The 279,678-nt window shown below is 46.9% G+C and overlaps 16 protein-coding genes and 1 long non-coding RNA gene across 27 annotated transcripts in view; 7 read left to right on the top strand and 10 right to left on the bottom strand.

The window, feature by feature from the left end:
- Positions 1 to 19,961: 19,961 nt before the first annotated feature.
- Positions 19,962 to 35,123, top strand: SPRY4 (sprouty RTK signaling antagonist 4). Its single transcript, XM_083871931.1, has 2 exons — positions 19,962 to 20,626; positions 30,342 to 35,123. Exon 2 carries the CDS (start codon positions 30,389 to 30,391, stop codon positions 31,277 to 31,279), a length of 891 nt encoding a protein of 296 aa, XP_083728057.1. The 5' UTR covers positions 19,962 to 20,626; positions 30,342 to 30,388; the 3' UTR covers positions 31,280 to 35,123.
- An 18,295-nt stretch (positions 35,124 to 53,418) lies between these two features.
- Positions 53,419 to 68,925, bottom strand: NDFIP1 (Nedd4 family interacting protein 1). Its single transcript, XM_083871891.1, has 8 exons — positions 68,804 to 68,925; positions 60,008 to 60,095; positions 59,173 to 59,303; positions 57,759 to 57,846; positions 57,452 to 57,576; positions 56,166 to 56,232; positions 55,441 to 55,546; positions 53,419 to 53,555 (listed from the first exon to the last, which is right to left on the bottom strand). Exons 1-7 carry the CDS (start codon positions 68,846 to 68,848, stop codon positions 55,443 to 55,445), a joined length of 648 nt encoding a protein of 215 aa, XP_083728017.1. The 5' UTR covers positions 68,849 to 68,925; the 3' UTR covers positions 53,419 to 53,555; positions 55,441 to 55,442.
- A 7,851-nt stretch (positions 68,926 to 76,776) lies between these two features.
- Positions 76,777 to 81,506, top strand: GNPDA1 (glucosamine-6-phosphate deaminase 1). Its single transcript, XM_083872114.1, has 6 exons — positions 76,777 to 76,952; positions 77,368 to 77,469; positions 78,521 to 78,703; positions 79,253 to 79,437; positions 79,960 to 80,134; positions 80,378 to 81,506. Exons 1-6 carry the CDS (start codon positions 76,829 to 76,831, stop codon positions 80,473 to 80,475), a joined length of 867 nt encoding a protein of 288 aa, XP_083728240.1. The 5' UTR covers positions 76,777 to 76,828; the 3' UTR covers positions 80,476 to 81,506.
- Positions 81,507 to 81,633: 127 nt separating this feature from the next.
- On the bottom strand, positions 81,634 to 90,368 carry RNF14 (ring finger protein 14). Of its 3 annotated transcripts, none has more exons than XM_083872113.1 (9): positions 89,833 to 89,977; positions 88,545 to 88,726; positions 87,914 to 88,065; positions 87,095 to 87,613; positions 85,782 to 86,010; positions 84,444 to 84,616; positions 83,816 to 83,946; positions 83,174 to 83,251; positions 81,634 to 82,471 (listed from the first exon to the last, which is right to left on the bottom strand). In XM_083872113.1, the coding sequence occupies exons 2-8, from the start codon at positions 88,696 to 88,698 to the stop codon at positions 83,200 to 83,202; spliced, it is 1,410 nt and encodes a 469-aa protein (XP_083728239.1). In that variant the 5' UTR covers positions 88,699 to 88,726; positions 89,833 to 89,977; the 3' UTR covers positions 81,634 to 82,471; positions 83,174 to 83,199. The 3 variants fall into 3 exon arrangements, with proteins under 3 accessions (XP_083728239.1, XP_083728238.1, XP_083728237.1); XM_083872112.1 differs by lacking the exon at positions 81,634 to 82,471 and adding an exon at positions 90,302 to 90,368 and having other exon boundaries at positions 82,946 to 83,251; positions 89,833 to 89,916; XM_083872111.1 differs by lacking the exon at positions 81,634 to 82,471 and adding an exon at positions 90,302 to 90,365 and having other exon boundaries at positions 82,946 to 83,251; positions 89,833 to 89,919.
- A 578-nt stretch (positions 90,369 to 90,946) lies between these two features.
- HSPA4 (heat shock protein family A (Hsp70) member 4) lies at positions 90,947 to 106,573 on the bottom strand. The gene is made up of 19 exons (XM_083871725.1): positions 106,433 to 106,573; positions 102,531 to 102,588; positions 100,854 to 100,994; positions 100,531 to 100,653; positions 99,967 to 100,066; positions 99,450 to 99,583; positions 97,879 to 98,123; positions 97,421 to 97,497; positions 97,025 to 97,176; positions 96,796 to 96,902; positions 96,312 to 96,445; positions 95,713 to 95,894; positions 95,288 to 95,374; positions 94,647 to 94,799; positions 94,054 to 94,179; positions 93,298 to 93,405; positions 92,876 to 92,995; positions 92,333 to 92,494; positions 90,947 to 92,141 (listed from the first exon to the last, which is right to left on the bottom strand). Exons 1-19 carry the CDS (start codon positions 106,537 to 106,539, stop codon positions 91,947 to 91,949), a joined length of 2,511 nt encoding a protein of 836 aa, XP_083727851.1. The 5' UTR covers positions 106,540 to 106,573; the 3' UTR covers positions 90,947 to 91,946.
- Positions 106,574 to 110,067: 3,494 nt separating this feature from the next.
- Positions 110,068 to 120,405, top strand: ZCCHC10 (zinc finger CCHC-type containing 10). The gene is made up of 4 exons (XM_083871437.1): positions 110,068 to 110,134; positions 112,499 to 112,660; positions 115,275 to 115,316; positions 118,800 to 120,405. The coding sequence occupies exons 1-4, from the start codon at positions 110,094 to 110,096 to the stop codon at positions 119,074 to 119,076; spliced, it is 522 nt and encodes a 173-aa protein (XP_083727563.1). The 5' UTR covers positions 110,068 to 110,093; the 3' UTR covers positions 119,077 to 120,405.
- A 115-nt stretch (positions 120,406 to 120,520) lies between these two features.
- Positions 120,521 to 123,628, bottom strand: LOC310914920 (RNA-binding protein 8A-like). The gene is made up of 2 exons (XM_083871436.1): positions 121,564 to 123,628; positions 120,521 to 121,333 (listed from the first exon to the last, which is right to left on the bottom strand). The coding sequence occupies exon 2, from the start codon at positions 121,304 to 121,306 to the stop codon at positions 120,782 to 120,784; it is 525 nt and encodes a 174-aa protein (XP_083727562.1). The 5' UTR covers positions 121,307 to 121,333; positions 121,564 to 123,628; the 3' UTR covers positions 120,521 to 120,781.
- Positions 123,629 to 124,637: 1,009 nt separating this feature from the next.
- On the top strand, positions 124,638 to 172,650 carry AFF4 (ALF transcription elongation factor 4). Of its 2 annotated transcripts, none has more exons than XM_083871435.1 (22): positions 124,638 to 124,711; positions 141,543 to 141,669; positions 143,293 to 144,078; positions 145,376 to 145,420; positions 146,271 to 146,357; positions 151,152 to 151,188; positions 152,849 to 152,897; positions 153,945 to 153,965; positions 154,470 to 154,524; positions 155,474 to 155,511; positions 156,267 to 156,429; positions 156,859 to 157,776; positions 160,465 to 160,553; positions 161,992 to 162,229; positions 162,910 to 163,007; positions 163,534 to 163,597; positions 163,703 to 163,839; positions 164,227 to 164,298; positions 164,961 to 165,054; positions 165,750 to 165,793; positions 166,523 to 166,743; positions 167,907 to 172,650. In XM_083871435.1, the coding sequence occupies exons 2-22, from the start codon at positions 141,547 to 141,549 to the stop codon at positions 168,023 to 168,025; spliced, it is 3,498 nt and encodes a 1,165-aa protein (XP_083727561.1). In that variant the 5' UTR covers positions 124,638 to 124,711; positions 141,543 to 141,546; the 3' UTR covers positions 168,026 to 172,650. The 2 variants fall into 2 exon arrangements, with proteins under 2 accessions (XP_083727561.1, XP_083727560.1); XM_083871434.1 differs by lacking the exon at positions 124,638 to 124,711 and adding an exon at positions 141,032 to 141,055.
- A 1,006-nt stretch (positions 172,651 to 173,656) lies between these two features.
- On the bottom strand, positions 173,657 to 175,812 carry LEAP2 (liver enriched antimicrobial peptide 2). The gene is made up of 3 exons (XM_083871439.1): positions 175,540 to 175,812; positions 174,994 to 175,145; positions 173,657 to 173,921 (listed from the first exon to the last, which is right to left on the bottom strand). Exons 1-3 carry the CDS (start codon positions 175,594 to 175,596, stop codon positions 173,885 to 173,887), a joined length of 246 nt encoding a protein of 81 aa, XP_083727565.1. The 5' UTR covers positions 175,597 to 175,812; the 3' UTR covers positions 173,657 to 173,884.
- Positions 174,617 to 180,430, top strand: LOC310914924. The gene is made up of 3 exons (XR_014591120.1): positions 174,617 to 175,005; positions 177,189 to 177,282; positions 180,317 to 180,430. It is a non-coding gene; the product is annotated as an uncharacterized lncRNA (long non-coding RNA).
- On the bottom strand, positions 180,258 to 181,468 carry UQCRQ (ubiquinol-cytochrome c reductase complex III subunit VII). The gene is made up of 2 exons (XM_083871438.1): positions 181,101 to 181,468; positions 180,258 to 180,485 (listed from the first exon to the last, which is right to left on the bottom strand). The coding sequence occupies exons 1-2, from the start codon at positions 181,252 to 181,254 to the stop codon at positions 180,391 to 180,393; spliced, it is 249 nt and encodes an 82-aa protein (XP_083727564.1). The 5' UTR covers positions 181,255 to 181,468; the 3' UTR covers positions 180,258 to 180,390.
- A 3,449-nt stretch (positions 181,469 to 184,917) lies between these two features.
- Positions 184,918 to 187,689, bottom strand: GDF9 (growth differentiation factor 9; the record flags this gene model as incomplete). Of its 2 annotated transcripts, none has more annotated exons than XM_083871925.1 (2): positions 186,891 to 187,689; positions 184,918 to 185,884 (listed from the first exon to the last, which is right to left on the bottom strand). In XM_083871925.1, the coding sequence occupies exons 1-2, from the start codon at positions 187,295 to 187,297 to the stop codon at positions 184,918 to 184,920; spliced, it is 1,374 nt and encodes a 457-aa protein (XP_083728051.1). In that variant the 5' UTR covers positions 187,298 to 187,689. The 2 variants fall into 2 exon arrangements, with proteins under 2 accessions (XP_083728051.1, XP_083728052.1); XM_083871926.1 differs by having other exon boundaries at positions 184,918 to 185,864; positions 186,895 to 187,689.
- Positions 187,690 to 191,308: 3,619 nt separating this feature from the next.
- On the top strand, positions 191,309 to 197,881 carry C1QTNF2 (C1q and TNF related 2). 2 transcript variants are annotated; one of them, XM_083871461.1, is made up of 3 exons: positions 191,309 to 192,049; positions 194,700 to 194,948; positions 196,661 to 197,881. In XM_083871461.1, exons 2-3 carry the CDS (start codon positions 194,708 to 194,710, stop codon positions 197,272 to 197,274), a joined length of 855 nt encoding a protein of 284 aa, XP_083727587.1. In that variant the 5' UTR covers positions 191,309 to 192,049; positions 194,700 to 194,707; the 3' UTR covers positions 197,275 to 197,881. The 2 variants fall into 2 exon arrangements, with proteins under 2 accessions (XP_083727587.1, XP_083727586.1); XM_083871460.1 differs by having other exon boundaries at positions 194,648 to 194,948.
- A 134-nt stretch (positions 197,882 to 198,015) lies between these two features.
- On the bottom strand, positions 198,016 to 200,068 carry FABP6 (fatty acid binding protein 6). Its single transcript, XM_083871733.1, has 4 exons — positions 199,937 to 200,068; positions 198,951 to 199,126; positions 198,298 to 198,387; positions 198,016 to 198,129 (listed from the first exon to the last, which is right to left on the bottom strand). The coding sequence occupies exons 1-4, from the start codon at positions 200,001 to 200,003 to the stop codon at positions 198,076 to 198,078; spliced, it is 387 nt and encodes a 128-aa protein (XP_083727859.1). The 5' UTR covers positions 200,004 to 200,068; the 3' UTR covers positions 198,016 to 198,075.
- Positions 200,069 to 216,177: 16,109 nt separating this feature from the next.
- On the top strand, positions 216,178 to 247,940 carry PWWP2A (PWWP domain containing 2A). 6 transcript variants are annotated; one of them, XM_083871730.1, is made up of 4 exons: positions 216,183 to 216,898; positions 227,298 to 228,265; positions 247,097 to 247,177; positions 247,799 to 247,940. In XM_083871730.1, exons 1-3 carry the CDS (start codon positions 216,243 to 216,245, stop codon positions 247,126 to 247,128), a joined length of 1,656 nt encoding a protein of 551 aa, XP_083727856.1. In that variant the 5' UTR covers positions 216,183 to 216,242; the 3' UTR covers positions 247,129 to 247,177; positions 247,799 to 247,940. The 6 variants fall into 6 exon arrangements, with proteins under 6 accessions (XP_083727852.1, XP_083727853.1, XP_083727854.1 ...); XM_083871726.1 differs by lacking the exons at positions 247,097 to 247,177; positions 247,799 to 247,940 and adding an exon at positions 230,150 to 230,780 and having other exon boundaries at positions 216,178 to 216,898; positions 227,298 to 229,010; XM_083871727.1 differs by lacking the exons at positions 247,097 to 247,177; positions 247,799 to 247,940 and adding an exon at positions 236,800 to 236,906 and having other exon boundaries at positions 216,182 to 216,898.
- A 980-nt stretch (positions 247,941 to 248,920) lies between these two features.
- Positions 248,921 to 269,015, bottom strand: TTC1 (tetratricopeptide repeat domain 1). The gene is made up of 8 exons (XM_083871732.1): positions 268,974 to 269,015; positions 268,028 to 268,302; positions 260,265 to 260,325; positions 259,063 to 259,175; positions 258,844 to 258,880; positions 256,908 to 257,056; positions 254,923 to 254,977; positions 248,921 to 249,656 (listed from the first exon to the last, which is right to left on the bottom strand). Exons 2-8 carry the CDS (start codon positions 268,292 to 268,294, stop codon positions 249,523 to 249,525), a joined length of 816 nt encoding a protein of 271 aa, XP_083727858.1. The 5' UTR covers positions 268,295 to 268,302; positions 268,974 to 269,015; the 3' UTR covers positions 248,921 to 249,522.
- Positions 269,016 to 273,931: 4,916 nt separating this feature from the next.
- Positions 273,932 to 279,678, bottom strand: part of ADRA1B (adrenoceptor alpha 1B) — a 14,724-nt gene continuing 8,977 nt past the window's right edge. The window contains exon 2 of the mRNA XM_083872135.1: positions 273,932 to 274,845. Within this exon, the coding sequence (XP_083728261.1) occupies positions 274,346 to 274,845 (500 nt within the window). The 3' untranslated portion in view covers positions 273,932 to 274,345. The remainder of the gene's footprint in view (positions 274,846 to 279,678) is intronic.

Here is a 279,678-nt window from a genome sequence, read left to right as displayed (position 1 = left end):
ACCATTCCCCAGCACTGCCAATGCCACCTCTAACCAACGTCCCCAAGTGCCACATCCCCATGGCTGTTAAATCCCTCTGGGAATGGGGACTCCACTCTCCTTTCAGAGAAGAATTTTTCCCCAATATCCAACCTAAACCTCTCCTGGTGCAGCTTGAGGCCTTTTTTCTTTTTGCCCTGTCACCTGTTCTCGGGAGAGGAGACCGACCCTCACCTGGCTACAACCTCCTACACAAACCAGGCTGGAAACAGCCCTGGATCTGAAACCACACTGAATTTTGGGAAAGCCCAAACCTAAACCAGGCTGCCTCCTCTGCCCTGGTCACCCCAGAACGATCCCACCACCCACAGGGACTCCTGGAAGCCTCAGGCAGGGGGGACACACATTGACGTGGATGTTACATCAGTCATCACTCACACCATGTACAGACCATCTCCTCTGCCCCCTGTTCAAGCCACAGCACTGCCTGCACAGGAGAGTCATGTTAGAGGACTAATTAATGTATTTTGGCTGTCTCCTAATGAAACTGGGCAGCTGGATGGAGGCAGGCACGGCGCCAGGGCCACGTGAGCGCCGCGCTCAGCCTTGGACTCGCTTCAGGAATCTCTTTTGCTCGAGTCTCCAGTTGTCCTGCACGGCTCCTTTTTTCCCCCTCTCCAAACTGAACTGATCAATGCCTGGCTGGCGAGTTATCATGGAAGGAGAGGGATAAACATGCTTGGAAAAGCTGCTGTGCATCACCCAGCCCTGGTCCCATGCAGCCATGCCCAGGATCCCACTGCTCTGTTTGTCTTCCCGCAGCAGAACGGCTGGAGGCGGATGAGCGCCTGCCACGGAGAGCAGTTTTGAGTGAGGTTATTGCATTCTTGACTTAAGCCCATTTTTCTGGTTTCCATGCAAACCTCAATGAATTTTTAAAAGGGAGCATTCAGGCCGGACCTTCCGATTCAGAGGAAATACAGTATCTCTCTATATGCGGATTATTCTCCTGCTTGGCAGAGGGGAAATCCACTGGATTTCTTCTCCTCTCACCATCACAACCCCTGACTGTCCCACACATCCCCGTTACCTCCACTGGCTGCTGCACCATTCCCATGACTCCAGGCAGGAATATTCACTCTAAAAGCACAGGGATATATAAATTCTTGCACCCCATCCATGAACACCCAGGCTCGTACAGGTGTGTGCCGGCACCAAGGAATGTAAATACATTTTACTCCTAATTATGGAAAGTACTTTGGCAGGAGGCAGCCGGGGACACAAAGAGCTACTATTGAGGTTCCTCAGGCTGTGGCCCCCATTCAGCACACAATTGACAATATTTAGACAGCATGGGCTGGTTCCTTCCTTTGCAAGGTAACTTCCTCGTCTGGCAGCCCGGGGCAGGCTGTAAATGACCTTGTGTTTGAGGACAGTGTCAAATCAAATAAGTGGTCAAAGGCAAGAGGCGCCTGCTCGCTGCTGCTGCTCCTCCAGCACCATCCCCTGCTCCCTCCTCTCCTCCCACAGCCCCTGGGGCTGGAAGTTCTGGCAGGAGATGGTCCAGGGCTGCCCAGCAGGGAGACAGCACCAGGGAGCAATCCCACTGTGCAAAGCAGGGACAAAATCTATGCAATAAAGACTTATTAATCCCAAAATAATCCCATTTGAGGTTTTGTCTCTCACATCTCTCCTCTCCCATTTTCCTCCTCTCCCAGGCAAACTCTCTCCTCTAAGATGCTCAAAGGTTTTCTGGTCTCTCACTGGGCAGTTTGGCTCCCAACCCTTCCTCGCTGTCCATGCCCTGCTCCAGCCTGGCTCCCGTAACACACAGGGCCAGACCACAAAGCGCGTTGACTTCTGCAGGTCTGGCTCTAAAACCAAATAAAAAAGCTTTTCATTGACACTCAAGTGTAGGTGCAGCAAGTCAAAAGCCTTATTTTCATGTTTTACAGCGCTCCCACCTGAATAAATTCACTTTAAGTGCCACTTTTCCATTTGTGGATTATGAAAGGTTGGGAGGTCTGGATGCCATCACTGGGGGCCCAAAAGGCAATAATATATCAGCCACTGCAGGAGCCTGTCAGTGCTGCTGTACCCCACAGCCACGGGCTTGCCAAGCACTCCAAGGGACTCCAAACATGACCAGACTCTGCCTTGGATGGACACACAGACAGGACAGACACACAGACAGATGGACAGCAGCAGGACTGGTCCTTGCAGAGTGGGGACAGGCATGTGGCCATAAAGCAATGGTGGGACTTGAATGTGACATGGCTCAGTGGATAAAAATAATAATAATAAAAAAAATAAAAATCCCTAATATAAAATATTTCCTAATCCACCCACCTTCCTGCTCCAGACTCTGCCTTGGACACACAGACAGGACAGACACACGGACAGATGGACAGCAGCAAGTCTGGTCCTCACAGAGTGGGGACAGGCAGGTGGCCATAAAGCAATGGTGGGACTTGAATGTGACATGGCTCAATGGAAAAAAAAAAAATTAAAAATCCCTAATATAAAATATTTCCTAATCCACCCACCTTCCTGCTCCAGACTCTGCCTTGGACACACAGATGGACACACGGATGGACACACAGATGGACACACGGACAGATGGACAGCAGCAGGTCTGGTCCTCACAGAGTGGGGACAGGCAGGTGGCCATAAAGCAATGGTGGGACTCGAATGTGACACGGCTCAGTGGAAAAAAAAAAAAATATATATATAAAAAATCCCTAATATAAAATATTTCCTAATCCACCCACCTTCCTGCTCCCGTTTGGAGCAGAAGGGCCCCATTGTGCTCTGGGGTTTGCTCAAGGCAGGGCCTGCACAGGGAGAGGAGGGGCTGCACATCCCTCACCACGAACACACCCCCAGACCCAGCTGGGGCTCCTGCAAACACCCAGTTTGGATCCAGGGACAGCCCATTTCCAGTTATAATACACAACATCACCTTAAATTACAATTCACATCTCCCTGTGGGTGGAAGTGCAAGTGCCTGAGGCAGATTTGGCACACCAACAGCTACAGGAGGGATCTGAAGGAATAAAGTGTCGTGGGATTGTTGGCTTTGCATATATTTAATTTCCCAGCCATTTTTAATCAAATGGAACCACAGCTTGGGGGTGTTGGAGCATCGCTGGTGCCAGCCCAGAGGACAGAGGTGTTTTATCTGCCCAGCCATAAGATTTGAATCTCTGTCCACAGTGGGAACATGCACCATCCTATCAAAGTCACAAAACACCAGCAAGCTCAGCATCTTCCAGGAAGGAGAATCACCAGGTGTAAAATCAGATCACAACCAGGAGCTGCTCCCTGTTTTTCTCCCACTCAGGGCACAGAAAGTTTTCCACAGCCCTCAAATGGCTCTGGAGCAAACCAGGGAAAGGTTTGAGTTGATTCCACTCGTGCAAGGAAACTCCTCTGACAAACCAAAGGGGAGTTTGGCCTCAGAGCTGCAGCAGCAGATGGTTCCTCCCTCCTCACACACACAGCCCTCCTCAGTAATGCAGGGACAGCAGCACTAGGTGGCAAAAAAAGCCAACAGCTCCTTATTAGTTACAATCTGGAAATGAGCATTAATGTCTCTATAAAATTTCAGGGAGTTTAATACCAGCCCTGGTGAGTCTCAGCCCAGGAACAGAGAGAGTGTTTTGTTGTTCCCAGTGAAGGATGGAAGTGCGATCTCACAATCAGACAAAGAACAGGGGGAGAAAGGGGTTAAACCCCAAATTGTTACTGAACAAATTGTACCAAAGTAGAAAAAAAAAAAATATATCTTTCTGGATTTCCGAGCACCATTTCCTTCCTGGCAATGGCCGCGTAATAAGGCATCAAAATAAACAGTAATCAAAAAAAAATAAATGTCTGGAGTTGGTCTGTATTCCAGATGAGAAACATCTGCAGGGGTAGATCAGCAGATCTTTTCTCTTTTTCCTGGGCAATTAGTTGGACAAATCTGAGGCCTTATAGGTAAAATTATTCTCCCAGCCTCTTCTATCACCTCATAAATTAAATCAGTATTTTTGCAAAGGAAGGTAAAAAATCAATAAATACCTCCAGATAAATAAGAGCAAAAGACTCCCCTGGACACGGCTGAGCCCTTCTCCTCGGGATCATTTCCTGTGCAGCTCTCCTCATTTCCAACTGCACTTTCTCAAAAGGATGGGGGGGGGAAAAAAAAAAAAAAACTCAAACGTTTTAAAATTTAAAAATAAGGTTTTAATTTTTATTTTTTTTTTTTTTAAATAAACATGAGTTAACAGCTGGATGAGACCAGTGTATTGACTGTGTGACTTGTTACAGACCATAAACAAGGACAGTCTCATTATTAATTTTGGAACCACCATTGCCAATTACCAAAGCATTGTGCTTGCCATACACATTGATTAGAAAAGCTGTTTATTTGAACTAATAAAGCAGCAAATGAGCTGAAATCGTCTTTTCTTTATTTTTAATATGATAAATGGAATAAACTACGGGTACATCTGTTCCAAGCTTCTTCTCCACAACACGTTATGTCTGAAAAGCCTGAAAAAAATGTTCTTTTCTCTTCCAGCATTTCAAAGTAATGATTTTCTGCAAAGCATCACCTCCGAAACATCCATCAGGCTTACACAGTTTAATCCTCGTTCTGCATTTAGTTCCCTTTCTGAGCTAAACCACATTACACGGGGAGGAGAGAACAGGCATTAACCTCCAGATAAACCATGGGCATCTCTGGCTCAGCACCCCAGGGTGCAGCTCCCCGAGATGCCACAGAATCAGGGGATAATTTAGGTTGGAAAAGGCCTCCAAGATCAAGTCCAACTGTTCAACCATCACTAAAAGTCCCCAAAGTCCCCAAGTGCCACTTTTTACTTTCAGGCCAATCTGTATTCCAACAATAGGAAGAAGCCAGAGGGACAGACACATCCTCTATTTTAGCCACAAAATTATTTTCCCCTCTTCCATTCCCATTATTTTTTTTAAAATCTTGCTGCTTAGGTCTCTCAGAATAAACCCCTGGTCACCTTGAACAGGAAAATGCTCACAAAGCTCTTGGATTTTAAAAACATTCCCACTAAAATTGCAAGGGAAAGTCCCTACAGCATCTGAGCAGTCCCTGCTCCCCTCAGACACCACGATATTATTCCACAGAGTAAATGCTGAACTTTTTTTTTTTTTTTTTTTTTTTTTTTTGCCCAGGCACTGTGGTGACACAGCACATCAAGGCAAATCCATATCCCAGTTTTTGGGAATTCCCAGAACAAGTCCAGCTGGAGCTGGGAATTCAGACCTGCTCCCCTGCACAGCCTCAGAATGGGAGCTGAGTAAAATAGCAAATAGAGGGAAAAAAAAAAAAAAAAAGTGTCACCAGATAATGAACACCTTATTTTAGGCTGTGGTTAAGTAATTTGCTTTTCTGAGAAGGTTGTTGTTTTTTTGTTTTTTTTTTTTATTGTGTTTAGTGGGGATTTAAGGGCAGCCATGGTGAAGTTTCTACATAAAGGAAAAGCAAACAGCTGAAGACTCCTCCCTGGGCTTTGATCCTCCCTGCAGTGAGTAAACCATGAAGCGATTGTTAAATCCTAATCCGATTTAAAACTGCTTTTGAATGCTTTAGGGGAGGAAGTGCTGGCTCTCACCGTCCTCCCCAGCCCAGGGGTTTAGAGCTGTGTCACCCTCCCTGTGCAAAGCCAGATCCCCCTCCCTGGCAGAGCCCAAAACACCCACCTGGAGATAAAACTCATTCCAGAGGGAAATGAATAAACCTCCTCATGTCCTGGGGAAACTCAGTGCAGCCCTCCAGTCACAGCTCTAACTGCAGCAGGCAGGGGAGCACAAGGGGCAGCAGAAAGGGCTGGCATCACCACAATAAACTCCAAACCAAAGGGGCTGCAGAGCTGTTTAACACCAGGTTATTCCCCTGGTTATTCCCCTGGTTATTCCCCTGGTTATTCCCCCAGCCTGGGCACTGCATGGACATCACTGCAGGAACACAGCTCAGCTCATGGAGTGCAGGAAAACTGGAATATGGACCCCCACATGGACAAGATCCATGGAAAAGAGTCACCAAGGAGTGTAGGATCATCTGTGGATGGCAAGGAGAAGGAACTCTGCAGAGCTGAGATATTCTAGACACACGGGGGTTTATTGCAGGGCTGTGGGTAAAAAGGGCTTTGCCTTCAGCCACAGCCTGGGCTGGAGGGAACCCCAAAGAGAGAGGGGGAGAGAGAGGGGGTGAGGTGAGGGGGGTAAAAGAGCTGAGAGGGGTAAGAGAGGTAGAAGAGAGTGAGGCCCTTGTTCCAATCCATTCCATCTCCTTTTGTGTTGAATATTCTAATTTACAGTGACCAACCGGCGCCAGATACAAACCCTACAGACTTTGCCTGCAGCCCATGAGAACTGCTCTATCACCACATCATCCTGTATTCTAAACTCTAAAGAGACTTTTCTTATCCACCTTTTCCCTGATGCCTTGGCAGGGTGGAGAGGGGCTGCACCTTTGGGGCCTTTTGCTTTCTGTCCCTCAACCCATCTCAAATTAATCACCATTTTCCTGCCTGCCATGGTCACATCTCAGAGCTGGATTTCATTTCTATTTCACTCTCAGGTTTTACATCTCCAGTATTTCTCACCAGACAATCATATCTACAAGCCCTTCCTGTCCCATCTTTCCCAACAAAGCAGTTCTCCTGAGGAGCTTTTCTGGGATGTGGATCCAGACAAGTATTTTCCTTGATCTCTGTTGAACTTAGCACATAAAGCTATTTCTATTATATATATATACACATATACATATATGTATATATGTGTGTGTATATATATATTATATAGATATGTATATAATATATTATATATATATATTTATTTATTTATTTATATATATATAATTTATATTTTTTTCTTCCAGAAATACCATTCAAAAGGAATCAGGATCAAACAACCTGCAAAAAACGTAACACAACAACTGCCACCCAAACTTCAGCTGCAGCACCTTTCCTGTGAGAGTCTCTCATGACATTCTGGCAGATGAGTTTTATGCCACCTATTATTTATTCCACTGCCTTATTATTCTCTGGAGCCCTCTGGATTGTTGTTGAGATTATCTAGAAGTGCAGCAGGGCACAGGTAACCCAATGACCCCTTTATGACAGAGTTAGAGAGGAGTAGGACCCTGCCAGAGCAGGAGCTGCACACCAAGAGTGACAACCCTCCTTTTGAAGGGTTTGTGAAGGAGAAAACCAGGAACTCTGAAGATTTTAGGACCCTTACATCTGGATTCTGTCACTGCAGCAGGATAAAACAAAGCCATGAGCCGACCTTCTTTGGTCAAGCGTGGATCAGGAGATGAACAAACACATCCCAGCTCAGCAAATCGTTATTTCCTGTGTGTTCAGTCCACCAAGAGCCTGGTAGGAACAGAGATTCCAACATGAAAACCAAACCCCCAGGACACCAGGATTAGAAATGTGCTGGCAACTGGCAAGACACCAGAACAGTTTCCTTGGCTGGAGCCAAAAAAGCAGCGATTTTGTCTTGGAACTGTTTGTAAATCCCAGCTCCAGAAAAGCTGAAGGGACTGAGTGTGACCATTGACACGGGAAAACCAGGACAGGGGTGGAACAGCACAGAACTTCAGGGGGAAAATGAAATTCCAGGTGTCAGTGCACACTCAGCCAGGACTCTCCTGGTCCTGGATCCCACCAAGAGCTGCCTCACCCCACAGTGAAGGAATTCACACTCTCCAGGATGTCCCCAAAGGAAGAAACAAGGAAAGACAAGAGTAAAACCCTCCCCTCCCTCCAAAAATCAATTTCTAAAGAGCAAAATGACCTTTTACTTCAGGAGGATGTGCTTTTGTAGCGAGACTGTTCCTTTTTTTTATTTTTTATTTTTTAATTTTTTTGAAAAGGATCTCTTTTCAAACAATTAAAACCCGTGCCCACACCACACACGAGGCCACGAGTCAAATCTCTGCTTTGCATCACACTTTTAAATGACATCTCCCCTTTTTTCCGGGGTGGAAAATCACAGTCAGCATTTGTGTATAAATATTATTACACAGCTTGGATGTGGAAGCCAGGAAACAGAGAGTGCTGCATGACAACGTGCTAAAAATTCCTCGCTGCATTTTTTTTTAATTTTTTTTTTTTTTTTTTTTTAATGTGTGTGTGGAGAAGGCAGCACTGTTTGTACAGGAATCCCACTGTCACACACACAGAGTTGTGCTCACAGGACAAACACATCCTCCTGCAATCAGAGTAGGAAATTGTCTCCTCAGCTCCTGATCCTCCTTCACCGCTCTCCTAAAAAATTACAGATTCTTTTAACCTGTGCATAATTAAATCCCAGGCTATTGTCATGCTCTGACTGCTCATCTGCCTAAAAACAGGAATACAATAATTAGGAGGGTGAGCTTGTCCTCCAGAGAGAAGCAGATGAAGAAACCGCTGGCACAAATTCTCCTTAAAGTAATAATAGCATTACTTATCTTAAAAATATTAAATAAAAAAATATCTTTTAAAATGCTTTATTCTAATGAAAATCCATTTTATTGAAAAATTTCCAATCTCAGAGTCTCCTTTCATAGTTCATGAGTGAATGGCAGCGCCAGACTAGGACTGGGCTTTGTTTTGGGTTAAAATCAAGTTTAGGGTCAGCCTGCCATGCAATAACTCGAGCCTGTCCTCATTTCTCCTGGGCTGCTTTAACTTGCTGTTCCAGGGCTACAGAGACAGGATTTAATAGCCCAGGGCGTTTCCATCCCCAAGGAACAAATGACAACACCTGAAATTGGAATCTCCAGCCTCCAGATCACCGAACCTTAATCCCTCCGTATCAAATGGTCGAGTCTCTGCTGCTAAAAATACCCCAAACTGAGCGATGGCAGCTCTTCAAGCCTCCAGAAATAGTGGCTGGTTTTGTGAAAAGCCACACGCTTCCATGTGTCCACAGTGTGCTGCTTGCCTTTGAAAACAAAAACACTTCCACTGGAGATACACACTGTTCCATCAGGGCAGGGAATCCAACCCCTGAGGCACAAAAACCACAAAAAACACCCACCACAAACACCCAACAAAACACTGGGGGTCCTGCAGCACTAAAATCAAATTATTCCTGTTGAAAAGCATCAGGATGGTGAAATGTGAGCAAGGAAAGAAACCCCAGCACAAACAGAGACACAGCAGGGGATGGGCAGTGTGCTGTCCCCTCCTTAAAATTGTCTTTAAATAATCTCAGTGATTTCCTGCTGGACAAATCAAAACCGACCTGTCAAAGGTGCTGAAGTTATTTCAGGCTTAATGAGAGAGACTGGGATGGAAAAGGGACACATCACACCCTCTAAAGAATATTTTTAAGGATAAAAAATAAGTGGTTGGAGCAGTAAAGTGCCTTGGGATGGGGAATACAGGAAAAATGGACTGAGGTGGGGGTTGGATTCAATATTGTTGTTTCACTGCTCTACAAATCTCAACAGTAAAATCTTTTTCTTTTAGAGTTTCCAACCTCAGAGCCCTTCAGAAGAGCCCAGAGAGACCAGAACCTCCTGGTCTCTAAAATACCTAAAATACCCCCAGGGTGGGATGGGTGGGACAAACCCACGTAACTTCATTACTGAGATAGGACAAAAAATGTGAGGGTTCCCTCCCCTTTGGCTGCCAAAGTCCTCTCAGGGATATCAATTTGCAAACCAACTGTAAGAATTTACCACTCCTGACAATTCTGGGGGCCAAAATTTGATTTGATTATGAAAATTCAAGGTCGCTCCCAAACTTTATCCATCCTGGTTCTAATTACTTCGATAACTGAGACAAGTTTTGAGGTGAAATCTTTCAACACGGGCTTTAATGGAAAGAAATTCACAAAACCAAAGGATGAACAGGTCAAAATTGGTACAAATCACTTTTCCTTTCTAATATTAACCCTTTCAAGGGATACTGGATGTAACTTGAAGTCTTGGGAAGTCTTGAGGTTTTTGGGAAATCTCAAGGTCTTGGGAAGTCTCAAGGTCTTGGGAAGTGTTGAGGTCTTGGAAAGTCTTGAGGTCTTGGTTAGTGTTCCCATCCATTAGACAGAGGCCTTTGTTTTAGAACTGAAAAAGGGGATTTTTAAACTTTTAAGGGATATTGGACATAACTTGAAGTCTTGGGAAGTCTCGAGGTCCTGGGAAGTCTTGAGGTCCTGGGAAATGTTCCCATCCATTAGACAGACAGAGGACTTTGTTCTAGAACCGAAAAAAAAATGGATTTTTAGACCGGACTGAAATTTGAATCTCAGAATTCCCAAAATTCTGGACCAATAATTTACACCAGTTTCTCCTCCCTAGTTTTCCATTTCCCAAGCCTTTTCCATCTGCCCCACAGACCATCAAACCCCCTCTGCAGCAGAACCCCAGCACAGACGTGCCCAGGGCCTCGGGAGCATTTTCCCCCGGAGGAACTCGCCCGTCACATCCCATTCCATTTGGAACTCGGGCTATTTTTGCCCTGTGCATCATCCACTGCTTGTCCTGGCTGCCTCTGGCCTGCCAAGGACGATGACTAACTTTCTCCCTCCACTTGTTCCCTCCACCCCTAAGAACATTCAACATTCATCCCATCTGGAGTTTCTCACAACAAAATATTTTTCAGCGAACCAAAACACCGTAAAGGCAGGAGCAGCCCAGCCTGCCCAGTGTCCTCCCAGCTCTCCTGGATGCTCTCCCTGAGCCCAGTGTGGCTCTGCAGTGAGGAACCCCCCTGGTCTGCACAGCCCTTTCTGTACTGGTGTGGTTTTGGTTTTATCAGTTTTATTTATGTATTTGTTCCTTGGTTTATATTATTTTTTATAAGTTATAATGGTTTGCCCCATGTTCCACCCTTTTTTTTGTTTTATCCCAACCCCAGTTATGTGTCAGTCAGAAGTTTTCCAGCCCCTGGGTCTTGTCTGTCACTTTGGGGTCTCTCCAAAAAATCTGGAAATTCCACTAAGGACCCCAAGTGATTGGACAAGACTTCAGCTGTCTCCCCACCCGAGTTATTGATTTGTTACAATGTGTGTCATTTATTATTTTATTTAATTATTATAATAACATTCATTGTGTTATTTAGAGAGCCAGACCCCCTTGGTCCCTGATATGTCCCCAGTTAAACCCATCCCTGAGTTCCTCCTGCAATAAAAGGTGTTACATTGGGGGGTTTCCTGCTTTTTTCCTTCACTTTTCCTCCCTGCTGCTTCTGCTGAGGGGTGTCTGCTGGGGCAGATAAATAAATAAATGATGAATAAAGGCAGCAGTTAACCCAGAACAGCCTCATCTTTATCCTGCTGTCGTTGCTTCACCCCTTTGGGCAAGACAAGAACTCACAGGGGTCAGTGAGGTTCATCCTCGTACCAAATCCTTTATTGTCGAGGTTTCAGGGCTGGCCAAGGAACAGACAAGACACCTCCACACCTTTCCATAATCACTGAGATCCTGTTCATTGTCTGTGGTTTGCTTATTTGCCGTTTTCAGATGAATGGAAGAGAATCTCAGATTGATTTGGGTTGGAAGGGACCTTAAATCCCATCAATTCCCACCCCAGCCATGGCAGGGACACCTCCCACTGTCCCCAATGTCAAACCCAGCCTTGGGCACTGCCAGGGATCCAGGGGCAGCCACAGCAAATCTGGGAATTCCATCCCCACTTTCCCAGGGAACAATTCCTGTCCCAAATCCCATCCATCCCTGCCCTCTGGCAGTGGGAATTCCCTCTGTGCTGTCACTCCATGCCCACCTTTCCACCCCCCAGCCTCACTTCCCTCCCCACCCCACCAGGAAAAGGAGCCTCTGGAGATGCTTCACTCAAATTATCTGGATCCTGATCGAAGATTAGAAAACTAAGAAAAGACAGAAACAAAAGCTATCAGCTGGACTGGAATTAGTCACATTAATTTCAAATACTTTCTGTTTTTGTTCATCAGCAGCCAGGGCTAATTGCTGTGCTGAGGAAATTCATCCCCTCCCAGGTGTTGAGCTGTGTCCTTTGTGCTGCCCCTGACAGTGATAAATCCCCCCTTGGAGGAAGGAAAAAAATTCTGAAGGGAACCAGGAACAGCAGAGAGGAGGAAGGTGCCCAAAAAAAGAGCTCCTGAGGAGCAAAGGGAAAAAAAAAAAAAAAAAAAAAAGAAAAAAAAAAAAAAATTCTGAGATCCATTAAAGGCAAATCATTTAACATTTACTTTTCCTTCTGGTGCTGTTCTAAGTTTTCCACATTTACTGCACCATTAATTAGGCAAAGCTACAGGAAATGATGGGTATTTTGACAGAGCATTGAGTGCTGGACTGGGCCCAGCAGAGCTGTCATAACATCCTGATGTACAGCACGAGGGGCTGGGGGCTTTTAAAGAAAAAACTAAACCACATCAGAACACTAAACTTCAGTAATTCTGTCAAAGGCAACAGGTTAAGGCCACAAAGAAAAGTGGGGTTTAAGTGCAAAAAAAAAAAAATTCCTTTCAAAAATCGTATATTTTCCAGTCTGTAAATTTTTAATGGATATAATCTGGGTGTTTTCAAAGCAGAGACAGGAGGAAATTAATCAGGAAAATATTTAAGTGTTAGAATATGGTAATTATATACAATTATGTGACTCTGGAATACCCAGTGATGCTTCAAAGAGGGACGGTGGATTCAGTCATAAATCATGAATGAAATGCTGGATTTCAGCCTTTTCCCCCATTGTGCTGTGTGTGTTACAGATCCACCAAAAAAAAACATATGGACATATCCATATGGACATATCCACAATTTATGATCGTTGAGATGATTGAGTCAATCAAAAGCAGGTGAAATATTTCCCTCCCTGATTTGCTATCAAGGGGCTGAGTCCTACAGGTTGGGAAATAACCCACAGCCCTTTTGAGAAGATTGAGCAGTGCCAGCCCTGGAGCCCGTGGTGGGGAAATCCATATCTCAGATTGAGTCTCTGCTGATAAGGAGTGATGCTGTTGTGCCAACTGGGCAGGAGGGAGGATCCCAGAACTCTGCTCATCCATCACAGCCAGGCTGGATTTGCTCCCTGCTCAAGGAGCTCCACCTGTGCAGAGCACAGTCCAAAATCCCAGAAATCCCAAATCCCAGCCCTGGCCTTGTCCCAGCTGCAGAATTTGAATTTATCTCAGTGGAATTTTTTATGCCAGTGAATGGCAAATTGCTCTGATGTACTGAGTTCAGCTTTTGAGGTGAACATTAGTCAGGAAACGTCTTCAAAGCAGCAAAAACTCCAAAAAGCAAAAGATGGGGTATTCAGGTGGAATTAAAGTTGCCAGATAAGTGAGATTTATTTGCAAATAAATAAACAAGTATAACACTCGAACTCTCAAAAAAATCTTATATTTTTATTAAAATCCTTTATTTTTAATAAGAAAATCCTTTATATGTCCAAGGCCAGGAGTTGGAGCAGCCTGGGGTAGTGGAAGGTGTCCCTGGCCATGGCAGGGGGTGGAATGAGATGGACTTGAAGGTTCCTCCCCACCCAAACCATTCCAGGATTCCGTGATTTGTGTTTTCCAAGTCCAAATTTACTGCACAGACTTTTTGTTTAGGTTTCCTTCAGGGTTTTTTTTAATACCACTCATCAGGAATTGGTACAGAATTCCCCTCCACACACTGTGGCTGCAGCACCAGCTCAAGGCTAAAGAATATCCCTTCTACCTGACTGAAATCTCCTCATCTTCCTCCCAAATTCCCATTTCTTGTGTTAAAAATCCAAAAATAACCCTGAAGGCTGCACAGCCAGGTGAGGCCACAAGAGCAGAACTGAGAGGGAAGGAAGGAAACCAAGCAGTTGGTGTTAATTATGCAAAACAAGATGTGACTCCAAGGATGTGAGTAATGTCTGGATACAACAACAGGTGCCTGATAAGGGAGGAGGAAGCCCAGACCTTTCATCTGAGCCACAGGAGCTGCCAGAGCTTCACTGGGAGCAGAGATAACCTCAGCCCCGGGGCAGTTGGCAGAGTTTGGGAGGTGATTTCACAACAGGAGGGGATGTGGTGTCCATCAGGGGCCTGGCTGGCAGGGAGAGGCTTTTCAAGGCAGCAAGATAAAGGTCAGGAGCATTTCCATGACTGTCCCTGCGTGGATGAGCCCAGCACTGCCTTCCACACACACAGAATCCACTGAGGTGACATCCCTCCATCCCTCCATCCATCCCTCCATCCATCCATCCATCCATCCATCCATCCATCCATCCATCCATCCATCCATCCATCCATCCCTCCATCCCTCTGTCCATCCATCCCTCCATCCATCCCCCCCTTTCTGGCTGTCCTGGGTTGTGGTGTAGGATGTGCACACAGTATTTATTCCATCCCCATCCCCATGAGCTGTTGGAACCAGGTGGGGCAGTGTTTTCCCAGGCCCCTCCTTTGGGCTCTTCTGCTCATGGCCCATCAATGCCTTGCCCAGGACTCACAGGGAACTCCCTCCAGGAGCTCTCTCTGTTTAATGGGCCATCAAGGAGCCACTGCACGACTCCTCATCCCATTGGGAGATGCTCCCAATGCCCAGGGGGAGGAGCCAAGCATTCCCACCTGGAGAGAATCTGGCATTTGGGACAGGACAAGCAGCCCTGAGCCACTGGATTCCCAGAGGAGCAGAGCTCCCAGACCTTTCTGTGGGATCACTGCTTCAGGAAGAGCCCCTCACCTGGACTGCTCCCCCCACCCTGCTCAGGGTGTGTTCTGACTCTGGCAGTGATCCTTTGTGTTATTGCATTGATTTTATTTTTACCTTTTTACCTCTTTTCTTATTAAATTATATCTCTGACTTGGGGCCTCTCACTCGTTTTACTTTCAAACCACGACACCGTGACAGAGCAGCACAGAAACTGCTGGTTGCAGTGCATGAGGGGAGGAGAATTCCTATAGCAACATCCAAACAATTCCTCTGACTTATGTATGACAAATATTTGGCACGATCCACCAGTGTTTATCAGTAGGACTAATCCTTCCTACTCTGCCCATGGCTGGAGGCATCACAAGCATCCAACGAATCAGGAATGGATGGATTTTGCAGCAATGCATTTCCATGCAAAGGGGCATATTGGATTAAAAGGGAAATATTCAGTTTTCCAGGTTTTATCAGTTATTTCTAAGAGGTAATAAAATCTGAAATTCTCATTTTAATAGGAATATTTAAACTACAGTTTCCATCATTATAACATGCATGGCAATGTTCAAGTAAATAATAACGAGAAGGAAAAGGTTCTCCTATCCCCAAGAGATGGCAAAACCACTCATTTGGGCATCCTTTGGTTCCCAGAGGCAAGGCCAAGGTTCCAAACCACCTCCTCCATAAAAACCTGCCCCTCATTGCCAACAATTCAGAGAATTCCAGAGGCAGAACCATCTGAGCTCCTTCCTCACACCCAGCGCTGCTCCCACACCGTCACTGCACAACTCCCTCAGCCAGAGAGGATTGGGAGGAACACAAAAACCTCAGCAGACAAAGTCTCCACATCTGCTCCTGATCCAGCTCAAAGACAGCAGGATGCCAGAGTGGCCCAGGATTTAAGGCAGAACACGGCCCCACGCTCAGAACGCCTCCAAAGCCCCAATTCTGCGCTCCCCAGGGGGTTGCACTTTCACTTTCCTAAATTGCCTGCATATTTGCTTTTTTCTGATGGCAGATTAGGAACCCTGCATTTCCTTAAAAACCGCCAGCTTTGGGCCAAGACACACACGCCCTGCCTGGAGCTCTGCCAGCCCACACAGCAGAGGCAGAGCTGGAGAACCACGTTCAGTGTGAGCTGCTCCAAGGGGAGCCCGGCAGGCGGTGACTGCCAGGCACTCACACACACCCAGGCTCTTCCCAGGATCTACAAAAACTAAATTAAAAAACTTCAGGGGCAAAGCAAGTGTGGCGGCACCACAGTGAAGAAATCACCATCACAAAATCTGCAGCAAATTCGGGGTTTAAATGGGCATGAAATGAGGCAGCGATTAATTTCCTGAGTGAGGAAGGAGTGCAGAATTCAGTATCAGCAGCAGTGCCAACATGTATAAACTTATGACATGTCCTGGGATAAGTGGTATTTCCCTTCAAGCCTCAGCTTCCAGAATGCCACAATGATAACAGAGTGCTCCACAGCAGCCCCAGAGCCCTCCCCACGAGGAGTGTCCTCCCAGCAGGCACAACCTGCTTTTTACAGCAGCTTGGGGAGGTTTGGGAGGCAGACAGAGCTCCAGGAGAGGTGAGGAAACACCATTTCTGCCCTGCTCATCCCGGCACAGCAGTGCAGGCACCTCCAGCTCCCCCTGTGAGCAGAGGGACTCCAGAGGGGTCAGGAATCTCCAGAGTGCAGAGCAGCCACCACCTTCACTCACCCTGGGCTTTTCCCTCTGTGACCCCCAGCTCAGGTTCTGGGTGTGACCCAGGGCCAGAGCAGAGCCCGCGGCACAAAGGGGAACAGCAGCTTGGAGGAACCCACAAAGAATTCCAAATCCACACAGAATTCCAAACCCACACACAATTCCAAATCGACACATAATTCCAAATTGACACATAATTCCAAATCCACACACAATCTAAACCCACACACAATTCCAAATTCACACACATCCAAATCCATACAAAATTCCAAATCCAGACACAGTTCCAAATCCAGACACAATTCCAAACCCACACACACATCCAAACCCATGCACATCCAAACCCATGCACATCCAAACCCACACACAATCCTAATACAGACACAATCCCAAACCCACACACAATTCCAATCTCATTCACATCCAAATCCACACACAATCCCAAGTCCACACACAATCCCAAACCCACACACAATTCCAATCTCATTCACATCCAAATCCACACACAATTCCAAATCCAGACACAATCCCAAACCCACACACAATTCCAAACCCACACACAATTCCAAATCCAAACACAATCCCAAACCCATGCACATCCAAATCCAAAAAATCCTGAACCCACACACAATCCCAATCCCAAAGCCCTGCGTGCCTGACACAATAACCAGACTAAGATCTAGCAAGAAACGCCTCTGTCCATAGGGGAGAATTAGTCAAATAACATTTTCAATAAGTCTTAAGGAAGAGGTGAATTAGCTCCAAGATTTACAATCTCTGCTTGAGAAGGTTCCATCAATCCACACCAGCAACACTCCCAGTTTTCCCTCTCCTAGAACCACACACCCATTTCCTCCTCACTCTTCTCACAGGGATAATAATTTTTGTTTCCTCTTTTGGGTTTTATTGAGGAGGGGCTGGCAGGGCTGTGCTGGGGCTGCTCTGGGGTTCCAGCCCGTGGGGAGATGCTCAGGGCGCTGCAATAAAGGATTTCCCCGGGGATTGTGGCCCTGGAGCACAGAACATTGAGAAATAAAGCCTTGAATTCAGACTCTCCCACTGCTGTGATGTTACAGAACGTTGGCAGCACTCAAATCAAGGGGCAGAATTTATCCTTGTGCCACTGTTGTAAAATTATGGGATCAGATATATATATATTATATATATTTATATTTTTATATATATATAAAATATATTTTTATATATAAAATATATATATTTATATTTATATCTATATTTCTATATGTATTTATATATTTATATATAAATATATATATTAGATATTTCTATATATTTATATATAAATATATATTTTATATATACATTTTTATATATTTCTATATATATTTCTATATATATAGAAATAGATATTTCTATTTATATCTATATTTATATTTATATATAAATATATTTTTATACATTTCTATATATAAATATATATTAGATGTTTCTATATATTTCTATATAAATATATATTATATATATTTTTATATATTTCTACATCTATTTATATCTATTTATATATTTATATCTATATAAAAATATATATTTATATATATTTATATATAAATATATATTATATTTATATATATATTTCTATAAAATATTTTTTTTCTTATATTTTTTTATTTTATTTTATTTTAATTTTTTTTGTGCTCAGGAATTTGAGGCTCTCAGCTTTGCACTGGTTTCCAGCACTAAATACATCCCAATGATTTATATTATTTTTCATTTATTTCTTCTATACAAGCTTTTCCAAACCAGCATTTTCTACCATTACACCTCTATTAACCAATTTCCAAACTCACAGACAGCGGATTTCTGTGCCTGCCTCCCCTCCCAGCAGCAAAGAGCACAACCAGTAACAAAGCAACACCTTCACCAATCACCTTCTATTTATTTCCCAATTTTTTTTCCCAATTTATTTATTTCTGATCTGACAGAACCCTGATAAAGCTTCCAAAAGCACCAAATCTCACAGATTGGAAGAGCAGTGAGATTTTATACAACCTGTTCTTTAGGGAATCTCCATCTTCTGTCTTTTCCTGGTTAAATTCATTTTTCCATGACCCACCTCACTCCCATTCAGAAATGTTTCTGCCTTCAGAGACAAAACACACCGAAAAAAATGATCAGCTCAAAGCACAAAAATCCTTCCTAGAGAATTAAATCTCCTTTTGCTTTGTATCTGTGGTAACATCCACTGTTTGCACCAGCACTAAATAAACAAACAAACAACCGGTTTGTTGGGGTTTTTTTCAGCTTTGGGGTTTTTTTTCTCTTTTTTTTTCAGCGTTGTGCAAGCTTTACAATATTCAAATAAAATTTTTATTATAAATAATATTATTTATTTATAATATTATTTTATAATATTCTTATAATTATTTTTATAGAATTATTTCATATAAATATATTTTAATATAAGTATTTTATTTAAATATATAGACATGTTATATAATTTTATATACTATATATATTATATATATTATATATAATATATATATATTATAATTTTATATTATTATTTTATAAATATATATTTATATATTTATATATTTATATATAATATAATATAATATAATATAATATAATATAATATAATATTATATTATATTATATTATATTATATATATTATTGTATATTATATATATTATATATATTATATAATATATATTTTATATATTATATATTATATATTTATATTATATATTTATATAAAATATAAAAATATATTTATTATATTTAAAAATTTATATATTATTTTATATAATTATTTTAGTAATATCTTATAAAAATATTATTTATTATGAATAATAATTTTATCCCTGCATAAATACTGCAGGGAGCGATGAGCAGGCCCTGGGTTTGTACTGCACAGATATTAAAACACACCATTAAGGGATATTTTATCCTGCATTTTTCAGGAAATCTGGCAGAAAAGGACACCCAGAGCTCCTGCAGGGTTGTCAGGAGAGGGAGAACAGCAGAGCTTTGCTGAGCAAAGCCCAGCCCAGGAATTGCCTGGGAGCTTCCCCAGGGCGCCCAAAGAGCTGAATGGAGGAAAAGCATCAATGGGTTCAGGTCCAGGGAATGGGAAACCTGGGCAGCTCCATCCCCTCCTCTCCTCCCCGGGAGAACAAACCCGCGGGTGGCACACACGGCACTCAGGGTGGGCTTTGAGCTCGGTGTTTTCACCCAAATATCGCCCCAAGTCCCGGGCACAGGGGAGGACACGGTGCTGCGGGGAAAGGAAACCAAACCGAGCGTTAAAGGAGAAACATTCCCACCGTTTCATTCATGAAAATAATCGGGGACGGGCAGAACCTCCAGCCCAATGTGCGCCTGTTTCCCCACCCCAAACCCGGAGGGATGTGACAGCCCGGGGGGAGGCTGGGGATGCCCGGGGGGTGGTCGGGGATACCCAGGGGGCGGCTGGGGATGCCCAGGGGGTGGCTGGGGATGCCCAGGGGGTGGCTGGGGATGCCCAGGGGGCTGGGGATGCCCAGGGGGCTGGGGATGCCCGGGGGGTGGTCGGGGATACCCAGGGGGCGGCTGGGGATGCCCAGGGGGTGGCTGGGGATGCCCAGGGGGTGGCTGGGGATGCCCAGGGGGTGGCTGGGGATGCCCAGGGAGAGGCTGGGGATGCCCAGGGGGCTGGGGATGCCCAGGGGGCTGGGGATGCCCAGGGGGCGGCTGGGGATGCCCAGGGGGCTGGGGATGCCCAGGGGGCGGCTGGGGATGCCCAGGGGGCTGGGGATGCCCAGGGGGCGGCTGGGGATGCCCAGGGGGCTGGGGATCCCCTCCCGGCCGCTCCCCAGGCTCTCTCCGCAAGGCGGGGTGCTCTCTCGGGAGCTCAGTGCCCCCCCACCCCCGCCGTTACCTCCAGCCCCAGGCGGGGGGCGCGGTGCATGCGCAGCTGCCGCTGCCCTTCATTCATAAAAAAAAAAAAAAAAAAAAAAAAAAAAAAAAAAAAGAAAGAAAGAAAGAAAAAAAATCCAACCCCAAGAGCCGCATCCGCGCTCCCCTCCAACCCCCCATTCATAAAAAAAAGAAAAACCCAGCCGCGCATGCGCACTACCGCCGCGGTGCCCACCCCATTCATAGAATCGGGCGGCCGCGCATGCGCAGCAGCGGGCGCTGCCCTCCCATTCATAAAATAGCCATTTTTTTCCCAGGCAGGAGGCGGGCGGGCGGTGACAGCGCCGCGCTCGCAGGTCCCTTCCCGCAGCCACCGCCGCTCCCGCAGCCCGTTCCCCCAGCCCGCCGAGCCCCTGGGATTAACTCCCCCACGGAGAGATGCTCCTGGCTCAATTATTTAAAGTAAGTACGAGATCGGTGCTTTGCGAGCGGTTGTTAAAATGTTTTAAGTAAGGGGAAATAATAATAATAATAATAATTTAAAAAAAAGCCAAGCTTGCTTTCCCCTTGGGGGGAGAATGCTGAGCTCGTTCTGGATGTGTTGGGCTGCTCATTGCTGATCCTGAGTGTGTTTCTGGCTGTGACTTTTCTAACAGTGATTAGCTGTAATTATGGGCAGTGCAGAGCCTGCCTGGTGCTCCCCAGCCTGGAGCAGACTTGGCATTCTGGAGAAATATCCTGTTCCCTCGCAGGATTTCCATTCGTGTCCCTGCGCCTGATTTATCCCTCTTTTCTGCCTTCTCCCACCAACATCTGCCTTTGCTGTACATATATGGCAGGCAGGTTTCTGCACTCTGGGCTCGGGGCTGTTTGCAGGGTTTCACAGCTGAATAAATGGCTTTTTTCCCCTGCTGATGGGATGTCTTCTCCTCCATCCCTTCCTCCTTCTCTGGAAAGGAGCAGGAATACACGATCACCTGGGCTGACAGGTCAGAATTGGATCTTTCTTGGCTGGGAATGGATTTCCCGCATTTCCTCTCTTTCCCAAACCTCTGCAAACCTTGTGAGTGTCAAGTAGTTTTTATCTGTCTCCATAATAGGACACTCCAGAAATCAGCCACTCGTGTGGCAGACCTTTCCTGCACCACCTTTGCTCTTCATTTTATTTCACACCATTTTTTTTTGCTTTTTTTTTTTAATTTATTTTTTTTTTTGGCCTTGGTGCTTTATTCCACCCCTGCTCCTCCCTTAAATCTGGATGGATGCTGTATTTTAAAGGCTGGATGAGTGATAAAAAGGGTATATCTTGAATAACTTCATCTAATATATGAAATATTTTATATATGGAGGGAAAAAAAAAAAAAAAAAAAAAAAGAAAAAATAAACCTGTGCTGGCTGCTCCTTTCTAACCAACTGCGTAGCAAAGATAAGGCAGGATTTTATTTTTTTTATTTTTCTGGTCCCAGTCCTGGCGTCACAGGAGAAAGACAAGCCTGGAGACGACATGTTCTGAAAATTCATTATCAGGAGGGGAATGGAAAAAAAAAGCAGAAAGGGGCAGAGAAAAGGCACAGAGGTCTTGGGGGAAAACAGGGCTGGGGATACAAACCCTGGAAATGGCAGAGCAGAGGAATATCAGGGGGGAAAATCTTCTCTCTTTTACCTCCAGTCTCATTTCTTCATTTTAAATCCTTTATAGCCCCAAGTTTTTTAATTTAAAGGAGAGAAGGAGAGAATGAAAGAGAAAAGGAGCACCTCTGAATTATCCAGAGTGGAAAAGGCACGTTCTAGATTCTTTAAAACTTCTCCAGCTGCTGCTTTTCCTCCAGCCCATCCCAGGGGGGGACAGGATGGCCAGAAATTGCTGTTTAATTGGGTGCAGAGAAACGCAGCTTCCCCAATATTAAATCTTCCCCCCCTCTGTCTCTCTGTGCCTTTATTTTGGGTTAAAGAATAAAGCTCCAATTTGTGCACGGAATCCCAATGATCCCAATGAGTGGCTTTTCCCCCTTGTCCATGTAAAAATGAATGATAGCAGGAGGAGGGGGGGTTGTTCTCAGTTATTGGAACCCCACTGGGGGATGTCTCATTGATAAATGTGCCCTTTTTTTTTCTTTTCTTTTTTTTTTTCTTTTTTCTTTTCTTTTTTCTTTTCTTTTTTCTTTTCTTTTTTTTTCTTTTTTTTTTCCTTTTTTTTTCTTTTTTTTTCTTTTTTTTTCTTTTTTTTTCTTTTTTTTTTCTTTTTTCTTTTTTCTTTTTTTTCTTTTTTTTCTTTTTTTTCTTTTTTTTCTTTTTTTTCTTTTTTTTTCTTTTTTTTTCTTTTTTTTTTCTTTTTTTTTTCCTTTTTTTTTCCTTTTTTTTTCTTTTTTTTTTTTTCTTTTTTTTTTCCATGTGTTGCTGTGTTTTTTTCCCCCTGGCTGGAAAAGGGACTCTACATTGGGCCGATAAAATTAAAAGGATCATTTTCTGAACGTTGCAGTCCTTTTGAAATTCTCTCCATGAGGGTGTAAAGGCAGGGGGAGAAATTATTTCTTCTCCTCCTGAAACAGGGAAAAACAAAAGCTGTTTCCTGGAATCGTGACTAATTCCCAGATTGTACTGGGAAATGCAACATCTCAAAGAGCAATTCCTGCCCCCTCCCCCAAAAAAAAAAAAAAAAAAAAATTCTGTTCTCAGACTTTGGGTGAAATAAAATCCACATCCCTTACAACACTCCAGCAATAAATTAATAACCAATTCTGACAGTTTTCAAAAAATTAAATGTGAAAGAAAAAAAAATTCATTCATCATATTTCAATACAACTTTCCAGCTTCAGCCCAGCAGTTAAATCTGTATTTTTATAGGCAAACAGTGGCACGAGGGTTGGGTTTTTTTATCCTTTTTCATTGAAATTTAATGTATTTCCTCAAGAAATCCTTCTCATAAGGTTATCATTTAGTACCATTGGCTTAAGAGATCATGTATGAGCTTAGTTTTCTGTCCTTAAAATAAATATTTTTGTCCAGCAAAATGCTCTGACTGAGAAATACGAGTTCCCCAGAGATGTGAATGTCAGTGGGCCAAAATGTGCTTTATTCACTCGCACCACAGGGACAGACCTCAGCTGGACAGAGACAGCTTCTTGGAAGTCTCCAGGTCTCATTTCCCAGCTCCTGAATTTCCATGCTCTGGCAGGAATTTCGTGTCTCCTTTTAAAAATGGCAGGTTTTCCTAATAAGCTTTCTCTTTTTTTATTTTTTTTTCCTGTCTTATTACTTGTAGAGAAGATTCTAGCTGGCCTCAGCCAGATAAAGCTGCTAAGGAGGGGAACAAAAAGAAAAAATGTCAATATTTTCTTAATATTAATATACACTTGAGGAGGGAAAAAGCTTTTTTTTTCCCTTTTTTTTTTTGCAGCATTTACAGCTCGACTCAAAATCCAGACAGCTGAACTCAGTCTTAATGAACTCCAACCTTATGAATTATTCTTAATTCCATATTAAAACCATGTGCTTGCTGCAAGGTCTCCTTTAACTACCCCTGAGTGTTGTCTTCCTCATTAAAAGATTTAATTGAACCCTGTCACTGCTGGCAGGGCTGGGCAGGAGGATGTCCCTAATCCCAAACAAGGGCAGGGGCAGGATTTGTGTCCTTGTCTCCAGCTCCTCCTCTGCTGGGCCTTGGGGAGAAAATCCTTTATTGAGAACTTGGGTGGGAGTGAGCCCTGTCCTGTCCCTGAGCATCCTCTCCTCTCCTCTCCTCTCCTCTCCTCTCCTCTCCTCTCCTCTCCTCTCCTCTCCTCTCCTCTCCTCTCCTCTCCTCTCCTCTCCTCTCCTCTCCTCTCCTCTCCTCTCCTCTCCTCTCCTCTCCTCTCCTCTCCTCTCCTCTCCTCTCCTCTCCTCTCCTCTCCTCTCCTCTCCTCTCCTCTCCTCTCCTCTCCTCTCCTCTCCTCTCCTCTCCCCAGCACTTTTAGAGGATTTTTCTGACCCAGCCAGGCTGCTGGTGACCCCCCAGGTCTGGTCCCCATCAATCCTGAGCTGTGCTGCCTTGCCCAGGCCTTGAGATGGATCTTCCCACCCCTGGCCTGATGCTGCTCCCAAGGGTGTTGCTTTCAATTATGGTCATTTCCTGTATTAATGCTGAATATTCTGTGCTTTTCTTGTTTTCCTCCTCTTGCAGTGTATTTTCAGAAATCCTTGAGTCCCACACAGCAAATAAACAGATTTCTGCAGTGCATTTATTGCTGTCCCTGTGTCAGTGTTAATGGGTGACTGTCACAGCCCTTCCAGAGACTAATTCAACTTGGTATTGATAATGGAGTCATGGAATGGTTTGGGTTGGAAAGGACCTTAAAACTCATCCCATCCCACCCCAGCCATGGCAGGGACACCTTCCCCTGTCCCAGGGACACCTCCCACTGTCCCAGGCTGCTCCAAACCTCATCCAGCCTGGCCTTGAACATTTCCAGGGATCCAGGGGCTGCTCTGGGCACCTGTGCCAGCCCTGCCCACCCTCCCAGGAAACAATTCAGTCCTAAAATTTACTCTAATCTTAGTACCAGTCACCAAGAGAAGGTGTGATCCCTCTGGAGGTGCCAGGATTCAGATTTGTCTGCTCTGACCCAAAGCAATCCCCAGATGAGCAGCTCAGCTCTCACCCCATCCCAGGGCAGGCTCAGCCTTTCGTCAATCCATGGCAATTTCTCCATCCCTTCTTCACCAAACCTTGTGGTGCTTCAAGAGCTGGAAAATTCTTGGAAATCTCTGATTGCAAATTCATGTTGGAGCATCAAATTTGCTTTTTTTCTGTTCCCAGTTGGACTTGACAACCCAAAAGGTCTTTTCCAGCCTCAACAATTCTATCATGAGAAGGCGGCTCTTTGTGCCCCAGTGCTCTCCATGCCCCCAGCACCATTATAAAAATTTTAATTCATAAGATAAATAATATATATTACATATAATGGTCCTGGAGGTGGCCACCATCCTGGCAAAGGGCAGCACAGCACCAGTGGCAGGTTCAGGAATTCCCTGATGTCCCAGGGCACAGCCCAGGCTGCAGAAAGGAGCCACCAGTGCTGTCACAGCACAGGGAGGGGACAATGCAGTGCCAGCAACCCCAGGAGAAACCCTGCTTTGCTGAGGCAAACAGCTCCTCCTGCCACTGCTGCTGCTGTCAGACACAACAGAAGGGACAGGCTGCTCATCAGGTGTAATTAAGGTGTAATTAATTAATTACAGAGAGAGATAAGTGGCCCCTGATCTGGTGCAGACAAAGGACAGAAGGGGTTTGGTGCCTCATCTCTTCCCTGCCCACCCTGGGGGTTTCTCTCAGCAAACACACCCCAAACAGCACATTTGGGGCTTTTTGATTTTCTGTGACATTTGAGATTTATTTTAGACATTTCCATGGCAGCATCTCATGTCCAGAAAGGGTTGGGACCTTGTACCTGGTCCTGGAAGCTTTTCCCATTTTCCTGCTGGCTGCACTGGGGATGTGGCAGCCCCAGGTTGTCCAGGTTTGTTTCCACATGGGACCCTCTTCTAGATTTAAGTGTCTTATTCTCATTATTCTTTTATTACCACAAAGATCTAGAATGTTGTTAAACACGAGAGAAAGAGCTCATTAAGATTATTAACCAATAAGTGACTCAGTTATGGACATTGTATATTTCTGTGCTCACTGGATTTTTAAGTCAAGATCCGTTTTGGTTTTTTACTGGAAGATTTGTTGTCCAACTCCACCACTCTGAAAATGAAGATATCAGAATCTTATTATTTCAAAACTTGTTCTGAAGACATTCATGAGAATGAGTTTTCCTGAGGGTTTATGTGACTTTCCCATGGAATTACCAACAAGGATGTTGCTTTCCCTAAAATGATATAGGCAAATCCAAAATCCTATTAAAACACAAAGTGCCTTTTGTTTTAATTCCATCTGATTTCAAAAATCCTACAAAACTTTTCGAGTCTGAAATTTTGCCAGAAACACTTTACAATAACAGTTGGTTTCCTACAACTTTAGGACTTGCAATTACCCAGCACAACAATAATTTTAAATTGGCCGTATCTTGATGGAGAGATGGAACAAACACTGCAACACGTGTAGGGACTTGACTTCTGAGTCCAATTTTACTCCCTTGGAAGGAAGTATATTTTGACTTGAAAATTGTATGTGGTGAGTGACTCCACAGTCGTGGGGGAAGAGAAATCTTTTTTCTCTACATGGGAGTTTGCTGCCTTGAAAAGAACTTCATTGTTTGCCTCTGAAGAATGAAAAACTCCCTATGTAAAAACATAGCCATGAGTTTTTCTTCCTGTTGTCTGCTTTAAGAAAATTATCTGTGCAGTTGCAGCCAGCTGAAATTGCTGTGTTAATGCTGTGATACATCTGTAATTACCTGTGATCAAAAATGAATTAATTTTGGGTGCTCTATGGGTTTTTGGTTTTTTTTTCCCTCAATTGAAATAGAATTGGCAGTCAGGATTAGTGCAGTGGACAACAAAGAGCCCTAAGGTCACACCCCTCAGCTCTTTTCTTTTTTCAAGGTCTAAAGTTCTGCCAGGTTACCCCAAACATTAATTTGGATTTGGGATCTGGCTGGGATAAGCTTTATAAATTCAGTTTATAAGATGCTGAAGGCAAAGTTATCCTTGTGAGCAAACACCCCACGTGTGTGGTGGGGTTTGGAGGGGAGGGGAAGGAAATGCTGCCCTGCCCCTGGGTCCACATCAGCCAGAAAAAACCAAGTTGTGATGTCCTGGAGGATCAGTCAGAGGAGCCACAAGGCTCCATCAGGTATCCTGTGACACTCCACTTTGATTTCCTTCTGCCCCAGCACAAACCCTTCACCTGAGGGCTGGAGTGGATCCCTCTTTGCCAGGACAGGAGGAGCACTGTGTGAGCCCTGACACCTCCCCTGCCCTGGGGCACTGAGGGAAAGGTGCTCACAGCACCCAGACAGACACCTGAGCACCAGGAGATCCTGCCAGGGCTGTCACCTGGGCACATCCCAGGGGAGAGGAGAGGAGCCTCCTGCAGGGTGAGCAGCCCCCAGCCCTCCCTGAGCTCAGCACTGGAGGTGTCTGACCTGGATCTGTCACCAGAGATCTCTCTGCACTGCTGGAACTGCTGGTGACAAGGCCAGCAGCAGCAACGTGGTCACGGTCCTTGGAAAATTCCATAAATATCAGAAACATTTGTCTGTTCAGTGTGGCATGAAAGGGGAGAGGAGTTAACGCTGGAAACCCTCTGCTCAGGAGAGGGAGGGCAGGGCAGGAAGGGAAAAACCAGGTGTCCAAGCATCAAAACCTGTCAAGGTGCACATCTGGGGTGGTTTAAAGGTGATCTTGAGCCAGAGAGACAAAGCAGAGCTCTGAGAATTGGGACTGCTGGGTCTTATTTGGCTGTTTTCCCTCCACAGGTTTTGTCCAAGTAGATCCTGTGCCCAGATATCTGCAGGGTCTTTGAGTTCACCATGTCAGGCTTCCCTTCCCCTTGTCCTGCAGAAACAGTTTTTCTGTTAAAAAGATAATTTGAAGCTGTATTACAGAGGAAAAAAAAAGGATGAAAAACCTTCTATCATTAACTGTCCTGACGTGCTGTGTTTAGTCCAGGGTCCCTCTCCTTTCTGTGGTAATTAACTGAAATCTTGATTAGCTTTATCTCAGATAAGCCATCTTTAACATCTGCCTGCACCAGGCCCTGTCTGAGCGTGGGGCTGTGTGAGGAGCTCTAATCCTCCCCTAAATTAACCTGGTGGCACCATTTCTGTGTGATGGCATCACTGGCCCTGGATCACGGCAGACTGAGCCACTGAAGAGTCAATGTAAACCCTGAGTGCCATTTCCAGGGGTTCCAGGGGTGCAGAACACCCTCCTTGTGCCACCCTGGGGCAGAGGGGCCGTGCTGGGCACAGAGCTGCTCATTTCCTGGCCTGAGCAGCTCTGCTCCACAGGGCACCTTTAAATAGATGGTTCTCCATGGATAGAGTGGATATTTGGTGAATGGAGCAGTTGGGAGTGAGCAGAGAGCCCTGGAGAGGCCACAGAGGCAGCGCTGGCAGGGCTGGGGAGGAGCAGACAGCTCCTGCAGCACTGCCTGCCACCATTTCCTCCAGCTACCTTCCATCTAAGATCAGCTCTGCTGCACTTACTCTTGGCAACCAAAAAACAGCTGCATCTCTCTCCTTTAAAAAAAGAAATAAAATAAAAAAACAAACCCAAAAAAGCCCTGTGGAATCAAAGTCTCCCTGCAAATGTAACACGCAGCCGATACAGAACTGATGATTTTGCTAAACTCTGACTCGCAGTAAAATACTTTTTATATCATGACACTCTGGATTCTGATGCACAAAAGAAAATCAAGTTCTTTTCCCTCTGCACGCCCCGTAGTTGTCAGAATCATTGCTTCTCTTTGTTTTTTTTTTTTTACATACAGTAACTGGGAAGAGATGCTTTATAAACTCTCTTGTTCCTCCAGTCAGGATGTCAATGAGCTATGAATAATGAAATAAAAAGGAAAAAAAAAAAAAAATTCCAAATGAATGGCTATGACCCAGCAGAGAATTTTAACTGGGGAAGAGCAGCAGCATAAGGGCTGCATGACAATAATCATCATCACTGCTAAAAGAGCATTTATTTCTTCCTGCTGGTGTGGGGCAGGGGACAAAGGGGGATGTGCTGTCCTGCCCAGGCTCTGCCTCAGCCCAACCTCCCACTGATCCTGGCAGAACTGGAACCTTTCCAACCCCCCAGGGCCAAGTGATCCAGCAAAGCAACGAGTCACCAATATTAGAGTGGACTCTGGTGCCATTTTTCAAGGGGGTAAAAATGGGCTTCCATTTCTTCTCCCAGGAATTAGTTCTTGCTCTGATTTTTGAGGTGTTGTGTTCATTTTAGGGGAGATGGGCTCTTGCAGAATTGCACCCACATTTATACACTTCTCATGCATTCTTTGGATGTATTTTTTCCCTTTTCCCCACTGCTGTGATATTAAAGTCACAGAATCACAGAGTCATTTAGGTTGGAAAAGACCTTTAGGATCATCGAGCCCAGCTGTTAAACCAGCTCTGCCAAGTCCAAATCTTTCAGGCTGTTGGAGAAGGTTAATTTGTTTGTTGAACATAAACAACTGGCAATGCCTTAAGCCGTTCACTACTTCCTTTTTTTCTGATACCAGCAGCTTTTCCCCTCCTGCCACCGAAGCTTTACTCACCCCTTCTTTTCATCTGATCTCCAGCATTATATTATTTATGAATAAAGGTCACCCCGTGAGGAAATGGCACATCCACTAGAAAACAATGTGCACTTTCTAAATTTGAACCGAGCCGTTTCCGTTCTTTGATTTAAGTTTAGTTACTTCCTGTGGTTTCTTGTCCTACGCCACTGCTGAATCTTTGGATCGACTCCAGGATAAATTGCACTCTTCCAATGAAATTAGAAACTGCGGCGCTGACGGCTCAGCCAGAGCGGCTGGTAAACAGCACTTCAGCTAAATATTAGTGCACTTAGTGGGCTGCACGAGTGTCTCATTACCTGGGTGAGGTGATGGATGCAGCCTGAGCCCTGTGGGTGCTCTGCTGGGAGCTGCACCCTTGGCTCCCACCCTGCTTGGCCGCCAGGCAAAGTGCTGAGCAAGCACTTCCACCTCTCATAAAGGGAGGGATAAAGGAGCCTTTGGAGCCTTCCTCACCAAAATCAAGCCACCCTCCCTTGGTTAGCAAGGACAGGTGCTCAGCCCCATGTTCAGAAGCACCTTTGTACCAGGCCAAGGCTTTCACAAGCCACAGTCCTGCATCAGGTTTTTTTAGGGGTCAGAGTCAGAGGGGGAAAAAACCTCCAAAGTTTAGAGAAGTCATCCCAGGAAGTTTGCTGACAAAACCACATGTGAATATACAGCAGGAGCCCCAAGATGTGCTTTTTCCCTCAGTGAAAACATGAGTGGGCTCTTCAGGAGGCTGCAGTGACCACAGCCCTCCCGGGGCTGGGAGAGTTATAGATGGCCAAGGTCAGGGAGAGGGACACGGCAGCAAAGGAGGAGTGAGGCACTTTGTACCTTGGACACAATTTTACCTTACAACACCTTCAGCACAACAAGCTGCCTCAGTAAGGAGCCCTTTTGGGCTGGGATTGCAGACACTGCAATAACAACACTCTCTCTCTCTCCCCATCCTTTTTCTTTCTCCTCCCCTTCCCCCAGGACACCTAAGCACAGATTTCCCCCCCAGCAACCAGCCTGATTTCCCAATGGAGCCCCGGATCCCCCACAACATCACCGTGGTCCCCAACCCCGCCATGGTGCAGCCCTTGCTGGACAGCCGCATCCCCTACGGGCGCCTGCAGCACCCTCTGACCATCCTGCCCATCGACCAGATGAAAACCACCCACGTGGAGAACGACTACACCGACAACCCCGGCGCCTCCCAGCCCGCCCAGAAACGCCCCCGAGCCCCCCATGAAGTGGGCCTGGGCAGCCAGCACCCACAACGCTGCGAGCAGGACGTCACCCACCCCTGGATCTCCTTCAGCGGGCGCCCCAGCTCCATCAGCAGCAGCAGCAGCACCTCCTCAGACCAAAGGCTGCTGGACCACATGGCCCCGGTGCCCGTGGCCGAGCAGTCGTCGCCCCGCGCCGTCCGCATCCAGCCCAAGGCCATCAACTGCAAACCCCTGGACCTGAAGGGCCCCGTGTCCCAGGAGCTGGACAAACACTTCCTGCTGTGCGAGGCCTGCGGGAAATGCAAGTGCAAGGAGTGTGCCCTGCCCAGGACTCTGCCGTCGTGCTGGGTGTGCAACCAGGAGTGTCTCTGCTCGGCGCAGAACTTGGTCAACTACTCCACCTGCATGTGCCTGGTCAAGGGCGTCTTCTACCACTGCACCAACGAGGATGATGAGGGCACCTGTGCCGACCACCCCTGTTCCTGCTCCCAGTCCAACTGCTGCGCCCGCTGGTCCTTCATGAGCGCCCTGTCCCTGGTGCTGCCCTGCCTGCTCTGCTACCTGCCGGCCACCGGCTGCGTCAAGCTGTCCCAGAGATGCTACGACCAAGTCAGCCGGCCCGGCTGCAGGTGTAAAAACACAAACAGTGTCATCTGCAAGGCGTTGCCCGAGAGCAAAGGGGCAGAAAAGCCCTTTTAATGGCTCGGGAGGAATGGATGGATGGAGCTGGGGGTGGTGTTGGGTCTGTTTTGATAACCTGTGTTCTTCTGAGGAGAGCGTTCTTGCCTTCGGAGAGAAAGCAGAAGCAACTGTTTCCACAAAACTGAAGCACTTTGGGTTATTCAGGGTTTTTGGAACTGGTCGCAGTTTGAATAGATGGGGCCAAAGGAGGAATGTTAATAATGCAGAGTGAAGGCTGCAAACCCGTGTACATCATGAAGTTCAGCTGCTGAAAAACCCCCGGCTTGGAGGGACGGCTGCTCCCCAGGCCTGCACACCACAGGAACCATTAACTGCTCGCTTGGCAGGCGCCGCCTCACAACCAGTCCCCGTTCCCAGCTGCAAAAAGCTGCTTTGAATTCGGATTCAGGGCGGGCTACTTGTTTCCTGTCTCCTTCCAAACCCCAGCTCGCTCCCAGCAGCCTGTTGAAGGTGATGGGGGAACTCCCCCCACCCTCCTTCCCTCCTGGACACCACTCCAAGGGCTGGTTGCACACAAAGTACGCGTTTTTCAAAAGCTTTCTGAGTCCCTCAAAGATTTTTGGACCAGAAGTGAAGCTACATTTCATTTGTTGAAGGGTCTTTTTGCCCTTTTGGGCCTATCCCAGCTGGCCTCAGTGGTTTGGACCCTCTTTCTAAAAAGCAAGATGGTAGCAGGGCTGCTCAGGCAGTTGTATCAACACCGGGTCTTCCTGCCTCTAAGTTGATTTGTAGCATCAGGTTTCACTCAATGGAATATGAATTTTTCCACCAACAGAACAGGAGGATGGTGGCCTGTTCCCCCCGGAGCCAAGGGGATGCAGCTCAAGCCACGAAGCCAAGACGGGCAGGGTTTGTTTCTCTAAAAAGCTCTTTAGGCTCTGGTAAGAAGTCACACAAACCTAAGTGTACGATGCACATAGAAGTATTTTTCTAGGGGGTCTCAATCCAGTACCTCCCCTCCTGGAACAAGCTCTTCTTTGCTCATTAAATATTAAGATTTGTTTTTTGTCTTGGGGGGTGGATGGGGGGGGGTGAATGGCATTTGCTTGAAGTACAGCACATTCCCCCCACCCCTATTGCTGCTGTTTGACTTTTTCGCCTCTTCTGTACAAAAGTGTCTTTTTAAATGTAAAAAGAATGCTTTTAGTGTTTATTTTAGTGTTAACACACACTAGGGAAAGCCAGGGGAAGGAGGAGAGAGTATTTAACTCATTTAACTCATGGGCCCCATGGTTTTCAGCTCTCAAATATTGGCTCTGTCCCTGCACTCATCCTGGGGCTGGCTCTGCCTTCCCCAAGGATGCTGCAACCCCTTTCTCTCAACAACCACAAGGTGCTAAACGAGAATCTTGGTCCAAACATGCAACGCTCTAATGAGTAGGCAGGTACTTGTTGCATGCAGAAAACTAGACCTAGTCTCTTCTTGGTGTTTTTAATTAGAGGAGATTTCCTCAGTAAATGCACAGCAGTGACAGTGAAATGTCATCTCTAATTAGAAAAGCAATAGGCAGAGCTCATGTAGCATTTCCAGGAATCCCTTTTGGCCTGGCTGCAGCAGGGCTGGGGGGTGGCAGGGGTGTCCTGATGGGACTCTGGTGTCTTTGGGTTTCAGAATTCAGAATTCAGCTCAGCTGGATGACCTGGGCTTTAGCCCAGTTGAATTGTAGATATTTATTGAAATGGGGGGAGTTGGAAAAAAATAAACAAAACCAACGAACTTTTCTATTTATAACATTTGCTAGCTTGTAAATGCTGAATCACAGAAAAATGGATTTAATGTCTGTGACCAGATACCAGTTCCTATGGGGTGGCCTCGTGTTAACTCTGTGTGGGCACCAGAAAGCAGGTGGGGATCCAGAGCTGTATTTATTCTCTTGCACAAATTGGAGGGGAAAAGATAAGAGGAAAACCAACCCTGAAGTAGCTGAACTGTTGGCTGAATGTATAAGATATTGTATTTAATAAGAGAAATCATTTTCCTAAGATCTAGAAAAGGCAGTAGGAGAGGTATTGACCTGCTGCCCTTCTCTGTTGGGACCACACATGTCCAAATGGCCTCCACCCACAGCTGCTTTGCCGTTTTTGACCCTCTGTCCCTGGGGAACCTGTGCTGAAAATCCACCCTGGCAGAGCCCACGGCTTTGGCTGCATGGTCCTGTGAGCAAAGGCACTGCTGGAGTGGAGGCCACTGTGCCAATCTACACTCATGTACATACCCCAGCAAGCCCAGGCCGATTTCCTCTCATTGTACATAGCTGTAAACTATTTCTCTGTTGGTTTGTTTGGATCTCTAAGCCCTGTAAAGGTGGTGGTGCCGTGCTGGAGCCGTTGTGGACGTGTTAGAGCAGTGGTCAGTGTAGCAGAGTGACCCTCCCTCCCTCCTCCCCTGGGCTCCCAGAGCTCTGCCCCAGCAGCTCCCAGCCCGAGGCAGGGCAGGAAGGTGCTGAGCCCTGTCTGGAGCTGGGAAAGGGCTGGGCTTGGCTTGGCCTGTCAGTAACATCAGTGTTCCCTCTCCTCCCCATCCCAACAATCCCATTCCTCATTCCCTTTGAAGGTACTTGGCTCTCCTGCCACCCCAGGGCTGTGCCACCCCAGAGTTGTGCCACCCCAGGGCTGTGCCACCCCAGGGCTGTGTCACCCCAAGGCTGTGTCACCCCAGGGCTGTGTCACCCCAAGGCTGTGTCACCCCAAGGCTGTGCCACCCCAGGGCTGTGTCACCCCAGGGCTGTGCCACCCCAGAGTTGTGCCACCCCAGGGCTGTGCCACCCCAGGGCTGTGTCACCCCAGAGATGTGCCACCCCAGGGCTGTGTCACCCCAGGGCTGTGCCACCCCAGAGTTGTGCCACCCCAGGGCTGTGCCACCCCAGGGCTGTGTCACCCCAGGGCTGTGTCACCCCAGAGATGTGCCACCCCAGAGATGTGCCACCCCAGGGCTGTGTCACCCCAGGGATGTGCCACCCCAGGGCTGTGTCACCGTGTCACAGCTCTGCCATCCTGCCACACTCAGATCCCACTGTCCCTTCGTTAGCTGCTAATGAGCACCAACCCTGGGGATGCTCATGGAGGCAGGAGGGCAGGGGAGCTGCCCCTGGGGCAGGAGACAGCTCTGGAGGTGGAGGAGGAGGAGGATGGCAGGGCACCTGCACTGCTGATTTCTGCAGCAGCTTCACGCCAGGGTTTGCCCCTGATGGCCCAGACAGCAAACAGGGGGGGCCTGAAGGTGCTGGCAATGCCTCACCACATTCCCAGCAGGAGCAGAGCAGCCCCAGCACACAAACACACCATCCCCACAGCCTTGTGCTCGTTCCCAGGAGCAAATCCCAAATTTTAGTTCTCCCTGGGCACCAGTTTTGCCCCCCTCACCTTTCCCAGCACTGGGTATTCCCTTCCCCACGCTCAGAAATATTTCCCCCATCTCCTCTTTCCACCCCCTCACATGTACACTCTGAAAAGTTACCACAGAAGGTTTTGTTTTTGTTTTTGTTTTTGTTTTTCTTTGTATAGAATATTTATTTTGAAGCTCTATTTTAATAGTATTTATTTTAGAAAGTCTACTATTGTAAGAGTTCTTCTGTTTGTGAAGAAAAACAAGTACTGATGAATGTACTGATCTAGAAATTATATATATATATATATAAATATATATTGTTAAATATATAAATGGCTGTTGTGGTTCTTTCACCAAAAAAAAAAAAAATCCCAAGAATGTTTATAGCAATTATTCTAAAAATACAAGAGAGAGGAGCCCAGAATTGGTTATTTGATGCTGTCCAGCCCTGTAAAGGAACTCAGGGTGAGGCTGGGGTTGCTCTGGACCAGAGATTGACACATCAGGGGCTCAAAAATTAATTCTCCCTCAATGGGAAGAGCCAGCAGCTCAGTGAGGATGAGCACCCCTGCTTTGTGAACTCATAGGAGCAATTCTCTCCTTCCCTGCCCCTCTAAAACATTCCAGCCTGGAAATCAGGCTGCTCCTTCCATGGGGCTCAACCCCCAGTGTGACAAGGGGCTGGACAACCACAAATTCAGCAGCCCCAGCAAAATGAGGGGTTGTGCTGAGCCCCCTCCTCAGCATTTCAGCCCCACTTCCAGCTCTGCTGCTTCTCCTTTCCTGCTGCCCACACCAGAACAGGGAGGGGGCAGAGCATCCTCCAAACCCACCCCAAGGTCCCCCCAGACATGGGGACAACCAGAATTCCCCCACCACCAACTCCCTGAGTCCCTGCACAACCCCTGAGCCACATCCTGGGGCTCCCACCACCCTTCCTGCCCCCAGCTCCTGCTGTGTCACCAGCAGCATCACCCTGGCCTGCTAAAAATACAAGATCCGGGTTATTTTTTTCACCGCTCCCGTTATTTATTTGCACACACTCTGGAGCTGTGACTCACTGGAAGCTGTGCCACGTTTTTTGTGTCATCACAGAGGTAACTCCAGTGTGTTACCTGGCCTGGAATAATATTATTGAAACAATAATGTTGAATTAGTCAATGGGTCAGATAAAGAGACAATCACTGCACTGTGAAGATCACGACATCCAATGCCAAAAAGATTTTGCAATAAGGAAAAGATACTGAATTTGTTATGCTGGGGGTGGTTTTTCCTTTTTTTTCCTTTTTTTTTCTTTTAAACAAACAAGGTGAGCCAGGATGTATAAATTTAAATCAAAGTTTGGCAACACCAACTGATGTCTTGCACATAAAGCTTTAAAAATACCAACACGACGCTCGTGTCTCTCTGCTGGAAGCAAACCAGAGCACTCTGCTTGATTTGAGCAGTGGATGTTAAAGCAATATTTTTTAAAATCTATCAGAATTATTAGGAGGGGGTTTTTGGGTGTTTGTTTCTTTGGGTGTTTGTTTGTTTGTTTGTTTGTTTGTTTGTTTGTTTTGGGGGTTTTTTGGTTGGTTGGTTGGTTGGTTGGTTGGTTGGTTTTTTTGGGGGTTTTTTGGGGGTTTTTTTGTTTGGTTTTTTTTTGTTTGGTTTGGTTTTTTGTTTGTTTTTTTTTGTTTGTTTGGTTTGGTTTTTTTGGTTTTTGGGGGGGTTTTTTGTTTTGGTTTTTTTGGGGTTTTTTTTTATCCTTTTTTACATAATTTTCAGTTGTTGACTCTCAAAGGAAACCGACTCCAGCTCCACAAGCACAGGGTATAAAATGTGAAAATAATTTCACCCCAACACAGTTTCCCCTGGGTTCCTGACAGGGCTCCAGCAGCACCCAGGGATGAAGTTTGGCCTCTCTGAGTGGCAGACAAATGGCCAGGACAGAGATAAATTACCTTTGCGCTTTGTTTTACAATAACCTGCCCTGGGAGCCCTGAATCCCTGCTGAGCACCATAAAACCTCAGGGGTGTCCTCAGAGGGGGTTCCCACACTGGGCAAAATTCCCTTTTTGGGGCAAGGAGGAAACAGCTGCAGAGGTCAAGGCAAAGCCTCCAGCAGGTTCAGCCTCCTCTGGCCCCCAGAGCAGCTTTGGGTCAGAGCCACCCCAAACACAGCCCAGGCCCCAAGGTTTGGAGGCACAGGGGGGTGAAGAGGCTTCTCAGAATTTTCTGGCCGTGCCCAGGTCACCAAAACCCATCACAGCCTGGATGAACACCTAGGACACAACAAGGCTTCTGCTGCTGCAGAAAGGAAATTAAATGGCAGGTAAAAAACAATCAGCAAGATGAGAGACATCAGCCAAAGGTGTGGCTGGAGGAGGTATTCAAAAGACGTTTATAAAATTAAATATTTTTTTTTTTAATCACAAATCTCTGTGTCTCCCTGGTGTAAACAGCTGCATTTATTTCACCTGGGCTGGATGAGAGCTCAGGACCAGAGCTCAACACCACCGCAGCCTGTTAAACCCAGAAAAGAGCCAAGAAACAACCAGGATTTTAAGTTTCTGAGGTTTCTGGTCACTCTGCCAGGCTCTTGCCACACCAGCCTCCACCAGCAGCGAGGGCCTGGGCAGGGCGAGCAGCCCCTCAGCACATCCTGCTCCCTCCCCAGCTGGGTTCTGCATCCCAAGCACAAAAACACAGGAATTTCTCCATAAAAAGCCTAAAAAAATTTTACTCCTCAATATTCCTGAAGAGAGGCAAGACTGAACCACGTATTCCCCATTAGCACCACACCCCTGCAGCTTCCATTGACATTTTTGCTGCCCTTAAAACGGGGAATAAATAGAAGTTTCTGCATGAAGAAACTCTTATGAATAAATCATCCAGGTTGTGCTCAGAGCCAGGTATGTTTGTTATTATGATCCCATTATGTAACTGGTGCTCCTAATCAGAAACACAAAATCCTCAGAGCACAGAACTAGGACTTTATTTATTTATTTATTTATTTCAATTTATTTATTTATTTATTTTGATTTATTTATTTCGATTTATTTATTTCAATAAATATCTAAATTATAAATATCTAAATTTATATCTAATATCTAATATAAATAATATAATAAATAATTTGATATCTAATATAAATATCTAAATTTATATAAATTATTTATATAAATAAATATTTCAATAAATATCTACAATTCAACTGAGCAAACACCACATCCCTCTGCTCCAGGTGCCTCCAGCAGCAAAAATCCTCCACCCAGAAGTGTCCCTGCTCTGAGCTGGCAAGGAAATGGTTCCTGTTGTCCCTCCAGGGAAGTTGCATGTCCCAAGAGATGCTGAAGAACGAACGAGTTAATTAAAACTCCATCCTCGTTGTGACAATATTTAATTGCTTTTCACAGAGAGGGTGAGGCATCAGCACAGACCCTGCACTTCCAGCCCTGCAGGGTCTATAGTCTAACACATCTGGAGTCCCATAAAAGCCAATTTTTCATCATTTTTCATGTCTGAGGATGAGGAGTTCTGTTTTCCTCAGCAGCAGCCCCATCCCACAGCTGCACCATGACCAATAACTGGCACAAACCAGCTCTCCTGATATCCCTGTAAATTATCTTTAAGAATACAACTAAATTTATTTATTTATTCTTTACATGGGTGTCTATTCACTGCTGAGAAACCTCCAGCTGCATTGAGGGGCTAGAACTTGACGATCTTTAAAATCCTTCCCAACAATTGTAGGAACCTGCAAAGCCCAGTTCCTCTGGGTTCCGTGGGAAGTGCGATTTGCAGTGCCCTGACCTGTCTGTCTGAGGGGAAGTGGGCAATAAATAGCAGCCAGGGTTGTTATCGAGAGGATGTGAGCTATTTATAAAAAAATTCTTGGGCTTTTTGAACTCTGTTTAAAGAGGCAATATCCTTGGCTTGGCTAACTGGGGGACTGAAATGCTAAAGCAAACACCATTACTCAGCCACCTTGGGAAAGTTTAGGGTTTACTTGTATTTCTGATTTTTTGAGTATTTAAAGGGCTGCACTGGTGCTGTCCCCAGACCCAGAGGGGAGTAGGAAGAGTAGGAGATCTCTGTGCAGGGCTGCTCCTGGCACATCCCACCACCACTGCTCAGAAATCCCAATAGCTGATGGTTACATGGTTTAACTAAACTGAAAGTCCAGGCTGGACAAGGCTTGGAGCAGCCTGGCCTGGTGGAAGGTGTCCCTGCCCATGTTGGAAATGGATGATCTTGACGGACCCTTCCAACCCAAACCATGCCATCATTAATTAAAAATGCCTTCCATGAATGAACTGCCTTGTCTGAAGAGGTTTCCATGTGGCCTCCCAGCAGGGTTTAACCCTCTCCAGCTCTGAGGTAAAGAGTGGGTGCCAAATCCTGCCCCCTGCAAGAGCAAGAGGAGAAGGTTTGGTGGGATGGCAAAAGGAAAACAAAGGCAAGATGAAACAAAGCACTAAAGACCTCCCTGCTCAATAAAACTCATCCCAGCTCTCTGAAAAATGATGATTTTAACTAAATCAGGAAAAAACTGCTGGGACAACCAGCACACAGAGCTGCACCCAACCTTGAGAGAGTGATGGCAGGGGGCACTGAGAGCCAGAATGGGACACAGCCACCCTCAGAGGGGCAGTTCAGTGCTCAGGTCACCCTGGCCACGGCAGCCTGACCCTCCCAGTGCCACAGGAGTGACAGATTTAGGCTCATTGGACTGGGGAGCTTTGGGCACAACCCTTGGAGATGCTCCCATGCAGGTCCTGATCCTTTTCCATGCAGAGCACCAAACAACACACACCAGGGAAGGGTCCCTTGCTGTCCCAGGCTCCTCATGTCAGGATGTGGCACCAAACACAACCCTCAAGGGTTTTCCACTGGCTGCTGCCTTTATTTTTGTGAGCCCAGCCATCAGGCAGACAACATTGCTCCTGTGTGGGAACCACACACAAAGTGTCCTGACAAAATGATGGCACCGTCTAAAACACACAAACAGGCTCGAAAAGAAGGAAAACCATGAAATTAAGGATAACAAACAACAAAGAGAAGCTCATACACAGAATCTGTTAGTGTTTATGAGTCACCCAGGCCTTCCTGTCTCCTCTTATAAACTGTGGGAATGCTCTGTGGTCCATCCTCTCCTTGAAAACCACCGAGGTGCTATTTTTCCTCAGAGCCCAGCGCTGGGGGCGGGGACAGACGCTGCACAAATCAAAGAAATTTTTTTTTTAATTTTTTTTTCCTTCTTATTTTTTTTCTTCAAAGTAGGAAAGCAAATCTGAAGAGCAAATGCTGTGGGATGGGTAAACAGAGGCGAGTGCAGAAGCCTTGGGGATGAGATCATCGAGCGCCTTGGCCCCGGCGCTGCTTTCTGACAGCAAAGGCCTTAACAATGGAATGGATGGGAAATGCCAGGAAAAGTTAAAGAGCTTTGGACACGAGGTCTTTGTAAAAGCTCGTTCTTTGTTATTAACAAACAGCTTCTCCCCATCTTCCTTCCTTTTGCCCTTCAGCAGATGAGGATTTTTGTCTCTTGAATCTGATTTATTTCCATTTTTAGCACGTCTTCTCTGAGCACCCAGGGGTGCCCCCCCACGCCTGGGGCACCAACCACTGCATCACACCCTCATCCCCTGGAAGGTGTCCCTGTCCATGGCAGAGGGTGCCACTGGATCAGCTCTAAGGTCCCTCCCAACCCAAGCCAATCTCATCCTGTGATAATTCTGAGCTGTGGCCACTTCAGAGCCAAGGTTTCCCTCCAGGTTTGCAGGAGGGTCAGTCCCACCCTCAGGAGCTCCAGGTGCTCCCAGGAGGAAAAGCCATCACCCCCTGTGACCCTGTGCAAACCCTGCAGTGCCCCGAGGGATCCCAGCTAAAACTGGAGTGCACAAACTGGAACCAGGAACAGCCAGTCTTGAGGGATTTTTATGTGGAAACCTCACACACCAGGATCTCAGATGGCTTCAAGAGAAGCCACCCAGGCTCACTCCAACCAGGGCCAGCCTTGAACAGCTCATCCAAACTGCAAGTAAAGCCCTGGGCACATTTAGGGACTTGCAGTACCAACTTCACGTGTGGAGGTAAAAATACAAACTGGATTGTAAGATAATAAATAAAAATCCTTCCATGTGAGGGTGGGGAGGCTCTGGGTGCCCAGAGAAGCTGTGGCTGCCCCTGGATCCCTGGAAATGTCCAAGGCCAGCCTGGGACAGTGGAAGGTGTCCCTACCCATGGCAGGGGGTGGAATGGGACGACACTTAAGGTCCATTCAACACAAACCAGTCTGGGATTTTATGCTCTAAACCAATATTTGATATTAAATCCCAACACGCAGCCCTTGCAAGGGCATCTCAGAACCCCAGCCAGCACCCTGACATGACAAACACAGCCTGAAGCTCCGGGGAGATGAAATCCTGTCCTTTGCTGTCAAAGCTCCCTCCTTGCCCTTTTCCTGAGGGAACAGCACCAGGCACTGGTTGGGTGTGTGGTTTCTCAAGGTTTAATTGAAGGACAGAGCAGAGCAGGAGCTTCCTCAGCCTGGAGCAATCCCAGGGGTTGGAAATGCTCAGCAACACCTCTGCTGCCATTCCTGCTCAGAGCAGAACTGATCCCATCAGGAGTGTCAGCTCAGAGAACACTCCCCCTGCTCCCTCTGGATTCCTTCATTTCTGCACCACCAGCACTGGAAATAAAATTATTATAGTAATGATTGTGCTGCAACAAAAAGGCTACCCCCAAAATTACATCCTTTGAAAGGAACAAGGGAGTTAAAAACCCCGAAATGCCAATTGGGAGTGTTATAATTTGATGTTTGCACTGACTGCAGGGCACATCTCAGCAGCCCCTTTCAGCACCAATAACATCTCCCTGCTGGAGCAGCCCTGGGCTGGGGGACAGGCAGGGACCCTGCTGCCAACAAGGCCAAAAACACCAAAAAAAAAAAAAAAAAAAAAAAAAAAAAAAAAAAAAAAAAATTGATTCTGAAGTGCAAAAGAGAGAGAGTGGAACCAAAAGAGGGGTTTACAGCTGTTCTGTGAGTGGCTGCAGAAGGAGCAGAGCATCCTCTGGGCACCAAGATGCACCCAAAGAGAAAACAGAGCCTCTGTGAGATGAGGGGCTGGATTTTCTTGAATCAATCACTGCTGACATAAAGGGAACAACTTTCTAAAAATCTCTTTTACTCCCATCTGCACTGCCAAGATGCTCAGTGGTACCTGTGGCTGCACCCAGACTGATGCTCAGACAGAACTGTGGACACTCATGGTCCAGCCAGGAGGCTCAAATTCCTTTAAAAACCAATGAAAAAACTCTGCTGTGGGATGTGCTGGTATCCCAAAGCCCCTCACACACTCAGCATCCGGAAAGCAGAATAAAACAATAGGTACCACTCACCACCCCCAGGGCTTCCTCATACCGGCACCCAATTCCCTGGAAAACAAAGAACAATTCCCAGCGTCATGTGCTGATGGGCCTTGGGTTTGGTCCCCACTACAAACACACACACACACACACACACACATATAATTTCTTTTTTTACATTTTTGCCTGATGACTTGCATGACGAGCCCAATAAAAGCTGAGACAAATAACTCAAAGCACACAAAAAATGTGATACTGTTTCTTATTAAATATCCAAGGCGCTCCAGTGACTGGGGAAAGAAAGAAACTGCGTTAAAACATAAGGGGAAAAAAAAAATAAAAGAAAAAAAAATAAAAGAAAAAAAAAAAAAGAAAGAAAAGAAAAAAAATTAAAAAAGAAAAGAAAAAAAGAAAAGAAAAAAAAAGAAAAAAAAAGAAAAAAAAAAGAAAAAATAAAAGGAAAAAAAAAGAAAAAAGAAAAAAAAAAAGAAAAAAAGAAAAGAAAAAAATTCAACCACATATGGAAAAAACATATGTAAAATATATTTTACATCTTTATATATATTTTATCTCCTCTCCTCTATGATCTGTGGGTCTTGAAAGATATTTTTTTTTGTCATCAAATAACTGTGGGAAACAGCATCAAAACTTGAAATGATGATCTACACATGAATGATGATCTATACATAAATAGCTTTGTCAAATCTTGAAATGATTGTCTATACATGAATAGGAAATAGAAAATAGAAAATAAAATATATATTTGTATAGAAAAACTACAGAGGGAACAGCTCCTCCAGGAGCTGATGGGGGACTGAAAACAACCTTCCCTGACTCGGATTGTGCAAGAAAGAAACACCAGCAGCAATGGAAAAAATGTTTCTGTGTATTTTGGTGGGTTGAGAGCCATGACAGAGCCCAGACAGGGGCACAGGGGTGGATGTTGAGGATGCTCTCCCTGCGAGAAGCCACGCACCATCCAGGAGCTGGAAACCACTTCCTCTACCTCCCAACAATGCACAGAGGAATTTCCACAAATCCCAAAGCTGCCCTGACTTCCATTTCTAAACTTGGAGAGAGAAATACCAGGACATTCCTTTGTTGTTCCAGCTCACTCGCTGTTTGATCTGGGCTTTTTTGCTCCAGCTGAGCCAATTAAAGAATCCCAATTTCCTCTTAAAAAAATAAAAAATAAAAGCACAAACCAGTAACAAACAATGCATTTTGCTTCTCTGTTTTTTAACTAATTGTTTTCAAGCTGAACCAAAACCTGCCGCCTCATTTGGGTCCATGTGGTTTGATGCTTAAACAGCATTTTGGCCAGAGAAATGAGTGTGATGGAGGCATTTCCAGCTGAATTCCTGCCCTCTGGAAGGAAACAATCCACTGCTGAATTTCTTCAATGTGGCTATTTGGGGGTCACATAATCAGCTTGAGAGATAAAAACCCCCAGCCCAAACCTAGAACTCACCAGAGCCAGCAGAGTCTGACAGTGCCTGGGCAGAAACTCCTCAGAAACATTTCTGTTCTTATTTCCTATTCAGTCAGTCTGCTTTTCTACAGTGATGGGAATTTCTATCTCTTTTATTATTATTATTAACTTCTATTTGCAGTGGGTTTGGCCTTTCCATGTGCAATGCCACCCTCTCCTGGCCCCTGCTGCCTCTGCCCTCCTGTCCTGTCTCCCCCCTGAGAACACCAAGGCAGCACCAAGTGTCAGATTGTCCTGTGTTGTGGTGTAGGATGTACACACAGTATTTATCCCATCCCCATCCCCATGAGCTGTTGGAACCAGGTGGGGCAGTGTTTTCCCAGGCCCCTCCTTTGGGCTCTTCTGCTCATGGCCCATCAATGCCTTGCCCAGGACTCACAGGGAACTCCCTCCAGGAGCTCTCTCTGTTTAATGGGCCATCAAGGAGCCACTGCACGACTCCTCATCCCATTGGGAGATGCTCCCAATGCCCAGGGGGAGGAGCCAAGCATTCCCACCTGGAGAGAATCTGGGATTTGGGACAGGACAAGCAGCCCTGAGCCACTGGATTCCCAGAGGAGCAGAGCTCCCAGACCTTTCTGTGGGATCACTGCTTCAGGAAGAGCCCCTCACCTGGACTGCTCCCCCCACCCTGCTCAGGGTGTGTTCTGACTCTGGCAGTGCTCCTTTGTGTTATTGCATTGATTTTATTTTATTTTTACCTTTTTACCTTTTTTCTTATTAAATTATATCTCTGACTTGGAGCCTCTCACTCGTTTTGCTTTCAAACCACGACACAGATCCAAGTGCCAGGGCTGAGCAGGGATGAACCCCTAAAGTGCCCAAACCCCCTGTGGATGTGACACTTGGGGACACTGTCAGTGCTGAGGGAATTGTTGGGTTTGATGATCTCAGAAGTTTCCAACCCAAGTGATCCCATGGCTTTGTCCTGACTCACAGAGTGCAATTTCTCATCCCAAATCCTGGCACCGAAAATCACCCCACAGCCACCAAACCATGGCCAAACTGCACAGCTGGTGGGGCAACTCTGCTCTCAAAGGCAAGGAAGCATCTCTTTTTCTGCCAAAAAGAACAAGACACAAACCTGGAACTTGAGGAGGAAAGAGCTCGTCCCTGTTGTTCAGCTGGAGCAATTAATTAATTACCTGTGTAATGAGGATGGGAAATCCAGGAGCTGGGCATGGAGGGGCAGCACAGAGCCAGCTGGGGGGGGGAGAAAAATGCAGGGAGAGGCAGGAACTCCATCTCCTCACAGATCTCTGCAGACCATGGCCATGGCCCTGACCCATCTGTGATCCCAGCACAGCTGGGCTGAACCCCCAAAAGTGTCTCCAGAGTGTCCCCAGAGCATCATATCCCCAGCAGCCACAAAGGAGATGCTGCAGTGCAGCATCAAAGTCATGCTGGGCATCATTAGGGAAATTTTCTTCTCATGCTACAACAGAAGCAGAGCTCAGACCTCTTTTGCTCTTTTTTTTCTTTTTTCTTTTTTGTAGTATCTTATCATCCAAGAGCTCATTAGGCAGGAATTCCTCGCGCTGTTTATTTTCCATTTGTCCATATGTTCCCCACAAGCTCAGCCTGGTCTCTGTTTTAAGTTTATACTTAGCAGCAGTAATTGGAAAGGATGAACAAAGGCACGAAGGAAGGCAGCACACACACACACACACACACAAACAAACTGCCCAGATGTTTTGGATTCCTGCATTTCCCTCTAGAAGCAGGATCCGTGGTGTTTTGATCATGTCATCACAGCGCAGAGCTGCAGTCCAGAGCACAACTGGCTCCTCTCTCCTCACTCTTGGCCACAGAGACAGGAATTCAAAGGCACCACAAGCGAAAGTGAAAACCTGGGATGAGCCTGATCAGCACCAGAGGCCTTGACCCAGAATGGCTTTTAGACTTTAAAACAGGACCAAGGCAAACTCCTCAATTCACTCACCTGCTCCTAACACGGACCAAAAGCTCACCTGCCTCCCAAAGGATTATTTGAGCTGTTTGTTATTCCAGTTGTGCTTTTTTTTTTCCTTAAGTTTTATGCCAGTTAGAAATACAATTTAAACTTAACCAAAATAAATCAGTTTTAATAATCTCAGGGGAAAGAGAAATGGTCTCAAGCTGAGAAGGAGGCAGATTTAGGTTGGGTGTTGGGAAGGAATCCTAACTGTGGCTGCCCCTGGATCCCTGGAAATGTCCAAGGCCAGGTTGGACATTGGGGTTTGGAGCAGCCTGGGACAGTGGGAGGTGTCCCTGCCCATGAGATGAATTTTAAGGTCCCTTCCAGCCCAAACCAGGCTGGGATTGCACACAACACAAAACGTGGCTTTGCACTGGTTAAATTAAAGTGGGCTATGCTGGCTTGCAAACAAGGCCTTGGTTTTCAACACAGCTATTGCAAAACTCTTGGGACAACACTGACATACTCCACAGAACGGAAAGAATTAAAATGAGAAATCCCAGCAGTTGTGAAGGGTCCAAGGAGCCCATGGAGAGTCTTGAGGTTCCCATTTCCATCTTCCCTCCCAAGCAGAACACGGAGTGAGAACAGGACAGAAGATTAACGAGAGGAAAAGCTGTGACCACAGCAAATAGAGTGACTCATGCCCACTTTGTGGTCTTCATTTCTAATCTAGAATAATAATTTACTGCATGGACCAGATTAAATATATTCCTCCTCCCACTGAGCCTGTGGCCGTGGGGATGCAGCAGCCCACACTGGGAGCACTGGCCACTGCCTGGATGAGGCCAGCCTCAAAATAATCCAAGGAACACAGGCTGGGGGTGAGGAAAAGCAAAATACAGCAAAGAAATCCCCCCCTGCTCCCCTTTGGTTCTGAGAGGAAACAGAGTCCTCCCAATGCCACCTCTGCAGGCTGGCAGGAATCAGCTGGATCCAGGGAACTAATTAAAGGGAGAGCACTAAAAGCAGAACTAAAGACTGGAAATCATGTTCTAAACTCACATTAGGATCGGAAGGGGAACTTCCCAATTTGATGGCAGAAAGCAATTTACTTCAATTAGCAGGGACATAACCGGAGCAGTTGCTTAATAGAAGCATCTCCAAAAAAATAATAAAAAAAAAGCAGCTCCCTTAATTGCATCCCCTGGCACTTTGGAGCTTCCACAGGCTGCTCTAGGTGAGCTGGGGTGAAATAACCCCTTGGTTTTGTCTTTTCAAACCTCCTGCTGGGGTTTGAGCCCTGTCCCAGTGCAGAGGGCACACACTGGAGCAAGGAGGAGATGGCCAAGGGGGGAAAAGCAGCAGGAAGAGCCTTTCCCTGCCTCCTCCTCCTCCTCCCAGCACAGCCCTGCTCTCTCCTGCTGGCAGCTGGCTCAGGCTCTGCCAACGTATGGATGAGTCATTCCCAGCAGCTTCAGGAAGTTCAGGCCTGTAAAGTGCTTCTTCCTCTTTATTTCCAGCTGGGAGCTTTGGGGTGACGGATCCGGGGCTGATCAAAGCCTGGCACAGAATGGCCAAGGACAAGGGGCTCTGGCAGCCCCACACCTGTCCCCACATCCCAGCCCCAGGGTTTTGGGGCCACTTTATGTCCTTTGAGACACAGATCGAGAAGGCTGTAAAATTCCTCCAGGAATTTAGGAGCTATTTTTGCTCCAAACAGACTAAACCCAGCAAAAGACACTGACACAGACACCCACACGGTGCAGGAATTGATCGCAAGGGACTCATCCACAGGTCCCAGTCCAGAGTTCTGCATTCTGTGGCAAAAAAAAAAAAAAAAAAAAAAATAAACCTCGTTTTTCACAGGAGCCAGGTGCCACCACCTCATTCCCTGCGTCTCCATCTCATCAGGGGAGTCTGAAAAGCATCAATTGTGACAACCTTGGGCAGCCCCAGCTCCCACCAGGGATGGGAATGAACCCTCCAAATGAACCCAGGGCAGGATAACACGCTCAGATCCCTCCAGTGGAGCTGTTACAGTGCTGTGCAGAGGAGCAGGAACAAAAATTCCCAAATATATTAAAATGACACAATTTGCAGCCAAAATTTCCTGGAGGGACCTTTGAGGATGGGCAGGGGGGGATGGCCCTGCAGAGCTCACCCTTTGCACATCTGCAACCCCTTTGCTCTCCTTTTTTTTTTCTTCCTTTTCTTCTCCTCCCAGATCACTTTAAAGGTCCAGCTCGGGGCATAATTAGCGAGGCCGTTAAAGGGCGAGGGCAGTGACCTTGGGCGGGGAGAGGAAGTGGCAGCCCTGGGTGGCCTGGCCTGGGGGGGCACAGCACTCACTGGGCGCCCAGGAACAGCCACTGCCCTGGGAAATCTGCTCCTCCATACCCAGCATGGCCCCAGTGCCTTCCTCTGCTCAGAGAAAATGGGTATTTTGGTGAAATTGTGATGCTGAGCTGAGTGAGTTCAGTGGGTTGTGCTGGCACTGCACAGGATGTGTCATCCCTGCTCTGTCCCATCCCTGCTTTGTCCCATCCCTACTTTGTCCCATCCCTGCTCTGTCCCATCCCTGCTTTGTCCCATCCCTGCTCTGTCCCATCCCTACTTTGTCCCATCCCTGCTCTGTCCCATCCCTGCTCTGTCCCATCCCTGCTTTGTCCCATCCCTGCTCTGTCCCATCCCTGCTCTGTCCCATCCCTACTTTGTCCCATCCCTGCTCTGTCCCATCCCTGCTCTGTCCCATCCCTACTTTGTCCCATCTTTGCTCTGTCCCATCCCAGCTCTGTCCCATCCCAGCTCTGTCCCATCTTTGCTCTGTCCCATCTTTGCTCTGTCCCATCCCAGCTCTGTCCCATCTTTGCTCTGTCCCATCCCTGCTCTGTCCCATCTTTGCTCTGTCCCATCCCTGCTCTGTCCCATCCTTACTCTGTCCCATCCTGGCTCTGTCCCATCCTCACTCTGTCCCATCCCTGCCCTGTCCCATCCCTGCCCTGCCCCATCCCTGCCCTGCCCCATCCCTGCTCTGTCCCATCCTTACTCTGTCCCATCCTTGCTCTGTCCCATCCTTACTCTGTCCCATCCTCGCTCTGTCCCATCCCTGCTCTGTCCCATCCTTACTCTGTCCCATCCCTGCCCTGTCCCATCCCTGCCCTGTCCCATCCCTGCTCTGTCCCATCCTTGCTCTGTCCCATCCCTGCCCTGTCCCATCCTCGCTCTGTCCCATCCCTGCTCTGTCCCACAGCACCAGGGACACCCCAAAATCCGTGCCCAAGGTCTCCCCAGCACCAGGCAGCCATGGCCGTGGCACTGTCCCCACTGTCCCCCAGCCACCAGGGCTGAGTTTCCACACTCAGCTCTCCCTTATCACCACCACGACCTTTGCTGGTCACAGATGAGGGGCTGGAGCCGCTTGGATTTGTTTGATTTCTGTTGATGGTTATTAGGCAGAGGAAGTGCCAGAAGGGATTTTGACCTCGAGTTTAAACCTGCTCCAATTAGAGGCACTGAGCCTTTAATTACCGCGCTCCGGCCACTTTGGTTAAAGCAACAACAAAAACAAACACGGAGTCTGGTGGGAGATGGGCTTTTCTTCCCATGGCTCCTCTGAGCTGCCACCTACTCTGTCCCTGTGCTGTGTGACTGTGGCATGGCCCACCAAGCCCCTCGTGCAGCCCCCAGACCCAGAGGTGACACCACTCCGAGGTGACACCACTCCGAGGTGACACCCCCAGTGCCCCCCGGGCCACCCCAGTGCCCCAAGGATGCTCCAGGGGTGATCCCAGGTGGCTCCAGGGAAAAACACCTGAGGTTACAGCTCAGGGCCCCCTTGGGGCTCACTGAGGGCTGATGGATATCTTGGAAACACTCATTTCTTACTTGGCAGAGCTTCTATTAAGTGAGTTTTTTGTGAAAGCAAACCCAAAGTGCTCTTGTTCTTCACTTCCAGACCTTCCTCATGCTCCAGAGCCTGGCACAGACCCCTGCCTCTTGTTTTATTGTTATATTCATTGATACGAGGCTTTATTCACATATTTTAAGCTTAGCAAAACAAGGTTTGTGTCCATGTGAGTCCTGTGATTTAAAATTACTTTCTAGGATACATCTTGTGATTGATTTTTTTTACTTTAAACAGTGACTTAATTCTTGTGCTCTGATATTTTCGTTCCCTGCTTGGCTTTTGTCCATTTTACCCAAAAATCTCAGAGAAAAAAAAAAAAAAAAAAAAAAAAAAAAAGACAAGGGGAAATTGAAATTTTCTTTCCAAGCAGCACCCAGCCCTGAGCTGAAGTGGGATGGGACAATCAGTTGGGGCAGTGAATGGGTTTGGGAATTCCCAGGAATCTGGGGGGACCATGAGACCCCAGCAGTCCCACCCTGTGGAGTGTTCTGTGTGATGAGTAACAGGAATCAGCACTAAAACAAACTCTTGTAAATGTTCCATGTTCAAGGAGGTTTTAAACCTTAATCCAGCTGCTGCCAGGTTTGGAGCATTGTGTGTATTTTCAACATTTTGGTGTTTTTTTTCACTCCCATGGAAGCTGTGCCATGTTTTGAACACAAGGCAATGAAAACAAGAGGAGGTGCTGTGAAAACTTGATGTAAAAAGGGATTTCCTCAGCCCCTGCCAGGCACACGGAGCCACAGCAGCCCCAGGATGAGCTCTGCCCCTGTTACATTTTCTGGCCCTTTCAGCTCTTCTCTCCCAGCCCTGCTCCAGGATCTGGGGCCATCCCCAGGGCCACCCCGAGCCCCCAGGAGAGGTCAGGGAAATGCAGCCCATGAATCGCTTCCACTAAAAAGCCACCGAAAATGAGTCAGCCCTTGGCTTTGTGTGGCCAAGGCACACAGGGATTAATTCACTGGAGTGTTTCTCTGGTGAGAAAGGACTTCTGCAGTAAAGCAAAAAGGTTTAGAGAAATCATTCCTAAATTCAGCAAAATTTATCGACTTCTTGTACATGTAACTGTATTACCCAGAGCAAGAGGGGAGGGGAAACATCCAGTTTAAGAACCTGGGAGGTCTCCAGCTGAGCTCTTTTATTCCTCAGTGTAATCCTCTATTTCACATTATGCCATGGACAATTAGCACCAGTATTTTCACTGGGGTTCCCACCAGAGGAGGCAGAAGAGCAGAGACATGGGCAGACCCCACTCCTTTCCTCTGCAGTGCTCCCACCTCCTGCACAGGTAGATCTGATTTTTTCCAGCTTCCATCTGAGTCTTCTCCCCTCGGGATGCTTTTCTGTCTTTCATGGAAACTGGAAATCAGATCTCAAGATGCACTTCTTACTGGTTTGGGTAGAAAGGACCTTAAATCCCACCCAGTGCCACCCCGGCCATGGGCAGGGACACCTCCCACTGTCCCAGGCTGCTCCAAGGCCAAAGTCCAACCTGGCCACGGACATTTCCAGGGATCCTGGGGCAGCCACAGCTGCTCTGGGAATTCCATCCCCACCCTCCCAGGGAACAATTCCTGCCCAAATCTTCCATCCAACCCTGTCCTCAGGCAGTGAAAGCCATTCCCTGTGTCCTGCCACACCAGGCCCATGTCAGCAGCCCTGGGGAGTCTGAGCTCTCTTCCCTGCACAGCCCAGCAGCTCTGCCCTCGTGTCTGCCCTGCCCAGCACCCAAAGGCTCCAGCCCCAGCCTGGCCAGAGGTATTTACCTGGTCACTTGTGTGGTGTAGAGTGGCTGAGCTGTCACAGACCCAAAATAAGTGTTTGAGCCTGGAGTTGGTGTGAACCCACACCAAACATAGCGTTTGGTTCTCCAGATCCTGTTACCCACCCTGTGCTCCCAGAGCCTCTGTCTGTGCAGGAACATGGAGCTGGAGGTGTCTGCAGCTTCAGGCCACCGCAGGAGGAGGAACAGGAATGCCAAATATTCCACTTCTCTGGATATTCAAGCCCAAATAAGGCCCAGATGCCAGGAGAGCAAACACGAGGCTGATCGACCAAGTTTGGGCAAATGTGATTCAGAGTTCCCCAATGCTGCAGATTTTGCCTTATAGGATAAAATTCCTATTTCTGTGTTCATTTATTCCTGTTTAAAGAGGAATCTGTGGAACCTCTGTCCATCTCTGTCAGCCTCAAATTCTTGTTTGTGGGGACTGTGCATTTGAGAATTAATTTTGTGAATACCAAAACCATTTTCATGGGTCAGATAAATCATGAAACTATCAAAAAAAAAAAAAAAAAAAAAAAAAAAAAAACAACCCCAAAATGGAACCACCATTTCCTGACAGGCTTGGTTACAAAGGAGATGGACACCCTGGAGATTTGTGTTACACCTTCCATGGAAAGTGATGGAATTCCCCCAGATAATCTTGTGTTTGTCATCAATACCCAGGTGCAATAACACATCAAAACTCAATTAAACATCGTCCTACAGCGACAATTGCTACAGAAGTGACATTTATTGACGTTCTGCTGTATTTACAGGTTGAACATAGTAAAACTCCAAAGTGAATGACCACTTGGCAGAAAGCACAGGAGTGCACACTGAATCTACATTTCCAACGCATCAGAGTCTCTGCTAACACAAATTATAAAAGCAAGAATTACAGGTATGTTAGGAATTGTCTCAAAAGTCCCAAGCCAAAGGAAAAAAAAAAAAAAAAAAAGGCCTTTTTTTTTTTTTGCAAGATGATCTTTATACAAAGTTGCAACATGATCTTTCAGTTTTACACTACAGACTTGTTCCGTGAAAACCCCCGCAGAGCCCAAAAAGTTGGTGGTGCGAAAGGAAAGGATACTACAACACCGAGAATAAAGACTGTTAAAAGTTAATATTTGTGCCACCTCTAAATTCCCAACGCCACCTCGGAGTCTGGACTGCAGCCACCCCTTTTCCTCACAGGCCCCTGGGCGCTGGGGGATTGCAGGAGTGAAGCCATCCCGAGCTGCCACCTCAGCGCCAGGGTCACCCCTGGGTGCCAGAGCTGCTGGACAGGACAGGGGGACAGGGATGGACAGGACAGGATAGGACAGGACAGGGGGGGACAGGGATGGACAGGACAGGAGAGGGACAGAGATGGACAGGACAGGACAGGGAGAACAGGGATGGACAAAACAGGGAGAACAGGGATGGACAGGAAAAACAGGGATGGACAGGACACAGGGTACAGGGATGGACAAGACAAGGAGAACAGGGATTGACAGGACATGGGAACAGGGATGGACAAGACAAGGAGAACAGGGATGGACAGAACATGGACAGGGATGGAAAGGACAGGGAGTACATGGAGTTACATGGGTTGTACAGGACACAATGCACACAACCTGTACAGGATGTGGCACATGGGGACTTTACAGGACATGGAGTTACATGGGCTGTACAGGACACAGAGCACACACACAGACAGTCCAGGACAGGGTGTCACACACAGGACAGGACAGTCCAGGACAGGGTGTCACACACAGCACAGGGTGTCACACACACAGACAGACAGTCCAGGACAGGGTGTGACACCCAGGACAGTACAGGGTGTCACACACAGACAGTCCAGGACTGGGTGTCACACACAGGACAGTACAGGGTGTCACACACAGCACAGGGTGTCACACAGACAGCCTAGGACAGGGTGTCACACCCAGGACAGTACAGGGTGTCACACACAGCACAGGGTGTCACACACACAGACAGACAGTCCAGGACAGGCAGGGTGTCACACACTGCACAGCACAGAGTGTCACACAGACAGTCCAGGACAGGGTGTCACACACTGCACAGCACAGAGTGTCACACAGACAGCCCAGCACAGGGTGTGACACCCAGGCAGAGCCCAGCCCTCCCAGGCTGCAGGAGGAACTAAAGCAAGCCTGGCCTCTGCTGGCCCCGGGACAGCTCCTGCTGCCCAAGCACCACAAACTCCTCAAAGGCTTCATCAGCAGTCACAGACCCACTGCCAGAGCTGCTTCAAACATTAGCCACTAATGAGTCAACAATTACAGAACTCTGCGTTAATTATTAAAATTTTACACCTAAAAACAAATAGAAAGAAATGCTTCTCCTTTTTTTTTTTTTTTTAAACTTTTTTCCCAACAGTACTTTTATTTATTTATTTTAAAGCAGGTGATTATTTTTTTTTTCTTCTGCTCCAGAGCCTTGATTCACTTCCTGCAGGTGTCCTGCTGCTTCTTGGGGGGGGATTTCACTAATGCAGGAAGACATTTGCCAGAAAACATCTGTTGGAGAAGGATATTGAACACCGAAACTGCAGTCAGAGGGTTATTTTGGATAACAGGAGGATGTTGTTCACACAGCACAGGATGTCTAAGGGCTTATGAAGTGTCTCAGCACACAATGATGTGATTCCAGCAAAATTCTCAGGAATCTGGGCGTGTTTTTATGGGAGAACACCAGGATTGTGTCCATAGCTGGAATAGTAAACTCCAGTTTTCCACCAGATTCATTTTCACCAGGTTGTATTTTCTGGTTTGCACTCATTATTCCCCTCCTCATTTTCTAAAAATTATCTCGGCTCTAAAATAAAAATAACCTCTCTGTGCCCTTTGCATCATTTGAAGAGGAAATCTCATCTAAGGACAATAATACACTAAAAATCCAAATATTTTGTGGTTTCCTCACTCAGAATTCAAGATTAAAGATTTATTTTCAGGGCAAGTATAAAAGTTGTAATATTTATGAATTATTCTGAACATTTATCTCAGCATATCTGAAAGAGAAAGTGCTTTTTGAAAATGCTCTAAAATGACACATAAATAAGAATTTTAACACCCTCACAAGCAAGGAGTGAAGCCAGGTCTCTAAAACTGTAATTTCAAATTTCAAACACAGGCAAAATCTGTGCAAAAAGAAACCACAGAGTTCCTTCAGGAAAAAAAAAAAAAAAAAGTTTTGGTAAAGGAGCAAAATTTAAAAAAAAATATTCTGTCAGACAAAATACAGAGATAAATTGACTTTAAATGCTCACATTCTGTGACCATAAACTGGGGGAAATCAACCCTCTGGTGACTCAGCAGGAATCTGGGAGGATATTACAGCTCCTGCAGGAGCTCACACACCAGAACTTTGTTAAACACAACTGAAACACGTCAAGAAACCGGCTGAACTATTTTTACACACTATCACCAGAAGGAAAACACTGCACAAAGGCTGTTCTGTGCTGCAGGTTCTCCTCACAGACTGGAAATGAAGCAGAATCGTGGGCAATTTGCAGTTTCTAATAAAAGGGAAGTGCACTTGGAAACCCAAAGCTGGGTTTTCAAATCTCAACAATTTAATGACCCCCCAATTTACAGCTGGGCTTGGTTTGGTTTCTTTGACTGTCCCAGCTGCAATTGCCTCTGTCTGGGGAAATAGAGTGTTATTATGATATTTCTAAAGGGAGCATCATGTTGCACTCCCCAGCTGGGAAGGAACCTATTCCAGGATTTCCTTCCCCTCAGGGAGGGACAGTTAATGCCAGGCCATTATCTGCTGTGAGCAGGAAATTAATGCTACAAGGCTTCAGCTACTTAAACCCCCTCCTTTAAAGGCCCATTAGGGCAGCCAGGCTGAGCTTCAGCACTGAAGCAAAAAGATTTCCAAGCACTCAGGTTTTTGCAAGATGCTCAGGCAGCACAGCCCAGGGAGAGGGAGAGGAAAGGTGTGCAAGGGTTGTCATTTCTTTAGCAATTTCAAACAGCAGAATTCAGACAAGTTGCTGGTTCTGGGACAAAAGCCAAAGGCACTGGTACATCCCCCTAACAATATTTTGTCACCTCTCCTCAGGGTTTGGGACACACCACGTGTGATTTATTCTCAAAGACATATTTGGCAAATATGCTGCAGTACCAAGGGGCAGAGGTTTTGTTATTTAGTCATGGAATCAAATTAAAATCCAACTCCTCACAGCAAAAACTCAGGGAGAAATGTCCAGTGTTCCTCTGCCCCCCAGCAGGTCAGTCTGGGCTCTGCAGACTCAGCTGTGTAGGGGATACCAAGAAAAAACTGTTTTCTTTTCCTAGAGTTCTAAAAATATTCAAGCAATGGTAAGTGTAGCCTAGAAAAGTCACTAAATAGAGTTAAAATCAAAGCAGAACAAATTCAGGAAAGATGAAAATTTACCTTTAGTAAATAAAGAGAACTCTGGTTCTGGGGAGAGTGGAAAACGTGTCTGGCATCTTCCTAACCTTTGCATAATTAATAAATCCTCTGAGAAACAGCAGAAAACCTGCAGGGGAGAGACACATTGGTCCAGTTAACAGAGGTGTTGGTTTTTCAATGAGAAGGAGCAGCTGAACTCCACAGACGGACCTCAGCACTGGGATGCACAGCAGCTGATCACACACAGTAATTATTTTTGGCAGCAATAACACCTCATCTTTCCACTTCAGGTAACTTCAAAAACAAACTTTCCTTGGGCAATCGCAAAACTTTTGACTCCAGATAAGATCCAGTCACTCCAAACAAGATCCAGTCACTCCAAGCAAGATCCAGTCACTCCAAACAAGATCCAGTCACTCCCAAAGCAGGAAGAAAAAAATAAAATGAGGAAGGCAACAATCCACTCTTCCATTTAAGATGCAAGAGCAGACACAACATCAATTACAAGCATTATTTTCTTCTTAACTTCTGGATGACATGAGGATGCTGCCAGCAAGAACTGGCAACAGAAGGACAGTATTTATATGTGCCTTTAAAACCTAAATGTGCTCAGCCAGAGGAGTATGAGGGGCACATTCCATCTGTACATCTACACACACACATATTTAACAGCCAGGAATGATCACAAAATCCTAACTGACCTTACAGAGTTTTTAAGCAGCTTTTACACCCCCCTAAACACTCACCTAGTACAAGGAAGACCCACCAAAGCCAGTACTGGCCATCGAAGTAACCAGGAAAATAGGTGGAGAACTGAAAAATAGCCAAAAAAAAAAAAAAAAATACAGCTTAGAGAACATTTGTGAACCAAATCCCACTTCTGTGGGATCCACTGACAAGATCCCCAATTGGGAAAATTACTGATATGAAATGAAAGGTACCAACACTATGAGAGCACTGAAGTTCACAGTTTCATTATAAATATTATTCCTCTGGGTTTGTTCTATTCAAGTTTAAAAACAAGACAAAAGATAAACTTGTTACTGATGTTTAAATCAAACCAAGAGACAATGTCACCTCCTCCTGTCACATCTCTTAATCCAGCAAATAGTTCTTAACACCTCTGCACCAAGATGACCACAGAAACTGTCCACATGAAAGTGAAAAAATGCTGTGTTTAAAAATTAGAATTTAGGTAGGAAGTGACAGCTCTGACATTAATGCTCTCTTACTTCTACTTACAGCCAATGAGCTGCTCTGCTTGAAATTCAACTTTCAGCCTGGAATGTCTGTGCACCATCATTTCACAGGCTCCAAAGAAAGACTTCCCGATGGAAATATTTTCTCCCAATCCCTCCAAAAAGAGAAAGAGTCTAGAGCAGGATGTCAGCCTGTTCCTGGTGCTGCTCCTGGGCTGCACCAGAGGGCACCCACGGCCTGTTCCCAGTGCTCTCCACTCCTCCCCAAGTCCCTGTTTCCTCTCCTCATCATCCATCCAGCGTTTTAGAGATTTTCCTCATTTCCAGGGGGAGCCTGAGGCACAGCAGGCTGCAGAGGGTGAAGGCAGGGCTGATGTTTTCCCAGGATCAGAGCATTGCTGCAGCTCAGCACAAACCCACACTGTGATCCAGCACTGCTCCAGGCTCTGTCAGACACTCAGAATGAATCCCAAAATCCCAGACTGGGTTGGGCTGGAAAGGATCCTTCAGCTCCTCTCCTTTGCCACAGACAGGGACATTTTTCACTATCCCAGGAATCCCTGTGCAGCTTAAACCTGGACACTTCCAGGGATGAAGCATATCTGGGTGTGCAATCTTTCTTTTATTTTATTACAATTGTAATTCCAGCATATAAACAGGATATAATTATGAAAAAGCTCTGTTTCTTAGTGAATAAGTAGCTCAAAAATTATTTCATTATTAAAAAAAAAACCTCTAAATTTATTACTAACTTCAGTATGAGATAAAAACCTGCTGGGGGAAAAAAAAGAGTATCAGTGTCTGTGTAGGTGGTTTTGCATCACAGAACTCACCCTGACAATCAGGATCCACTTAATAAGAGACAGACCAAACCCAGAAATGGCCCCATATCGTCCTGCTGCTGAAGTAGTCAGACAGAAAGACAGGAAAAATCCAATCCAGTTGAAGAGGAATGCCACTGAGAAAGGAGAGAAAAGTCAAGACACCTTTATATTCCAAGAAAAACAAAACAAAACAAAACAAAACATAAACCCCTTGCACATAGGGGGTTTTTTTTCCTGGTGCTACACAAACACAAATGTGACCCAAACTATTTTGGGTGACTGCTCGAATAAAAAGTTCATTCCAGCAGGTACTTACTGAAGAAAGTCAGCATGAAAATGCCATCATTTCCTATCCTCAGCTGGTCAGTGTCATCAAAGTCATCTCGTGTCACAAAGTCATCGTCCTGCAAAGCGGAGAGAGGCAGCACAGGGGGGGTTTAGATCAGTCCAGTTCATACAGCAACTCCACTTTTGGGTGTGATTCTTTAAAAAAAAAAGGGCTGGAATCCTAAATTTTAAAAGGCTACAAATGCAAGCACAAAAAAAAAAAATCCTGTTTTTCATCCTGAAATGGTGCAGGGCATGAAATGTTATCTGTATAATAGGAAATGTATCTTTATTTTTAACACAGTCAAGATCCAGCATGTTCTTGTTCTCACTGTGAAGAATTCTTCAACTCATCAAAAAATTATCATCTCAGCAAGGGATGTGGCTTCTGTGAAGGAGTGAAATGAGCAGTGGACTTCCAGTGCTGGCAGGGGTGGAGGGAATGGCTGAACAAGAGATAATGTTGAAAAAACAAAAAGAAATCATTCTGACAGAATGGTTTTATCGTCCTTGTATCAGCCACACTGACCTCCAGAAAAGTCAACTAAGTAAGCAGCAGGAGTATCAAGGGTAGATATGCCAGACAGCTGAAGAATTAATCCTAAATCTTTTTTTAAAATAAAAAAAAAAAACAAACAAACAACAAAAACCCCAGTGTCAGTGCACAGTCCCTCTGTCAGCTTGCCAAGCTAATCTGGCTAGCACATGCTGGCATTACTGAGATGTCTGACATCATCACAGAGGAAAATTAAAAAGAAAGAAAAAAAAAAAAAAATAGCCACAGCACTCTCAGGAGTGCAGAATCTCACCAGCCCAGAAAGCTTCAAGAATACACAAAAAAAAAAAATTCCCAGAGAAATTTTAGAAGTGGTGATGGGCAGGAGTTAAAGCTGCAGTTGCAGCCAGCAGTGCAGGGGCAGGCAGGGATGTAGTAAAGCTTCTCCCACACCTCCTGCAGGTGTTTCCAAATAGGGAAAGAGGTTCAGTTTAGCTCTGACATTTTAGGAAGTTTATCTAGACTCTTCCAAACCCTCCTGACAAGGATTGGCTCAGGGCAAAGAGAGAAGCACCTACAGGATCTTGTCACCGTTCCTCAAACCCTGTATCCCTCTCTATTGGCTCTCAGCCAGGTTATCCCTCCTAAAACATTCAGTACTTAAGAAAAAACACAAAAGAAAAGGCTTTTTGAGATGTCTTAGCAAGGTGTCTGAGGTTTCTCAGACACCCATGTGCACTTTATTATTTGTTTCCTGCAATGTTTTGTTTACTTTGTTATTTTTTCCTTATTAAACCTTTTGATTTACAAAGCATCTTTGAGGAGAGGTCTCTCTGATTATCACAGCCATTTTCCTGCCAGGCTGGACCCTCAGAATGTGGAGCTAAAGCCACAGAGGGACACTCACCCTGCCAGGAACCAGGGGGATGGTGGCCTCGGCCTTGCTCCTCTCGGCCTCGTCGTAGCTGGGCAGAGTGGTGGCCACGTTGTAGGACGGCGGCTTCGGGAACCCTGACTCATCCTTGTAGTCAAAATAAGCTGCACAAAAACACAGTTTTACACAGGAGGTTGTCAGCACTTCCTTAAGAACATCGTGTTGGGAATGAGCAGTGTTCCAGGTGACTCCCAATTATTCCCCAGGCTCCCCACCTTTCCATCCACTCCAGCCTCCTGCCATCCCAAAGCAGAAAGTGAAAAAGCAAAGGAGCAGCTCCTCTGAGAGCCAGCAATCCACAGAACCCTCACTGAACATGTCTGGCTGCACTCCTGCTGAAAACAACACCACACACTGTGCCTCTGCTGACTTGGATACTCAGAAATAGTCACGTTTCCAGCTCCAAGTGGTTATTAAAGTTATTAGTGACAGGGCAGGAGGATGATTCAAAGTCCCATCCTTCTGACCAAGTGCTTAGACATTGGAAAGTGCAGGAAAAGTGAACTCTTCAAACCCTTTTAAGCAATGAATCCTTTAAGGAAGGGGCACAGCATCATCCAAATGCCAGATAATGAGAGGGGAACCACAAACCCTCCCAGCACTTTGATTTTTAACTGCCTCCAATTTTCTGAGAACACTGTGAACTGTAACTTGAACACCCCTTGATGGGATGACATCAGATGAACGCAGCCAAATTGCATCTCCTAAACCACAAGTACCAAGGGGCTGTGTGGATCAATCCTGATCCTTGCACGTTGAGGAGGAGGGCAGTGAGTGAGGGCAGAGCCCTTTCCCCAGGTGACAGTACCTGTGCTCTCTGCAGAAATGCTGCTGTAGGGCGGAGGGGCGTCGTTCACCACGGGCACGGCCTCGCCCGGCTCCTCTTCATTCTGCAGCTGAACACAACCACACACCAGGGTCAGGGGGGTTCTCAGGGCTCTGACAGCTTTCACTGCACACAACAGACCCTTCTGGAAGGAGGCAGCTCTGCACAGCACCATGGGGCACAGAGCAGCCGCTCGGCCTCCCTCTCCGAAGCGTTCCCACTTGAAATGATCAATCTTCCCTCTCACTTTTAATGTGGTTTTTAAATCCTCTCCTCGCACACCTGGACTCCAGCAAAGCACAGCACACAGCTTTCCAGTACCTTTCCATTTCCCTGGCGCTTCCTCAGCTCTCACTGCTGAGGAGCTGCAGTTGCATCTGTTTTAGTCCAATAAATACAGTGAGATACCCAACAAAAGGCTCCATTGCTGCCTGTGGCTTTGCTAAGGAAGGGTTTTTTTTTTTTCCATGGATACATTATATAATGATGCACAAAAGTCTAAATGTTGCCATTTCCCTTCAACCTTTCACACTGCATGACTGAAAAGGAGCCGGTTTATTTTGTGCTCTGTGCTTCCCACAGGCTCTGTATAAATAACCAGGAGCTCTCACAACTCCAGCGTCACCGGCACGAGGCAGGTGTGCCATGGCAGCTTTGATCAGGGAAACAGCAGCACCAGGCCAGAAAGGAGGTTACAGCTGCCATCTCACGTTTCCCTTCCTTCCATTTCTCATCACCTCAGCAGCAAGAGCACAGAGGTTTTCTGCAGAACAACTCACCTCAAATAAGGGATGGAGCACTGGGCTGAGCAGGAGGCACTGTCCTCCTCTGAAATCACCACTGAACAATGTCTCCTCCAGCTTCTCTGCAATCCCACACATTTGCTCCTGAAGCCATCCAGGATATTTTCCTTTCTTTTCTTTGCAGAGACATGTTGCCATTCTCCTCAAGTGTTTAACACAGGGGGTGGGGGCGTGGGGAGATGTTCTTATCTTATTTGTATTTCTTATCAGGGGAAAATAAATCAGCTCGCATTTCTAAGTGCAGATCTTGGATATCCAAATATTCTGTGCTTTGGAGTTTTATTCTTTTTGCTGCTTTGACATCAAAGATCACAGAATGGTTTGGATTGGAAGGGACCTAAAAACCCACCCCATTGCAGCCCCTGCCATGGGCAGGGACACCTCCCACTGTCCCAGGCTATTCCAAGCCCTGTCCAGCCTGTCCTGGGACACTGCCAGGGATCCAGGGGCAGCCACAGCTGCTCTGTGCCAGTGAAAGTCTATAACTTACAGCCTGTTCCAGATCACACTGCATCAGATCCTCTGTGAAAGTCTGGACTGGGCTTAGATGACAATGAGGTTCTGCTGGCAGGTCCAAGGGACCAGCTGAGAGGGGGAAAGGGAAAAAACAACACTGGAAAGCACCAGAACAAAATCAGGAGAACTGTCTGCCAGCCCAGGTGCAGCAAAACAGCAGAGCCCCACAGCCCTGCACTCCAGTCCCACCTCAGCTGAAACCCACTCTGCCTTCCCAGGAATATTTTCTAAACAGAACAAGTGGGGGAAAAATAATAAAAAGATGCTGGTCAAGCTTTGTGGATAAGAAGTCCTGACATGACAACGCTGAACCATTTCCTTGAAGCAGGAGAAGTCAGTGATCCGGATGAAAATTTAATCTGTGTTCTGGCAGGAGCAGCTCCCAGCACAGCTGGCAGCAGGACACAGCCCCAGAGCTGGGCCCTGGCCAGATGTGAGGCAGGGCAAACACTGCCAGGGTGTGAGGCCCTGGGGCTGGAGGGGGCAGGACCTGCCTCACCTGCAGCTTTTCTGAGCCCCGGGGCACTGAGCAGGGACAGGAGGAGCTGCAGCAACTCCTCACAGCGAGGCACCTTTGTCTTCTCAAAGCCTTTCCAAAAATGCCTCATTTTATAATCCCCATTGAGCTCAGTGTAAGAAGTAAATGCAAACTAAGTTGAGAAGTAACTGCCTATTAGAATATTAGAATATGCCTTAAGTTTTTTTTTAAGACAGCATTACTCCAAAAATCCTAAACCACCCTGCACAGAGCACAAGAGGCAATGGAAGGGACAGGAAAACACAGAACCAAACTTGATTCAGTCTCTGCCCAAAGAGGCTGCCCCTGGACACAGCAGGGGTAGAAAAATATGATCTTTAAGGTCATCCCAAACCATTCTGTGAATCCACGATTCCCCCAGCTCTGTAGTTTATGCAATCTCAGAAAATGCTCCATCATGCTTATTGTCAGCCTATCCATGAAAATTCAGTAGTTCTTTTCTCCCTCCACCTGTGCAGGGCCTGGTCTATGAACAGCAGGAAAGGGACACTCTGGATTCCATGTGCCCTTTGTTACCTGCTCTCCAGGTGAGGGGTGGCACAAATTCAACCCCTCATGGCTGTAAAAAAGGAGGCAGGTACAGCACAGTCACCAGGGAGAGGGGAGGAAAGTGTGACAACACTGGAAGAAACGAAATAAAAGAGGACACAGGTATTGAGTGGAATAATATTAACTCCTACCACTGGTTCTTCTTTCAATAGTAAAAAGAAATATGCGTTCCTCCACCAATGTCATGTGGGAGAAAGCAGCTGAATTCACTGCTGCCTTCAAACATTCCAGTTCAGGTAATGGATAATGACACAAAAAATGCAGCTACGTTCTGAAGCCGAGCTCGAGGCTGGAGGAGATTACAGTTATAGAAAACATATTTTTCTTCTAATGGACAAGGTACACAAATGCCTTCCAGCCTTTTTAATGATTCCAGGCATCTAAAATTCAACTAAGTGCCTATTAGCAGAGCAGGGAGGGTTTGTGTGACAGGAAGAATGACTCATCAGAGTCACTGCTGCCCTGGTCTGGCCCCGGCTCCCACCTGCCCTGCACAGCCCCAGGTGTGGGCTCTGCTCCCAGAGAATTCCCCCGAGGTTCAGAACCCAGAGAACCTGGGGAAAAGCAGTGTCTGACTTCAAGCTGTTCTGCTGAGGCTGTGTGATAATTCTTTCCTGGATTCACTGATGGATTCTGGCTTTTCAGGCAAGGTTCTGTTTTTTACTGCATTACAATATAAGACAGACTTTACAGCCATGCATGTAGTTATTATTATTATTATTATTAAAACATGGGCTGGGATTTTTTCTCAACAGAGAGTTAACTGATAGAACACCCAGGGATATTTATTTTCAAAAAGAAAACCCCAGATCAGAAGCAACTGAGCAGGACATCACCTCTGCTTGACTTGTCCTGACTGAGATCTGCCCCATGTAAATACACAGCACAGCAACATAAAAGTTGAAATCTTCCAAGCTGTTTGGAAATATTTCCATGTAAACTTTGAAGAAAGCATTTCCAATAAATATATTGGTTAATTCTTCCAAATTTCCTAAACTCAGCATATGGGCTGCTGACAGAGTTTTGAATCTTTATTTTTTTAACTCCCTTTTGCCAAGTTCTGAGGCTGCACATAAATATTCTTTACACTAAATCAGCATCACTACACTAAATCAGCATTACCACAAGCTTTTCCTTAGCAATAGATCACATATCATCACATATCTCCAGCCTTCTGGAAGTAAATTAAAGCCACTGCCAACTCTGAAAAAGCAGAGTTATTTTTACTGACTTTTGCTTTAGTTAATTAAACATGCCCTGATTAAAAATCCTGACTTTTGCCCAATGCTGTTGCAAATTCCTAGAACTCAACATCAGCAGGAATAATGATAAGCTGGCAGACAAGCCAACCCACACCCTTTGCTCTCTGTGATGAGCAAATAAATAACTGTTTTCTCCTGCAGGCCCTGACAGCCCTGAGTGACTCCTGCACTGGCTCAGGTGTGTCGAGCACCTCTGAGGTGACACAAGTGTCACCTGTGCCAAGCCAACCCTCCCTGGGGAGATGTTGATGCTGTGGAACCAACCCTGAGCAGAGCCCAGCCCTGGGAGTGACCTCCTTACATGAGAATTTCCCCATGGAAAGGTGCTCAAGCCTTGGGAAGAGCTGCCCAGGGAGGTTTTGGATCCTCAGCCTGGAGGTGTCCCAGGAATTCCTGGAGGTGACACTCAGAGCTCTGGGGTGGGGATGAGGCACAGCTGGGACTGAATGGGCTTTTCCAAACTCAGTGATTTTGAGATACTCCTCCCTTTTAATAAAGGATTGAAAACTGTGCCTCCACTCCCAAAACACACCAGATTTTTCCCAGCACACACAGAGCAGGAACCAGCAACATCCAGCTGAGTGAGGGGGGCGATGGCAATGACCCCGTGAGCCACCAAAAGGCAAAAAACACAAATCAAAACCTATTTTATGCCCATAAAATACAACCTGTGCTCCAGGAGGGTGTTGTCCTCTGACTCACTGCAGCCAAGGGCCTGACAGCACAGAAATGCTCCTCAATTCTGGGAAACAAGCTGGTCTAATTCCCTCCTTTCTGCTCAAACAGGGAGTTAGACTGGTCTGGACAGACTGGAAACAAGAACTTGGGCCAGCACAAACCTGTGCCCACACATCGGCCTTAGACTTGAGAGATCAAGGTCTTAATATGGGAAAAGTAGGTTTTAATCTTGGATATCTGTAATTAAATTTCCCACACTTAAAGCATAAAGGCCTTCTCATAATATTTAGAATCAGGTTAATATTTTTCTGGACATTGGGGCATCATAGTAAGACTTCTAAACATTTTAAAATATCACATTTTTTAAATGGTCATATGAAGAAGGTTAAGGAAAAAAAAATCCCATTGGACCACCATAGATCAAATTTGGGTATTTCACAACAGGCAGGAACAGAATGATTGGATAACCCTTATTTACTGAATTATGCTCACTTGTCCCAATGACAAAGGATCAGAATTCACACAGAGAACTTCTGCTCCCTGCTTTCTGTATGGTTATTTCTAAGTCAGAAAAAAAGGTTCCTCATCTCCTGGGAGCACTTAACCACCCAAAGCCCTGAGGGATTGTTCCTACAGCTGCTTCCCACTGGGGTTACTGAGCCCCACTGAATTTTAGAGAGAAAAGTTACTAAAAAAGCCCAGCTCAGAGTTCAGCACCATCCTGATGCCTGAGGTAATGCTGTATTTCAGTTTGCATGCAAAGCTATTTTCTCCTGCTCCACAAGCTGTGAGATGACCCTGGACTGCTGCTGTTCCCCTGCCTTTCCCTTTGAGTTTTAGGGACAGAATGTATTTAAATTCTACAATAACTTTTTCACAGAGAATCACTAAACCCTTGCAAACTTTCCTGTTCCCTACAGTGGAGAGGAAAATAAGGAGATTTTAGATTTAGAGCACAGCCAAGGCTGGACATGGGGCAGCTTCAGCACAACCTCAGAACAAACAATTTTACTCTGCAATTTTTCTAATTTTACTGGGTTTCTCTAAACAACATTTCCTATTCTGCTTATGAATAAAATAAAATAAAATAAAATATAAAAATAAATATGCAAACAACCCACCCTGCAACTTTTCTTACCATTCTTATCTTCAGCCAGCACATCTTGCACACTGCAAGGACCTTGCTGAGGAAACACTCACTAACATTTTCTGGTTCTAACTGCTGACATGAAAAGATTTGGGATGTTCTCATTTTTTTTAGTTTCAAGCTGTGTGCCCATTTCAGCTGAAAAATTAAACACAAGCTTAAAGTACACACAAGGCAGCAACTGATATCTGCCTCCCTGTTGCTCTCCAGACACCCCAGATATTAAAGAAAAATTATGGTCCTTTATGGATTTAAACTCCATTCCCATTCTATCTCCAGCAATGTATCTCCTCTACAGTTTTCACAGAATGAAAAACAAATAAATGGAAAAAAAAAAAAATCTTTCTTCCTTATTTTTCCCATCGACATCTCCCTTTGTGGAATGATTCATGATCCATGGAAACCTTCAACAAGTGGAACAGGAAGACACAGAACTTAAAAAGGAACACTTTTTTCTTCATTATTTAACACTCCCACCATTTCCTAGGTGGGTTTACATTACTCATACACCTCACATATATTTTGGAATGCTCCAAGTGCAAAGCATGCCTGGAAAACACAGAGTGTAAATAAACCTGTTAAAGCTGGGCTATTTTATTTTTTTTTTCCAGAATGGAGGGTGATTTCTATTCCAAGGATGAAATAACAGTTCTGCCAACTGAACTCTCAATCCAGGGTTATGCTGGAAAGGCTTTAAGCCCCCTAATCCCAACAACATCCCTGTATAAGTTTCCCAAAGGCAGACTGAAGTGACAACAGCCCTTTTTGGGGACACAGCAGTGCCCAGAATAACAGTGCCAGGGCGGGCTGCAGCTCTCCTCCTTCCCAAAGCTCTCCATTCCCACCTCCACAAGCACAGCCCAGCACCTGGCCTGCAGAGGAGGATCCAAATCCAGCAGTCTCACCCTGTCCCAGCCCTGCTCCCCATGGAAAGAGCTCAGGGAGGCTGAAATCCCTTCTCCAGAGTTTTAGTTTTATTTTCCATGGAGCTGCACTTCCTCAGAAGGTGAGCTCAGACTCGCATCGCCCAAAGGCATCACTGCAGGCTGATTTTTTATGAGGTGATTTAATGGCTGAACAAAGCCACGGGCTGGGAAGTTGGCTTTGGGAAATAAATCAGTGCACACCCTTTGCACAGTGAACGGACACGGGCTGGGGGTTTGCAGGGAAGGGAGAGGCATTTCCACATTCCCACATTCCCACCTTCCCACATCCCACCTGCAAGGCTCAGGAAGGGCTGGGAGAGCAAACACACAGCTCTCAAACTCGGGTGTGGAGTTCTGTTGTGCTCAGATCACAGGCACTGTCACCGTTTTTTTCCCCAAAAATAAAGGCACTGGAGGAATCCTAAAAATATTGTACAGGTGCCATAGTGCCCACATCTCCTACAGACACCTGGGTACATCAGGAACCCACCCCAGAGTGAGGGTTACACATCCCTGCCATGCTTGGACATTTATCAGTACAGGAACCACCCACCTCCATAACCAACTCCATTAATGCATTACCCCACCACTCAAAAAGATCAAGCTTTAAAAATTCAACTCCATTAATGCACTACCCCATCACTCAAAAAAAAAACCAAGCTTTAAAAATTCCTCCACTGACTTATAATGCAATAATTTAAAGGATTAAATGAGTTTGTGTGAATTTTTCCAGACTATCTCCACTGACTGTATTCACCTGTAGCCCTCACAGTTATCACTTCAATACCAGTCTCTCCTCCTTGGCACATGGTACATTCATTATTGTACATTCACACACAGTAAGTTTCAAAATATGGGGGAAAATTTGACACATTCAATGCTGCAGAGACTCTCCCACTCTCTCATCCTCTCTTTATCTAAATCCCAACTGCATCTCCACAGCTCGCAGGGTTTTTGAAGCAACGCAAGCTTCAGGAGCCAGTTCAGTGATACCACACCTCACAACAGGAATATCTGGGCTCTGGCAGAGGGCAAGGAAAGAGAAGCAATTTCTAAACGGCAGCACGAAAGTAAACAGATTTACAAGTGAGAATCTGCCTCTCACTCCAGTTAAAACTCCACAGGCCTCCATTATGTGCTTGTCTTCAGCAGTGCAAATCCTCTGGCACAGCCTGGCTCCTCTAATCTCCGCAGATGAGTCTGCCCTGGCTCTGCCCGAGGTGTGAGCAGACACAACACTGAGCTGGCAAACAGCAGCTTTACACACCCCTCTGGAAGGAAAGCAGGAAGGAAAGGAAACCTGTGTGAGATCAGCCAGGGAACACCACAACAGTGGGGTCCTTCAGCCGCTCTGTCACCCATCCCAAGGCTCCAGGGACACGCTGCAGATCCCTTGATTTGTGAAAACACTTGTTGGGGTCAGCAGCACCAGCAGCAGGACTCTGCCAGGAAAGGGGATTAATGCAGAGACCTGGATATCTGTCCCCAGGCAGGTCACACAGAACAACACAGAGATTTGTCACTGCAACTCAGCACATCTGCTTCGCACTGAACAACAACAACAACAAGCTTAAGTTTTACTTTAACTTCTACATTCTCAGTATGTAAAAAACACAGAGACCCGCGGCTGTCAGATGAGACAAGTTATTCCATCCCATGGGAGGCTGGATCCCCAACTCTGCCGAGCCAGAGCCTTCCCACGCTGGGAACGCCAGGAAAAGTCACAACACAGCGATTTCTGGGGAGAACCTCGGCTCGGCAGCAAGGAGAGAGCTGTCTGCCGCTCTGAGGCATCTCTCCATTCCTCCGAGTAAAGAATTCTCCGTGTCTGATGCCAGAAGGACCCAGAACTGGGTCACCCCGGGGACCCACACCCGGCCCTGGCCGCGGCTACAGACGGCTAGGAAAGGAAAAACGCCCCGAATTCCCCAGGGAGCTCTTTAAGGCCAGCCCCCGGCTTAGGGGAGGCCTTTAGAGGAGTCAAAGATGGAAGAAAACTAACGGTGAGCTGGGGAAGATGCGGAACCAGACCGTGGGCCGGTAACGCCCGGCGGGGTCAGCGCCCTGCGCCAAGGTCGGCCCGGGGCTGGGAGAACACCGGCCCCGGACACACCCTGCCCTGGGACAGAGCAAACCAACACCGGGCCCTAGGACAGCGACAACACCAGCCCCGCGACCGAACAAACACCGCGCAAACACTGAGCAAAAACAGGGCACACCCGGCCCCGAACCGGCGGCTCCGCGGCCCAGCCCGGCCTGACCCACCCGCGGCCTCCCCCCGGGCACAGCCCCAGCACAGGCCCCGCTCTCCCGGCCCCGCTCCCGGCTCCACTCCCGGCCTGGCCCCGGCTCCCCTCACCTGCTGGTAGCGGCCGGTGCTGGGCTCGGCGGCCGCGGCCGCCATGGCGCTGCGGGCTCGGGGCGGGCTCGGGGCGCGGGCGGCGGGCGGAGGAGGCGGCGGGGCCCGGTCGGTGCTCGCTCGCTGCGGGCTCCGCTCGCTCCCGCCCCGTCCTCCCTCTCTCCCTCCCCGTCACGCTCGGCCGCGCCGCCTCCCGCCCCGCCCCGGGCCCGGCAGCGCTGCCTGAGGGGCCGCGGGGTGCCTGAGGGGCTGAGGGGAGAGAGCGGCCACAGCACGGGGGGCGAGCGGTGCCCGCCTTGTCCCCAGCCCGGAGCAGCGAGGGAAATCTCCAGCCTTTCCTCAGACACCTCCAGGGATGGGGATCCAAACCTCCCCGGGCACTGCCAAGGCCTGAGCCCCCTTTCCATGGGGAAATTCCTGCTGCTGTCCACCCTGAGCCTCCCCTGGCCCAGCCTGAGGCCGTTCCCTCTCCTCCTGTCCCTGTTCCCTGGGAGCAGAGCCCGACCCCCCCGGCTGTCCCCTCCTGGCAGGGACTTGTGCAGAGCCACAAGGTCCCCCCTGAGCCTCCTTTTCTCCAGGCTCAGCCCCTTCCCAGCTCCCTCAGGCCCTCCTGGGGCTCCAGACCCTTCCCCAGCTCCCTCAGCCCCTCCTGGGGCTCCAGACCCTTCCCCAGCTCCATTCCCTTCCCTGGCTCCATGTCATCCATAAGTCTCTCTCACCCATAAGTGTCCCAGAGCTGTTGACAGCACTCAGGGTGTGACCTCAGCACAGGCGACAGTCACTGCCCCGCTCCTGCTGCCACAACACTGCTGAGACAGGCCGGGTGCCACTGGCCTCTGGTTCATGTCCAGCTGCTGTCAAACAGCACCCCCAGGCCCTTCTCTGCCCGGCTGGTTTCCAACCAGGGCAGCTCCAGGGAGGCTGGAGGGTGAACAGAAACTTCTGTGTGAGGACCCGTGTGTCACTGTCTGCAGGAATGCTGAGAGCCAGCAGAATGTCCCCAGAGCCAGCAGCATGTCCCCAGAGCCAGCCTGGTGTATGGGGACCCCTGTGTCACTGCCTGTGGAAATGCTGAGAGCCAGCAGAATGTCCCCAGAGCCACCAGAATGTCCCCAGAGCCAGCCTGGCTGTGTGTGAGGACCCGTGTGTCACTGTCTGTGGGAGTGATGAGAGCCAGCAGAATGTCCCCAGAGCCAGCAGAATGTCCCAGAGCCAGCAGCATGTCCCCAGAGCCAGCAGCATGTCCCCAGAGACACCAGCATGTCACCAGAGCCAGCAGAATGTCCCCAGAGCCAGCAGCATGTCCCCAGAGGCAGCCTGGCTGTGTGTGAGGACCCAGTGTGTCACTGTCTGCAGGAATGATGACAGTCAGCAGCATGTCCCTGGCACTGCTGGAGCTGCAGGAGTGACCCCAATCTCTATGCACACTACACATAATGTACATTGCAATACTCAATGATACTCAAGTATCATTTCCAGAGTGGAAGCTGCTGCCATAAGGATGTGTTAGCGAAACCTGGGGAGTGAGGAAATGGATGTAAAGCCGTGCTGACACACAATGCTGCCTCAGCAGAGCCAGCAGTGAGAAACCAGCCCTGTGTGAGCCACGCTGACCAAGGCTGGGTCACATATAACCCCAGCCACCCCTGTCCTAGCACACAGGCAGGGAACAGACCAAACAACCAAACACGAGGTGCTGGTCCTCAGCTCTTCCATATCCACAGGGAGCAGATGGTGTTGAGCTCCTTCCTCCCAAAAGGAGCACGTGTAGGAAACCACGCACTGAGAGAAGTCGGTTTATTCTGAGTTCTTCAGTGTTACTTTGGCCAAAAGACTTCTCAGCTTGTGTAACATTTGTTTTCTGCATGTGGTTCAGCCCTAGTCAGGCTCGCACAAAATTACCCTCATCAGTCCCTAAGGTGGATGAGATTTAAATATATCAGCTTTAGGATGAGGAAGGCTGAATCAGCCCCGCTGGGATTCCAAACTGCAGATTCAGAGAGTTGCAAGCACTGAAGCCCCAGGACATGGTTTTGAACTGCACACTCAGTCATAAATACAGGCCTCAGTGCTCATTATTCCGTGCCATAATCAGCCTGGATTCTTTTCTCCCTGTGTTTTGCCTTTGAGGGATAGGGAGTTCATCGATGTCTTAGTGAGATGAATGAACATCCCAGTTCTCCTGCTGAAGGAGAGGCAGGAACCGTGAAGGATTTCAGCCATGAATAACCTCAAAGAGTTTCTCCTGAGAAATGCTGGAGACACAAGGACAAGGCAGGGTTCTTGCAACACAGGTGCCTTTGAAGGAGCTGGAACAAGAGCTGCAGGCACTGACAGACTCTGGTTTCACCTTTCCACAAGACTCACCGTTTGCACTGAGAAAATTCCCTGCAGTGAGGAGCTGTCCTGCTGACATGCATGGATTTTCTCACTGCTGAGGTGGGATTACATCCCTAAGTCAGGCTGTGGCAGCAGTGGTAATTAGCTGCACAGTGATTGACTTGGACAACACAGAGACTAAAATAAGATGCAACCTGTGCATGTCCTCAGAGAAGATGCTGGAACGTATCCTGGAGAAATGGTGAAACCATTTGTGTCAAAGCCATTTTGGGGCCAGTGGAGGCAAATCAAGGCCTAATTAGTCCATCTAGTCTGAGCATGACTGACTCCAGAGGGCTAAAGGCAATTTCTTCCAGCTGCTCTCCCTGCATTTATTTTTATTTTCTTAGGTGGGGAAGCTCAGTAGAAAGATGATGCTGTGGTCACAGCACATGACTGGTTCTGCTTTCATTTCCCAAGAGGTTTGAGGCAAATCACTTCATGCCTCTGTGTTTTTTGTCTTTTTCTCCAGTACAAAATGTCTTTTCTCCCGAGAGACACTTGAGGCTTGAAGCCATTGATTTTAGTGACTTCCGTACGGGATGTGCTGTGAAAGTATTTGAAAGCAATTGAAAGTATGACAAGTAGTGGAGTGAGCCCTCTGAAGTCTTGGAGCTGTACATGTTTTCCTTTAATTATTGTGTACAACGGGGCAATAAAGGGAACACTTTTAATCTGCACTCTGTAATAAATATTGAACACTAAAAGCTAAATAATAAACCTCAAAACATGGTGTGTAAGCTGAACTAGTAAGAACTGGGCAGGACATTAAAACTAAATCTTTCTTCTAATCTTTTAGTGCTAAATTACCCAATTTAAAAAAAAAAATCGAAGTGTTCACATGACAAAAACATTTTCATCATCAATTTGAAAGTACTTCTGTGTCCCTGGAGGCAGAGACACTCCATGGGCAAGAATTGGATTCACAGGGTTTGGATATGCATAGGTGTCATTTCCCACTGTGAATTAATATCCTGAATTAGAGTTGTATAATTAAGCTGGGGAAATTTGTTAAGGATTAATAAATGCTGTCTAACAGATGCTCCTCCCCAAAACATCACTCGGCCACAAAGACTTTTTGTGCTTGGGACCATCTTGTATTTGAATCATCTTTGATCTTTTTGCCCAAAAATAAGCCAAGCTGTGGCTGGCCCATCCCTGGAGGTGTCTGAGGCTGGGTTGGATCAGGTTTGGATGGTGGAATGCTCATGGCAGGGGGTGAAACTGGATAATCTCAAAGTCTCTTCCCACCCAAACCATTCTGTGACTCTGCAAGGAAACTGCCCCACAGCCTCGGGAGCAGCAGGTTCTGCAGGCGTGGGCTCTGCACGGGGTTTTGGACACACAGGCAGCTGCAATTTTGGTGTTTGTTGCAACAACAAAAGCCCCTGAGTCACACGGGGTCTGCTGGCAGGAGGAGAGCCCAGGGAGTGCAGCCACACGTCCCACAGCCTGCACAGAGCAGGGTGGAGGCAATGCCTCCTTCACTGGTGTGGAAAATTATGCCCCAATAAGCCACGAGCATTGTGAGGAGGAGCAATGAAAACACTGAACACTGAATTGGAAGAGTTTTCCAGTGGGGATTCTCTTCCTCTGAGACCCAGCAGCTGTTGTAATTCCCTGAGGGAATGGTTTTTCCCTCCTGACCCCCTGGAGTCCCTCACCATAGAGTTTGACCCTTCCTTCCTTCCCTGACCTCACTGGCTGTGGCCCAGCTATCTTTTTCCTGAGCAGGGGGCTAGATAATGCCTCACCCTTCCTTGTTCTCCCTCTTTCCCCCTGGAACCTCGAAGAATAAACACCTGGAACAAAGGTCCCGAGGAAGAACCTCTTCTGATATATTTTATCTTGTTCCTGGTATAATTCCCTCCAAAGCCTCCTAAAGACTGAGCTAGCTAAACCCCTCAGAGGCAGGCAGGGGGCTGTTATATCAAACAGCAGAAGTGAGGGGCAGATATGGACTGATGCAGTGAGTTGTGCTGGGTGGTGCAAGGCAGAGCTGAGCTCCAAAATTGCCTCCACACAGCACAGTGTGCTGTGCCAGCTCAGTCCAGCCTGACTTCAGGGGCCCCAGCTCACTGATTTCACCAACGTTCTTTGTTGCTCTGTTATTTCTTCAGCCTCTTGGAGAAATCACAATTAACCAATGGTTAATTTAACCTTGCTATCCAGGTTAAATCCCTTCCTGCTTAGGCTGGCAGTTTTGAACCTGTTGAGGAGTGAAGTCCTGACAGCTTTGTCATGGGAACCTTGCCTGGAAAACAAGAAGGGGCTCTCCAGAGCTGCCTGTTCATGCATTGCCCTAAACACAGGCTTGTTGTGACCCCAAAAATATCCTAACTAGGGTCTGGGTGCTGCTGGGAGAGAGAAGATGTAAATGGGGCTTGCAGGAAAGAGCAGATCCCCTCCAGATCTATTATTTCTCCTTTTCTTATGAATTGGGGTCAGAAGGTAAATGGAACATGCTGGAGCAGGAAGAGGTGACTGGTGGTGGATATTAAAAAACTCTTTAATTACAGGATTTGGAGAGAGGATTCTTTATGGAGATAATTTTTTAATTGTTGCTGTTTCAGGAAAAGAATCCCAGTGCTCCCAAGCAGTTCTCAACAGCAAAAGGCCTGGTCTCTGAGCACTGCTGACTCTGATCCCTTCAGGCTGGGCCAAAACAAAATACTGTGTTTGTTAGAGCTCCCCCATTTAAACTTCAACTTCTCCTGAAGAGAAATGTTTGTTTCCTTCCATCTGCTGCTTTTGCAAGGAAGGAAAAATCAGCCTGTTCAGACACCAGGAAGTTCTTCAGCACGGGAACAGCTCGCTGTAAACGCAGGAACAATAACGGGCAGAAATTATCATACCTAAAAATACCTCGAATGCGAGTCACACTCATCTGCCATCCCCAGAGCAGCTCGGAGGGGTGGATGGAGCGAGTGGATCCGTGGGCTGTGCTGGGTTTGGGCAGCCTGGGGGCACCTGCCTGGCTCTGCTGCAGGTTCTGCTTTCACCAAAACATGTTTTGCTCCTCCTGCATCTCTGTGCGCTGCAGCTGCCCGAGACACTGGCAGGGGAGATGAAAGCCAGACTCTGCGCCATCAGAGCCCTCCAACACTTGGATTTCACTGAGCCCATCCCCACAAGGGCGCTGTGTGAGCACCTGGAGGGGCTGCAAGGCCGACCCCAAAGGCAGCAGCTCTCCCCATGTCCCAGGAGATGGCAGGGGAGATGAAAGCCAGACTCTGTGCCATCAGAGCCCTCCAACACTTGGATTTCCATCCCCACAAGGGCGCTGTGTGAGCACCTGGGGGGGCTGCAGGGCCAACCTCAAAGGCAGCAGCTTTTCACACATCCCAGGAGAGGCAGGGCAGGTGAGGTGGGAGGCAGAGGATGAGGTGACACTGTCCACAGGCAGCTCTGAGAGCAGACAGAGCCCACAGCCCTCAAGTCGCTCTGGTTTTTGCCCTACATCTCACTCACCACCAAGGGAAGTCCATGGTGTCTCCTGCAGTCAATTCCTACCCGGGCTGTGCCTCCAGTATTTGCTTTTCCCAAATTTCCGAGCGCGTTTCCACGGTAACGCCGAGCGATGCGATGAGGGCTCGGTGCTCTCTCCCTGCAGAGCCCTTTGCACACCAGAAGCTGCAGTTGTGGCACAACAGGGGTGATGTGGGAACTCCCAGGTGTGTGTGCAGGGCAGGCGTGTTATAAATGATTAGAAGCCAATCCAAAAGAAAAGAATTTATTTAGTAATTTTCCAAGATCAATTTTAAAAAGCCACAATAAAATCAGACAACATTGATTGAATGCTGGGTGGACACAGGGTGACAGCAGCAACGGTGCCATCCAACCTTGCCCACAAATGCTGGGTCTTGGTGTACAGGTTTTATATAGTTTTTCTGTCCAGAGGCTACATCTATTGAAAGTCTGAATATTCATGTATTTCTTTATTCCCAGGTAAGGTTTTGAAAGGGTTTCCCCATCAGTATGAAAGACATCCCAAGAATCCTCCCAGATCCTCCCTTTAGGGTGTTGATTTGATCATCCTCTGGATCCTCCACCAAGATTGATATCAGGTCTTGAGTAGCCGTGAAGCAAAAGTCCATCCTTGATGAATGGGCCATCTCCAGTCCAGCCCTGTCATTTGTGTTGCAAATGTTGTGGTTTCACAGCTGCACAAATGGGCCTTGGAATCCAAGAGACACCCCCGAGTAGCTTTTAATAGTCCAAACTTTTAATACAATATTTTATACATGAATTTATACGCTACATCTATCACAGGTGTGTGCTCATCTGGTGTCCTTGGTGCCAGCAGCGTCCTGGAGAAAGGACTGGGGCAGCTCCAGGATGGGACCTCAGCCAGGTCCTCATCACCTCCATCCCAGCACCTCGGTCCTGTGCCTCTGAACCCTCTGGTGCTGTGATTCCTGCCAGTGGCCATGGCACCCATGGCTCTGTCACACTGAAATGGCCCTGATGGCACAAGAGAGGAGCTGTGTCCTGTCCCACAGAGCTGAGCCCAGGCTGCCCTGCCCTGCAGGAGAGCCGGGAATGCCACTGCTGTCAGCTCCTCTCCTGGCCTGGGTTGTGGTGTGGGATGTGCACACAGTATTTATCCCATCCCCATCCCCATGAGCTGCTGGAACCAGGTGGGGCAGTGTTTTCCCAGGCCCCTCCTTTGGGCTCTTCTGCTCATGGCCCATCAATGCCTTGCCCAGGACTCACAGGGAACTCCCTCCAGGAGCTCTCTCTGTTTAATGGGCCATCAAGGAGCCACTGCACGACTCCTCATCCCATTGGGAGATGCTCACTCACAGCTTTGCCTGGACAAGGGGCACACTTGTGATGTGGTGACTGATCCACCTGGGCAGCCGCTTGGCAGCCACGACTCATCATTCCCGGCTGGATTCCCCGTTCTGCTGAACCCAACTCCAGACTGGATTCCCCATTGTGCAGAATTCCAACCCCAGGCTGGATTCATCGGTTCTGCAGAATTCCAGCCCCAGGTTGGATTCCCCATTGTGCACAATTCCAGCTCCAGGCTGGGTTCGGCCATTCTAAAGAATTCCAGCCCAGGTTGGATTCATCCGTTCTGCAGAACCCCAACCCAGACTGGATTCCTGGTTGTGCACCATCCCAACCCCAGCCTGGATTCCCCGTTATGCAGAGCCTCATCCCCAGGCTGGATTAATCGGTTCTGCAGAATTCCGGCCCCAGGCTGGATTCCCTGTTGTGCACAATCCCAGCCCCAGGCTGGGTTCCCCTTTGTGCTGAACCCCAACTCCAAACTGGATTCCCGGTTGTGCAGAACCCCAACCCAGGCTGGATTCCCCGTTGTGCAGAACTGGGTTCCCCATTGTGCAGAACCCCAGCCCCAGCCTGGATTCCCCGTTAATTCCAGCCCCAGGCTGAATCCCTCGTTGTGGAGAACCCCAGGCCAGGCTGGATTCCCGGTTGTGCAGAGCTGCATTCCCGTTGTGCACAACCCCACCCCACGCTCCTCCCTGTCCCTCCCCTGGGGCCGGGCCCGGGCGGCGCTTCCCGGCCCGAGGAAGTGATCCCGGGCAGGGGCAATCCGGGAGGAAACGGCGCTTTGGGGCAGAGGCGATCCCCGGCCAGAGGAGATCCCGGAGGGGGCGGCGGTCCCTCCCCACCATGAAGCTCATCATCCTGGACAATTACTCCCAGGCCAGCGAGTGGGCGGCCAAATACATCCGCAACCGCATCGTGCAGTTCGGGCCGGGCCCCGGGCGCTTCTTCACGCTGGGGCTGCCCACGGGTGGGTGCGGGGGTCGGGGGGCCCGGGGGGCTCAGGGGGGCTCGGGGGGGCTCGGGGGGCCCGGGGGGCCCGGGGGGCTCGGGGGGGCTCGGGGGGCTCAGGGGGGCTCAGGGGGGCTCGGGGGGGCTCAGGGGGGCTCGGGGGGGCTCGGGGGGCCCGGGGGGCCCGGGGGGCTCGGGGGGGCTCGGGGGGGCTCGAGGGGCTCGGGGGGCTCAGGGGGGCTCGGGGGGCTCAGGGGGGCTCAGGGGGGCCCGGGGGGCTCGGGGGGGGTCGGGGGGCTCAGGGGGGTCGGGGGGGCTCGGGGGGCTCAGGGGGGCTCGGGGGGCTCAGGGGGGCCCGGGGGGCTCGGGGGGGGTCGGGGGGGCTCGGGGGGCTCGGGGGGCTCGGCCCGGGCTGAAAGCGCCGCTCCCCGCAGGCAGCACCCCCCTGGGCTGCTACAGCAAACTGGTGGAGTATTTCCGCAACGGGGACCTCTCCTTCAAGTACGTGAAGACCTTCAACATGGACGAGTATGTGGGTGAGTGCCAAACCCCTGTGCCGGCCCTTTGTCCCTGCCTGGAGCCCCTTAGCCCTGGCCCTGCCCCAAATCCACCTGCCCAGGTCAGGCAAATGACATTTCAGAGAGTTACAGCATCAGTGGGGGTGGAAAACACCTCTGAGATCATCCAGCCCAAGCTGGGAAACCGTGGCTGTGAATTCCACCTCCACTCTTTCCTTGGAGACCCCCAGGGAATTAATTAGCAAAGGGGGACAATTTGAAAACTTACGGGGAAAAAAAAAAAAATTGGAATTTTTCCATAAATTTGAAAACGTGTGGACAAAACTGGATAGTGAGTGTTGCCCACATTTACAGACACTGCTGTGTTTTAGCTGCTCTCAGGTGCTGCCCAGGGAAGGAGCAGTTTATCACTGCAGGCTCAGCCTGCAGAATTCACTCCCACCTTTGCTCTGGGGTTATAAAAGTCCTTTACAGTGACCAGTGTGTTCCCTCTGGTATCTCCTGCTGAGACAGCAAGGGACTGTTGTTTCTGAAGTCGTGGTGAAACAGTTTCCTCAGAAGAAATAGATCCAAAGGTGAAAAACATACAAGATAAATATTTGCTAATGCTGATTTTATCCTGGTCAAGAGAAGTTTTTTTGTGAATAATCCAAATCAAACAGCATTAGGGAATAAGCAGTCCAATACAGGTTTACAGCATTCAGGGGGGGGAAATGTGCAATAATTATATAATAATTATTATTTCCCAGGCTTCTGCACATTTTTTTTTTAAGAATTCTTACTAATCTGAAATGGGAAAAGGGCTGTGAAGGTACTGACAGATGAGGCACAGCCCACACCTGCTTTTTGAACATCTGTCAAATGTTAATGTGGGCACTATATGTCCTATATGTGCCCTACAGGAGGTGATTTTAATTCTGGTATTTAGGGAAATACAAACAACTCTGAGAGCTGAGGGTGTGACAGAGGACAGAGAGAGCAGTGCTCTGTCCCCAAAGGCACTGCAGGGTGTGGAAGTTATGGGTGATGCTGTTCCAGTTGGGCTCAGCCCTGCCTGTTCTGTCACCAGGTCTCCCCAGGGATCACCCAGAGAGTTACCACTCCTTCATGTGGAATAACTTCTTCAAGCACATTGACATCTCACCAGAAAACGTCCACATCTTGGATGGAAACGCCCCTGATCTCCAGGCAGAGTGTGATGCATTTGAGGAGAAAATCAAAGCAGCTGGAGGCATTGAGCTCTTTGTTGGAGGTGAGAACCTGAGAGCAGCAGCCCCTAAACTCTGTCCCAAAGCTGTGCCTGCCTTCCCCAGGTGTATTTATTGTCAGGATTATTAATTTGCAGTGAAAGCCACCCCACAGCCCACGGCCCTGGGCACTGCTCTGTCCTGCCAGCCTTGTCTCATCACTCCCAGCTTTAGGTCTTTCAGAAAATCGTTCAGGAAATGTTACAGGAGAAATGGGAAGGGCTAGAATTGTACAAATATGAAATGTTTTATCAATTGTCAGTGGCAACAGGAAACTGCTGGGAGTAGCTTTTCCCACACAAGCTCTTCCCATCACTTTGCCATGAGGTTCTGCCACCTCCTTTGCTTTGTTGTCGTCCCAGCGCAATCAGGGAATTGTCTGGTGGCTCCTGAGGTGGGTCTTGTTCTGCCAGACACAAATCTGAGCTGGAGCAGGGGAATTGCAGGGTTTTTTCTGTGTTCCCAGGAGCCCTGCCTGTCCTTCTCCTCCTGGGAGAGCTGCTGGCTGTGCTCCCTCCCCCAGCTGAGCCTCTGCTGTCCCTGTCCTGTCCCAGGTATCGGCCCCGACGGCCACATCGCCTTCAACGAGCCGGGATCCAGTTTGGTGTCCAGGACACGAGTGAAGACCCTGGCCATGGACACCATTCTGGCCAACGCCAGGTTCTTTGATGGTGACCTCTCCAAAGTGCCCACCATGGCTTTGACAGTTGGAGTAGGCACTGTCATGGATGCCAGAGAGGTGAGGAGATGAGAAGTGGCTTCCTGCAGTTCCTGTGGAGCAGACTAAGGTTATCCTGTTACGGAGCAGCCACGTGTCCTCTGGTGTAGCATTTTCCTGCCACAGAATCCTCCTGTCCTCTGGCATCCTGCAACACCACAGAGAGGCTCTTGCTCCATCTCTGCTGGGATTTGTGTTTGTGTAATCCTGCAGCTGCTGTTTCCCCCAGGGAGCTAGGAAGGTTTGGGAGGGTGTCTTTGGTTTGGAATCTCACCTGGACAGTAACTGCAGAAATCAGGTTGAGTTGGTGTCACACCAGCAGGTCATGAAAACTGTGTGGGACCCCTTTTACTGGAGTTTATTTGATCTGCACTTGTTAAATCTCAGTGTGCAGGTGCCCAGATGATCATTGCAGTGACCCAGCAGGCTGTGATTTCACTGAGAGAGGAGCAGCAGCACAGAGAAGTGACAGCGGGGAGGGTGACAGGGCTGTCCCCACTCTCAGCTCTCCCTGACCAGCCCTGTGTGTGTCTGGGGCTGCAGGTGATGATCCTGATCACGGGAGCCCACAAAGCCTTTGCTTTGTACAAAGCCATCGAGGACGGTGTCAACCACATGTGGACGGTGTCGGCCTTCCAGCAGCACCCCAACACCGTGTTCGTCTGCGACGAGGACGCCACGCTGGAGCTCAAAGTCAAAACAGTCAAATATTTCAAAGGTGAATGTTGGGGCCAGGCCAGGCAGCTCTTCTGTTACATTTTTAGGAGCCACTGTTGATGTATAATTAATTCCCAAAGGAGTATATTCCTTAAATGTACCACAGTAGTACAAGTGTGAAGGTAAATGCTTAGTGGGGAGTGAAAGAAAGCACAACAGGAATATCTAATTCCATTAGCATCCAATGAAGGAGAACTTTCCTTTGTTGTGTCTACTTAAATTGTCTTTTGACTCTCTCCATCAGGATTAATGCTGGTTCACAACAAGCTCGTGGAGCCCTTGTACAGCATGAAGGAGATGGGAGCAGAGAGGAGCCAGGCCAAGAAGCCGTACAGTGATTAATGTGCTGGGGCAGTGCTGAACCAGCTGCTGGAAACAGCTGGGACAAAAGGGAATTGCTGCAGAAACTGATCTCGTGTTTGTTTTTAAATTAGCAGAATGATCATATGGTTCCTTCTCTCCATTCAAGAGACAGATGCCAAACTCCTGCCTTAATTAACCAAAGGAGGATGGGAGCCAATGTTCTGTGTTCCACAAACTTCTGCCACCAACTCATTCTCTGAAGGAAATGAAGAATGAGTGGTTTGATCTGTGAACTGACTGTAATCATGGACTGAAGGCTGCACAACTGAAATGTGAGGATAAATGAAAGTACAATGTTGCAGAAGCAAGTGGGTGATCGCTTTGGGGTGTGTTCCTTGCAGTTAGGACAAGTCTGTGGTGTTATTCCTTCCTCCTCCATGAAACAGTCCCACAGCAGAATCCTTGAAAAGAGGATTGTCCAGCTGGAGAAGGGAAAGCTCAGAGCAGCACCCAGAGCCACAAGAGGGCAGCAGGAAGGTGGAACCGAGGAAAGATGAGAAGGGACAGTGCGGAGACTCGATGCTCCTGCTGCAGAAAATAAAACCCCCCTGTGAGATCAGCCAGGCTCAGGACAGGATCCTCACAGCTCTGCAGGAGGTTGCCAAGCCCTGACTGGATGAAGCCCTGGCTGAGCCCTGCTCTGGGCCACATGTTGGACTTGTCACTGTTGTCACACACAAAGCCCTTGTTGACGTTCAGCCCCAGGTATGATTTGCTGTGCCTGGTGCTCTCTCTTCTCCAGAATTTTCTGTTTCTCTGAGGAAATGCCAAACCAGCCCCAAAGGAAACACCCTGTTCCTACTGGCTTCAGCCTCTGTTTAATAACAGACACCCCACACAACAGCCAAGAGCCCACCAATTCTGAAATGTGATTCCTGGAATTATTATCCAATGCTCTCACACGAGGAGCAAGAAAACTGGGCAACATTTATTTTCTTTATACAGAAATTTTGTAAGTTGCTGATCTGTAACGTAACTTTCTCCACTAAATGTCTTTTAAATTTTTTAAATGGTGACATTTGAGTGTATCTGGTGCTCGGTGTGCTCATGGCACCAAAGCTGTCCTGGAGGCAGTTTGGTGGGAAGAGCTCCTGCTGCTCTCCCCTTCTTGCCCTTGGCAGGTTTTTCTGAGGGAAAAGCAGGGCCTTTGGGGTGGGAGGGCTCTTTGCAGGGATGGAAATCCCATGGAAATCACATCCCCTGCCAGCTCCAGGTGGGAGCTCTGAGCTGTCCCATTCCCACCTGGGCACCCCCTGTGCTGCCAAATCCATTCCACAAGGAACACAAACAGGGACACTGTTTTTACCGTCTTAAAGTGAATTTAGTGCATGTGAAAGGTGCAGGAAATACAACTCAAACCATACACAAGATACACTTTTCCTACACACTGACCTAGAGCTTCAGCTGAGGTGAGATTTGCTCTTCCTTTCATCTTTTTAATCTCTGTGCCAGGAGTGCAGACTCCTCCTCTTCACAGGGAAGTGAAGCACCACTCCTTTTGGCCACAAATCCCAGGATAAATTTATTAACTCTCAGTCAGAGCTGTGACTACCCTGAGTTCCTGAGGAGTCTCAGCTCCAGAGCTTTCCATCCAGGCCCTACTTGCTCTTGAACACAGCACATGCAGCTTTAGTTTCCAAATAAACTTTTAGACTGTTCTGCAAGTGGAAAAACTTGTTTAAAAAATCAGTGTTTGCCTCCAGTAATCACCTTCATACTCTTCAAAACCACTTGCTGAGAGATTTTAGGGGAAACAGTTTGGTTTCTGAAATAATTTTCTGAAGTGTAAAACCAGTGGAAGTAAAGGATCTAGTCCAGAAGCAAAAGTATGAAGAGTTAATAAAAAAAAAATTACTCCATCAACTGAGAACACCAGGTAATTGTCAGTATCTCGAAGAATTCAAGTTCATCTCTTCCTGATACTTTTCACCCTCTCACTGGTCACATCCTCAGCTCACTGCCTTGGCACTCAGCCCTGCCAAAACAAGGACAAGGCAACGTGAGGGAATCCAACAGCAACACTGGGAGTCACCAACCTCCCAGAAATCCCTGTTGGTCATTTTCTGCCCAAGCTCTCAGGGGTGCAAAGGCTCAGGCACAGCAGCCAGCCAGGAGGGTTGGGGATAATCAGCTTTAATGTCATTAGAAAGTACCAGTGACAGAGCCAGGAGCTGCTCTTCAGAGAAGCACATCAGGAAATTCATAACAGCAACAAATTTTGTTGCTGAATATGGAAGAAATTTTCTGTATTGTGTCAGAAAACTCCCCCAGTCCAAGCAGCTCCAGAGAGAGCACTGCAGCTCCACCAAACCACCCCAAACCCCACTAAACTCATGATCCAAGAGTCTCCAAGGGTCAGTCTTCCTAAAGGAAACCCCTAAAATACTTCCAGGATTTGAGGCTTCAGTTTTGTCTGTTGGCTTTTAAAAAAGGGACATTTCTTGGTGTATATTTTTCCAATGGTTTTCCAATTTCTGACTTCTTTAATAATGGACATGTTTGTTTGGGCATTCCATGATGATGCTGATCCCAGGGTGGGGAAAAGTCTCCTTTGGTTTTGGCAACAGGCTCTGAGGTGTGTCCTGCAGTGCAGGGCACTCGCCACTCTTCTGTCACACAATGGAAGTGAAAAGCAAACAAAGGACACACAAAAAGCATCTGTCCCTGGTTTGTTCACCTTTTGGCACTGGAGGAAGCTACTGATCAATCATCTTCCCAGAACTCCCCATCCTCGATGTGCATGGCTTGAAACAATCTGCAAGACAAAAAAAATCAGTGATACCAGGGTGAAAAATAAGTCAAATGTGTTTAAAAAGTATCACCCTAAATGCAACAACAGGACAGCAAGTTCCCTGGGGTTTTTTTCAGTATCACCAACCACCATCTGTGCCCTGTGGAAGGGACAAGAGAGGCTGTCATTGTCACCCTCCTGTCACCTGTCCCTTGGCTCTTCCCCAAGGGAATGTGAGACAAATCTGCAGCTCCTTAAAGCAGCTCTTCTCCAAATCCTCGAGCTGCCCCTGAGCACTGGCAGGGAAACATTCCCCTGCAGGCTGTGGCAGCACAGAAAGGGTGAGGCTATGACTTGACCAAAACAAGCAGGAATTGGCTCAGAAGACTCCTCCAGAATTTTAAAACCAAAAAATGCAAAACCGCGTCCTGAATCGCTCCTGATTTTTACTGTCAGTGCGAATATTTGAGAGGAGAAACTGTGTCTTAAATTAAAAAGCTACAAATTTCAGGTAAGAATCTGGGAGAGACTGTAAGGAGAAGTAGAAAACAGAGTTGCAGCAGTGGGGGAGGCCCCTGAAGCACCGACCTGTTGAAGCAGGGGGAGGAGGGGTCGCTGAAGTGCCTGTAGGGGTTGGCCCGGGACAGGGAGCCCATGCAGAGCCAGCAGAAATACTGCATGCACCCTGTGCACGTCATCTTGTTACAGCCATCCAGTTTCTGGGGGAAAAAAACACCAAGAAATGGTGATGAGAGAACCCTCCTGGGGCAGGTTTCAGTTCCTTCTCTGCCTACAGCCCTCAGAGTCACAGCAGTGAGGGAACACGTCCCCCCTGGCTCCACCACACACTGGTGTTGGCACTGGGAGATGGAATTTGGTTAGAACACTAAAATGTACTGGAAATCTGTATTTTCCTGAAGCTGGATTGATCTCCTGGCTCTAGTGTGAATCAGAGGTAGCCTGAAACACCTGGAAAAACAAAAGGATTCATACAGATCCAGAGTCAGCCTGGATCTGTTGGTTTGGGAGCCTGACCAGCAGTCACTGTCTGTACTCCACAAATATCACCTCACCCCCTTTTCCATGGCACACAGAAATGGAAAAATTCTCTTGGTATTTCCTAGAGATTTCCTCCTCTCCCTAGAGCCCCCAACACACCCAGAACTGTGGGTTATTTTCTGTTCCATGATTCCCCAGCCCTTCCCTCCTCACTCACCTCGATGGGGGTCCCACAGCAAGGACAAGCCTTGGAATTCTTCTCCAGCCATTCCTTACTCTCCATCTCCTCCAGGGCTTTCTGAATCACTCTCTTGCCATAGCGTTGTTCCAAAAATCTTTTATTTGTCTCATCTGCTTCTAAATACTCGTTCCTCAAATCCATTAATTTCTCTGGGGGGCAGAAGCAAACCAAACCAGACAGCTTTTGTAGGATATTAGATATTGAAGTCCAGCTAAATGCAGCATAAAGATTCTCAAAGAACAATAACATCACAAATTAAAAACCAAGGAAACTATTAAAACATGTAAGATGATAATATTAAGACCACTCTATCCCAAATTTCAGCAGTTTTACACTGTTTTATTATTAAATTATTATTTATTATTATTTTTATTTATTAAAAGAGATCTGTCGATTGAATTAGAACAATGCAAAATAAACTAAAAATAGGAATATTTTTTTCTGGCGATATATTTAATGAAATTCTGTCACAGGATTTTGAGGCCAGACAGAGAGAGAAGCCTCCACCTGATTCCACCATTAACTCTGACAATACAAAGCAGTGAAAACATGAAGTAACAAAATACTTAAAAATGTAAATCCCTGCTACGGCCTCTCAGCATTTGACAATCAGCACTTCAGGGAGCTCCTGAGCTGAGGAGTCTCACCAAAGGAATATTTGTATAAATTCACTCTCTTGCCCTCCTCCTGGGGGCTTTGGCCAGCTCAGTTATTAGGAGGATTTGGAGAGAATTATACCAAGGACGAGGTGAGAAATCTTAGAAGAGGCTCTTTCCTCCAGGACCTTTGTCCCAGGTGTTTATTCTTTGAAATTCCAGGGAGGAAAGCGATAGAACAAAGAAAAGGGAGACAATTTATAACCTCCTGGTCAGGGAAGAGACAGCTGGACCACAACCAGGGGGGTCAGAAAAGGAAGGAAGGGTCATTTTAAGTGCTAAGGAACTCCAGGGGGTCAGGAGGGAGAAACCATTCCCCTAGAGAATTACAACAAATATTTAATCACTAGGAACAGCCCTCCTCCTCCAAATGAATGTTCATTTCAGACAGCTCAGGGTGAGGAGTTTCCCTTTCTCAACTCTGGACTTTTCCAGCCCAGATCCAGCAGTGCCTGGAGGAGTTCCCCTGCTCAACTCTGGACTTTTCCAGCCCAGATCCAGCAGTGCCTGGAGGAGTTTTCCTCTCTCAACTCTGGACTTTTCCAGCCCAGATCCAGCAGTGCCTGGAGGAGTTCCCCTGCTCAACTCTGGACTTCTCCAGCCCAGACCCAGCAGTGCCCGGGCGTGGCTGTGCAGCCCAGGGATGGAGGTGACTCACCTGCAGTGACCTTGCAGGGGGACACGCCGTGGTAAGTCATCCTGCAGAGGGTGCAGAAGGCGTAGTTGCAGCAGGAGCAGATGCCCATGGTGCAGCCGGGCTCCTGCATCACGGGGGTCTGGCAGCCGGGCCGGGGGCAGTACACAACGTCGGCCATCAGGTCCAGGCTGGACTGCAGCAGCAGGCGGTCATAGCGGGCAAAGAGCTCCTCCCCGACCAGCTCCTTCACCTGCAACACACACAGGGGGCTGAAACACACCACAGGGGGCTGAAACACACCACAGGGGGCCTGAAACACACCATGGGGGCCTGGAACACACACAGGGGGCTGAAACACACCACGGGGAGGGCTGAAACACACCACAGGGGGGATCCTTGGCCTGAAATATACCACAGGCAGAGAATCCTTCACCTGCAAACACACCACAGGCAGGCAGGGAATCCTTCCCCTGAAAACATGGCCACAGGCAGGGAATCCTTCACCTGCAAACAGCCACAGGCAGCGAGGGAAACCTTCACCTGCAAATAGCCAAAGGCAGGGAATCCTTCACCTGCAAATAGCCAAAGGCAGGGAATCCTTCACCTGCAAATAGCCAAAGGCAGGGAATCCTTCACCTGCAAACACAGCCACAGGCAGGGAATCCTTCACCTGAAAACAGCCACAGGCAGGGAGGGAATCCTTCACCCTCATGCACTGAGGCACAGGTGCCCAGAGCAGCTGTGGCTGCCCCTGGATCCCTGGCAGTGCCCCAGGCCAGGCTGGACATTGGGACTTGGAGCAGCCTGGGACAGTGGGAGGTGTCCCTGCCATGGCTGGGGTGGCACTGGATGGGCTTTAAGGTCCCTGGTCCCAACCCAAACCATCCTGGGATTCTGTTTCCTTGCATCTGTAATTCTGAGCCTGATGCAGCAACAAACAGCAAGTCAGTGAAAAGGTACCAACAGCTGCATGAATCCACTTTAGATTCTCCAACAGGTCACACAGGGAATCTGGTCCCAGGAAACAGGGACAGGACAAGAGGAAACAGCCTCAAGCTGGGCCAGGGGAGGCTCAGGTTGAATATCTGGAGGAATTTCCTCATGGAAAGGGTGGTCAGGCCTTGGCAGGGGCTGCCCAGGGAGGTTTGGAGTGCCCATCCCTGGAGGTGTCCAAGGATGTGGCAATTCATGACACAGTTTAGTGACATGGTGGGATTGGGCCAGAGGCAGAACTTGGTAATCTTGGAGATCTTTGCCAATTTCCACCGCACAGAGCCACAGCCTGAACTCAGGCTGGGCTCCAGAGCCCCACAGCCCCTGTGCTTGGGAATTACCTGGCCTGGAGTGGCGACAGAAGAACACTTGGGCTCGGGGCAGTTGAGGCAGTGCACCTGCCCATCCCTGATCTGGATCTCAAAGTAGTCCTTCAGGCAGGCTTTGCAGTAGACGTGGCTGCACTCGGTGAAGTGCATGCACTCACTGCCCAGCTTCTCACAGAAGCAGATACTGCACGAGTACATCTTGCTGTTAAAGCACTTTTTCCTCTGGGCCTGGTCAAAGTCCAAGATGTCCCTGATCAGACTGGACAAGGACTCCACATCCTGCACAGCCCTGGCATCTGTGATTTCCTCCTCAGCTGTGGCAGAGCCCCCACAGTCCTTCCCAGCCTCCAGGGACCCCACTGGTGCCTGGCTCTGCCCCTTCCCCTGAGGGCACATTTTCAGCTCGTATGGTGATGAAATATTCAGGTAATTGAGTGTTTCCTCCTTCAGGAACTGCATCCAGGCAAACAGGACCACGCAGCCCCGGTTCTCTTCCCACACGTTGTCCAAGTGTTTGCAGAGAGCGCTGAGCTGGGAAAGAACAAAGAATTCCTGATTTCAGTAAGTTTGAGGAACTCCCCGCTGGGCTCCTCCCCTCATACAGTCCTCAGTGCAAACTTTGATTTCAGATTCAGCAGTTTTTATCCATAAAATACACATTAAATAGTTCTCACAGATGCAAGTTTTCCTTCCTCAGAATAGTAATCAAACGAAAGTCAGCAAGAGACAAAAGAAGAACCAACTGAGGAGCAACATCATTTTTTTTACTTTGTTTAACTGTTAACTCTTAACTTACTCAGCAGTCAAAATGTAAAAAAATCCTGTGCAAACCTGGGCCTGGGAGAGCCATTTCCCACTGAGGGTGAACACGGGTGGGGAGGTCGATGGGTAGTCAGGTGGGAACTCAAAATTCAGCACGAGGGGAGGCAGGAAACACACAGAATATTCAAATCCACTGCTCTGCAGGCTCTCTGTGGAACTGCCTGAGCCAGGGGGAGAAATAACAGAAAAATGAAAACTAACCAACTGTTGCTGTGTTTGACAGCACCCAGTGTCTGTTGGCTTGATGTATTTCTGGGGTTAAAACTATTTGTTCCAGCTTAAATAACAAAACTCTCAGTTGCAGTGAAGTGTCACAGGGTTGGAGGTCTGTGATTAAAGCAATTAAACTGTGAAATGTCAGATCCTGCACAAACTTGGAAACACATATCCTTGGGGCAATAAAACCCCAATCAAAGAAATTAATTGTTCTGAAGAAGTGCTATTATTACTCATCAGTGACTTTAAAGTTTACTGAAGGTGTTCTGTGTGTGAGGCTTTAACTGCTCAAACACAACCCCAAAAAGCAGAGCAGAGGGTGAGGCACAGCTTTGTCCAGTCACTGTTCCCTCAGGCCACTCCCCAACAACCCCCTGAGCTTGGTGAGGCCTCCCTTGGGATGACACAAAACATCTCAACTCACCCCTCACGAAAATTTTGAAGTCTTGAGGCAAGTCCAGACAGATTCTTGTTTCTCCTCCTTGGGCAGACTCTGCTCTCTTGAACTCATCCTCGTCATAGATGCTGGCCAGAGCCAGCAGCTCGTCCTCCTGAGCCTCCTTGTCCTCTGAGGACATTTAACTTTCCTCTGGAGTTACCACCACTCTGCAACACCAACCAAATCAATGCATCCAATTCAAATTATTCATCTGAGGCATCTATTTTTTATAGCATAGTAAGCTCTAGAAAAACCCAGGTAACCAATCTAAAACAATGTGAAATGTAATTAATGTATTTTACAGGTTGAAAAAAAAATATTGGTAGCTTTATAAAATTTTTAAAAAACCCAAACAATGGAATATTGAAAACTCAGAAAGCAAACTGTGTTTTAGTAAGTAAAGACAGCTGTAGGAGGGGAAATAATGAAATATGGAGATGGCACAGGTGACCAATCTAAAACAATGTGAAATATAATTAATGTATTTTACAGGTTGAAAAAAAATATTGGTAGCTTTATAAAAATTTTTAAAAACCCAAACAATGGAATATTGAAAAGTCGGAAAGCAAACTGTGTGTGTTAGTAAGTAAAGACAGCTGTAGGAGGGGAAATAATGAAATATGGAGATGGCACAGGTGACCAATCTAAAACAATGTGAAATATAATTAATGTATTTTACAGGTTGAAAAAAAAATATTGGTAGCTTTATAAAATTTTTAAAAAACCCAAACAACGGAATATTGAAAAGTCAGAAAGCAAACTGTGTTTTAGTAAGTAAAGGCAGTTGTAGGGGGGGGAATAATGAAATATGGAGATGGCACAGGTGATACAGGCACATTTCACTGATGGCTGGCAGAAAACAGACCCCAAAAAACACATGAGAAATAAATTAGAAACAGCACCTCTTGTCGAGTTCTGTAACGCAAAGAGGGAAACAGCCCCATTTGTGATTGAAAATATTAGATAAAGGTTCAAATCCTGCACGGGCATCTTATAGATGCATTCGTGGAGCATCTCAGCTCTACATTTGGGGAAATACAGCCCTGTGAGGGGTTACCTTTGGGGTCAGAGAGAATAAAGCCCGTTTGAGGGGTTACCTTTGGGGCCAGAGGAGATAGATAAAGCCCGTGTGATGGGTTACCTTTGGGGCCAGAGGAGATAGATAAAGCCCGTGTGATGGGTCACCTTTGGGGCCAGAGGAGATAGATAAAGCCCGTGTGATGGGTCACCTTTGGGCTCAGAGAAGATATATAAAGCCCGTTTGATGGGTTACCTTTGCTGTCAGGGGCAGAGCCGAGGGGCCGCTCCCCGAGCATCCCTCCAGGCCGGACTCCTCTCCTCCCGCACGGACACGGCGCTGCTGGGGGGAAACACCCGCGGCTGGAACCGGCACCGGCACCGGCACCGGGCCGGGGCTGCTGCGGACACACAACAACACCGCCAGCACCGCGGGCTCGGGGTTAAAGTCCCCTGGGAGCTGCCGGGCCCCAGGGCTCGCTCAGGGCTGGTTTAGAGCCGCAGGAGCGGTGCAGGGCCGGGCCGGGCTGGGCCTGAGCTCACAGCGGTGGCTCCGGAACGATTCTGGGCTCCAGGCCCGGCTCTGCCGTCAGTACGGCGGCTCCGGGGAGAGAGCCCAGCCCGGCCCAGCCCGGGGGCTCCGGGGAGAGAGCCCGGCCCGACCCAGCCCGGAGGCCCCGGGGAAAGAGCCCAGCCCAGCCCGACCCGCCTCAGCCGCTCCTCACCTGGGCCTCCTCAGCCGGGCCGGGGACAGCGAGAGGAGCCCGGCCCTGCCCCTGGATCGGCGGCGGGGAGGGACGGGCCGGGACGGGTAGGGAAGAAGGCACAGGAAGGGACGGGAAGCGGCCGGTGGGCAGAGAAAGCGCCGGCAGCTCCCCCGGCGGCCGGGAGGGCCCGGCAGGCCCAGCCCAGCCCGCGGTGCTCGGGGCACTGAACGGGCTGTGCAGGGTGAGAGTGCTGGGGCCTGGGCAGGGTGAGGGTGCTGGGGGCTGTGCAGGGTGAGAGGGCTGGGGGCTGTGCAGGGACAGGAGCTGGACTCGGTGAGGGCTGTGCAGGGTGAGAGGGCTGGGGGCTGTGCAGGGTGAGAGGGCTGGGGCCTGGGCAGGGACAGGAGCGGGACTCGGTGAGGGCTGTGCAGGGTGAGAGTGCTGGGGCCTGGGCAGGGACAGGAGCTGGACTCGGTGATCCCTGCGGGCTCCTTTTAACGCAGGGCGTTCACTCCATGGCTGTGATTCATTACAGGAGCTTTAACTCACACCCACAGCCCCCGAGCAGCTCGGCAGAGCTCCTCACACACCCCAAGAACATCCCCACAGTCCTCCCCTCCCTCCCTCCGCATTTCAATCAACACTTGCAGCAGGTAAATCCAGTAGAATCCAGTGCATTTTTTATTTCTTGCAATAACTGAATGGGTGTTTCTCAGCTTTGGGTTTTTAACACATACAAATTCATCTTTGCAAGTTTAATGACAATCAGTACTAGAAGCAAATCGTTGTATAAAGCTCATAGAAAATAAAAACAAACAAAACGAAACAAACCAACATATCCGTCAGTTCTTGGTTTTCCTGGAAAAAAAAAAAAAGAAACCAAAACGAAAAAACCAAGCATTCCAAATGAAGGCCTCGTGGAAGCAAACATACCCCTGCCAGAAAAAGTTAGGAACAAGTCAGAATCAACTATCAGCATAGGCAGCTGAAATACAAGTATTCACTCTTTCTACAAGCAGCTAATTTAACTAGAGACAAGGAGTTTACAGGGCCTAATTAGCTGGGGAGCTCATGAGAAACCCACTCCCCTGTCCAGGAGCACATTCTGAGTCTGATCTGCAGTCTGGGCTAAGGAATAAAGGTGCTGATGAACCACCCCCTGCTCTGCAAACCTCCTGTAACCATCAACTGTTCCAGTGCAAATCAGAGTGAGTCCAGAGCAGGCATCAAGGCCAAACCAAGAGCAATGGAAGACTCTGCCTTGGCTCTCCCCTGCCCTCCCTGCAGTGCCAGTGCTGCAATCCACAGGGAAAGGGAAGAGCAGGGTGCACATCAGACTTCAGATGTTCTGTCTCCCTCCTTCAAGGGAGAATCGACTCAGCCTGGACATTAAAAATGGAGAAGCAGCTTATGGCTGTTCCTAGAGGTCTAGTTAGACTACCAAAACTTCTAAATACAATCAATAAAGGCAAACACTGCTGAGCTGAGCGAGTCCTTCGCCACCTCCCGTGTTCTGACCTGCTGCCCTTGCCCAAACCTCTCCAAGAGTTTTTACCAAGAGTGCTGCGGGAATTCACTTGCTTCGGTTTGTATTCAGAACGTAACAAAGTTGACAACTTAAAGCTTTATTGTAGTTTGCAATAATATAAACAAGTGCTGAAATTCAGTCAATGTCCATCTCTGGAAGCTTCTTTTCGGGGGCTGTGGGGACAGAGCCCTGCTCGGGGGGCTGGGACCCGCTGCCATCCCCCTGCCCATCCAATGGTCCGTTGGGTTCCGTCGGCTTCTGCTCCTCCTTGGGCAGTTCCACCTTGGGCTTGGGTTTGTTCACTATGGGATTGCAGATGTTGGCCAGTTCCTGGGGAAACACACAAATGACACAGCCTTAGAAATGCTTTCATCTGCCACAGATGAGCTTTAACTTTTGAAAGCACCCTCCAGTTGAGGGTTGATGTTCCCTGGTGCTTTTGAGGTTTCTCACCTCAGTTTTCTGATAGAGCAATAAACACAAAAATCCACAGAAAAATATAGTTATGTAGAAAAGCTTACTTTTGCTTTAGCTTGTATGTCTTTTGCTTTTATAACTGGGTCCAAAGTAAGACTCCTCTTGTTCTGAAGGTTGAGGTTGTTGTTCATCCACTCCATGGCTTCATTGGTGCTCTTCTCCACCTTTGCCACGTCTGCCTCATCGAGGTGGTCGTACAGTTCATCCTGCAACAGCCAAACAGGAGCAGCTGTGTCAGTGCTTGAGCACAAACTGCATCCTGATTTCCTCAAAATTTAGCTTCAGCATACTAAAGACCATTTAGCCAAGAGCTGCTGTGATTAACAAATCAACTGAACTCTCAGTAACCAGAGACTGAAGTTCTCCTGCTGCTGACATTTTGCCTCCATGAGGAAATCAACACCTGATTAAAAAGAGACTGATGAGATGTTGCAAGGCCCAAAATCCACTTCTGAAAATCTGTAAAACATCAAGAACTCATAAGCTCACTGGCAGGTTACACCAGATTGCTGTCTGAAGCAGGTTACCTAAAATTCAAAAAATATTTGTACTTCTTTGCATTTTCCAGAAATTAAGTATGGAAATACCTTTGCTTTGAATGCGTGAACAGCTTTCATGTACTGCTGGATTTGCTTCCCCAAGTCCTCAAATGCTTTTGGTCTTTCCTCTGATTCTTGGAATCTTGCCTGAATAGGCTGACCCAGGGTCTGAAACAAAGCACAACAGGTATCAAAACTCATGGGGCATCACTGAGGGATCCTCGAGGTTTGACAGGAAACATCAACTTTCCTGAACTCCTCAGAACTCTGACTCTTTCCTCAGGAACTCTGACTCTTCCCTCAACACACAGGAAAGACTGAGCCTCCCTCAGCCCTGTTATTACAGGTCTGTTGGAGATCTATGTTTCACACACTTAAAATCCAAACCAGCTGTTACCTCAGACAGCTCCTCACAGAAACAACCTTCTCCAGGTTCACTAAATTCCCACAGGAATGTAAGAACCACTCACCTTCAGTTCTGCCAATTTATCAATGTATATTTGTTTGGGCTGGTCTTCTCCATCCTCATAAAGCCAAATTTCTGTATCTTCCAGCTTCAGTGTGAAGCTATTCCGATCCTGCAATGCACACACAACAGGCAGGTGACATCATTGATGAGGTGACAAACGGCATTAAATGGTACCTGGAACCTTTCTGGAAGGGTTGTATTTTTAGAATATAAAGAACTCTTTATCCTATTTTAGTGAAAAAAAAGAAATAAAATATTTTTCTGTATAGCTTTGTGGTGGAAGAACCATGTGGGACAGCCACAACTCAGATCAATTATTGTCACATAAAAGGCTTTTTTGTCCCCTGCATGTTTTCATTGTCACTACATGAGCAGGGAAACTTTTCTTTAGCAAAGGTGCCATAAATGTCACCTGGTATGTCCCAGTTTGGGCTCTGTAGACACCTGGCTGGCAAAGCTCCATTGCAGTCAATGCAATGAATTGAGAGATTCATCCCTAAAAGCAGAGTTAAGTTCATTACACACCAAGCTCCTTCAGCACAACAGGGAAAGCTGATTAATAACACCAAGAGATTTTTAGGCAACCAGTTCAGACACAGGTGCCCACTGGAGCCAGAAAGGTTACAATTATTTGTTCAAATTCCAAGTCTGAATTTGTAATTTATGTAAACAAAGTATGTGACAGAGGTCAAGAGTTACTAAATCCAAGTGCTGATTGTACCACAATGTACGAGGACAATCAAGCAGCAGTACTCACATCCTCACTGATGAATTTCTCGTAAACACCGCAGAGTTTGTCTCTCATTTCATACACGTACTCCTCCACTGCATTCTTGGCATCATTCCTCTCCTTCTCCAGCTTATCCTGCATTATCATCTTACCCTGTGAACAAGGAGTCAAATTAATTGGCTAAAAAGCTCTTTATTTAACATTTATTTCCAGGACACCTTGTTAGCAAAGGCTCAAACCAGATCAAGATTTTGCAAAACTGATTTACAGAACTGTTCTAACACAGCACACGACTGAAAACTCATTTCAGGTTTGTTGTGATGTCCAGTACAGCACAGGATGATCCTCCTCCAGCTGAGAAACCTCCACCCTGAGGGTCACCTGCACCTTATACCTGTAGGTGACTCTGGAGGTTTCCACAACAGCCCTTTGAGAGTGACAGCTCCCCTGACCAGGAGCAATGAATGTGTTCTGCCTCCACGGGGCACTGTTGTTCATTTCAGACTTCTTGTTTTATTCCTTATAATCCTTTCCTTGACCATCCTTAACCATGTTTAATGAACAGCAACATTTCTGGAGACCAACAGGTGACATTTTTGGCTCGGGCAAGAAGAGTTTACCTCGTTCTCAATGAACAGGTTGAGCATGTCCTTCCCAATCTGCCACACCAGCTGGTTCTCGATGGGAAGGTCCACTGTGGTCGTCTTCACTTTGGCCTTCTTGGCCTGGGGTGGCTGATCCACTTTCTTGTCCTTTGAGTCAGCCTGACAAGTCTGCATTAAAAATACAGAAATACATTCTCAGTAAAAACAGCATTGTTCAAGGGGAGCAATCAAGGTTTACATCAGAAAAACTGAGTTAGTTCTCAATGAGAGAAGCAATCACTCCCTGCCATTCTGACACCTCAGCTGCTGAAGCCTGAGATAACTAATGCAGCCACTGACCTTTTCTGGGCACTCTGCATTCATGGGGGAGGGTGCTCATGGCAGAACACTGTTCTAGTATTCAAGTTATTGAACACTAGATGATTATTTCTTCCCTGAACAGGAGAGTTCCCCCATTTTATCAGTGCAGGGTCACCTGACAGGTCTGCAGTTATCAGTGCATTTGTGTCCTTTCTAAAGCTCTAATCACAATAGACCACCAGGGCACTGAAATAAAAAGTTCAGCTTCCAGAACCATGACAAAGGAAACAGATGTGCTCACACTCCTCATATTCTCAGGAATATCATGAAAATAAAGTCTCAAATGTTCCTGTTACCTCCATTTCTTCAGACTCTGCCTTATTTTCAGGCTGGGTTTGCTGTTGCTCTTCAGCCTTTTGTTGCTCCTCGTCTACTTGCATCTTCTGAAATTCAGAGAGATCCAATTCCACACATTAAACAAACGCAGATCACTGCTTCAATTCCTAGGCTGACCCCTTAAAACCTCTAATGCTCTTTAGGCAAAACAAACAGAATGAAAACTGAAGGAATAAATTATGAGCTGCCACTCTTTGCTCCAGCAAGCCACAGCTCCATCATTAAGAATGTGATCTATACCTCAAGTCCTGGTTTCAAGTGATCACTGGTGTGACATACTACAACATTTCAGTGTGGGCATGTCTAGTAAACCCTTAGAGAAGGCTGAGCCCTTGGCCAGCTGTTTCATGGGGATTCTGAGCAGTGGGAGCAGTGAGGATGTTACCTCCTCCTCCTTCGCGTGCTGATCCGTCTCCATCGGCTCCTCGTTCTCATCAGATTTATGAACCTCCACCAGAGATGCACTGGAAACACTGAAGATGCCATGGATATTTACTCTGACTTTGACTTTCACTTTGGAACTGGATCCATCTGTTTGAGGAGTGACTTTCTGAACCAAGAAATGAGCTAAACAGAAAGGAAAAAACCTTTTGGTTAAGCTAAGTGCTGAATGCAAAGCAAACCCCAACTGCTGCTGACACAGCTCACTGCAATGTGCTCAGGGAATGTTAAAACCTACTCAAGCTGGACAATCCAGATTTTTTACTCAGCAATGCTGGGGCACAGCTATGGGGAATTCCTTATGTAAAACCTGGTGTTACTTTTATCAGAGCAAAAGACTGCACAATTCTCAGTGTGCCCCTTCCAGATTTTGCTCTTTTTACCCATAAACTTCATGTTACTCCACCTATTTTACTGAAAATCCATTTGAAATGTTGTCCTGAGAGCATCTGCAGTAGGCTGCGTATCCAGACTACATAATTAGACAGAAAAGGCTTGAAACACAGAAAAGACTCTTGGTTAAAGGCACAGAATGGTGCTCACCTATAGCAGGGTCTGGGTAAGGAAGCTCCTTGGGGGAACTGTAATAGGCTTCCAGAGTGAAGGGCTCCTTCCTGTAGAAAGTGAGGACCTTGGAAAAGGGAGCAGGGTGGTTCTTGGGGAAGACCTCACAGTCACTGCAAGAGAAAACACAGCCTGTGTTCAGTATGACAACACAGCAGGTAAGGTAACAAAATACTTCTAGATGCTTTAAGGGGAAAAGTTTCCTTAAGAAGTGACAAGCCTGTCCTGATCCTTCAGGTTAAGTAACACAACAGCCATTCAGGAAGTGCCAAACTGCCACCACTCAACCTTGGTTTTGTTTTCTACCATCATTAACTTCACGAGTATCAAAACTGGAGTGTTAAATGGGCATTTAACCCTGGAAATACCCTGTTCTAGGGGTATTTACTGATGTTTGTTATTTACTCTAATCATCACCAGTAATTTTAAGCTGTAACATACAAGAAGATTGTAGTGGTCTTACCACAGGCCTTCCTCTGCTGGCGAATTCCATCGCAAAGAGATGGGATAAGGTATCAAATCTGTGATAGAAAACTCTCTCACTTTGAAAGCCGGGGACAAAATCGCACACTGCAAGAGCACAAAAGCCACATTACAAACATTCAGACTTTTGGTGAACGAGCATTTCATTCAGCAAGCAGCTACTGATGCTGCTTAATATTCTCACAGCTAAAACAAACAGCACTTTTTACCTGCAGTGCACAGCCTCGTGCCACAGCCTCATCTGCATTCAGGGTCGTACTGACTTCTTTGCCAAAAAATTTACTGATCTTCTCTTTTACAGCAGGGATTCTTGTAGTACCACCAACTATCTCTACTGCATAAATATCCTCCTTCTTCAACCCTAGAAAAGAGTCGGACAATAGATGAAATGTTTCTCTTGCACATGAATACACTGACAGCATAAACCACAAGTTTTAACAGACCAACTTTAGGCTAAATTTCTGAGCAGTAAAAATTTCAGCTCTCAGCTTGAGTGAGGAAGTTTTTAATCTTGTAACTCCTAAGCAAGAAGTTGTAGGGTAGAAGGGTCCAACGTGCAAAGGAAGGCTGTACTCTGCAGAGCCCCCAGCCCACAGCCCACTCACTGGCTTGCTCCAGCACGCTGCGCAGGGGCGGCTCCACTCTGGCCAGGAGTCCTTCACACATCTCTAAAAATTTGCTTCTGTTGGAAGAAGCCATAAACAAAAGCTGTAGCACACCATAAACAACATTGCAAACAACAGGATGCCCGAGGTTAAGGAATGCCACTTTCACTGTGTACTGCAGGGTTTTCCCTCCCCCAGCCCCAGCTTTATACTTTAGTCTATTCTCCCAGACAAAACCTGGTTCCAGGAACTTTTGCTTGCAGCATTCCCAGCCCTCCCTCCTAACTCAAGGCCACTGACCAGGCTCTAAACATTTTCATTTCCAGCAGCATTTCTGCACATGCTGTTCTTTGATTTCTCACCCCTCTCTGCAGTCCCAAGAACTGACACTTCACACCAAGTTTTTAACTGCCTGAAGGGCACTCTGAGGTTTCCCCTTGCAGAGGAGTCAGCGTTACCTGTTCATGGTTCCAGACACATCTATGTCATTCATGAAGCACTCAATGTTCATGGGCAGGTCAGAGGCATTGGCACTCATCAACTTCTTCAGCCTCTCACACTCCTGGTACAGCCTCAGCAGCGCTCGGATTTTGGACTTGATGTCAAGTTTGTATTTCTTCCCAAACTCCTCACAAAAGTATTCCACCAACACCTCGTCAAACTTCCTGCCTCCAAGGGTTGTATCAAAGGCTGTAGCAAGAACCTTAAAGGAAGGGAACCCTTCAGTAACAGCTCAATGTGTCCTTACCCAAGGAAAGCAATTAGCAGTTAACATCAAAGCACTGCTTTGTTTCTAAGATAGTTAACTCTAAGTCAAAGAAATCGGCCTTCCTGGAATGAGGTGACAACTGCTTTAAAAGGAATTTAGGGAGACAGGGCAGGACTTAGCAACACAATCTGTTCCATAGCTTGTGCTGGGAGCAATCTCTGTTTCCAAATTCTGCTTAGCCACTGTCACTTTTGAGTCACATCCCAGTTAAATATTTGATGCCTCCTAAGGGTGGAACATGCTTACACCAAGCTAAAAATAAAACAGGAAGAAAATAAATGATATTAACTCTTTAAACAGGTGCTCCTTTTGGATGAAGGAATTATCTGCAAAGAACACCTGTACCCCATCCACCCACCTCAGCTCATTCTGCTCTGTGAACACACCAGGATTTTATGTTTTTAGGAGCAGAAATCAGTGAAGTATCACATTACCCTCAATATCCCTTCAGATGGCTTTGGCTAACACTGGCTAACAGCCCTGCACTCTGAATCCCAAAGCTTCCCTTCCACTTCCAAACTTGGCTTCCAAGTTTAAACAACAAATCCAAGAGAAACACAAAGGCTACATTTCCTCATTACATAAAACTATGAGGAAATGAATGTTGTCTCTGCATTTCACTACCTCACGCTTTAAATTTTTCATCTGTTTCTCCAGCCAATCATGAGAAAGGTATTGGAACTGTGAAGTCCAGATCGTAGCAATAATAATAATAATAATAATAATAATAATAATAATAATAATATATGCTGGTAAGAAATGTTAGTATTTGCTGGAAAACAGCAATGCTTTGGCAGTGTACACTGTCATCTGCTGAGTTTCCACTGGCAGCTTAAAGCCATCAGGAATGTTTCTTCTCTTGTACATAAGCACCACAGTGAGGGTTCAGAAACAATGTCTGTCACTTACAGCACTGCAGGAATTCCTGCTTTAACACCAGATCTCATGACTGAACTGGAGTATTTTTTTGAAAGCAGCACAGTCAGATATGATAATTTCTGAATAAACCATTTAATGCAGGTTTTTCATTCTTTGCCAAAGTCTGCTGATTAAGGCATGTTTCCTTCCTCCACACACTGCTCAAAAGCTCTCTAGTTCCCTGCCCTACTTTTGCTCCAGACAAAGTGCAATTTTAAGAGCATGAACTGAGCTGTGTGGCTGCCCCTGTGTGAAGCCAGGCAGGCTGGCCTGCCACAGTCCATGGATGTGCTGATGGATGTTCTACAGAGAATAAAAATGGATGTGTAACAGCTTGTTTACTTTCAGTTTGCCTTTGTTGAATGCACAAACAGAAACTTGATATGCAGAATGCCCCATGTCCACAAAAACAACGTTCCGTGGCTTTTCTTCCAAGGCAGGCAGGTCTTGCTTATAGATCCCATATGCAAGGGCAACTACAGAAATAAAAGTATGGTTAGGACACACAGGTTTGTAATCATCAAGAAATAAATGGTAATCAGGAATCAGCATTAGCATTTCATTTGGCTTCTCAGGCTACAGACATTGAATAACCCAAATTCCCAATGCTAAAGAAACATGGAAGGATTTTAAACAGCACCAGCCCCTCCCTCAGCTGCATTAAAGCAGAAATAAACCAAGTATCTTTATGCCTTTGTAAAGCAATGAAAAAACAGACCAGAATTTAAGAAACTTTCTGATCAACTCATCTATTCCAAGTCTATAAAACCAGCTGTGATTCCAGAAGGCTCAATGGCAGAATAAAAGCCCTTTGATGCAGCAAAACTGCAACAGTCAGTGAGGGAGAGGAAGGAATTACCTGCAGTGGGTTCATTGATTAGTTTCAGACAGTTGAGACCAGCAATCTGGGTAGCATCCATCACAGATCTCCTTTCTGCATCTGTGTAGAAACAAGGAACCTGCAAGGAGGTGAGAGAGCCAACATTAACATCCACAGGAGCCACCTTGAAGGAACAGTTACAAGGCTGGACAGTGAGCACAGCTGAGGCCTCCTTCACTTCTATTGTAACTGAAATAAACACTTCAAAATGCAGTGTTCATTTCACTTGCAATAGAAAATAAGCAAAAAAGAAAAATTACATAAAGACAAAGCTCCTTTTTCCATTCCACATCACAAGCCAGTCATTTTTGGAGCACATAATGAGAAATAGGAATCAAATATTATTTATGCTGCCAATTAGCAGCAATTTAAGACCATCAATGATCTAAGTGTAGTTTCTAAGAGGTGTAAGATTCAGTTTAAACAGAAGATACCTGGACATTCAGTTTGCTGGGCAGTTTAATGAGATGTGATTTAATGCTGCAGCCAGTTCAGCTCAGACAGTAACTAAGTTCTGTGTATTTTGTTGGATTCCATACTTACAGAAACAACACAATCAACCACAGGCTTCTTAAGGGCATTCTCAGCAGTCTCCTTTAATTTGGTCAGAAGCATTCCTGTCACCTGTTCAATTGTAAAGTTTCTTTCTTCTTCCATATACATGGCCTTCAAATAAAAATTGTGCACACTCATTACACTGCAGTGAACCTTGCACCATCCCCATCATCAGCCTTTTATTCCCTTCCCTCTTAAGGCTTTCCATTCAAAAGAGAGTACAAACTACAGCGAGCAGGTTCAAAACAGAGAATAAAAGGAAACTTTATCAGTTTCCTCCTCTGGCTCTTTCTCAGACATGCCAGACTTACCTTGATGCCAGTTGAGCCTGTTGGCAGCTGGACAAGTTCATAGGCAAGGCTTGCTTTTTCAGCTTGAACAAAGGGATCTGAGAATGCACGACCATGAAATCTTTTAAAACTTTGAACTGTATTCTTTGCATTTGAAATAACCTAGAGAAAAAGAAATCTTTAATACAACGTGGCAGGGGACCATCTGAATTTCAAACAGAAGACAGAGTTTTGTTCTCATGCTTCTCCCTCCAGAGTATTTTTGTCATTTGTATCTTAACAGTATCTGGGCAGGTGCTGGGAGGCAACTTCCCTCTGGTTGCTCAGGGAACCTACAGGAATTTGAGATGGAAAATAAAATGTACACTAAAAACCGAGCCAAGTCTATAAAATATTGATTACAGCACTCAAATTTCATAGTGTACGTGTAGGAAACTCTTTAGAACTGTTTAGCAAACCTCTTTCCCACTTACCTGTTCTCTACAATCACTGACTGCCCAAACATGACAAGCACATGGATGTGAACTCCAGCTCAGGTTCACCACATACACATGACATTTAACACACAGATATTCTCACAAAACAGCTCAAGGACCTGCTCAGGAAGCTTTAAAAGGCCAGGAGGTCCCTTAGGATGATACTGTCACCTTGATTTAACTGACAGAAGGTGGAGTGACTTTCATGAGCAGCAGAGATGAGCACAGAGAAGTGAAAGCCCATCCCAGGGAACTGTGTCACTGACACCAGAATGAGGCAGGCACTGAAACCACAGCACTGAGAGCACACAGGCACTGACTGTTCCACAGAGCTTTACCTGGGAGCTCAGCAGCTTCTACTTCCTAAGTTTAGTCTGTGCAGGACATACCCAGCTCTGCACCAATGGGTTTTGTTAAGCTAAGCAGACACTCAATTCCAGAAAAAACCTGCTGTGTTTGGTTCTAGTGCGGTTGTGCTGTTCTTGAATAACATGGCTGTGTCCAGGGGTTTTTGTATTTTAGATAAAGAATCTTCACACACCTCTAGGCTTTTTAGGCTAAGAAAAACCAGCTGTTTGACTAGTCACTTCCTGTAGAAGACTTGAAAAAAATAAATCATCTTTTATAGGGGTTACTTACACAGCAACATAAAATCTGATCGAGCAGGACCCAAATACCACAAGTAGGACAAACCAGCTCAACTTCTTCTCAGTCCTTAAATCACTTTTACCTGCCTACAGCAACAGAAACTCAGACTATGGGCAGGAACACCCAAGAGAGATATTTAGGTTGTAATTCAGCCACAAAGGTCAGGAGAGTTCTATCTATTTACTCTCAAATATGCTCCCTTTCTGCCAAAATCATGCATTTAATGGAATTCTATAGAACAGAGCCACATAATTAAAAGCCATCATAAAGCACAGGAACTGGAACAAGCTAAGGCAAGGTGAAGCACCACAGCTTAGCTTTAGAATTTATGTTTGCAATTTGAAAAAAACAATTAGCAATTATCAGAATTTGTTAAGAGGTACAGAATTAGCAATTATCAGAATTTGTTAAGATTTATTTTGTATAATTCATGACAAGGATCAGCCCTGAGATTTCTCTGCCATGTGACAAAGCAGCAGCCCGTGGTGAAGAGGTGTTTATCAGTTCAGGAGAGAGCAGGGCAGCAGCTCAGGGATGTTGTTCCCTGCAGTGACAAAGCCCACCCCAGGCTCACCTGGCTTTTAGCTGCAGCACCAATGGAGCGGTTCTTGGGCCCGAAGGAGATACAGGCTCTGCAAGGAGAACACTCAGTTCAGTCAGGGACTCGACAGGTTTTGGGTAAAAAACACTGATACTGGTCTGATTAATGTCATTTGGTCCATTACAGAAGTTGGTCACTCTCTGCAGTGAGTGCATGGAACGTTCTGTGGATTCAGGGAAAGATCAGCACTGTAATTGCATTTAAAACAGCACCAGCCCTCCCTGCAGAGCAGCACTAACCCAAATCATCCTTCGAGCTCCCCCTGTAACACTGAGTGGGCACAGCCTTATCTCAGGAATTCCCGTGTACGTGATGCCCTCAGGGATAAGCTGGTTGCTATTAACACAGGAAACATTCCAGTGTCCAGCAGACAAACACAGAATCTGATGTTAAGGAAATTGTTCCTACACGTCTGAGGCAGGTGATAACTGAGCTTTCCAGTTTTCAGGAGGAAACTACCTGCAGAGAAAGATTGGTCTTGCAGAGTTTCATCTGTACAAACTGAAACAACACAGAGCACAAAACCAGATATTGTGTTTACTCCCCCCTGCAGTTCTGAATAGACAAACTCTCCTTTCTGGAGAAATTCCTTGGCTGATTAAGCCTCTTGATTTACATATTTAACAAACTGTAGGAGCTCTAACAAAACCAAATCCAGGCCTCTAATCCAGGCTGCTCAGAGCACTGGGGTAAACGTGGTGGGGGAACCCTGCCATTAGCAGGGAGATGTTTCCTGCTCACACAACGTGCCCACAGTGTAATTGAGCTGCCCTCCCTCCGTGCAGCAGGTTAAGGATGTGCTTTACAGCAGGTGATGCCACAGGAAACATTCCAGCTCAGCCTGAGCTTTGGAACTGGCTGTTCCAAGCAGAAACTGTCAAAACCAGACCTGAAGGTTGGGGTGATAGAACTGCTTTGGGTTTGTATCTTCTAACCCAAGGCCTGCCCTAAAGTAACAAGGCTACCTAAAGTACCCTGTGCTGCAACAGAATTGCCATTTCTGAATAAATCCGTGGTTGTTTGAAACAACTATTCATGAAATTAGTTTAAAAAAGGTAAGTTTGTGCTCTGCAGACTCTCAGGCCTGAACCAATGGAACAGGTAAAAATCTAATGAGCCCAGAGCTGGGAGCTGGTGATTAATTTACTCTGGTCTCCTGCAAGGAATTAAAAGACAAATTGTTGTCCTTCTCTTGGATAAGGAAAAACAGCCAAAAATGTCTCACTGCTGAACTGACAAAGCAAGATCACCTCACCAACACAAATGCACCAATTTAGATGAGAGCCTTGGCAGGGACGCAGCACAGGAGTGAGTGAAACCAGGAAGAAGAAGGAACAGAAGGAAGAGTTTTCAACCAGTCTCATTCCCCAAATCAGTTCTCAAGAACCAGCGAACTCATGAAATACAAATTTCACTATTACACAATTTCTGGGAGCTGGATAACTGAATTACCAGTGCATTCAGAAACATTGACAGTGAAGGTGATCAGAGGTCTAATGAAACAACTTTAGGAAATTAAAATCTGTGCTTCACACAGCTCCCCACCCTCCCACCACTGCCACTCCCTGGGAAGATTCCCTGTCCCCTGATAATTCATGTTCTCTGCACTGACCACCAGCTCCAGCTCCAGAAGGTCCATCACAAGGATTTCATTTAACTCAAGGCTTTTCATCCCAACAGAAATAATTCAACTATCTTGGTTTTTCTACCACTTTTCCATGTCCAAAGACAAACAGGGTTTGCACAGCTTTGGGATGTACCAGTTCAAATTTTACAGCATTCCAGAAGAATCCGAACCTGAAAACAGATTCTGTGGGAGTGTCATCAGTGCCACTGAACTCAGTGGGGTTTATTTTAATGATATAAATTATTGTAACATGCACAAAACACAGTGTTTAACCCTGAGCATGAGCCAGTGCCTGAGGAAACCCATCACAACACCTTCCCCACTGTGACACCTGCTCAGCACTGACTTTCTGAGCCAAGCCACTAAAAACCATCCAGAAGTTTTTATAAAAGAACAGTCTGCTGGCAGAATGGTTTTCTGCGTTCCCTCACAAGAACCTGGAGATTAAAGTCCTGTTGAAATCCTCTCATTTTCATTATGTGCATTTCTCCCAATTTCACTTCAGGCTCCTGTAACTGAATTATTTCCCAAGAGATGCACCGTGTCAGGTATTTTATTTAGCACATCTCCTTCGACAAGGGAGGTTTGTGCTCACATCTCAAATATATTGACATATTTATCAGCATATTTATCAACTCCCTGAGGGCCAAACACCTACAGCTATTACAGCACAACTCTGATATTCCCTACATTCAATATTTTCCCAGTACATTTAACCTTTAAACTTCCACATTACTGAGAACACTTAAGAAATCTCCAGATACTGGAGCAACACACGCTGAATTCAAAATTTCCTTCTCCATTTATTCATTGCTTAGAGACAGGAGCAAGCAAACAGTGATGCATTGTCTAATGAGAGGAAAGGTCACTCTGAAGTGATGAGAGGGATCTCAAAAACCCCAAACCTTGAGGATGATGCAATTGTCTCACCGAGACAGCTACTGCAGGATCTGCTCAAATAAAGCCAGATTGAACAGAGGAGAGGCTCCAGAAACACCTTTAGGACACTTTTAGCTTCCCCCATAGCTCCTCTCCAGGTCTGATGCCCAATTCTTGATGCAAATTCTTTTCCATTTGTCAACTCATTTATAGAGTTTTATCCCAGTTCTCTCTTTGTTTCTTAGAAGTTCTTTAATAAATAGAGGCAATGCATTGAGAAAGTGTTAGGAGGGATCATTACATGAGGAGGGATAGAGTATAGTGACCACATTATATCATGGATTCATGGAATGATTTAGGTTGGGAGGGACTTAAAGCTCATCCAGTGTCACCCCAGCCATGGCAGGGACACCTCCCACTGTCCCTAATTCCACAGCTGCTCTGGGAATTCTATTCCAGGCTCTGCCCACCCTCCCAGGGAACAATTCCTGCCCAATATCCAGCTGGGATACACCTCCTCTGTCAGTTTTGTCACCATTCCCCGTGTCCTGGCACTGCAGCTGCTGAGCATCTCCCCAAAGTCTGATCCCAGGACGAGCCCGGCCCCAGCTCAGCCCAGCTCAGCTCAGCTCAGCTCTGTACCCGGCGCTCCGTGCCGGGCCCGCGGGGCAATGACAGCCCTGTCCTACCCGAACACGCCGTACCACACACCGGGAATTAAAGTCTGGCGCTTCCAGCAGCCGGGGATGCTTTTCTCTACACTCACAGCCCCCCTATGGCTCTAATCCCAAATCACAGCCCCGCCCCGGGGGGGACAAACCGGCCGCGCTGCGCCCAAAGGAGCCGGGGCTGCTCGGCCTGGAATGAGGAGCTGGGGCGGACACCCCACGGCACTCCCAGAGTCTGAAGGGGCTAAAGGCAGCCGGAGAGGCTCTACAGCAGGAGCTGCACTGACAGCACAAGGGGGAATGGCTGAAAGAAGGGAAATTTAAGTTAGATGAGAGTGAGGAGGCAGTGGCACAGGTTATGCAGAGAAACTGTGGGTGCTCCATCCCTGGAGGTGTCCCAGGACAGGCTGGACGGGGGTTGGAGCAATCTGGGATAGTAGAAGGTGTCCCTGCCCATGGCACAGGGGTAGAATCAGATGAGCTTTCCCTTAGCATCCTATGATTCTGTGATACTACGAAATGCAGCTGAGGGGATCTCCCAAAGCCCCCTCGGTGCCTGCCGCTCTTCACCGCTCCTCTATAAGCACTTTACATCCCCGCTCCTCCCGGCCCCGCCGCCTCTCTCCCTGCCCGGCCCCCGCCACGCCGGGCCCCACGGGGCGCCTCGCCGCCGCCTCAGCGCCTCTCCCGGGCTCACTCACGGCGTGCTGCGATCGCTGTACTCATTGGCGACAGTCTCGATGCCGCCGGCGCGGGCCACGGCGACGTAGCAGCTCTGGAAGCCCAAGTCGATGCCCACCACGGACATGGCGGCGGCGCTGAGGGGGGAGCGCGGCACCGGCAATTCTCGAAAGATCCCGTCGGGCCGCGGCCGCGCCGGCGCCGAGGGCGCCGCAGATCTCGCGAGAGCGCGCGCGCTGAGGGCGGGGGGGGGGCTCTGAGGGCTCTGAGGGCGGGGGGCTCTGGGGGCGGGCGGCTCTGAGGGCGCTGAGGGCTCTGAGGGCGGGGGGGGTTCTGAGGGCTCTGAGGGCTCCGAGAGCGCCCGCCGCCTTTTTTCCTTCGCTAAAATTATTTCTTTGCAAATGGCAGAAAAAAGGGAGATAAAGTCACAGCTTTGGCTGTGATGAGTTTGTTGCCCTCAGTCCGAGGCGGTCGGTGCCGCAGAAAAGTTTTAGTGAAATTTTTCTCCTTGCCTGTGATGTAAGAGGGTGACAGGTGTGATGGAGACAGCACAGACACCGTGAGGTGGAATGACAATAAAAATACCATTTCTGGAAGCACAGTTGCAGAAAATGAGTAAAATGCACCCTTAGGATTTTTCTTTTGCGGTTCTGACATCCCTGGAAATGTCCAAGGCCAGATTGAACATGACTCGGAGCTCTGAGGGCTCTGAGGGCTCTTCTCCCTCCGCTAAAGTTGTTTCCTTGCCTGAGCTCCGGGGAATGGCAGAAAAAGGGCCATAAATTCACAACTTGGGCAGCACCGCGAAGGTCGATGAGTTTGTTGCCCTCAGTCCGAGGCGGTCGGTGCCGCAAAAAAGCTGTTTTAGTGAAACTTTTTTCATTGCCCGTGATGTAAGAGGGTAACAGGTGTGGTGGATGGAGACAGCACAGACACCGTGAGGTGGAATAATAAAAGTACAGTTGCTAGAAACAGAGTTTTTGCAGAAAATGAGTGAAACGCACCCTTAGGATTTTTCTTTTGCGGTTCTGACATCCCTGGAAGTGTCCAAGGCCAGACTGAACATGACTTTGGAGCAGCCTGGGACAGGGGAAGCTGTCCCTGCCCACGGCAGGAATGAAATGAAGTGATCTTTAAAGTCCTTTCAACCCAAACCATTCTGGAATTCCATGTTCTGATTGTTCCCAAATTCCAGCAGAAAGCCCAAGCCTGGTTTTGATGATCCCAGGCTGAAAATCCAAGATGTCTTAATTTTAGATTGTGTTAAAAGACAATTTGATACCAACCGTGCTGCCAACAAAATCCAGTGTATTATTATATGATTGCTTTAAATCCAGCAGGATTTGCTTGGCCTGTAACCATCATTGAATATTTTAATACTGTTTTATCTCACTGGGGCCCTCTCGCTGCAGTTTGGATCAGCACAGACACAATTGTGTTTTCCAGGGCAGAGTTTGGCCACTGAGCCCTCTGTGGGCGTGGGGGAGAAAAGTCCTTTTAAGGATCAGGAATCCGTAAAGAACTAAACAAAATTTAAAAAAAAATAAATCTGTAGAAGTTCCTGGGACATTCCATGGTCCCAGCAGAGGAGGAGGCAGTGGACAGCTGGAGCTGCTCCCCTGGGCAGTGTGAAAGGTTCTGCCAAAGGAAGCATTTTGAGGTGAAAACACAAAAGATTGGTGGATTCATCCTGACACATACCTAATCTATATAATATCTAATATATTATTACATAATATATTATACATAATAATATTAAATATATTATAATATAGAATATATCATATAGAATATATGATATAACTATAATATATAATATATATATTATTTATATTGTGTTATATTATATATATTATAATAATATATTATATAATACCTAATATATTATTATAGATGTAATACTTAATGAACACTTACATCTATAACTTTTGTGAAACGGAATGTTTAGGAATACTTTTAATTCCATGATGAAACACGCCAAAAAAAACCAAAAAAACCCCCAAAAAACCAAACAAAAACCCCAAAAAAACCCAACCAACCAACCAACCAAAACCAAACGCCAACAAACCGAACAAACACAAAAAAAAACCCCAAAAAAACCAAACCAAACCAAACCAACCCTGTGTGGCAGCGCAGCGCGTTACAAACAGCGCGTTCCCAAGTCCCCAGTATTCTGTATTTACACGGCTGCTCCTTGTTTTGGTGACACAGAAAACACCCCCAGAGACACTCAGTGGTGCAGGGCAGGAAGGAGCTGGTGATGCCACTCCAGGAATGGCATCACGGTGTTAATGACAAAATATTAATGAAGTATTTCCACCTCGGATGTCCTTGAGCGGTGCCGAGAACTGCCCTGGCTGCTGCTCCCTATGGGGAATGTTGTACAGACCACACAGCCCTGGGTAAACAGCTTCCTTTAGGTTTTTCATTTGGCTTTTCCAAAGAGAGATGGGAGGGCATGGGAGAGGCCTGGAGTGACCCTGGGCTGGCACAAGGTGCTGAGGCTCTGCCAGGGCTGCTGCTCTCAGGGGGAGAGGAGCCCCAGCAGAGAGTTCTGCTCACACCCAGGGTTCCTCAGAGTGTCCACCTGTGCTTCATTCACTGCTTGACTCACTCCTGATCCCAGTCTGCACACCTGCCCAAAACTTACACATAAATCCTTCCTTGGCACACCCAACATCCTCCTTTTCCTGTGATCGGCACAAGAAGCAGAGATATGATTTCACTGGAGCTCCCTGGTGTCCTCTCAGCAGCTCCAGCCTCAGTTTACAGCTCATTGCAATTCCAGCCCAGTCTCGGAATTCATTAACGCCAGCCAAACACCACCGCGAATGTGGGGCTTAAAATAATCCCCGGCTGGTGTCTGTCACAGGCTCTTCCTTGGGCGGCTGTAAATAGCCCTCACACGTCAGGTTCATCGGGCTATTCTGGGATATTTAAACAGGAAAGGGTTTTGTGATCCCCTCTGAGGGATCCGGCAATCAGCCTGCCCCAGGCTCTGACATAAATCATATAAATCACACCACAGATACCCCAGTTCTCCAAAATTCCACCTCTCTGTGCTACCCAGGAGCCATTTCCACCAGTTCCCTTATCTCAAGAATTTTCAGGGAAATAAATATTAAAATGATAAATTGTCTTTTTCTTCTGCTTTCATCACTTTCCATCAAACCCGAAATATAATTAGATATCATGGGTTTACAGATTAAAACCATCGGAGCTGGATGGACTGCTCATGAAAGAAACCGCAAAGTACCCAAGGTGGGGACAGGGACGGGGACAGGGACAGGGACAGGGATGGGAATGAGAACAGGGATGGGGATGGGGATGGGGATGGGGATGGGGATAGGGATAGGGATAGGGATAGGGATAGGGATAGGGATGGGAATGGGGATGGGGATGGGGACAGGGCCCGGGCACTTTAATAACGCGGTGAGAACGGCAGGAGCGATAGAGAGCACAGGCCCGTGGGCGCTGCCGCTGTAGCCACCGGAGGACTCTTTCTCTATGGTCCCGGGGGGACACACTCTCTCTATGACCCTGGAGGACTCTCTCTATGGTCCGGGAGGACACTCTCTCTATGGCACGGCGCCCATAGGGCCGCATATCCCGGCACGCCCCGCGGCCGCCACTAATCCCGCCGTTCCCCGCTCTGGCCTCACTTCCGGCCCGGCCGTTAAGATGGCGACGCCCATGCACCGGCTGATTGCCCGCAGACAGGCGTGAGTAGCACCGGCGGGGCCGCGCCGGGCGGGCCCGGGCTGAGGAGCGGCGGGCGCTGCTGGGGCCGCCTTGCCCGGCGTTTTCTCGGCGCTGCGCTGTGTCCCGGGGGGGCTGAGGGGGAAACACGGCTGGGGCGGAGCGGGGGCGGCCTCGGGTGCCCCGGGCGCGGCCGGGCTCGGGCTCGGGGGTCGCGGCGGGTCTTTTCCTGCCCGGGGCGGTCTCCAGAGCGGCTGTGGCGAGGCTGAGGAAGCTGCCGGCCCTGGGGCTCGGGGAGGAGCTCTCGGGGTCCCCTCCCCGCTCATCCTCGCAAATTTGACAGTTCACACCTGAAAATATAACATTCGGCTTCGCATTGCTATGAGAAGTTTGCGGAGCTGTCAGAAAGGCAAAGACAAGCCAAGCGAGCGGCTCTTGCTCAGACGGGGATGTTGCGATCGGGCGATTCCCTCGGCACCGAGGGGAGCGGATTGCAGAGCCCTGGAGCGAGGAAACCGCGTTTTTGATTGTTTGTGAAGCGCGGCAGATGTGTCCCACTCCCCTGGAGTGCTGCCGTTCGTTTGGGTGTTGCTTTTTTTCCTTAAGTTAATTTATTTCTCCTGTTGCAATTTTTGGACTGTGGGTTTTTTGCACAGTGTGGTTAATTTCTTCGTGATTTAGTGATATTTCTGTTTTCCACTGGAAAGTAACTTGGGATTTCAAAGTGCTCCTGGAATAGTTATTCTTTTAAGTTGCTATTTTAAGGACTCAATTTTTAAATTTGCTGGGTCTGTGCTGAGCTTGTCCCTCTGTCAGCCTTTGCTCCAGGCTTGGGGTCACCGATCCCTCTGCTAAAAATTTCCTTTGGTTTTGTTCTTTTCATTAATGTCAGACTCGTTAGTGCTGATTGTAAATTTGCAGCTCGTGTTTCCCTGGTAATTATCTTGGTTTTAGGGTTTAATCTTCCCCCTTTTATCTTCCATGGGATTGTCTGCTGGTGTGAACAGCCCTGCAAACGCTGAGTTATGGGGTGTTGGTTTAAACATCCTTGTTCCTGTGGGTCTGAGGGACACAAAACCCTGAATTTTGGGGTTTATATTGAGGGGGAGGCATCGCTCTGCTGGTTGTGGCCGCTGTGGGGAGGAGACAAAGGCAGAGCAAACCCCTCTGGGCTGTTGGGTCTGTTTGTGCCCAGATATTCTGATTCCTGCCCGAGTTCTCTGTGCTCTGCAGGGCTTTGATCAGGGTTTGGTGCTGCTTTAGCTGAGCGTTTCTAAGGCTTGAGCGTGAAGCCAAATGCTCTGCATTGAAAAAGGGATTGAAAAGCACAGGATTCCCTTCAGGAACTGGCACAAAAAGTGGTGGCTGGAGCTGAGAGAGAAGGAATTCCCAGCTGGGCTGGGAGAGGGAGAAATGCTCACTGCTGGTCATTTCATCCTCACACACGGATCTGGGACCTTCCCAGAGCAATTTAAGGTTGTTTAGATGGGCTGGCCTTGAAAAAACCGTATTTTTGGTGTTTGGAACAAAAGCTGAAGGTGTCAGGGAGAGGCAGCAGGGCAGGGAACTCACAGCCCTGGGCTCAGAACTAATTTTGGTTGTGACCTTGAGCAGTCTCCGGGCTGGGGGAGTTCCCTTGTTTGTAAAGGAGCAGCTGGGACAGGAGGCAAAACAGCTTTGCAGGAGCTTCAGAGGAGCAGCTGAAGAGCTCCAGAAGGAAAATAGGAGTCTTTTTCTTTCCCTCATTTCTAAAAATTCTGGGATTTTACCAGAGTGAGAACTGAAATTGAGTGTGAAATCTCCCTGTGCTGCTGCAGGTGTTGGGGCAGTCAGGGAGCTGTGCCTCGATTTCCTCTGCACAGAAAATGAGCAGGAATCTGATTGTCCCAGAGATAAATCTTGTGCCAGCCTTCCCCAGCTCCTGGCTGGGGCTGGTTTGAGCCTCTCAGGGAGTCCTGGGCTGTGGTTGGAGAATTGGGTGTTAAATTTCAGGAACTGCAAATGAAGCTGCTGCTGTTTGTCCTAAAAGAGAATTTTGGTGATTTCTGTGAAGGCAGCACCACCTGCAGCTGTTGGGTGGCAGCAAACTGAGCAGTGTGTGATTGTTCCCATGTGAAAATGTTTTATTTATTTATTTATTTTACTTATTTATTAATTAAAAATATTTAATTAAATAAAATTAATTATTTTTTATTAATCTTCATTAATAAATGAAGATCTCTTTGCCTGAATTCTTTGTCTATTTGTGTTACAAAAAAAACCCTGCAGCACCTCTGAACATCTGGTTTAATCAGAGCTTGATTAAATCTCCATGATAAACTAAATATTTTTTTCATGGGGTGGAGCAGACCTGGAATGAGTTATTTAAGCAATTCTGATTTTTCTAGGGAGGCAAACAAGCAGCATGTGAGGTGTCAGAAGTGTTTGGAGTTTGGCCACTGGACATATGAATGTAAAGGGAAGAGGAAATACCTGCACAGGCCTTCCAGGACAGCTCAGCTGGCCAAAATCCTCAAGGAGAAAGAAAAGCAACTCCTCCTGCAACAGAGGTAAGACTGGCAGGATGAAATTGAAATAAAATATGTTGTCCTGGACCATTTTTCTGTGATCTTTTCCTCCAGATTGTGAGTTGTGTGGTTAATGTTAGAGCTGATTTGTGTGCTGGGTGAAATATTTTAATTTCATCAACACCTGCTCATCTGAAACACACTTAAAACTGAAACAAAACCCAAAGTTAGATCAGTTGGAGCCTTTTTGGTCGTGGAATAATTTCCTGAATTCCTTGTTTGTTTGGTTCCATGTTTGTGTGCTGCCCAAGGTGTGAAAGGTGTGAATTATTTATAGCAAAGCAACAATTCTTGCCCCAAATCTGTGTCCAGATTTGCTGCTCAGAGCTGCAGTTAAACTGCTCCTGCTGCTCCTGCAGGGCTCACACAGGGGGAGGAGACTGGGGTTATCAGATTTAACTCCAGCATGAACCAAAACCACCTCACTGAATTGCACAATTCTTTCCTCCTGTGACAGCTGAGAAAGTGGAAAGGACAGAGAAACCTGAGCAGAACTCTGCATGTGGCACCTGATTTCCTTCCCATTTTAATGCTTTTTCCTCAGGTTAATAATTGTTTTAACAACCAGAGGCAAAAGTAAAGCAGCACCTCAGTTTTCCATGGGATTTCTGTGTGTCAGGGTCATTTCTGCCACCCCCAGTTTGGTTTCTGGAGCTGGAGAGGAACAGGGTCACTCCCAGGGCCACTCCTTGCACCTGGAATTCCTGAGGCTTTGCCCTCAGTCACTGCCAGGATGGGAGGCAGGGAGAACATTCCCAGTTTTTGCTGCCTCCTGATGGGACAGGGAGGGGTGGGAGCTCAGGCAGGAAGGGCTTTTGAGCCTCCTCAGCTGCTCCAGTCCTGAGTCACAGGGCTGAAACTCATTAGCTTGTGAGGAGAGTGATGTAAAGGGATTGATTTTGTAATGAATTTTAATTCAGTGAGTAATTGTGAAGTAATTAGAGTCAGCCAGAGTTGTGGATAGATCAGGACTCTGACACTTGGCTCCATTTGGAGGCAGAGTCTCTTCAGAAACTCAAGATTTTTAGGTTAAGTTTGAGTTTAAGGCTCAAATTATTTCTTTGCTGCTTTTCTGCCTTTTTTTCCGGTGAATTCTACAGGTTACCACTGGGGAATGGTGAAATGAGGGTGAAATTCCTTGTCCTGTGTCCACTTGGACTTGAATCTGAGTTTGGGATCATTTTATTGTGGGAGTTACAGCCCTGGCCAGTCTGACACAAAAGGTTTGGGGCTCTCACAGTGAGAAGGACAAATCACCTTGTGACAGGAAGGCTGAATGGTCCCTGGGTGGGAGCAGAGTTTGATCCTGGAAAAGGGGGCTGGAATGACAGGGTTCTGTCATCATAAACTCCTTAGCTGTGCCAGGAGGGATCTGTTCCTTGGCTGCCAGTGCTGCACTTCAGAGCAATGAGGCTTTTTCTTCATGGAAAAACAACTTCCTGGGTCACCCTGGTGCTTTTTGTGTCCTTTGCTTTGGGAGGTTGTTCCTTGCCTTTGGAGCAGTTGGGTCTCCCCCAGGTGAGCTTTGGAGAGCCTGTGTCACCACCTTTAAAGAGCCACCAGGAATCATTAACCAGAAGGCAAACCCAGCCTGAAAAAGTCAATATTTACCTCTGGCAACCTCATCCAGGCTCTTTCAGCGTGAACTCCTTTCCCAGTTGTTCCAGGCTCCCTGTGCTTGCCTTTTGTTGGCCCCAGGACTCTGGAGGTGTCAGTGATCCCCTCATTCCCTGCCCAGCCTGGAGCAGGGCTGGGAGCTGAGGGAATTCTCATTCCTGCTGCTCTTGGAGCTCTGAGCCCAACCCTGAGCTGGATTTATGGCTCTGAGGGTGAGGGAGTGTCCAGAGCAGGGCAGGAACTCCTGGAGTAACCCCTGAGTAACCCACACCTTGCACAGAGAGGGAGGTCCTGACTCCTCAAAGGTGCTTTGGGGTTTAATTCTGTTCTCACAGTGACTCCTCTTCCCTGGGACCCCCCTGGTCACCTGCAGAGGGTCTGAGGCTTTAGGAATATAAATATGGACAGGAGGGATTGGAGTGTGGATATCAGTGAATCCTCCCCTTGCCCACAGTGGTCATAATGTTGTCAGACTTTATGTGTGAAAATAAAAAATTGGAGAAATCTCATTTTTCTGGTGGCACACAAAAAAATTTCTTCTGTGCCACCATTAAAACTGTGTGAAGTGATGAACATTTGGGAATCTGAAAGGCACAGCTGGAAAGCATCAATATAAATGAATTTTTCTGTTTCTTTTTGCACTTGAAAGAAATGTGAAAGCTAGAGGCTAAATCAAGCTTTTAGCCTTGATTTCAATCCATTTTGCTAAATATAGTTACACACATCTTTTTGTCTCCTTTTCTCCCGTGCCTTTCACATCCCAGCTCCTGCTGTCCCTACAGAATGAGGCAAAGGGGAGAGTGGAGCATAAATAGCACAGAAAATCGGAAGTGAATTGCTGGATTTTCCTCCCCTGGCTCACAGGTGGGGTTTGCTCTGAGCTGCCCAGTGCCCTTTGAATAGTGAACTCATCCTCAGTGTGATGCTATTTATTTAATTTTCCTAATCAAAGCCATTATTTTTTTTTTCCCTTAATTAGTGCTGGAGAAAGTGCTGCAGAAAAGAAGACCAAGAAAAAAAGGTATGTGGGGACTGGCACTGCAGGACTTTGGGAGGGGGTGGCAAAAGTCAGCTTTGCAAATAACTTTTGGGTTTACTGCTTTGCCTTTACTGCTTTTTTAGCTTTTAAAAGCTGTTTCCAGCTTTTGTCTGACAGACAGCTGGAGAATTTCTACTCCTCCCTGTCCAAAAACTCTCCAAAGTTTATTCTCAGTTTTTCTGCCTGCTGGTTTTCCTCCCCCTGCATGGTCTTGCTGTGGTAATAAAAATCTTCCTGTTTCTGCCTCAGAGTCCCTCAGGAGTCTCTGAAACAAGATTGGCACAGGGATTTCTGGTCTCTCTTTGCTCCACCTGCCCTTCCTGCTCTGACTTCTGCTGTTTTCATTCCCTTCTCCTGCCAGTTCTCTCTCTCAAGTTTTGTCTAGAGGATGAAATAAAACATCCTAAAAAACCCAACCCCAAATCCAAACAAAACCCCCTTGATCCCAAACCAAACCAAAATCCAGGAAATGACCCTGCCTGTCTCCAAGTGCTGGTTGGAGCCAAGAGCTCTTTTGACACTGTTTGTACTTTACTTTGCATTAATGTTTACTTGGGATTTTGCTTTCTTAGCAAATGGAAAGGAGGAACAGCCAGAACTGGGGCTGTGACACTCCTGGAATCGTGTTGGGAGTTTGACAGCAGGGAATGTCTGTGCAGTGACAGCCCCAGCACCTTTTCCCCTTTAATGTCACCTCTCTCAGTCTGTTCTAACCCAGTTTTCAGGAGGAGTTTAAGGGCCAGGCCTTTGCTGTGTGTGGCAGGCAGTAAATAAGGCAGAGCAGATCTCTAAAGTGTCCTTTCCTCCAGGCTGTGCTGTGGAATGTGGTTTATTGGAATGCTGGGCTGTCTCAGAGTGTTTTAGCAGAGCTGCTTTCCCAGAAGTGCCAATTTATTGCTGGGGTTACTCGGGGCTGGTGAGATCATGAATTAACTGGTTTTGAGCTGGGCAGCTCTGGCCTCTTCCTGCCTCAGCTTCCCCAGACACTGCAGCCTTTGCTGGCAAAATTATTTACAGGGGGTTTGAGCTCCAAATCAGTCCAAAAATGGGCAGAGCATAAGAGTTCATGGGAAAAGGCGTGGTTTGAGCACTTTTTCATTGAAATTTTAAAACTCTTGTAAATTTGAGTTATTCTCCTGCCTCTATACAAGCAGAGAATCCATCAATATAAATTCCTTTCCACTCAGTTTGCTGTTTATATTTTTATTATAATATGGGAAGAATTAAATATGGAGAATCCAACAAATTCCTAAGTTCCAGATTTAAAACAAAACCGTGTAAAAGTTTGGCTTCTGGCAGGAGGAGCACTAACCTTTTCCACAGAGTGTGTTTGTTTTGATATCAACATTAATAAAGGAGCTGAGGCCTAACCAGAAAAACAGGCTGAGGCAGAGCAGCTGCTGCAGAGCCCCGTGAGCTCAGAGGACAGAGCCACCCTCCAGCTGCTCCTGGGCCTCAGTGTCCCACCTGAGAGCCTGAGGTGCCCCTGAGAGCCCTCCTGGTGCTGGAGCACAGGAAATGTGCCTGGCTGAGGGGCAGGATCCTGTCCTCATTCCCGGCTCATTCCCGGCTCATTCCCGGCTCATTCCCGGCTCATTCCCCAGCTGTGGCTGTGCCCACAATTGTGGGTTTGGTGTCAGTGGCACCTTGGAAACCCCTGGGGGTGACAGAGCAGAGCAGGGTGACAGCCTGGGGTGACAGAGGAGAGCAGGGTGACAACCTGGGGGGGACAGAGCAGAGCAGGGTGACAACCTGGGGGTGACAGCCTGGGGTGACAGAGCAGAGCAGGGTGACAGCCTGGGGGTGACAGCCTGGGGTGACAGAGCAGAGCAGGGTGACAGCCTGGGGGTGGCAGCCTGGGGTGACACCCAGAGCTCCAACCCCACTTGGCCCACACACGGGACAGAATCAGAGATAAACTCCTGGAAACTTTTCCTGAGGAGGATTTTACCTGCTTTAAAAATTCTCTGCTTTCACAGAGGTGTGATAAACCCCCAAACCTTGGATTACCAGCCTACAGCCTCTGCTGTCACATTCCCAAATTGTATTTTTTGTGTTGGAGTTTTACCTGCTCCCATCTCCATCCTCCTGCTGTCAGTCCCAGCAGCCCACGTGTTGCCTCTCCTGAGAACAAGTTCCTGCCTGTTTCCTCTCCCAGCCCCAGCTCTGACTCCCCTCTGGGAGAGGCAGCTTTAAATTCAGTATCCTGATATTTCTGAGAGTGGGTTTTGGAATAAACCTAAAAACACTGGATGTCCATGGATTGCTGGTATGGATTCTGTGAAAGGTGATCAGGAAAAGCAAGTCCAGAGTTACTCAGAGAATCCTCTGATCCCTGCCCATCTCATGGAGCTGCTCAGATTGAAACTACCATTCCAGTATTTTTTGTTTTCCTCGTCTTAGTGCTGGTTTTTCTCCAGCAAAGTCAGTGTTCCAGCAGCCCTTATGGATTTATCTGTGATGAACAGTTGTTGTGTCTGCAGACAGAGATAGCAGATGTGTTATAAAAACTTGAGTGCTTTGTGGCTTAATCCCCACCCACACTTGTCAGCTGGCAGGGCTGATAGGATGAAAAAAAACCTCACACTCTTCACTAACCTTAACACAGGCACTTCCTGAGCTGTTACATTGAACCAAAGCCTCTGATAAAAACACTGCGTTCATGTTCTAATGGAAACAAGATTCTGCATCATCTTAATTTACATTTTTGGATGCTCTTTGATTGACTTTGGTGGGGAGGGAGGTGAATCAGTATCTTGTGCTTCGGGGAAAGATCTCTGGAAGGATTGAATTGTACTTTCTTGGAAGTCCTATCACCCCCCTTAATCAGAGATGTTTATCTTGAGAGGAAGGGCTGAATGTGATAAAAAAGTGCAGAGCATACAGAAATCCTCTTTGCTTTGTTCATTCTGTCTTAATCTTGGATTGTTTCCACCCTTCTCTTCCACCTGGAAAACACTACCAGTGGCAGGATTTTCTGCCAGGAGTCATCTAAGAACAGTTTTTTGCTGAGAACAGCTCTGACCTTGGTGAAATCAGTGCTGAAACCTCCCCTGAGTGTTGCAGTGGCAGAATTTCACTGTTGCAATGGTGAGGCAGGGACTGAGCCTGGCTCATTTTCCCCAGGGCTGGGTAGTGGAGGGCAGAGAGCCCAGCAAAGCCCCTGCTCAGGGCTGGGAGCAGATCCTGGCCAGTTTTCCCTCTCTGGAGCCCTACTGGGTTATTCTGTGCCCTGGGGCCACTCTGCCATTGCTCAAACGGCCAAAATCCATAAATCCAGGAGTGGAGAAGGGAGGGAAGGGCACAGGAATCCATCTTCCATGGACAGTGAGGCCTGGAAATTTCTCTGCTGAGACGTAGAAATTTTCAAGGCAAACAATTGATCTTTGGATTGTTACGACAGAGCGGAGGGAACACGGTGTGATGGCTCTGGCAGGAGGTGCTCAAACTCTTTGTTTTCTCCAGGTCCAAGAGTGTGACCAGCTCCAGCAGCAGCAGCAGCAACAGCTCAGCCAGTGACTCCTCCTCTGACAGCGAGGACTCCTCTTCCTCCTCCTCCTCCTCCTCCTCAGACAGTGACAGTGAGGACAGCAACTCCTCCTCCTCGTCCTCCTCCCCTTCCTCCAGCAGCTCTTCCTCCTCCTCCGACTTCGAGTCAGACTCCAGCTCCTCCAGCAGCAGCAGCAGCAGCACAGACAGCAGCTCTGAGGACGAGCCCCCAAAGAAGAAGAAGAAGAAATAGAAATATCTGGGGAGGTGCAGGACTGGTGTGGAGTGAGTGACACTGCCCTGTCAAGGGCTGGAGCACCACGGCTGCCAAAACACTCAATGGTCAACGTTTCTACTGCTCAAGTTTTTAAGTGTTTTACGTAGTTGTTCGTAGGACATGGAAGGTATTAAATGGCACGTGAGACTTAACCCAGAGAGTATTTTTGTGGTTTATCCTTTTATGGAAGATTTTACTTTTTTAGTTTGGGAAACAAACAAAAAAAAATAATTCTATCATCAGATTTGTTTATATGAAGTGAAGTCCAGTAACCTGGATGTTTACATGCTGGAAAACAAAAGCTTTTTATTGCAGATTATGCTGTACATCGTGTGCTGTTCCTCTGTTACTGACAGCTTCCCTTCCACTGAGAAAAAAATCCTCAAAAAAACTGTTACAAGCAGAAGTTTTTCAGTGCTGCTGGCGCTGGCATTGTTGAACCTGAATGCACAACACGTCCCACACAGAGGCTCCCATCTCACTGGTGACAAATGGATTCTGTGCTGCTCAGCTTGTGTTCCAATGGCTTTTCCTGATGCTTCCAGGTCGAGTCTTAACTGCACCGTCCAGTTGAGCTGTGTTTGATTTGCTACTGATCAATGTAGTGCTTGTCCTGCCCACAGGCTCTGGGCTCTTCACCCCCCTGTGTCCTTGGTTTGTGTATTGGAGGTGTTTGCTGAGTGTTGGTGTTGGAAAGCAGCAGCAGCTCAGTGAATCAGGGCTGGTGCTGCTTTAGGAGTTTCATCTTTGTGCCTTTCCTTTTGTCTTGGGTTGTGATGGAAGATGTAACCAAAAGTGTGTGTTGTATTACCAGCTGGGGAGGTGTTTCCTTTATCTCTGCCATGATCCATTCCTCATAACCCAGGGGGAGGGGGCAGGTGTTTTCTGTTTATGGCCCTGATGTTGAACCAGCTGGGGCAGTGTTCCTTATCTCTTCCTTGACCCATCCTCCCCCCAGGGCTTTATCTGCTGTTAATGGGCCATCGAGGCTCACTGCAGGACTGATAAAATTACATCATCCCATTGGGAGATGCTCTACCTGGCTAAAACATGAGATTCAGAGCACCAGGAAAAAAATTAAAATCAAATATTTTATTTATTTATTTAACAGAAAACAAGGAATTCACAGTGGGATAAATACCATGGGAGATTCTGGGACCATTTGCTTGGAGTATGGAAAAAACTCCCAGGATGTTTTGGGATGGGGGTGCTGGGAGGGATCCCCCCAAACCTGAGGGAGACTCTCACAGACTGCTGCTTCCCTCATATTGGTCCTTTTAAAACAATAAAATGCCATAAACCCCACATTTCCCTGGGGATGGAGCTGGTTTGGCAATCATGACATGTAAAGAACAACCTTCACCATCACGTTGAGAAGTGAGAAAAGAAGCCTTTATTTAGGGAAACTCAATTTACATAGTTTTTGGGATTTGGTCAAGGAAGGACTGGGAGATAAGAGGAACATTCCTTTGACTTCAGTAACCAAACCAGCAGTCCATCACAGAGAAGGAGGCGAAAACAATCTACTTTATGTTAAACACCTGAAAAACTCCAGTAAAAACATGTAAACAATCAGAAGGCTGAAAATTACAGCAACATTTTCTCCTTGAGGCTGTATATAAACCCCAGTTTCCCCCAGCCTGGGCTTGGGACACAAATGGGGAGAAATTTGGCTCCATCATCAGCGGTGCCAGTCCAGACTGTGACTCTGCTGGTGCCCCTTCCTCTCCTTGCCCTTCGGGGGTCCCCTGATGAAGCACCAGCCCACCCTGAGCTGCTGCCCCAGGAGCTGCTGCCCGTTGAGGCCCTGCAGGGCTGCCTGTGCCTGGCTGTGTGTCCTGTACTCCAGCAGGGCGTAGCCCTTCCCGTAGCCCGTGCGCCGCTCCAGCCCCAGCTGGACGTTCCTGAGCTCCCCGAACTCGGAGAATCTCTGGTGCACGTCCTCCTCCGTGGCCTCCTCGTGCAGCCCCCTGACAAACAGGATCCAGCCCTCCACGGATCTCTGGGGGATTTCTGGCTCATCCCCATCCTGCTCCAGCCTCTCGTAATCCTCACGTCCCCGAGTGTGGGATCCTTCCTCTGAGCCGAAGCCACGGCCCTTCCTCTTCTTGGCCTTTTCCTTCAGCTTGTGGATGTTCTGATCCCCTTCCTCATCCATGGCAAAATCCTCTCCATCCACCTCGTGAAGGTCCAGTGTGTCTGCCATCTTCTCCAGAACGCTGGGCACCAAAATCTGCATTAGTTTGGAAAGATAAGGTGTCAGCCAGGGAAAACCAGAGCTTCCCTTGGAATGGAGAATGTGAACGAACCCCTTCTGAATTGTTATAATTTTGAAATTCAGGACCTTTCAGGCAAAGATATGGGAATAGGGATAACAGGTCTTTACTAGGAATATTGAAAATAAAAATATAGTGGTGTAAGAGAAGCAAACAAACAAAAAAGTAAACACTGACAGAATACAACCTGACAGCCTGTTGTTCAGGGTGTTGTATCAGCACAGTCCAGTCCTCCTGCAGTGCCAGATGTGGCTCTGGTGGAGCAGAGATGATCCTGTAGAAGGTCCAGTGGTGCTGAGCTGGGTCTGCTCTCCCTCTGGGAATCCAAACAGGCTGTGCTGGGGTTCCCAATGCCAGGTTTGATCCAGGTGGGAATGCTGGGCTCCTCCCCCTGGGTGGAGCATCTCCCTATGGGATGATGGGATTTTATCAGTTATACAGTGAGCCTTAATATCCCATTAACAGCAGATAAAGCCCTGCAGGGAGGATGGGTCAGAGAAGAGATAAGGAACTCTGCCCCAGCTGGTTTTAACACCTGAGCCATGAACAGAAGACACCCAGCTCCTCCCCCCAGAGTTATGAGGAATGGGTTCTACAAGAGATAAAGAAAAACACCTCCTGAATTGGTTTCAGCAGCTGGTAATAAATACAATATGTAGTTGTGGTTACATCTTGCATTGCAACCCAAGGCACTTGTAAATTGGGTGTCCCCCAGTGAGACAAGGGCTGGGGTGGGTGTTCTGCACAACTCCATCAGGATATTCCCATCCAAAATATGGTCAGCAAAACCAGAGAGATAATAACAAACAGGACTGGGCACCGTTTTCACTGGATGCTCAGTAAAAAAGAGACTCCTTGAAATGAAGGTCTCAAAGGCCAGTTCCACTTTGGATGTGTTTCCCGAGGAATGTGTGAAGTGCAGGATTGCCGGGCTGAGGGAATTCTGCAGGAATTCAGCCTTGTTTGATTGTGGGAATGGCCCTGGAGCAGCAAAACCCCCCAAAAACCCAACAAAAGCAGATCCAAACACCTGCAGAACGGGGATTGCTGGATGCAGAGTGGGAGTTATTTGTTTTTCTGGTGGATTGAAGCAGTTGCCATCAGTATTTTATTAGGTGATGCAGTCTCCTGAATTTCCAATTGTTGGAGTGCCCTTTTTAGGGAGGGGGCATCACTTGAGGAAGAATTCTCAAGTATCTTGGTTTAGCTTAAATACAGTAACTAAACTATTTTTTATATTTTTATGGAAAAAAGTAGTGTGTAGACTTACTTTGGAATAAACTGTACTTATTTAAATGTTTGATAATACCCGTGTTGTGTGTGTCTGTCTGTGACCTCTCCTGTGTTTTACAGAACACGCTGCAGACTGTAAATAAAACTACCAGAAAGGTGTTTGAAGTCTCGTGGAGTGAATGTACCATTTAATGGGAAAGTGAATAAATTATTAAACAGCAGTTGCTAAGTCGATGCTTACTGCAAATATCTAAAATATTTCAGGTTTCAGCTGGAGTTGCCCTGACATTCCATCACAGAGGGGGAGGATTTATCCCCAGGAAGTTCTCCAGCCAGAAGTCCTTCTGTATCCAGATTTTTTTTAAAAAGAAACTTTTATTTCAAATACAATGTTTATATTGGCTTTTTTTCTTGTCTTTTCTGGTTACTTTGTGTCTACATGTTCTTATTTTCCAGATTTAACCCCTCCAGCCTGGCCAGAGCCTTCATCTGCCACTGCCTGACTTGGTGCTGGATTAGGAATTTTATAAAAACCCCTTAACCAGGAATTGTTCCAGAGACTGCTCTGTTTGATCCCTCCCACTCCAGGCAAAGCGATTGATGGAGCCTGGCAGGAAAACAGCCTCGGGAAAAGCCTCACCTTTCAAGGAGAAACGCTGGGAACAGAGGGGAGAGCAGGACAAGGGACAGACAACCCCATTGCTGAGCCCAGGGCTTTGCTGACCCCAACAGCACCACTCACAAACAGGTTTGGGGTGCCCTGAGCATTGTGCACTCTCTGGATTAGTGCATTGATTTGTTTTCTTGGGGAGGAGTCTTTAATAAATAGGAGGTTCTGCAGCGAATGGATTTGCTTTGTGAAATTCTGTTTGTCCCAGCTGTGTATTGAACCTGTCCTGTCACTGTCCTGTCTGTGATGACAGAAGGGACAACGGGTCCTGTCTGAGGTGGATCTTCACAGCCTTTGTGCAGCCAGGCTGTGCTGCAAACCTGGACACCGGGACAGAATACCAGAAAATCAGAATGGTTTGGGCTGGAAGGACCTTAAAGCCCATCCAGTGTCACCCCAGCCATGGCAGGGACACCTCCCACTGTCCCCGGCTGCTCCAAGCCTCAATGTCCAGCCTGGCCTTGGGCATTTCCAGGGATCCAGGGGCAGCCACAGCTGCTCTGGGTGACCTCAGCCAGGGCCTGCCCACCCTTCCAGCCAGGAATTCCATCCCAAAATCCCATCCATCCCTGGCAGTGGGAAGCCATTCCCTGTGTCCTGTCCCTCCATCTATTGGAAATCCTTCTCTCCATCTTTTCCTGCAGCCCCTTCAGGCACTGGGAGGCCACAATGGAGTGACCCCGAAGCTTCTCCTCTCCGGGGTGAACAATCCCAGCTCTCCCAGCCTTTTCCGGGCCCGGAATGATCCCGGGGTGGTCCTGGAATGGTCTCAGGGTGATCCTGGGATGATCCTGGAATGATCCTGGGATGATCCTGGAATGATCCCGGTGTGATCCAGGAATGATCCCGGGATGGTCTCAGGGTGGTCCCGGGGTGGTCCCGGGTTTCCCGTGTCCCCCCCGCGGCCGCCAGGGGGCGCCCCACCCACGGGAGCGCCCCCCCGCGCGCGCCGGCGGGATAGTCACGTGGGGCGGCGCGCGGGGAGGGGGCGTGGCCAGGCCGTGTCCCCCCCCATCCCCGGCCCCGCCCCCCGCGCGCGCGCTCCGCCGAGAGGGGGTCACGTGGTTTTCTCCCCGCGCGTCACGTGATCGGGGCGGCGGCGGCGCGCGGGGGCCGCCGGGAAAGCGCCAGGCGGGACCGGGCCGGGATCGGGATCGGCACCGGGAGCGGGCCCAGCGCAGCCCCGGCCCTGCCCGAGCCCTGCGAGCCGCCAGCCCGGCGCCGGCCCCGCCATGGACCGCCGGGATCCCCAGGGAGCGGCCTCCCGCTTGTGAGCCGCCCCCCCCTCCCCGCCCGCCCCGTTCCCGGTGGGCCGGGCCCGCCCCGCGCCCCCCCCGGCGCTCCGCGACTCGCCGGCGGCTCCTCGGGCCTCATCGTTCGCCGGTGGCGGCAGCCAGGAGATGGTCCGGGCCTAGCGGAGCGGCCAGCGCAGGTGAGCGCGGCCGGGCCGGGCCTCCCGCCGGCACCGGGGCAGCGCCGGGACATCCCCGGGCACTCACCGGGCACTCCGGGACATCCCGGGGACAACCGGCGGGCTCGGCCGCTCCGGGCTCATCCCCCGGCGGGAATCGCGGGTTTTCTGACCCCGTGCGGAGGGCGGGGGGTCCCTCCGGGGCGGCACCACCGGGAACTCCCGGCCGGGCCCGGCGCTGCCTCCCCGGGCAGGGCTTTAATCCTGGCCCGGTCATTGACGTCAGGGCTTTGTTCCTTCCCCTTTGCTCCCGGCGGCTCGGGGATGGGGCTGGGGGGCTCCGGGGGGCTCCGGGCTCACCGAACCCGCCCCCGGGAACCGGGACTGGGCCCGGACACGGCCCCGCTCAGGGGGTGGGTGTTGTGTAAAGCCCCATCCCCGCTGGGGTTATGGGGGACTCTGGAGAGCAGCGGCTGCTTTACATTCCTGCACTCTGGGATCACTTTTTTATCCTTTTTTTCCCCTTTTCTAATGGACAAAACAAAGCCAGAAAGTGTCGGGATGTGTGACCCAGGTGGGTTCAGGGCTGTCTGTGGTTCTCTTCTGGAAAAGAGAAAGTGATGGACTGAATTTTGGGTGAGAACTCGGTGTTTGGGCCCAAACCTCACTCACAGCTGTACCATGGAAAAAGAGCCTGAAAAGGGACAAATGTGGGACCTGCTGTTCCCTCTTTCACCTTATTACAGCTTTATTTGATCATTTTCTGGGGAATTCTGGTGTTTTTAAACATTCCCACATTTCCCCCTGTGGGGCTGAACAGGCCCTTCCTCAGTTTCCCTCCTTGGAGTGAGGGTTCTGCTCAGCTCTGGGTGTTTATTTGTCTCCTGGGCTCCCTCCCAGCTCCTGGGATCTCCCAGGTGTGTTTCCAGTTCCTGAAGTTCCTTTAAAAGGACTGAATTGTTCTCTCAGCTCCCTGGCAAATGGGGTTTTGCAGCCTGGGGGGGGTTATTGCCAAACAGGATCTGCTGAAGGGCTTTACAGGAGTGGTTTGTGCTCCTGATGGGTCATTTCATGTCTCCTCTAATGAGGGAAAGGTGATTAAACTCCTGTTGTGTGTCTGTGGCAGTCCCAGTGTCACACTGGAGTTACTCACTGGTTGTGCTGGGACTGGGGCTGGGGCAGGGTTTGTTGGTCAGGAACAAAAAGGAAAAAAAATAGCTTTTGGCATGATTATTATCTTGGCTTTATTAATGTATCAATGTCAGGTTTTGTCGTTTGCTGCCTCCTGAACAGTGTGTGAGAGCAGACTCTGCCAGGTTCAGGAGTGACACAGGCCAGGCTTATCCTGAGCTGGGAGGGACCCCCAGGATCAGCCAGTGCAGCTCCTGGCCCTGCACAGACCCCAAAATCCCACCCCGGGCATCCCTGGAGCTGTCCAAGCTCTCCTGGAGCTCTGGGACTGTGCCCATTCCCTGGGGACCCTCTGAGGGAGGAACCTTTCCCCAAATCCAACCCAAAGCTGGCCTGGCCCAGCTCCAGCCCTGCCCTGGCTCCTGTCCCTGGCACAGGGAGCAGAGATTGGAGCCCCAGGTGAGCTCTGACCTCAGGCTCCTTTTCTCCAGCAGAACAAACCAAGTGCCCTCAGCAGCTCCTTCCACACCCTTCCCCATCCCCGTGTCCCTCTTTGGATACTGTCAGCTTTTTATCTTTTTTGTTACCCAGAAGTGCCCCCAGGACTCCTGTACACTTTAACAGCAATGAAGGAAAACAGTGAATTTCAGCTCTGGCCTCAAAAGCTGTCTCAGGTCCCTGATATTTCCTCTAAACATCTTTGCAGTTCTTGTTTTATGACTTTTTCTCCTTGTCTCAAACATTGAGCTGGGTGAGACTGAGCCCCTGGGGTCAGTTTTTTGTGTGAGAAGCCACACAAACCCAGAAAAATAATTCATATTTATATGTTTAACATTCTTGCCTGTTGTAGTGACCTGAACTTGATAAAACCCCAGTGAAACATGAACCCAAGTGAACTCGATAAAACTAAAACTCCAGTGAAACAATGAAACAATCATAATTGTCCAGCTTTGTGCATTCACATGGAGGGTTGTTTTTTTGTTGTTTCTGCCTTTAATTTAATTTCCAAAAGACCTTAAAGAGATTTCAGTGATGGAAGTGCTTAAAACCCCAGTAAAACATGACTGGGATTTTTTTTAGGGAGCTGGAACGTGCAGATGCTTTTACACAGTTACAACCCAGATGCCACATTTCTGTCTGCACAAACCATGGAGTTTTCTCCTTGGGGACCTTGCAGGTGAAGAGCTGCAGCAGAAACGTGTCCTGAGGTTGGAGCTGGCCCGTGGAGGGACAGCTCCTCTCCTGTGGCTGCTGGGGGTGTGCTCTGCCCCAGTTGGGCACTCCCCTGTGGGATGTGACTAAGGACCTGTGTCACCTGTGCCTTACTGAGACAGGGCTCTTGATGTGACATCCTCCCTCTGCCATCAGGATCTGTGTCCAGGTGATGGTGGCATCCCCTGTGTGACATCCCCCCTCTGCCAGGGGATCTGTGTCCAGGTGATGGTGGCATCCCCTGTGTGACATCCTCCCTCTGCCAGCAGGATCTGTGTCCAGGTGATGGTGGCATCCCCTGTGTGACATCCCCCCTCTGCCAGCAGGGATCTGTGTCCAGGTGATGGTGGCATCCCCTGATGTGACATCCTCCCTCTGCCAGCAGGATCTGTGTCCAGGTGATGGTGGCATCCCCTGATGTGACATCCTCCCTCTGCCAGCAGGATCTGTGTCCAGGTGATGGTGGCACTGCTGTCACCGTGTCCCTCACTGCATTTTCAGTGGTGCCAAAGCTGCTGGTTGTCACAGTCAGGGACACGAAAAGAACCGCACTCACCTGTCAGGTAGAAGCAGGGAAAGTAAGGAAGGTTTATTATGATTTAGGGTTTATATAGGATTTGGGATTTGGTTAAGGATTGGTCAATGAGAGGAAACACCTCTCTGACCCCAGTGGTCAATACAGAAGTCCATTACCAAAAGGAATAAAAACAATATAGATTAATTTGAGAGACTTTGTAAGAAGGTATGTAAATTATTATCAGAAGGCTGGGGATTATGGCAATAGCTGGTGGCTTTTGCTGATGCCTCCCTCCCTCCCCTTCCTGCTCATCCTCTTGGTCTGGGAGTTTTGTGATCATCCCTGCTCGTACTCTGTGCTCCAGATCATCAGAAATTTGCAGCGTTGAGGGCGGAAATCCTGAGAGTTGAGCCTTGAGAGCTGAGCCAGGAGAGCAGCTCCTGTGCCATGGGCAGATCTGGGGACATGGAGGGAGCTTGAGCAGTTTCCAAGAACCCTCAGAAATGTGTGTGCTGAGCTGGGAGAGGAGTATGAGTTACAGTGTCGTGTTTGGAGTCCCCTGTGTGAGGATAGTCTGGAGTTTTTGGTGACTGAGCTTTCTTTTCTGTGGCAATAATTGTTCTTGGCCACATAATTTCAGTTTGTTACTCACCTGTGGTTTGCTCTACAGGCCCGTTTCCTTTCTCTGGCTGCTCTGATGTCACAGTTATCTTCAGCAGAGGCTCAGAAATAACTGAAGTTGAGATTAGACACTGAAATTTCAGTTTAGATTAGATCCAGAGAAAAAAATCTTTCCTGGTAGAGTGGGGAGGCCCTGGATCCCTGGCAGTGCCCAAGGCCAGGCTGGACACTGGGGACAGTGGGAGGTGTCCCTGCCCATGGCTGGGGTGACACTGGGTGGGATTTAAGATCCTTTCCCACCCCCCTGTCCCCCCTTTTCCTTCAGAATATAAACCAAAATAAGGTTGGTGTCACCTTCTCTAAACTGGGAGACCAAAACACCCCAAACTGTGGGGAGATGGAAGAGCTGTAGGACGAAGAGGAAATATCTGGAAACAACACAAGAAACTTTACCAGATGACATTTAGCTGGAGCAGGGTTAGATGTATGTAAGATATCTTCCTAACTGTGGTAAACTAAGAAAATAAGCAATCAAGTTCATAGAATTGCAAAACTCGAGATGAAAGGTCTTGTGTGGCAGTTATTCTCCTCTCTGCAGTCACTAATGACTAAGGGGATGCTCTGCAGCTTGTGAAATGACAGGGCTGCTGTCACTGCTGAGGAAATCCAAACTCCCAGCCCCTTCCTGTCACCGAGGGCACAGCCAGCCCCTGGGCTGTTCTCTGGCTCCTCTCTCCTGCAGGAACTCAGCTTTATTCTCTTTTTAGCTGCCTGCACTGGATGCAGGATCCCAGCTGAATTAACACTTCCCACTTTGGGGCAGTGCTGTCTGAGGTGAGCAGCTCCTTGGGGCTGGGCCAGCCTGGGATGTGCCGGCCAAAATTCCCATTTCCCTGGGGCTGGGAGTTGTTTTCCTCCTGCACTGGAGTCTCCCTCAGTGTTTGCCATCTCCCCAGGCTCTCAGACTTTTACAAATTCCCAAGTTTCTTTCTTCAAGCCCCTCTTTTTTCCCTAATTCCTGCCTTTTCTCCCCACTGCTTGGAGTTCCTCAGGTTGTCTTGTCTCTTGTTCTTACTTGGTTCATTAATTCTTGCTGACAAATGGAAAACCTGGGTTATTAACTGCCAGTAGCACCAGGTACCAGCAGGAAACAAAAAAAAAAATCTCTTTTTACTCCATACTGTATAAGGAGTATAAGTGTACTCCATACTGTACAAACCTGGAATAAGGGAAGTTCCTGCCCTGAAGTCTTGAACTAATTTTCTTCTGTTAACAGCTCATTAAGAGAAATCTTCCTGCTCATCTTTTTATGGAAAACAACACCTCATGAAGCACCTCAGAGCTTCCCTTTTACTGATTTTTTTTTTTTTAACAGTTCATTTTAATTTTTATTCACATCACAACATTTCTGGATGAATTACTTTGAAACGTGCTGCTTTCATGTTTTATAATTAAACAAATAAGAGTGTGTGCTTTCCCTAATGTGGAATCCTGTAAGTGATCATGTTTTCCAGGAGAGGCTGTTTTGTTTGTTTTGTTTGTTTTGTTTGTTTTGTTTGTTTTGTTTGTTTTATTTGTTTTATTTGTTTTATTTGTTTTATTTGTTTTATTTGTTTTATTTGTTTTGTTTGTTTTGTTTGTTTTGTTTGTTTTGTTTGTTTTGTTTGTTTTATTTGTTTTATTTGTTTGTTTTATTTGTTTTATTTGTTTTATTTGTTTGTTTTATTTGTTTTATTTGTTTGTTTTATTTGTTTTATTTGTTTTATTTATCTGTTTTATCTGTTTTATCTGTTTTATCATCCCATCTCTCTCCCTGTGGACAGGTTGCTCCACAGCAGTTTCTCCCTATTCCCAGAAATACACTGGGAGCACAAAGAGGCAGGAGAATGGTGTGATTTTCCTCAGTGGGATTGATATCCCCATGTTATTTACACTTTCTAAGAGCAGCTTTAAGCTGTTTGAACTTTGGGTTGGAAACTTTCCTTCAGTTTTTGAGCTCAGTGGGTTCCCCATGGAGGGGCAGAGATGGTCCTGCTCCTCCTGGGTGGCTCAAAAAAGATCTCAAAAAACCAAAGCAGATCCCAAACTTTGAGCTTTTCCATCTCTGTAACCTTTGCAGCGTGTGGTGTTAAGGTGAGAGAGGACACCAGGGTTTTTTGGGTGTCACTTTGTCACCTCCTGGAGGTGGGGACGAGGCTTTGGTCACACATCACTTCACTGACAGGCATTTTCCACTTTAAAAAGAGAATAAAAAAATGTTTAATTTGCAGAACCAGACACTGGGAAAACAATGATCAGTGACAAGTTAAACTCCTCTTTCCACTTGTCCTTAGCTGGGATTCGAAGATTTCACTGGTAAATTGTTCCAGAGTAGATATTTCCCCCAACACTTGGTTCCTGTGGAAATTTTATGCCATTGAACAGTCATTCAGTTTTTCACTTCATTTTCCTTTGGAATTCCTTGTGTTCACTTTCCTCGGGAGTGCAGAGTTTCTGAAGCCTAATTTATATTATATAAAGCCAATATAAATATCCAATACTTATTTAAAATTCACACCAAGGAAAGTGAAGATGAGGAATTCCAAAGGAAAATGAAGTGAAAAACTGAATGACCTGATGAAGGTGTCTGTCTTTAAATGAGTATTGGATATTTATATTGGTTTTTATATAAATTAGGCAGTTTTTATATAAATTAGGCAGTTTTTATATAAATTAGGCTTAAAAACCTCTCTGCTCCCAAATATTTCCCCATTCCTACTGTCCTGACTATAAAAGCTCAAACCTGATCATCATTGTCCAGTTTTGTGCATTCACATGGACTTTTTTTATTATTATTATTATTTGTTTCTGCCTTTAATTTAATTTCCGAAAGACCTTAAAGAGATTTCAGGTTAAATGGTTTTAATCAGGCTTTGATGGGCGCAAATCATTAAAGTGAGGAGGATGAGGAGATAAAATCCACAATTCCCTTTGTGTGGGTTTGGCTGCAGAGAAACTCTGGAACAGGAAATGTCCAGGAAATCCCAAAGGCTCAGGAACAACCACAAAACAAGGGACAAGAAATTCAAACTGTGCCAGGGGTGGAAATTTGGAAAATTCCGAATTTCAGGCTGGAAATTTGGAAAATTCCTTAATGGAAAAAGGTTTTCCAGCCCTGCTTGGGTTCAAGTCTGGAGGTGGCACTTGGGGCAATGGTTGGACTCCAAAAACTTGGAGAATTTTTTTTTTTTCCCAGCCTAAACAATTCTATAATTCCATTTTTTCCCACATTAAAAAGGAACAGGAAAGCAAAAAAAGCTCCATCAAAATGAGAATTTGGTTTGTGATGTCGTGGGTTTTGTAGGCAGAGGAATAAGCAGAGTTTCTGTGGAAAGAAAAAATATAATTTGAGAGCTGCCAACGTAACTTTGCAGTGTTGCATTATAATTAACATGATTGTTTAAAGATAAATTTTAAATTCTTTGGTCCAAATCCAGATTTGAAAACGTTAAGATGGAAATTTCAGAAAATTGGGAATTCAGAAAATTCAGAATATGGGAAAAACTTCAAGGAACGTGTTGTAACTTCAGCAAGTTGTTTTTTATTAATGCTTTGGCATAAATAAAATGAACCTGATGGAAATTGCTGAGTGAAAAACGCTGGATTTTACGAAGATTTTTGGTATTTTGAAGCACCAAGATTGGCCAAAAGGAGATTAAATGGATTAATGTACTGATATTTTCCCTATTTCCTGTTTTATTTTTATTTTTAATGTTCTGAGTTGTTCTCTATGGAACTTCCTGAGAGTTTTTTTTGTGTATTTTGAAGAGGTTTTTTTTTTATATTTTTGATTGAGTTACTCTGTTTGTTTGGCAGAAACATATGGAATATTGTTTTAAATTCCCCTGCTGAAATTTGGCATTTCTAGTTAATTAATTTATTTTTTAAACTAATTAATTTAAATTTAATTTAACTTTTTGATAGGATAAATTAGCATCATATTTTAACCTTGATTTGCCATGGTGGAAACTGGTGTTTGGTGTAAAACAGCCTTGAAAAGATAAAAGATTAAAAGGTTTTTTCCTGGAGCAATTTGCTGGTGCTGAAAGAGCTCCATTAATTAGATTTAATTACAAAAAACACCAGTGAGGACTTTGCACTGTGACACATTCTCAGCCAATAATTACCAGAAATATGTTTTAATAGGAGAGAGATTTTAACAAGGAGTCTTCAGCTTCAATTTGTTAATTACTAATAAATGGCTAAAAATTTACTTTCTTCAGGGTTTTTTTCTTCAGGTTGTTTTTTTTTTCCCATTTTTTCAGATTTTTTTTGTTATTTTTTTTCTTCAGTTTTTTTTTTCTTCAGTTTTTTTTTCTTCAGTTTTTTTTTTTTGTTGTTGTTGTTCAGTTTTTTCCTTCAGATTTTTTTTTTTTTAAATTCAGTTGTTTTTTTTTTTCTTTGGTTGTTCTTCTTCAGGTTTTTTTTCTTCATTTTTTTTTTATCTTCAGGTCTTTTTTTTTGTTTATTTTTTTGTTCAGTTTTTTTTCTTCTTCTTTTTTTTTTTCTTCAAGGTTTTTTCCATTTTTTTTTTCATTTTTTTTTTCTTGATTTTTTTTTTCTTTTCAGGTCTTTTTTTGTTCATTTTTTTTGTTCAGTTTTTTTTCTCCTTTTTTTTTCTTCAGGGTTTTTTTCCAGGTTATTTTTTTTTTTTTTCAGGTTTTTTCAGGTTTTTTTTTGTTCAAGTTTATTTTTTTTCTTCAGTTTTTTTTTCTTTTTTTTTTTTCCTTCAGTTTTTTTTTTCACCTTTCTCCTTTTTTTTTTAGTGGAAAAAGTTGCATTATTTCCTGGCCACATGAAGCAAGGTCCAATGCTGAATTGGCACTCAAAAATAGGTTTTGTTTGTTTTTTCTTATTTATTCAGAAGAACATTTAAATCCATCCAGTCACGATTTGCTGACAGACTTTGAAGCTCAGGATGGTCAGAAATGGATGTGTTTTAATCTTCATTTCTCTTTTAGAGTGTGAAATTTGGCTCTGTTGAGCTGATTCTTTGCCATACAATTCATTTCAATTTTTAAAAAAATTATTCCGTGCAACTCTCACTATAAACAGTGAGTCATATCTTAAAAAAAAAAAAAATTTAAAAATTAATTTAAATTTGTGCTTAGAATAATTCCATTAATTGAAGCACAGCCTGGGAGCTTTAGCATCTCTCCCCATGGAATTTCTGGGGGATTTGGAAGCAAATTTGGCTTTTCCAGGGACATTTCCAGGCTCCAGCCCTGCCCCAGCTCAATGTGAATTTCCCTCTTATATTGAGAATTTTGAAACCCAACTGAATTTTGACAAGACTTTTGCAATGGTTCTTTTTTTTTTTTGCCTTTAACTTGGTGCTACAAAAAAATCTGAATTTTTCTTTCTGGTGGCAAAACTCACTGGCTGGGAAATGAAATGTGTTGGTGGAATTTTGTGTTTTGTAGTTTTGTGTCTAAAAAGTCGTAGGAACTTTGGGGAAAAAAAAAACCCCAAATATTATTATTATGGGAAAATATGATGTCATTTGTATTAAAGGAGTTTGTGCAGCTAAATTAACATTTAAAAACTGTTTTTTGAGTTAAAAGATACTCCACTAAATGCCTTTTTACTCAGTAGGGGCAGAAATATGAATGTTTATCTCAATCTGCTCAGGGGGATTATAAAGTACAGGTGGCATTTAATAGGGAGGATGAAAAGTGGGAAAAAAAAAGGAAAATTTGAAGGCACCAGGAACATTCCCAGCTCTCAAAGCTGTCACATCCTGACAGCAGATTTTAGACAGGTAGGAAATGCTGCTGACTTTGGTAAACCCTTTGCACACAAATTAGGGCTGAAAAATGAGAGGGAAAAGTTGTATTCTCATTTTTCTGCCACTCAGAATTGTGGATTTTGTGAAATCTTGGAGCTGCAAAGCAATTCTAGAGCACTGGGCCCTGTGAGAGTTCAGGGCAGCACTTGTGAACTTATTGATTGATAAATATTGATGATAATTCAGGAAATGATATTGATGCTGATATGGATCCACCCCAGGGGTTCTGGAGCTTCCCCTGCAGCAATTCTGGACATGAATTTCCCTTTAGGGCTCTCAGATGTTCACCCTGAGTGGTTTCCCATGGTTTGAGGGGAGTTAAATCATTGAAAAATGCAGTTTTTAATTGTGGTTGTTTTGCTGAGCTGCTCCACAACATCCCCCTGCTCTTCCCCTCAAAACCACACTGCAGAATTATCATTTTAAAGCTGATTTTCATCTCAGTGAGGGATGCAGGACAGGGGCTGAGCCCTGGGCACAAAGGGAAGTCCAAGATAAATGTCCTGTGAGACATGATCTCACACTGAGGCTGCAGGAAGTGACAGTTAAACCAGGGGAAAGTGCCTGATAAACTTCTTTTCTCTCTTCTTTTTTTCTGTAGTTGAGATGGGAGAAGATTGTGAACCTCAAATGTGATTTTTTTTCCCTTTTTGCCTTGGTTGTGAACCTCAAATGTGATTTTTTTCCCCTTTTTGCCTTGGTTGTGAACCTCAAATGTGATTTTTTTTTTCCCTTTTTGCCTTTTCACTCCTGCTTTAGCTGGCACCTCATTAAAACCTTATCTGCTGTTTCAAATCTTACCCAGAGCAAATTTATCAGAGAATTTTCTGTCAAGTGAATCCTTTCTTAATCCCAATGCCAGAGTTCATAGCACTCAAATGTAATGATGTCTTTTATGAAAGTAAATTATTGGGAGGAAGTCAGAAATGATAATAGCCAGATTAATGTTAGATGTCTGAATAACTATTGCTTAATAAAAATCTAAATGCCAATTGTCTTGGCTTCAAAGTTTAAGCAGATGAGCATGTAGGCACAGGAATTGGGTTATTAAGTTTCTACTCAATTAAAGGGCAGAAATTTGTTGGGAAACTGTGTTGGGATATGCTTTGGTTGGCCTGTGTGGACATGAAAGGATTGCATGGAAAAATGCTGAATTTGTGCTGGTCCATCTTTGCACTGGGGGAATTAAAGACTCTCCCAGCCATTGGGGTTTGTGCAGAAAATGATAATTTTAGTGGCTCCTCTCTGAGTTTTCCTCTCCCATTCCTGAGCAGACAGGACAGAAAGGAGGGATTGATGTCCTTGGAGCAGCTCTGCTCCCTGTGAAGGAAAAGAGAATTAATTCCTGTGTTCATCAGGGAGGGGGTTCCAGACATTTTCCAGACGTTTAAGATATGTGGTTGTGCGTTTTTAAGGTCCCTTGAGTGAATGACATCAAACCAGTCTTGCAAATCCTTGGATATGAACAATTTTAAGCTGTTTTAGTGGTATGATTTTAAAATGGATTTAAGATTGTTTTAAATGAGCTGCACTGCAAGTGCTGAATTTAGAAAAGTCCTCCTTGACTTGGATTCTAAAATCCAGTTTTGCTGGGGGTTCACTTTTACCTTGGTTAGTTCTTTTACCTTCCCTTGGCAGGAGGAGTGGAATTTGATGATTTCTAAATTCTCTTCCAACCCAAACTCCATTTCTCCTTTATTTCTGTGCGCTGAATCTCACCTGTGATGAACGATGCACCCAGTCTTGTTAAATGAAATTTTACATTTCCAGAGCCTCTTTCTAAAGGATCCCCAAATCCTTTTCCAGTGGTCGATGCTGAGTTACAAATTATCATTATAATTCTTTTATCCACCATTGCTGTGCGTTGGTTTCTCAGGTGGAAGATGCTGACTGATCCTCAGAGAACCTGATATTTTTGAGGGCTGAAGGGGGACTCTGGCAGCTCAAACTCAAAATCAGGATGTAATTCTTGCACCATCACTAGACTGAGACTGGAATGAAGGCTGAGCTCCCCCAGAAGGAGCTGTGGAATTTCTCTCAGCTAACGGTGGTGAAGGATTTGTGCTGCTTTGTCTGGGGAGCTGCACAAGTCCAGGCACATCCTGTTTGCTGGGGATTTCTGGGTGCTCCAGAGCTGAGTGGGAAGGAGAAGTGCCTGCAGCAAACTGCTGGCTCTGCCCTCCCTGGGAGTTCTTGTCAAACATTAACCAGACCTGGGCCAAGTCACTTTTTTTATTATTTTTATTTAAAGCTCTCGCACCCTCAGTATGTACAAAGGTGTTCCCACACAGCTCTTGGGGCACTTTGTGATATTTCCCCTTGTTTTTTGTGCAGGAGGAATTCCTGATGTGAAAGGTGGGATTAGAGACATTTGTGTTTGTATTGTAGGAATGAGAAATATTTATGTTTCAGTTGGTGGTGAATCTGATTTATATTTGTATCATGTTACCTGTACAATTGTATTCCCAAGAGCTCAAATGAAACCTTGGAAAGAGGGAGATGGAGCTGTGGAAAAGTTGATTCTCATCAAAATAATTGAGCAAGGTGATGGCTCAGGTTTTCCTGTGCTCACCTGTGCAGCCTCACCGTGTGATGGCGAGTTTTGGGATGGAATTTTGGGATCCTGGGGGTATCCCAGCCTTTCCTTTGGCAGAGCAGATCCATCCCGTGGGCACCAGGAGCCCTCCCAAAGCAGATCCCCCTCCTTGGCAAGGAGCCTTTGTGTCAGAAGGTCAGAGACAGAAACAGAAAACTTTTGACAAGTTGTTTTTTTACTCTGTCTGCAGACATACAAAAACTGCTTGAATTCTATGTAAACTCTTTTTTTTTTTAGTTGTGTTCCTTATTTCAGTTATAAAACTCTGAAGATGATTCTGCTGCTTCTGTATTTGCACTATCACAGTTATCCTCTAAACCCATCCTGGAGAATTGTCCTGTTTGTGCATTTTTGGGCAAAGCTGTATTGTTTTAGTAGGAAAAGTTACATTTTTTTTTCTCTGTTTTTCTTCTCCACCATCACATAGAAAGTGGAAGATTATATGTGCACTTCTATAAGGAGCTCTGGGTGACACCAGGGCACGTTCCTCTGTTTTTGTGTTCATTTTGTTGTTGCAGGGCAGTTATTTTTCAACGTCTCCCTTTTCAAACAGCTCCTCTGGGAGTGCATTTGTATTAACAGCTGACAGAGCAGCATTTTGGGCTCACACACACAGGATTTCAGGGCAGGATTTGTGATGATGCACAAGCTGGGAGAAGTGTCCTGTGCCACCTGCTGAGATGCCCCTTACCCATGATAAACAGAATATTTGTAATAATCAACAGGAGTCTTTGGATGCAGCATTGAGGCAGCTTCAGGTATTTTTAAATGCCTTCTGAAAACATCATTCCCTGTTACAGACAGGCTCCCCAGCTCTTTTTTCCCTTTCCTTTTAAGAGGAAAGGATGAACTCATGGGAGCTGGGTGTGCCCCCAGAGCTGGGTGTGCCCTGCCCAGAGCTGGGATCCTGCACGTTCATCCTTCCTGCCCAAAAGTTATCAAACAAAATTGGCCTTTCACGGCAGCCAATTAACCAATTAACTGTTTGATTCCTCTTGCTGGTGAAACCAAGTGAGATTTGAAGGATCCCTGGGGTTGGCTGAGGATGTCTGGGAGGAAGTGGAGGTGTCGTGAGCAGCTTTGAAGGTTTGCTCATGGCTGGGTGAGCTGTGGTGGAGTTGACTCCCTTTGGATGGGCTTCTCTGGAGGTTCCTTGGCCCAACCAACCCTCACCTTTGATGGTTTTGCCTCACCTTGTCTGGGGAGATAAAGAGATGCTGCTGCTGCTGGGCTGGAGCCACGACTTGGCTGCCTGATGTGGGTTCAGGGGGCTGGGAAGGGTTTGGCCAAGGTCCTCTTTTCTTTTAACAGCTTTGCCAGGAGAACTCAGGCAGTGTGGGCGTGCTGGATGGGGTTATCTTCACTCTGGAGTTGTGGTCCAAAAGTCCCAGGGCTGAGGGAGAGGTGGGGAGCAGGAGAAGGCAACACCAACTCTGCCATTTCATCCCACAAGTGATGATCTCTGGAGCCAAAGCCATGCCCTTGGTGCATCAGGGATGAGCAGAAATACCAAATGGATTTAGGAAGGGTTTTGGAAGGAGAAATGCAGGCTGTGTGTGTGGTCTGGTGGTTGATGTGCTCAGGGTGCCTGGAGCAGCAGAGGATGGTGTTTCAGGAATACACACACAGGACAGGCTGGCTCAGGGGTTTCTGTGAATTCCCTGCTGCATTTCCTGCTTGATTTCAGCTCTTCCTGCAGAGCTGTGAGCTGTGAAGGGTTGGTTGTGCAGGGCAGCCTCAGGCACAGGGAATGTTCAAAGTGCAGTGGGACACACTGCAGGAGGAGTGACTCAAACCATGGAGGCTTCAACTTCCTAAAAATGAAATACTCTGCTGTGCTTTAGGCCTGTTTTCTGATTTTTTTTTTTTAAATTTTTGAACTTCTCTTTTCCCAGCTGTGGAAACTAAGATGACTTTGGCCCTTGCTGCAGGGACATTGTTCTGGCTCTGCTCCTCCTTCATCCTTTAGCTCAGACCACCTAAGAAAAAGAGAATTTTAGCAGAATCATCTTGGTGGCATCAGATACAAGGCAAAAGGTTCTTCATCTTCCACTTCCATGTCTGTGCAGGGAGGTGCTGTCCTTGTTCCCAGAGGATGGGGCAGGAGTGGTGAGAACAGCACATTTTAATGGATATAAAGGTTTATTACAACTTCAAGTGCTCTGAAAACTGATGTGCTGCAGTTTCTTCCCTGCTGGAGTTAATTCCCAGTGATGCTGATGAACAGAAAGACCTTGGACATTTGCTTTTCTCTCTTTGCTTTTCCTGAGCATGGGAACCTTTCCCTTCTGGCAGCTCGTGGCTGTGGGAGCTGTGGCTTTGAGTGGGAAGTTGTCTGAAGTTCAGAGCTAAAGGAAGCCCCATGAACTTCCTCTATTTACACATTTTAATGGCCTTGTACACGTTATAGGCACCTAAAATAGCTCTGTGTGGAGATGGGGTGGTGAGATACCAACAAGTCTAACTTGTATCACAGTCAAACTATTTGCTATAATAAGAAATGTAAAAGAGTTAAAAAACCCTAAATGAAATCAAAGTCAAGGTGACTCCCCATGAGGGTGTTTATCATTTAGTGTATTACAAAAGGCTGGGGAGGAGTGGCTAAAAGTCTCATTAACTGGTGTCTTTCTGGTGACTAATTTCACATTGACCTGGGCAGGTACAGCCAGATCAGCTCAGGGTTTGCCCCAGCTCAGATCTCAAGTGATTTTTTGCTGTAATGTTCCTTTTTGTGTGACAGTGTTGCTACAAATGATGGTTTTTCTTCAGCTCTGAGAGTTACAGGAAATGTTGATGCAATTTTAAAAGATGATGATAAAATAGTGAAGGTCTTTGTAAATATTTAACCCTCTGTTTGGAAAGCAGAGGTGTAAAATTCTTTGTTAAGATTATAATATTCTGGATTATATAGCTGTATATAATTCCTGATTTTAGTGTATTGCTGGGAATGAACCACCCAGAACCAGAGCATTCCTATTCCTGCCTCAAAATTTGCCTTTAATAGCAAATGTTGTGGACTCAGCCTGTTCCAGTTGGCTTTGACTGATCAGTGTCTGCAATTAAATCTCATATTTATCTGTGTTGAAATCATGCATATGGAACAAATTGGACTGCACTCTCAAAAATGAGCTTTTTAAACTTCTAAAACAAGTTTGTCATTAATGACAGAAGGATCCCAGGAGTTTTCTGGCCACATTCCAGTGCACAGGTCCCTCTCTCAGCCTTGATGGCCACCTGTGGTCAGCAGCTTACAGGAGAAAAAAGGGATTTTTCACATAAAATCCAGGTTATATTCAAGGGTTTGGTGTCAGCACAGAGTTGGGTGATTCCAGTGCTTGTACCTTGTTTGCAGGGCAGGGAAATACAATAAATCTGATGCCTTAGAAATATCAAATATCTCAACTTACCCCTGGCTTTAGTCTGCTTTGGGAGGTTTCACTGCTTTCAGAGCAATAGACAAAGTGAGGCCAAATGGGGAAGGAATATAAGTTATAAGAGGTTATTGAGGTGAAAAGATTCATGTTTTAAAAACTCAGTGATGGGTTGAAGTTTTCTGCTTGAGAATGCAATAGGTGGGTTTGCTCAGCTTTCAGAGTCATGCTCTAGCAAGTCATTTATAATTATAATATTAATATAATTATATTATATTTTTATATATATAATATTATTAATAATATTGTAATATTATAATCAGACAGCTGTCTAAAGACATAAAATAATGGTTTTCTAAGCACCCAACATTTTCATTTTAGACTGCAAATTATGTGGTGGAACATCAGTTTCTACTGTGCTTTGTGCAGATCAGTAAAGAACATTTCTACATCTCTTGATGCAGAGTTTAGCACAAATTGTGACTGTCCCATCCCTGGAAATATCCAAGGCCAGGCTGGACAGATCAGTAAAGAACATTTCTACATCTCTTGATGCAGAGTTTAGCACAAATTGTGGCTGTCCCATCCCTGGAAATATCCAAGGCCAGGCTGGATATTGGGATTTAGAGCAGCCTGGGACAGTTTAAGGTGTCTCTGCCCTACACTGGATGAGTTTTGAGGTCCCTCCCAACCCAAACCAGTCTGAGATTTGATGTTAAAGGAGTTTGTGGCACTTTATTCATCATCTCATTTTTTACTCCTTTATATCCTAATGCTGTGTCAAGCTCAGAGAGAACATTTTCCAACTTTCCTGTGTGTTTTGTAAGGATTTGATGTATTTCTGTTAACACAAGCAGCGAGACCAAACTGCAAAGTAAAGTTTGTTAAGAAGGAGGATTGGCAGGTTTTTAATCTGCATTTTTGCAGTAGGAGGATATAGTTCAAGGCAAAAGGTGCATTATTGCCAGAACTTCCCTGAAATTACTGCTTTGAGTTGAAATGCCTTTTGGGAATCAGGGAGGGAGAGAGACCTGGAAACCACATCAAAGCTTGAGGTTAGAATATATTGGAGAATGGGTGCCAAAAAAAGGTATGTCAGCACCAAAAATAACCCTAATCTACAGGAGCAGTTGAGCACTGAATGGGTTGGGAGGGTGGCAGAACATCTGGGGGATGTGGGGGAGAAAAAGGTATTTTAGAAATGAATGGGAGACGTTTGGCGTGGGCTGGGACAGAGATGATTCCAGAGGCTCAAGTGGGTTTGAAATAGTTGCTTGCCTGAGGACTAGGTGGATTTTTATTTTTTTTTTTTCAATTTTATTTTTTTTTATTGCTGCATAAAATTTCCCTGTTAAAGGCAGCTGTGGGTTGGGGGTTAGAGCCAAATCAGACAGTGATTGAGGCATTGTGGCCATCAGAGGGTTCTTCACAGAGATAATTCTGTGGTCAAACAGAGCCAAGAGCTGCTTGGGGACACTTAAATCCCTCCTTTGGGCACTCTCATCCCTTTCCTGAGCCCTCACATCCCTCCTGCTTCTTCCCTCTGTGATCAGGACTGATGTTTTTTTTGCTCGTAGCAACATGAACCGTGAAGACCGGAATGTGCTGCGTATGAAAGAAAGGGAAAGGCGAAATCAAGAAATTCAGCAGGGTGACGAAGCCTTCCCACCCAACTCCCCTCTCTTTGCTGAACCCTACAAAGTGGTGAGTGCCTGCACCTCAGAAAAAAAAAAAAATGCAGGTTTTAGGACAGAAATCAGGTGAAAATTCATGTTTTATTTTTATCTGGGTTCTTGTTGGATCGAAAGTTCTGATGGTAATAAAGTGTTTGAGCAGGGCTGGGAAATAAAGCTGGACAGTCACAGCTCCACTGGGAGATTTATGATGTTTGGGAAGGGGAGGAGCCTTTCTGGGGAGTGAAGAAAAGGAAAATAAAAACATCAATCTTCCTTTCCTCCCCTTTTTCCTCCCCTTTTTCCTCCCCTTTTTCCTCCCCTTTTTCCTCCCCTTTTTCCTCCCCTTTTTCCTCCCCTTTTTCCTCCCCTTTTTCCTCCCCTTTTTCCTCCCCTTTTTCCTCCCCTTTTTCCTCCCCTTTTTCCTCCCCTTTTTCCTCCCACCTATGCTGGGTTTCCTTCCAGAACTGGAAAAAAATAACCTAATTCTGGAATAACTAATAAAACATTAAATAATATGTTAATTACACAGTTCAAAACTCACTTTGAAAGCAAACCCTTCCCTTGTTGCAATTTCAGCTGGTTTGCAAAACTAAAAGATGACCGAAAACTTTCTTCCTGCAGGAGGAAAGTTGAGAAATACCTGGTGGTTTTTTTATTCCTGTTCTCCCATCCCTTTCTTGTGCTCAATAACTAAATTCTCCAAGTCTGAAGTGAACTGGAGCTGCCTGGGTTGCACAGGGGAATATTTCAGGATCTCAGATTTGGAAAACAAAATGGTTATAGAAGAAAGAACCCTTTTAACTGTGCGCAACAAACACTGTGCCAATATAAATACCAATTAAAAATGACTTACGGGGGTGAGGTTAAGTTGATTTTATTTTACTGCTAATTAAAGCCTTTTAGTCCTGATGCATTCTGTATTAGAGAAATTACAATCTGCAAGGTGACAGGAGGCATCTGCAACTTTGCAACTCACATCCAGCTGGGCAGTGCATTAATTGATTATTGCTGCTTCAGCTCTCCCTGCTGCCGAATTTTGGGGAGTTAAATATGAATTTTTTTAGTGTGCTTTAGGGGGTTAAATATGAAATTTTTAGTCTGCTTTAGGGAGTTAAATATGATTTTTTTTAGTCTGCTTTGGGGAGTTAAATGAGAATTTTTAGTCTGCTTTAGGGAGGTAAATATGAATTGTTTTAGTCTGCTTTGGGGAATTAAATATGAACTTCTAGTCTGCTTTAGGGGGTTAAATATGATTTTTTTAGTCAGCTTTAGGGAGTTAAATACAAATTTTTAGTCTGCTTTGGGGAGTTAAATACAATCTTTTTTAGTCTGTTTTAGGGGGTTAAATATGAAATTTTTAGTCTGCTTTAGGGAGTTAAATATGAATTGTTTTAGTCTGCTTTGGGGAGTTAAATATGAACTTTTAGTCTTCTTTAGGGAGTTAAATATGGGTTAATACACATTTTGAATGTGTTTTAGAGGGTCAAAGTGCTGTTTTAAGAGCTAAAATTCAGAATTTGGAAACACTGGCAGAGAAAGAGATGTGTAACAAAGAAAGAGCTGAAATTCAGGTGAAGCCATCAGAACATTTCACTGCGCGGGGAGGTTACCATGGGCTCTAAATCCCATTTTTTGTGTCTCCCTGTCCCAGACCAGCAAAGAAGACAAGCTGTCCAGCCGCATCCAGAGCATGCTGGGGAACTATGACGAGATGACGGATCTGATCGGGGACCGGCCCCTGCAGAAGATCGTGGCCATTCCCAAGCCCTCGGTGCCGGCGGCTCCCGACGACAAAGCCCCGGCGGGATTTTTCGGCGACCAGCGGCACGGCGGGGGCTCCCACCAGGGCGGCAAATGGACCCCGGTGGGGCCGGCCCCCAGCACCTCTGCCCAGCCCCAGAAACGCTCAGCTGGAGGGCCGGGGGGCCACGGGCAGCGCTCGGGGGGCGGCGGCGGCGCGGCCGCGGGGGCTCGGCACGAGCGCGACTCTTACGGCGGCCGCAAGAAGGGCCAGCACAGCTCCGAGCACTCCAAGAGCCGTTCTGGCAGCCCTGGAAAACCTCCAGCTGTGTCATCGCTGGCCTCAGGTCACTCCCGAGCTCACGGCGGCGGCGGTGACCACCACGGCAAAGACCACCAGCGCTCCAAATCGCCCCGCGACGCCGAGCCCAGCTGGGACTCCCCATCCCGTGTGCCCTCCTTTGCCAGCGGGCAGCACCCAACCCAATCCTTCCCTCCCTCGCTCATGTCCAAGTCCAGCTCCATGTTGCAGAAACCCACGGCTTACGTGAGGCCGATGGACGGGCAGGAGTCCATGGAACCAAAGCTATCCTCGGAACACTACGGCGCCCAGAGCCACGGTGGTGGCGTCAATGAGTTGAAGCCCAGCAGCAAAGCTCATCTCACCAAGCTGAAAATTCCTTCTCAGCCACTGGATGTAAGTTGGTGCCTTCTTTAAGTGTAAATCCACTTGGGGTTTTCCAGTGTCTCCAGAAATCCCAATTTGCCCAGCCCAAACGGGGTTTTTAGTAAACAATGTGTTTTTTTGTTGCTCAAAGCACCTTCAGCTAAAGTTGTGTTTTCGATGTGGAGCACGCAAAAGTAATTATTTTTGTCTTCTGCTTCTTCATTGTGGATACTGGGATTTTTACTAAATAAAGGCTGAGACGTTCAGAAAGGTTTATTTAACCCCAAGAGGCCAATTTTCACGGAGTATTTCTCTAGTCAGGAGTTAGGGAAATTGTCCTACAATATATCCTATATCCACAAATATTTTGACGAGCTGGTTAAATACATTGTTGTTCCAGGGAGATGAATTGACTTAAGAGTTGTTGATACAACCTGCCTGTATCAGATTTTCTTTTGAAGTGAGTAGCAATTACTAGATGTGATTATTATACCTTCACACCAAATTGAATGGGGTGCAGAACTTTTTATCAGTTGTGCTGGATATAAAATCCTGTTGGGTTAACAACTTTGAGGAGTTTGGTAATTCCCAAATCATTAAGACACAGGCTCTGACTCCAGCTCACTCACAAGAAGCCTTTCCTTGTCAAAAAGTCTCATTTCATCTCCTTTCCAACTGCTTGAATCATGGTAGCCAGAGAAAAGCCCTTATCCCTGGGATTGAAACAGTTGGTAAAGTGAGATCCAGCACACAGGTAAGAAAATCAGAAATTGCTTTATTTGTGAAGATTTCCCACATCAGTGCTGATGCAGTGAATCCTTTAGTAGCTTTGCTTCTTCCTGCTTGTGGCAGCCAGGGATGCAGAAGATTCAATAATTGGTAATTATTGCTGTTCCTGGGATCACCCTGTGATGGGTGTTTGATTTGGGAATGCAGTTTGTCATTCCTGTGCGTTCAGGGTCCTGCACTTGGATTCAGATATTATCCTGGGCTGCTTCCAGGAAATGATTGAAAGCTGTGGTTCTCCTTCCCCTCTCTACAAGTTTTTAACATCACTGCCTGCCTGTGATCACTTTAACTTGTCCAGTGAGAAGTGAGAGATTATCATCACAGCTTTATGGATGTCGTGGATTTGCTTTTCATAACTGTGACTCATGCCATAAAAACATGGATCTATCTGATGTTAGAATTGATGAAAAGAGTTAGCAAGGGCTGTTTGTGTCTATGTGGAGTCCAAATGAGTCACAATAAGGACTGAAGTTTGTTTTTAACTGCTTGTAGCCCCTGGAAAATTTGGTAGATGTTAATTTTGAGTTTTGATTTGTAGGCATCAGCCTCTGGTGAGGTGAGCTGCGTGGATGAAATCCTCAAAGTAAGTTCTTTGTGTTCTTTTTCCCAACTTTATTGAAAGTATAACCATTGCCAAGGAGGGGGAAGGACTCTGCAGCTCTCAGAGCCTGTCCAGGTGCAGGTGGTTACAGGAGGACTGGGACTGGGCCAGACTGGGAGCAGAGCTGGACACTGAGTGTTGTGCTGTGCACAGCATCTCCTGCAGATCCTCCCTGCATTATTCCTCCTCCCTGATAACCAGAACTACATTTCTTCCAGCAAAATACAGTTTTTAATGCCAATATTTCAGATCGCAGTAAACGCTTTGCTGCACTTCCCCTCTCTCCTACCTGGGTTATTTTCCCAAGTGCTTTTACCCCTCCTGTGATCCCCTGTTCTGTGTCTGCTCTCACAAAAGGATCAAAAGATCCCTCTGGAGCATTTCCATGGCTTATTATTTCCTGTGACCTTCAGTACTGCAGGGGCCTTGGAGAAGCTCTGAGATAACACAAGGCACTTTGCAGCTGCAGCCTTTTGATTCTTTTTCCCCTTTTTCCTCAAACTCTACAGGCTTCCTTTTCTTAGGATTCTTCTTCCCACACACTCTGAAAGGATCAGACTCTGACTTGCACTGCAGGTTATTTTCAGGCCAACCAAGTTGATTGATTTATGCCTTGCTGCTTGTTATTGTGACATAACTCTCTCTCTTCTCCTGGGTAGCAATTTAACATTCAGGTTTACATGCAAAATCTTTGGTGCACATTTGGGAAATTAAGATTTGAATATAAAGCTTAGTGAAGGGTGAACAATGAACTGAAAATGGAGAGAATCCAGATGGCAAGTTGAAATCTGATTTATTTTTGATAATAACTTTCCTTTTTGTTGTGTTTTAGGAGATGACCCACTCCTGGCCTCCTCCACTCACTGCCATCCACACCCCCTGCAAAACTGAACCCTCCAAATTCCCCTTCCCAACCAAGGTCAGTGCTCAATCAAACACTGGATGCTGTTGAAAAAGTAACTCCTGTTAAAAGATCAGGATTTTAGAACTCCTACATTCAGTTCTGTAGACTCTGGGTTTGCTCAGTGCTTTGTCCCTCTTTATTTTTCCTCACATCATCTGTCAGCAGTGGCCTTAGAAAAAATATTCTTGATTTTCCTCTGCTTTGCACAGACAATCTGTAAAGTTATCTATACTACAGCTTACCTTTTGAATTTTTATTGGCTAAATTCAAACTTTTGAGGCTTGAAGATGCCTTTGAGCCCTTTCCCTACCAGGGAAAAGCTTTGCACCATTTTATATGGAACCAAGTGAGTTCTGCAGCAAAACAGAGGCTGAATGGTAAATGCTGAGCAATTTAAATGGGCTTTTCTGCATAAACTGAATTTTCCTCTCAGTTTGAAGTCCATTAATAGTTGTATGAGATTCTTTTGTGTTTTCAAATATAAAAAATAAGACAGTTTAAGAATCACATTTTGCTGAAGAAATACCTCATTCCAAAAGATCCTCTTCCCAACCTCCTGTGTTCTTAAGAACTGCTGAAAGGTTTAAGGAATTAATTCCAGAGAAAAATCCACCTTTGCTGCTGTTGAGAGCACAGGGCAGGTGTCCAGGGGAGCTGCTGGGGCTGACACCTCTGAGGAAGGAATTCTGTGCCTCCCCTGGGGCTGCCAGGGCTCTCACTGGGAGTTGTTTGCCTTGAAAAGCAGCTCTGCAGGATCCTGGACACCCAGGGGAGGCAACTGTGGGTAAAACCCAGCCTGGGGATCTGACTCACCCAGGAATTCATGGGCTGTTCCTGGAGCTGCTCATCGCCACTAAAACATTCAACTCCACAATGGGATTTTTCTCCAGACTCAACATCTCTCTGGGATGAGTTTGGGTTGCTCCACCCCTGATTTGGCAAAGCTTCAGAGTGAAGAAATTGCATTGTTTGTCTTTTCAAAGTTACCTGTGGAACAGTTCAGGCCGTGCTCTCTCTGACCAGCTGCTGTTCTAGACACCCCTTAATTGCTCTTAATTTCCTGTTTGATCCAAATTGCTCCCCAAAACAGAACATCTGAGGGAATAACTTTAAGAAGACTTTCTCACTGAGGTTTCTACTTGTTGTTTCTCCAATCCCATCCTTTTGTGTGAATACTTTGACATGACAGGCAAAGGTTCCAGTCCCTGTTGGAAAGGCACATCCACAAATTTCCCCTGGGCTGGTCCAAGTTCAGCTTCTCATCCTGCTCTGTGTGACCTGGCCCTGCCTCACTGCATTTTGCTTCAATGTCAAAAAATACAGAATTTACCATTCAGTTCTCAGCTTTACTTTGGAAGGCATACCTAGAAATAAATCCTGTTTTCCTAGCATTAGATCAATATTAATCTTGCAAATATTACTTTTAGTCAGGGTTTATTTGTGTGTGTTATATAAAACTGTCAGCCTGGATATATTTCATACCTTTTCTTATAAGGAAAGAAATTCCACACCTTTCCTCATCAACAAAGATCCTTATTCCACCAATTTGAGAACTCATTCCTGAGAGCCTTTAGGGGAGATATTTTCCATTTGCATTTGGAGCACACTTGGCTGTGGGGCTGCTTGGTTTTAGTTTCCCTGGAATTTGAGTGAGTTTGGGGAGAGGAAGGTTTACAAAAATCCATGTGGCTGTGACACACTGGCCACATAACACTGCCCAGCTCTGGTGATGTTTGAACAAAAAAAAAAAAAAAAAAAAGTGGCTCATGGGGCTTTTTGAACCTCTCAACCTGGATTGTGTCTCTTCACCCAGTTTGCAAAAAAATTCCATTTATGGCTGCTCCGAGCCTTTTGACTTTTTGCCAGCTTTTTTTTTTTTATTTTGTGGCTGCACATCTCAGCCGTGGAACTCCGTCAGATTCTCTCTCTGCATCCAAAGCCTATAATTTCCTCTGCCTTCTCCCCTCTGTCATTCTTGGCAGCAGCAGCAGCTCTGCAGAATTCCAGGGAGTCAGTGAGCCATGGGTTTGTGCAGTCTGGGCCCAGAGCAGAATCCACCAAACAAAACACAACAGTGGGTTTACTTTAATCAAGCAGTTGGAGGAAAATTCCTTCTTTTTCATACTGTGCTCCATTTATTGCCACTGATCTCCTGGAGTGTTTCACAGCCCTGCCCTCCTGGGCAGAGCTTGGTGTGTTCTTCCTGCTCACATAAAAATGGAGCTGCACTTGATTTTATTTGTCAGACTCTTGGGATGGGATCACTTTCCCTGTGTGCAGGGAGTGACTTGAAGGAACCCAACCTCCTGCCTGGGGCCTCTCTGAGTGCTATAAATACATCCAATAGTTCCCAGGAAGTCTTTGGATCAGGAGAGAAAACTCCATGAAAATAGGTCAGGGCAAGTTTTATGGATGCTATGGAAAAAATGCAAATTCCTGTGTCTTGATAAAAAACGTTCTCCTGTGACCCAACAGTCTATAATTTTATCCCAGTCAGACACTCCAGAAATGCTGGCAATGTTTATAAAGTGCATTGAGCTGCCTGGGAGGGAAAGGCTGTGCCTGCACCTCTGCACAGGATCCCTGCAGCCACCCCTGGGACACACAAACTCCCTCCTGGGAAACAGGGATGAGATCTGAGCTGTTTCAGGTATTAACTGGCACTGAGCCCCATTCCCCTGAGCCAGGGAATGTGGCCCTGCTGCCTCCTGTCCAGCTGGACAATTCCTCTCTCCAGGTTTGGTTTTTTTTTTGTTTCCTGCTCCAGTGTCTTCCCTGTGTAACCTCAGTCCATTATACTTTGCTTTAAAGAGTTTCCTTCCTTTTAGTTGTTTGCAATTTCTTTCTGAAGCAGAACTTTAGGAGCTGCTGCTCTGAATAACCTGGAGTTGAAAGTAGAACTTTATTTTTTTTTTACTCTCTGAGTTTCTTAAAGAACCACGTATCCAGTAGATGGCAAGGGAGTTGGAAAAAATTGCACATTGAGCCATAACACCTCATTAAAATGCACTTAGCTGAGAGCCAGTGCTTTGCCTCTGAAATGGGAAATTGACTCAAGTGAGGGATTAGGCAGGTGTGCTCTGCAGAATTCCCAGTCCCTGGGCTGCTGCAAGGGCTGCAAGTGCCCCATCCTGTGCTCCCCCAGGGCTGCCAGTGCCCCATCCTGTGCTCCCCCAGGGCTGTGCTTTGGAAATGTGGACTTTGTGCTCATTTTTCCTTTTTTTTCACTCAGTTTGTTGGCTTGGCTGAGCTGCCAGTGGCAAAAGGTAACCAGGGATTCACACCTGTCTCCTCCTACCTGTGCAAATGATAAAAAATGGATTTATTTTGAAGGAAGTGTGGCTTCTCTCCATCTTTGCTTTGCTCTCGAATTCTTTCTTAATTTTTTTAAATTGTTTTTATTGTCCTTTCAGTCAGTAAAGAGCAGAAGTATTTAAAACACCTCCCAAGGTGAAGTTCTCCCTTATGAAATTCTCCATCCACAAAATCCTCCTTCAATGCCTTATTCCCTTTTTGAAACACAAAGCTGAGGGAAATTGAAAACATCTCAAGGGTGCTTTGCTTTGTAAAGCTTTTGTGTGTTTAAAAAAACTTCATTGTGTAAATTGCCTCTGTAAGCACTGCCTGGCCCTGGCTTGGAGTGAGGGAAAACCAGGTCACAGGTGTAGCAGGGAAAATGAAATTCATTGTTGAACTGCAGCTCTGGTTTGCCATTGCCATGTAAGTAAAATGTGTGTGTGGAACTGGAAATTGAAAATATTGGACTCCATTTATTTTTCTGGGGCTGTCACTTGTCCTCATTTTGAAACAAGGTCAGGAAGGTCCTATTTTAAAAACCACTTGAGCTGGAAAGGAGTTTGCAGTGGCTCAGTAGCCCTTGTGTAGTTGTTAAAACAATACTTTAAGGTTTCAAAAAAGTTCCTAATCTGTTGTGTCTTGGGAGTCAGAACTGGACTTTCTGAAATGGGAATTCTGAGGGTGATACGATTTGCAAGGTTTCATCTTTCCTGGGTGGTTTTATGGGATTTTGGGCAGGAATTATTCCCTGGGAGGGTGGGGATGGAATTCCCAGATTTGCTCTGGCTGCCCCTGGATCCCTGGAATGTCCAAGGCTGGGTTGGACATTGGGGACAGTGGGAGGTGTCCCTGCCGTGGCAGGGGTGACACTGGATGGGCTTTGAGGTCCTTTCCCAACCCAAACCATCCTGTAAATCTCTAATACCATTTTATTGGTTTTTAAAGCAGATCTGGCTGTTCCAGGCTGGCTTTACCAGGGACTCAGTGGAGCCTTTGGGGCAGAGAGTGCAGAGCTGATCCATCTGAAACCTCACCTTGTCCCTCAGGCTCCTTCCTGCCTGAGGAATATTTGTTATTCAGAGTTTTTCCCATTCCTGTGTGTGCCTGGAGAGGGAAAACGAGGAGAAAAAGAGTTGGAAGGGGAACACTTCCAACAGCAGCAAAGTTTGTGTGTATGAGGAGCATAAATAAACATCCTGAATGGTTCCTCTCCATCCTAAACACAGAGGAGGAGGAGGGGATTTAGGGAAGGCACCCAGGGATTTGGGATTTTCAGCCCTGTTGTGCCCTTTGAACAGCAGGAAGTGGAGTGTGAAGATCTCACCTGTTGTGCCCAGAGATAAAATCCCTTTTTTTTTGCTTGTTGTTATTTTTTCCCCCATTTCCAGAGATTAAATGTCATCCATTAGTAGGAAGAATATCTTCCTTACAGCCTGGTTTTTATTACCTTAAAATTCTCACTGAAAAAAAACCAAAAAAACCCTCACTTGTGATCTTTTTTTATTCCCCCAGGAGTCTCAGCAGTCCAGTTTTGGCACTGGAGAACAGAGTGAGTACAACCAAACTTCCTGAAATGTGTTTTTGTTGTCATTTGGTGCTCTCAGCATCTCCTGAGATCTCAGGGGACTGAGGAAATGAGCTTTTCCACGCTGCTCACAGCATTTTCTCTGCTTTCTCAAGTTTTTAAGCTGTTAAAAAAACAGTTGCTTGATTTTCCTTTTGTATTTCTTGTTCAGATAATGAAAATTACCACTGAGTTGAACGGTGGTGTTGTTTTGAAGACAAAGATATATTTTAATTGATCCAATTCTTTGCAAAAATGCCTCTGTGATAGATTGATTTGAAAATAACTGAGTATTAAATCAAAACACCTTAAAAAAACCCACCCAACTCCCTGCTTAGGGGCATATCAAAAACCAAAAGAGTGCTTTTCTTTTATTTCAGTGAAAAAAGCACAGGGCAGTTTCACCATTCATTTTTATTTTGACATTTTAAAAAGTCAGGAGAGAGAACTGGTTGAGAACTTATATCACATGTTATTATCATTGAGTTTCTTGCACTTTTGAACTTTAGAAAAAAGCAGCTTTTATTTCTTTCAGCTGTCATTATTTTGAAATTAATGATTTTTAATGAAATTATTCATTATTAATGAAATGAGCACCAAACTCAGGTAAAATTGAATTAAATTTGTGCTGTTACCTTCCACTCCCTCTCAAAGTGATTAAACAGCTGAAACAGTAAAAGAAAAATAGTTTATTCTTAGATATTCACAAGCTGCTTAATCTGAACCTCTGATACAATGAGGAATTAAAGGAAACAAATTCAAGCTTAATTCCATAATGCCAAACCTCACTTTAGAGGAGCAGCTGAGCTTTAGGTGTGGAAAAGAAGAGCCAAAGTTAATTAAACACAGAACCACCTTCCTGTGCCTTGTTTGGATTTTCTGGAGAGCTTTTAACAGCCTCAATTCTTGTCTTTGTTGAGCTGCACTCAGTTATTCACCAGAATTAAAGAAAAGAAAAGGGAAAGAAGCCCAAACTAAGAAGCAGATTTTATCAGGGTGTGTTCCTGCTGTCAGAATTAGTGTGTGAGGTGGATTTTGGGGATGTGGAGGTTCCCATCCATCCATCAGCAGCTGTTTGGGGATGCTGGAGCAGAGCTCAGCAGGTGGATCTGTATCCCACATCCTGCATGTAAAAGGCCACAGTTTCATTTTGGTAGGAGCAGAACAGTTCTCCACACCATTAATAACAAATTAAAGGTGTATTGGTTTACACAGCAATGATTTAAATGATTTTCTTGGTTAAATTATTTGCTGTATTTGGTGTTTTGCCTCTGCATTCCTCCCTCCCTCAGCCTGGGGGAGGTTGTACCTGGTGTTTATCACTTGATCCTCCTGGATAAAGTGTTTTATCCATCACTGCATCCTCCTGGATAAAGTGTTTTATCCATCACTGCATCCTCCTCGATAAAATGCTTTATCCATCACTGCATCCTCCTGGATAAAGTGTTTTATCCATCACTGCATCCTCCTGGATAAAGTGTTTTATCCATCACTGCATCCTCCTGGATAAAGTGTTTTATCCATCACTGCATCCTCCTGGATAAAGTGTTTTATCCATCACTGCATCCTCCTGGCAGCTTTTGGGGGGGATTCCTTGTGCTGGGCCTGAGTTTTCAGCTGTGCTTTTCTTCTTTTCTCCTCCCAGAACGATACAATCCCTCGTCCAAAACATCCAATGGTCATCAATCCAAATCGTAAGTGGCTGCTGAGAAAACATTTCACAGACAACAGTTGTGATTTAAAATAGGAAATAAAGTTCAGTAGAATGTGAGTGAGCCTCCAGCATCCTTCTCCTTGGCTTGTAGGAAAACAGGATCATATCCCAGCAGGTTTTTTGGGACAATAAATCAAATATTGCTCACTGGAGTGAGTAAAAAAATACCCTGAGCTGCCTTTTTGCTGCCTTGTTTTCCTGTCAACTGCCAGGAAAGGAGCAGGAATTTAAACTTTGGGAATCAGAAAGGGCATCAACATGGGATGGGACCTATCAGGCCTTGCAGAACTGGCAGCTGGAGGCTGCACAAATTCAGGATGAGGAAAGGGTTTGGATTGGAGGAGAGACAGAAAACTGGGGCCTTGGGAGGTTTGTCCTGCTCAGTCTTTGCACACAGACCCAGCAACACAGAATAACTCAGAGGCAACTGGAATGTTCTGCATGGCTCTAGTCCACCTTTCTCAGACTTAAAAATCAATTATATACACTTAAAAGATGGTTTCCAAATCAATATGTCCATAAAAAATAAATATTTACCAGCTGATTGTGTGTTGGGTAAAGTTGTAGGCTCTGAAAGGTGACTCTGGGTTAGTGACATTCCTCAGGTAACTTTGGTTGGGATGCACTCACAGGATGCCACAAGATGAAAAAGGGCTTGACTTATGGGCAAGAAATAAAACAAAATAAACTCCTCCAGTTCATAGAAACCTCCAGCCAGTGTCCCAAAGCAATGAGAGGGAACTGTGCCAAAGCTGGGAATGGGAGAATCCCTGGGAACAAGGGGCAGCATCAGGCACCTGCTGAGCTGGGATGCAGGAGAAGGAAGTTTATATATATTTTAAAGTGATAATCATCTGGTAAATAAAACCTTTTTAAGGGTTATCTCCTTTTTGCATCATTTGTAAAAGGATAGCAATGACCAATAGTTCAGGAATGAGCTCCTAGAGTTTGATTTTCCTGTTCAGATCATCACTAGAGCAGCTCAGGAGAGCCAAACTTTTAATTCTTCCTCATTTTCTCTCCACAGATGTGAATCGAACCAGACAGAGTAAGATGTTTTATTTTTATAATCAAATGTTTTCCGATAATCACAAAGGTCCTGCTGTGTGTTTTCATTGTGCCCACGTATTCTCAGTGTATGTGACTACCAGAAATAATTATGGCTTTGAATAACAGTAATTAATGATGGCTTAGGACAGTTCTGCTGCCACGAGACAGGAAACAGCCCCTGGATTTGGCTTTTTTTCCTCCATTTCAAACACAATTCCTGCCCATTGTGTGTAAGGAGCTGAACACACACAAGTCACCTCCTCCCACACCAGTAAATTGTGTCAGATTTCCTTTCTAAATTTAACAGAAGGAGCCAAAGTACCTGAATCCTCATTCTTGTCTGAAGAATGACTCAACTCGCCATTCTTACCCCTGCAATGTGTGAGTGGTGTCTGGTGCCTCTCACCCACGCAGGATAAACAGGGCCCTGCTGAAATCCAGCAGAATGTTTGGGGAGTGATTAAAGTACTTGGAAAAACTTATCTCATTTTTTTCCCTTTAGTATGTTGAAAGATGACTTAAAACTCAGCAGTAGTGAAGACAGCGATGGAGAGCAGGTATGTTCCTGAAATGAGTTCCCAAAAAAATCACTGCACTTCATCCACAGGGCAGGGATCAGTGCCCAGCACCAAACTGGGAGATCTGTGAGCCTAAAATCTCATGGGATGGTTTGAGACAAACCTCAGATATTCCTAAATGGGAATATCTTGGGGAAAAAAAATTGTGCGAACAAATTGAAATGTTGCGTTTTGTGGAAAGAGTTTGTTTTTGTCTAGAAATTCTTATTGACTGATTTCACATGGGCCTTCTCTGAACATTAAATGGCAATAGTGCACTTTAAAACTTATATAATTAAAGATAAACCCCTTTTTATGTTCTGCCATCCCAGCTACATCCCAACATCTGTGTGCATTGGTGCCCTGGGATGTCTGGGGGTCACAATGGGCTGTGTCTGTCCCTGGCAGTGCAGCTGCACCTTTATTTTTATCAAAAAATCTCTTATTTTACTCTTTTCAGGATTAACTTTGTGCAGCTTCTGCCAGACTGGAATTTAACATGCTAAATAAAAATAAAATATGTGTTTGTGCTGCCCAGTAACCCCCCACTGCTCTGGGGTTTCTTTTATTCCTGTTCCCAGTTCTGGTACTTGATTTTCTTCAAGTGGAAAACTTGGAGTTGGTGAACTCCTCTTGCCCTGGGCATCTCAGGACAATCATTGTGAAATGCTGAATCATCCGATTCATAAAGGTGGAAACAGGATATTAATTAGTGGCAGAAATGGGAATTCTCACAACTGGAGTCAGAATATGGAGATTCGTGCTGAAAACTTGGAGAAAATTACACTTCTCTTTCTATATAAATGCAGAGCAATTTAAACTACTGCAAATAATGAATTTTTTTTAAAAATGAAAGGCTCTAAAGCAATGTTTTGCAACTCAATTGTATATACAAGCTTAAAATAGCTTCTAGAAGCTTCATGCTCTGTTTTTTTTTTTTTAATTGCAGGACTGTGATAAGACTGTGCCAAGGAGCACACCTGGCAGGTAGGAATTCCTGGGGGATTGCAGCATGTTCAGCCCAGTCAGCTCTCCTGGCTCAGTCTCCTTTCCAAAATCCATCTTTGTCCTCTGGTTTGTACTAAAGCAAAAGGCGATGAGAATTTAATCAGTGATTAAATAGTGATAAATATAATATTAAATATTTCCTGCAAATGAGACTGGCCATTTTAGGGAGGGGCAACACCCAAAGGCTGTTTGTTTCCAGGCTGAGCTGTGTTCACTCAAACTGAATTTTCTCCCACTCCTGGTTCAATCTCCTTTCCAAAATTCATCTTTGTCCTTTGGCTTGTACTAAAGCAAAAGGTGATGAGAATTTAATCAGTGATAAAATAATGGTAAATATAATATTAAATATTTCCTGCAAATGAGACTGAGCACTTTGGGAAGGAGGAACACCCAAAGGCTGTTTGTTTCCAGGCTGAGCTGTGTTCACTCAAACTGAATTTTCTCCCACTCCTGGCTTGGTCTCCTTTCCAAAATTCATCTTTGTCCTTTGGTTTGTACTAAAGCAAAAGGTGATGAGGATTAAATAGTGATAAATATAATATTAAATATTTCCTGCAAGTGAGACTGACCACTTTGGGAAGGAGGAACACCCAAAGGCTGAGCTGTGTTCACTCAAACTGAATTTTCTCCCGAACGTTGATTAAAACGTTACATTTTGTTGCTTCCACTGAAAGGATTCGAAGGGAGGTATTTGTACCTCGGGTAACGCTTGGCTTCCTTCCTTTTTATTGCAGCAATTCTGAGCCTTCCCAGCACAACAGTGAAGGAGCAGACAACTCCAGGGATGACTCGAGCAGCCACAGCGGCTCCGAGAGCAGCTCGGGCTCCGACTCGGAGAGCGAGAGCAGCTCCAGCGACAGCGAGGCCAACGAGCCATCCCAGAGTGCATCCCCCGAGGTAGGGCTGCCCTGCCCCAGCTGGCCTCCAGTCCTCACTCTGGGCAGCACAAAAGTTCCATAAATTCTCATTGGTAAAGAAAAAAACAGACCCATCGCTGTCAATCTGGGCTGTTCTGCTGCAGTTCCTGTGCTGGATGTGACAATTCTATAGATAAACCCACATTTGATGTTTGATTTGAGGTGGTTTTTTTACCACCAGTTGTTTGTTGGAGAGCAGAGTTAGATATGGTGTCAGAGCCCTAATTGCCTGTTGGTAGCAGACAAAAGGAAAATTTATGTTATTTGGTTCTGTGTTTCATTTATATATCTCAAGTTTTGGGTGTACCTCATGCTTTGGTGAGCACCATCAGACAGCTGCCACATGGAAAAGATGGGAGAAATGGGAACTCTTTTCTCTAACTCTGGTTTTTTTTGACTTTGTTTTTAGCCAGAGCCACCGCCCACAAACAAGTGGCAACTGGATAACTGGTTGAACAAAGTTAATTCCCACAAAGTGTCACCAGCTTCTTCCGTGGACAGCAATATCCCTTCTTCCCAAGGCTACAAGAAAGAGGGACGGGATCAGGGTACAGGGAGTGGATACACTGATCAAGGTGGATCCAAGGACTCCATTTCTTCTACGCCAGGGAGAGATTCCAAACCCACCCAGAAGGGCTCGGAGAGCAGTCGTGGGAGGCAGAAATCACCTGCCCAGAGCGACAGCTCCACTCAGAGGAGGACTGTAGGGAAAAAACAGCCCAAGAAAGCAGAAAAGACATCTGTGGAAGAGCCCAGAGGAGGTCTTAAAATAGAAAGTGAAACCCCAGTAGACATGGCAACAAACATCCCTTCAAACAGGCACAAGGCAGCCACCAAAGGCTCCAGGAAACCCAATATAAAGAAGGAGCCCAAGTCTTCCCCTCGACCTACGACAGAGAAAAAGAAATACAAGGCTTCAAGCAAATCTGCCCAGAAATCCAGGGAATTCATCGAAACAGATACCTCATCCTCTGATTCAGATGAAAATGAGAGTCTGCCTCCTTCCTCACAAACACCCAAATACTCTGAGAGCAATAGGACTCCTGTTAAATCTTCCATGGAGGAGGATGACAGCTTTTTTCGGCAAAGAATGTTCTCTCCTATGGAAGAGAAAGAGCTTCTGTCCCCGCTGAGTGATCCTGATGAAAGGTACCCACTCATTGTGAAGATTGACCTGAGCCTGTTGTCCAGGATCCCAGGGAAGCCTTACAAGGACACGGACACCACCAAGGCGGAGAAGAAAAACGCTCCGGAGAAACACGCGCGCGACTCCCAGAAACAGCCCTCGGACAAGAGCTCCACCAAAGGCAAAAGGAAACACAAACAGGTGAGCAGGGCCCTGTTCTCTCAGCCCTCAGAGCATTCAGGATGGTGCCTTGGGAGGGCTGAGATGGGACAGAGCTGAAGGAGATATTTATTGGAAGACCTTTAAGGATCCACCTTGGGCAGGACTGGGCTACACCCAAGTTGGACCCAAAATGGTCACAGAATGGACCCAAAATGGTCACAAAATGGGCCCAGAATGGACACAAAATGGTCACAGAATGGACCCAAAATGGTCACAAAATGGGCCCAGAATGGACCCAAAATGGTCACAGAATGGACCCAAAATGGTCACAAAATGGTCACAGAATGGACCCAAAATGGTCACAAAATGGGCCCAGAATGGACTCAAAATGGACCTAAAATGGTCGTAAAATGGCTTGCTGGTCACCAAGTATTACATTTTTATAAGTTTTGGTCTATTTGCATATTGGGGTTTAGTTGTCCAATTACAGCTGCAGGTTGTGAAGTCTCATCCTTCTTGTTCCTCCCTTGTTTGTGCGTTTGGGTCTGAAAGTTGTCCTTGGTGTGCAGCAGGAAAAGGATTTGTTTTGTCTCCCTGCTCTCTGTAGAGCTGAGTGACACTTAATATGAGGCTCAGGACTACACCCCCAAGGCAGCACAGAATCTGAAAAATAAGAAACCCAGAACTTAAGGCATCAAATACCCCAGAATCCAGGTGACACCTCAGGGTAGGGACTGAGCTGTGCAGGAGTGGCTTTGCTGCTTTGTGCAGAGCTCCTGGATCATCCCTGTGCTCTTACAGGAGACTGTTGGGATTTTCTTACAGAGGCACCTGCAGGGGTGTCAGCCCTGGAGCCTCTGAGTTCTTCACCCAGCCCTCTCCTGCCTCCCTGCAACCAGCCCAGGCAGCTGCTCCAATGAGAAATCCCCCAAAAGTCAGTTTTCAGCTGGATGAGCTCCCTGAGCCCTGGAATTGCCCATTGCCAGGATAAGGGATGGGGCAGGACTGGGCATGGCAGCAGCAGAAAACATCTCAGGTGCTGCTTTACTGAGAGCAAGGAGATCTCTCCATAAAAATACTGAATCTTTTCAAAAGCATTTCATCTTTCCAGGCAGAAGCAAGAGGCAGGAATGGCAGTAAAATGGGCAGGAGTCAGTGGGGGAAATGAATAAAAGGGATCCTCTGGAGGGGGGAATGTGAGAAGTCAATGCTGGTGTAATTTTAAACTGCTTTTTGAAGGCTCAGCACAGGGACAGTGTGTATAAAGGGCAAAGCTGGGGCTGTCAGATTGGCTCAGTGATCCAGGGAGTTTGGTTTCCCTGAGTGCAGGGCTCTGAGGCCCTGGGCCAGGGGTTCAAAAATCCCTGTGCTGCTCTGGATGTCACTGAAAATTTCATTTTACCTTGTCAGAGGGATCTGACAGGGGTTGGGGACTTTGTTGATATCTGCAATCCCAGGATTCTGGGAGATCATTCCCAGGTGGATCATTTCAGTTACACCAGTTTCCTCCTGAGCAACCAAAGTGAACTGAAATCAGTGTCCTGCAGGAGCCCTGACATGGAGCTGCAAACAGATTTATCCTGTGCTCTTCCTAACTGAGATTCCTGTTTTCTCTGGCTGAGGAAATAAAGTGAGAAAATGAGCTGCTCCTGTAAAAAGGGAATAACCAATCCCTCTGAGCAGTACAGTGAACAATTGCTTTTTGCAGGTGTTACTGTGAAATTCCTGATGTTCCTGGGAATGCACCCCATGTTCCAGGGGGTCTGAATTCCCTGATTTCTCTCTCTCTCTTTGGCCAGTTTTGCCTTTAACTACACATTTGGAATGTCAATATTAAAGATCTTTGCTCTCACATCCCAACCACAAAGGTTTGGTGAGAACAGTTAAATTTGGGCTTTATCCCAGGAAATTGATAAAACACTGTAAAGCCTCAGATCACTCTGGTCCTCCCTGAGAGGATGAAAACCTGTGTGAGGCAGGGACAGGACCCCCTTTCCCCACCCCTGCAGTTTTGTGCTCCAAACCCAAGTGGCTCCACTTGATTTTCTACATTTCCTGGGTTTCCTTGATGACAATTCTCAGGTTGCAGCATCAGTAACAAAACCAAAACCTTTGAGTTTTCAATCTGGGGTGTGTTACCAGAGGATTTGTTCTGTGAAGCCTCATTTTCCCTCTTATTCGCTGTATTGATCCCTCCAGTGCTGGCTGAAAAAAAAATTACCTTCAGGACCCTGTGACTTGAGGATTAAATTGATATAAATACCCAGTTTTCAACATCTCTGAGCTGACTTTAATAGACTAATTAGATTTTTTACCCTTTCCTGGCATTGATCAGACACCTCTTTAGACCCCACATCATCAAATCTGTCTCCTGAGCTTGCCAAAACCTTTGGCAGATTTTCCTGACATTTCATGGTTGTAATTTATCTGTGCTGAAATGAACAACTTGGCTGTTGATGCTTTTATCAGGTTGTAATTTAGTGGCCAGGCTGGAATTTTAATTTTTTTTCCAATATCAGGTTCTGATAAGGATGAGATGCTGTAGGCCAAGGGTTTGGGGTCTGTATTGGACTGTGAAACACCTCTCAGTGTTTATTTAACACCTCTCAAGGTTTATTTGACACCTCTCAATGTTTATTTAACACCTCTCAATGTGAAATTCTGCCTCTCTCAGTGCTGTGTAAATGTGCATCTTTGCTGGATGTTTTTCTGCTTTGCTTTGCTCAGAACGAGGATGAAAACAGAGCCAGTGAAAGCAAGAAAACGAAACTGGAAGAAAAAGCTCCCTCAGGACACAAGAATTCCAGCAGCAGGGAGTGAGTATCTCTGCTCTGCCCTGCACTGAGGGTCAGGGAGAGAGCAGTGCTCAGCCTCCCCCTCTTCTCCTCTCTCCCACCCCAAGCTTTCCTCAAATAATTGGTAAAATTTCATTTTTTTTTTTTCTTACCTTTCAAACAATTTAACTCCAAGCAATTGGTGGAAGTGAATTTCCATCCCCAAAAAACACTGGCCAAGGACAATTGTGCTCCTTAACAAAGTGAGGTGACCCCTCCTGTGGAGGGAATATTTCCTTCCTGGTTTTCTCTGATACACAGTGGGGCTTGGAAATCAAAAATCTGTGCTTTTAAATTAACCCCAGCTGGGAATTCTCAGTTTTAAGCTGGGAATAAACTCCTGAACTGGCTTTCTTTGGGAAGCTGATGGCACTGAGCTTTGGCTCCATGGATTTAACCTTCCATCTCCTTGATTTGTTAGTGCAAGAAAAGTGTGAGTGATACCAAAGCAAAATAATACAGAATCAGCAGAAATAATGTGTTATTTCTGGATTCCCCAATGCTTTTTGCAACACCTGTTCTGCCTTTATTTGATTGATTTTCTTGGACAGTGTTAATCCACAGGAGAGATTGAGTCTTTTTCCACTGCATTTTGAAACTTCTGTTTCAGTTCAAGCAGCTGAACATTGGTTTTATTTGTGTCGTGGAAAATATTCCTGTCCAGTGAGTAACTGCCAAATTACAAAGACGTGAGAAACTGCAGCAGTTTGGATGTTACAACTTTTGTTTGCCCCTTCTGAATTAAACAGTGTCTTGGTGTTTGTTAGGGACCAGCTGTAGAATGAATGGATACATTTCTAGTTTGATTTTTTTTTTTTTTTTCACCTGAGATTTGCTTTTTTTTTCCTGGTGTTTGCTGGATTGCCAGTGCAGTTCTCTGAAGGACATTTAATTAAGTAAAATTATGATTTTTCTCGAAATAATGTATAGAAATAACAATGATGGGAAGGCAGGAATAACCAACAGCATCACTCAGCAGCCAGTGAGAATGTCCTGGAAGTCTCTGCTGGGGAAATTTCCCATTCCTTGCCTTGCAGAGGTTTATCTGGAGCATCTTTCCCTGGAGCTGTTGGTGTGCACAGACAGCCTGGCGCTGGCACTGGGAGCCTTTGGGTGCCTTTTCTCCAGAGCTGCTGCAGGGGTGTGGTTTTATGGTTAGGACTTGTCTGGTTTTGCTTGTGTTTTCAGGTCAGAACAAATAAAATGGTGAAAACAAGTTCAGTCTGGCTTTGGAGAAATCTACTCACTGAGAGGATTATTCTGCTTTTCTCCAAAGTTGGCTCTGATAGTAAAAATACTGTGGGGGGTGGGAAAGGTGTTTAGTTTAAGATTTAAAAAAATCAAACTTTTGTGCGTTGTTGTTTTTGAGTTTAGTTTAAGGCAGAAAACCAAACCCTGAATTTTTTTTCTTCTTCTCCAGGTCTTCAAAGCCAAGTGCTGTTAAGGAGAAGGATTTGCTGCCCTCCCCTGCTGCCCCAGCCCTGCAGAAGGATTCCAAGCAGGAGCACAGCTCCAGGAAGAGAACAGTCAGTCAGTCCTCATCCCTAAAATCCAGCAGCAACCCAGGCAAGGAGAGCAGCAGTGGCAGCAAGAGCAGCTCCTCTTCCAAGCAGAAGAAGACAGAGGGGAAGGGGTCCAGCAGTGCCAAGGAAGCCAAGGTGAAGGCTGGTTCTGTCCTTTCCTCTTATATTTTTATTTTTTATTTTTTTTTGGTTTGATCTAAACAACCATTTCCAGTTCAGTTTAACACATCATTAGTTTGAGATGTGCATTGTTTCCTGTCAGAGAGCTCAAGTGCCTTGCAAGGCCATAAATGAGAAAACAACTTGGAGCCATCATGGAATACAAATGCTCATCCTGCCCAAATTCCTGTGTTAACAGAGGGATGGGTTTAGTCATCCCCTGGCGCTGCCTGATCATTGTTGAAGTGGTTAATAAGAGCATCACAAAAAAGCTGTTTGCACCCTGGAAATGGGACTGGGAGGCTGCTCTGCTCTCCTCAGAGCAGATCCAGAACTTGTCCTGGTTTCAAAGGAGAGCAGGAGCTCAGGCTGTGCTCAGTGCTGGGATGGGAAGCTCTGGCTCTCATTCTGTGACATTGTAGGAAGATAATTTCAACTCCAGCTCAGCAGTTTACAGAGCTCACTGTGGTTGGAGGGGAGAAAACATTGTTATGGAGATGGTGCAGAAAATGGTTTGTGAGAGATTTAGGTGGGGAAGCTCGATGTGATGGAATTTAAAAATAGAAATGTCCTTCCTGGTTGGAATGGGGGAGCCCATGGGGGGATTTATACAACAAATGCTCCTCTTGTAATCATGGCATGGGTTTCCCTTCCAGGAAAAGATCCTGAACAATTCCTCCAGCTGCCCTCCTGCCTCTGCTCAGGCCACGGAAAGTGCGAAGTCGAGGAGAGCAAAGCTCGTTTTTGATGATAGGTAAGGACAGAAAATTCCCTTTCCCTCTCTGGGGGCTCTGGATCTCGAGCACAGGCAGCTCCCCACAGAGGAGAGTTGGCATTTTGCTCCACAAAAGATATTACACACCAGCTCTCTATCAAAGAAAATACCTTGAAAAGAAAATAAAACAGATATTTCACTATTTTGTCAGCCTTGAGGTTTCACTTGGGCCAATTCAGATGTCAGCTTGCTCTGAAAGCACTTCTTCAAATTCACTTTACAGATGAGATCATGTTTGCACCAAATTCAAAATCACTTTCTGCTTAAGAACTTGATTGAAATACCGTTGGAATTACCTGAAACCAGAGAATTAACCTGAAACTACTTTTAACAACTTTATCCTAGTAGTTAACTAATTTAACAGATTCCTTTAAACACTTCTAGCACAGTGTAGCTTGACTGAGAACAAGAAAAGCCCTGAAATGTGGCAATATTAAGAAGCTGCAGTTACAAAAGGTAAAGAATGGGTTCCTCCAGTCCCTAAACCCCCGTTCCTCTCTTGCAGGACTTACTCAGCCGATCATTATTTGCAGGAAGCAAAGAAGCTGAAACACAATGCAGATGCTTTGGTGAGTGGATCCCCAATCCTGGGCTTGTCTTGCTGCCTTTGCAGGGGTTCCCTTGCCCTGGTGAGGCTCCAGGTCTGAGCTGTGCCCTGTTCTCTCTCCCCGCAGTCGGACAGGTTCGAGAAGGCCGTGTACTACCTGGACGCCGTCGTGTCCTTCATTGAGTGTGGGAATGCATTGGAGAAAAATGCTCAGGAATCCAAGTCCCCGTTCCCTATGTATTCAGAAACTGTGGAATTAATCAAGTAAGGCTTTGCACAGCTCCTCTGCCTGGGGGTGGAGCTTTGGGAGTCAGAGATGTGAGGTTTTGCCCCCAGTTTTTGAGATCTCTTTCATTCCCAGTAACACTGGAGCAGTGACCAGTTCATTCCATTTGCTGGGGTTTAAAGCATTTCCAGGAGGGGTGAGGTGGTTTCTGCTGAGGCTTCTGCTCCTTGTGGGTCACAATGAGTGACCCACAAGGAGCAGAATTATTCTGATTATTGCTGAGTCAATGCTTTATTTGGGGCTGAGAGCTGTCCCTAAAACAGTGGAGACAGCTGAAAATGGAAATTCATGAGAACATGAGTGTTTTGTGAATGATAAATGAAAGCAGTTTTTTTTGGGGGCTGATTTGCTGCCTTTCTCTGCAGATACACTATGAAACTGAAGAATTACTTGGCCCCAGATGCCACGGCTGCAGACAAAAGGCTGGCAGTGCTTTGGTGAGTGTGCTGGGCCCTCCTGCAGTGCCCTCCTGCATTTCCCATCTGTAATCTACACAAAATGCTGCTTTACACTCAGCCCTTGGGTGTTGTGCACCAAACACTGGAGATTTCCTCTTGGCTGTGCACAGAAATTATTCTGATTTCTGTAAATGGGGATGTTCCCAGCCAGGAACAAAGCTTTGAAACATTGAAAAGTGACAGCAGAAGGTGCCTCCTGAGCACCAGGGGTAAATCACATTGGACTGAGCACTGAGACAGGGATAAATCACATTGGAGTGGCTGTGGGGACTTGCAGGAGCCCTGGGGCTGAAGGAGTGGCTGCTGAAGGTGTAAAGGACCAAAAACTCTTTGGTTCAGGGCAGAGCAAAGGGAATTCCCTGCAGGGACACAGGGTGTCCTGGCACAGAATTATCCCTTGTCCAGGTCACTGCTGGTGCCTCCCAAGCCCAGCAGCATCACTGAGAGTTTCAGTTCCAGCTTGAGGCACATGGAGTTATTTCAATCCCCTTCAGAATTCCAAGGTGGTTGTGGATTTTCTGGTTGAGTTACAATTCGAGAGCTGAGTTGGCAGAGAGAACATCAAGACCACAGCTTTTAGATTTTTGAAATTCACTGAGTTGAGATAAAGCTGACTCTAATTGTGTCCTGTCTTTGGGCAGCCTTCGGTGCCAAGCTCTGCTCTACCTGAGGCTTTTCAAACTGAAAAAGGAAAGTGCATTGAAATACTCAAAAACCCTGACTGAACATCTGAAGGTAATTGCATCTCTATTTTCTTAGAGCATTAAAACCTGATGGTGTGGAAGCTCTCCATCACTTAAAGTTCCCAAAATCCAATTTCAGGCTGCTGCATGTGGGCATCTGTTTAGAACTGGACTTGAAGGTGTATTAAAGCTTTAATAACCATAACCCTGCTGGCATGACAAGTCTCTGTTAATTTTTTCTTTAATAAATGTAGTAGGCTTCAAGGAGAAGGGTGTTTGCAGTGGGATGTTGGCTGGGTTTAGGTAAATTGCCCATGAATTTATCTTAAATTTCTGTGCAGTTGATTCTGAAGCTTCCAGCTCTCAGTGCTGAGTGGAATCAGCTCATCACATACCCAGGCTTTCAGATCTGGGATATCTTTAAGTGTTCAGTGCCAGTGATAACAAATTCTGTCTATTAAAGGCCTGAAAACCCTAAAATGTTCCCATAAGGGGCGATGGACTACTCTAATACTTGTTCTTTTTGCTAAAATAACCCCTTGATTTGTATCTTAGCCATGAGTAAAAAAGGATATTTCCCTAAATTTCAATTTACTGTGATATTATTGAGAACATCACTTGAAAGTACAACTGCAAACCAAAAAACTTTGCTTAAAAAGAACCAATTTAACAACCAGATAAAATGAAACTAGTGAAAGTATAAATACAAATCAGGTGAAATGTGTCTTTTTCCCTCCCCACACACAGAATTGCTACAATAATTCTCAAGCACCGTCACCTGGTATGGGAAGGTGAGTGGTGAAAGCTTTTATCTCTGTTCCTCAACTTACAGGACTTTTTCTCCATTTCCTCTGTGCCAGGAGCAGCTTTTGGGCTGATTATTTGAAGGGTGTGGATTTGGATCCATTTTTTGTGTAATTATAGTAGTGGAGGGAGGTGCTGCAGCTCTGCAGGGTTTGTCAGGCTAAAAAAGGGACAGTGTGCCACTGACCCACAAATCATTTATCCCAGAGAGTTTTGGTGTTTAATTTAATGCTTCTCCCCTCAAATAAGAGCTTTTTTAGTGCTGCAAGTCACTTGCAGAATTCTCTGTTCCATAGTTTAGCAATCACTTCTGCTCTTTTAAACCCAATAATGGACCTTTGATGAATTATTCAATGAGTTTGAGGGGAGGGCACTTCAGATTTTCATTGTTATCTGCAATAATGTGCAATAGGGCTGGCAGTGGAGTTACCAGGTAGCTGTAATTTTTACATTCTTTCTCTTTAAAGTTCATTTCAACAATGAATTTATTGAATAAGGAGATGCTGAGGTTTGGTAATTAGGTTTTGTAAGCTGGAAATAATCGTTGGATGATCCTCAGCAGTTCCCAGCTCGAGATTTTCATCTATTGCAGGGCAAATCCTGATTTTTGGTGGGTAAAGTGGGCACACCCTGAGCTTGGGCAGAGGGATCTTAGTGAGGACATCTGTGTTTAAAACTGCCTTTCCAATTCCATCTTTCCTCTCTTGGATGAACAGCAAACCTGTGGGGATGCCATCTCCAGTCTCTCCAAAGCTGTCTCCAGGGAATTCAGGAAATTACTCTTCTGGGGCAGCCAACCCTTCAGGGAGCGGGTCCTCGGTGACGATCCCGCAGCGCATCCATCAGATGGCTGCCAGCTACGTCCAGGTCACCTCCAACTTCCTCTATGCCACTGAAATCTGGGAACAAGCAGAGCAGCTCTCGAGAGAGCAGAAAGGTAAGGGCTGCCCCAGGGGCGTTGAAACCTCCAGAAAGAGCTGGGACACTCCCAAAGCTTTGGTTTTGTTGATGGGTGTGCTGAAGCTCTGCAAAATCAAGGGGAAAGTGACACCCAGGTTGGTGTTGTGGTTGTCAAAGTGGTGTTGGAGTTGTGACATAAAACATAAAAATCTTTGTGCTGTTTCCTGTAAAATGTTCAGTGTAGGAAGAGGAACTTGATGCGTTTCCCTTTAGCGAAGACTTCCTAAGGAAGTTTTGGCAGTAGTTTAATTATTTTCAGTTAATGAAATGTAAGTTTTAGGGGAAAACCAAGGAGTTTGGCAGTGGTTTAGTCGTTTCCAAGCAGTTTTGTGCAGAAGAGCAGAGAAGTGGATTAGGAAGGACCTTTCTCCTTGACTGCCCCATTCCCCCACCTCTCCTCATTCCCTTCCTGTCCATCCCGGTGATCCATGGTGGGAGCTGGGGTTGTGCAGGAGCATCCGTGGATTACAGGGACAAGGAACTCTGCAGAGCTGAGATATTCTGGTTTTATTGCAAGGGTCATGGGTAGAAAGGGCTTTGCCTTCAGCCACCAGCCTGGGCTGGAGGGAAGTGCCAGAGAGAGAGGGAGAAAAAGCAAGAGGGTAAAAGCTGAGAGAGAAGGGAGTGAGAGAGCAGGATGGCAGGGTCAGAGTGCAGGGGGAATAGAGCAGGGAAAAGTGAGCAAGGTCCTGGTTACAATCCATTCTACCTCCTTTTGTGATGAATATTCTAATTTACAGTGACCAACCAATACAAGACACAAAATCCTATAGAATCTCCACACAGCCTATAAGAACTACTACATTACCATGTGTTATATTTTAAACTCTAAAAACTCCTCTTTAGACTTTTCTGTTTTGTTACATTGACCTTTGGATCCCTCAGCCAGCAGAAAGGTATTGTTCAATCCAAAGGGATTCTCCTTCAGCTGGTCAGGGGTATTGTGTTTAGGTTATATAAGACTTGATATCCTACAATTCAAAGCTTCCATTTCTATTTTGATTCTAAGTTTCGTATTTTCAGAATCTTTGGCTAAGCAATCATATTGATAAGATTTCTCTGATTCATCTTCCCCAACAACAGGTTTGGACGTCGCTTACCAAATTGCTCTCCTTTAACGTGTGTTTTGTGCTGTTTTAGAGTTCTTTGCTGAGCTGGACAAGGTGATGGGGCCCCTGGTGTTTAACACGAGCATGATGACGGAGCTGGTGCGTTACACGCGGCAGGGGCTGCACTGGCTGCGCCTGGACGCCAAGTGAGGACCCCCAGCCCAGCCCAGCCCAGCCCAGCCCATTCTTCAGCTGCCTCTGATTCCTCTCCACAACACTGTGTCATGTTCAATAAGGAAGACTGCCATAACACATTGCTTAGTTGACACTAAGAGCAAGGAATGCTTTCTCCCACGTCTCCCATCCTTCATTTGTGGTGTTTTGTTGTTTTTTTTGTTTTTTTTTTTGTGTTTTAACCCCCCCCCGAATCAGCTGGTTCATGGACTTTCTCTCCAGTGTTCCCGGTTTAAGTTATTTAAATATGTTTGAAAATTTGCTACATGAAAAAAAAAATGATGGTAGTTTCGCTGATCTGTCATGGATGGATCATTGGGATTCCAGTCACAATACATAAATAGTCAGTTTAAATCGTATTTATTTTAATTTTTTTTTAATTTTAATTTTGAAAAGCCCCATTTGGGGCTGGTTTTAGCTATTTCTTCTTCCCTAAATTTCCCCTTTTGAGTACTTAGAAATTAAACCTAGACACTTTATTTAAGTACTTTGTGAGCTTTGTTACTCTGTAATGTCTTGTGGTGGTAGAGCCTGTAAAAGGAACTAGGGTTGATAGGTTCTAACGAGTAGGGACACCATACTTCTCATGCCTAATGCCTATGAGTCGACTAATAAATGACAACTACAGATTTATTATTGCAGAATTTGTACTAAATAGAAAAAGTTCCAGATATTCTTCTACGTATTGAGATACTTCATTTAAATGAATTATAAAGAAATTTATTATGGAAAAATATTTAGCTGGATCTGCCTTGGATTGTTTCCAAGGCAGCTTCAAGCCATGGATTAACACTATAACAATCACAAAACATTACAGTAATTTGCATTTAATGTAACGTCCAGGCAATGGTGTAGGAATGACCTTCAGTCCAGTGGGTGCGATGCAAACAGGAAAGGCTGTGGAAAAGGACAATCTCGTGCTTTTTTTTTTTTTTTTTTTTTTTTTTTTTTTGCATCTCTTCATTTCAAATACCTTTTGTTTCCGTGCTCGTCACTTTTTTGACAGTTAGGAAACTGGGGGAACTCTGTGGTTCCAAACCCCAAGAGCAGTTCAGTTCCCACCAGAACCGTCATCTGCATCTTTTCCATTGACTGAGAAACCAGGAATCTTTAGTAGAACTCTAGAGTCCGTGTTGTCCTCTTAGGGTCTGCTGGGTGATGGACACTACAGGCTGGCAGTGCAGCAGCCACCGTGGGGTGGGAGCAGAGCTGCTCCTGCAGGAAGCCCTGGGCTCTGCAGGATGGATGGCAAACTTGGCTTTACCCCGTGCTGATGAAGGTCCCGTTGGTGTCACGTAACGTCCACTCCCGAGGGGGCTGCTGGAGCTGCAGGTGGCCCCTCTCCGAGTGCAAACCAAAGTACCTTTCCCACGTGAGGTGCTTGTCTGAGTTAAAGGTTTCAAATGCTACTGCTTTCAGTATTGCTTAGTGCCCCCAACATGTCTGGTGTGCCTTATGCCTTACTTTTAGATGAAGATTTTATGAACTGTTTACAAGATGTTTTACAGCAGGACCAGGTATACTGTATGCAGTGGTCTTCTGCAGTACTTGGGTAAAATTCCATTTCCTTTTTTCAAAGTCCCGGTGTCTGTCACTCAATCGTGGTGGTCTCCTTCCCCAGAGTCCAACTCTGAATCCTTTGGAGTGAGATTGTGGAATGCTGCTTTGTTTTCTCTCCCATCGAACCCTTTTTATTCTGTACCAGATATGAACGTGCATGTTCAGGAAAATTATTGCACTAAATTTTTTGTGTAGGTGTAGTTAAGTGCCAAAATCACGGCAACCTCGAGAGAAGGAATAGAATTCTACGCTCCTTAGTACTGCAGTATGTCCTATGGGCTTTAAGAGTTTAGAAGTTTTGCAAATTAGTAACCTACTACAAGGTAGCTGCATCTTCGTAGAGCTTCCTTTGCGTCCCAGCGTGTTTTGTACTTCCAGAAAAGCTTTGCTACGTCCGGATTGATAAAACGGGGAACAGACCTGGGGCTCTCCCCGACTCGACTCTTCAGGTCTGTCGGAGCATCCTTTTTATGGAATCACTGTGCAAGGTCACCTTTCTGTTAGTCTTTGCTGTTGGAGACAGAACTCTGTACCCTCGAACTCCCCCGCCGTGGGCATGGGACACTGTCAGCTGTGTTTCCTTTCCTCCTCTGAAGTGCCTCGCACACCTCTGACGCTGAGAAATCCCTTGGTAGAAGTCGCATTCGTGGGTGGGTTTGTGTGTAGTGCTGCACTAGCCAGCGTGGCTGTTCCTGGCTTGCTCCTTTGTGCACAGTCACCATTGCTGTCAGTCAGCAGGAATGGTGTCATCTCGGGGAATTTTGTTTTCCTTAACTTAAGAGTCCCACAAAATACCTTTTGGTGTCACGCGAAATTGGCCTCTGGAAAACGCATCGCTTATCCCTAGAGCAGTGGATCTTAGAAATTGGCTTCAAACAAGCAGAAGGCTTTTTTTATTATTATTTTTTTGCATCATGTCAAAAATGTTGGACCTGAGCTGGTTGGAAGTGTCCCAGCTGAAGGGTGGACTCCGTGGTGGCAGAGCCTCTGGAGTGCTGTCCCAGGTGTTGTGTCCGTGGGGGCTTGGGGATGGATAGGAAACGCCTCGTGCAGCTGGGGCTGGTGCAGGCAGATCAGTTCAGACCTCTCAATTCCAAAAGCATGTCTTAATTTGGGATTGACCCTTGTTTCCAAGAGGAAAGTTCTGTACTCGATCAGAATTTTTTTTTAGCCAAAAAAAATAAAATAAAAAAGCAAATACATCCTAGGCTTCCATCCCTCTGCCAACGTAGGAGGGCTCTGTCCCTGTCCTTGGCAGCTCCCAGCACCACAGGGGGAGTGCAGGTCACAGGAGTGGCTACAGAGGGACTCCCCAGTCCTGGCTTCCCAAATGATTCCCTGGACAGGGAATACGTATCAATGCACATCCAAACTGTAATTTTAATTCCCTTTGCTGATCATGGCCCCAGTTGGTGAATCTTAAAAAATGGCTCAATCAGACTAGGCTTGCTCAGCTATCTGTGCTGTTTGACTTTGCTCTCAGACTTGCAGGTTCCAGGTGATAAAGGTGCAAACCATTTATTTATAATTCCAAACAAATCTTCAGGACACCAGAGTAAACCAGCCCAAGAGTTTTTGTTTTGATTTGAATCTCAGCCATAAAGCAGAGCAGACGGACAGCTCTCCTTGGCTTCGATGGCAGTATGCAATTTGTATTGTATGTGTCTTTTAATATATATGTATATATATATGACTCAGTCTGTCCAAAGTATATGTTATACTTGTTTTTAGATTATGGTGCAACTGACTATATTGATATATTATTTATTGAGTGCTGAGTCACCATCTTATTGGTGATAAATATTGCATATTATCCAGGAGTGCAATGTATATTCCTTTAGATTGCTGAGGCTTGATTGCTGTGGTAACAAAAAAATGCCCTGAAATGTATTTATGAATGGCCCCAACACACAGAGAGTCAGAATTTATGGGAATGATGTAGCACTTGCCTGGGGCAAGTAAAATAAAGCCGTAGGCAGAGAATTATGGAGTTTGCCAAAAGGCAAACTGCTGGAAAGAGAGAGAAACTACCTTTGCTGTATTTAATGTCATTTTCTGAAAAGATCTTTGCTGTCACTGCAGTGTTTCCATTGAGGCAGATCCACAAGGGCCTGAGCAAGTCAAGTTTGAATTACCCATTGGGGAGTAAACAGCTTCCAAATTCTTAACCCTCACGACAAATCCTTGGGTCAGGGTTGAAACTTCTCCCTCTGATGTGTCAGCGTTCTGGAAAACCCCTGTTCCCGAGCAATGAGGTCAGTGCTGGGCATCCTGAAGGCCAGAGAGGAGCCAGAGCTTTGCTGTCCCATCACGAAGGCGCAGAGCTGTTGCAGGAGGGGTTTCCAGGCAGGATGTGTCAGGGGGAATCCTGGTGTGTCCCAGCCTTTGGGAGGGAGGGAAGGGCAATTGAGCCGCTCTCCTCAGCCCCTGCATCCCCTTGAGAGCAATTCCAGCTGCTGTGGCAGCTCAGGGAGCTGAGCTCTTGTTGTGGCCCTGCTTTAATTCCACCTGGGAATTGAATTCCCCGTGGCAATGGGCCCATTGCTGGCTCCATCTCCATCCCTGTCCCGGGACGCGGCTCCTGGCGCTGCCCTGGCATTCCACATCCCAAACTCTACTCCAAGGACCAGGCATGACTTTCCAAGCACAGTTCCTGACATTTGTATCTGGTCCCCCCTTTTAAATTGTTTTAAAAAAAAAATTTTGTATATGGAGGATAAAGTGCTTATATATTTATTAAAAAAAAATCCTTTATCTTATTTGAAATTATTATTTGGTGAAGAATGGGGTTTTTCTTTTTGGGGGAGGGCTGGGGAGGGGAGGTAACTTTTAACCTGTCACTTATAAATGAAGCCCTGATTAATCCTACAGAAAGGTACTATTAGTAACTAATGGGATGTCTCTGTTTTATGCTTTGTACATGACAAGTCCATGTGTTACATTTTGTTTTCTATCAAAAAGATTTGGACATCTGTCTTCAACCAAAACCGGAAAGAAAAAAAAAAAAAAAAAAAAAGAAACAAACTGTGATTTTATTTGTTGCAATACATTTGAAATTTCAAAGGGTACTTTGGGGCTCAAAATTAGGATTTCTAAGTCAGTATGTGCATTTCACGTAATAAAGCTGTTAATGGTGAGCAAAGTATTATATACTAACTAGATTTTTTCCACATCTGTATAGTATATTCTATGTATTTTGTGGTATTGAGATTATAGAAAGTTTAGTGTCTGAAACATGCGTTTAATGTGTATTTTTAAACAAATTTATGGCAATTAAAATATTTGGAGAAAAGGGTATCACATTTCAATTTGTAAAGATCTTTTTAACTACTGTGTCATTAAAATGCTTTGTACAATGCAAAACTGTAACTGGAGAAACTAAGTTTAATAAATATCAAATAGATTTTCTGTATTAAACTTCCAACCCCCTGTGCTTGTATCTGTTTTGTGGGGCCTTCTCCTCCCTGGAAATGCATTTTTTAGGCAGAATTTTCTTTCCTTGATCCTACTGCTCTGTGAAACAAAAGTAACATCCAGTGTGTGTGTCCAGACTTGTTGACTTATTATTTTTTTTTTGTCTTTCAGCCTCCCAACTCGACATCCAACACATCAAAACAGCATTTTGATCAATTCATTTTAAGGCAGGAGATAAGGTCAGTGGCAAAAGTCAGTCTAGGACATGTATTTAAGTAAATTTGATTAGAAATAACTAAGAGTAAATAGTTCTCCTTCCACTTATCGCTGGATATATTTGGGATATTAGAATTGCTATCAGCATTATCAGTTTGGCTCCCTCTTTCCAACAGGCCTTTATCTGAGGATTGATAAGAGCTCAACTGGGAGGAGATGGGGCCTGATCCACTTAATGCTCTTGCCAGGGGGAAGGATAAATGTCCAAAGTCTGGCTGGAATTAAACCCCAGCCCTGTGCTCACCGTCCACTTTGCTCAAGATACAAGGAAAACCAAGCTGCTTTGCTGAATATATATATATTTTAATTCACACCTTTAAATAAATAATAGAAAACATTACAAAAAAACAAAACGAGGAGGAGATGCAGAGCCCTTTTATTGAGCTTGGCCAGAGGCCTCCTGAGGCTTGGCTGTGGGAGGAGATGCTCTCGAGCTCTTTGAAGTCCTTTTATCAGCACGTGTGGCAGAAATATTAAATATCCTGATTGCTTGAGGCCCTTCCAGCTCCTGAGCAGTCAATAAATACATCCCAAGTGTGTGGAGCATGGTCAGCAGTAACAGTGCAGGCTGTGCTTGGTGCCAGCTCACGCTGAGGCCGTGGAGAGGAGGCAGCGATTTTTCCTGGGGAAAAAAAAAACAACAACATTATGAGACACTGGGAGCTGGGGCTGCCCCTGCCAGGCTCAGCCAGGGGTACCAGGTACATCTTTGTGCCCCTGGGCCAGAACTGCTGGGTTCAGGCACACTCAATTCCCCATAAATGTTAAGTCTTGATTCATTTTTCGGTCTTTGCTTTCCATCAGAATTCCAAACATAGCAGCCCAACCACCCTGTCCTATTTACTTATTTATCCTAATAGTTTATAATATAAAATAAGCTTATTTATAATAGAATTCAATAATAATAAGATATTAATTAATAATAGAATATATCATATTCATTAATAATAGACTATACAATATTCATTAATAATTAGATATTCATTAATAATAAGATATACAATATTCATTATTAATAGGATATTCGTTAATAAGATATACGATATTCATTAATAATAGGATATTCATTAATAATAAAATACACGATATTCATTAATAATATGATATACAATATTCATTAATAATAGGATATATACTTATCCATTACTGCTATTTACATATAGTAGAAAATGACTATTTTCTGTCCTAAGTGCTGGTGTATATGTACAAGAGGTGCCATACAAAATCACCTTGCAGTCATTAAGTAATCATTTTAACTAACCAATTTATGTGTAGTTGGACAATTTGCTCATTTGAACTAAATAGCTTTTGATATTGTAGTTGCTTTTTAAACTATGAGCTTAAAGTAATTAATTTAAGGTAAGATATTAATACAGACTTTTTCACTTTTCATTAGTACATGATTTAAAAGGAGGAAGGGTTAATGGGGAGGTCTGTAAGTTGCCCAAAAGCCGTCTGGAGCCCTCTGTCCTCTTTGCCCAGCCAGGTTATTTGGGGTTGCAGTGAAAGGACTGTGGCTGGCACTCAGGAGACCTGGACTCTGCTCTGTTTGCTCTGCTTACTAAAGAGTCTGAGTCTGTTGCCCCATCCCCTATTCCTGGTATCTTTTTTTATGCACGAAGTGACCTCTGGATCCCGTTTGGACGAGCCCAGGTGGGAAGTTCTCTGCGTCCCGGCACGTTGAGCGCGGTTACCTGCAGAGCATGGTGAGACACTCGCTGTTGTCCCTGCAGGAGGCTCCGATGGGTCTCAGGGACACTCCTCTCCAGAAGGGTGTCATCCTCCTCTGCCGGGGGCTGCGGGGCTGGGCCTGGGGCTGCCTCAGGGACAGGGACATGCCATGGCTCTGAAAACACAGCAGGGTGACCGTCAGGATTCCCCGTTCTGCTGCTGAGCTCAACCGTCTTTGAAGTGAAGAGCTTGAAATGTTTCTGGTTTGCAGGTGGCAGCGCCCTCGGGGTAAAGCACTGCTTGCAGCCCGACCCCAAAGAAATATCTACCAAAATTAATGGTGGTTTGAATCTTCTTGGGAGTGAAGGCAGAATCTCTGGCTGAGCTGTGGCTCAGAGTAGCCCAGTATTCACTAGGCAGTAACTCTATGTTTTCATGATGCCGAATCCTCTAAAAAGCCCCCTCCTAACTCCTGCCATTTGTCCATCCAAATCATAACAGCTTTTATGGGCTGCCTTTCTTGTGAATTAGCCCTTTAAATAGTTTATTTCAGCATGATGTCAGTTTACCTGGCTGAGCAGCAGTGAGCAGAGCAGAAGGGCTGCAGTCACTTTCCACCAGTGCATCTTCCCGCCGGGAGCTGTCACTTGGAGCAGCCGTGGGCAGAGCAGGCACAAAGAGCCCCAGTCAGGACTTCCCAGGCTCTCAGCTACATTTTTATAGACTTCATTCTCTTATCATTGTATCAGCTGCCAGTTGTTACAGGGCCAAAGTTCACTTTGGAACAAGAGAGAATTGCTAAGTCTACATCTGCCTGCAGTGATCTGGTTCAAGGCCTGCCTCGAGCTAATGATTTACTCCCCTTCCACTTGTACTTTGTCTGGTCAGTTGTGCTGACCCCTTGTGCCAACTGTTCCTTTTTTTAAAGCCCACCTAAGATGTTACCAGAACTCCATGGTCTATTTTTAAGCAAAAAAGGGGGGGGTGGTGGCCTAAATTATTATGGTCAGGCTCAAAAGCCTAACTTAACTTCTGTAGCTCTGAGTTAGCCAACCAGGGGTAAGGGTTGTTTCCCCAAGCTGATTTGGAGCAGAGAATTGTGCTTTTGATTTGTTTCTCACTCTTGGTACGTGAAAGAACCGTAAGGAAGTTGCTTAACCTTTATTTCCAGGCACACAGTGCTCAAAAAGCAGGTGTAACACTTCCCAGCTAGGTTTGGGAATGTAAAATGTGTGCTAACTCACAGAGCTCTTCCCCCAGGAATCCAAAGGTGTCAAAGATAATCATCTCTAGGTAGATAATGGAAGAGGCTGCTCAGGGCTTGTCTGGAGCTGAGGAGCTCCTTGTGCAGACTGTGGTTTCCCAGGGATGAGCCATCTCTGCCCCTGAGCAGTGTCACTCACCATCAGCAGCTCCCTGGGGGTGGAGGGGCTCTTTGTCATTGAGAGGAAGCTTCACTTTTTCCATAGTGGAGTGAGATTGCAGCAGCACAGAAAAGTGTGAGCAGAGCTGCTGCCTCTCATCTCCTCTCTCCTCACACACTTGTGCTTGTCCCAGTGTTTGTGTCTGGTGGCTCCTCACCTGTGGGGTCTTGTGGATCTCACTGGAGCACCCTGGGCTAGTGAAGGTGAGGGGAACTGCAGGAGCTTTAAGGGCTTTTCCAACCCAAACCACGCTGACTCTGCCTGCTTCCCACATCTGTGCCATGTGCCTCACACCTGAGATTGCAGAGTGACATAAAGAATTCCAGCTAGTGTCACTGGTTTTAGCTAAATTGTAAATACAGAGCTGGATGTCACAGGCTCTATTTCTTTGATTGCTTAATATGAAGGCACAAGTGCCAGCGTGGAGGGCAAGTGACTTAGATTAAGATAATGCTGTGATGTCAGATGATTACCCCTTAGCCCAAATTTCACTGGGATTAAAAGAAAAACCTTCCCAGCATAGTCTACAACCGCTATTCAGTCATTCCCATCCTAAAATGGTTCTTACACAACTTCCTCTGCCCTATTTGTTTTGCTTCTCTGGGAGGAGGAAGCAAAATTTTCATTTTTTTACCTTCGATTTTAAGGGAAGGAAATAGGACAGTAAATAAGGCAGACAAGTAGCTGAACTTTAAAAGTTTATTTTATATTTGGCTGGGAATTTCTCAACTTTTTTTCCCATGGAGTTCTTCCTTATCATGCATCTGAGTTCTAATTTCTGCTGTTCCCATCAGGCTCTAGTGTAGAACACAAAGGAGGACAAGGCAGCAGCAGGAGCCCTGAGTTCTTCCATGAAGCACAGGATTTGGGAGAGCAGCAGAGCCCTCTGTAAGTCACCATCTCTCAGCTTTTTTGGCTGGGGAAGGCTGGTACTTTGTGATGATGTATCAGAATTGTTGTCTGTCCTTCTGGGTCACTAATTGCATCAGACTGTCCCTGTCAGCCAGCAAACTGCTCTGTGCAAGAAACTGGGGGAAAAAAAGAGTATAACTGAGCTGGTCCTTTCCATGCCCACAATTCCCACAGCCCAGTTAGACCCACAGCAGAGACGTGAGGAAAGAAACACAAAATGTTGTTCTTTTGCCACATCTAATAATTGCCCAAAGGAGAACAGAAATAAACGAGTGAAAACTTTTCAAGCACCTTGTTCAGGTTCTGAAATGCCCACGGGATGAACTTCCACTGCCACAAGTCCAGCAGGAGCCATTTCAGGTGGGAATGGGGGCTGCATCCGAGGTGGAGGTTGGAGAGACAGGGTTGGGATGGGTGGGCACAGACACAGGATGGCAGGGCAGGGTTGGGATGGCTGGGAAGGTTTGGGATGGGTGGGCACGGTCACAGGATGGCAGGGCAGGGACAGGATGGGGCAGGGCTGGGATGGCAGGGAAGGTTTGGGATGGTGGACACAGTCACAGGATGGCAGGGCAGAGTTGGGATGGCTGGGAAGGTTTGGGATGATGGGCACAGTCACAGGATGGCAGGGCAGAGTTGGGATGGCTGGGAAGGTTTGGGATGGTGAACACAGTCACAGGATGGCAGGGCAGAGTTGGGATGGCTGGGAAGGTTTGGGATGGATGGGCACAGTCACAGGATGGCAGGGCAGAGTTGGGATGGCAGGGGACGTTTGGGATGGTGGACACAGTCACAGGATGGCAGGGCAGAGTTGGGATGGCTGGGAAGGTTTGGGATAGCTGGGCACAGTCACAGGATGGCAGGGCAGGGGATGGCTGGGAAAGTTTGGGATGGCTGGGCACAGTCAGGATGGCAGGGCAGAGCTGGGATGGCAGGGGAGGTTTGGGATGGCTGGGCACAGTCACAGGATGGCAGGGCAGGGACAGAATGGGGCAGGGGCAGGGGATGGCCAGGCAGGGCAGCAACAGGCTCAGCACTGACCCTGTCCCCCCACGCTGACCCTGCCCGGGGCTGACCCTGCCCGGGGCCGGCGCGTGGCCGCGGTGCCGCTGCCCCTCTGTTTGCCTTAGTCTGGCCCCTGGGCCAGCACAGCTCAGCTGTCTGAGAGCAGGAGCAGGGACCTGGTGAGAGCCCCGGGCAGCTGCTGCCCTCCAGCAGAGCTGCTGGGACAGCACAGGGTGCCTGAGCTGCCAAGGCAGAGCTCAGGGCTGTCAGAGGACACCCAGCTCTGCAGCTCTCAGGCACTGTGAGCAGGACACCACGTTCTGAATGAAACAGCTCAGGGAGAGAGACTCCTACAGGCACAGTGACAGACAAGGGGGAATGGCTTCAAACTGCCAGAGGCCAGGGTTAGATGGGATATTGGGAAGAAATTGTTCCCTGGGAGGCCCTGGCACACATTTCCCAGAGAAGCTGTGGCTGCCCCTGGATCCCTGGCAGTCCCCAAAGCCAGGCTGGACACTGGGGCTTGGAGCAATGTAGGCTAGTACAAGGTGTCTCTGCCCATGGCTGGAGTGGCACTGGATGGGCTTTGAGGTCTGTTCTGGGATAAATCTGCATCTCTGTCAGCTCACAGCCACAGCAGACAGTTTGTTGCTCCCTACTTGCTTGAGCTGCCTACAAAATACCAGCAACCCAAGATGCAGTTCAGCACAGAGTATTTTTGGCACAACTTGGGAGCACTGACTGACTGATTTTATTGCCACTTATGCCAACCTCAGGCTATGCTTGGAGGAAACACAAGAGGCTGAGCTCAGTCTCATGTGCTCTGAGTGAGCCCCAAAATACTCCAGCATTGAGCTATAAAAATTGCATCGCCCCAGCTTCCTGAAGTGAGAGCCTGAGCATCACTGTCTTCCTGAGAGCCCAGCCCTGAGCACACACAGGAAAACGTCATTCTTGCCCTGCAGATAAGATAAATTCCCAGGACAGCTACAGGAATAGCACAGCAGGAGCACCAACATATTGCTCTGCAAGGGTTGGGAGCTGGAGGCAGTCAGTGGAACACTGAGAGGAAAAAATTAGGATAAAGGAACCAGCCAAGATGTTCTGAGCTTCCAACAGTGAAGGTGTTTCTACACTCAGAGACACACGGTGAATCTGTCACATATTTAAGCAAGTTTATTACCAGCAGCTGATTTTTTAATCATCCTCAGGCATTAAATAGCCTCGCTTCGCAGTTTTTCAAGGAGGTTCTAATGCAGCCTCTTAGCACTGACCAGATATCAGAGTGTAGTTAAACACCCAATTAACATTACTGTAACTAGATAATTAGAATGACAGGATCAGAGAACAGCCCAGGTTGGAAGGGACCTTGGCAGATCAGCTGGTGCAGGTATTTGTGGGAAGGGAGCCCAGGGGAGGTTACCTGGCACCCCGTGCAGTCACCTCCTGAACCCCCCAGGCTGTTCCAGGGACTGATTGTTCTCACTGGAATAAATTCCTTTGTTACACAGAGATGAAACCTCTGCTGGTGCAGCCTGTACCTGTTCCCCTTCATCCTCTGCCCAGGGCTCCTGTGAAGAGCCAGCCTCCAGCCAGAGGTCAGGGTCCAGCCCAAATCCCAAGCCCCCAGCCAGCCCATCCAGCTTTAATCGATACCCAACCAGGGAGTGTTTGCTTTTCACAGATCTCAAGGCTGGAGAAAAAGCAGCGGTCAGTGATGGGAAAAATAAACGGGACAAGGAACAATTTCAAACCAGCCCTTGCTGCACTTTATGTTGAGGAATCTTTCAAAGAAAACAGGAATTACAAAAGCTGGAAGTGCCCTAAGATAAAAACATCCGAGCACATGGAACTTCAGCCTGATTATCTGCCTGTACAGAGAGAACCAGACAAGGGATTTGATGCTCCTCACCTCAAAGAGCTCAAGACACAGATTTCACACAGAGTCATGGGGCAAAGTTACAGTTTATTAACCAAGGCTTATCTCCCTGTTAATCCCCTCCAGCCATGGGAACAAGCACAGCAGGTCCTCGGGGAGCTCTGGAGACACGTGGTCACTGCTCCTGGTCATTCTTGTGGTCAGTGCTCGTTCTCGTAGTCAGCCGGGTTCTTCCTCTTGAGCCGCTCAAACTCCTCCGTCCCCCAGGAATAAATGAGGTAACCGATGGCCAGGGCTGGCAGGGACAGAGGACAGGGGACAGCGGGATGAGGGGACAGCATTAAAAAGGGGCACAGTCCATAACGGGGCAGTGGGATGAGGGAACACCACTCTATAAGGGGATAATGCTGTGAGGGGACACTCACAACAACAGGATATGCACAGTAAGGGGACACTGCAGTGAGGGGGTATTCACAGTAAAGTGGCATAGGATGCACTGAAGGGACACTGATAAAAGGACACTGATAAAAGGACACTGCAGGGGATTTTATAACATGGGGACACTGGAAAAGGGGGATTTTATAACACGGGAACACCGGGAGAAGGGGATATTCACAACATGGGGACACTCAACAACAGCACTTGCACAGTAAGGGGACACTGCAATAAGGGGGTATTCACAATAAAGTGGCATACAATGCAGTGAAGGGACTATGATAAAAGGACACTGCAGGGAGGGGACACTGGAAAAGGGGGATTTTATAGCATGGGAACACCGGGAGAAGGGGATATTCACAACACGCGGACACCGCACCGCCATAAAACAACACCCCACAACCCAACCCTCCCCTTCCCCAAACCCACACCACAAAGGAGGTACATAAAACCTGGAATCCCTCCTTGTACTCACGGGGCACCACCTTCAACACCTGCGAGGCGAAGCGGCGGCCCACATTGGGGACACCGTGGGACAGGATGTTGGGGAAGGCGCGCTGCTCGAAGGGCGACAGGCTGTAGGTGATGACATGGCGCATCCGCGCCAGGTTCCCGAAGTGCTTCCCCATGGCCGGGCCGTCCCCTGGGTCACCGCTGTCCCCTGGGTCACCGCTGTCCCCTCTGGATCACCGCTGTCCCCTGGGTCACCGCTGTCCCCTGGATCACCGCTGTCCCCCCTGGGTCACCGCTGTCCCCTGGATCACCGCTGTCCCCCCTCGGTCACCGCTGTCCCCCCTCGGTCACCGCCGTCCCCTCTCGGTCACTGAGCTATGGCCGCCCGCCCGCCCCGGAACTGCCTGTTCAATGCCTTCCGGGGCACCGCCACCTGCGCTTTCCGTTTGAAATAAACCATAAAGGCATTTAAATCTGTGTGTGATAAATCAAAGTGTGTTTTTAATGTGTGATTTGTTAAAAAGCGACGGGCGCCATGACCGGCGCTGCCCTGAGGGGAGTGAGGGGGGCGTGAGGCGGCCGCGCCCTGAGGGGACCCTGAGGGGAAAGCCGCTAAAAAAACAAAAATAGACACAATAAAACCGCTTTTGTGAGGCGATTGTGGACTTCTGATGGAAAATAAGTAATGGTGTGAGAAAAAAATCCCACTTTTGTGTGGTGAAAAATAAGTAATGGTCTGTGAGAAAACCCCTCTGCTTTTCGTGTGGCGATTGTGGAGTTCCCGTGAAAAATAAATAATGGTTTGAGAAAAAAATCCCACTTTTGTGTGGTGATTGTGGAGTTCCCGTGAAAAATAAATAACGGTGTGAGAAAAACAACCCACTTTTGTGTGGTGATTGTGGAGTTCCCGTGAAAAATAAATAATGGTTTGAAAAAAAAAAATCCCACTTTTGTGTGGTGATTGTGGAGTTCTGGTGAAGAAGCAGAAAAATCGCTGAATTATGGAATAGTTTGTGCTGGAAAAGGGTTTTAAAGGTTAAAATATCCCGCCACCCCCCGCAATAAACATCTTAAACAATATTGGAATTATTATTAGAATGTATGAGATGTCTACCACATAATTAAAATTACCATTAGACTATATTAGATATCTTTTATATTATTGAAATCATTAATAGGGTTTATTATAATTATTATACTACATTAGACGTTCCATATTATTCGAATTATAGAATATACTCTACATCAAACTTACTATTATTAGAATATATTGGAGATCTTCAACATTATTGTAATTAGAATATATTAGAATTATATCACCTTCCACATTAATGGATAATTATTAGAATTACTAGAATATAATTAATCATCTTCCATATAATTGAAATTATTAGAAGATATTGGAATCATTAGGCATATTTAACATTATTGGAGTGATTATTAGAATAGCTGAGAAGGGTCATTGTCAATTTTATTTGAATTATAGTAGCATTATTAGACTGTATTAGACATTTTCAACTATTTGTATCATTATGATATATTAGACATATTTGCCATTATTTAAACTCATACTACAATATATTGAGTTTGTTAGAATATGTTTAACATCTTCAACATTGCTGGAATTATTGTTAGACTATATTAGGATCAACATTGGAATTATTACAATATATTGCATGCATTTAATATATTACCATGAGAATTATTAGACAGTATTAAATATGATCCCCATTAATGGAATATTAGAATATATCAGGATTATTGGACTACATTAGACATTTCACCACAATTAGAAGAGCTTGTGTCAGAAAACAATTCCATTTATTTTCTTCCTTGGCAGGTGAGCAAAGCCAAATTCCTGGAGTTTGACGGGATGAGCAGCAGCGATACAACCCAAACTCACCCAACCGCCCACAGTGCTGGCACCAGGATGGTTTTATGTGACACCAAAACTCTGTTTTGAGCTGTTGGTGTCAACCACTTCAATTTCAGCAGCCAGAGACTGAAACCTGGAGAAAGATCTTTATTTTTGGGGCAGATTTGTGCCTGTTGCATCTCCAGGAACTCTCCAGACACCTCAGTGACCAGGTGAGCTGTCCAAGGGACACCACCCAGCAGCCCCTCAGGAGCAGTCCCAGCCTGAATTCCCAGCCTCTGAAATTCCTCAGGATTTAAGGCAGAGGCTGGTTGGGTGGCTGAGTGCAGAAAATCACAGTGTTTATTTATTAATCCATTAGCAAGTCAATGTTAAAGGATGTTCTGAACGAGTTTTACAAGATAGTGCTGCTCCACAGCCTTTAATTAACAAACAAACAAACAAGCAGGAGAAATCCCCACTAAAGCTGAAAGGTTTTGTGTATGAACCCCAAGTCCAGGAGGAGAAAATAAATCGTAATAAATCAATTAACAGTAAAAATTTGTTGTGAAAGCATCTAGAGTTGAGGCACTTGATAGCTACAGTTTCAGTGTGAGAGGAAACAAAGCTGTGGCCCCACATTTCAGAATATTAAACCCATTTAACAGCATTTACATCATTGCATTTAAGGCTTTTGGAAGCCATTTTTGGGGATTAAGCTTTTTAAACAATTCTTCCTACTTCAGAAGCCAGTGGCAGTGTGGCTGCAGTGGACAATCCTCTGCCCTCACCCCTTGGACAGCTGCTCCTTGTTCTTGACTCAAAGGAAGCCTTTTGTTACCAAAATAGTGCCTTGATTTAAGTGTTCACAAATTACCCACTGCCCTTAAGTTCTTACCCTTCTTTTACCTCTGAAAGCCCAAAGAGTGCAACAGAAGAAAAGCAAAAAACAACCTGGTAACTCTTTATAGAACTGTGAGGAAGGGTTTTGTCATCCTGCTTGGAAGAGCTGGAGTGTAGTAGGGAAAGAGAATGAAAAACTGAAGGAAGAATTCTAAACTTAAAGACTTTCTTCTCTTCCTAGTCATTGCTGGAGATGCCACACACAAGGTTTCTGTAGTGGCAGAGTAGCAGGCACTGCATGTCAGGGTATGTGTGAGAGTCATTTATTTCTCTCCTTTTTTTTTTTTTTAATCTGTTATAAAGCAGCTTAAAAATAGACATTTATTAGTTGAAACCCTTTCCCCATTTTAAATGCAAAATTCTCCCGATAAAAAAAGACACTATTTACATTTAATTACACATCTAGAAAGGCTGAGTGAGTACAAAAAAATCAGTGCTCTGATGTGAACAACCCCTCGTGCTAAAACCCCAGCTCCCGGAGCTACAGCAACATCCCAGCTCCAGGAGTTAATGCTCAGTCGGTTTGCAGCTACAGCTCTAGAGAACCCAAACCTAAACCTACATTTGAGAGCGCAAATCCACAGCGACACTGCCCATTCCGCTAGCAGGTACAGATCCAGAGAATCCAAACCTAAACCCGCAATTTGAGATTGCAAACCCACAGCAACATTGCCCAGTCCACTTACTTGTAGCTACAAATCTAGAGAACCCAAAACTAAAACTCTCATTTGACAGTGCAAACCCACAGCAACACTGCCCAGCCCGTTGTAGCTACAGATCCAGAGAATCCAAACCTAAAACCCGCATTTGAGAGCACAAACCCACAGCAACACTGCCCGGTCCTTTTGTAGCTACAGCTCTAGAGAACCCAAACCCAAAACCCTCATTTGAGAGCACAAACCCACAGCAACACTGCCCAGTCTGTTTTAGTTACAAATCCAGAGATTCCAAACCTAAACCCTGCATTTGAGAGTGCAAACCCACAGCAACACTGCCCAGTCCTTTTGTAGATGCACATCTAGAGAACCCAGAATTAAACCCCGCATTTGACAGCACAACCCCAGCCCGGCTGGGGCCCGCACTAGCGGCAGGTGCACTTGGTGGCGATCATGTCCTCGTACTCCTTGTAGGCGATGGAGCCGTCGGGCTCGATGGTCAGCACGCTGAGCGGGCTGTAGGCGGCCGGCACGCAGGACGGCCGCGGCACCGAGGGGTCCAGGCGCTCCTGGATGAGGGTCTGCACCATGGTGTGCACCGCGGAGCCGTAGCGGTGGCCCAGGGCGCGGGGACAGTCCCCGCGGCAGAACTGCGGGCTGTAGCGGTGCGGGGCGATGATCCAGCGGTCCCAGCGCAGCTGGCTGAAGCTCAGGCGGAAATTGTGCAGCTCGCACTCCTGCTGGGGGAAGGCGAACTGCTTCAGGTACTCGCTGGGGTTGTGAGGAGAAGTGCCTGGGGCCGCTTTTGGATTCTCATTCCTTCGCTGGCGAGACGCCCTTTTGCCCTGGGGGTTTTTGCGCTGTGCTCTGTCACCCTTTGGAGGATCCACAGGCAGGTTGCTGCTGCTGCTGCTTTTCCTCCCGTGCCCCAGTGAGCTCCCCCGGTGATAAGCCTGCTCGCTGGTGTCATTGAGATACAGCAGAAGGGAAGGGGGAACCAGTGTCACATTAACAGCGTTTTCCAGTTTTGTGCTCCCCTGTGGGTCACCCAGCAGGCAAGTGAAGTTCAGAGCCATATGGATGTTTCTCCTGTTCATAGCAATCAGAGGCTGGAGGAAAGAAGTCACATCCATCTTCACCCATTTGCGTTTCCGAACGTCAAAGTGCAGGCTAAATGCCAGAGAGTGGGAAATGCTGGGGCAAACTTGGCTGGAAAAGTCATGTTCCTTAAGGGATAAATGGCAGATGCAGGTAATGGAAGAGGAAATGGGAACAGATGTGTCAAAGGAATAGAGCAAGACAGACTTGAGTAAGTGCTCCAGAGCAGTAACACGATCCAAGTTGAAGACTAAATCCACCGAGTGAACATCTCCTGGGAAGGGAAACAGATTCCTGTAGTGTTAAGTGTGTTTTATTTTTCCACTTAAGACACAAATACTGTTGTAGTGGATAAGTAAAAATTATTCAGCAGCAGAAGAAAACAATTTAGATGCCCTTCCTACATTTACTATGTAATACTTCTACTTTGGTTGGGGACATGAGTTAAAAACTAAGAAAATAAAACAAACCAAAGGAAATCCCTGATTTTAACACTTATTAGGATTCATTTCTTTAAAAGAACCAGCACAGGAGGAAGCCAGCTGTTGTCTCTTTAGTGCTGGTGTGGGGTAACAGGAACTGAACACTCCAGATGATACAAACCATGAACTCCACCTCAAAGGGCTGTTCCTGTGCAGCAGAGCAATGCTTGTGTTTATCTGTCCTTTTAGTGAAAAATCCCAGTCAGGAGAACCCAGATCACCTCAGCAGGATTAACAGCCAATGATTTCTAGGTGTTGTTGTGATCAGCCACATTTAAGAAAGCCATGGAAGCACCATAAGTTAAAGGGTGCCCAGCCATCCCAGTTCTGAGCCTGATTTGTGAGTAATTCTACTTTTCCCTCAGGTTTTGGTCATGAATCTTCTTTAGCAAATGTACCAGACAAGGAGAGGAGTCTCGGGCAGTTTGGTACCTGTCTCATACCAGTGCTGTGGCTTTTTGAAAAAAGCAAAACCAAGAAAACGAGCTGCCCATTATGTCTCAACATTTTTTTCCACCTCTTCTTACTTCCCTCAGATCTGCCTGTGGCTTTTTCTGACTCATGAGGAGATGAGTCAGCCCGAAACATCAGCACGTCTGGTACATACCACTTGTGTGGTGTTCCCCAGCCTGTGAAGTCTGTGCCTAATGCCATTCAGGGAGAGAAGTAGGCTATGAAAAACTCCCACCGTTTAGGAGAAGAGCCTCGGGGACCGAAATAGCAACAGCTCTAAAGAAAGGCGATATTTTTATCTCGCGCTGCCAGCAGAGAACACAGAGAAAACCCCGGGTAACCTTCCCAGCCGGGGCACTGCTCACCTACCTGTCCCCCGGCCGCGCTCGCATTCCCAGCACGGGGTGAAGAGCCGCACCGTGTTGTAGAGGCGGCCCCGCTGCGCCTTGGGGATGCCCTCCCTGGTGGCGGACATCCTGTACAGCCTCTTCATGTACCGGAGGGCCCTGGAGTCCGGCTGCAGCCGCGGGGCCCCGCCGTGCCAGCCCCGGGGGCCGCGGTCGTGCAGCACCTTGAGCAGAGGGGGCAGGAGGGCACGGGCTGGTCCCGCACCTCGGGGCAGCTGCAGCACCGCGCTGAGTTCACTGTCAGCATCCTCAGGAGCTGCCAAAAACCTGGGGGCATCCTCAGAGCTGGGGGAGCACTGGGTGCCAGCACAGAGCCAGGGCAAGCAGCAGTACAAACAAACGCAAACCCTCCAAGAGCTCACCATGCTCTTGAGGGCTGCAGATGGAAAAAAAAAAAAAAAAAAAAAAAAAATAAAAAATACCTCCCCTCAAGTATTCAAGGAAAAACAAGAGTGCCTGAGCCCCATCCCTTATATAGGTTGCAGCTGTGGAATGTGAGGGAGGTTTCTCTCTGATTAGGGAGCAAAGAGAAAGATCTGCAGCTGGGCCCTGGAACCACAGGTTCATTGCAGTTGGGCTAAGCCTTGGCCCTGAAAGCTTATTTTAAAGAGATACTAATTCTAAATTAACCTTTTTCACATGGGAAATTACAGGCTGGGAGTGGGGGAGCTGGGGAGGCATTAGTGTTGCCTGGTCTAATTAATCCTGGTTTATTTGCAGGAATACATGAAGTCAGATATTACTGCTCTTAGGCCTTTGGCCTCTCTCCACGTGCTGGTGGAGTAGTTTTCACCAGCTCTGAGATGAACAACTCAGTCTCCAGCTGCTCACTGGTATAAAGTTGGGTTTTGTTAAGGAAGAAGGTTTGAGGCTGCTTTGAGAGCAACTTACAGGTAGCTTAATTAGGGGTTATATCAGATGTTCTCCCTCTTGCCTTGGTGTGCTGCAGTGGAAAGCTGAGTTTGCCAAGCTCATTACTCTCTCTCTTTCAGCTTCCCTGGTGTATTTCCCTGCCTGACAAGCTCTTGTTTACAAGCTGGAGAGCAAAGAAAGCCCTGAGGAATCAAAAATTGTGAAAAATTGAGAGTCTGCTGGTGTTCCCTGCCCTGTTTGCTGCCTGAGGTGAGGTTTGGGGTCACCTGCTGTACACCAGAATTTTTTTTATTGCTCCTAAATAAAATAACAGTTCTTGTCCTTCTTGCAGGATCTCTGTCATGGAGTTCAGTTGTGGCTCTAAGCAGGAGTAGGGAAGTTGTTTGTCATTTTGTTGGTGTTTTGTTTATATTACATTATTATTGGATATAGTTAAGGTGCAAATCTGGTGCTGCAGACTCCAGAGCAGGGGGGCTGGAGGTTTTCTGTAATTGGGAAACACAAGGCATTTTCAGAAGTCCTTTCTTGTCTAACTAGGTTACTCAGTATAAAGGTAGAGGCCAATTGTGGTGAATCAAAGAGATTGCTGAATTTACTTTGAATTACAGAATTTATTGAATTTACTTTGAATTATTAATAAAAGGTGCATGGAACAAAAAGCAACAACCCCAAGCTTCCCACAGCATCTGCTCAGGGCTGGCACTGGCTCACTGGTGGTTGGGCTGGTTCCCACTTCCGTCTTCCCAAAATAAACTCTATTTATTTTTATCTTAATGGGTCAGGGCTGCAGCTCCTAAGCAGAGCTGATAGTCTCAAGGGCATCCTTTCACTTTAAACAGGGATTTGACTCATTTTTATGGGGGCTTTTGGAGAGGGACAATCACTCTCTGTAGGCTGCTTACAGACTTCCAAACTGCTTTTATGCAGGGCAATAAAAATTACTCAAATCACCATCCCACACTAAGACTGGAGGCCTGTTGGGTGGAAAAATGCTTCTTCCTTCCCATTAATATCTCCCCAAAGCACTGACACTCATATTTGGTGAGGCACACTCTTGTTGTTATTGCTGTTTTTTAGGCTGCTCCAGCCTCGGCGTGAATATTCAGCTCTTTTGGCATTTGCTGAATCATTTTATTTGGTTACAAAGTCGTGGCTGCAAGGTCAGTACCTAACAATGAAACCACTGAGTGCTCAGAGGGCAAACAAGGGGAAATCCTTCCTGGCTGGGACACAGCCCTGTCCTGTCCTGGGAGCTGCTGGTCACTGTCCTGTCCTGGGAGCTGATGGTCACTGTCCTGGGAGCTGCTGGTCACTGTCCTGTCCTGGGAACTGGTGGTCACTGTCCTGTCCTGGGAGCTGCTGGTCACTGTCCTGTCCTGGGAGCTGATGGTCACTGTCCTGTCCTGGGAGCTGCTGGTCACTGTCCTGTCCTGGGAGCTGATGGTCACCCAGATTTAGGCACTCCCACCTCTCCCCCACAGCACGTGCACAGCCAAAGGTGATTGAACCTTTAGGTGACTTTGTCCTGCAGGATGAAGGATGGCAAACCAGATATATTTATATAGAAATAAATGATTTATCATGCTCATGATAAGACTAAAAAGGCTTTAAACAGAATTGTTTGCTACCTAGTATGGGTAGCCAGAACTACTAGTATAGCACAGTGCTCTATTTTTGAAGCCAAATTGAAGCATTAACTATATTACACTAAAGACAGCAAAAAGTATTAACTAGAGAATGGTGTTATTCATCCAGACCAACGACTGTGGACAAATCTCTTTGGCTCAGCCCTGAGGAGTGGCCTTGAGGAGTGTCCCCTCTCCAGGGAGGAATCTCCACACACTCTCCAGGAGGGGTGTGTTGGAAAACCCTCTGTTAAAAACTGGGCCTGGGCTGTCAGTCAGATGTGTCTGGGCCAGCTGTGCCAGCTGTGCCAGCTCAGCAGCTTTGGGTAAGGTGTCAGCAGCATCACCTGTTTGTTCCTTTATCAGGCACTTCATCATCTGCCACATTTTCACCTCAATCTCAGGATGTTTCACTTTGGGACCCCTGGGTCAGGCTGGGTTTAGCATTATTCACCCCAAAAGCAGCTCCAGCCCACACCTGTCCCTGAGCCAGCCCCCCTTCCCTGGAATCCTGGGGCCACCACAGGAGCCACAGCACAGAGGCTTCTGCTAAAAAGCAGCACAGAAGGGACAAGATGTGCTGTAATATCCCCTGCAGTGTCTCACTGACACAAAAAGCACTGAGCACGAGTCTGAGGCTGCTCTGATTCTCTGTGCAGTTTGTTTATTTAGCTAGTTGTGCTGCCAAGTGTTCTCAGCAGAGCTGTCTGGGACCCTGGTGGAGCCTGGCCTGGCCATGCAGCACAGACAGATTTTCCATCTGCCTGGCAGGAGCTTCCCAGCAGTTTTCCCCCACGCTGCTGAACTAGGTCAGGCTCTCACTGCCTTCTCCATGCTGCAGATCCAGGCACAAAATCACCCCAAACTGTGAATTCCCTGCTCCTGCCTGGAGCTGCCTGGCAGGATTGCTGTGTGTCCAAGCATCCTCTCCTCCCTGGCCCATGTCACAGCCATCCCAAAGCACAGGTGCCATGGCCTAGGAGCAGGATCAGCAGAGGTTCCTGCTCCTTTTCCTTTTCCACACCATCAGTGTCTAAGGAAACCACTGTGGCTTCCCAGGCCCATCCAACTGGCACCTCAGCAAAGCCCAGGGGAAGCTTTCACCTGGCTTCCTATTTCACATGCAATGCCTTGAGCCTTTTGGCCCACACCCAGGCAGAGGGGCCCAGCATGAGAGCTGGGTTCTTAGAAACTTTATGGAAACAGGCAAAAAATGAGAATTTCTGTCTGACCAATGTCCAGAGCAGTGTCTGGGTCTGTCCCAGCTGTGCTCACCCCAGTGCCAGAGGTGAGCCAGCTTTCCTAGAACAGCCCTTTTCCCAGGGAAATGCAAAGCTGATGGTTGCAGGGGTTTGGGAAGGGGGGTTGTTCTCCTGGAGGTTGTTCAGTGTCAGGGAGCTGGGGCTGGGCTCTGGCTCTGCAGGAGCTCTGGGGGACTGTCAGCACAGCATGAAAACAGCCCTGTGCTTCCTCAGCCAAATGTTCCCAGTCCTCCCAGGAGCATCTAAACTGGCCCCAGCTCACGAAGCCAACTGCGTACAGACTGCATTTTTATGTTAGATCCGTTCCCACCGAGTGCCAAAAGCAGGCACAGGGGGAAGCTTAAAAATAAACCACAACAGCTCTGAGAAGGATGAATTTGGGCAGAGCAAGGAATGACAATTCCAGCATTCTTTCTGTGCTGAGCAGGAAGGATTTGCTGGCTGCAGGGCAGGGTTGGGAGCCCCAGGCACACACCTGTCCCATGCCCCGTGTGGGATCCTGGTGGGGCCAGAGCAGGAACCCACAACCAGAGATGAGTCTGGTCAATGCCAACCCTGGCAGCATCCCAGAGCATCCTGCTGCAGCCTCAGCTGCTGCTCCTGCTGTTCCTGCCTTACCTGAAGCAATTGTTGGGTGATTGTAATTACTTTCCAAGTTTTCCAAAACAAAATCCAACAAAACCCTTTCCCAAGACAGAAACATTCCTACCCTGCCATCCCTGTGACAAAGTTGTATTTTGTAGTGCACATCAGCCTGAAGAAGTGCTGAGGTACAAATCTGTATTTGCAGAGCTGTTGCTTCATGATTTTGTCCTTAAATTCAAGCCTGGAATGATTCAAGTGAGGTTCTACCCCTAGGAAAAGAATTTCTTCCCTTTAATGCTGGAGGATAAAGTGTCAAAGTTGGATCAGCATTACCCATTCCCTGTTTGTGTGGGCAGCGACTGCAGCAGAGAGGGGCAGCATCCATCAGGAATGATCCAGGCAGGAATGAGCCTTTCCTCCAGGGCTGCAAGGGAGAGGGAGGAAGGGAAAAGCTCCCAAACACCAAGAGCTTCCCAGCCACATGTGAGTAAAAACCTCTTCCCGGCCCACGTGATGAGGAAGAGCACAGCTCCATGACACAATAATAAAAATATGCCTTTGGCAACGTGGAGCCAAAGGGGAGCTGCTGCAGGGAGCTCAAACCACGCACAAGAAGGAGTAAAAGAGGAACAAAAAGGACCAAAGTCAATCCTGCACAGCCCTCGCAGGACCCGCTGTGGCAGGACGGGGCCGGGGATCTGCAGCAAAACATCTGCCTGAAGCCCTGGGGGCTGCCAGCGCCTGCCAGGATCTCACTGAGGAGATCAGGCTGGTGAGTAGATCCACTTTTCCTTCTTCTGCCTCTCCCTCCTCTTAACCTTCACTTTGAAAACTTCCCAAATAAGGTCTAAATCATCGAGCACTCAGGTTTCCGTAGCTGGCGCAGGAATCCATAAAGGCAACAGTTGCCAGTTAAAGAAATAACACCATGAGGGAAACATTCCTGAGCCTTTGCTGGGAGCTCCCACCTCCTCCAGCCTGTCCCTGCCCTGGGCAGCTGCCGAGACGGGTTTGAGCTCGGGAAGGTTTGGCACAGGAATTCCTGGTGTTTCTGCTCCAGGCAGGGAAGGTTTGGCACAGGAATTCCTGGTGTCTCTGCTCCAGGCAGGGAAGGTTTGGCACAGGAATTCCCGGTGCCTGAAGCCAAGACAGCGCTGCAGGTTCAGGACAGAAGGTGCATCCTCTGCTCTCCCTCCTTGTTGCTTTGTGCAGCAGCAGGAACAGATCAACCCTCTGTTGGTGCAAGTACTTCCCTGCTCCCATCAGTTAACTCTACCCATTTCAGGTGTTCTGTCACTGCTGTCACAGCTGATTTTACCTCAATCAGCCTTGCACCCAAGGGCTCCTTCTGCTTCCACCCCGGGGATGCTGCAGGGCCACCTCCAGAGCTGAGGACGAGGCTCGTGGGGATAATGATTATATTGAAGATTAATTAAGACACCTTGAGGTTAACTAGGAAATTGTGTGGCAGAAAGATGGATTTTTTTTTTTTTCTTTGAGAAAACCTCAAATATTTAAAGGAAATACAGAAAGTCACGGTGTTTGCTCACTGCTGTGTCCCTCATCCTGCTCCTGCCTCTCTCCAAGCAGCAATTCCCTCAGTTTCCTATTCCCACCACCACATGGCACAGGGTGCCCTCACTGGCCAAAAAAATCACCATCCAAAAAAAGCACTGCACATGTCACCAAACCTGCATCCTGCAGCCCTCAGGGATTTTCCTCTGGGATTTCAGCCCAGCTGCCTTGGAAGCAGCAGAAAGTACAGCTGATCCTGACTCTTCCAGGCAGGATCTTTTCTTACAGAAACACTTCTTTAATGCACAACAGACGTTGGTCACGGCCCAAAGGTCTCTAACCCTGGTGACAAAGCCATTGGTTAAAATGTCATTGGAAAACCAGCCCTGCTGCTGCACAGCCTCCCGTGCTGGGCTGGCCGCCCACACCACAGAGAGGGGACATGCTGATCTGCTTCCAATTTGGTTTTTTTTGGAGCTCGTTGGACCTTTTTTCATCGAGGAACAATTTTCCTTTTAAGGTGGAACAGCATGAGGTTTGTTCTCTTTCAAAAAGATTTCTCGAAGAGGTTATTTATAGGTGCTCTTGTGGATGTGGTGGTGCTTTGCATCCCACACACGGGGATATGGGATTGTGGAGCCATTAATGAGCACCTAGAGCACAGCTCCAGGAATTTGGATACTCCCCATTTATCCAAGTGCTGGTCCCACAGACCTCCCAGCCTCTTGTTTGCCACTTTTTGTCCCCTCAGGTCAAGGAGCTGGATTGTCTCAAGTTAACAGAAGTGATCATGGTAACAAACGGGCAGAGGAGGAGCTGCCCTCCCACCCCCTGCTCCTTTTCACACCTTTCTTCTCCACATCAGGCATTCCCAGCTTTTCTCCAGGTTATGCTCCACAATGACATTTTTCCTGCCACAGCTTGTGAGTGTCATTTACCTCCAGACACCTCTCACTTCTCTGCCCTTGGGAGGAAAGGATGCAGCTTTCCTTGTGACCTCCCCCTCCACAGGCATTTGAACATTTTGTTTCCTTTTCCATGAACTCAGAAGTCTTCATTCAACTTTCCACATGAACACTGGGTGGTGTTTTCCATCTCACAAATAAATCCATTAAACCAACGCCTTTCAGCAGCAGCAAATCAGAGCTGAAGAACCAAAGGGCTCAACAGCCAAATCCAGCCCTGGATCTGGTTTGCATTTCCCTCTCCTTGGCATGTTCTTAATTATAATATCCCAGAACTGGGGGCTCCCACTGAGCATAAATATGTAGGATCAGCTGGCTGGATTTGGAGCATCTAAATATGCATTTCCACCCCTCAGGAGCTGAGAGCAGGATGAGAGATAAGGCCAACATGGAATTTAGGCAGTGCTTTAAGCATCTTATTTCCAGTGCAGGAGTTGTACATGGCAGTACTGGGGAGCTGCTAAAGCTGAGCTGCAGTGGGGAAGGGGATGAGGAAAAAGGCACTAAAACCTGCCCAGCCACTCCTCTGAGTCCTGCCCTGCAGCACAGGATGGGTTTTGTGCTTTGAAGAAACCATAATGACCCAACCAGGGGCAGGTCATGTTGGGGATGTTCACACCAAACTCCTTCTCCCACTCCCCTGGTCCCAAGCAGCTGCTTTCTGCACCCCTCTGCCATTGCTCCTGGTGTTTTGGGGGGAAAGAGGCTCAGGGAGCAACACAAAATGAGGGATGGGCACAAATACAGACTTGGAGAAGAGTGAGTGTGATAAAAATATTGGTCTGACCTAGAAAACTCCCTGAGCCAAGTCCTGGGGATCACATCACACCAAAGCAAAGAGCTCCCCCACCCTGCCGAGACCAGCCAAATAATCTCCCATTTCCACGCAGGTTTCTGCAGCAGCCCATGCCAGCAGTGCCCCCACTCTGCTCCTCCCCACAGGCCGTGCCATGATCTCTGCCCTGCTGCTCCTCTGGACCGTGCCCTGCGTGGCCAACCACATCCTGGGGGGCTTTGCCAAGCGGGAGGCGCAGGAGGGTCCCCAGCTGGCCTGCAGCCTGCCCGGGCCCCCCGGGCCCCCCGGGCCCCCCGGCCTGCCCGGGACCCCCGGCACCGTGGGCAGGATGGGCTTCCCGGGCAAGGACGGCAAGGACGGCCAGGACGGGGACAAGGGCGAGCACGGCGAGGAAGGTAAGAGAGAGGAGCTGGACATGACAGTGGAAAGGTGGGAGCTGTGGTGCAGTGTAGCAATTTTTCTGTGGATGGCAGGGACAAGGAGCTCTGCAGAGCTGAGATGTTCTAGAAACACGGGGGTTTGTTATTCCAAGGGTGGTGGGTAAAGAGGGCTTTGCCTTCAGCCACCAGCCTGGGCTGGAGCAAAGCCCTAAAGAGAGAATGGGGAGAGAGAGAGAGAAGAGAGCTCAGGGGGAAAAACGGGGCAGGAGCAGGGGAAAAACGTGGGGAGAAAACAGGAGCAAGTGAGGTGAGAGAGAGGAGAGGGGATGGGCCGAGAGAGGTGAGGGAAGAGAGTGAGAGGGCCAGAGGAGAGAGGGGAGGGCAAAAGGGAGGAGAGCCAGGACAAGAGAGCGATCCTCTCGTTCCAATCCATTCTATCTCTTTTTGTGTTGAATATTCTAATTCACATTGACCAACCGGCGTGAGATACAAACCCTACAGACTTTGCGCAAACTGCAGCCTGTGAGAACTACTACATCACCATGTCATTTTATATTCTAAACTCTACAGACTCCTTTCTCATGCCCTTGTTCCCGGATGTCTTTGCCAAGGTGGAAAGGCAACATTCTTGTCTTTTGTTTTCCTGTCTCCAGCTCATCCCCGTCTTCCTGCCTGCCATGCTCACATCTCCAAACTGGCTTTCATTCCTATTTCACTCAGGTTTTATATCTGCACTATTTCTCACCATGCAGTCATAGTCATAAATCCTTCCTGTCCCATCTTTCCCAACAGTGCAGCAGCCCCTGCACGGCTGCACCTCCTGGGAAACTCCCCCAGGAATTCCCACTGCCCGTTCTCCAGGTCCTGCCCGAGCAGGAGGCAGCAGAGCCGCCTGTGCAGAGCGGTGATTTCCCTCTGCCACGCTAGAGAGCACTCCTGCCTCAGCAGAGCCAGCCCAGCCCAGCCTGCCTCCCTCCTTCCTCCCCAAACCCGGGTCTGGAGAGCAGATTTCCAACCGCAGCTGCATTTCCATCTGCTCTTGCTACAGCAGGTCAAGAGACGCTGCATAAATCCTCACGATTTTGCTCGTATCAGATAGCACCGAGCCAGAATCTGCCAGCCCAACTCCCTTCCCATCTCAAGGCAGCCCCTGTTGTTTGCTGGTTCATCCCCCAGCTGAGCTGGGCTTTTTACCACATCTAGATTCACTTTTACCTTTTTTCAAAAAAACAGTTTCATGCTAAATGTGGAGGAAAAAAAAAACAAAACACAAAAACCCCCAACCAACCAACCAACCAACCAACCAACCAAAACCCCCACAAAACAAAACAAAAAAAACAAACCTCCATGAGATCAAAAGTACTCACCTGCTCAAAGTGAGGCTCCGAAAGCTTCACAAACCCATCCCACTCAGTAAAACCCTGACATTTAGAGCTTTAATTCCTCCTTTTTCTCAAGTGAGCCAGATAATGGAATCAGCCTTTTTTGGTCCTTAAAAAGGACAGAATTCCACTGCTACAGCACCAACTCCCTGCTCACCCTGGTCAGCCCAGAGATGTCCAGCCCAGGTGGGATTTCATTGGGATTCTCACCCCAGCAATGGCTTTTTCCCAAATGAAATCCCTGCTGCAATGCTCTAACCCCATTCCACTCCTGTATCAGCTCTTTCCCTCAAATGTGATAAGAAAAAGTGATAAGAAAAATTGATAAGCTCATTTGTCTTGCAGGTCCCCAGGGCAGAACGGGAAACCCTGGCAAGCCGGGCCCCAAGGGGAAGGCAGGAGCCATCGGCAAGGCAGGACCCCGGGGGCCCAAGGGTTTAAAGGGTAACCCCGGGAAAAACGGGGCCCCGGGGAAGAAAGGGCCCAAAGGGAGCAAAGGGGAGCCGGGGCTGGCGGGGCCCTGCGGCTGCAGCGGGAGCAGGGCCAGGTCCGCCTTCTCCGTGGCCGTGTCCAAGAGCTACCCCAGGGAGAGGCTGCCCATCAAGTTCGACAGGATCCTGATGAACGAGGGAGGGCATTACAACGCTTCCAGCGGGAAGTTCATCTGCAGCATCCCGGGCATTTACTACTTCACCTACGACATCACTTTGGCCAACAAGCACTTGGCCATCGGGCTGGTCCACAACGGGCAGTACCGGATCAAAACCTTCGATGCCAACACCGGGAACCACGACGTGGCCTCGGGCTCCACCGTGCTGGCCCTGAAGGAGCAGGATGAGGTGTGGCTGCAGATCTTCTACTCAGAGCAGAACGGGCTCTTTTATGATCCCTACTGGACAGACAGCTTATTCACTGGGTTCTTGATTTATCCTGACCAAGATTATCTCAATGAAGTGTAGGAGGAGAAACTACAGGAAATGAGCCTCCAACAAAGTGTGGCCTTACCTGGGACGTGTCTGGGATTATCAGATGATTCCACATCTGTCCATGGGATTATCAGTTGACTGCACCCTCTATGGGCTATTTAAACTTTTCCTTGATGCCATCAAACCCACAGGATACCAAGCTTTCATGGATGTCTCCATCCCAAAGCCACCCGTTGTGTATTCCATGATTGTTCCAACATGCCATGGACATGTAACTCAAACACTGCTGCAGAATGCTTTGGTTATTGCATTGTTATAATAAAACATGGAAACCAACAGTGATTTCCTAAAGCTGAGCTGGGAAGTGCCATTGGTGCTGGAGATTGTGTCACTGGGCTCCTCCCCTGCACTCCAGCACAATCCTTGTTAATGGAATTGGGCTTTGCCAGCCAGTTCAGAGTCAGGAACTCGTCAGCTGTAAAGTTGTAAAAGTCCCTCTCAGCCCCATCAAGGCAGTTCTAACAGCAAAGGCATCTGGTCTGTACAGGAAGTGATTAAAAGATCTTGTTTTTAAAGTTCAGGGCTCCTCTCAGGGCTCCAAGTGGTGCTCTGAGCACCTCTGGTGTCCCTCAGAGCAGAGGATCAGTCACAGGAGGGTTTGGGCTGAGAGGGACCTTAAACCTCATCTTGTACCACCTCTGTCAGTTATTTAGGAATGGGGTAAGCACTGACATGAGGATGTTTGTAATACCAAGAAGGACACAAAACCAGAACTTTATTTTATGTATTTTATTGTTGGCTTTCAGTGCACTGGAAGAGACTGAACTTGCTGCCTTAGGCAATCTTCTTGCTGGTCCTTTTGTAGACTACACCAGAAGAAGTAGAAATCTGGAAGAAAGAACAAACTCAAACGTTGGTTGAACAGTGTAATCAGAGCTCCAGAGTCCCAAGGGAACAGCCCTGGGGATGGCTCAGAGCCTGTCCTTTTTTCTAAACTTAAAATTTTGAGGATTTTCTTTGTTTTTTATGAACAACCCTGGATCTTTGAGCACTCACCTCCACCAGCTTCCCCCCAGAGATCTCTGCAGTGTGGCGGTAGTTGGGGAACTCAGCTACAAGTTTCCCATCCTCCAGTTTGACAGTTGCCTGTAAGAGAGAAAGGGTTTGTGTTGCTGGGGTTGCTGGAATTCCTGTAACTCCTGCAGCCCAGATGCTGGGAGCTCATGAGACAGAGGCTGAGTGTTGCACAGGGCTAAAATCTGTGAACTTTAGTTCTTGAATATTCACAATTTAAACAGACAATTGTTCATCTTCCAATTCCTGTGGGTTGCAGATCTCCACATCACTGATGAACAGTTCTGAATGTGGTGCTGGCAGGCAGCCCAGGAATCAGTGATGGAATCAGGGAATCCCAGGATGGTCTGGGTTAGAAAGGGCCTTAGAGCCCCTCATGTCCCACCCCCTGCCATGGGCAGGGACACCTTCACTGGGCCTGAAGGTTTTCTTTTCAGCCTAAATCCAAACCCTCCTGAGGCTGGGGAGCTCCATGAATTTACCTGGAACTTCTTCCCCCAAAGGTCTCCATGAATTTACCTGGAACTTCTTCCCCCCAAAGGTCTCCATGAATTTACCTGGAACTTCTTCCCCCCCAAAGGTCTCCATGAATTTACCTGGAACTTCTTCCCCCCCAAAGGTCTCCATGAATTTACCTGGAACTTCTTCCCCCCAAAGGTCTCCATGTCAGCCTCCTTGCCCACGGTGAAGGTGTTGGTGGTGGTGCGGCCCCCAGGGAAGTGCTGTGTCCACGTGAAGTCGTTCCCATTCTGCACCACCTCAGTCACAATTTTGCAGTTCCTTCCCATTTCAATCTTCTCACTGGGGAGACCTTAAACAATAAAAACACAGAGTTTATCAAGTCTCAGCTGAATTTGAACTGAAGGATGGTAGTGGTGTGTATGTTCTCAGAGATTCTGATTTGTTGTTCATTTCTTGTTTTTAATTCTTTTACAACATCGAAGCTCTGAGTTGAAATTACTGATGGAAAGAAAGATATTGGTACATCGATGCATTTGCAAAAATAAATCTTGCATTCTTTTCCCTAAGAAACAATATACAGAAAAAATGTACAAACTACATAAAGTATTTTCCCTTCTCCTTAACCTACACATGCAATTCTTAGAATTTCATGTGTGGAACCTTGGGCCTTTGCTATTCAGCTGCACAGACCTATTTTTAGATCTGCTCTTGCTCTTTAACTAGATGCACATGGAATCATGGAATCTTTGGACAGTTTGGGTTGGAAGGGACCTTAAAGATCATCCAACCCCTGCCATGGGCAGGGACACCTCCAAACCCTGTCCAGCCTGGCCTTGGGCACTGCCAGGGATCCAGGGCAGCCACAGCTTCTCTGGGCACCTGTGCCAGGGCCTGCCCACCCTCCCAGGGAAGAATTTCTTCCCAATATCCCATCTAAACCTACACCCTGCAAGTTTAAATCCATTTCCCCTTGTCCTGTCACTCCATTCCTTGTAAAGTCTCTCTCCATCTTCCCCGCAGCCCCTTCAGGCACTCAGGAGGCCACAGTTGGGTCACCCCAAAGTTTCTCCTCTCCAGGCTGAACGATCCCAGCTCTCCCAGCCTTTCCCCAGGATTTTTATCCAGCCCATGCCCAGTTCCTGGCCCCAGCCAGACTCACCAATCTTCTGCACAAAGGCGTCGTAATTCTCGTCCCCCTCGAACTCGTATTTGCCTGTGAATGCCATTGTTCCCTTGGGATGAGCCTGGGGAATGCAACAGCAGCTGGATCAGAGCAGGATGGATCAGCTGGGCTCAGCCCTGGGTTTATAAAGCAGCCCAAGCTCTCAGCCCACCTGGCCCACACCCCTTGGAAATGGAACTTTATGGCCCCCGTGAGTCACAGCGATGCCATTGACCTGTGTGAGAATCAAGGTTATCAGGCAATTGGATGTCCTTGCCAATAACCTGGAGATCAGCAGGAATCAAGGCCAAAGGCTCAGCTCTCCTTTAGTGCAGATTTAGACAAAATGATGTATTTTTACTTCTAAGATTTCACTGGGTTTGTATTCAGGATGGAATAAGAGTAAAATAAAAATGGACCATGCACCAGTTCTCAGCTCTGCAGAGAAAGAACTTGTGTCACCACCAGGGTTTCCTTTGCACTCCTGATTTAAAAGTGGCTGTAAAACGACTCTGACTATCCTGAAAACACATTTAACACTTTGTTAATTAAAACTCCTTCAGCTTAATCCCCAAATGGCTGAACTCAACTGAAGGGAACTTCCTTTCCCAGCTGGACCCCAGTGCTGAGGCCCCACCTGTGAAGAGCAGAGCAGCAGCAGCACAGGGAGCAGGGCAGGGCTGGCACGGCCAGGGGAGCCTCAGCCCTCACTGCTGTGCTCAGAGGGACCTGCACAGCCCTGGCACAGAGGCCCATGAACTCAGGCCATAAACTCTCCTGCTCACGTAAAACCTGCAGGGACAAGTCACTGGTGGAGTTACACCACGGGAACCTTGGAGTAACAGGGACCTTGGGAGGGAGATCAAACTGGATAAGGAAAGCAGCCCTGTGTAAAAGGAAGGAGATAATCAGATTATATGAACAGTACTTTATGCTCCCTGTCCATAAAGAACAGATTATATTGATGAGATACAAAAATGCTGACAGCTCCACATAGACATGGATGGGATATTCCATATAGACAAGGATAGGATATTCCATAAAACATGGATGGGATATTCCATATAGACATGGATGGGATATTCCATAAAACATGGATGGGATATTCCATAGAGACAAGGATAGGATATTCCATAAAACATGGATGGGATATTCCATAGAGACAAGGATAGGATATTCCATAAAACATGGATGGGATATTCCATAGAGACAAGGATAGGATATTCCATAAAACATAGATGGGATATTCCATATAGACATGGATGGGATATTCCATAAAACATGGATGGGATATTCCACAAGACATGGATGGGATATTCCATATAGACATGGATGGGATATTCCATATAGACATGGATAGGATATTCCACAAAACATAGATGGGATATTCCACAAGACATGGATGGGATATTCCATATAGACATGGATGGGATATTCCACAATCCCATGGTGTGATTCTGCTGCTGCAAGGAGCAGTTCTGCAGAAAAGCTCAGCGCTGTATTTGAATGCACCAGGATGATGTAAATTCCAAGTGTGTGGTATTTGGAGACAGTGAACAGGAATAAGTTGTCAGAGAAGTTAAAACTCTTGTGGAAGCTCATCCCCAAAGGAAAAGGTCATCCAAAGTGAGCAGTGAATTCCCTCTGCCTCCCCAGCCAGCTGCCTCTGATATGCAAAACAGCCGAGTCTTCAAATGCTGCCGGGAACAGAGGGAGCTTCAAGGAGCCAAATCAAAGCCTTGGATATCTTTACTTTGAGAGTTTTGCTTGCACAAAATAATAACACGAGGTTTTTGCATTCCTTTTGTCTGTGGAGTCCCCTTGCCCTTGGGTGGCTCCTCGCAGGTTTATTAACCTTTCAGAAAGGCAGGGAGATTCACTTGGAGACAAAACGAGGACGAGGGAGGTAATTCCAGCAGTGACTGAACCAGGCAGTGCCGGCCTTTGAAGTGCTTTTAGAGCTGGATTGTGACTGAACTGGGAGTGCGGATTCAAAACAGCCGTGGGAAGTCTCCAGTGACCACAGAGCTCCAGTTAATAATGACTCCCTGCGAATGGAACTTGCTGGGGAAAGCCTGAACCAGCCCCGTCTGGCAGTTCTCGGGCAGCCCTCCTCAGGAAACGCTAATGGTTATTAATTCCTCTGCTACCCGGAGTAATCATTGCTAATGAATTCAGGATGAGCTCGTTTGGCGTTAATGTGCTGGGTAATTCCAGGGGAGTCCTGCTACTCTGGGCTTTGCTAAGTGCCCGTTTAGGCTGGTCCGAGGTGTTGCTGCTCTCCAGCCCTAAAGAGCAGAGAATTCATTACCAGGATGGGGCTGATTTATTGCACAGAATAATTCAGCCTGGACAGAGCTCAGAGATTGCACAGAAATGCACCTGCCAAGCTCCACAGGTGGCACAGCACAGAGCCTGTCCCTGCCCCAGAGGGGACATGGACCTGCCCAACAAAACCAGGAAAAAACAGGAGATTCTGAGCCAGAAACACCTGCAGGGGAGGAAGGCACAGATCTTCCAAAATTCCTGTACTTTTGGGGACTCCCTAAAAGAAAATTCAATTATCTTTGTGTGACAACACTCCATCAAGAGAACCTTCAGTGTGTCTGGATCTCCAGAAAAGAAATTTCCAGAAAAACAAGACAAGCAAAGGACTGGCAGAGCCTCTGTGGGAAGGGCTTGGATCCCTCTGGTGTTTCCTGATCTCCAAGTGGAACCTCAGGGGGACTGCTGAGCTCTGGGCTGGCAATTACAGAGACAGAAAACTAAACCTGGGGAAAATGTACCTGGTACCACAATTTCTTGGGAATTTAATTCCCTCCTTTCTCCAGGATTCTTCTCTTTAATGAATTAACCTGTAGTAAATGTTATCAGTGGTATCCAGTTAAATGGGATGGAGGGATGGGCAGCAGAAATGGAAAGTTATCTTGATTTTTAACAACTGCAACTTGAATTTTGCCACTTTGGATTTGTGTACCCTGAAAAGGCACAGGAAGACTAATTTTGGCTGCTCTCAATTTGGCTCCCACAAAACTGCTCAGATTCCTTTGAAGTATCATCCTTGGATTAAGAGCCACTGTGGAATATTTTGAACTCCAATGGTTTTAGTCTAATATAGACAACATTTCAAAGGTTGCTAAAAAGGAAAAAGATATATTTCAACTTTATCTGCAGAGTCTTCTGGTCAAAAATCAGAGTTAAAGCTCCTTTCTCTATGGATTTCTTATATAGAAATACATAAAGTTCTAATAGAGTTAATAACTGACAGCCCTAAGGACAGGAATCATTGCAGCTCTTCTGGACTTTTCTGAGCAAACACAGTCCATGGCCTGTGTTGTAAAGATTTTATTACTTGATAATATCTGATTGTCCTTGCTGACACATCAGATAACACAGCTCCAAATGGAGCTGATCCTGCAGGGAATCCAAGTGGGGTTTCCTCTGTGTGCAGAGAAATCCTGCTGTTCCAGAGCATTCCCTCTGCTGGGCTTCCCAAAGCTCTGCCAAAGGGCACGTTCAATTCAGACACTGCTCTTTTCTTTCTCTGAGGCCACATCTGGTTTGCAGTTGAGCTTTTGGTGTTCCCAGGTCCCCTCCTCTCTGTGTTCACCCTCTGAGCCTTTCCTGCTCTCCCTTCCCCTGGGGGAAGCTCAGGTGGAGCAGCCCCTGCCTGGAGCTGGGGAGAAACCACCCCAGGAACCAACTAAAGAGGGATTTGATCTGAAATAATCTCCAAGGCAGCCAGGAGAAACCAATATTTGAGTGAATTTTTCTTATGCCAATACAGTGTTTAGTAAATGCCCCACTGAAAATACTGATCCAAGTCAAGTGTGCAGGGACAGAGTCTGAGAAGGATTTCTTCCCTTGAAATACAAGAAAAGCCAGTTTTCTTTGCACAGAAAGCCTCTTCTGGGCCTCAGCTCTGCTTTGATGTGTGTGATCCACAGCAACATCTCACTGCATACTTTCAGCTCTTTGAAATTGTTTATATTTCCTTGGATACATTTATCAGGAGAAGAAAATATACTTCTGTGGCAGAGAAAATACACACATTTCACGTGCCATTCCTTCCCCACCTCCACACCAAACAGATCTTTGGATCTCCTTGTTCCAGGAGCTGCTTTTATTACATCTGGTGTCCCTCTTCTACAGTTTGATTTATTCCTGACTATGTTCAGCACTAAGTTGGCTCTTATTAATCAAACAACATTGATGGAAAAGTGGGAAAATGGGACTGGGTTGGTAACAGCTGTGATTTTCTCAAACCCTGGAACGAGCCACATTTCTCTTAAAGACTCCTTCCAGAATAAGAAGAAAAATTTGGAAAACACTTCAAAATCTGAACTTCTGCTTAAGTGTTGCTTTACTCCAGAGTACCAAACAACAGCTGTTTCTTTTCTAAACAATGGGAAAGCATCAGAGGCCAAAAAGTCCCTAAAAAGTGTCAGATTGGCTCAGTTGGGTGCTGAGAACACCAGGTTTGAGGGTTCAGTCCCTGTCTGGGCTTGAGTGCTGGACTTGATGATCCTTGTGGGTCCCTTCCAACTCAGAATATTCTGTGATCTGGAATTTTTTTATTTTTTAAATTTTGATTTTTAACCTAAACTTACCTTTTCCAATGACTGCACAAGTCATTCTCAGGGTGCTGAGAAGCTCAGTGACTGGGTAGGAGCCAACTTCCCAAAACTCTGTTTCCTCGGGCACAAAACGCTCTTGCCAAATCTACCTTTGAAAAGAATTTGCATCCAGGAGTAATGCAGGATCCCGGCTGTCCCTGTGGCTCCCCTGGTGGCTCCAGGAGCAGCAGGATTTTTCTGGCAGCCAGGTGAGCTCAGGGTTTTTCTGGCAGCCAGGTGAGCTCAGGGTTGCTCTGGCAGCCAGGTGAGCTCAGGGTTTTTCTGGCAGCCAGGTGAGCTCAGGGTTTGTCTGCAGCCAGGTGAGCTCAGGGTTGGTCTGGCAGCCAGGTGAGCTCAGGGTTTGTCTGCAGCCAGGTGAGCTCAGGGTTGGTCTGGCAGCCAGGTGAGCTCAGGGTTTTTCTGGCAGCCAGGTGAGCCCAGGCTTGGTCTGGCAGCCAGGTGAGCCCAGGGTTGGTCTGGCAGCCAGGTGAGCCCAGGGTTTGCCTGGCAGCCAGGTGAGCTCAGGGTTGGCCTGGCAGCCAGGTGAGCTCAGGGTTGGCCTGGCAGCCAGGTGAGCTCAGGGTTTGCCTGGCAGCCAGGTGAGCTCAGGGTTTTTCTGGCAGCCAGGTGAGCTCAGGGTTTGTCTGCAGCCAGGTGAGCTCAGGGTTGGTCTGGCAGCCAGGTGAGCTCAGGGTTGGTCTGGCAGCCAGGTGAGCTCAGGGTTTGTCTGCAGCCAGGTGAGCTCAGTGTTGCTCTGGCAGCCAGGTGAGCTCAGGGTTTGTCTGCAGCCAGGTGAGCTCAGGGTTGCTCTGGCAGCCAGGTGAGCTCACCTGTGCTGGGCCACAGCACCATCCAGTGCCTGCTCTGTGCTGCTGAAGCCTCCCCTGGGAATTCCAGCCACAGGTCATGTCCTAAAAGGCAGGAGAGGAAGGGAACCAAAACACCTCAGCTCTCCCTGCATCAGAAGTGGGGATTGTGTCAATTCAGGATCACAGAATAACAGGATCACTGACTGGTTTGGGTTGGAAGGACCCTAAAATGCTCCATTTCCAACCCCCTGATGCAAAGTCTGGGTGCATAATATGGATTTTGAAGCTGAAAGGGAATGTGTTGGGCTTTTGTTGATCTCAAACCCATCATCTGAATTTCTACAGAGCTCTCCTACCTGTGATCTCTACTCAGGGCCTGTTTACACCCTGTTTTTTGGGGGATTTTTATCTGCATTGCTGCCACCCAGCACCATTTGCAAGCTGGAGCTCATTAAGACTCTTTGGCTGGGACTTTTGAACCTCCTGAGCCCCAACCTTTGGTTGCTCCCCCTCTCCCAAAATAAAACCTTGCAGGTTACAGGTTCTCCCTGCTGTTCTCTGCTGCCACAAGGCTGAGCCAGGGCCAAACCAACCCAGGATCTCCAGGATTTTCCCTCCCCTCCTCAAGGCAGCTCAGGGAAGGTGTTTGGGCTGTGTGGCCCTGCATGGAGGAGGAATTCCCCCAGGGAATGAACCCTTGGCCATGGAATGATGCTCACAGGGGTGGGAGCAGCAGGAGAGGTTTGTCCAGGACTGGAAAAAAGCAGGAGGACTCACAGATCAGATGGGAACTGCAGGGAGAGACTCCCCATCCCTCCTCTGCTCCTGAGGAAGGCAGGATTGATTCCAGGGGTCAGCACAGACAGGCTCAGGAAGCAGCTCTGCCCATCCTGGGGATGGGAATCCCAGCAGAGCCAGACACAGGCAATGCTGCAACCCTTCAGTGCTAATTTAGGGTCTTGTTTGAGGAGAAAAATCCTCCTCCTGCAACAATGGCTTTGTTCTGAGAGGTTTGGTTTTGTCTGGTCAGTGCCTGCTCTTTTAAGTCATTGTGACCTACATACAGAGAGGATCCAAATAAAAAATTAAAGAGAAAGAGCTCTCTGTGACACTGCCTGGCTGAGCCAGCCCTGCACTTCTGTGGCCTCTGGATTGTTTCTTCACACAGGCCCAGATATGAGTTTATATGAACTCTGTGTGGTTGGGTTATTTTCTTCATTATCACATGAATGTTTAAATATCCCTCTTCAAGGGAAAATGTAGAGTTCACCCAGTGAGGGTGAAGGGATGGACACACCCTTGTAGTGCTGTTATCCTGATAACAGAAAGGAAAACCTGGAGCTGAGGCTCTGAATAAAGGCCAGGACTGAGCACAGGGTGATGTTCTGGGAGCTGACACTCAGTTACCCCCAGCCCCAGGTTCCTGTGCCAGCACAGCACAACAGCTTAGTTAAAACAATGTTCCCCAGGACACTTTGATGAGCCCTGGATGGCACAAGGAATTACTGTGGAGATGTGGAATCCAAGCCCTGCTCCACCTCACATTTAAATCAGGATTAGTGGGACCATGACTCCTGCTGACTGCTCATTAGGCTGGGTGAGATCAGCTCAACTCCCAGGGGCTGCAAACTGATTTCACAGCCCCAAGGCCTGTTCCACCTGGAATAACCCAAGCTCTGAGCTGGAGGAGAGCTGCTCCAGCCCCTGCAATCCCTGCCACCACCTGGGGAAACCAGAAAATGCCCAGGGGCTGAGGTGGGCTGTGCCCTGCCCCTGCAGGGTGATGCTCCTGCAGCACAAAGAGCAGCAGCTCCCCCAGCCTGGCAGCTCTCCCTGCTCCCAGAGAACAACTGGCAGCCCAGGGAAGCAGCTGGCTGGGGGTGAAGGAAGAAGCAAATTAGAGTTTATGGGGATCAAACAAGCCCACATCACTCCCTGTGCTTGGGGCTGCGAGGCCAGCTCGCATCCAGCTCTGCTGCTGATTGTTTTTTTGACAGGAATTGCTCCCCAAACAGTCATCTTCAGTGATTATTTGTCTCCTTCCCTCTTCCACTGATTACAGCCAGACTGGGACATCCCTGATCCGCATAGAAATGAATATTTGAAAAGGCAGGGCTGTCCTCCAAGGGCTCTGTGCACCATTAGAGCTCCAGATTTACTGCCCCACCAGAGGCCAGGGGGGTAATGAGGCAGCAGCAATGGGCTGCTGGAATCAGGAGAAAGGAGCTCAGAGAAAGGGGTTTGCCTTGGCACATTCCCGGCTGTAAATTAAAATTATCACTGAGGTCCTGCCTCTCTGTGAGGAATTTTCACCTGATTTTGTAGCCCCTCTCCCAGAGCCTGCTCTCCCCTGTGGCAGCTCCTCTGGGCTCAGCAGTGCCCCGTGTTTTGCCTGTGCTGATGAACAGGAAGAACCAAAGCACATTGAAACGGGGCTTTTGCTGTGTCACTGTGGAGGATGAAGTCTCTCTGCAGGGGAGGTTTCCCTGGGTGCTGAGCTGTGCCTGCTCCCTGTGGGCCCTGCCAGGAGCACAGATCTGCCCAGGACTCTGGGGACAGCACTGGCATTAATTGCAATCTGTGCACCCAGGCTGATCCAGCTGCAGCAGGAATGGAAATCAATGCCAGGAATTGTGTCCTCCCTGTGGAAAACACATCCCAGGCTCCTGCACAGCTCTGAGTCCTGCAACCCAACATCTCCTGAGCTCACTGGGCACCTCCTGTGCCACTGAACCCTGGAAAGATCCGTGGTGATTTGTATCTTAACCCTCGGAACTGACTCATGTTTCCCCTCATTTGGGAATGATTCAAGAGCTTCCTCTGGCCTGACCACATCTGACTCACCCTAGGTGACTTCAGAACTCCAGATCAAATTGAGATTGGTGGAGAAAAAGCAAAACTAAAGTCAAATTGTGGCTACTGATGTGACAAAGTATTCCTGCCTCCAGTCTGCAGGCAGAAGAGGATTTATCTGCTCTGTCACTGGTCCAAGCCTGCATCCACCAGCCAGTTTGATTTGACTCTGAGGGGGAAATATCAGGAATCCCTTTTATATTAAATTTATCCCTTAGAGGAAAACCCTTTGCAATGACAAAATTTCCAAACCCCACTCACACAGGGCTCTGAACCCACGGTGAACACCCAGAGAAACAGTTTCACATTTCCCACATACAACGTCCTAGAGAACAGGGCTTTAACTGCAAAGAGTTATTTTGTTTGAAGAGCTTACACAAGCATTTAAACCTTTCCCATTTCATGCAGGAGGCAGTTGCCAAGTCTGTTCTGTGCCTGCAAGCACAGATGAGTACAGGGGATGCTTTGTGAGGGCTGATTATATTCCATTTTTTACATCTTTCATTCTTCATTCTCAGAGAAGACAAGACATTTTCTCCTTCCTCCTCTGTTCCTTCCTGCACTGGGGAGGTGTTTGGCTGCTTTTGTGCAGAATCCTGACTGAGACTTCTCCATCCTCATTAAGGGATAACTTGATTCAATCCTGGTAATTCCTTTGGGATCCAGTCCCTCACCTTGCCTTGTGTGATTCACCAAGGGAATTTCCTACAGAAATGTGTCCCTCCAGGGGTGCAACATGAAATTCCAGCTGTCAGAACATTTTTATCATTCCAGGGGATGCCAAAGCACAGCAGAGCACCCCAGATCTGTCCCAGAGGTGGAGAAGGAGGACTCAGTAAACACCCAACTGCCATCGAAGCAATGCCAGGGGAGCTCTGATATGAATTATCCAGAGTGCAGAGCTCAGAAACACCAGGGATCAGCCCTGTGGGAAGGGCAGATGGCTTGCAAACAGTAGCTGCAATTCTCAATCTCTTCCTCTGAACAAACACAATGACGTGGGCACAGTTCATTTGCTTCCCTCACAGTTTTCCATCCCTTTTTATTCCAGAAGTTAGGCTGAGCCTAAACAGAGGGAGCCCACAATCTCACAGCTGAGCACTCATTACTGGCTGCTTCCTTTGCAGCATCAAGCACCTCTGTTGTGGTTTCATTTCTGTATTTTCTAAAGTGAACTGTGCCTGAAAAATGCATTTTTTAGAGCATTTCTTGATGTTTTGAAAGCCTAACCTTGCCTACTACCAAGGGAAACAACCACACACTCCCACCCAGTTGTTCCAGTGAACAGAAAAATAAATTGAAGCTGGCAAAGGTATCTTTTCCCAGCACAGTTTGTGCTGCTCAGCACGGTGGTTTCAGCAGCAGTGGAGAAAGAACTGTTCAAAATAAATATTATCCAGCTCCAGCAGCACGTCCTGGGCCCTGCAGCTCGGGCCTTGCTCTGTGATAAGCCCCATGTGGGGGGTTAGATTAGGGCAATATAGAGAAATGCAGAGTGGATAAACCAACACGTTTCCTCACCAGGGTGGTGACATTTTTCTGTTTGCATTTTTCTATTTGTTTGCTGAAGGGTGAGTGGGGAGAGTTTCACTGGGTTTCACTCCTCTAGAAGGAGGGTCAAAGGCAAGATCCAGCCCCTGATCCCAGGGAATGCAGTCAAAGCACAAACAATGCTTTGCAAATCATCCAGATTGGTTCTAATTACATTCATCTCCTGCCTTTGGAGCTGCTGACAGACAGATGTGCAGGAGGCACAGCTGGATGACCCCTGACAGGGATGTTCTCAATCCTGGCATTTGTCACTTGATGGACTTGCCTGTGACAGGACCAAGGAAAAGGATTTTTTAGAGTTCCCATTCTGACTGCATCACTCCAACTCTGCACTCCCCAAAACTCTTGGACAAGCAACATTTACTGTCTTTTTGTACAGATCACCACGTGTCCTTATCAAACCTCTCATGTCAATCATATCTGTGTGGGTTTGTGCAGCAGCTGCCAATCACTCACCCTGGGATCACAAATCCCTGTGCTTTATTGATTCCTGCAGCAGAGCCACAGCCTGGTTTGTTCTGGAGGTGAGGGGATGTTTTTTTTCTATGGCCTGAGTTAAAGAGAGTCTCTGAATGAGGGCAACACAATTTCCCAACCACTGACAATCCCAGAAAGGTAACAAAGCTCTTGGTGTGAAGAATTCTTTCTCTTTCCCTTGCAAATGGTGTTTCTCAGAGTCAGAACTCACAGGATTACCTGGGAAGAGAAATTAAAAACTGACCTGACTTTTCCAAAGGAAGTGACTTGCAAAGGATCATGGCGGGATTTGCAGGTGAGCTCTGACAGGAATTCAGGCTGAGTCTCCCTGAGATGAGATTAGGAAAGGGTAAGAAAAGATGCCTCCCAGATATCCATAAAATCCAGGGATACTTCTCTTGCTTGAAATACACTTGGCACAAGAGGTTCCACACCAGAAAGTCCATAAAAACCAGAAGATGAGACAATGACAGGAACAAAGGTCTGTAAGAGAACACAAGGGAAGATACTGACTGAGAGCGACCTGGGAGATAATTTCCTTACACATTCCCCCTCTCCCTGTGATATTTTAAAGTAATAACAAACTTGTCACTTTTATTCATCACCAGGGTCCCTTCATTATTTTTATCCAGAATGCAGAAATGCACAAAGCAGACTGGGACACACGGTCCAAGGTCTATTTCAAAATCAGAAAGATGAAATTACCAGCCTGTGATGACAGCACTTCTCTGCTCCCACCCCTCCCAGGAGAGCTGCAGACCTCAGGAAGAGCTGGGAGTTATTTTTTGGGTTGGTTTGTTTGGGTTTTGACTGAAAGACAAACAGCATGGCAAAGCTGGGCTTTCAATACTTTTGCTTTTTAAGCACGACTTAAAAAAAAACTTGGCTGGATTGTCACTTATGCCCCACCCCTGCCTTTGGAACAGTGTCAGAAGTATCACAGGAGAGGCAGGGGGACCCGGGGGAGTGTGGAACCTCAGGCTCTGCAGTGCCTCCATCACAAACTGGGAACTCCCAGCAAGATCCAGGCACAAAACCTGCACGTTCTGAGTGACCTGGAAAAGCAGAGAAGGACGTGAGACAAGAGTTCCTGGGTTTTACTCAGGTAAACCATGAAGGCAAACTGGCTCCAGCCTGTTACTGGCTCTCCTGAAATCTCCCCAGAAAATCCCCCCACTCTTTTGGGGACCACCTGCAGTGCTCAGCTCTGATCCTCAGCCAGCCCATCTCTAATCGTTGGATGTCAGACAATGGAAAACACATTTGTCTCCATCAGTCAATTTACTGAACTCCATCCAATTGTTAAAGTCAAACAATTAGCAAGAAAGCTGAATGTCTCAGTAACTCTTCATTTAAGGGGAGAAATTAGTTTGTAATTTATGGAATAACTTGATGATCTGAAAGACCAATATTCTGGTCCCTGTGTCATTGTCAAGGATAACATTTAGCACTTACACAACACTCCATCCTCGAGTTGTTTTTAAACCTTCACTATAATTAAACCACATCACTCTTGTGTGAATGAAATGTTATTGTCAATTTTTCACAGGCAGCAGAGCTGAGGCTCCCCGTGAGTGCCAAAGAGAAGGACACAGTGTCACAGGCACTTGGCAGCTGCTCCTTCAGCTCGGGAAGTACAAAAGATCCAAATGATTACCAGTCAATTCCATTTCCTCTATTGTCCTGTCTCCTTGAGCTCTGTCAGCAACAAACCTCCATGAGAACAGACTGTGTAGGATTCCCATTCCTTTAGTAAAGGTGTTTTACCCTCCAGCTATTCCTGTTTGAAACAGGATTCATGTCCAGGGACCACAGGGGAGGAGAGGTCACACTTCACCAGCTGGACACTCTTGATGTGAGCAGAGCTTGGCTGAAGATGTAGAACAACCTCAGAAATACCACAAGGAACAAAAAAGCTGCTTCGACATATTTATGGCCAAAGAGACTTCTGTAATTCCTCAGAAGACTTTTATGAGAAGTTCTCTATTAATGACCAAGCTGCCTTTACCTTCAGTTGAGTTTGGCCTCCCAATCTGTCCTGGCTCCAGTGATGATGCCAATCTTCTCTGAGTGGAGAAATCCATGGAGATACAGTGTGGATGCCACCAGCACCTGTAGCTGCACAGGCTTCAGAAGGCAGAAGAAACCAGAGAGATTACGAGATAAGACAGGAAGTACCTCCAGACTCCATTTCCTTACAATTACCAAGTGAGATATCAGCAGTGAGACAGTGCCAGTCCTTCACCCCAAGGGCTCACAATTATAGTTTTTTAAAAGCAACCCCAACTATGGAAATCCATGTCAATCAATTCTCCATATGGATATTAGGTAAAGCCCCACTCATTGACTTCATCTCTTGCCCACAAGAAATGCAGCACATAATTGACTTTTCAGAGTGCAGGGCAGAATTCTGGGGCACCACAGTGAGGTTTCCTTTAATGCTCATTCCAAATCCTTTAATGCTCATTCCTAAACCCAACAAAATGAGCTCCGTGTTCACAGGGCCACAGAAATCAGTTACCAACATTACACTGATGATTTTCTCACCCTAAACTAACTTCCTGTAATAATTCACTAACAAATTCCAATCCATCTTAAATATAATTAACACTAGCTGTAAGAGCATTGCTTTCCTAATCTGTTAGAGGAGCAGTGAGTTTGCAGCACAAAACCCAGATTTACTTTCAGTTTATTTGCCTGCACTGCTCATGCACAGTGGTTTTCACTGGTTACACTTTTCCTTTTTAATTTAGAAAGCCCTGAACATTCCCCACTGGCAGATCATGCCGTGAAAACGCTGACTGGTGGATTTATTGGCACCGTGTAAAGCTGTGCACACTAAGCCCGGCCCGGGGAGGGTTTGGTGGCCCTGCCCAGGGTGACAGGAAGCTGCTGTCACTGTGGCAGGCACAGGAAGCCACTGTCACTGCAGTGGGGATTGAGCAGGGCAGCAGAGCTGGCTGTTCCTGCAGCACAGAGCCTGCAAAGGCTGCAGGGGGGATGGAAACCTCATCCAGGAGTGTGGGGAGTCCCAAAGCCTCAGTGGGGACTGAGAACCTCCCCTCCAGAGTTCCTCCACCCCAGTGCAGGGATCAGGATCTGCTGTCCCACCAAGACCAAGTGTCCTCTGTCATCCAGAGCCACAGAGACACATCAGCTGCAGCAGGGACAGCACAGGGAATCTGCACCTCTCCCTGGATCCCAGCAACACCACAAATTCCAGCCCCGGGGAGATTCCCAGGGGCAGCTCCTTGCGGAGCCTGCTGACACAGCCTCCTCCCAGGAAGCTGAAATCACAGATTTGGCTTCACTGGAACCCTGATTACTCCCCGTTTAGGAATTTTGCTCCTTAAAGCCTTGCACTGGGTGTTGGCTCTCTCATGGCAGTGCATTTCCAGGGAACTCGATGAGCCCAGAGGGTGATGTTCCCACTGTCCAGCTTCTAAAAACTCCACACCCACGCCCCATCAGTTATTACCTGAAGATCTGCTGGGACTGTTCACACTCCCACAGTGGAGTTTCATGGCAGAACAAATCAATATCACTAATGCTGAGTTTCAAGGTTCCTGTGCCCAGATCCATCTCCTGTCCCAGCTTTGCCCACACAAACAATTCCCTCCCTGCACATAACCCCAGTGGGATTTGCTGCTGCCCCACATCCCCTCCCTCTGTCCACCCAAACTCACAGATTCCTCAGCTGCCCATCCCAACAATTTACTGCAACACATCTTTATGGAGCTCGGCATCTTTCCTGCCTTCATTTTAATTGTTCTATTCCCTCCAGGTTGTCTCCGTTCCTCTCTGTAATTTATAGTTTCTTCTCTTCACTTCTGTCCTTCCTGCCACTTGCTGAACACAGAGAGACTTGTTTTAATTTACAGAGAGTGTGGTAGTGCAATCTGTTTCATTAACTTAATTAGTTTTATTTTGGCAGATTCTAAAGGTTCCAGGATAGAAAAAAAAAAAAAAAAAAAAAGACTCCAACTATGCAACCACTCTGCAGACCAGCCACTGTAAGGCAAATCCTGCCTTAAGGAGATTACAGGTTAGATTTGAAATAAATAGAAATTAAATAGTGATCAAAGGTATTTGGGATGGAAATAAATTATATATTGGGGGCTTTTAAAATTTTAATTTATGAGTTCCATCCTGCATTCACATGCCTGTGTTAGTAGGGTTGAATGTAAGAGTTACCTATGGTATGGCACCCGTGTGGGGCATTATTCTGGGATATAAATGTCCTTATTTACCTTTTTTTGAAAGCACACACAGCTTCACCCCAGCACCTTTCCACATTCCAAGGAGCGGTTTATGTGTTTTATTTTGATCCCTCGGCAGGGTCAAGCACATAATCCGCTGTTACTGCAGAGAGGCAGAGAAGGAACCACACACACACCCTGCTCCCCACCGAGCACAGCAATCCCTGCCGGCCCCAGGGGATGGAAAACACCACAATTTGCATTTAAATGGCCACTGTCTTCCACAAGCAACACCTGCTGAAAAGGTGCGCTCCAGCAGAAGGCTCGCAAGAGGAAATCTTCCATTTTCCGCCCATCCTTTACATAAATCCGGGTTTAACATAACAAAGAGCCTTGCTGGGCTGAGCTGTTGGGTCTGAGCATCCCATCAGCTCCAGGGATGAGCAGTTTGAGGGTTTTTTTCTGTGTTAGTCGGGAATTTCTGGTAGGCTCAGGATTTAGGGCACACAGGGAACAGGGTTGAGTGTCCTGAGCACACAGAAATACCATCTCAAGATAAAATATCTCTGCTTTGTAGCGAAGGCCACGACCCTTCTGGCCTCTCCTGCCTGAAAGGTGCTGCTGGAACTTGACTTTTGCAAAAACTTCTGAGTGCAAAGTGAGAGCGAGTGTCTGTGAATGTTGGGAGGTGCAGAATAAACCACAGAATAAATCACAGAATAAACCACAGAGTTGCTGCCCCAGAGTGTCCCAGGCCAGGGCTTAGAGCAACCCACTGTAGTAGGAAATGGTTAATTCCTTTTCTCCCCTTTCGACTCCACCTTTCCCACCTTTACCTGATGTGCAGAATTCATGGTGTTTAATTAACACTTAGAAATGCTGATTTACCTCACAAAAGGTGTCAGTCCCTCTGTCTTCCCCTCATCAAGTGAGGACAACATGAGGGTCAGACACTGATCTGGGTGACAGGGACAGGAGCCAGGGCAGGGCTGGAGCTGGGCCAGGGCAGGTTTGGGTTGGATTTTGGGAAAGGTTCTTCCCTTTCCAGAGGGTCCCCAGGGAATGGGCACAGTCCCAGAGCTCCAGGAGAGCTTGGACAGCGTTCTAGGGATGCCCAGGGTGGGATTGTTGGGGCAGGAGTCGGGCTGGATGATCCTTGTGGGTCCCTTTTAACTCAGCACATTCTGTGGTCTCCCCTCTGGCCAGTGTCACCCCTCAGTGCTCCCACAGCACGGGGACCAGCAGCACGTCTGCCCTCACTGAACAACGCAGGATACAGCGCTGGCTGTGCTCCGCGGGGGAGCCGCTCTGGGGCGATCCCATGAGGGGTGACCTGAGCACGAAGAGGAGCGAGGCGATGATCCCTCTGAGGGGCGCCCCGTGCCCGCCATGGCCGCCCTCACGCCCTCACCATCTTCCCCCGCGCGCTCCCGGCCCCTCTTCCCGCCCCCCACCGGCACTTGGCGCCGCCAATCACCGGCCTCCCTCGGGAGCGGCGTCTCCCTCCACCAATCAGATGGCGGCGCTACACCACCGGCCCCACCCCTCCCCATATCGGCCGCCTATAAATAATTTAACCACGCCCCCTCTTCCCCTTCCCGGCTCTGCACTGAATGAAGCCCCCACTAGCCAACGAGAAGTTCCGGCGAGGCCGGATAGACAACTGCGCTGTCCAATAGAAGCGCAGCATTGCGGCACGCCCGCCAATAGCGCGCAGCCTGCGGGCGCGGGGGGCGGGCTCTCCCTCCCCGCGGGCCGTGGCCGTCGCTCCCGCTGCTGGAGGGAGGCGGCGGAGAAAATGGCGGCCATGGCTGCGGAGGCGGCGGCGACTGCGGCGGTGCCGGGGGACGGCGGGGCCGGCGAGGCCGAGCCCGAGATGGAGCCGATCCCGGGCAGCGAGGCCGGCGCGGACCCTCTCCCCGCCGTCAGCGAGGCCGTGGAGTCGGCGGTGCCGGATGGCGAGGAGGCCGACGGCGGCAAGGCCGAGGAGCCGCCGCCGGTGCAGCGCGCCCGGAGCCCCGGCGGGACTCGCGAGCCGGACGCGGGAAGGACGGAGGAGCCGCCGCCGCCGCCGGGGGTGGAATCGCCGCGGGCAGAGCCCCGCTCAGCGCCCAGCCCGGCGGGCTCGGAGCCGCCTCAGCCCTGCCCGCCGCCCCAGCCGGGCCGGGAGCCGCCGCAGCCCTGCCCGCCCGCTGCCGGGGGCTCCGCGGGGCCCGGGGAGGAGCCGCCCCGGCCGGAGGAGGAGGAGCCGGATGCTGCCGCGGCGGTGGAGCCCGAGCCGGCGGTGCCGGCGGTGCCCGCGGCCCCGGGCGGAGGGGAGGCGGAGGCGGCGGCGCTGCTGCCCGGCTCCGAGGTGCGGGTCACCCTGGACCACATCATCGAGGACGCGCTGGTGGTCTCGTTCCGGCTGGGAGAGAAGCTTTTTTCCGGGGTCCTCATGGACCTCTCCAAAAGGTGAGAGCTCGGGGGGAGAGCCCAGCCCGAGCCCCCACCCAGCGCCGAGCCCGGGAGCGCTGCCGGGGGCGGGATGGGGGCGGCCCCGCCGGGACCCTCGTGGGCTCTGCGGCTTCTCTTCGCTTCCCTTCGCTCCCGTCCCATCGCTTCCCATCCCAACCCAACCCTGGTCCGCCCCGGGCCGAGCAGTTCCTGCCCTCGCGTCCTCCCCGGGGAGCGGAGCAGCGGCTCCCGGGCATCCTCTCCCTCCTCTCCTTCATCTCCCTCCTCTCCTTCATCTCCCTCCTCTCCCTCCTCCTCGCCCCTTACATCCAGGGGTGAGCAGGGTCTTCTGCCGCCCGGGGAATGGGGAGAGGCAGGAGAGGGGCGAGCACTCGGGCACAGCCTTTGTGCTTTGGGGCTCCCAGGGCGGGCAGCAGCATCCCTATCCCTGTGTGCATCACCCTATGTGCACCATCCCCTGTGTGCAGCATCCCCATCCCCTGTGTGCCCCATCCCTGTGTGCAGCATCCCCATCCCTGTGTGCAGCATCCCCATCCCTGTGTGCAGCATCCCCATCCCCTGTGTGCCCCATCCCCTGTGTGCAGCATCCCCATCCCCTGTGTGCCCCATCCCTGTGTGCAGCATCCCCATCCCCTGTGTGCAGCATCCCCATCCCCTGTGTGCAGCATCCCCATCCCCTGTGTGCAGCATCCCCATCCCCTGTGTGCCCCATCCCTGTGTGCAGCATCCCCATCCCTGTGTGCAGCATCCCCATCCCCTGTGTGCAGCATCCCCATCCCCTGTGTGCCCCATCCCTGTGTGCAGCATCCCCATCCCCTGTGTGCCCCATCCCCTGTGTGCCCCATCCCCTGTGTGCCCCATCCCCTGTGTGCCCCATCCCCATCCCCTGTGTGCAGCATCCCCATCCCTGTGTGCATCATCCCTGTGTGCATCACCCCAGCACAGAGCTCAGCTTTTATCCTCCTTTTTGTACAGAACAGCCCCCCAGATCTGACTGCCCTCTTCGTTCTGCCTGACATTGCCTGAGTAACCTTCTCTTTCACTACCTACTGTTTTCCAGAATAATGGTTTTTCCAGCTAAGCTGTTGCACTTATTAATTAGTACTGATTGCTCCTTGTATGCAACGAACGGGGTGAAGTTTCGTGGTTCTTAAATATTCTCGTGGATTGAGGGGATTTTTATGCATTTCTGAATAACTTATCAGACAGCAGGGTTTGGGGTTTGCTTCTTTTCTCTGCCTATCATTTGGGAGAGGTCATGGTATCTTACAGACAATCTAGGTTCTATCAGCAGGTGAAAATACTTCTTCGTCTTAGTGTTTTTATTTTAGACTTGTAAGGACTCTGCAAGTTCATGAGAGAAAAGTGAAATTTAAGCAAGGTTATTATTTAAAATAATCGGTATGTAAAATATGCAGCACTTTCCACCCCTCCCCAGATTTAAGCTGTGTGTGGACATATGTCTTTTATCACTCCTTTTATGTTGTTAGTAGCTGTTCAGCAACTTCCTGAAATTATTAATATTGTCAGTGGTTCCTAAAAGGAAAATTGTGGGGAGCAGCACTTCTGGCTTGGGCCTCACTGCGTGGTTGGGGTTTGACACAAAATTTGACCCCAAATTTTGGATAATGTCACAGCATGATGTTTTCAGTCTGTCACTTGATGAGGTGTGAAATGCTGAGCAAAACTCCAGCCACTGGTGAGGGTGAAACAGCATCTCAGAGCAGGGCAGGAGGTGACACAAATTGAGTGTAATCCTGGGTAACACCAATTCTTTTGTAGGTTTGAAGTTGTCCCAGCAGAATGCCCTATTTGCCCTGGGCAGGAGGGTGACAAAACCTCTGCAGGAAAATCCCAGCTTCTCCTTTTTCTCCTGAAAGGGATCCTGTCCTCCTGAACACACCCTGGGCACAGACATCCCATGTTCCTGTGCACTGAGCAGCCTCTGGCGTGCAGCAGATCTGCAGCCCTTTGCAGCACAAGTCACTTTGCAGCCTGGCTGCTGCTGCTGCTGCTGCTGCTGTGCCTTGGTGGAAACATCTCCAGCCTCCCTGGGTCCCAGCCCAGCTCCTGGGACAAAACTCTGCACTGGGGGCTGTGGAAAAAAAGCCCTTCAGGGAGCCTGGGGATGTCCCTCCCAGGTTCTCTTGGCAGTGCAGCCATTTATCCCTTCAGAGGGGCTTTTACATGGGAATTTAAATTCTCAAGGCTCAGCTCTACAGAGAGCCTGGACAAGAAAAGCTGAATTTTGAGACATAAGGTCTGTAATATTTGGCTGGTGACAACAAGACGTTGGTAGATAACAGGAGTCTCTTTATCAGATGTCTCAGAGCAGGAAATGCAGTGGAAAACGAGCTCTAGAAATAGTCCCAGAACTTCCTATCTCTAAGAAATGGAAGCATTATTAAAAACAAAAGTGCTGCCTGTATGTCCAACAATTCCATTTCACCACTTCTGTGGTGACTAACAGGTGGTATTGTCCAGGTGTCAGCTTTTCCTTTTATCTGTTTATTTTTGTTTAATGCAGCAGCACCTGGACCTGCAGAACATTAATATTTTCCTTCTGTATCTATGGCAGGCCCTGGAATTCTTGTCATAAGTTTTTCCACTGGACCAAAAAGAAAAAAAAAAAGAAGGGCAGGGTTAAATGAGAACCACCTAAATTCCATCCATTTACATGACAACACTGGGATTTCCAGCATGAGAGATGGGTGCTTGCTGAAATCTGTCTCATTCAAATGCATGAGAATAATCTCACAAACTTCCCTAATGCCAAAGGGATCAATATTTTAAGACTGACAGCTCTTACTAAGTAAAAGTGACAATTTGTGTTAGAATTTAATCATTCAGGAGCTTGCAAAAGTGGGCTGTGTTCACTGCACATGCCAATGCTGTGTTATTGTATGATCAGAGGGAAATAATTCCTGTTCCTTTTTGGATCTTAATTTCTCTTTCCCTTCTGCACCCTCCAGGTGCTACTTCCATACAGTACTAAGAAGAGTAAGTTTAAAAAACTGTTCATTGTATTATTTTTTGTCTTCCCAAGTCATGTTCTGAATAACTTGAACTTCTTAAGGAAAGAAGAGCAAATATATCCCCATATATTTGTGATTTTAAGGATTTTTTTTTTTTTTTGCTGTTTTATCTTACTGCTTTTTTCGTTGTCGAGATGATGCCCTGACTTTGTATTTTATTCTTGGTGACTTTGATATGAACTCAGTGATATTTGTATGAGGGGCCTGATTCCCTCTCCCACCTCCTGTAAATGGGAAATCCCTTTAGGAGTTTAGACCACAAATGGGCTTTATTCTTACATTTATTTGAGCTAAGGAGGGGTCTGGGGTAATAATTTGAGGGAATTTCCCTGCCTGTACCAGGCTCCTGAACCTGCTGCTCAGGAAGTTTTGAAAACCAGAAGAAAAGAGGAGCCCACCTTGTCCTGAGTGCCAAGTCCATCAGTTGTGCAGTAAATCCTCACCTGGAGAGGAGCCTGTCCCCACTGTGGTAACTCTGAAGGCTCATTGCAGGAATTAAGGATGTTTTTAGTGCTGCTGCCGTTACCTTTTAATGCTTTGGTGCTGCAAGGGTGAGGATTCTTTGGTTCTGCTGGGGGTTCCTTGGGGTGGGTGTCCCTGATGGAGTCCTGGGGGCACAGACAGGGGAAATGCTTGAGGGAAAAACCCCACGTCCCCAGGGCTGATCCCACAGCCCAGGGATCCTGCCCTGCTCAGCTCCTGGGGCCCTCCAGAAGGACCTAGAGCTGCTGGAGGGTCCAGAGGAGGCACCAAGGGGCTGAGGGGAGTGGGAGGAGAACCCTCCCCATGGAGATGGGCTGGGAATGTTCGTTCTGGAGAGGAGAAGGTTGTGTGGAGCCCTCACAGCACCTCCCAGGCTCTGGAGGGGCTGCAGGGAGGATGGAGAGGGAACTTCAGCAGGAGCTGGAGGGGCAGGACACAGGGAATGCCAGAGGACAAGGTTGGATGGGATTTTGGGCAGGAATTGTTCCCTGGGAAGGTGAGGTGGAATTCCCAGATTTGCTGTGGCTGCCCCTGGATCCCTGGCAGTGCCCCAGGCCAGGCTGGACACTGGGGACAGTGGGAGGTGTCCCTGCCATGGCTGGGGTGGCACTGGGTGGGATTTAAGGTCCCTCCCAGCCCAGCCCATGGTGGTTCTGTGGGGTTTAAAGTCCCTGTGAGGTGCCTGTCCCTGGCATTGCTGTTCCCTGTTTGCTCAGGGGACAGAGATGTCCATCCCACCTGCTGGCTCAGAATAAATCCTGCTCTGCACCTGGAGGTGGGGGGGAAATACCTGAGAAGTGTAGCATTTGTAAATCTTAAAATACAGGATTAAGAAGTTGTGGTTTCAGTTTGTTCTTCTGGAGAAAGGATAATTATTTCTGTGGTGCTTTTTTTTTTTTTTTTTTTTTTTTCCTTCCTAAAGATTAGGAGAGGAAGGGGGATTAAATTTATGTTCTGTTGTTTTGCCAGCAGTCAAGACTTGGCATTTTCCTTGTTTTATCATTTAACTGAAATTTTCTTTCTAATCCTGCAGATGTGAAGGACATGTGTCTTGTCTTCTTCTCTAAAGCAGTTCCCTTCTGACTTGTGTGTGTTCATAACAGTTCTTGAGAGAGAAAGAGCAAAAAGTTGTTTTATGACAAAGAGCCTTAATTAGATATCCAGTGTGTTCCTAGTAGACACATGTTTGAAATTATGTCTTTATTGGGCTTTTGTTGTGGAAGATAAGGAAGGACTTCCTGCACCAAGGTGTGCACGAGCTGTATGATGAAAATAAACTTTTATAGGCAATTTGCAGTTCTTACAATCCCAGAAGCAGCTTTCAGGTACAGCACTGACTTCAATCCTGTGCTTTTTCCCAGTTTGTTAATTCAGCTTCTACTGCAAATGTGAGAAGGAAACAGCAGAAGCCTCACTTGAAAAAATGTGCTACATTTCTGCCTGCTCTTAGATTTAATAACCAGGGACAGCGTGTGTTCATCCCTGTCTGGGGAAGGACTGGGGTTTGGTAGGAGCCTGATGTTCTGTGCTGCACATTCTCAACAGTGTCAGTGACTCAGGGTTGTGTGCTTTGGTTTATTTTATTTTAAACCTTGCACTCAGTTTCCCAAGGTGTCCCCACAGCTCGTCACTGTCCCCTCTGGAGTTTCTCAGGAGCCCAGAGGAGTTTGGTGAAATTCTGGCATTTAAGGAGCAGCCCCAAGACCTCTTTGACATTTGTTTTTGTTACCCCCAGAAGGTGGGAAGCTCAGGTGTGATGGGACTGTGGTTCAGAGAGTAATTACGGTTTTTTTTTTTGCTTGTGAGTGCCAGAAATTTTATTGAAGGTGTCCAATGTAGCCTCCCTTAGAGGGCAGGATTAGAATTGGGGTCTGGATTGGGCCCCAAACTCTCCTCTCCTGAAGGAATCCGTGGCCTTCAGCTGTTCTTTGTTGGTCTGGGATGTGACAGACGATGGTTGGTCTGTCCTTCCTTATGGAATTCTGTGTATTCCAGCAGTGCTGCTTGTCCTGGCTTTCTGAGGCTTGCCTTGGTTCAGGGTGTTGAGGCAGGGCAGGAGGGAAATCTTCAGTCTGGATTCATTTTATTTTCTGTTATGGGACTGATGAATCTTGGCCATCTCGACACTCCATCCTTTATTTAATGGTTCCATTCTCTTCCACATGTCCTGGCTCTGGCATTTGGATGTTCTTGAAGAGTTTATTCAAGGTGTGATCCTTCAAAATAGATCACAGTGAAGTGTCTGCTTCAAAATGCATCTGACAGCTAATAATGGCATCGGGTGTAAAAATTAAAAGGTATTTCACTTTAAACAGACCTTCAGCTTCATAGATGTGCCAGTAAAATGATGGGAGTTAATGAAAAGCCTGAACTCAAAGCATCCTGTCTTTTCTTTCTGTTGTGCTGTTCCAAAGAGTCACAGGGCAGTCTTTTGCCTTCAGAGCTCTCAGTGAAATGTGCATTTTCTGGGCTATTTAGCCTGGTGTTCATTGCTCAGGAGGTGAATAAACCAGGGAGATGATTGTTTGGCTTCTGGGAATGCTTTTTTTCAGGAAGGTGCCTGCACTTAAAGCAAGAAATTCCATCTTGTGCTTTATCACACCAAGTAAATCCTTCATTAAAAATAGGTTGTTGCATAATCTGTGTTTTCAATGCAGGTTATTTTGAGGAATTCTGCAAAACTTTGTGTTCAAACAGCTCTGATCTAACTGTGTATTACATGGAATGTTATAATTTAAACCCCCAGTTTAGATGCATGAAATACAGAGTTCTTTCAGCATGTTATTATACTCCTGGAACTTCCATCCATGCAACAAAAATGCCTTCAGTTGTTGCTCGTCCTGGCTTTGAATGATCTTGGGTACAAGAGCAGAAAAGAACAGGAAATTTCTGCACTGCCTTGGTGGTGAGGATGGGGTTTGATCATTTACCACAGATTTAACACTTTAAACACAAGTTTTTTCTGCTTTGTTGGTGTCCAATGTGTCCAGAGACAAATGGGAAATAATTCTGAACCTGCTCAGTGGCTTCATCCTTTGGCACAACAAGGAGCTTTTCATTTCTCTCCCTTTTAGCAGAGAAGTCAGACATTGGAGGCTAAAAATGAGAACTTCAAACTTTAGGTATTAATGTAAAACACTTTTCCCCAGGGAGTGTTGTTTATGTACTTTGTTTATGTACATACAGTCCTGAGTTAAAATGGGATTTGTTCCTTATCTCTCATGGTTATTTCTGAAAAAAATACACTTTAACTATTCTGTTTTGCATATAAATTGAACAATAATATCCATTCATTGGAGTAATTCTGCTGCAGGATTTAGATTTGGAAAAAAAGTGGCTTTACTTTCCTTAAATACTTAAGTTTATATGTCTGTAATACAAAACTCTCTGGCTTTAAATGACAGAGTTTTGGGTTTGGTACCCAAACTGGTACCCATGGCTGCCTATTAATTAACTTGGAGCTGACAAAGTGGAAATGAAACCTCCCTGTTTTTGTCTCTGGTCAGTTGAAAGCTCCTCTCAGTGTAAATATCATTGCAGTGCCAGAATTGATCTTGGTTCAGTCCAGATCCTGAGACCCTGTTGCTATTTCTGTCTCCAATGAAAATGCACTTTGCAGTGGCATCTACAGCAGAAATGCAGTCACATCCTGCTGATTGCTTGAGAAAAACCTCTGAGAAATGACTTTTATACAACATCTCAGCCATCCTCTCTCTTAGAGAGGCATTTTCGAGGCAAATAAAGAGCTGGGACACCTTTGCAGGAGGGGAAGTGGCCCCATGGAAAACTGGCTGTGATTTCCATAGGTGGGAACAGCAGGGCCCTGGGGATTGAGGCTGAAATACCTATTTCTGAGTTTGGTTTTTCTACACTTCACTTTTAGATCCCCTGTCAGTGGATGTTGCCATTCCTTGGGGTGGGATGGTCTGAGGTAAAAGTGTTACACGAGTCTGGAGTGGGCAGGGAGCACCAGGGGATTTTTATTTTTAAGCAAACAGGACTTGCAGAATATCTTTACTTTCATCCAGAAAAGCCCGTTCTTGGAATCTTGTGGGATAAAGTGATATTTGGGATCAATGTATTAAAAAAAATGGTTTTGTTGTGGGAATAAAGACAAGGCAATTCCTTGTAGAGGTTAAATGTGTGTGGGGAAACTGAAATGGTTTCTCCTCAGAGCTGATCTAGTGCCAGGCAGTGACTGACTGGAGGATCAGTAAATGTCATGATTCATCTGAGCTGTGTGCCTTGGAGTTTTATAATTTTGTTTTCTGTGGATGCCTTTTAGTCCTCCTTCACCTCTGTGGCAGATGAACCAGAGGCTTTTGCAGCTTTTCTGTCTAACTTTTAACACAACTGACTAGTTCAGCCTTGCCCTTGGTGTGACAAAAATTACTGGGGTTGTAGGAGAAGTATTTGTCTTCAAGGTCCACCAAACCAGAGGGGTGAAAATGGGGCTTGAAATTCTGGTCCATGCAATAAACACTTGTGCTTGCTGCAGAAATAATTAACGCTGCGTCATGCCTTGTCCTGAAGAAACTCACATCTTCATTCTGCTGCTTCTCTTAGGAAAAATAAATCCCTCTCTTCTTACCTCGTTCTTAGTCTTTATTCTTTCCTGTAACCTTTGCTGTTTCATTTGCAAGTTTTTTTCCCCCATTGTTTTCTCTTCTTTGTTTTCGTGTCATTCTTCCAAGTTGCTGGAGAAGTTGATTAGCCAGGGAGGAAACAGAGATAATCAAAAACTAAATAGAATCTGCTGTTGGGTGAGGCCAAGAGAAGACACAATACACTCTGATCACTCTCTTGATTTACCAATTATATTTTGTCCTGCAGGTGGATTGTTTTGACTAACAGGATGTTTTGTATTAACACATCATTTACAGGAATGTGCTGTACATAACTGGCACAATATCCAGGAATGTTCTTTACTTCCCCAGTTCATTGATTTGTAAGTGGACAGGGCCGGGAGAGGTTTATTTTTTAATCAGTACCTTTTGTGAGGGATTCTCTGACTTCAGGGCTTCCCTCTGGATTGGTTTTGTGTCTTACTAAAGCAGGTTTGCATCTTGCATTAAAATTACCCTTTGTGGCTTCCAGTTCTTCATTTCTGGCCTGTGTTTTGTGCTGGAAGGAAAGGAGAGTGGAAGGTGCAGGATGAATCTTTGATTTCAGGCGTGTGCTGAGCTTTCCATCAGCTGCTTTGTGCCTTTGGAGTGCAAATCCTGCACACTTTGCTGGTGAGGCAGTAGAGTGAAAACCTGGGGAAAGAGAGATGAAATCCTTGAATGGGATCCATCTGGAAACCCTTCCAGTCCTCTTCCTCCACCTCTCCCTAGTGACAGCTAATTATCTTCATTTCCTGACACAGAGTCACATCAATGCCCCCTGGGAGGAGGGCTTGGCTCTGGGAATGGCCTGTGAGGGCTGAAATGCAGCTCCTGAGGCATTGAGAGCACTTTTAAGGGATGTTTGTCTCTGTGGGGTTTCATATCCCACTCCTGTCTACTTCTGCTCTTGTGCTCTTTGGGGTTGGAATTTGCACAGCAGAGATCTTGCCCCGTCTTGTTTTCAGCTCTTACCATAGATTAACTTTTTACCAAATCCTCTAATCTTTTATCAGGTGGTGAGTGATAGGATCTGGATCTTAGTTTCTTTGAGAAGCTGAATGTCTTGATGCAACTAACACTGAAAATATTGTTAATTTAATTACTGCCAGCTGGTAGTTTCCTTTAAAGCCCTACTTGGAATTGAGTGACTTGCTCACAATCCTTTGTGGAGGGAAAAGTATTTGTGGAAAAGCAACTTCTTTACCCTTGATGGACTTGTGGGACTTCAGGGAATGTAAAACTTAGTTATGAGCAAGTCCCTTGTGGTTTAATGCCAGACCATAGGCTGGAAAAATGTCTGTACAAGCTGCTGAAATGCAAACTGGGTGGATAATTTAATCTTGGGTGGGTCGTTTGCTTCAATTACAACTTGAGATGTAGAAAGAAGCTTGTGATAAGCAAAAGGACAAACAAACAATGGCTTTTGTGGGGACACTGTAAAGAACCTTCTAACACATGATGACTTTATTTCAAATCCAGTTTTGAGGAAATAAAGGCAACATGTAGGTACTTATAGAAAAAAAATTAAATAAACTTCAGTTGAATCAGCTGAGGGGATGTTGCTGTTGAGCAGCAACAAACCTGAGGACAGATCTTGGGGAATCACTCCCTTGTCCTGATCTAGAGCAATTCCAGTCTGGAGAAAAGGAGGAAAAGGTTTAAAATCTTGTTTGCTCGTGGGACAGTGAGGAATAGTTTGTACTGAGTTAAAATAAGGGGAGTTTTGCTGGGAGAAATTCAGACTGGGCTGGGGAGTTCTGGGCTATAAAGCATCGGGTGCTGAGATTTTGTGGGATGGTGGCACTCCCTGCTCACTGCAATTTGGGCAGGCCAGATTTGTCTCTGTTAAATCTGGACCTTTGCTAAAAATGGAAGAAAAGTATCTGAAGATGTCTTTGCATGAAGTTGACTTAGCATGGAAAATGAGCTTGGGTAGACTGGGAGTTCTTGGGGTGAGTTTGGGTGTTTATGAGCATTTTCTAGAAGCATAAAGTTAATTTTTTTGCTGCTGTCTCGGGGATATTTTTGTTACATTTTCAGGGCATCTTGTTGATATGAGGGGAAACTGATAATCAGTGAAGTTGTGTATTTTTTGTTCTTTGCTGACTTAATTTTGGTGTCTTGCATTTTCAAAGCTTCTGGATATGAAGTGTTAATTTCTCTGAGATTCATGGTTTCCAAATGCTGCGAGTTTTCAAATCTTTTGTGATAAACGCCGCAATAAATTCCCTCAAAACACTGAAAATTTTTTTTCCCCCCTTTCCCTTTCAGGTTTGGCCCCCATGGAATCCCTGTGACCATATTTCCCAAAAGGGAGTACAAGGACAAACCCGAAGCCATGCAGCTCCAAAGCAAACCATTCCAAGAGGAGGCGCAGGTGAAGTGCGAGGCCGACGCCGCCGTCCCCGACGACTCCTCCCTCACTCAGCCATCAGAGCCCAGCATAGCTAAAAGCCTTTGGACTTCTAAACCACCTCCTCTGTTTCACGAGGGAGCACCGTACCCTCCTCCTTTGTTTATCAGGGACACCTATAACCAGTCAATACCTCAGCCTCCGCCCCGGAAAATCAAGCGGCCCAAGCGGAAAATGTACAGGGAGGAACCCACTTCCATCATGAACGCCATCAAACTACGGCCCCGGCAGGTCCTGTGTGACAAGTGCAAAAACAGCGTGGTGGCGGAGAAAAAGGAGATCAAGAAAGGTGGCAATGCAAGTGACTCTTCCAAATACGAGGACAGTAAAAAGCGAAGAAACGAGAGCGTGGCTACTGTGAATAAAAAACTTAAGACTGACCACAAGGTGGATGGGAAAAGCCAAAACGAAAGCCAGAAAAGGAACGCTGTGGTCAAGGTTTCGAACATTGCCCACGGCAGGAGCAGAGTGGTTAAAGTTTCCGCGCAGGCGAACACGTCGAAAGCGCAGTTAAACACAAAAAAGGTCCTCCAGAGCAAAAACATGGATCATGCGAAAGCTCGGGAAGTCTTGAAAATGGCCAAAGAAAAGGCACAAAAGAAGCAGAGTGCAACCTCCTCTTCCAAAAATGCACATTCAAAGGTCCACTTCACGCGGCGTCTTCAGAACACCAGCTCAGGGTCCCTCCCGCCCCGATTGCGCCTCAAGCCCCAGCGGTACCGCAACGAAGAGAATGACTCTTCCCTCAAGACAGGACTTGAGAAAATACGGAGTGGCAAGATGGCAACTAAGCCCCAGTCTCGCTGCTCCTCCACCCGCTCAGCAGGTGAGGCCCCTTCAGAAACCCAGAGCCCCTCAGAAGGCCCCGAAGAGGCCAGCAGTGAGGTTCAGGACACGAGTGAAGTGCATGTAACTGTTGATCAGGATGAACAGCAGACACTGGGCAAGAGAGGCAGCAAAAGCAATATAACGGTTTACATGACCCTTAATCAAAAGAAATCTGACTCTTCCAGTGCATCAGTTTGTAGTAGTGATAGCACAGATGATTTGAAATCCACCAACTCTGAGTGTAGCTCTACTGAAAGCTTTGATTTTCCTCCAGGCAGCATGCATGCACCTTCCTCCTCTTCCTCCTCCTCCTCCTCCTCCTCCTCTTCGAAGGAAGAGAAAAAGCTCAGTAATTCCTTGAAAACAGAAGTCTTTTCCAAAAACGTCTCTAAATGTGTCACACCAGATGGCAGGACTGTATGTGTAGGGGACATTGTTTGGGCCAAGATTTATGGCTTCCCTTGGTGGCCGGCCCGTATCCTTACCATAACTGTGAGCCGCAAGGATACCGGGCTGCTGGTGCGCCAGGAGGCTCGTATCTCATGGTTTGGCTCCACCACCACGTCTTTCCTTGCTCTTGCACAGCTCTCCCCTTTTTTAGAAAGCTTCCAGTTGCGCTTTAATAAGAAGAGAAAGGGTCTGTACCGCAAGGCCGTCACTGAGGCAGCCAAGGCTGCCAAGCAGCTCACGCCCGAGGTGCGGGCCCTGCTGACGCAGTTTGAGACGTGAACGTGGAGAGTAAGGTAGGCAAGAAAAAAAACCTGGAGGCTCCACCGAATCCGTAGCCAGGTTAGGGAGGGCTGCCAGGGAAAAGGAAGGACGTGGCAAAAGTCAGGAGTTGCACTCGGTTGGCGCTTTTCACACGAGGTTGACTCTTTTCTTTCGCGTGCCGCGCGTGGCGCCTCGGACCGAAATTAGCCTCAAAGTCAGGGCTGAGGGATTTTTCAAGTGAGAGTTTTGTTGTTTTTTTTTTTTTTTTAAAGAGAAAAAAAAAACCCCACAAATGAAAAAAAAAAACAAACCAAACCTCCTCAACCACCCGATGCACAGGAGCCATAGCCTCAGCTGGAAGGCAGCTGATTTGCAGGGAATTTTTTTAGTAGTTTCTACCCAGTATGTAACTAGTTCTGTGTGGCCAAGGGTTGACACGAGGGATGAAAGTAGTAGCTGTGACTTTTTTTTTTTTTTTTGTTTCGTTTGTTTGGTTGTTTTATTAGGTGGCCCATCAGGGAAGTGTAGAAATGTAAGCCTTGTCTAAATGGTCTTTAAAGATTATTTTTTAACCAGTCTCTAATGAATTTATTCCTGGCCAGGCCCAGGTTGGGTCCAAGCTCCCCTTCTGTGGGCTGGTTTTAATGGCATTGGAGACAGGCTCAGAGTTGTAAGGAAGAAAAAATTTTAGTGACTTAAAGACCAGATTAAATGGGGTTTTATCGTAGTGACCACTTTAAACACTCAAACCTTTCTATGCACATGGGGGCACAAGTAAATCACTTCAGGGTAGGAGAAGTCGAGGGATGCCTGTAGCTCTGAGACAAAACTGAGGAGGCCTCAGTGTTTGAGATCAAGGGCTGTTAATGCTGCATAGGTGTGAATCGTTCTGGTCTTTCTTCCTGAAAAAAAAATCTTTCAGGCCCTTTGCCTGGAGGTTTAGTTTAAGAGAGGCTTTGTTTTGAATGTGTAAATAATCAATTGCTGAAATTGGTCAGATTTTCTCCTGACTGGTTGTTCCTAAATTCTTAGGATACGTCCTAGTAAATTACACTTTGTGAATTGTCAGATGTGTAATTGTTGCATTTTTGGATGTATCTAACTTTTTTTTTTCTTTTTTTTTTCCTTTTTCTTTTTTTTTTTTTTTTTTTTTTAAATATTTCCGTTTAAGGTATCTGTTTGCAGGTCAGAAAAAATGAGATATGTAATTGTGTAATGCTCTGAAATGTAAAAAAAAACAAACTGTAAATAAAATTGACTAAATCCGAATTATTTGTGTGTGTTTCTCAAAAAGCTTTGAAACAAATCCAGGATGTCAGAGTATTTGATCTGTATGGATTTAGAGGACACCCTTAAAAAATCAAATTGTCCTTTTTTTTTCATGCATTCTTAAAGATGAAGTGCTTGGTGTAAATACTATTGGTATACTTCAGTCTTAATTTGGAGATTCTCAATTCTCTGTCCCTTTTGTTTCAGAACCAGCTCTGTAGAGGGCTTTCTGGAAAGTTGATTAAATTTCTCCCTAAATTAGCTTTTGGGCCATATATTTGAGTAGTGGAGATGTGGATAATGTCACTTTACAGTGGGGAATATTTTCAGTTTCCATCTCAGAGCCAGTCAGAGCTGCTCTCCACTTTCCTTGCATGGTTTTTGCTCACTATTGGGGCATTTTCATGCAATGCCCTTGACTTTTTTTTTTTTTTTATCTGTGAGTTTTTGGTCCTTACCTGACCATGTGAATTCCTGTGTCCTCCAGCCCATTCCTTCAGCCTTGCAATGCCTTGTGAAGAGTCTCCTGGTGCTCATCCCAAAGCAGTTTCCATCCTGGTTTTTCCAGAATTGCCCATGACAGATGTAAAAAAATTTAAGCTCAGACTGAAATTAAACAGACATAAAAATGGGGGCAAGGATTTAATCATCAAACCCTGAAAATATTTTTATTTTAAGATTTAATTTCATATGTTCACGCTGCTGTCTGGTCTTGCCAAAGCAATTCAGTTCCTTTTTACTTTTTTGAATTATTCTGTTGTGCCCACAGAATTATTGAAAATCTAAAGTGTCAGACCTGTGGCTGTTCAAATTTTCCTCAAGCTGACAGTCATTAATTGCTAATTAAGCTTCCAAATATCCCAACTTTACCTTGGCATTCTAACAGTTCCCCAAAAAAAAAAAAAACCCCAAAAAAGTGGTCAATGCTTTTTGAATGTGATAAACACACAATAAATTTTGTTAAAAAAAAAAAAAATTGGAAAAAAAAAAATCTGTTTCACTTCTCTGTATTCTCTCCTGCAAACAGAAACAGTTTCTTTAAATAAATAAGCTGTATTTTGTTATTAAAGCCAATTGCTTTTTGGAGTCAGGAACCCATGGGAGGTGGGTCAGATGTCTACACCACTTCCTTGAGGTTCAGAAACTCAAGTGAACTGGTTTTAAGTCAGTTGTTCTAAGCCAAGTAGTAGCAAAATCAATATTGACATTGTGATTTTTTTCTTTTAGAAGACCTGGAAGCTTTGTTCTCTTAATTTATATAAAATTAGAATAGCCCTGCAGCTTACATAGGCTGAGTTTGCTCAGGTGTTCACTGGGGGAGCAGCAGGTATGGGAGGGCTTTCTTTGGCTTGTTTGGTGTTCAAAAGGACTGTTTATGGAAGGATTTAAAGTTTTGATTTGTAGCTGATGAATTTGAAGTCTTTCCTCAGTTTCATAGTGAATGTGCTGTACAGCTGCAGACTGAGAAGGGCTCAAAACCAGCAATTTGTTTTGTTAAATTCATTTTTTACAGCACCATGTTACAATAAGTTGAAAATCTCTTCATGCTCAACCCTGATTTTCCTTTTAACTCGCCAGGAGCTGCTCCTGGGGATGCAGCAGTTTCCAGGGGCTGGGCTGAGAGAGCCTTGAAGGCAGGGACAAGGCTTGGGGCTGCTTTAGCTGAACTGTAAAACCACATTTTGCTGTGCCTGTGGTTCCCCAGCAGTGCCACAGCTCTGGGGCAGTGGCACCTCCGTGATTTATCCATGATTTATCCATGGAGCATCCCTGGGCCAGGTTTGGCTACCAACAGCCTCAGGCTGGGCCAGGGGACAATCACTGAGGTATCAGGATGGATTTCCTCATGGAAAGGGTGCTCAGGCCTTGGAATTGAGAGAGATTTGGGGTCACCATCCCTGGAGTGTCCCAGGAATTCCTGGATGTGGCACTCAGAGCTCTGAGCTGAGGACAAGGTGGGGATGGGGCACAGAATAGACCTGGTGATCTTGGAGGTGTTTTCCAACCTAAATCCTTCTGTGGCTCTGCCTTCACAAGGCAAACAGGAGCAGAGAGTTTGGGATTTTCCCATCAATTTAATGGGATAAATTGCAAGTGATGCCTTTTTTAGTTAATGCAATGCCTCGGTGTGGTTGTTGGGTATTTTTGGTCTGACAGTTTGGGGAAGAATGAGACAGGGCACGGTGAGTTTCTAGTCCAGGTGTTCTGAAAATCTTCAGTTCAAATGCCTTTGGAGACAGAGCAGTTATTCCAAAACTCAGATCTCTCTCCCCAGAGGTGTTGGAAGGTGTGAGGAGCAAAGCTGGAAGGGAAATGGTTTGTGTGTGTCTGAAGTGGAGTCACGCAGGAAATTGCACAGGTATTTGTTGCTGTTCTAATTGGAGTTGTAACTTTGTGTCAACACTTCAGTGAGATAATCATCTCGGATGATTTGGTTTCTCTTTCAGACGCTGCTGTGTTTAGTTTGGAAGCTACAGAACTACCCTGGGGTGGGGTTCCTGGGGTGGTTTAAGTCTGTGCAAGGCTGAAAAGACTCTTTTTTCATCATGGTGTAAAATACCTTTGAGTTTTTAGAACATAGTTTCTAACTGTGATTAGGATTAAGAGTAGCACAAGTGAGGAAGGGTGAGAGTTCCTTTTTGCATTGCTAGCCCTTAGGTCTGGTTCTGTTTAACTCTCTTAAGTCCTGATATTGATTTTCTTTCAAGTCTGCTAAAACTGTCAGAGTAGAATAGGAACGTGAATTTTGGAAAATAAATGTCAGCAGCTCATTCTCGGCATCATCATCCATCCTGCCTGTTCTGTGAAGTCCAGTGAGGAAACAGAGCAGCTTTCTTGGCTGAGGAGCTGGGGAAAGGAGCAGACTGATAATCAGGGAAAGGCTATTTCAGTCCATCTTTTGCTTTATAATTGTGTTCCAATGAATGCCTGCAGGAATAGCAAATTCAGGCAGGGCAGGGGGTCCCGCACTGATCTGTAGCTAAAGACTGAGCTGGGAGGGAAGTGCAGTGAGCTGGAGCCTAAAGGGATGGATGACAGTGTGTGGTGGCATAATCCATTGGGGGAAATGACTGCAGTGTTTAAAAAGGGAATTTTTCCATAACTAACAAAGCTTCTGACCGTGGAGTCACCAGGGATCACCCACATTTAACCCTGAAAACTTGTGTAGCTGCCAGGCTGAGGGAAGATCCATTAGCTCAGGTGTGAGAGATGGGGCTGGGAATACCCAGCATCAAATTATCCTCAATCCCTGCTGGAAAGAACGTGTCTGGTCATCCCTGTCCTTGCAGTGACAATGGCAGTTCCCAGTCAATATTTAACCCCCCAGCTGCTGTTCTCTGTGCCACCTTTGGATTTGAGTTTAACCAGTTCCCTCCCAGAGGGTCACCCTGGCAGAGAGTTCACAGTGTGGCTGTTTAGGTCACTGACATCCCTTGTACCTTTTCCTTTCTCTTCCCTGCTCACCCTCCTGGCATTTTTAGGCCCCTGGTCCAGTCTGACCCCATCTATCTCTTTTGTGGTCATTTGGGTGGTTTTATCAAACAGCAGCAATTCCTCCCAGGTCAGAAACACCTCTAATTATTGGGGTTTAATTGTTGGATCCTAATAGCAGCTTATGATTTACTCATACATTTCAATATTCTGTATTACCTGGGACGTGGATACAATCCAGACTGTCATTTAAATTAATTAATGATTTCTTTTCTTAAAATTAACAGTGACACAAGTGGCCTTGTGTGAACACAATGCAGAGAGCAGCAGGGCTGTGGTGCCAGGGAGTTGGTGACTGGTTTGCCCATCCTGCTTTTTCCCTGAATTTCCCAGATTGGGAAACTCCCTGGAGTTTTCACCTCAGTGCCAGGGACCAACCCCTGAGGAGAACTCGGATCCAGGGCTGTGTTTTCCCCAGGAAAAAACAATTTGTGTTGCTGGCAGGAGGTGGGGAGTGGGTGGTGCTGACAGGGCTCACAAAACCTCAGCCAGCTTGCACATCCCAGAGGGAGACACATGGGAGCAAAACGGGAAAAAATAAAAGGTGAAATAACCTGCCAAAGGTGACTCCCTGTGCTTGTGCCATCTTTGATCTCCTCTTTCTGCCTGCCCATGGCCTGAGGGGAGAATTTAGCAGCCTGCAGGTAGGAGTTGGCTCAGGGAACAAATCAGAATCCCCTGGAGCAAGTTTGAATCCGGGCTTTGCCCCTTCAGTGTGAGAGGAAATGGATCTGTGGGGTTTATTTGGGCTGTGTTTGACAAATTACTTCCCAAATCAGGAGCAGGCACGTTTTGAACAGCTGTAATTCTGTTTTTATGCCAGTGATTCCACCCCTCAGTGCAGAGGAGGAGGAGAGAGCTGTGGGAACTGAGGATATTCCAGGTGTGTGAATCTCTTGGGACGGGGGCAGAGGCAAACTCTGTTGAGTTGCAGCTGGGACAGGAAATAAAATAACACTTAAAGTGAGGCAGGGAGTTGAAATCAAGCACTGGAATATTGATTGCATTTGTGATAGTGAAACCCTGGGTGCTGTGTGTGTAATGGCAGGGTTTGAAAACCAATGGATCAGAGCAGCCAGGAGTGGGAGAGGACAGAGATGGATTTGCCCTGTCACTTTGTCATTAGCAAGGCTGATTTTGCAAAAACAGAATATTTGTAAAAATATGCCTATAATGAAAGATTCTGCCCTCTGTGTCCTGGTCACATCCTGCAGGAATCACATTGGAGTCCTCCAGGTTTGATCTGAGGAAACCTGCACTGCCCCTTCTGCCAGGGGCTCTGTGTGCAGCTCCTGCTTGGCTGATGCCATTTATGGAACAGCAACTTGAATTCAGGTTGTTCTTTAGGAAAAAAAAAAACAGATCTAGGTCAGTTTTCATGTTTGTTTACAGATGTTTTGGATGTCAAATATGAATAAGGAATATTCTCCTACATGTGCTGGGAATCTGCTTTGGGAGGCAAGTGCTTGTTCCCAGCACTGAGATTCTGTGACAAAATCACAGCAAATTCAGGTGGCAGAATTGTCCTTGCTGTCCTTTAACAGGTGCACAAAGGGGGAGATGGGATCTTGCTTTGTCAGTAAAATCAGCAGATACAATTCCAAGCAAATATTTGCTTAAATGCTAATTTGGCATCATTTTTTATTTAGTAATGTGTGGGGGTTTTTGTTTGGCTTTAGGAAATGCTGGGGTTTAATTGCACCTCTGCCATGATTCAGGATTTTAAACCACGTGGTGCTACTTTAGGCACTTAGTAACTCTGGTGAAAAGGAACTAAATCCACAAAAATGATTTTTAAAAGAATTGTAGTCAGTTTATTTAGAAGTTTAGTTAATGAAAAAAAAAAAAAAGTCTTTCCTTGAGGTATTTCAAGTATTGAGGGATTTAGGAAAAAACTCTCCTGATACAATTATATGGAAAAAACTGAGTTGGATCATGTTTTAGGAATTCTTGATGCTGTGTCTTATATTTCAGGGAATTAGGCACATAAAGGGAAGAATGTGTTGCTGCTCTTTGTTTTCCTGGTGGCTGAGGTCCTGCTGCTGGAGGCTCTAAAACAAGGGAACAGTTCTTGCTTTTAGTAGTTCATCATCTGGAAGAGCAGCCTGCTTTCCCTCTTCTCCACTGGCTACAAATGGAATCTGTGGCAGGAAAATAGGAGTTTTGTGCCTTCTCTTCCATAGTTTTGCACAGACGCAGCATTATCCCCCAGGAAGGTGCAGAAATGTTACTGTAACTATTTAAATTTGGGCTCCTGGCCTTGAGGTTTAATCCCTGATGGGATGTGCTGCTATTTTTGCTTCTCTTGTCCTTCTGGGGTGTCTTTTCTCCCCCTCCATAACTGCCTGGTGTCCTTCTGCTTTTCCTTTGGAGATAAAAGCCAGGACTTTCAAAGGCAGCGATTCTCTTTGGACAGCAGTGAATAAAGGGATTGAGAAAATGTTCCCATTGAAAAATCAGAATCCCCCTGGCAGTGCTGGCTGCCAGGAAAAGGCTGTGAGAGCTGAGTTCAGTGGGACAGGCAGGAAAGGCCTGAGTCGTGTCACTGCCTGTCCTGACACACATTTTTACCTTTGCAACGTTCCCAGGGCAGTCCTTAGGATGGCTGGAGCCCCAGGAGGGGCTGAGGGAGCTGGGGAAGGGTCTGGAGCCCCAGGAGGGGCTGAGGGAGCTGGGAAGGGGCTGAGCCTGGAGAAAAGGAGGCTCAGGGGGGACCTTGTGGCTCTGCACAAGTCCCTGCCAGGAGGGGACAGCCGGGGGGGTCAGGCTCTGCTCCCAGGGAACAGGGACAGGAGGAGAGGGAACGGCCTCAGGCTGGGCCAGGGGAGGCTCAGGGTGGACAGCAGCAGGAATTTCCCCATGGAAAGGGCGCTCAGGCCTTGGAAGTGCCCAGGGAGGTTTGGATCCCCATCCCTGGAGTGTCCCAGGAAGGGCTGGAGGTGGCACTCAGTGCTCTGGGGACAAGGTAGGGATGGGGACAGGGTGGACTCAGTGTTCTGGGAGGGCTTTTCCAATCTGGGATCTGTGTGATCCTGGGATTCTGTGTGATTCTGCCTCCAGCAGTTGAATGGAGCTGCTTCAAAGCAAGAGTCCAGCCTTTGAGCTCACTGGAGATCCCAGGAGAGCTGTGCCCTCAGCCAGGCTGAGCTGTCACTGTCCCACAAACCACGGATCCCACATGGAGCGAGTGACCCACAGATCCCACATGGAGTGAGTGACCCCATGGAATGATGACCAGCACTGGGCTGCACTCAGGAAGGTCAGGGGTTCACTGGCACAGACACTGAGCTGACACAGGCAGTCAGGTTTTCAGTCACTGGGTCTGAGGAGCACAATCTCCATAGAATCCCAGGCTGGTTTGGGTTGGGAGGGACCTTAAAGCCCATCCAGTGCCACCCCTGCCATGGACAGGGACACCTCCCATTGTCCCAGGTTGTCCCAAGCCCCATCCAGCCTGGCCTTGGGACAGCCACAGCTTCTCTGGACAACCCATGCCAGGGGCCTCCCCCTGCTCCCAGTAAGAACTGGTGGCTGACTGGTGATGGTTGATGCAGGGCTCAGGCTGTTCCTGTCTGCTTTATTGTAATTCTCTGTTCTCTGCAGTAAATGGGAAAACAGAGGCAGCCATGGGAAAGGAACACCATTAGCAGGTTTATAGTTCAGTGCTCCCCCAGGCTCTCGGCTCTCGTGTGTGGAAGGGCACTGCAGGGTCACATTTAGCTTTGTGATGTGAACTGCCATCGATGTATAGATTTTGTGAATTAATCTCCCTGCTTCCTGAGCTGCCTTTAAATGTCTTTACAATTGGAGTTCTCTCTGGATGCTGAAATGGGGTGAGATGTAACAGATTGCTACGGTGGCTCCTCCTCAATCCCCAGCCCCCGGAGGAGTTTGCTCACTTGTGTCTGTCTTGTGATAATGTCAATCTATTTTTTGTCTTCTGCACACGATGCACAAAGCAGGTGAGCCAGTAACTTTCCTGGCCACCTCAGCTTTTGCTTTACCTACTTTTGCAATATGTACTGGAAGACATTTAACCATGTTCCCTTTCTCTCCCCTTTTCAGCTCAGAGACACTAATGACCCGCTGTTTTTATGGAACCTCACTACACTGCCACGAAGAGCACCAGCTCATCAGGACTGAGAGAAATCTGAGACTGACTTGTCCTATTTTTCCTCTGAAATCTTCACCAAGTAGTAAACATTTTTTTTTTGAAGGGGAAAGGGGGTAAAAAGATGTTTAAAGCTCCCCCTCGCACCGTTAGGGCACCTGTACCTAATGTACATTTTCCTTAAAATTTCAAAAGATGTTAGGAAATATTTTATAAAACTTTTTTGCAATAAATGACGCATGAAATTACGAAAGACTCTATGACACTTACATGCAAGGAACCACTTGAATTGTTAGGATGAAGACTCACTGCAGATAACTGGGGTTTTTGTAATGTGACAGTCACGTTTGTATGTCTTGAGAGGTGCCAGTGACGGAGCCAATTTGCCTGGGAAGTTGACTGTAACTTTTGAACTTTTCTTTTAATTCTTGACTTTTAGCATTGCAATTTTTCCATTCTCTGAGGCTTAGTTAGTATTTAGTGCAGGTGTTAGCAGAGCTGTGATCTGTGATCAAAGCATGTCCAAACCCAGTTGTTTTTGTGAAATATGAACAGTCCTGCTATTGAGACCAACATTTCCCATAGAGGTGATGGAAAGGACAGTGACCACAAACTCCATGGATCTCTGTTTTATGGGAAAGCTCCTTCTGTGTGAATATGGTTGCATTTTATTTATGCTATTGTAACACTTAGGGAACTGAGGGTTGTGAAATAACCTTGAGAGGGGCTACAAGGCAGAGAGCAGCAGTTTTCTTATAATCCTATAACGGGATGGGAATCATGAATGGAGAGTGATTCAATGGGATGGCATTTCTATTTCAAATCATAGGTTATTTTTTTTCCTTTTGACATAAATATTTTTCAGATAGGTAACTAGTAGAGAGCAAAGGTTTTATTAGAGTTTCTGATGGTTGTTGATCTGAGTTGCGTTGACTTCTTTGAAAAGCTGTAAATCAAAAAAAAAAAAAAAAAAAAAAGAAACTCACTGGGTTTTATCCATTTTATTCCCCTCCCACAAAGGTCTTGGGTAAGACTGACTTCAGTGGAGCTTGGGAATGCTGGACACACTGCTGAAATCTTGAGTTATTAAATATTAATTTATTTGTCACTAATTATTTCCATTGTGTGCACACTGTCTCGGCAGAACCATTTCTTTTAAAGTTCTTAGTAGAGGATTTATTGTGGAACCTGGGAAAACAAATATTTGTTTTGAAGAGATGAAAATGTGCACATAATCTACTAAAAGTCAAATTTCTGTTTCTATAGAGATGAAAGGACTTGTAGGAAACTCTTTTCCTCTTTACTGATATCCTGATTCAATTGGAGAAAATAGAATGTCTTTGTCTGGATCGTTTTAAACCAGAGGGACTTTTCCAAGGGGCCTCTGGGTCAGCACAAAGACAATTTCTTCGTGTCTGGAGCCTGAATGAACCACATAAAATTTGAAGTTAGGACAACTCTGTCATTGGCAACAGGTTTATACTTGTTAAACAATCGGAGAGGGGGAAGTGACAGGCTGGGACAGGCCCCCAGACCCCAGCCAGGCCCATCAGGGATTCACACACTGAGTGTGTGGCAGCTCGTGCTTTGTGCTGGTTCAGTGTCTGCTTTTCAGAGCTAAATTCCTTTATTTATAAATGCAGAAATCGAATATTTGCTACCTACTTTTTAAAACCAGGCTGTACAGTGCTGTGCAGTGCATTCACGTAGTACCGTTTGCCATAACGATCTCATCATAAAGTCCAAACTTTTATTAGAATTTGGATGAATATTTGTTCTACAGTGCTTTTCCTTCTCACCAGTGGAAGAGGCCCAGCAGTCTGGTCCTGCTCAAGGCCTGGGATGTGACTAGAACTGAAAGATTGAGACAAGTGAATGAGGAAAGGGGTGACTCGGTGCCGGGTCCGTGCCAGCCTTTCACCTCCGCTCGGATTGACAATGGATGGGGGGCTCGGCCTAATCAGGTACATTTTCCCCCACCACCCCCCTAAAAGAAAAAAAACCACAAACCAAACAAAGAAAAGCCACCAAACCACATGGCACAAACCAGTTTCTGCTCAGGAAAAAGGCCCGGGACTGTGGTGGCAGGGTTGTTGCACATGGGATTGAGGAGTGCCTGCTGTTGTTTTGGAAGCCGGTAGTGCCTGGCTGTGCCCCCGGATCCCCCAGGGCTCTCCTCCCCTCCTCTCCCCTCCCTGAGCACAGCAGCTGAAGCAGGAGGGATTATTAACCCAAGGGATGCAGGTGTGCACTGGAGAATATGGGTATAGAGCAAATAGCATCCAAGGGAGCTCATGTCTGCCTTGCTTTTTCCCAGCATTGCGTTGGAAACCACGTTTTCGTTTGGAAATGAAATTGTCAGGGATATTCTAATGAGAGAGAGTGACAGTAATGTATTGCTTTTCACTTTTTTGCTTTAGTTGCTTAATATTTAAGCTTTGCTCCGTGCTACCTTCTTGTCTGTATATTGAATGGTCACTATGCCTCTTTCATTTTGTAGACTTGAATGAGGAAAATCTGATTTCACCCTTTAAGGTTTGCTGAGAAGTAAAAATGATAAAGAATGTTGTGTAACATTTATTCAAATAAAGCCTTGATTTTTTTCAGTGCTCTTTTAAAGGGAAATAATGTTTTGATGTCTTTAACTTTCTTGCTTTATTAGTCCTCGACCCCAAAACCTTTGATTTATGTCAGAAGTGGTTTTTTTCTGGATTAAACAAAGATTAAACTGAGGTTGCTGGTCCACTGCTGGAATTCCATCAGGTGGACAAATCTCTACATAACCTCACCTTTCACCAGAGCAGCTGAAAGATCCCAAGCCATGCTCAGCCAGCTGGATGCTTCCCAAAACAGTAGGAAAAATTGGAATAAGCAAGAAAAGATGGTGTGGTAGAGACAGATCCAAGGAAACCCTGGTGGCTCTGCCACAGTCCCAGGAGGAGGGGATGCCACGGGAAGGGCACACACAGTCCTTGGGCTGGTTTTTATGGAGTTCAGACAAGTTTTACCCTCACAGGTAAGTGTACAGGGGAATTTCTCCATCCAAGGAGAGTTGCCTTGTCCTGAGCTGTGTTTCCTTGCCCTGGAGGGATCAGGAGGTGCTGGAGAGGTAATTTCTGTTCCAGAGCTCCCAAAGCAGGGCCATGCCATAAAGTATTTTTCCAGAATATCTGGTGGTGTTGGCTTGGTGCTTGGACTCAATGATCTGAAAGGTGCTTTTTCAAACCTTAGTGGTTCCATGATTTTATAGAATGGCAGACTCTGGAACTGCACTTTCCCATCAAATAGAAGGCAGCATTTCAACACATATGTTTTCCACTTGCATTTTTGGTACCGTAAAGAAAGATTCCCTAAGTCGAGTTGAGCTCTTAGGCTAAACAAACAAACAAACAAAAAAATAACCTGTTTGAGTAAATTTGATTTCTAGGAAGTTCTGATTTCAGGGAAGCATCGGTGGTTTTATGGCACAGGGTATTTTTTATGGCACAAGGGTGTTTTTTATGGCACAGAGGATTGCCAGGAACTGGTGGGTCACCCAAAGGCACTAACCCTGGTTGTTGATAATGAGGAATTTTTCCCCAAAATAGAATTAATGGTTTATGGCACAGGGGTGTTTTTATGGCACAAGGGTGTTTTTTATGGCACAAGGGTGTTTTTTATGGCACAGAGGGTGCCAGGACCTGGTGGATCACCCAAAGGTACTAACCCTGGTTGTTGATAATGAGGAATTTTTCCCCCAAATCGAATTAATGGTTTATGGCACAGGGTGTTTTTATGGCACAAGGGTGTTTTTTATGGCACAGAGGATGCCAGGACCTGGTGGGTCACCCAAAGGTACTAACCCTGGTTGTTGATAATGAGGAATTTTTCCCCCAAATCGAATTAATGGTTTATGGCACAGGGTGGTTTTATGGCAGGGGATGTTTTTTATGGCACAAGGGTGTTTTTTATGGCACAGAGGGTGCCAGGAACTGGTGGATCAACCAAAGCTACTAACCCTGGTTGTTGATAATGAGGAATTTTTCCCCAAAATAGAATTAATGGTTTATGGCACAGGGTGGTTTTATGGCACAGAGGGTGTTTTTTATGGCACAGAGGATTGCCAGGAGCTGGTGGGTCACCCAAAGGTACTAACCCTGGTTGTTGATAATGAGGAGTTTTTCCCCCAAATCGAATTAATGGTTTATGGCACAAGGGTGTTTTTTATGGCACAGGGTGTTTTTTATGGCACAAGGGTGTTTTTTATGGCACAGAGGGTGCCAGGAGCTGGTAGGTCACCCAAAGGTACTAACCCTGGTTGTTGATAATGAGGATTTTTTCCCTCAAATGGAATTAACTCGGGGATGCTTTGGGAGTGACAAACACCCACATCTGGCCGCGGCTCCAGCAGATGGTTTTCCTTTTCCCTTCACGCTTGTTTCTCATTCTGCCGGGAATTACAGCAACTCCCATCCCCTTTCTCTCATTATTCCTCCAGCCTTGCAGCAGCTCCTCTTGAATCGGCGATCCTCATTAGGCCGGGAAATCCTGCTGCAATGTAATTGCTCGCTAATGGCTTTTCCTTTGTGACACGGCGCTGAGGGGCCGGAGCCCTCACAGAGGCCGGCCGGGCACATTTTGATAGCTCTGCAATTACTACTTCGTGGATTAATCCTCACTCCGGTGCCTGGCAAAGGGATAAAGGTGACCCAAGGCCCGCACAAAGCCCCTCTAATGGCGTTTATTGCCGCCCCCGAGCATCAAAAGTGTTATAAAAGGGCGAGGCTTAACGCGGGCCAAAGTGCGGCTCTGGCAGCAGGGGTTTGGAGAGGTTCCCGTGTGGAGTGTGAGGGGTCGGGGTTTAGATCTGGCAGGGTGACAGCGGCAGGGGCATTGCTGGAGGGCTGGGTGACAGTGACACTGTGAATTCACTGTCACACGGCGGTTGTTTGGGAACGTTCTGGGTGCGGGAACATTCCTGAGGCCCGGCTGGGCTTGAGGGGCTCCCGGTTCCCTTTGGGGCTCCGGCTTCCCTCAGGGCTCCCATTTCCCTTCGGGGCTCCCGGTTCCCTTTGGGGCTCCCGATTCCCTCAGGGCTCCCATTTCCCTTCGGGGCTCCCATTTCCCTTCGGGGCTCCCGATTCCCTCAGGGCTCCCTCTCCCATCGGGGCTCCCGCTTCTCTCGGGGCTCCCGCTGCCCTCACGGCTCTCGGTTCCCTCAGGTCTCCCATTTCCCTCGGAGCTCCCGGTTCCCTTCGGAGCTCCCGGTTCCCTCGAGGGTCCCCGCTTCCCCTCAGGTCTCCCGGTTCCCTTTGGGGTTCCCGGTTCCCTCGGGGCTCTCGGTTCCCTCAGGGTTCCCGGTTCCCTCAGGGCTCCTGGTTCCCTTTGAGGCTCCCGCTTCCCTCCGGGGCTCCCTGTTCCCTCGGAGCTCCCGGTTCCCTTCAGGGCTCCCCATTCCCCCGGGGCTCCCGGTTCCCTCAGGGTTCCCCCTTCCCTCCGTCAGAAGCTTTGTTAGTTATGGAAAAATTCCCTTTTTAAACAGTCCCAGTCATTTCCCCCAATGGATTATGCCACCACACACTGCCATCCATCCCTTTAGGCTGCAGCTCCCTGCACTTCCCTCCCAGCTCAGTCTTTAGCTGCAGATCAGTGCGGGACCCCCTGCCCTGCCTGAATTTGCCATTCCTCGGCTCTTTGGGAAGGGCTGGTCCCTCTGCCCCAAGGGAGGCAGTGCCAGGGCTGAGCCCCTCGGGGCAGAACCAAACCCTGGGTACAAACTCATCCTCAGTGCCCTGGGTTTGTGTCCTCCTCCCTTGTCCTTGCTCCACTTGTTGTGGGATTTGTTCTCCCGGGATTTGTTCTCCCTGTTGTGTTCTGCAGGCAGAGCTGGGAGCCAGGAAAAGGCTCCTGTTGTTTGCTGGGTCATACTGAGGGGTTTATTCATGTTCCATATCCGGCTTTTATGGTTCTGCTCCTGCTTTTCCCTTGAATGTCTCTTTGCTCTTTGTTTTGCCTTCCTTGCTGGGTTTGCAGCACAAGCCATGGGTGCTCCACGCTCACTGGACACCCCTGTAGAGGTTTTTGGTGTGTTCTGAATTTGGGATAAATATTCCAAGCCCAGGAGGGGCAGTTCTAATTTTGAAATCCAGATTTTCAGCTGAGCTCCGCATCTTGAGAGCTTGGGGACTGGAATTTCTGACTGTGGTTGTCTTGGTCATTAAATATTAAGTGAGGCTGTTCCTGCTGGAGGCTCTGAGCTGTCAGGGGAAGGGGCTGGGGGCTCCAGGGTGTTCAGGGATGGACACTGGACCATGTTGAGGATAAAACCCCAGGAATGCTGACACTGCTCAGAAGGATGTGGATGATGCTTCTGCATTTCACTCACTTGGCTGTGGTTGCCTTTAAAAAAGGCAGCATTGGGCATGAGCTGTGAGAGCAGAATTGGAGAGGTTTGACTTCACACTTCTCTGCATTAACACTGCAGGATCCTGTCAGGAGCCGTCAGCTGCATCTTGGCTTGGAAAACCTGCTGCTGGCTCCAGGTTCCAAGGGCTCAGCTGCATTCCAGCTGGGAGCAGGGACACGGATGTGTTGGGGCACAGCGAGAGCTGTCGCTTCAAGGGCACCTCGGGGCTGGAGCCACGGGCAGGAAATCTGTGAGCTCCCAGCCTCCTCCTTTCCCTAAGTTCCTAATACTGCAATTCTTCCTCTCTCAGACAGAGCAGTGCCCCACGATGTGATTTATTAAAAAACTATGGACATTGATCTAATACCAATATCCAACTATGACGGACAAAGACTCTCTAACAGTTTAAAGTTAGAAAGTGTATGTTTATTACGACGCCGGGCAGCGTGCGGGATAGCTCCCAGAAACACACGCGCAATTTACAGATCATCACAGGGTCTTTTATGTACAGAAGTATTGAATACACAAACTACAAATGCATATTCATAACTCTGGTACCTCCCATTCCCCGCTTCGTATGGTAATTAGCCCAAAAAGCCACCAAGCATGCGTAGTTTGTTCTTTGAAATGGGTCGGTGGTCTTTTTAATGGGGTGGGGTCCCAAAATGATGAAGTAAGATTGTCTTCCTCAGCTCTGACTTTTTAACCTTTAGTGTTCGTGACAGCTAAATCCTGTTTTTCCCAGGACTGTTTGATTTATGATTGTATTGTATTCATGGGGTCTATTGATTATTCAGGATGCAGAAGCCCTAGTTTGACAGTTCCTCTGATTGATCGGTTCCTTCCAAGGATTATCAGTTCTTTCAGTCTGGCTTCTGTTAGCAAAAGGGAAGTCCTAGCTACATTATCTCAGCACTATCTATTTTGACTACAATCTTTAATTCTTCTAAATCTATGCCTCAGATGGAGGGTCACAGCCCAAGGAGCTCGTGGAAACAGGACAAATGCAGTTAGAAAAGCCCTGGCCCCGCTGCCTCTCCAGGGACCTCGCTGGGCACTCGCCAGCACCACTCAGGAATACACTTAGGAAGCTCTTCCAGCAGCCACCGCCCAGACGAGATAACAGCATTTCCCCTTCTTCCTGCCATCCCTGTTCCTGCCATCCTTGTTCCCTGGAGTGTCTGCAGGGAGGCGGTGCTGCACTTCACTGCCCAGAGGCAGGAACCAAAACCCAGTGTGTGCTAATCCCAGAACAGCACAGCTCCCTCCCGGCTCCCTCCTGGCTCTGTGGCTGCCAGGGGTCAGTCCTGGGGAGCAGCTGCTCCTGGAGCCTCCCAGACACTGCCCAGAACTCATGGACACCAGGCAGGGAGTCCTGGGAACCAGGAGCAGAGCCCTGGGCCCAGCCAGGCCAGCAAAGACAGACCTAATCCTGCTGCATCCATTTAGGGAATGCAGGATTTCCAAATTGTCTCCTTGAGAAACAACGGGGGAGAAATGTGAGTTCTGGGGACTCCAGGCTGCAGCTGCAGATGGTTTCCAATTTGGAGATTCCCAGTGAACGTGCAGATTCAGGAAAAAAAGGGGTTTATTTTAATTTTCACTTGATTTAGAGCCTTTAATCTTTGTCAGGGTAGGCAGTGATGCCTCTGGCTTAGAGCCACAATTCCTGTGCCAAGGGCTGCCCAGAGCCCCCCCAGCAGTCACAGCCCTGCCCGGGGTGGGAAAAATGAACTTGCTGAGCAAGAAAATGTTGGGACCCATCCAAAGAGGGAAAGCTTGTGAATGAGCAACGTATGAATGCTGCACATTAAATGTGCCCCAGTGCATCTTTGCCCATGTTGGAGAGGAGGCACTGGGATATAATTGGTTCTTGGCTGCAGCAGTAATCCCTTGGGAATAACACAGCTAATTAAAGCCTAGGAACTGGTGACCAGCAGCTTCTCCTCTCTCTCAGGCTGGGGCTGTGCTCATCAGGGGCAGGTAGATCCCAGGAAGTTTGTGCTAATCAAGGAAGGAGGGGTTGGGCTTTAAAGCTCAGTGCTTTGTCAAATCCTGAATATCCCAAGGGATGAGCTGGGGGGATTTTGGATCCTGCAGGGCAGGAGGGATCAGCTGTGCTGTGTCAGTCCCACTGACCCTTCCCTGGAGTGTGGCCTCTGACTGCCTCCCTTGGGGAGGTTTTGGGAGACAGAGGAAAATGATGTGAACTTCTTGTGAAGATGTGAACTGGGGAGCTGTTTTTTGGTGTTTATTTTTTTTTTTTTTTTTTTTTTTTTTTTTTTTTTTTTTTTAATCTTTTAAGAGAGATTAAACGCTCCAAATCTTTGGTGGGATGGAGGGAACTGCAGGTGTCCAGCTCCTCTGAGAGCCAGGCCTTGGGACTCATGAGCAGGATCTGGAACGAGGCCAGGTTGGATAGGAGTTAGAGCAAACTGGTGTCTGGAAGGTGTCCCTGGTCTCTGGAAGGTGTTCCTGGTCTCTGGAAGGTGTTCCTGGTGTCTGGAAGGTGTCCCTGCCCATGGCAGGGAGTGGGACTGGATGAACTTTAATGTCCCTTCCAGCCCAAACCATCCTGTGATTCTAAACCTCAGCCCATCTGCAGCCAAAAGCATTAAAGTCTCTGAGGGGACAAACAGAGAAGTGAGGGAGAACCTCTGCATAAAACAGAGACAAATCCCACTGTCAGTTCTGGTGTCCAAAAATGCAAAGTCTGAGCCACGAGTGTTATGGAAATTCTGGAGAAAGTTCTTTGTAGGGAGAGGCTCATCCCAGCTCATGGACAGGACCAACATTCCCTTTGTTTCTGTGCAAACACCTCAGGGCAAAGGGCAGGTACTGAAAGGTTTTGTGTTTGGCAGGCAAAGGAAGGAGGAACAAAGGTGGGAGCTGAGGATGGACAACTCCAGCTGGAACAGAGGCTCGTGCTGGTCACCAGGAGGGTGAGTAACTGTTGGAACAGTGGAGAAAGGAACTGTTTGGTTTAAGAGCACTTGTATTTAAAATATTGTGTTTCATGAAACATTTTTTTCCTATTAGAGGTTGTAAGTCCAACATGTGTGACTCAAAACTCCCTGGCACTCCCTGGGTTGTGGCCAGTGGCACCAGGAGGAGGCACCAGTTATTTTACTGGTGGCAGCTGTGACTGTTTAGTTTAGACATGAAAAAAAAACACTTAAAAATCAAAAGCAAGATCCATGCACTTGTTCAGGATTTGGACAATGCAAAAGGACTTTCAGGCAATTAATTGGATTTTTGCCTGGAGGAGAACTTGCTGTGGTGGCAGATAACACCTGCCAGAGGTTTCTGGTCCAGCTGGAGAGAGGGATGACCTGGAGGTTTGAGTCCTCAGTACCAGCCTGCCCAATTCCCAGTGACTTTCACACAATCCAATTAAATTACAAACACTAATCAGCTGCAGTCCTGCTCCCTTTGCCCTTCCCTTCATTGGGAAACTCCAGGTGCACATCAGGCATCCTGCAGGGGAGTTGCACAATGATTTGATGATGTGTTTGCACAGCAGGTAGGAAATTCAAAAGCTCTGTTGTGCTTCTATTTCCCAGAAATTCCCCAGTCTCCAGCTGAGAAGGAATATTTGCAGCTCCCCAGGCCTTCAAAGGAGTGAAGCAAGAACAGAGTGGAAGGAACAGAACTCCTGTCCTGGAGCAGCAGGTTGGAAAAGGCCACTGGTGTAACTGGGCCCAAGAGCCACCCACGGGTGAGTGACACTGCACACAGGGTGGGCAGGGACAGAAATAGGTCAGAGCAAGGGAATTTAAAAGAAAACAATTAAAATTGAAAGCATCCAGAATATTTCCAAAGGGGTTCCATTGTTGTACATGCCAGGGATGGTGTGAGGTGAGTGGAAGCAGGGCCAGGTGGTGATGCAGGGCCTGAGCCCAGCCCAGCCCTGCCAGGGCTCCCTGCAGCAGCCTGGACACCTTTGCTCTGCAGTGCTGCAGGGTTTAGAGAACGTTATTAACATTTCTGCAAATCCCCAGCCACTGAGCCTTCCCTGCAGAGCTCAGCTCAGGCAGCAGAGCTTTCACAGCTCATCTGACCCCAGGCCCAGCTCTATAAAATAAAACTAAACTAAAAATGCAGCAGGACAGAGTTTAACAGTCAAAAAAATTCTGCACAGATGCAGAGACAAAAACGAGATTAAAGCCCCAAACCTGCTGTGCCTGGAAAGGCTTTTCCTTTCAGTGAAAGGCTGGAGCTCCTGAAATTCAGACACACAGAGACTTCCTGAAATGAACTGGAGATGACACCCAATAGCCAAGGCAGCCACTGCTAATTATTTAATTAAATCATGTACTGAAATCTGCATGGAGACAACTGCAGAAGCTGCCTCCAATTCAACACTTCAGCACTGATAAAACCAGGAGAGCAGGAATGACAAAAGGCACCTTCTCCCAAACCTGAATGAACCACCACAACAGAACATACAAATATATATATACATATATTTATGTTTATATCACAATCTGGTTTGGGCTGAAGGGACCTCAGAGATCATCTCATTCCAGAAACAATTCCAAGTCCTCAAGGTCCAGTTACTGTGGATCCCTGCAACATGAATGGACCTCAAACAAGCTCATTTCATTTGCAAGTACCTTTACAAGGTGTGCAGATAGAAAGGGAGGCACAAAATGTCATTGCTGCCTTCAGAAAAATGAATACCCAGTAAACAACCCTGCTGGGAGAGTGGCATGAAGTTAAATGACAACACTGCTGCAGGCAGAGCCAAAAAATTCCAGTGCTCCCCATGAATGTCCTGCAAGGTGTTTTTTCTGTGGGACCTTTAACAACAAACCCACCTCGGGGAGGGCTCAGCCCAGGTAAGAACCTCACAACCCAAAGAGCAGAAGTACCAAGCCTTTATTACAAGATCCATGATTCCAGGGCAGGGCTGTGTCCAGGGCTGCCAGTCCCCCCCAGCTGAGGGTGGGGCAGTGCTGGATTTCCCCATTCCCATTTATCCCAGCCTTTGGATTCCCCTGAACTGCTCCTGCCAGCACTGAGGGGGCCAAACCAAGGAACTGCCTCTTGGAAAAGCCAAACACCGCAAGGGAAGGGGAAAAAAAATATACAAAAAAAATTAAATAAATCACACACTGGACACGGTTATCACTATGAGAAGTTGAATGAGTTGCTTTACATCCACATTGCAAATAATTTCACAAGCTGGGAGATGAGTTTGCTGAGTCTCCGCTTCCCCTGGGGGTGGAGGGTGTTGGTTTGCTGGATCCTGGCACGGGCTGTGCAGAGCCACACTGAACCCATGTTATCTGTTGTTGTTGGGGTTTTGAACAAAATTGATGGAGTAGGAGCCAGTTGATGAATCCTGTTTGACCTGGAAGTTCTCTGTTGACAGGCCAAAGGGGCGCAGCACCAAATTGCCCAGATCCTTCAGTTTGCCTGCAATGACATTCCAAGAGAACACGAGGTGAGAGGGAAAACTCCAATGGAATCACACCCAGCTGCACAGCCCAGCCCTGCTGCTTTATCCATCACAGGTAAACGCTGAGGGAATCTCTGTGTTTTGTTAATACTGATGCTCTTAGCAGGAATTAAAAATCATTTTTAAATATCCACAGAGTATGAGAGTTAATAAAGTGCTGTCAGTATATGGATCACACACGATTCCTGACTCTGGGAAATGAATCTGGCTACAGCTGGAAGAGGGGAAGGACAACAAAAGGACATCCTTTTAAAAAATCCCATAGAGAAATTACAGAATAGATGAAGTGAAACAGGAAGCAAAGGTAACAACCTCACTGCTGGCTGAACACAAACCCCTGGCATGACAACACAAAGGAAGAGGATGGCCAGTTTTCAAAGAAAAACATTCTTTTCCTTCTGGTTTCAATGCAGAATTGTAGATTTCCCAGAGGAAAAGCAGAACTTTGGACAAGTTGAAGCCTTCTCAAGGTTTGGGTCTCCACCTTTCCAAAAGCTCCCACCTGCTCTGATCCCCAGGGAATGGCTTTTGTTTTGCTGGGAGCCGAGTGTGACAACTGCAATTGCTGCCGTGGAAAATCCACTGAGCAGCTGCAGCAGCCAAAAGCCTGGAAAAACACCTGGGAATGCCACACCCATCCCTGCCTGGAGGGGCTTTGAGTCCCCCCTGGCACTGTGCTCACCTCACCTGGGCCTCTGGGGCAAGGACTGCAGCAGTGGAGTCCTGGAATGCTTTGGGTTGGAGGAGACATTAAAAATCATCTCATTCCACTCCTGCCATGGCAGGGACACTCCCACTGTCCCAGGCTGCTCCAAACCCTGTCCAGCCTGGCCTTGGGCACTGCCAGGGCTCCAGGGGCAGCCACAGCTGCTCTGGGCACCTGTGTCAGGGCCTCACCACCTTCACAGGGAAGGATTTCTTCCCAGTATCTGAAAAAACATAACCTCACCCCTCAGCCCACCAAAGCAAATGAGGAGGAGACAAAGGTTTTCTTCAACTTGATTTTTTAAATGAGAATTCACAGATGAGGTAGGTCAGGGATGTGGCCAAAGTCACTCCAGCAGCAGCTCAGGTAGGATTGTAGGATTAACCTCTTTGTACTTTGTTTTTTTTTAAGGTATACCTGTTCAAGATAAATTAACTATGATGTTCATCCCTTTATGCAGCACCCTGAAAGCATTTTGGCTATAAAACCACTTTGGCAGCATCTGAGTGACATGAAGAGGATTTTTTGTACTTCTGGACAAACATTTGGCCACGGCTGACCTTCAGGCTTGGGGTGAGAAGTGACTTTGTGGAAAATCCTGCAGAATCTGGGATTGGTGGAGCCCCCCAGCCCTGCAGCTGGGCAGGAGAGCAGAGTTTGCCTGGCAGGACACTGGGAAAGGCCTTTTCCATTTGCAGGCAGCTGGCTGGATGCTCTTTTCCAAACCCATAAACACCCCCTGCCTGCCTCAGCATCCCCCCTGCAGCTGCAGCAGCTCCTGGGAGAAGCTCCCCAGCACAGCAGGGATTTGGGGCTTTATGATAAATCCAGCAGCACATCCCAGCTCACCTTCCTGCTCCCTCCCTCCCCAGGCAGGCTCTGGGGCAGCCACACTGAATTAATTGTTAATGAGGCAGAAGAAAGCCTTGGCTTTTCCGGGCACTCCAGCCCCGAGCTGCTGCTGCTGTCCTGGCACACACAGAGCCAGCATTGTAGGGAGGCTCTGTCTCCTCCTCCCACAGCTCCTTTCAGCCCCAAATTAAGGGCTGTAGTGAAGTGCAACCCCCTCCTAAAGAAAAGCTCCCTCAGAGCCTGTGCTGGGAGGAAGGAAAAGGCCCCACGTGGAGCTGGGACTCAGCTGCAGAGCCTGCCCAGCCTCCAACACTCCCTGTCCCCAGGCAGGGTCACCCTCTCCTCTCTCTGCCCTTATTCTCACACATTTTGCTCTTTCTCTTTCAAACACACCCTGTTTAGTTTATTTTCCACCTGCAACTCCAGCACGTTCAGGTCCTTCACCAAAGCAAATTAACAAGAGGTTAACAGGAAAACAGAACTGTAAAAAATCAATTTAGGGCTCAGAAGTCTGTGATTCATTACTCACCTAAACTGCAATTCAACACCCCATTGAAAGAGGCAGATGCAGGAAAAGATTACTCACAATTTACATTAAGATGTAACAGCCAAAATTAATTGCTATTCAGTCTTCCTGGCAATAATTCTGGCTTAGTTGCTGGTGTTAATGTGGGGTTTGGAAGTTGAAAAGCTCCATCTTGCTTGTGTAAAGAATTCTTTTGGAGGAAAAGACAAATTTCCTGATGAGGTCTCCTCTCTGTGTAACTTCTTGTATTACCAACATTTTTAAGCAATTAAAAGAGCAAGGGCAAATCCTTCTCCCTTCCCTTCCCTAAATGGTAAATGAGGACTGAACTGTAACTGTAATTTGGCTCTGGTTTAACAACTTAAAGTTGGGGTTTAGCAGCTCAGCTACAAATACAACACAACTGACAATATTAAGAAAAAAACAAACCCTAATTCTTTAGGCACAAAGCCTGATAAATCTCTTTGCTGATCTCAGGTAGCTGGAAAAATCTCTTTTTGGCAGGAAGGCCCAGGTGAGGTGCTCTGGCCCCCAAACTGCTAAAACCATTCCAAAGCTCCCCTCTCCCCAAAGGAGTGGTCCCAGGTATCACAATAATTATAAAAGTCTCCAAACAAGACTGGAAATTGTTTGCTTTAAGGAGAAAGATACAACCTCCCCCCCAAAAATGGTGACTGTTCACATCCTCAGCCACTGAGGATGATGATGATCCTGAGAGGATGCTCATGGAAGAACAGAGGGAAAAACCACTTGGATCTGAAATCTCCCTCCCAAGGCTGCTCCAAGTCCAGCTCTCTCAGGGGTCACTTCATCCTGAGCACACTTCAGTGGCAGCAGAGCTGATCAAAACATGGAAATAACTGAATTTAAATGTCAGCCTTGGCAAAGGGAGATCCTTGAGGACACACACACAAGAGTGGGCTTGGCTTGGCCACAAAAATGGGCTTTTTCTGGTGACATCAACCTCAGCAGTCACATGGGCCAGAAGGAAAATCCAGGCAGGAATTTGTGCTCTGAGTTATTTACACTCCAGCACTGCACAAGGACAGGAATGAGCTGCAGCCCTGGGAAACAGGAAACACACTTGGGAAGGAGGAGGATGCACTCCATTTATCTGGGTTTGTTTGTGCACAGCTCCATGTCACTGCGAGATGGTTGGGACACCCAGGGCTTGTTTGAGTTGAAAGAATAAAAGCTCAGCCAAACCAGGACAGGCCAATTCACTGCCTGAGGATCAGTTCAGTATCCAAAGGAGGCAAAGCACAAACTGGGACATTGTTCCTCATTTCAGTTTAGTGTCGGTGCTCCTGGAGCAGGCCTGGCTTGGAACAATCAGGATGCCTCGGACTTGCTGTCCTGGAGCCCAAAAGTCTGGAATACAACCCAGGCACCTGAGCTGCCCCCTGGGAGGGCAGAAATGTCCCCCTGGCACTGTCCAAGCCCAGTCTCCCAGCTCCAGCCACAGAGCCACGAGCCAGCCCCATCCTGGCACTGGGAAATGCCATCAGGAAGGGTGGAAAAGTGGGAACAGCTTCCAACAAATCCACTGTGCAACAAAACAATCTGAAGGATTCTCAGAACCACCACATTCCATTGAGTTTCTCCTCCCACTCCTTCCAGAATTCCCATCTAAGATCCCTCCAGGGCTTTTCCCTGAGCTCAGACAGAGCTGCAGCAGTCTGCAAACCTTGGGGAGTGTTTCCTTCCTCCATGGCACCACCACTGCCTCCCCCAAAAACAGCACCCAGGGAACCCTGGAACACCCAGGAGAAGGAGCTGCCCACATCCCTGACTCAGAAACCCCTCAGTGAGCTCAGGCAGTGCCCCAGTGCCACCACATCACTGTCACAACCAGAGCTGTGACAGCCCTGTCACACACCAGCCTGGGGATGAACACAGGTGTCTCACTCTGCCTCTCCAGCTGTTTGAACTCCCTGTGTGACATCACTGAGAAGGGATTTCTTTCTCCAGAATCCCAGTAGAAACAGTCTGAATAGGTTCCCAAAAGCCCAGTTCAGTTTGGAAAACTCAACTGCCATTTTTAAAATATTAACACTGTTAAAAGAGATCCCACCTAGTCTGACATGCAGGAAAAAAAAAAAACAGCAGTGCAGAACTGGGGTTGGATTTACTGTTCCAGTCAAATCCCTTGTGATTAGTGAGGCCCTTGAGAGTTCACCAAAGATCAGGAATTATTTTCATATTACTTTGTGCTGAAACCCATCTCATGTCCTACAACAAGCCTGATCCTTCTGGAGATTTTCTGCATTTGTCATTTATTTATGGCCCCATCACCCTTCACCTGCTTTATTTGGGGCTTGGGGGGCAGCAGACTCTGATCCTGTAAAGCTCTGCAAACCTCACTGACACTCTGCCAGGTCAGAGCAGAACAAAGCCAGAGCAAATCAGAGGCTGCAGGAAAGAATTTCCAGAAAAACATCAGCATAAGCTGAAACAGCCTCTTCTTCCCAAATATATCAACAATCAGTGTGAAAGACAGGCTGAGTTTGTTTAACCTGATTTTCTGCACAACAGCCAAGCACTGCCTTAGGAAATGGAATTCCAGTCCTGGTGCTCACCCTGGGTAGGTCCAATCCAGCCCCCAACCAGCCAGCAATGAAAAATGCTGAATAAATCAAGGCAAACATGAACACTTGGAGGTGCTACAGAAAGAATCACATTTATGTCTTCAGCCCCCAGATCAAACATCCCCAGTTATTTCAGCTGGGGCAGTTCCTTTAGGTCCAGGTTTAGTGAAAGCCCTGGTTGATCCCTTCCCTGGGAATGTTTGCTTTGAGGGTTTGTTTGCAGGGAGAAAGGGCTGAGCAGTTGGGCTGTGTCAGACCATTTTCCCCAGCTCTTACATACATAAATATAAAATTGTTTCAGAAAGTTTTTAGTTTTCTTTCTTTAAATGGAACTAATGGCTTTTTCTGCATGGGAGATTTCCTTGTCTTCAATTTACTGTAGGAAAAAAAACCAAGCAACTGAGAACTACAAAGAAATCAGGAGTTTTGTTTAACACTGAACAAATATTTCCTTTCAGATTTACCTCCTTTAAATTTTATATAAGAAACTCTATTCATGCATTTTCTTCTAGTAGATTATGAAGGTTTTTATGGCAGTACATGCTACTCACCCAACATTTCTTTCTTTAATTTTTCATTCCTCTCCTCGATTTGCTGTGGTAATCTCTGTGGAGAGAGAGAGAAAAAACTGGAATCAGATCCCTGTTTTCAATAATGCTCCCAGTCTGGACATCAGCAGTGACAGAGACACAAATCCTGATGTGCAGTTCCTGCTCCAGACTCTGAACTCTGCTAATCCAGAGACTCAGCATTTCCCACTCCAGGAATGTCCTTCTGGACACCCATTTTTATCTGGTGTCTGGGATACTTATCCCAAAGCACAGCTGCTTCTGGGAAAATCACTTTATCTGCCCTAAAATCCCTCAAAAACTGTGTGGAAGCTGAAATTCTCCCAGCAGTTACACACCTGTGAAAACCCAAACCTGAGCATTACTTTCATAAAATGAAACTTTCTGGGCAAGCAGCAATAAGAGATGGTTTGACCACAAACCACGATAATTCCAAACTGTTTAGTCTGGCATTGAGAAAATCACAGAAAACTGAGGATTGAAATCAGAACCCCAGCCCTGCACTCCTGAAATACAAACAGTGCTCAAGTATTGGAGCAGGTACCAAATCAGGAACCAAAGAACTATTGTGCATTTCATGGTTTAATCTGTCATTTAATGGGGTCATGACATTCCCCAGAGCAGTGTGAGCTCATTCCTGTGGGCAGGGAGGAGGAAGATTTGCTCTAACTCTGAATGAAGCCAATTTGCAGATTTTTCTTGAGGCATCATTTTCACAGCCAGTGAGGGGGGAAAAGATGCTCTGACATTCCTGCAAAGCAGAGACACTTTCACCTTACAAGAGAGCAAAGCTGCTCAGCCTCCTCCAGGTTAGAAATGTCACCAGGTATGTGGAGTCAACAGCTGAAACCTGGGGGTTTTTATTATGAAATTTAGAGATTGGCGATGAATGTTTGAGAAGTGTAAAATTATAGCTGTCAGGATTTCCTTAACAGCTTTTCAAGAAGGGACTTTTAAGCTTCAGTCTCAATAGTTTGCCTCTCCCCTCAAATCTGACAAGGAGCAGCTCGAGGCAGAACAGACCAAATGCCAGTGGAGGGTGATTTGGGGGAATTTGTCCCAAGGGCTCTGCAGGAAAAGGCTCTGCCTGGCCAAGGGAGCTCTGGGAGCAGGAGAGGGTGGAATCCCCACCCTCTGCACTGCCCAGGCACAGAAATCAGGAACAAACCCTGAGCATTCTCACCTGGGCCTGAAGCACAGCCAGGGGAGCAGCAGCACTGCTGCACATTCCCTCCTGTGGGATTATCAGGGCACTGAGAGAGAATCCTGGCTTTGCAGAGGTGCAAGGACACTGTTTGTACTTGCAGGGCTTCCAAACAGCCTGGACAGCCACCCCTGAGGGTCTGACTCACAATCCTGGATTATCCTGAGTGGAGAGAGACCCCCAGGATGACCCAGCCCAGCTCCTGGCCCTGCACAGACCCCCAGCAACGCCAGGAGTGGGGTCCAAACCCTCCTGGAGCTGTGGCAGCCTCAGGGCCCATTCCCATTCCCATTCCCATTCCCTGGGGAGCAGCTCAGAGGCAGCAGGTCCTTTGTGGGAGCTCAGCTGTTTGATGGGATCTCCCCTCACCACCCACAGCACTCACACAGTTAAGCAGAATATTTTCTGCCATCAGTGCAACTGATCCAGTCCCCCAGGAAATCATTCCAGGCAAGGTTTCTTGCCTAATATGTCATAAAAGCTGTTCCTAATCTGTCACTTACAACACCACAGTGTGGGGAAAAGGGGGGCAGAGTCACTGCTAATGATTTATTTTCCCAAATGGAGACTTAGAACAATTAAGCCTTTCAAAAAGATTTTTGTAACAACATATTCAGGGTGGCTTTAGAGACAAATTTGCAGGTGATGGTTTTTTTTTTTTTTCCTTCTGAGGCAGAATCCATTGCAGGTTCACTGGTGTGAAGCTGAACTAAAATAATAATAAATAAGTTAGGCCAAAGTTCATAGAAAGGCTTAAGCTTACCATGCAAGCTTCTCTGGCTTGATGAACTGATGGGTCTTTTTCTAGGACTGCCTTATAATCTTCCAGAGCTTCATCTAATTTTTCTGTTTTTTCATAGAGTTCTGCTCTCCTCAGCAAAGCTCTGATATAGTGAGGGTCTAATTCCACAGCTGGAAAACAAAAGCAAAGCCCAGGATTGTATTTGAAACATTTCTCCACCCCTCCAATGAATTCTGAAGAATTCTGAAGTGTGTATTACATTTGTGAGTTGTCTTTAGAATGTAATTCAGGATCAAGCAGAGACACAGCTTAAAGCTAAGTCAGAATTCAGAAACAGCTGCCTGGGACAGTCTCAGGATCATATTTCATTTAATGTCCACAATCTCTCACAGATGGAGGTGATTTATGATCACAAAGCTTTAAATGTGCAATCCTATCCACGCAGGGATTCTAAGTGATGCTACAGAACTGTTAAGGACCTGCAAGATATTTCAGTTTTTTGTGTGTTTAGCAAGTGGCTATTATTAGATTGCAGCTCAAGTTAAATATCCCCCCAGACACACACAGCAGGGAAAATCAGCCTTGCCACGCTTATCTCAGTTCAAGTGGAGACAAACTCCAGGAGAATTTCTGGAGCTCTTCTGAATTTAATATCAAACAGCTCAGATTGTGCTGGGAATGCACAAACAGAGATTTCAGCTCTGTGAGCTGGCACAGGGGCATCCTGACTGAGCCTCAGCTTTGCCTCCCCTCATTCCCTTGGCAGCCAGGGCTCTTTGCAGTGGCAGTTCAGACTGAATGCTAAACTCAGCACTAACCTCCTCATGGTAATTCCTCTAGAATTCCTTCATCCATTTTTTCCCCCACAGAAACAGAGAATGTGAAAGATTTCACCACAGAAACAGGGAATATGAAGGGTTTTTCACCACAGAAAGAGGAAAAATGAAAAATTTCACCTCAGAAAGAGGGACTAGGAGGGATTTTTCATCACAGAAAGGAGTCTGTCCATTTTATAATTCCCAGCCCATTAAAACGGTTTTGGGGACAATTAAATCCAGGTAAATATTCCAGTTTCTTTCCTCTGGAAGGACAAAGGCAGTGGCACAGTCAGGAGGCTGCAGGTGAGTGAATTGCTCTGCTGTGCTCCAGTCCCTGGGGAGTGACAGGCCCTGGCAGTGAATCCTCCCTGCTCAAAGCACATTGATTCCCTCTGAGCCACTGCAAAATTCAAGGTGTTTTTCAGAAAGCAGCAAAGCAGCACCAAAAGTAGGCAAAGCCCCAGTGAGAGAGGCCAGGGAGGGTTTGGTACCTCCAGGAGCCCTTTGAGCAAGCACAGCTCCCATTTCTGTGCAGGCAGGCCTGGCACACGGCCACTGGATTAGTTCTCTGATTGGTAATTTGGATTTTTTTTTTCCCCAGCTGTCACAGGGAGTTTAACAAACACTCGAGGGTGGGTGAGTGGGTGGAAGCAATAAAGCAAAGCACAGCTGAACTGATTCCACCAGAAGGTGCAGAGAGAGAACTGTGCAGGGCAGGAACAGGGGAACATAAGCCCTGGTGACAAAGCAAAAGCTGTGCAGGAAAGGGACTTGATAAAGCTTTTAACTCTATAAAGCCTCAGAGCTCTTTGGAATCTGGGATTAAACCAGGATTTGGGGGGGGATGGCAGGTGGAAGTGGGTTTGAAATCCCAGGTGTGGGAAACAGTTTCCACAGAAAAGACCTTCCTCTTAAAAACAAGCACAAACTGCAGCCTTATGGTACAAGAGAATAGAAAGTAAATTACTGCAGACAGGAAAGGTTTGACAGACATTTTACAAAACAAGTAATACAAATCAGGTGTTTTTTGTTCTACCCTTTAAAGACCCTTATGCCCAAAATTACAGCTCTGCAGTAAAAGCACTACACTGAATGACACAATTCATGTATAAAAATCTGGCACAGAGAGAAAAAAGTACCTTTGGTGCAGTCACTCAGGGCAGCCTCTGTCTTGTCCTAGAACACAAAGCAGTTTTGTTAAATTGGAGTCATATTTCTTCATGTCCCCAGCCCTGGGGGTGCCCCAGGAAGGGCTGGAGGTGGCACTCAGTGCTCTGGGCACTCCATGGTCCTGCAGGGTCTGATCCCTCCAGAACTGCATTCAGACTCAATCCAGTGTGGCACAGAGCAAAACTCACCTGTTTCATTTTTGCAGCAGCTCTGTTTGAGAACAGGACAGCCCTGTCCTTCTGGAAGCAGGCTGGGCAGATCTGCAGAGCCTTGGTGTAGGATTCTTCTGCCTCTCCATAGTCTGCAACAGCAAAAACCCAACACAAACCATTTATTTCAAACCACTGAACCCCATGGCTGAGATTCCTTTGGAAACGATTCTCAATATCTGGTGATACGACACCAGAATCAGCAGCTGCTCTCAAAGAACATCACTAAGGACATAAATAAAATCAATTATTTAAAAATTGACTTAATTCTGCTTACAAAAGCAGGAATATCCTCCTGAGCTGAATGCAACAAGTACAGCAGGATTTGGATGGAATTCTCATCCCTGGAATTGTTTCCTCTTTGAGCAGAGGTGGAATCCCTTTGGATGAGGTGCTGAGAGCTGTCAGTGCTCTGTACCTGCTGCAGGGAGCTTTTACAGCCACATCAGCCTCACCTGAGGGGTCAAGGGGTCTTTATCTTCATCAGAGGGGTTGGCAAGGACAGGGCAGGGCTGAGACTCCAGGAGCACTCCAGGCCTGTTCCCTCCTGCCCTCCCAGAGGTGCAGATCATTCCCAGGACTGGAATTGTGTCCCTTAGGACTCAGTGAGGCACCTGCAGCCTCTGCTGCTCCTCAGGGCACACGGGTTCCTTGTCTGTGCCCTGAGGACTGGGGGAAGGAGGAACCTGCATTTCCTGCTTTCTCTGGGAATCCTCCACCCACCAGCAGATTCAATCAAAGGCAGGTGTCAAAACCACTTCCCCCCTTCTGTTTGTTCATTCAAATCAATGTGTAAAGGTACCAGACAGCTCCAGAGCCCCAAATCTTACACCAGTTCTAAGCACGACCATCAGCCCAGCTCAGAGCCCTGGGGAAGCCTTTTCTGAGCAGTAAAGGAAATCTTGGCTCTTGGAGGGCAGTCCAAAATCCATGGGTTTGTATGTGAACACTCAGCCTTCATGGGAATCCTGCTTTAGTACCCAAATCTTTGGGATTTAAACAACTCTGAGGGAGGTCTGATACCTCTGTCTCTTCTCCAGAGCTGGATGAAAAATGGAAGAGGGGATAAAATTCAACAAGGATGGTGTGAGATCTTCCTCAGGGTTTTCTGCAGCACCATGGCTCAGTACCAATGTGAGATTCTCTAACATCCACGGGGGGTTCAGAGATGATCAACCCACCTCCTTTCTTGAAGTGCTCATTTCCTTTCTCCTTCAGCCCCGTGCTCTCCTTTCTTCTTTTCTACAAAAGAAAAGACAATGTCTCAGAGAATTCCACTGAAATGAACAACTAGGTCAGCTGCAGCTCCAAATAAAGTATGGAAGGGAGGCAGAATAAAACATAACCTGAAGAGTTTTAACTCTGCCAAGATCTGCCTGCAGACCCTGTGACATGAACTCCTTTCTGTCTCCATGAAACACTGGAGTGTAACAGCAAGGCAATTAAAAAGCTCCACTTCACAGCCACCAGGATGCAGGGAGAGCATCCATGGAGAATTCCACGCTTTAAACCAACACATCAGCTTTTAGCTGCCTGTTTGTTCCTCCTTTCCAACTGCATTTAATCCACTCACTGCAGGTCAACTGCGCAGAATGTGTTTGAAATGTAAAGTCTCAAAAGTTCTGCTGGAAATAATTCCATCTGAGATATCCTTGTCATTTCCAGAGATGCACAAGGAAAAGGTCCAGGCTGAGAAAGATTTCTTAGGCAGAAAGAACCCCCAGGAGCAGGTTCTTTGTCCAGTGAGAACTGCACATGTGAGCAGAGCTGTGTTCTCAACCATGAACATCTTGGCACAAGGGGAGGCCACGCTCAGGCTCTCAGGCTGTGACACAGAAAACTCAGGATGTCACCGAGCCATCCCTTCAACCTCCTGACAGTGCAGACACTCCTGGAACAAAGCAGGGCAAGGCAGGAACATCACAGAGCTCAGGAGTTCATCCTGTGCTACAAAAACCATCCTCGGAGCGTTGATTTTTCTCCCGGCACACAAAGGGCTTCAATGGAGGTGTCTGTAAATGACAGATCACTGAGCAATTAAAAAGCCAACAGTAGGAAAAGGAGCAGTTTCCTTTCCTGCAGATTGTGTGAATCAAGGATTAATGCAATTATCAATATCACACAGAACATCTCCTTGGAAACAGCTAAATATAGTACAGAGTGTGGAGCACTGCACCAGCTCCCAGCCCTGCCAAGGAGCTGACAAACAGCTCAGGATCACAGCTTCTCCCTCCTGCTTTTATTGCCTTTGGGAATTGATTCACCCCACCACTGGCACCACCTCGAGAGCAGATCAGCCTCACTGAAGGACACTGAGTCATGACATGAAATTCCAGAGCAAAATCTCCTCTGACCCCTTTGATACACGCCCAGACCATCACATTTGTTCCTATTAAATGGATTTTCCAATGCCCATTACTGCTCACCCTTTAAAGAAACCCCACAAAACCCAAATGCCAAATCATCCAGGAAGTGCCTTTGCTCAGGGAGGGCTGACAAACCCCCCAAGTCCTTCCACAACACCCCAAGGGACACAGTTGGTGCTTTCTAAACATGAACATACAAATCCCACACTTGAAAAACCCCAAATTCTCTGTGCCATGCACAACTCTGCACAGGGAATGTGCAGCTGCTACACCTCAATTTTCCAGAGAACAGACAGAAATTCCTGCCTGGACCCCACAAAAAGGCATTTTTAAAACATCCTGCAGTGCACAAAGGGTGAAAATGATGCCAGCATTTGGTGGGAGTGAACAAAGCAGCCCCATCTCAGCCCAGAGCAGGATCCTGCTGCAGAGATCTCCACAGACAAGCCTCAGTGAGGGGAAGGGCTGCCTGAAACACAAACCCCACTGACTTCATTGCTCATGACCTATTTAGAAGTGGCCTTTCAGTGCCACGAGCACTCTCTGCTGCTCAGGGTTCAGTTACAGCTCCACCAGAATGAAAGGATTTTTATTATGAACACAACTACAGCATCTCACACCAGTCCTGAGGCACAAACCCTGGGATCAAGGGATGCTGCATGAAAAGTTTGACCTTTATTATCAATGTTTTGTTTCATTTTATCTAAATTATTTTAAAAAATTATGTGTTTACCCTAATTATGCATTAAATGCTAATATCAAAATGATTTGCAGCAAGAAAGCTTCAGAAGAATAAGGTTTATGTTAAAAAAAGGAGTAAAAGGAAAAACAACAAAGCACTTTTAAGAGCTCTGTGTATGATTTTGTAATTTATTCAGCTCCCTGCAAAGCAGCAACGGTTCAAAACTTGCATTTCTGTGACCAACATTTTCAACATCTCCCTGGTTTATGGGTTTCACTCCCAAGCTGAGTGTCCAAAGGATTTTTAAAAAGGTGAGATCTGTGGGGTCCCTCCTGCACACGGGTGGATTTGCATTCCAGGTGTGACTGACCAAGAGGCAACATCTGAAAGCCAATTCCTCTGGCTTTTCCACAAAATGCAAAAGCATGAAAAATGGATGAGCCCCTCACATGCTCAAGGCAAAGCAGGCTGGGTGTGAAATAAATCCATTATTTATTCCTCCAGCCACACGCTCCTTTAAGAGAACAGGGCAAACTCCTAGAATTTCCATTCCAGGGAAATAACCCAAAGCCCTCCAGCACTGAGAGGAGCCAGCTGTGCCCTGGGGATGCTGAATTTCCCCCAGGGAAAATCCCAAATGACTCCTGAAGGGATGTCCCCAAAGTGTCCCCATCAAAGTGGACCAGGCCAAGAGGCAGCACTGCCCTTCCTCCCTCCCAGGGAATGAGGTCAGGCTGAATCTGGGATGCTGAGCCCAGGAAAAGCCCCCCCTGGGCTGTTCCCTGCAGCAAAATCTGAAGGTTTGGAGTGTTTTTTTGTGAATTTTAGTAACGCAAAGATGATAAATTCCGTGGCAGGCGCTGATTGTGATGTGGATTAAATGGTTTTTGAAGTTCGGAAGGAAAAAAACTGAATGTAACTGGTGATGATTCTTTCAGGATCTGATTAGAAATGTTTAAATTTGGAAACTGAATTCCAGCCCCATACTCAGAAAAAAAAAAAAAATCAGTATTTAACCCAAACCTGCCTGGCAAAGCTGGGGCTGCTGGAAATGATCTCAAGTCATGACAAGGGACAGCCTGGCCTCGTGAAAATAAAACACAAACCCAAATCACACACAGCCCCTGCACCTCTGGCAGCTGCTCTGCCAAAACACTCAGGGTTAAACCGAATTTTATACAATTTATAGCTATATAATTATAAATAAATTTTATTTGGATAGTAAATGTAATTTTTATAATAATAAAAGCATTAGTCTGCTGTTAAATAAGACAGAAACCTCCACATTCCCCCTGTTTCCTTGGGAAGGGAGCAATGGAAGTGCTGGAAATGAAATCCTTGAACAGGCAGTGGGAGCTGAAGGAACAACAGCCTCAGTTTGTGACATTTCCTCTGGCTGTTCCTGGGCCTGGATTGATCCCAGGAGCTGTTCCTGCCTTTGACACTCCCCTCACAGTCCCTTGGGAAGGTCACCAGCACCAGGGAAATCCAAACTCCTGGAGTTCAGAGGGGGCACAGGAACAGGAATTTTAACCAGCTCAGAAATGCATTTTTCCCCTTCCCATCCCTCTTCTCAGCCATTCATTAGCAGCTGTTTGCTTCCCCCTGCAGTTTTGGGAAGCTACTGCTCTGTCCAAAGGTTTGGATTTCAGTTTAAGGTTGGAGTCACCCCAAAACTTCATTTTTTAAATCTTGAAAACACCCAAAGCTGCACTTAGGAGGTTCCAGGGCAATGGCAGGGACAGACCTGCCCTGTCCCTGCTCCCTGGGGTTCCATGGAAATGAATTTTTACTCTTTCAGCTTCCAAATGACCAAATCCCCCAAGCTGGGAGCAGCAGTGGCAGACACAGGAAGGAGGTCACGGCCCAGTTAAGCCCAGCCCGAGTGACACCAGTGTCACTCATCCCTCTGCTGCAGGAGGAGCCCTGGGGCAGGAGAGTGGAGCTGCCCACAAATCCATCAGCACAGGGAAAAGGATCTGACAGCAGCAGCCTCTGCCACAGAAATGCACAATGAACACAAATCAGACAGCAGCACTCAAAGGGACGTGAAGGGAGATTTTCCTCCTCTTCCTATTAAATTACCACTCAGCCAAAGGGTTTTGTTGGTTGAAAAACTCGAAGAATTTTGTTTAAAACTCAAAGAATTATAAATCACACAGGGAGATTATAATTCCAGCCTTTATTCAAATTCTTCTCACCAGCTCTTGCAATTAGTGACTCCAGCAGATACAGATTTACTGCTCAAATGCAGGATTTAACTCAGAAAATGTAACAGGATGTTTTATTCTATACAAAAGCTTCCCTTTATGGAAAACAATGGGACCAACCCAAAGGCACAGGGAGGAAAGGAAGGGTGAGGAGGGGGGAGCTCAAAGGAAATGTCTTCACTAAACCAATATTCTCTAACATAACCTAAAGCAGAAAACAGGGGGGTTAAAAAAGGAGAGCTCAGCCCAGCAAGAATCTCAGGTACGACTCAAAAATCCCATTTCTAAAAATCAATTCTACCACATTCTTACAGAGCTGCTCAGCAGACACTCCTCAAGCCTCTCCTCTCGCTTGTCTTGCAGACACATTTCCTGCTGCCAGAGCAGGAATTGTGATTCCAGCCAGCTGCAGGTCCAGGGCACATGGAAAGGGCAGAGAAGGAAGTGCTCAGGAGGAATATTGGGTGTTTATTCTGGTGTTTTACACAGCACGGGGTTCAATATCCAAAATTAAAGCTTTAATTAAATTAAAGCATTAAAGGTTCCCTCAGAGCAGGGCTGGGCTCAACAATGACCCCACAGGAGCTGCTGGGTGTTCTCACATTAATCCTGCACAGCAGCCCCACGTCAAAGCCATCACTGCCCCTCACAAAAATCACAAAAATCTGCTTGGAATCCATCAAAAGCAATTTGCTGCTCAGTGACTCTGCTGAGGCAGCAGGAGCAGCAGCTTTGTGAAACAACAGCCAGACCCTGCAAAGGTGAATTTCAAACCTTAAAAGCTCAGAGGTGCAAGCCCAGGCTCTGTTTTTTTTAAGACTTCTCTTACAGGTTTGTGTCTTAATATCTCTCCAAGTTCTTATTTTGCTGCTCTGTGCAGACAGAAAAGGTTTCTCAGGGTGTCCCTGCTGCCTCCCTGGAAGGAATTCCAGCTGCTTAACCTCAGAAATCTCATTGGATGGGGCTCTTGAAATGTAATTAGAGAAAACACACAATCACTCGCTGGCTCCTTCCCTGTGAGCTCTGCTCAGGTGAGAGTTTGTGCTCTGAGCTGCTGAAATCTGCACAGAAACACCCAGAACCTGCCTTTGCACCTCCAGAATAAATGAGAGGCTTTTCCTGCAGCACAGCTCCCCACAGAGCCCATTGAACACAGAAATGGGCTTGGCTTACAAAAACCCCAAACTGTGAGGATGGAGCTGTGTAAATCTGACAGGAGCAGGGCTCACACCCAGCTCTCCTCCTGCCCTGAGCACACAGATCATGGTTGGTGCTGCAGCACCAATTCCTGGAGAGTTTTTTTGTTATTTAGACAAGCATTCAGATCAAATCCATCTCCCCAGGTGCTGTTTGATGTCTGCTCTAACCAGCACTGCCCTGAATTTAAAGTTTGATTTCCCTGGCAATCCCCACCCTCAGTGTTCCACTCACCCATCTCACAGTAACCCAGCAGGGACAGCTGAGAGGCTGCTCCCCACCTCAGCAGCCAAAAAAAAAACACTCCTAAGGGTTTCTGTCTTATTTCTATAAAAAATGAATAAAAAAATCACATTGCCCTTCTAAAAAACCCCCCAATTTTGAGTCATTGGGAGGAGGTTTAAAAGGTTTTAAAAGCTGTGAGGAAATGAATGCACAGCACATGAATATGAAATATACAGTGAATGAATATAAATATAAAATATAAATATAAAATATAAATATAAAATATAAATATAAAATAAAAGATAAAATGAATATACAGTGTTTTCACACTGGGACTGCAAGACTTTTTCCTAAAAGCTGCAGCATTTAACAGAACCTTTCACAATCAGAATATACAGAATGTATTAGAAATAAATTCATGGATCAGCAGCAAGTACAAGGAGGAGAGTTGGAGCAGCAGCTGAGGACTGTGACCTGCCCAGGGAGAGCCCATGGAAGGGGCCACTCCAGTGGCTGCAACAACAGCCTGAGCTCCTGATTCTGCTCTTCAGGTATCAAATACCAGCAAAAAAAACCCCCCCAAACTACATTTTAAAACCTGCAGCATTCAGAAATCTCTCCATGGACTATAACAAAACTGTTAATCCAGGACTCGTGGTGCTGGTGACAGACAGAATGAATCTCTCAGTCTGGGGAGGTGAAACCACAAACCACCCTGAAGGGCAGAAATGCTCAACACCACTGGAAATAAACCTGCAGGAAGGTGAGAGCTGCAGCTTCCCCCAGCCCCTTTCTCTGAGGAAAACTTCCCAGCCTGGAGCAGTTGTTGTTTTGCACTCCCTTTTCACTGGAGTTCCACAAAGCTCAGTGCCAAGACTCAACAGCCCCAATTATTTTGGTCATTTGACAGCAGGCAAAGATCCATGTGCAAAATGAGATGATTATCTAAAAATACACCCAAAGCAAGAGCAGCAGGAAAAAAGCAGCACAGCCAATTGCCAGCCTTGCTGCTCCTTTTTAGAATTCCAGAACAATTTTTCCCCCAAATTTTTTAGCAGTTTTTGTCTGAAGCTCTGCAGCCCCAGTGTGACTCATGATGACAGAGCTCCTCACTGGGCAGGAATAAAATAAAATAAACACAAGGAGAAAAAAAAGGGACTCTTCACTCAAGACTGGAAAAAACCCAAGGGCAGTGAAATGATTTCTGTGTGTGAGGAGGTCAAGGAAGGTGATTTTTGCCCCATACTCAGCACCTCAGAGATGCATTTGGAGAATGGGCTGTTTTGGGTAAAAAATAAAAACCAAATCAAACTCCCTCCTACAACAACAACAACAACAACAAGACACTGATTTCCCAGGAGGAATTCATGGGAGGCCCCCAAGATGCCCAGGGCTCTGCAATAAAGGAAATTCTAATTAAACACAGGACAAAAGTCCCCAGGATAATTAAATAAAGGGGCTGTGGCAGAGATTTCCCTGGCTCTGGGCAGGGGTTTGGACTGAAACCCTCCCAAGGATGCACCAGAACATCTCCTGACATTCCCACCCCCACTATTTATCATTAAATGTCATTATTTTTCATTAAATTGTCATTAAATGACAGCTGGACGTATTGTTGTGCCCATTTCCAGCCAAAACTGAGACACAGAATCACTTTCAGTCTCACTCCTGCTCCAAGGGGCCTCTGAGCCACCTTGTCCTTCCCCAGTTTTGCTTTTCCACCTCAAGGAATTTCTATATTAACACAAAGATCATTTCTACAGATGAAAAACTACATTTTTCTCTCCCCCTGCTGCAGGATGAGCTTGTCCAGTGTGAGAGCAAACACTCCCTCACATTTAATGTTGATTTGTTTGATTAAAGCCCAAATAACCCACAGGGATGAATTCACTCTGAATTCCAACTCTCTGCATTCCCTAAATAAATCCTTTCAGGAAAATCATCCTGAAATCTGCTGAGATCTGGAGAATCACCTTGCAGGGGAAACAAATGGATGCACAGACAATAAACAACAGGGAACAGGGAGAGTTTTGTTGTCTTTTTTGAGTCACCTCCCTCACTGCTCCCAAAACCTGCCCTGGGGGGTTAAGAGCAGCAAGAGAAGGTACAAACATTCATCAGCTGAAAGAAGGAATTTAGAGGAATTCAGAGCAGTAAAACCAAACACAGGAGGGTTTTAAAGGCCCCAGCCCACTGCAAACACTGAGTGCACACAAATCATCCCAGAACCACAATCCAGAGCCAACAACTGCTGCTTTCATTACCTGTTTCTCCTCCTCTGGCATATCTTTCTCTAGTTCTAGCAAGTATTCTTCCTCTAGCTCTGTCTGCTTCCTCGAGCTACTCCCATCCTCCTGAACATTCCCTTCATCATCCAGCACAGGTGCTTTGGCCTCAAAGGAGTCGTGACAGTCATGGAAAGTCTCCTCTGAGGTTTGCTGGGCTGCTCTGGGGCCCCTCTCTGGGCACTCCTGCTCCGACAGCTTCAGGTGATTCAGCAGCTCCTCAGGAGCGTCTTTGAACTCCTCCATGCTGGATCCTGGGGGGTTTGTGGAGAGGAGAAAGGAGAGATGCTCGTTAATCGGCGTTTCAAAGGTTCGGCAGTAAATAAATCGTAGTGCGGGTGAGGCTGGAGGGGCCGCGGGGGGTCACCTCCTGCATTCCCCAAACACAGGATACAGGATTGTGTTTTGACAGGTCTGAGACTCCTCAGGGAGGAGATTCCGGCCCTGCTCGGGGCGGTTCTGCCTCCTGAGCCGGGAACTCCGGCCTGGGGCACGGCCTGGCCCTGCTCTGCCCCCTCCCGTGCGCGTTTACACACAGACAAATGCATTTCATTACTGAGCTTCTTCTATCCACATTTAAAGGGCTTTAAAGTGCTCCTGACATCCCTGAGGGAAACTCGGATCTCTCGGGGCGGGACAAACTGCCCGCGGTCCCATTTCCCGGGCAGGGACACGAGAGTGAGTGCGGGAACTGCCGAGCCCAGAGCGCCGGGACCGGCCCGGCACGGCCCTGACCCCAAACACGACCCCGACCCCAAACACGGCCCCAAACACGGCCCCGACCCCGAACACGGCCCCGACCCCGAACACGGCCCAGGCAGCCCCACCGCCGCCCCCGGGGCGCCGTGCCCGGCGCTGTCCCGGTCCGAGGGCCCGGTCCGGATCGCGGCCATCGCCCCCCGGAGCCCCCCGGGCCCGCACTCACCTGCGCCAGCCGCACTTCCGGCTTCCGGCTTCCGCCACGCCCCCGGCACCAGAGCGCCGCTTCCGGCACGGACAGCCAATGGGCGAGGGGGAGCGCGCGGGGCAGCGCGCGGGGCATGCCGGGAACTGTAGTTCCTGTGGTGTGAGCCCAGGGGAGGGGGAGAATCGGATGGAGGTGAGGACTGAGAGAGGCCGAGGTCTGGACAGGGGCTGGGACATGAGGGGACTGCCCCCGATGGGAGTCACCTCACATTTATACAGATAACCACGGGTGGGTTATTTACAATTTCACACCAATGCCCAGGGCTCACACTAAAAGGGTCATTTCTGCTCTGACCCAACCCACTGTCACTGCCCTGTGCCATCACCACCTCAGGGGATGGAGGGCGGGGGAGAAGGAGAGGGACACGAGGCACCACCCAAATTCCACCATCTCGTCCCCCATTTACTTCTATTCTAGGAACCCTAAAACTATTGAATTTTTCATCTTCTGCTGTGCTAAACTACTGTTTTCACTTCCTGGTGGTTTCAATTTTTCTCAGTGTTGGAAGCCTCTCCCATGGACTAAAATCAAACCCAGTGTTTTCCTGGGCTGTGCCAAGGTCTCCAATCCCCCTGGAGCAGCTCCACACCCCCTGCCCAGGGCTCAAACTCCCTTTCCCAGGTCCCAGCTCATCCCAGGGGATGCCCTGGGCTCCATCTCTCACCCCCCATCTCCCTCTCTGTCTGTGCATCCCCAGCCTGGACTGAGCCCAGGAGTTTTCCCTGATCCAGGGGCAGCACCAGCTCCAACCCCATGAGATTCCCAGGAATTCTCCCATTCCATGTTTATACAGCTCAGGAATATGTGGGTTTTCCCCTGGAATTTTGGGGTTTATTCAGCTTCACACCCCATTCTAATTTCATTAAAGGTGTTAAGGTGTTCTATATCTGAGCCCAAAAGGAGGCTTGAATTGTGCCAGGGCATGGATGGACCAACACCCCTGGATTCCAACAGAGACTTGGCAGGTTTTACACCTGAATTATTCTTCAGAAATTCCCAAATGCTGCTGCTTACAGGAGATTCAACATCATGTCCATGTGTGACAATTCGAGTTGATAAAACACAGCAGAAATCTGGAAAACACCTCCTTGTTATTGATTATAATTATCGATTATAGTTATAACCTCATTATTGATTATAGTTATAATCAGTTGATTATATTGATTATAATTACAGGATACCAAGTCCTCCCGCTGCCCTAAGGGGAAACTTTACTGTATAAAAAGCTGGATTTGTGCGGTGATTTGTGGAGAGATTCCGGTGGATTTGTGACTCTCCCCAGCACAGGAATCCCGTAGGTGGCGATGTTGGATTTTCCAAGCTGAGTCCTCGTTTTTTTCTGTGTGAAACTGGTTCCAGTTGGGTGAAATCAGGGCTGGATTGAACCCTCAGCCCCCCAGGAAAGGGATAAAAAGTTGCACAACCAGCTCAGGCTTTGAGCCACATGTTAAATTTACTTCTCAGGAACAGCTTTTTTTGATCCTCACAGTTGGAGAAAGCAAAGCTCAACAAATCAAGGAAAAGGAAAAATAAATTGCCGTTTTCTGGAGGTCACGGGAAGTTCAGGTTCTTCACCAGAATTAAACATTTGCACACAAATCTCGGTGGAATCAAATGGTTGTGCTTCCCGAAAGAACATTTGGAAAGGAAATTGTGAAATAGGCAATTAAAGGCTTTTTAATCACAGCTATAAATTAAAGTTTTACTACATCCGTTTTCTGGGCTGGCTTATTAGAGAAACAGTGATGGATTCTTATTAATTTTGGATATCCATTCTCTTTTTCTCTGTGTCTTGGCTGGAGAGCTGGAACCATTATGGGAATTGCTGGACAGGGAGCAGGTTCCTCACAGCTCAAGCCAATGTATTTTGTCACAAGAAATTCCCAGTTACAGCCCCAGATTTCCTTGCCCTGTCTCCTTCCACTGATGTGGAAGTGGAATTTTGGCTATTCTGGGAAAAAGCCAGGTCAGAGATTACACCTGGGTAGAAATGGAATGTAATTTTCTGCTTTAAGGCAGGCAGGAGAGCTGTCCCTGTCACAGTGACTCAAAATTGGCACCATAGCTCTGCTTTTCTCCACAGGGACATTGGTTTGTCCCCTCAGTTCAGTTCCAGCCCAAACAGACAAACAGGTTGTGCTGGGATTGTTAAATCTGATGGTGGAATTGTAACCTCTCAGTCCCCCCAAAAAATCATAATGGGCAGAAACATTTTTGGGCAGCATTGACATGAACTCAGAGTGATGAGAGTGATGTGTGTCCATATTGTGTGTGCCCATATTATCTGTGTGTGTCCATATCATCTCTGTGTGTCCATATTACCTGTGTGTGTCTATATTATCTGTGTGTATCCACATTCTGTGTGTGTCCATATTCTATGTGTGTCCATATTCTCTGTGTCCACATTCTCTGTGTGTGCCCATATTATCTGTGTGAGTCCATATTATCTGTCTGTGTCCATATTCTGTGTGCCCATATTCTGTGTGTCCATATTATCTGTGTGTGTCCATATTATCTCTGTGTGTCCATATTACCTGTGTGTGTCTATATTATCTGTGTGTATCCACATTCTGTGTGTGTCCATATTCTATGTGTGTCCACATTCTTTGGGTGCCCACATTCTGTGTGCCCATATTATCTGTGTGTGTCCATATTCTCTCTGTGTGCCCATATTATCTGTGTGTATCCACATTCTGTGTGTCCATTTTCTGTGTGTCCACATTCTCTGTGTGTGCCCACATTCTATATGTGTCCGTATTCTGTTTGTGTCCGTATTTTCTGTGTGTGTCCATATTCTGTGTGTCCATTTTCTGTGTGTCCACATTCTGTGTGTGCCCATATTATTTGTGTTTCCATATTCTGTGTGTCCACATTCTTTGTGTGCCCATATTCTGTGTGTGTCTATATTATTTGTGTTTCCATATTCTGTGTGTGTCCATATTTTCTATGTGTGTCCATATTCTCTGTGTGTGTCCCTATTATCTGTATGTCCATATTCTGTGTGTGTCCATTTTCTGTGTGTGTCCATGTTCTGTCTGTGTCCATATTATCTCTATGTCCATATTCCCTGTGTGCCCACATTCTGATTTATTTATTTCTGCCCTCCCAGGCGCAGGAGGTGTTTGTGCCATTCCCCATCCCCGAGCTCCCTGTCCCTCTGCACTGTGTGAGCCAGGGAGGAGCTGGAGGAAGGTGAGCACTTCTCCTGTGTGTGAATCCAACCAGAACCTGGTGTTTTCCCCTGGGGATGAGCTGGGTGGTGTGTGGGATAAGGCACAGTGGATGTGAGCACAGCAATAATTCCATCCCATAACTGCAGTGATTATCTCCTGTGCCGGGCAATTTTCTGCTCATTTGTCTGAGGTGAGAGTCAAGCACACAGACTGAGAGCACAGAGCTGCTCAATAGAAAGTTGCTTTTTTTTTTTGACATTTCCCAGACTGGAACTGCACTTTGTAATACCAATGTCCTCTCCTCTCCCCATCACATTTGTAAAGATAATGAGAAGCTGCATTTCCAAAGAGCAAAGGATGCAGGATGCTCTCCAGCTCCAGCCTCGTTCAGCTGGATGGATTTTACCATAACTCTTCTCACAAATAAGCAGCACTTTAGTGAGGGCTGAGTGCACTGGAGCCTAATGGGTTTAATTTCTGTACAGCTGGGCTGTGGCAGAGCTCTCTGAGCCATTCCAGCTGTGCCTCTGCACTCTGGAGCAGCCCCTCCTCAGGGATGGAGCTCCCCACAGCAGCTTTACCTGGGGAAATTCAGTGTTTTATTCATCCTCAGGGATGGAGCTCCACACAGCAGCTTTACCTGGGGAAATTCAGTGTTTTATTCATCCTCAGGGATGGAGCTCCACACAGCAGCTTTACCTGGGGAAATTCAGTGTTTTATTCATCCTCAGGGATGGAGCTCCCCACAGCAGCTTTACCTGGGGAAATTCAGTGTTTTATTCATCCTCAGGGATGGAGCTCCCCACAGCAGCTTTACCTGGGGAAATTCAGTGTTTTATTCATCCTCAGGGATGGAGCTCCACAGCAGCTTTACTTGGGGAAATTCAGTGTTTTATGAACACCTTCAGTGCTAAATGGCAGCAATTCAAATTGAGAGGTGAATCAGAAATCAGAGTGGGTTCATCAGGAAGTCTGGAATGAGCATGTACAAGACTCTTATTCATCAAACAAACTGTCAATTTATGCTACAGATTTTTTAGAAAAAACCCCAAATTCTTCACATTTCTGCTAAACCACTACAAAAAGATACCACTGGCACTGCACGTCCTGCCTGGCAAATTCATTTTGGCTGTAATAAAAAAATGGGTTTGTCCCACAAGGCCTCATGATCGTGCCCTGGCCCAAATAGTTTTTCCTTTAAAGGAAAATATTTTATCAAATGGAGGACTGACATAAGGAAGTGGGTGGGCTGGCTTTGCCTGGTATAGCCTGTAAAAGGTTCCAGTGGGAAAAATGAATGTTCAGACTTTCTAAGAGATCCTGGTGAAGGAACTTCTTTAACTAATTCCTGATGGAAGAGTTACGTGTGTTGGTGATGAGGGAAGCACCTGCATCCCAGGAGCCACAGTGGCAAATTCAGTGGCCACAAGTGTTTTATTTTGTAGTGAGAATCCTGATGAGGGATCTTGGCTGAATTCCAGCCCTACAGTAACAGAAACAAGTGTTTCAATCGTTGAGAAATGACTTTAATCATTGTTTTCCATCTCTAAAGTGCGAGTGTACAGCGATGTACGGAACAATCGGGAATTGTGGGCAGAGCCAGGGACAACCTGGAGAGGAATGATCTCAGGGCATTCCTCATGGCTCCTTCCATCCATCCATCCATTGTCCATCTGTCCATCCATTGTCCATCCATCCATCCCTCTATCCATCCATCCATCCATCCATCCATGAATCCATCCATCCATCCATCATCCATCCATCCATCCATCCACTGTCCATCCATCCATCCATCCATCCCTCCCCACCCTGGCCCACCTGGGCATTCCCACGCCATGTCACCCCTGTCTCCCCACAGCCGTGTCCATCTGTCTGTCCATCTCTCCCAGGACACCCGAGGACTCCCTTGTGCCCTTCCCTGTGCTGTGCAGCCCTCCCTGCCCTCTGCCCACTCTTCAGTAGTTTGTCTGGCATTACCTGTGAACACCACAGCCCCTTCTGCGGGCACTGCTGTGACACTCCAGTCCCTCCCCGAGCTCTGCTGGGGAACCGAGCGCGGCTCCATCTCTCCCCCAGCCTGGCGGGAGTCAGGGCAGTGTCCAGAGCTCACAGAGCCATCAGAACCCTCCCATCCCAGCGGGGACCAGCCCTGCAGGCTCAGGGAGTGCCCATGGGCTCATCCCCCAAGCCCTGACCAGCGGTGGGGCCGTGCCCGTTGCGCTCGGGCAGCAGCTGGAAGGTGAAGAACTGACCACCTCCCTCCCTGGCCGGGCTGAGCAGGGAAGAGCTGCACTTCCCACACTCCTGCAGCGCACACAGCTCCAGCTGCGGGTGGCTGATCCTGCTCACGTAGCCAGGACTGGGGGATGCTGAGGATAAAGTCCTCTGGCTGCTGCTCAGGAAACTCCCGCTGTCTTCCAGGGAATCTCTCCTGGCGTTCTCCAGGGAGCAGCGGTTCCAGTTCCTGTAGCTGTAGGGCCACCAGCCCAGCTGTTTGCGCCGGTGGCACTGGCACCTCAGGATCTGGATGAAGGCTCTCTTGAACTCCTTGCTGGAGCAGGGGTAGATGATGGGGTTCAAGCAGCTGTTGAAGTAGCCGAGCCAAAAAATCACCTTGAAGATGGTTTCGGGAGGCTTCAGAGCTGAGAACAGGGAACCTGTTCAGGGGAAACAAGGAGAGAGTTGGCGCCCTGAGTTTTCAGCTTTCTGATGGTTTTATTCTGTACTGGAGCATTGTAATATAAACAAAGAGTGATGCTTTGTAAATAATACATTCCTTTCTGGGGGAATGACAAATTGATGGATTTCTAGGTTGACCAGGGGATCAGAGAGGTGTTAACCTCATCCCCCAATCCCTGATCAAATTCCAAAGACTATATAAATCAAAATCCCAAAAATAATCTCCCTTCTTTCTGCTCACACAACTGCACAGTGTGAGTGGGTTCTTTTGTGTCCTCTGGTGACAGAGAATATCAGAGATAAGGGATTTTTATCTGCCTTTAGGAAGGGAACACGTTCATCAGATCACTGCCAGAACCTGTGTTTTAAAACTCTTTTATTCATGTTGCTTTCAGTGTTGTTCTTCTGGTACTAAAATATTATTTTGAAAGCTAATAAGGAAATGTTTCCCATCTGAAAGCTAAAGGAGCACATCACTGATGAAGGATTAAAAAATAAGAAGCAGTCCTTGTGTTTGTAGGTCCTCACCTGCAGCAGGAGCAGCTCCTGGTCCCAGGGACAGATCAAACCTCCCCTGTCCAGGCTGTTGCACGAGGCACACAAGGAATAAAGCTGTGCCTTCTTCAGAGAGTTTTCAAAGGTCATTTTAAAAGAAAAGTGTTCCCAGGCCCCTCAAAAAGAGCATTTCCAGGCACACCTTAAACTCCTAACACACCCTCTGGCAGCTCCTGAACACCCTCCATTTATCCAGATTATTGTGAGAGTAAAAACCTCCTGAAACCTGAACTGAGCTGGGGAACTTCCCCTGTCTCAGGCACTCATAAAACTGGTGTAACCCAAACCAAGGGGTTATTCTGGGATCACTTCCCCTTCCCTTCACGACCAAACCATTTCCCAAATGAGAAGCTCACACTGGGGAATCCACTTCCTGTACTTTCAGTGGGGATTGATCAGATAAATTTAGCAAATGGTGCTGGAGGAAAGAAGGTGTGAGATTTTTTTTGTGGCAAACAGAGCTGGATATCTGTTATCCATCTGGGAAATCACCTCAAGTGACCACAGGATGGGGATCCAGGAGAGAATTCCTCTGCCAGGAACTGCAGTTGGATTTGCAGAGTGTTTCAAATGGAAGGTGACAGCCCAGCCTGGCTGGGAAAGCACCTTTTCCTCTGGGATGCTTTTGGATTTGCTGGGCTGTGGGAGCAGCTGAGTCAGGGGTGGCTGTCAGGAGGCCCTGGAGGGGAGGGATGTGATTCTGGGCACTGTTCCCATCTCACAGACACACAGAGGTCGTGCCTGGGGCCTCCAAACTATGTGAGAGCATTTCCTCTGCTCCTGGGTAACAGCTCAGGGGTGCCAGCACAGCCAGCACAGCGTGTGTGGGGCCAGGCCTGGGCTGCACCAGGAGCCTGTGGAGACAGAATTCCAGATTTTATCCTGGCACAGTTTGGGAATGTGCCAGGGCTGGGCTGCACGCCCTGCATGAGAGTCCTGTGGCTCCACATCCCAGATTTTACCCCGGCACAGTTTGGGAATGGTGCCAATGCTGAGCTGCACTCCCTGCATGAAGGATCCTGTGGAGCCAGAATTCCAGATTTTATCCTGGCACAGTTTGGGAATGGTGCCAGGGCTGGGCTGCACTCCCTGCACGAGGGTCCTGTGGAGCTAAAATCCCAGATTTTACCCTGGCACAGTTTGGGAATGGAGCCAGGACTGGGCTGCACTCCCTGAATGAGGGCCCTGTGGCTCCACATCCCAGATTTTATCCTGGCACAGTTTGGGAATGTTGCCAGGGCTGAGCTGCACTTCCTGCACCAGGAGCCTGTGGAGACAGAATTCCAGATTTTATCCTGGCACAGTTTGGGAATGGTGCCAGGGCTGAACTGCACTCCCTGCACCAGGGTCCTGTCGAGACAGAAATCCAGATTTTTATCCTGGCAGAGTTTGGGAATGGTGCCAGGGCTGGGCTGCACTCTCTGCAGGAAGGGTCCCGTGGAGCCAGAATCCCAGATTTTATCCTGGCACAGTTTGGGAATGTACTAGGGCTAGGCTGCACCCTCTGCAGGAGGGACCTGTGGAGCCAGAATCCCAGATTTTACCCTGGCACAGTTTGGGAATGGTGCCAGGGCTGAACTGCACTCCCTGCACCAGGAGCCTCTGTAGCTAAAATCCCAGATTTTTATCTTGGCAGAATTTGGGAATGTGCCAGGGCTGGGCTGCATTCCCTGCACCAGGAGCCTGTGGCTCCACATCCCAGATTTTACCCAGGCAGAGTTTGGGAATGTGCCAGGGCTGAACTCCACTCCCTGCACCAGGGACTGTGGAGCCAGAATCCCAGATTTTTCCCATTCACAGTTTGGGAATGTGCCAGGGCTGGGCTGCACTCCCTGCAGGAAGAGTCCTGTGGTTCTAGATCTCAGATTTTATCCTGGCAGAGTTTGGGAATGTGCCAATGCTGGGCTGCACTCTCTGCAGGAAGGATGCTGTGGCTCCACATCCCAGATTTTATCCTGGGAATGGTGCCAGCTCTGGCTCTGCCCTGGAGCTGAGGAACTCAGGGTTCAATGCAGAGTTTAAAGGGATTTCTTCACTCCTGCACTTTGGGGTTTTGCAGGACTCTGCAAGGTGAGTCCCTCGGGGGCTGGCAGTGATCTGTGGGGTTTGCCCAGAGCCTTTTCTGTGCAGCTCCTGCAGCTCCTGCAGCCCCTGCCTCTGTCCTGACGGATGCTGCAGGAATTTGCAGAGCTGCAGGAATTACAGAGCACAACGTGTCCAACATCAGGGAAACCATGAAATGCATCTGAAAAATTTCCAGCACGCAGCAGGTCACTGCAGCTCCCAAAACTGTGTCTCCTGAATGTCTGGGTGAAAAATTCAGTGACAATTCCTGGCGTTCATTACATTCCTATAAAGCTTTAGGAAAAGCTGACCCAAGTTTTATAACTGCTACCAAATCTTTCCCCGTGCTCAGCTGCAAAACCTTTGCAGGGTTTGTTTTGTGAGTGATAATTGTTAATATTTCCCTTCAGTTTAGAGAAAAAGAGAAGCTCTGTGGCTTTACAAAACAACTGCAAAGCACCATAATGTAAATTTAAATTGTTTTTTGGATTTTTTTTAACATATAAATGATTTTGAGCTCTTAAAATCTATAAAACCTCATGAAAGTGGCTCAGGAGTTTCTATTTTTTTTTCTTGGGTGTAGATTTGAATCCACAGTGGTGGATTGAAAGGTCTGCATTTCTCTGATATTGCAACAGCTGAAAAATCTATATTAAAAAATTTAAAAATTTAAATATTAAAATAAAAATTAAAAATTAAAATATTTTTAGGCAGGTTAAATGTGGCCAGAGAAAAAACTATAAAGAAATTAAATCAACAGATAAGGAATTTTACAGGCCAGATAAAATGAGTGAAAATGTAGAGATGAAAACTGGAAGCAATGCAGATAAACCAGCTGTGCTTCTTTCATTTATATCACACCAGAATTTACTCCTGAATTTCTCAATTTCAAAACCTTTCTGTCACTGCACTAAATGCTGATATTTAATTTTTTTTTTTTTAATTAACAACAATACCATTTATTTAGCTGCATTAACCTGTCAGGAGCAAAGAGGTGTGTTTTGATACCTTGATAAAATACTCCAGCAAAGCCTGGAGCATCACTGGAACACCAGACTGATATTTCCTGCTCTAATCTCCAATCACTTCCCCAACTACAACCTGATAAAGAGATTAAATATTTCCTTGCGCTGATTGAAAATGCTCTTTTAAACGCCTGGAAAAAATCTGCATGTGGTTCTCTCCTCAGTGATTTATTCCCAGAGGGATTTCCCCAATTTTGAGTGATTTCTCTCCTGGTGTTCCACATTTAACTCCCAGGGATGTGTGTTTTCTGCTCACTCACCCTGTGATTTATTCATCACAGCACCACAATCTCCCCCTCACTGCACCACTCACACCAAAGGAGATTTTTGCAAATCATAAAGGGAAATATTTCAGAAATTCAGCTGGACCAGTTTGGAGGGATCAGGTTTTTTTTTGCCCACAATCCCCAGACTTGAGCTTGGAGATAACACTGAGCCAGAGCAAGAATCATAGAGAGGAAATAAGAAATATTTTGTTTAGGAAGGACTAATTTCATTTAGGCTCTGACTGGTTCTTTATAATGGATGCTTTATTACTGAAAAAAGTCACTCCAGTCTCCTCAATGAAATTAGGGAACAATTAATGGGAGCAATTAATTCTCCTCACATATTCTGCAGGATGTGGAGACTGAGACATTAAAATCCTGAGTCCACTGGAGTCAGGGAAGTCCTTGAAACCCTTTGAAAAGGCTCATAAGGACTGGGAAAAAATCCTTAAAATATCAGTGTGGGCAGCAGGAAAATCTTCTGGAATGGCTTTATTGCTTTACTCTTAATGAGTAAAAACTCTTCACTGAAGGGGGTTTTAATTAAACATTCATTTTTAATGCATTGTGGGCTTGATATCAATTAAGTATAATAAATTACTGACAGAATGATCAGTTCTGCTCAGAATTTGCTGCCTGGATTAGACAATAACTGGAGAGGAGTTCTCTGAATTCCCTGGATTTAAGGACAACTCACCAGGGATGAATTTGGGGCTGTTCAGGTGCTGTTTTCTGTGCCTTTTATAAAGGAATTGCATTTCAAACTCCCCTAAATCCAGTTTTGCTGAGATGAAAACACACCTGAGGGAGGGGGGAGTTTGTTGAGTTCCTTTCCAGTTTCCTGGAGCAAATACAACATCTGGATTTATTGCAATGGAGGACTTTGCTGGATATTCCAGCT

Source organism: Zosterops lateralis, assembly GCF_965231275.1.
Source record: "Zosterops lateralis genome assembly, chromosome: 14".
Taxonomy (NCBI): domain Eukaryota; kingdom Metazoa; phylum Chordata; class Aves; order Passeriformes; family Zosteropidae; genus Zosterops; species Zosterops lateralis.
Note: the sequence above shows the minus strand (reverse complement) of the source record. Positions and strands in the feature narration are given on the sequence as shown.

Coding starts and splice junctions, on each gene's coding strand:
- SPRY4 (XM_083871931.1), top strand. CDS start 30,389: ATGGAGCCCCGGATCCCCCACAACATCACCGTGGTCCCCAACCCCGCC.
- NDFIP1 (XM_083871891.1), bottom strand. CDS start 68,848: ATGGCGGCCGCGGCCGCCGAGCCCAGCACCGGCCGCTACCAGCAG. Junction 60,096..68,803: donor GCACCGGCCGCTACCAGCAG/GTGAGGGGAGCC, acceptor GGTTGTGTTCAG/CTGCAGAATGAAGAGGAGCC. Junction 56,233..57,451: donor AGTGGATCCTGATTGTCAGG/GTGAGTTCTGTG, acceptor GCTATTTTTCAG/TTCTCCACCTATTTTCCTGG.
- GNPDA1 (XM_083872114.1), top strand. CDS start 76,829: ATGAAGCTCATCATCCTGGACAATTACTCCCAGGCCAGCGAGTGGGCG. Junction 79,438..79,959: donor CTGTCATGGATGCCAGAGAG/GTGAGGAGATGA, acceptor CTGGGGCTGCAG/GTGATGATCCTGATCACGGG. Junction 80,135..80,377: donor AACAGTCAAATATTTCAAAG/GTGAATGTTGGG, acceptor TCTCTCCATCAG/GATTAATGCTGGTTCACAAC.
- RNF14 (XM_083872112.1), bottom strand. CDS start 88,698: ATGTCCTCAGAGGACAAGGAGGCTCAGGAGGACGAGCTGCTGGCTCTG. Junction 88,066..88,544: donor CTTCAAAATTTTCGTGAGGG/GTGAGTTGAGAT, acceptor CCCCTGGCTCAG/GCAGTTCCACAGAGAGCCTG. Junction 83,947..84,443: donor GCTGTGGGACCCCCATCGAG/GTGAGTGAGGAG, acceptor TTTTTCCCCCAG/AAACTGGATGGCTGTAACAA.
- HSPA4 (XM_083871725.1), bottom strand. CDS start 106,539: ATGTCCGTGGTGGGCATCGACTTGGGCTTCCAGAGCTGCTACGTCGCC. Junction 99,584..99,966: donor AATCAATGAACCCACTGCAG/GTAATTCCTTCC, acceptor TTATTTCTGTAG/TTGCCCTTGCATATGGGATC. Junction 94,180..94,646: donor ACCTGTTCATTGAGAACGAG/GTAAACTCTTCT, acceptor CCTTGTTCACAG/GGTAAGATGATAATGCAGGA.
- ZCCHC10 (XM_083871437.1), top strand. CDS start 110,094: ATGGCGACGCCCATGCACCGGCTGATTGCCCGCAGACAGGC. Junction 110,135..112,498: donor CTGATTGCCCGCAGACAGGC/GTGAGTAGCACC, acceptor TGATTTTTCTAG/GGAGGCAAACAAGCAGCATG. Junction 115,317..118,799: donor AAGAAGACCAAGAAAAAAAG/GTATGTGGGGAC, acceptor TGTTTTCTCCAG/GTCCAAGAGTGTGACCAGCT.
- LOC310914920 (XM_083871436.1), bottom strand. CDS start 121,306: ATGGCAGACACACTGGACCTTCACGAGGTGGATGGAGAGGATTTTGCC.
- AFF4 (XM_083871434.1), top strand. Junction 157,777..160,464: donor GCAAAAGGAAACACAAACAG/GTGAGCAGGGCC, acceptor TGCTTTGCTCAG/AACGAGGATGAAAACAGAGC. Junction 163,598..163,702: donor AACACAATGCAGATGCTTTG/GTGAGTGGATCC, acceptor CTCTCCCCGCAG/TCGGACAGGTTCGAGAAGGC.
- LEAP2 (XM_083871439.1), bottom strand. CDS start 175,596: ATGCACTGGTGGAAAGTGACTGCAGCCCTTCTGCTCTGCTCACTGCTG. Junction 175,146..175,539: donor GCTCACTGCTGCTCAGCCAG/GTAAACTGACAT, acceptor CTGTGTTTTCAG/AGCCATGGCATGTCCCTGTC. Junction 173,922..174,993: donor TGTCTCACCATGCTCTGCAG/GTAACCGCGCTC, acceptor TTTTTTCCCCAG/GAAAAATCGCTGCCTCCTCT.
- UQCRQ (XM_083871438.1), bottom strand. CDS start 181,254: ATGGGGAAGCACTTCGGGAACCTGGCGCGGATGCGCCATGTCATCACC. Junction 180,486..181,100: donor GGTGTTGAAGGTGGTGCCCC/GTGAGTACAAGG, acceptor TGTCCCTGCCAG/CCCTGGCCATCGGTTACCTC.
- C1QTNF2 (XM_083871461.1), top strand. CDS start 194,708: ATGATCTCTGCCCTGCTGCTCCTCTGGACCGTGCCCTGCGTGGCCAAC. Junction 194,949..196,660: donor GGGCGAGCACGGCGAGGAAG/GTAAGAGAGAGG, acceptor TTTGTCTTGCAG/GTCCCCAGGGCAGAACGGGA.
- FABP6 (XM_083871733.1), bottom strand. CDS start 200,003: ATGGCATTCACAGGCAAATACGAGTTCGAGGGGGACGAGAATTACGAC. Junction 199,127..199,936: donor CGCCTTTGTGCAGAAGATTG/GTGAGTCTGGCT, acceptor TTATTGTTTAAG/GTCTCCCCAGTGAGAAGATT. Junction 198,388..198,950: donor TTGGGGGGAAGAAGTTCCAG/GTAAATTCATGG, acceptor TCTCTCTTACAG/GCAACTGTCAAACTGGAGGA.
- PWWP2A (XM_083871726.1), top strand. CDS start 216,243: ATGGCGGCCATGGCTGCGGAGGCGGCGGCGACTGCGGCGGTGCCGGGG. Junction 216,899..227,297: donor CTCATGGACCTCTCCAAAAG/GTGAGAGCTCGG, acceptor TTTCCCTTTCAG/GTTTGGCCCCCATGGAATCC.
- TTC1 (XM_083871732.1), bottom strand. CDS start 268,294: ATGGAGGAGTTCAAAGACGCTCCTGAGGAGCTGCTGAATCACCTGAAG. Junction 257,057..258,843: donor CCTGAGTGACTGCACCAAAG/GTACTTTTTTCT, acceptor TTTGTTTTCCAG/CTGTGGAATTAGACCCTCAC. Junction 249,657..254,922: donor ATTAAAGAAAGAAATGTTGG/GTGAGTAGCATG, acceptor ATGTCATTGCAG/GCAAACTGAAGGATCTGGGC.